Source organism: Lagenorhynchus albirostris, chromosome 13, assembly GCF_949774975.1.
Source record: "Lagenorhynchus albirostris chromosome 13, mLagAlb1.1, whole genome shotgun sequence".
Lineage (NCBI taxonomy): Eukaryota > Metazoa > Chordata > Mammalia > Artiodactyla > Delphinidae > Lagenorhynchus > Lagenorhynchus albirostris.
Genome location: NC_083107.1, coordinates 18,807,053 through 19,095,410, shown reverse-complemented (window position 1 = coordinate 19,095,410; position 288,358 = coordinate 18,807,053). Strand labels below are relative to the sequence as shown.

The window sequence follows — 288,358 nt, the reverse complement described above, 5'->3', positions numbered from 1 at the left end:
TATTTCCAGTTTTAGACTGAAGGGAACCCTCCGGTGTTTTTGCTGTATTTTTCCTAAAGTACTCACTCCAGGAGAAACAGATTATAAGGTTCCAAACCAGGCCATGCCCTGGCAGGCACTTGTAAGGGGACATATTCTAGTTTCTCAGGGGAACCACCTTAAATGCTCTTTATTTCTTATTTTGTTCAAAAACAATTGGAGCTGCAGTGTATTATTAAATACACTACACCTGGGAACAGAAGTCATACACTTAAAATTCCTGGTAATTGTCTTATTAGCTAGCAAGTTACTTTTCTTTAAGCCTCCATTCCCTCATGTATCAAACAGTAAGGATAAAGGGATGTATCATTTTTGGGGGGGGGATAGAGTGAAGATTAAGTGATGTAAAATATTGGCTGGGATGCTCAATATATATTGAATCTGGAAAATATCCAAAGTACATTAACCCAATACAGAGACGTATTAGTCAAATTTTATCAGTAGGCTGCTCTTACAGATCAGTTTAAGAGGCAGCCTGAGCTAAGAATCCATCACCCAACTGGCTAAACACTGGGGACGTATATACCCAATCCTACTGTGGCTTATGTGGTGCTAGCCAGAACATGACACTAAAGGGACAGGAAGTACTTGTTCATAAATAGCAAGAAGTCTAGTTCTAAGACAAGACTTTCACATGCACACAAAGTCTTTGAAGACAAAGCAGCAAATAAGTAACTAATTATTTCATGCCAGCAAGAAATGTAACAGGAGTTGAGCTGCAATCACCAAGGATAGCTCCATGGATGCTCATATTACGAGAATGGTTTATCTTTATTTTTGGCTGACCTTTATTTCTTTTAGGAATGCACTCCACAGTCAGTTTTTGGGTCCCCGATAGCAGGTTCCTCTGTTACATTTATTTTGAGAATGACATTTCCTGAGCATTCTCCAAAAAAAGGGAAAAATTAGATTGTAACTAGACCACCTCACCCATATTTCAGCCCTAGTCATCCCCACTGTCAGGTGGAAAAGAAAGCTTACCTCATTTTGGAAGCACCTTGTTCTTGTCTTGTTAAGGCTTATGGTACTCTCACCCTGGGCGTCTATTGGAATACCCTTCCCTGTGCAGACTTTCTTGGGCCTGAGTTACCCAGGTGGTCCAATAAATTATGATGAAGATTCTAAAAGGACTCACCCAAGGTACCCAGAACTTATGTAATAATCTTTTATAGTGACATACTTATTTAAAATTTTAAAAGTTTACTTTTAAAACTTGTGAAAATATATTGGTATTAATAACCCCATTTTACAGCTGAAGAAGCAGAAGCTCAGAGAGGTTACAAGAGTACCCCAAACTTTCCTAGTCAGCAGCTAGCACAGCCAAGATTAGAGCCAATTTCTCTTTGTGCTGTTGTGCTTTGTGCATTTGAAGGATGTTGCTTGTCCCTGTCCCCCTTAGACTAGTAGTTGAACAAGAAATACAGGATATAGTATCAGTCAGATAGTATACATGATGGTAACAACTAAGATATGTTGTGTTCTTAAAAACTATGTCAGCCTTACATCATATCATGGTGCCCATTGTGTGGTTGAGTAAAAGGCTTTGTTGTAGAAATTTAGAATAAAAAAGTTTTTTTCATAAACTTTGTGTAAATAACAAGTGGTATATGTGGTGTCTAGTAGGAAAGAGAATTAGATGTTGTATTTGATCAAGTTTTCTTTGAAAATGTAAGTGACTTTTTAGTGGCTGGCAAGAAAACGAGTAAGTAGAAGATGAAGTCCTTACTATGTGCCTAATTCATATCTCATGTGAATCGTGATTGCAGGACTGGAAGGTGGTGTGACCTTTTATTCCTTTATGACTTAAGGAAATCCAGTTCATTACTGCTTGGTCACATGATTCACATTTATGAATAGTTAAAAGCCACCATAATTCATACTGAGCTCCAGATAAATGGAACCAATAGCCAGGAATAGAGAGTTCAGGGCAGGAAAACACTAAGGTGGATTTGCCTGGTCAAAGAAGATTGCATGTAGTGTGTCACGTGGGTAAACTGAAGCTGAGTTCTACCAGATATGAGTTTGTGAACCCAAGTTCACGAAGAACTTAATTTTTCTCTATTTCCTTTTATGTAAAGAATGAATGATGGTATCTATCTTATACATCTTAGAGATCATTTATTAAGTTCCCAGAACTATACCTAGAAAACATAGCTCAGTGCTTCACAGACGCTGGTACTGTTAATGAGAGAGATGATCCTTAAAGAAAGCCCAGTATTTTATACACAGAAAGTAATAAACACAAATAATTGAATTATGGATGTTTTCTGAGCAAAGGATGATCCTGAAGCTATACCACTGAGGGGAAGAGGTCATAAGACTTGTACTGTAGCTAGATAACATTTACTTTGTATATTATGTCCCTAAATCCCACTGTCCTGCTAATATTTTGCCTTTGGGTACTCTTCCATGGAAGAATAAACAGATTGATGACATGGGGAGTTGGGTACTGGACTAGGCATTGTGCCCTACCTTTCCGTCTTTGGACAAGCTTTGTCGTCTCTTACTTCCTCATCTGTAAAGTTGCAATTATTCAACAACATTCAGCAAATATTTATGGAAGACCCATATGCTAGACACTGTTTTAGGTGTTTGGGATATAGCTTGGGGTGAGGGACAATAAACCCATGAAAAAAATATTTGTTAGATGATGATGAGTGTATGAAGAAATACTAAAATGGAAAGAGGAGGAGTTAATGCTGGGAATGGAGTTGCAATTTGGAAAGAGAAGTTTTCACTGAGATACTGATATCTGATTAAATATCTGATGGAGTTTAGCGACCAAGCTTTACAGGTATCTGAGGGAAGAGCATTCTAGGCAGAAGAAAAAAGTATAAAGGCACTGAAGGGCAAGCATGACTGGTCTGTCTGAGCAATAATCAAGAGAGCAATGTTTTATTTATTTATTTATTTATGGCTGCGTTGGGTCTTTGTTGCTGTGTGCGGGCTTTCTTTAGTTGCAGCAAGAGGGGCTACTCTTTGTTGCAGTGTGCGGGCTTATTGTGGTGGCTTCCCTTGTTGTGAAGCATGGGCTCTAGGCACGTGGACTTCAGTAGTTGTGGCACGTGAGCGCAGTAGTTGTGGCTCATGGGCTCTAGAGCACAGGCTCAATAGTTGTGGCACATGAGCTTAGTTGCTCTGCGTCATGTGGGATCTTCCTGGACCAGGGCTCAAACCTGTGTCCCCTGCATTGGCAGGTGGATTCTTAACCACTGCACCAGCAGGGAAGTCCCCAAGAGACCAATATGTAGTAGTGGAGTGAACAACAGAGAAATCAGAACTATTGGTAACCAGATTTTATGACCTTGAAGGCCACTGTGATAGTCTTGGATTTTACTCAGATTGAGATGGGGCACCATTGGACAATGTTGAGAAGAAAAGCAATATTATTTGAGTTTATGTAACAGGACTATTCTGGTTCCTGTTAAAGGGAGGAAAGAGTGAGGAGCAAGGAAACTAGTTAGGGGAAGATATTGAAACAATCTAACAAGAGATTCTGTTGGGGCTTGGCCATGGTGGTAATAGTGGAGAAGGTGAGAAAAGGTCAAATATTGGATATATTTCAAAGATGCTGCTGACAGACTATGATGGAAGATTGGATGCTGGGTCAGAGAGAACAAGGTGTAATATAAAATTCTGGGTTTTTAACCTAAACAGTTGGAAGAATTGTGTTGTCAGTAACTGAGACTAAGAAGACAGTGGGAAGAGCAGGTAGCTCATACTTGTCTCTGGAATGTTGGGAAGAGTCATTAAGAGAAGTCTGAAGAAGCTTAGGTTATCCTCTAAATGTTGAGAGGTCTTTGTGAAAGTAAGAACTTTTGCAAGAACCTGAAGTAAGATCCAGATGGAAGTTAAGTACTTACAACTCACTGTGTTCTAAGTAAAATAGGAAAACTTCACCTGAATCTGTGACAATGTACACAGTGAACACTTGGAAATTAATTAAATATGTGATGAAACTGGTAGTGAGTTTACATCTCACAATGAGAAAAGTAGTGGCCAGGAAAAAAGAAAAGTATTTGGAGAGTATTGTTCTATGTCTACTCAAAGAATGTTTCAAAGTAGACAGAAAAATGTATTCAATTATGAAAAACCATGGGTTAACTGCTCAAATTTAAAACTAATTTAATTAAAATTACTGACTTTAAAAGATGCATTATACTGAAGACCTCTTATGAGCCCTTGAATAATGATATCGATTTCTTTTTGTTGTTATTCTCATTTCTGTAATAAAAGAAGAGTTGAGGGCTTCCCTGGTGGCACAGCAGTTGAGAGTCCACCTGCCGATGCAGGGGACACGGGTACGTGCCCCGGTCCGGGAAGATCCCACATATGGTGGAGTGGCTAGGCCCATGAGCCATGGCTGCTGAGCCTGCACGTACGGAGCCTGTGCTCCGCAACAGGAGAGGCCACAGCAGTGAGAGGCCCGTGTACCGCAAAAAAAAAAAAAAAAGAAGAGTTGAAATTTTAGGTTGATGTAGTGAATTATTTTGTATAGTTACATATATGTCTAAGATTTCACATTAGTTTTCTGCATTATATTTAAGAGATTATTCTTTATGAATTATACAAGGAGAACAATATGCTAATGAGGGAGAAACAATATTAATATACCCCTGTTAATCAAAGCATAACCTTTGGGGGGAGGGTTCGAAGGCCCATAGTGGATATGGTAAATGGGTTTAACCTTGATTGCTCACTCTCATCAATTGCTAGTGATTGACTGCAGTGTGTTTTGAGAAGAATTCTGAGATCTTGTCTAGGATCAATAGAACAAAGGACTGTTATTGACTGGATGTGCCTGATAAAGGTACCAATGAAGAAATGGTAGCAAGTATGTCACACATGAACCATCCTTGCCTTCACTAAAAGAGACATTTCTGGAAGAGGCTTGGAGCATTGACAAGTATGGCTTGTTTAAAGGTTACCCATTCTGTTTTTGTTTTATTTTGTTTTGTTTGTTTGTTTCTTTTGCACCTGACTTACTTCTTGGTACCTCCTGGTCTTTCCAGACTGTAGCCTAGGCAATGTCCTCTCTTTATAGTTTGACTTTTAATTATCCTGGATTTTTTGGTTAGTCTATTTTCAAGACCTGGCCTTTGCTAATTTATTTGGTTAATAAATATGAACAAAATATAATCAAATGCAGCAAGATTGGTATGCTTATGTTTTGCGAAGCTGGGTGGATGAAACTTTCAAGCACCCCTGAAGAATATGTAGATTCAACACTGTGAGTCTATTGGTGGGTTAAGATAACGAGATAAGCTGATCTCAGTTGAAGACAGCAGGTGTTAGGTCCAATGGGCTAAAAATTTAAAATATCCCATTTTATAGAACAATGGATTTAAGACTTTAGGAAACAAATCTAGGAAACCCAACTGTATTTTGATGGAGTTGAAGCACAGGGCTTGGGAGGTTGATCTTCAGTGTTTGATGTGCAGAAGAGGGAACTGTGTTTGAGGTAGCTTAGGACACTCTCAGCTGGGTTCTGACGACAATATAAGAGTTGAATTAATTAGGCTGTTGAACTTCCCAGGTAACATTATTATGCTTTTCAATAAGAAATATCTAGAAATAATATCTTAACCAAAACAAAGAGTATGATTTTTTTTTGAAGAGCCTGAATTTTTGAAATGTTAGGCCCTATATGTGGTTGGATAAAATATTTTATACTCTTTCTTTTGACGCCTCTCAAATAAGATCTTTAAACATTACTTTCCAGAACCAGATTGGCTTCCCTCCACCTCCTACTAGAGCCATCTTGACTTTTCAACTATCCAGTCTTTCTCCAACCCCTATAAGCCCTAAATGTTCTTAGATATTTTGGGTGCCATGCATAAATCCCCCATGTTTTCTTATACTGAATCTTGAGCCCTCCTTTCCTCCATCTAAAAGATTCAGTAGTGCTACAAAAGATACAACTTACGGTGCTTTTCTATTCTCCTTGTGAACTTCTCCATGCCTTTATCAGTACAACATTAAAACTGTAATAATCAGGCATTGAGAACAAGCCAAGGTGACAGTAGCTTCAGTAAGAAGAAGGTTAGAGTGAGTCCAAAATGCTGGATTGGGTGGATGGAGGGTGTGGAGAAACCTTGAGAGGAGAAAGTAGAGGAGGAGGAGGTGGAAATGAAAAATATGATTTTAAAAAGACCCTTTTTAAAAAGACTCAAATGGTGATTTAAGGAAAGGTGGATCACAGTAATAATAAAAGCTTATGATTTGGTAAGGGCCTCCATGTGCCAGGTATTCAGCTTCAAGGGTATTATCTCATTTAATACTTAATAATCCTAGAAAGTGCTTTTTTTCACTTTTACTTTAGAGAAAGATAAGAAAGAGTTTCAGGTAGAGCTAGGTTAAGTAGCTCTCCCAAGATCACATAACCAGTGATTAGACCCATCAGGTTTGAGCTCAGGTTTTGAGTCCAAAGTCCAAAATCCAAGCTTTTCTTCACTGTAAGAGAGGAAAAGATAAAACAGGATGGAGTAATGGGGAGAGTTGGAAGTGGAGCATGAAATGTAAGAATGCATTGCCAGAGGGGAGAGAATGTACAGGACTTGGAAGAATGGGGTGGAAAGAGGGTACTAGAATCCTGAGGAGGGGTAGCAAACACTCCTTGGGGAAGGGGTCTCTTCTGCTGCTCTTTACTCTCTTCATCCAGGACTCAGGTAGCAACAGAGGCTTTGACCAGCTCTTTCCACACACCTGATGAGGAGAGAGTTATGGGCTGGATGGGAGTTTAGTTTCCCCAACATATGAATAATGCCACATGATACAACTGTTAGTGATTGAATGTGGAGAGGAGTGAACAGATGGCGAAGAATAATCCAGGCTTCCAGATTATGCTCCCTTCCCAGGCACAACCCTCCATCAACCAGCACCCAAACCTGTGGTCCTTGACTCTTTGGATCTATTCTTCACTTAGTAGTTGCACATTGTATTCTGGAGCCTAGGAGCTGTTTTGTAAGGTGTTAAATGGCCTTTATCACTTATCAACAAATATACCATGACCATGCAAAGTTCAGCATTTCTGAGAGTACTGGGCCCACTGGTGGCTCTTTGATTCATTTTGTGAAGACATATTTCTCTTGGATTCTTGGGCAGTGGCTTGTCTTAAATTTGCCTCCCAGTAATGGTAATGCAGAATAGTGTGGGAGAATGAGGGAAATAAAGGGATCAAATGTGGTGACCTTCTGCTAGCTGGCTGCCCCATACGGAAGGCAAAAAGGAGCTGTAGCCCTTTGAAAGTCTGAGCCTTGGTTGGTGAAGACACGATGATTCTCATGATCAGAGATGACAAAATCAACAATCAATGCATGGAATATGTATGTGACATAAAGATATTCCTACCCAGGAATATCTCCCAGTTTGTAATATATATATATATCCATCCACTGGCGCATGGTCTCTTGTTGGATTTATTTCCTATGCTTCTGTTGTTATGTGAAAACAACCCAGAGAAAACCTCTGGGCCAGGAGATCCTGATGTGTAGGAAAAGGAACAGTATGGAAGGCAGAAATATAGAAAAGGGAGGTGGGGACTTCCTGGAGGAATAGAGATGCCTGTTCATAACTTTCCAAGGGGTAACACATCCCAATACTCCCATTTCTCCTTGGGATTCCAAGGTTAGCAAAAATGCCTTGTTTGGGGTTGAGCAAAAACTGTTCTGCTTTAAATGGTGAGAAAAAAAAATGGCTCTAAGCCATATTTAAGAAATTTGTTGACTGTAATTAAGCCTTCATGGGAATCCTCAAGGTTTACTTACCTATAATTGAAAAAATGCAAATGAAGACAGTTAATCAGTGGACTGGCTAAGAAGTACTACCTACCTCAATGAATTAGAAAGGAAAACACAAATATGTCCAGTTGAGAAAGTTACCTGAGAACCATTGGTAAATTTCTCAGCAACACTGGAGCTTTTTTTTTTTAAGCCTGGCTGAGATTGCAGTGCTTGTCTGCTAAGGCCTTTGCCAACTTCATCTTGAGCTATTACAGACATATTTCCCAACAACTGGCCTTCAGCCTTGGGAGAGCACCAGCTGCCTCCCTGGCAGCACTCAAGGAATCCCTGCAGAAAAAATAACAGACCTTTTCTCCTCCTTTCTGCTGTGATTGAGCCACTACTTAAAGTTGAAAAACATTTACTTTTCAAGATCCTGTAATCAAATGGGAACACGCTTGGGATTAAGCCAACTCTTCAGGAGTTAGCCTACAGTATTCTTGCTTTCAGTTATCAAGGATTAGTACATGTTCTAATATTAATAGATTTAATGCAGTTTATTTTTTGTTTTAACGATCATCACAGCCATACCTGTGATGGTCATTTTCACTTCAGACGTCATACTTCTTAGTATATTCAGCTAATTTTTACCCTCTGATTTAAAATCATCCCAAAAATGCTTTGTACTTCTGTTCATACTTATGTCTTCAGCTTAATTATTTCATTAATTAGCAACTCATACTGTGGTGTCAGTACAAATTCACAGTTTGTCCCTTAAAGTTAGCTATGGGAAAAAGATTAAATGCTGCATCATTTAAATAAAAAAATACTTGTTCGAGGTTGATTGGTAGTAACAGAAACAGAAAGTATTAAACAATTTAAATATAGAAGTATCTGTGTTATAAACTATATCAAGTTGTTTTTGACAACTTTTTCAAAATATGACCTTTTGGAGGAGGGAGGTAAAGAAGTTTCCTTTCTCATGCCACTGAGCATATTCTCAAGGAGCAAGGTGCTGTGATTGATTAGTAATGCCTGCCATGGACACCATAGGGGTGAGTGCAAATTGCTGCCCTATGTTCACCACTGTCACTGTCTTAACAAGAAGGATTTCAGCTTTGCTAATTTATTTCATTGTTGATGTTTGATGAGGAAGAGTGTGTAGACTAGGACACTGAAATGAGGGTTTACCACACAGGAATAATCTTTTTTGTATTCATGTAAACATCCATGAAGTGGGGAAAGATGTGATTAGGCCGAACCTTTTCACCATATCTTTGTTTGCTTCAGTTATTTATTACCCTGGACTTGCTAGCATTTTATAAAAGTGTTATTGATATAGACTCTGGAAAATGTAGGGAGATATTTCAAGGTATTTCAAATGTATCACAGTTTCTAAGGGGATCAAATATCTCTTCAAATCCTCATGGATTTTTCAAACATGAAATGTTCTTCTTGGCAGATAATAGGCTGCAATGCTGTGGGTTTCTAACCTCCCATTCATTAACAGCAAAACTGACTTGTAGCAAAGTCTCTCTTTTTTTTCCTACAGGTAGTTTGTGACTCCTTTTGGAGAGATAACTGTTTAAGTATAAATAAATGGCCAGCTCCAATAGAGAGATTCCAGTTTTCTCAGGGTATTTACTTTCAATTTATTATCAATTCTTCCAGCACAACTTCCTCCCCTCAAAACACTATCCCAGCCCTGAATATGTATAGTGTAGGCCCATTAAAATATTTATTGTTCTTATATGTTAAACACTAAGTTAGTCCCATTAAAAGATCTTGCACATGGTTAAAATGGACTCTACCCAGTTTAGCATTCTCAAAGTCATTAGCACTATCAGTTATTATTTGAGAAAATTAGAATAAAAGAGCCTAGGCCCAAATGGGACTAGGTTACCATTCCCAGGCACTTCTAAGCTTTTCAAGGTAATCACTCCTTGGCTTTTATATTTCAAAATCACCTTCAAAATTATTTGGTTTATTTTATTCAATTTAGCTTAGCCAGTAGTCCAATGACATTTGCATTATTTTTAATGCAAGGACGGATTGCTTTGTACTTGGGATTTGCATGAACTACCATTTATGGTTCATTATTTTGTGGTAATAGATAATCAGCTTTTTGGAAATAGATTCAGTTCCAGGTTATATTTCTATCTCTACATGCATATTTTAAATGGATTAATGTGGAGCACAGTGAAATCCTAATTCTCTTCTCTAATTATATTCCTGACCCTCACAAATTAACATCCTAAGATGTTCACTATGTCATATGTGGTTAATCCAATGCATTTCTCTCCACCTCTTTCAGATTACTTTGCACTTTTGACAATGGTATTTTTTTTTTATTTGGGGTGAGGGTGTTTTTTTAAAGCCAGTTGTTAAATCTAAACTGCATTAGTTTTATTGCTGGTTGGCCCCAGGAGGATCAACATTATTATCAAGGGTGAAGGATTGCTAATTACCTAACAGAATCGAAAGTAGCCTTGGCTGTCAAGGGAATAGTTAAGATATTTCTTGATGATGTTATGTCTTAGATTATTAAAAGAATATTGATTTTGATCTTGAAAGTATAATGCAGAGAAAAATTTTAGTAGATTTATTGGACTTTTTGACCTGTGGGAAGAATATGGGTTTAATATCTCATTCTACATTCTATTAGCTCTCTCTGTAGAAACACTAAATAAGAAATGTGAAGGGAAGAAAAAATCAGACAGAAATTGACATAAATTATATACTTACTGTATGCAGAACTGGAAAGACCCATATAAACAAAACATGGTTTCTTACAACTTGCTCCCTGAATTTCACTCACAGAATTTCAACTCTTCCTTTGATAACTCACTCTACCTACATGTAGCACACACACACCTCACTATGTCCAAAGTTAAACTCAACAGTTCAGCACTTCAGCTTCCCACTTATTTCTATCACCTGGATGAATACATCCATATATACCAAATTGTACTAGCTAGGAATTTCAGAATTGTCCTTCTTCAGCAATCTTAACCATCCAGGCATCAACAACATTCTATTTAACCCATTAGAAAAGCAGTAGAAAAATAGAGGGATAGACTGTAGGGTAGAGAGTAAATGACAATTTGGTATTTCAAGAAATGCAGTTGCACTTTCATTTGAAAGAGTGTGGTTTGAGTCATGCAGTCACATTTCTGTCAAATTCTATTTCTATTGGAACTGAACACCTCTTGCAGTATAATCCCCATGTTAATGAAATAGCATGAAACATAATGACATGGTGTTTCAGAAATCTTCAGATGATCCTGTAAATTTTGAGTCATTGTAAGCACTTTTCACAATTCATAAGGAATTAAGCAGCACAAATATCAATTAATGGAAGAATCACATTTCAGGAAGTCTTCCCTCTAGTATTTCTCTCTACTCAAAACACAAAATGAGGAAAGTGTAGGGAAAGAGAAATCTGTCTATTAGAAGTTAAGTGAGGTTAAGAAGAAGAGAGTGGTAATAGAGGCAGAAAAAGAGCCAGAAAAACCCTATAGAATTGGCTGTAAAACAGCTCTCCCGCCCTTATTTGCTTTTCATGGACTGTAATAGAACAAGATGTGAGGAAACATCTGTTGCCTTTTTAAAATAGTACTTTGATATTTTAAAAAGAATAGTGACAGAATTAGGAGAAGCCTAATTTCCGTGGTTAGGGACAGCAGACACCTATGGAATAGAATAGAGAGAATTAATCTAGTACAGCTTGATAAATTTGGGGACTATGGATTCGTCTGCCATGCTCGACACTGAGAAGCATCATAGAGCAATGGTTAGAGCATGGGCTCTGGAGTTAGGCTTCCTGGGTTTAAATCTTGGCTTTCCCACTTAGCTGAGCATAATAGTATTCCCTGTCTGAGGGGTGGATGTGAGATTGAATGAGAGAAAGGAAACTTGAAAAGTTAGTCCAGAGACTGGCTCATGGTAACATTTGCTAAATGTAAGCTATTATTATTATTTTTTTTAATTAAGTAGCCACTTCTCTTAGACTTGATATAAGAATTTAATGGGCTGCCTCATAGGAATAGAAAGGCCCTTGAGCAGGAAAAGATACAAGTCTCTTTCTGTGGATAAGTCTACTCAGTGTATATGCAAGCCAGCTTGAGGAATGGCTGGCGACAGTCCACCTTTGAGACTTATTTAAGCTAGCAAGACCAGCCCAGATAAAGGCTTAGGACACTAACCAGAGTAGCTGAGCCCCACCTGAGGGTACAACAATATACAGCAGTCATTACTGCTGTATATTGAATGTACTTCATAGAAACAGAGCAAGTACAAGAAAAATCTGCAGGGATCGGATCCCAGGAACTGCTGCCGTCAAGGTGCATCCAAGCCAGGAGACCAGTCAAAAGGCCAGGAAGGATTGCTGGGCAGTAGCACATCCCAAGCCAGGAGATTTAGTTAGAAAGAATTCAGGCTCTGAGGATGAGACTAAAAATCACAGACCAGGTGAGATGGACGCTCTCACTAGACTTAGTCATGATGTTTATAGGATGCCCAGACAGAGTTAATAATTGAGATCAGTTCATTTCGAATGATAGTTAGTCACTGAAAAACAAGACCCCAGAGATTAAATGATGCTTCAGAGAAGTAATGCAATGTAGTGGTTCAGATGTTGGGCTTTGGAGAGAGAGAGTACAGGTCTTAATTCCTACTTTGCCAGTTACTACAGGGACAAGTTATCCTACCTCTCTAAGCTTTCCTTTTCTCATCTTTAAAATGGGGGTAACAGTTTCTACTACAAGGAGTTTTGAAACTTGAGTCATGCAAATTAATTAAAAGGACTAAGGCAATGCCAAGCACCTAGTAAGTGCTCAAGTAATGTTGGGTATTAATATTATTAGAATTTCATTAACATGTCTTGTTTGAAAATGCCCTAGTTACAGTATACACCACAAAATAGAGCACAATTATGTGAAATAGGTTTTCTTAAACTTTCCATTTAAAAATCTTCTTTCCATGTAGCTTTACTCTTTTTAATGTATTTTCTTTAGGAAGTGAATTTTTAGCAAGATGTGCCACTTGGAAACCAGGTCTCAGTGCTATTTTGGACAAGTATAAAGGAGACCCATTTTTAAATAAAACAAATTATGATTGTGCTGAAAATGATCTAAATCATTACAGTGGGTATAGGGCAAATGGTAAAATTTATCCCTGGGGAATTCAAGTTTTAAGAAGAAGTCAAATTTTGTATTAATTTTAGATTGGCCTTATTGCCTTGGAGTATATTTGTTCAGGCTTACCTGGCCCTCACCTCCTCGCTTTGCCTTGCCATGAATTCAGTACCTGCCCCACCAGGTGGCTTGAACAAAATCATTGACTTTATAATTTAGAGCTGTCTCACTGTCAATTAATGTGTTAGGTTTATTCATAGGATTCCTGTGTCAGGCTGGGAGAGCAAAGGGGTTCTGAAGAAGAAACAGGCTATCATATTTTTGCAGCAGAATTAGACACCATCTATCTGAAAATGGAATCTGTGGTAAAAATCTCCAAATTATTTGTAATTCTTCTTGTTGGATCCACTCAATTCTCCCAACTCAATTCTCCCAAGATTTGCTTTTCGGGGGACAATTTAAAATACAATAGACATATCTTGCCCTAATCTACTTCTGCTAATTCTGTTACCCCAAAGCAAATCAACAGAACTGTCCCTGATATAATATCATTCTACTCTCTCTTTACCCATAGCACACAACAAAAGTAACTAACTTTATGACCGAATTTTACTCTTTTCTGAAACCTTATAGACTTTTACAGGGAACTGTCGATTGGCCAAGGGGTATGGTATCTAGCTCCTAAAGAAACTATGACTGATCTAATCATCCCAGCATTTTGCTATCTTATCTATTTTCTTCATTATTTGTACTTCTGCCTGGGGGTATAATTGGAAAGATGAAAAAGTGAGATTCAGTTGGATAATTAGCTGTGATGTTACCAAACTTGTTGATGGTGGAAGTCCTGAAATCATTGGTTGAAATAAGCCTTGAGAGAGTCCTTGGGTGTCATTAATCCAGTGGTTCTTAACCTTTGGCATGAATCAGAATCCCCTGGATTGCCAGTTTTTTTTGATTCAGAAATGTGGGATTGGCCTGAGAGAGTGCATTTCTAACAGGTTCCCAGGTGATGCTGGTTCAGAGACTGTACTTAGAGAATCACTGGACCAATCTGTGCCTGTTTTCCCTTCTATTAACATGAATAATCTAGAATTTGCTTTTCCTTAGCTAACTTTAGAAACTTATGCTGTAAAAGTAAACATTATGGGTTAAACAGTTATTTTGGTATATGGACACCTTATACAGTGTAATAGAATTGGTAACATAACTAGTTACTCTATCCAATTGGTTGATTTAATTTGCGAAGCAATCAATTATAAATTCATTGAGTCGTGGCTCTAATCCACAAATCTCAGCTTCTCTATATTATTGTGGCGTCAATGTAATACTGGCTTTTAATCGTGTGTGTGTGTGTGGTGAAGCCTCAGTTTTATGGTATTGCAAGAAATTCATACGTAGAAAGCTTCTTCCATTGTTTTCTCAAATAATCTGATTTTATGAGTTTTTTTATGGTAGAAGAATTGAGTTCATTTCTCATAGAATTTTTAAACTCAGAATAATGTTTATTTAGCTTTAATAAAGGATGTAGAACAGATAACAGCCAGAACAACATAATAGAGTCTTTAGATATAACTTCTTTTTTTTAACATGTTATGGAGTATAATTGCTTTACAATGGTGTGTTAGTTTCTGCTTTATAACAAGTGAATCAACTGTACATATACATATATCCCCATATCTCCTCTCTCTTGTGTCTCCCTCCCATCCTCCCTATCCCACCCTTCTAGGTGGTCACAAAGAACCAAGCTGATCTCCCTGTGTTATGCAGCTGCTTCCCACTAGCTATCTATTTTATATTTGGTAGTGTATATATGTCCATGCCACTCTCTCACTTTGTCCCAGCTTACCCTTCCTCCTCCCCGTGTTCTCAAGTCCATTCTCTATGTCTGCGTCTTTATTCCTGTCCTGCCCCTAGCTTTAGATATAACTTCTGATGTCCCCAGTCACTGCTTGGGACTTGCTTTGGTCACAAGAAATGACAAGTTAAGTGAAATCAGGTCACATCACATTAGTGGAGTCACTGTGTTTGGGGTCACTGGGCATAACACTGTTAATTACTTCATACCCAGAAGGTTGTATGCCTAGTTCCTATTCTCTAATATAGCTACACCGATTACAAGTTATACAATGAACAATCTCAGCAACTAGGAGCACATTACTTAGGAACATTCTTGGATCCCTCATTTAACTGCAATGGATACATTTCCTTAGTTACTATTACAGGTTTAATGAACAGACTACATTCAGGCATCCCTGAGGCTGGAGTAATATTTGCAGCCAGCTGTTAATTCTTTCCTTTCACTAGGTGACATGTAGAATCCTGGCTGAAAGGGGGTCTGAGAAATGCAATTTTGAACTTTTCCAGCTTTTGTGGTCCAGGAGTTTGAAACAGTTATCGAACGGTCTAGTATACAGTCTATAACACACTGCCTAACTGGTTAAAAGCAGAAAAGAGGTAACTTGAAAAATACCTGGTCTTGGAGTCTGGAGATGAACTTCTACACCTACTCTGCTCTAAGTTGTGACTGGTCTTAGCAATTTTAAAGCCATTCTACACAATAGGGTGGCAGTATGGCACAGTAGTACAGTCTTTAAGGACCCCATCACTTAAGCTGTATAAACCTGTGAAAATTGCTGGACCTCTGCATGCACCAGATCTCTCACCATATAATGGCAATGACAGTAATACCTCCGTCACAGGGTCGTTGTGAGAGTTAAGTGGGGAAACAAGTTCTTAAAATAGCATTTGGCACATCATAAGAAATCAATATTTCATTAGCGCATGGATAAGGGGGTCTCATTGAATGTTCTTTGACCTATGCAAGCCTGACACAACTGTTGATATTTTATATGAGGTATATTTAAGACCTGGGAATAGTCAGGTACCGCAGCACAATAAACACCTAAGTAAAAAGTCAGCGCACCCATGGACGTATTCCTCTGCTTAGCTGCCTGCATCCCTACCAATCCTGAGCTCAAGATGGAGAAATAGTCTACAAATAGATACTTCCACTGAGAGAGCCATAAAACCCCTTATAACGTTTTATTCGTTAGTGCCTGCCAAATGCTTTTCAAATAATTGTCATTATTAGCAATCAGCCTAATGCAATAACATGACATGTTCCCCTTTGGAAAACTTTTGTTATGTTGGAATTCTTACATGCCAAAAGGAGGGTTTTGTCTTTCGAGGTACTGGGATTTTAGAAAACTGCATATCGTCGAGTATCCTCTATTTTTTTCTTTTTCTTTTGGGATTAGGGCTAGAAGACAGGTGACTGCTTTGTAACCTATTCTCCTTATCATGTAACAATCTGCTCCTTTTTCGGCAATACTGTATACTTGCATAAACACAACATTGTTTTAACTGAGAAATTGCACCTCCATCTTCTGAATGTTGTGCCTTGGCTAACCCAAGTATATTTCATTCTTCTTCCACTCCAGCTGGACAGTGCCACATCGCTCATCCAGGCAGCTAAAAATCTGATGAATGCTGTTGTCCTCACGGTGAAAGCATCTTATGTGGCCTCAACAAAATATCAGAAGGTCTATGGGACAGCAGCTGTCAACTCACCTGTTGTGTCTTGGAAGATGAAGGCTCCAGAGAAGAAGCCCCTTGTGAAGAGAGAAAAGCCTGAAGAATTCCAGACACGAGTTAGACGAGGTTCTCAGAAGAAACACATTTCGCCTGTACAGGCTTTAAGTGAATTCAAAGCAATGGATTCCTTCTAGGACGATAGGCTTTAACAAGAAAGCTTTTTCTTTCTTTTCCTTTTCTATTCTTTTCTTTTTAATTCCATTTTTGTATGTATACCTGCTGACTCATATGCCTCTGGCATGGGGAACTAAGGGAGCAGTGTCTGTTTGCATGTAAGATGAGATGTGATCAATAGTGCTGATCCATCTGTAGCCCAGGGAGGGGACAGGGAGTTCCTGTCCCAAGGTGGCACAGAGCTGTCCTTTGCAACATTCTAGTAAAATTGGGCAAAGAGTTCACATTGCAATGTTTATGGGAGCGGGAGGGATGGGGAAAATAAACTTAACTCTACAAAAGCAAACTCTAATGCATGCAAGAATCATTAAGTTGGCAGGTATATTAATAAGCGAAAAATCTGGAAGTGTAATGGTAGAACATAAAGCTTGTATTGCTTCTGTTTCAGTGCAAAAGTGTACTAGCCAATACGCTTAAGTGTGTGGCCCACAAATTGAGCAATTTAACGTTGACATCATATCGATGATATTATGTGGAGTTTTTACTAAGGGGAAACTAACTCGTCCAGCCGAAAATGTTTCTTTTAATCTGTATTCTGTTCTTTCTCTCCTAGTCGTGCCATTACTAGTGCTCATGTTATCAATTTCCCCCTTTACTGAAAACATAAACATTTATTTAAAACAATTATTATCCTTCTGGGGGCACTGGAAGCACAATGTGGTGATCATCTTGCTTTTACTTTTTTAAAAATTTGAACTATGATTTTGCTAGAAATAGGAAGCCCAGTGATGGAATGTTAGAGGAATGGAAACTGACAGTGTGTGAAGATTTAGAGGCAAATACATAGGTGTAGCTTGGAGTGCTGGTATCTAATATACCATTGTATCCACTAACTCGAAATAAACACATTTAATCTTGACATCTGAAGAATGCTTTCCTTCTTTGAATGCATGCTTATAAAAGATTATCTCATCTTCTTGAAAACTGATTAAAAATGCTTTGTGTTCATTTTTAGAAATTGGAGGTAAAAGTAGCTAGGTGATATGTAAAGAAAACTCTGGGATATCTTTAAGTCCAGGAATTGTTTTTTGTGTGTGTTTTCCCATGTGTTTTTATTCACTTTCAAACTGAATCTAAAATGAGAAAGTCATGTGTTAGAATTTTCTGGGCCACGTTTAGCCCTGGGCTAAACTTAAGAAACTTAATGTGTTCTCAGAGAGAAACTGAATAAATAAATAAATAAATATATATATATATATATATATATATATAGAGAGAGAGAGAGAGAGAGAGAGAGAGAGAGAGAGAGAGGTCCATTAATTTCAAAATATTTTATTCATTTCAATATTTTATTCATTCATTCATTTTTTATATATACTGTAAAAAAGAGGGTCTATGTCCCATTACTAAGAAAGAGTGGGCTGTAGTCTTTCAGCTATAGCTTGAGGAGTGAGGAAATAAAAAAACTAATATTCATTTGAGTTCTTGAAACTCCTCCCATTTGAATGATCTCTACAAGTTTGCAAGTTATAGTATGTCTCCAGAAGACTTCTGGTAAAACGTGTGCATTTCTTAGCAATGTGATAACATATTGGGAGACATGGACACCTATGCTTTGTGTCAGCTTAGGTACAAAGTCCCAAAGAGAAGAGACTGAGAAGTTGTGGAAGAAGAAACAGTCCAAAATGTTATTTAGAGATGGTTCTGCTCAAATCACTTCTCACCACCACCCCATGATGAAAACACCACTCAGGCTGAGAATGATCTACGGATGGAGAAGCCACGATAAAAGCTGTAGAGTGATTTTCAACACTAATCATTAAACCACTATTTCAACTACCCTGCTTCCTTAATTTGTGTAAACACTGAGAAAGGCAACTATTGACATTGTCACAACTATTTATGGAATGCGTCCTCTGAGCCAGGTCCTAAGTTGAGCACACCACTGTGTGCACTTATTGGTAACATTGCGTAACTCTCTGGGTTTATGCATTCTGTGATTTAATGGGTTGAAAGTATTCTTCAGACTAGCCAAGAAACTTTTAAAATTCAAAGGCTTCTTGGCAAATCCTGAAAAATAGCAGGCATCAGAGGAGCATCTAGAGAATGTCATTGACTTTGCCCTTAAATTTGAGTTAAATTTTTTTTTGCGCTACGCGGGCCTCTCACTGTTGTGGCCTCTCCCGTTGCGGAGCACAGGCTCCGGACGCGCAGGCTCAGCGGCCATGGCTCACGGGCCCAGCCGCTCTGCGGCATGTGGGATCTTCCGGACAGGGGCACGAACCCGTGTCCCCTGCATCGGCAGGCGGACTCTCAACCACTGCACCACCAGGGAAGCCCGAGTTAAATGTTTTAATACATGAGTGTGAGCAATGTTTTATGTGTGTGGTTTCTGGAAATCAGTCCTTGATTTTATTTTACCAAAGTTTACTGAGTAAAAGTCATCACTGCCCATCATTTCTCTTGTGATCAAGGAGAATAATAACTATTCAGATACATAATTAAATATCAACACTGTGCTGAGAGCACTCTAGCAATAAAAAAGCTTAGCGTTTGTTTCCTGGCCTCAAGAAAATACAGTCTAGCTGGGAACATAGGATACAGACAGAAAATGATAAGTAAATATGTCATGAAATCATATTCAATGTGACAAATGAAGAAGGTAAAAAAAATGACTACTGTGTAGGACAAAAACTGTCAAAACACATTGGGAACTAAAGTATTTGGGGAAGGATTAATGGAAGAGATAGGATTTGGAAATGAGGAAACAATAATTAAATATATTCTACATGAATGAAATGTATAAATGAATACATTTGGTAAGGGGGATGACTGGAGTAAGCATTCAAGGAAAAAAGAACAGCATATTTTAAGGTTTGAAGACAAGTGCTGTCGCAGGAAACATAATGTGGATTAGGGGAAAATAAATGTGCAAATGTGGTATGAGGCTAGACTAAGGTGGGCCATGAAGGAGTGTGACCACTATCAACAGGAAATGTGGAGTTTTTAAGTGGAATGGTGACACAAGCAAGCAGTTCCTACATAAGATGAAACTGATAATCTATGAGGAGGTGAAACCTGAAAGGGGCTAACTAGTATTAGTTAAAAGGGACGTATGTGATAGAAATGTAAGAAAAAAATGCAGTTACTCCTTGAATAACTAGATGTGGAGTAAGAATGATTAAAGTACTATATAATTTATTCAGGGAGACTAAAGAGTCAGAAAACCGAAAAATATCTACAAAATAGTATGTGAACATGGGTTAGAACAAACCAAATATATGGTATATTTGAAAAGACAGGGAATAGGTAATTAATCCCAAGCAAATGGAGTTACATGGGGTATTTCCTACAAAGGTAGCACCTTGGAATAATGGATGATCAATATTCCTGATGGGTGGAAACTAAATAAATCTCAACTTCCTTTTTGCTAGGATTGATGGTTCAAAAGATAAAATCTTTATATTCTTCTAAGGACCTAAAATATCCAGGGAAACATAGGTTACCTTCAGAAGATCTCTAGTTTTTCCTCCACTAAGTGTTGAAGAATGTGAAGCCAATTTTAATTTTAGAAGTCAACTTTTATAATCAGTTGGATCATGGCTTAACTCATGGATAAACTGGCTATATGTGTCATTATGACTACATCGTCATTTTTGAGCATCAGTTACAGGTAGGGAAACTTTCAGACACTAGAAGTATAAAGATCTATAAAATACTGTGTCAAGAAAAATAAGCCTTCAAAATATTGTGATTTGATAAATTGTAGTCACTAAATTTGCTGGTAGTAGATAATAAGTCATTTGATCTCTGTTGCTGTGTCATTGCCTACTAACCAAATAAAAGAGGTCAGTACTTACTCTTCACTTGAAGAATGTGGAATTTTTAAAGGTAGTGAAAGGAAGTGATTAACTACAAAAGGCCGCTAATGATTTTTTTTTTTAACGCTAGTGCCTAAAAGTGCCAACAGCAAGTGGTGGACTAGGAAGCTCCAGGCCCTTGTTCATCCATGAAAACACAAAGTAAACAACAAAACACCAACTGAAGTAGCTTTGTAGGAAATATAGAAACCAGTAACAGATTTGTAGTAGCCAAACACATGTTTAACCAGGATAAAGTCACACTTATTATGGAAGGAAATTTGGAGATATCTTTGCTCACCCATATCTTGCCTCTTCCCTGGCAAAGCATGAGGAAGAAGCTGTCCAATTTCCGGTTCCTCCCATGCAATGGAAAAAAGAGAGTCAAACTTGTTTGCATTGTTCTGGCTTGTCTGCAGCTTCCTAAGTGACTGGTTACTGTTTTGTCTAACAAGGAGCTATGGTGGAAATGGTGGCATAGTTTGGATATCAGGTTGGAGCCCACTGAAAGCAGTGGCAGTCACCATGGCATCTAAGAGCTGTAGGGGGGCTACAAACCTGTGAGCTATTGGTGGCAAGAAATTATGGGCAGAGGAATACAATAGAACATTAAGACTCTGAGAAGAAGCAGAGATGAGACTGTTAGGGAATATAAGACATTTAAAGGAAACCATACAACTGGGGATATTGGGTGGGAAAAACACGCACACATGCCCAGGGAGCAGGCATGCTTAGAAAGGCCTGAAAAGAATATAAGCATTTATGTTAGGTTGATTAGTGAAGACCTTTCCCTTTACAGAACCAGTCTGTAAAGACTGACAGAGGTGGCTGTGTTTTCAAATGCCCAACTATATGTTGTCTACAAGTGACTCGCATCAGATCTAAAGAAACATATCAGTTGAAAGTGGAAGGATGGGAAAAATATTCCATGCAAATAATAACCAAAGGAAGGCAAGAGTGGCTATCCTAATACCAGACACATAGATGGATGGAACAGAATAGAGAACCCAGAAATAAACCCACACAGTTAGGGTCATTAATCTGTGACAAAGGAGGCAAAATTATACAATGGAGAAAAGACAATCTCTTCAGTAAGTTGTGCTGGGGAAACTGGATAGCTACATGTAAAAGGATGAGATTAGAACTTTTCCTCACCTCATATATAAAAAATTAATTCAAAATGGATCAAAGACCTAAACGTAAGATTTAAAACTATAAACATCCTAGAAGAGAACATAGGCAGAACACTCTTTGACATAAATAGTAGCAATATTTTTTGGATCTGTCTCCTAAGACAAAAGAAACAAAAGCAAAAATAAATGGGACCTAAATTTAAAAGCTTTTGCACAGAAAAGAAATCATTGACAAAACAAAAGGCAACCTGCTGAAAGGGAGAAAATATTTGAAAATGATATGATCAATAAAGAATTAATATAAAAAACTTATATATAGCTTATATGACTCAATATCAGAAAAAAGAACCCAATTAAAATGTGCAGAAGACCTGAATAGACATTTTTAAAAGAAGATACACAGATGGCCAACAGGCACATGAAAAAATGCTCAACATTGCTAATCATCAGAGAAATGTAAATCAAAATTACAATAAGATATCACCTTACACCTGTCAAAATGGCTACCATCAAAATGTCTACAAATAGCAAGTGTTGGTGAGTATGTGAAGAAAAGGGAACCCTAGCATACTGTTGGTAGGATTATAAAATGGTGCAGCCACTATGGAGAACAGTATGGAGCTTCCTCAAAAACCTAAAAATAGAACTACTGTATGATCCAACAATTTCATTCCTGGGTGTATATCCAAATAAAATGAATGCAGTGATTCAAAAATATACATGTACCCCAATGTTCATAGCAGCATTACTTACAATAGCCAAGATATGGAAGTAAGTGAAGTCTCCATCAACAAATAAATGGATAAAGAAAAAAATACACACACACACACACACACACACACACACACTGGAATATTACTCAACCATAGAAAGTATGAAATCTTGGGTTTCCCTGGTGACACAGCGGGTGAGAGTCCATCTGCCAATGCAGCGGACATGGGTTCGTGCCCCAGTCCAGGAAGATCCCACATGCCATGGAATAGCTAGGCCTGTGAGCCATGGCCACTGAGCCTGTGTGTTTGGAGCCTGTGCTCTGCAACGGGAGAGACCATAACAGTGAGAGGCCCATGTACCACAAAAAAAAAAAAAAAAAAAATGTATGAAATCCTGCCATTTGCAACAACATGGGTGGACCTAAAGAGTATTATGCTTCATGAAATAAGACAGAGAAAGACAAATACTCTATTTTAACACTTATATGTGGAATTGAAAAAATAAAATGAATGCATATATTAAAACAGAAATAGACTCACAGATATAGAGAACAAACTCATGGTTACAAGTTGGGAGAGGAAAGGGGGGATAGATGAGATACAGGTATGGGATTAAGAGACACAAACTACTATGTACACAATAAATAAGCAACAAGGATATATTGTACAGCACAGGGAAGTATAACCATTATTTTGTAATAAATGTGAATGGCATATAACCTATAAAAATATTAGATCACTAAGTTGTACATCAGAAACTAATATAATATTCTTAATCAACTATACTTCAATATAAAAAAGTATACTAGAACAACTGTACCCCAATAGATTGAATAACCTAGATGAAGTGGATAAGGTCCTAAAAACACACAACCTAAGAATACTGAAGCATGAAGAAATTGAAAATTTGAACAGACCCATAACCAATAAGGATATTGAATGAGTAATCAAAAACATTCCAACAAAGAAAAGCCCAAGGACAGATGGCTTCACTGGTGAATTCTACCAAATATCTAAAGAAAAATTAACACCAATCCTCAAAATCTTCCAAAAAAATTGAAAAAATGGGAACACTTCTGTACTCATTCTATGGGGCCAGAGTAATCCTGATACTAAAGCCAGACAAAGGTACTGCAAGAAAAAAGTCTACAGACCAGTATCACTGATGAATATTGATGCAAAAAAACATCAACAAAATTCTAACAAACAGAACTTAACAGCACATTAAAAGGATTACAAAACCATGACCAAGTGGGATTTATTCCAGGTCTGCAAGGATGTTTCAACATACAAAAATCAATCAATGTAATACACCACATTAACAGAATGAAGTAAAAAAAAAACAACACATGATCATCTAACTTGATTAAGAAACAGTATTTAACAAAATTAAATATTCTCATGATAAAAACACTGAACAAGCTAGAAATAGAAGGAAATTACCTCCAAATATTAAACAACATAAGTGAAAAGCCCACAGTTAACATCTTATCAACGGTGAAAGAGTGAAAAATTCTCCTGTAAGGAAGAAGACAAAGATGCCAGATTTTACCTTTTTCTACAACATAGTATTTGAAGTCTTAGCAAGAGCAATTTGTCAAGAAAAATAAATAAAAAGCATCCAAGTTGGAAATGAAGAAGTCACATATTTTCTCTGAGTGAAATTGAAATATTTTTTTAAACATCTTTATTAGAGTATAATTGCTTTACAATGGTGTGTTAGTTTCTGCTTTATAATAAAGTGAATCAGATATACATATGTTCCCATATCTCTTCCCTCTTGTGTCTCCCTCCCTCCCACTCTCCCTATCACACTGCTCCAGGCATTCACAAAGCACAGAGCTGATCTCCCTGTGCTACACAGCTGCTTCCCACTAGCTATCTATTTTATGTTTGGTACTGTATAAATGTCCATGCCACTCTCTCACTTTGTTCCAGCTTACCCTTCTCCCTCCCCATATCCTCAAGCCCATTCTCTAATAGGTCTGTGTCTTTATTCCTGTATTTCCCCTACTTTCTTCATGACCATTTTTTTTTTAGATTCCATATATATGTGTTAGCATACAGTATTTGCTTTTCTCTTTCTGACTTACTTCACACTGTATAGCAGACTCTAGGTCCATCCACCTCACTACAAATAACTGAATTTCATTTCTTTTTATGGATGAGTAATATTTCATTGTATATATGTGCCACATCTTCTTTATCTATTCATCTGTTGATGGACACTTAGGTTGCTTCCATGTCCTGGCTATTGTAAATAGAGCTGCAATGAATATTGTGGTACATGACTCTTTTTGAATTATGGTTTTCTCAAGGTATTTACCCAGTAGTGGGATTGCTGGGTCATATGGTATTTCTATTTTTAGTTTTTTAAGGAACCTCCATACTGTTCTCCATAGTGGCTGTAACAAGTCACATTCCCACTAACAGTGCAAGAGGGCTCCCCTTTCTCCACACCCTCTCCAGCATTTATTGTTTGTAGATTTTTGATGATGGCCATTCTGACTGGTGTAAGGTGATATCTCTTTGTAGTTTTGACTTGTATTTCTCTAATGATTAATGATGTTGAGCATTCTTTCATGTGTTTGTTGGCAATCTGTATATCTTCTTTGGAAAAATGTGTATTTAGGTCTTCTGCTCATTTTTGGATTGGGTTGTTTGCTTTTTGATACTGAGCTGCATGAGCTGCTTGTAAATTTTGGAGATTAATCCTTTGTCAGTTGCTTCATTTGCAAATATTTTCTCCCATTCTGATAGTTTTCTTTTCATCTTGTTTATGGTTTCCTTTGCTGTGCAAAAGATTTTAAGTTTCATTAGGTTCCATTTGTTTATTTTTGTTTTTATTTTCATTTCTCTAGGAGGTGGATCAAAAAGGATTTTGCTGTGATTTATGTCATAGAATGTTCTGCCTATGTTTTCCTCTAAGAATTTGATAGTGTCTGGCCTTACATTTAGGTCTTTAATCCATTTTAAGTTTATATTTGTGTATGGTGTTAGGGAGTGTTCTAATTTCATGCTTTTACATGTAGCTGTCCAGTTTTCCCAGCACCATTTATTGAAGAGGCTGTCTTTTCTCCATGGTATATTCTTGCCTCCTTTATCAAAGATAAGGTGACCATATGTGTGTGGGTTTATCTCTGGGGTTTCTATCCTGTTCTATTGATCTATATTTCTGTTTCCATGCCAGTACCATACTGTCTTGATTACTGTAGCTTTGTAGTATAGTCTGAAGTCAGGGAGCCTTATTCCTCCAGCTCTGTTTTTCTTTCTCAAGATTGCTTTGGCTATTCAGAGTCTCTTGTGTTCCCATACAAACTGTGAACTTTTTTGTTCTAGTTCTGTGAAAAATGCCAGTGGTAGTTTGATAGGGATTGCATTGAAATCTGTAGATTGCTTTGTATAGTATAGTCATTTTCACAATGTTGATTCTATATGCAGAAAATCCTAAAGATTCCCCCTTAACATTTAAAACTAGTACATAAATTCAGCCAATTTGCTAGATACAAAATCAACATATAAAAGTTTGCTGCTTTTCTACATGCTAGCAATGAACAATCAAAAAAAAAAATTAAGAAACAATCCCATTTACAGTAGCAGTGAAAAGAAAACAGGAATAAACTTAACCAAGGAAACAAAACACATGTACACTGAAAACTACAAAACACTGAAAGAAGTTGAAGACATAAATAAATGGAAAACAATCCAGTGTTCATAGATTAGAGGAATTAATATTGTTAAGGTGTTGATACTACCTATCTACAGATTCAAAGCAAATCCTGTCAAATCTCAATAGCTTATTTGCAGGAATAGAAAAATCCACCCTCAAATTCACATAGAATCTCAAAGGACTCTCGAGTAGCCAAAACAATCTTGAAAAGAACACAGTTGGAGGCAACACAATCCCCGATTTCAAAATTTATTACAAAGCTACAGTAATCAAAACATTGTGGTGTTGCCATAAAGACAGACATATAGACAGTGGAACAGAGTAGAGAGTTCAGAAAAAAAAACTAAAACAAAAACCCTCACACATAAAGTTAAATGATTTTCAACCAGGGTGCCAAAACCGTTAAATGGGAGAGAACAATTTTTTTTCAACAAACAATCCTGGGAAAAATGAGTATCCACATGCAAAATAAATAGTTGGGACTCTTATATTACACCATATACAATAATTAACTGAAAATGGATCAAAGACCTTAACATAAAAGCTAAACTGTAAACATCTTACTAGATACGTGAAAATCTTCAGAATATCAGATTTTACAAGGACTTCTTGGATATGACACCAAGAGCACAGGCAACAACAAAAAAGCAGATAAATTGAACTTCAGAAATAATTTATCTGCGTGCATCAAAGGACACAATTGGAAGAGTGATAAAAAGGCAAACCACAGAATGGGAGAAAATATTTGCAAATTTTATAAATGATAAATGGTCTATATCCATGATATATTAAAACTCCTACAACTCAACACTAAAAAATCAATCAATCTGATTTTTAAAATGGGCAAAATACTTAGACATTTCTCCAAAGAAGATATACAATGGCCAATAAGCACATGAAAAGATGTTCATATGGGGAAATGCAAATCAAAACCACAGTGAGATATCATCTCACATTTTTTTAAGATGGCTACTATCAAAAAAACCCCCCAAAAAACAAACAAACAAAAAAAACAAGTGTTGGTAAGGATGTGGAAAAATTGGAAACATTGTGTTTTGCCAGTGGTAATGTAAAATGTTGCAGCTACTATGCAAAACCGTATGATGGTTCCTCAAAATCTGAAACACAAAATTACCATATGATCCAGCAATTCCACTTCTGAGTATACACCCAAAATAACTGAAGTCAAGGTCTCAAAGAAGTATCTGTACTCCCATGTTCATCATGCATTACCCGCAATAGCCCAAAATTTGAAATAATCTAAGTGTCCACTGACAGATGAATAAACAAAATGTGGCATATCCATACAATGGAATATTATTCTGCCTTAAAAAGAAATGAAATTCTTTCACATGTTACAAGATGGATGAACCTTGAACATACTATGCTAAGCGAAATAAGCCAGTTACACAAGACAAGTACTATAGAATTCCACTGATATGAGGTATACGGACAGTGTAGTCAACTTTAAAGAGATGGGAAGGAGAATGGTGGTTGCCAGGGGTTTGAGAAGTGGCGGAGTGAGAAGTTATTGTTTAGTGACTATAGAATTTCAGTTTAACAACATGAAAAGAATTCTGGAGAAGGATGATGGTGATGGTTGCACAACAATGTGAATGTACTTGTTACATGAACTTTATATTTAAAAATTAAGGTAATAAAATTTATGCTATATTGTATTTTACTAAAATTAAAAAAAAAGTAGTACTAGGGCTTCTGATACTCTTATCAATGTCAAATATTTGAGTTCTTATACCCTCTCTCATAAGAGCCATTTCTGATCTCTGGTTTGGATTCATGCCTATCAAATTAGGTCAGTAATATGCAGAACACTAGAAGGTTTAAATCTGTATTTTAAAAATTGTTCACAATTTTTCACTGAGGTAAAAAGCAAAACTGTTTATGCTGGTACTTATGGAAGGGTGCACTTCAAAGAAATACCAGCCTGAGCAAAATCTCATAAATTTGGGGAAGGATTAGGAAGTGAAGGTCATTTCACTTCCTATAGGGTAATTACCTATAGTTCTTTTCTGGTGAATGAGAATATTATGGAAGACCTAAACTGAATTTATTGTCTTTATTGTCTAAATTGAATTACATTCAGAGCCAGGGGTAAAGATCAGGCAGGAGCTAGAATGCATACACAAAATATTTTACCAAATCAAGCCTAAATCAAAATTTTCAACAAGGTATCCAGTTAATTATTTGAAGAGCTAGAGATGGTCTGACTTCTAAACAGAATGAGGTTGAGAAGTGTAATTGCACTGAGCATTTGTAGCATGAAATAACAGACTGAAAGTTCTGGATCAGAGACTGTCTTAGTTTGCAGTACCCTGAAAACAGAAATTTATTTGGGTGTTAATCCCAAGAATTAGTATTGAGGAAGCAGAAATACTATAATAGGATCAGAGAAGGAGAAAAATCCAACATAAAGTGCTTTCTCATTGTCACTCATGTGGGTAGAGGGGCTCAGTTCTGCTGATACGTTCTGCACAACATTCTTACTTGAACCTATTGATCTTCCATGGGTCAAGGGAAAGCGGTGTGTGCTTGAAGCAGGGCTCTATCAGCATAAAGGGACTATGAACTCATAAAGAGCTCCAGAGTTGTGGAAAAACCAGAATTGCCAAGAAGATGTGAATATGAGCACTAGAGATTTTACCACAGTCCAAATCTTATACTGCTTAAAGTTATGATTCTTAAGTAGCTCCCATCACCAACTCTTTGAGATGATAGCCAAAATATCTATGAAAGATTTAACATAACCATGAGCTACAATCTCAGTCCCCACAACTGTTCTCAAGTTTATAATTGACATTCACCATCTCTTCCACTTCCAGTGTATGGCACAGATCTTCAAACCTGAAGGGGCTGGACCCTGACAGCCTTTATAAGTCATGGTTGCTGCAATTGCCCATTCATGTCATCTCCAGGCATGGATGAACCAACAGATACCAAAACAAATTTCTTTTTCTTTTTTTTTTACATCTTTATTGGAGTATAATTGCTTTACAATGTTGTGTTAGTTTCTGCTTTATAACAAAGTGAATCAGCTAGACATACACATATACCCCCATATCTCCTCCCTCTTGCATCTCCCTCCCACCCTCCCTATCCCACCCCTCTAGGTGGTCACAAAGCATTGTGTTGACCTCCCTGTGCTATGTGGCTGCTTCCCACTAGCTATCTATTTTATGTTTGGTAGTGTATATATGTCCATGCCACTCTCTCACTTTGTCACAGCTTACCTTCCCCCTCCCCATATCCTCAAGCCCATTCTCTAGTAGGTCTGTGCCTTTATTCCTGTCTTACCCCTAGGTTCTTCATGACATTTTTTTTTCTTAGATTCCATATATATCTGTTAGCATACGGTATTTGTTTTTCTCTTTCTGACTTACTTCACTCTGTATGACAGACTCTAGGTCAATCCACCTCACTACAAATAGCTCAGTTTTGTTTCCTTTTATGGCTGAGTAGTATTCCATTGTATATATGTGCCACATCTTTTTTATCCATTCATCCAATGATGGACACTTAGGTTGTTTCCATCTCCTGGCTATTGTAAATAGAGCTGCAATGAACATTTTGGTACATGACTCTTTCTGAATTATGGTTTTCTCAGGGTATATGCCCAGTAGTGGGATTGCTGGGTCATATGGTAGTTCTATTTTTAGTTTTTTAAGGAACCTCCATACTGTTCTCCATAGTGGCTATACCAATTCACATTCCCACCAGCAGTGCAAGAGTGTTCCCTCTTTTCGAATTTCTTGAGTTTATGTATATGTCTCCGTATTCCCAGTATGTAGCAGGAATCCTAGCTCCCAATGATAATCAGGTTAGTTGAGAACCTCTTTCTTTGCCTTCTGTTCAACCAGGATAAAGATCCCAAAGTGATTACGTGGGAGCTGTAGCTACTGGCTCAGTGGAAACATTCCTGTGCCACTGGTAAAAACTTGCTCTCATGGGAATTAGAACTTTGAATCCAGCAGAGCCTAAGATCAGGGGGATGACAAATACAAATTCAAAACTGGGCTGTACTATGGCCTCAGTAATTTTTTGCTCACACCAAGGCATCAAACAAATCAATTTGTAAACCAGGTACAAATGTATTTCCTCCTCCATGGTGAATTTCTCCATGAGGCCAATGGTATGAGTTGAGGAAGAGGTGAGGTAGAGCAGAGGTAAGTGCTGTGGGCACGGTGCCTTGTTTGTATTCTCTAGTTCTACCATTCCTAAGCCCACTTGAATCATTTTCATTGTACACTGGATTGCTGCTGCATCCTGCTGATGCTAAGATTTAGTGCACAAGACCTACCCAGTTTGTGATTAGCAGTTCTGGTAAATCCTTTGGTACCTACTGGTGCCCAGTAACTTACCAGGAACAACTTTTGAAATGGAAAGTTGTTTTTTGATACAGAAGGCATGATGTTGCTCTAGAATATTAGGGGTCTCTACTGAAACTCTCCAATTTGGACTTGCCAATGACTCCACCAATCATTCATATCTGCTATAGAGTCTCTATTACTATGACACTTGATAATGGCAGAGAAATTTTTACCACAGCCTTGACCGGTTGTGGAGCCTTCTCTTGGATCCTGCTTGAAACTGGGAGCCTCCTGAGTCACCAGTCAAATAGGTCTGCACATTATTCCTAAATGGAGTACATGCTGCCTTCGAAATTTCAAGATGCCTACGGAGCACTGCATCTTTCTTAGTGTCAAGGGTTACCCTAAGAGGGGATGTTCTGGCATGCTCAGGCCACTGAACTTCTAAACCCTTCACCAATAAGGCTCTCTTATGAATATTTGTAGGGTTTAATCTCACAATTTCTGACACTCAAGTTTTATTAGGGCATCATAAGTAGCTGTCATTTTGTATTTACCAGGTCATGGTATGATTAAGGATTATGTTCTGTAGATGTCAAATAATTAATGTCACTCTAGGCTATATTTTCTCAGAGATTAAGACATTAATTATAATCTTAATATGAATAAATATATACTGCCATTATCCAAACATAAATGCAACTTGCCCTTTATTCTCTTTATTAATTGAGTTTGAAAATAATTTTATGTTCAGATCATGTGTCAGAGATTCTGGTAATCTTATTCAATAAAGCTGGAACATCCAACTTGGGCTTTTTCAGGGAACATAATAATTAACAGAGTAGAGATAAGATATCTCCATTCAATGACTTCCTCTATATCTTTTAAGTCTTGGAGGGTTAATCTAAGTATAATAATTCCACTTGTGTTGTTATATTGCTTCTGACTTACTATCATGGATTGAGGAGCAGTTTCAGGGATTTCACTTCGTCATTTCTACCTTACTGACCTCTATCCCACAGGTTAGAAAACCAATGTGATCATGGCTTCTACCAGCTACTAAAAATATGCATCCTGATTGTGCACTAAAGGACCAGGGAAAAAACTATGGTGTTCTATATGCCCACTGGATACACTGTAAAACTTGAGCTAGAACTCCTTGTCTTCTCCTGCCTTCGTAAGTCTCCACCATAGCCAGGATGGGAGCATGATGGGATATGAGTCCCTGGGTATCAGTTTCAGTTCAATAGCTCATATATTTCTGCTTGCTAGTGTATACCTCCATTAGGGTTTCTCCTTAAGTGGATTCTGTTCCTGGGACTAAAAACTGACTCCATTTATAAAATGTATGAAGGCTTATGTTTTTCCATTAATCTCCGGTTCACCTATTCTTAATATTGTTGAGTATGTAAGTCAAACGATATCTTTGTTTCCTACTCATCTATCTTGTCTGTAGTAACACATTATTTGTTAGGCATTGCCTCAGATCCCTGTAGTTGGGGCTCCCTATTTACCATCCTAGTTGCTCATTACCGTAACTGTATTCATCTTATCTCTGGTGGTTACGTGCTCCCACCTGGCTTGTGCCATTCTGGAAAGCTATCATCCCCACTGATACATAGAAACATTTCCTACTATCAAAGCTGGCCTACAGAGTATAGTTATCACTGAGATAATCAAAGATGTTGGTATTCCCCGCTCCATCACCTCCTTTTATTTCTTTAGGTAATATAATGTCGACAGTGTTCAACTCCATTATGAGAGAAAAAAACCCCTCAGTATCCTTCTTAGAATTGTGCACCAGAAGGACAGCAGGCTGGAACAATATCCAGGTACAATAACTCCCACACTTCTGGGCTGAGCTTTTATGTTAATCTAGAAGGGTTTCAGAAGAATTGGGGAAGATCTTAGAGAGAAAGAAGATAGGTGCATGGCACACACTCAAGATGGGCTTTGTCAGCAGTAAATTAGTCTGAACAGCTGTGGATTAAATCAGACAAAAAGGCTGAAGGCATATGCTTGGGGTCCAAAGGTGTCTGCTCTGGAGGCTCTGTCATAGGAGTGGGCATGGTGGTATTTCAGAGGGAATGTCATACACAGGGATCTGAATACTCATGAGGAAAGAAAAAACCTGCAAGGACATAGAATCACAGATAGGTAAAAGCTTGTCATCGGAGAAATGTAGTCAGAGAAATATGTTTGATTTATCTTCGTTTTTTTTTTTTTCTCCAAATAACTAAAATTTATGAGTCCATGAATGGATGAAATCCTGGAAGCTGAGCATCTGGCCAAGAACATGGATGAAGTGGCAGAATCAGCTGTGGATCTTGTTTAATGACCTAATTTGAGACTTCAAGTGTAAGAAAGAATAAGTAGCTCAGGATCACGTGATACAGTTCAGAGATGGAGGCCCTTCCTGCCCACATTCACATCTTTGTCTGCCATAGAGAGTGGGGTAAAAGGCAATCCATAGTTTGAGATTTGGTGGTCCAGGAATGGTAACTTTGTCTAAATTCCAATGTACCTGATTAAAACTTTATCACATGTTGCTTAGTGTTAATTAGAATTATTTGGAGGAGGCGGTTAAATGATTGTCAATTACACAAGCCATGTATAAATTCTTCCTTTAATAACATATTCAGGGGCTTCCCTGGTGGCGCAGTGGTTGAGAGTCCGCCTGCCTATGCAGGGGCCACGGGCTCGTGACCCGGTCCGGGAAGATCCCACATGCCGCAGAGCGGCTGGGCCCGTGAGACATGGCCGCTGAGCCTGCGCGTCCAGAGCCTGTGCTCCGCAACGGGAGAGGCCGCAACAGTGAGAGGCCCGCGTACCGCAAAGCACATACAAAAGAAAACATATTCAGATCTTTACAGTTAAAGCTCAAGCTGTCATCCCTTTTATTTCTGACCCGGTCCATGTCTGTGCCTTTCCTCCACAGAAGTACCTGCTAGTGTGAGGTAATGAGTAATGCATTTTTCTTTACATTTATGCACATTAATGAGCTCATAGGAAATATATGATATCGTTTACATTTTAATAAGCTTGTTTTCCAAGTGCCTAAGCAAGAGTCTTATCAAAAATGTGTGGCAGACCATGCCTCTTCTTTCTTTTTTTATTATTTTTTATTGAAGTATCATTGCTTTACTATGTTGTGTTAGCTTCCATTGCACAACAAAATGAATCAGCCATACACGTACAGATATCCCCTCCCTTTTGGACTTCCTTCCCATTTGGGTCACCACAGTGCATTAGGTAGAGTTCCCTGTGCTGTACAGTATGTTCCCATAAGTTGTCTATTTAATACAAAGTATCAATAATGTATATGTGTCAATTCCAGTCTCCCAATTCCTCCTACCCCACCCGTTTCCCCCTTGGTATCCATACATTTGTTCTCTACCTCTGTGACTCTATCTCTGTTTTGCAAATAAGATCATCTATACCATTTTTCTAGATTCCATATATATGTGTTATTATACGATGTTTGCTTTTCTCTTTCTGACTTACTTCACTCTGTATGACACTCTCTAGGTCCATCCATGTCTCTACAAATGACTCAATATCATTCCTTTTTATGGCTAATATTCCATTGTACATATGTACCACGTCTTCTTTATCCATTCCTCTGTTGATGGACATTTAGGTTGCTTCCATGCCCTAACTATTGTAAATAATGCTGCTATGAACATTAGGGTGCATGTGTATTTTTGAATTATGGTTTCTCTGGGTATATGCCCAGTAGTGGGATTGTTGGGTCATATGGTAGTTTTATTTTTAGTTTTTTAAGGAACTTCCATACTGTTTTCCATAGTGGCTGTATCAATTTACATTCTTACCAACAGTGCAGGAGGGTTCCCTTTTCTCCACACCCTCTCCAGCATTTATTGTTTCTAGATTTTTTGATGATGGCCATTCTGACCAGTGTGAGGTGATACCTCATTTTAGTTTAAATTTTCATTTCTCTAATAATTAGTGATGTTGAGCATCTTTTCATGTGTTTGTTGGCCATCTGTATGTCTTCTTTGGAGAAATGTCTATTTAGGTCTTCTGCCCATTTTTTAATTGGGATGCCTCCTCTTTTGAGTAGCAATCATCCTGGGAATGCCAGGAGATGGGATTGCATTGGAAAAGACAAGAATCCTGAAAAACTAATTATCTGGAGTACTTGTAAAAAGGAACACTAAAATGTATGTTTATGTAATAGATTTTGGGAAAAATGTGTGGACCTGGAGAACATGAGGCTAAGTGAAATAAACCAGACACAGAAAGTCAAATACTGTATGATCTTGCTTATATGTAGAATCTAAAATAGTCAACCTCATAGAAGCAGAGAGTAGAATGGTGATTGCCAGAGGCTAGGGGAAGGTGGAAATAGGAAGGAGATGGTTAAATGGTAAAAGTTTCAGTTAAGTAAGATCAGTAAGTTCTGAAGACCTAGTATACAGCATAGTGCCTATAGCTATCAATACTGCATTATATACATAAAATTTGCTAAGATGGTAGTGCTTATGTTGTGTCCCTACCACACAAAATAATTATAATAAAGGGGATGGGGGGAAATTTTGAAAGATGATAAATATGTTTATGGCCTTGATGGTAGTAATGGTTTCACAGGTATATACTTATTCCCTCAACTCAAGTTTTATACATTAAATATGTACAGCATTTTATATGTCAATTTTACCTTAATAAAGATGTTTAAAAATATTTGAGAGCACCTGGGTCATAAATCAATTCAATATTGATGATGTATTGAGAAGATGCAAAGGAGGGCCAGCTTTATCCCACAAATGAGCAAAAAGGAGGAAAACAGCTACTGAAAATAAAATGCATCTGAATCTAGTTGTGCCTTCATGTTTTTGTGTTGAGTGGAGGGACAGAAAGTGACTGGGCTGGTATTTGCCATGTTGTGTGAGGCCAAGAAGGAATTATGTGTATGTGGGAAAAACAGGCAAATTCCCCGACATGAATGTACATAAGAGTGGGTGGGAAAGATTATCTATCACCATATTAACATTTATTCTCAAGACATGAAAATAAGATTTAACAGAATGTTATTAGCCTTTTAGCCTGAATCCATCATTCATATCAGACCAGAATACATTTTCTCTCAATTTATTAATAGTACCTAGAAACTTTTGTTCTTCCTGAAATATTTATTTAGAATCTCATGTGTTCCAGCAATAATTTTCAGAATAAGCTTCTGCAAAAAATTATATTCTATAATTACCTCAAAGGGCAATGTAAGGATTTTAATACCTCATATGAGGCAAAAATATGTGAACGCAGTTTATATGATTTAAAGTAGGAATTGGCAAACTTTTTCTGTAACGGCCAGGTAGTAAATATTTTCAGCTTTGTTGGCCATATGAACTCTGTCACTATTCAACCCTGCTGTTGTGGTGTAAAAGCAGCCCTAGACAATACATAAACAAATAAGCACAACTGTGTTCCAATAAAACTTTGTCTGACACCCTCTGTCTGACAATTAAGCTGGGAACCAGAATCTTTGCCAGTATGGGATTCTATTATTCCCAATGAAATCAGGAAGCCTATTTCAATATTACCATCCCCAACCATCATCCCATCATATGGAGGAAAGCCAATACTAACCTTCACAAGGATGCTGGTATAGTTCACTCATTAATGCATTTTTGGCTGACTTAGTGAAATGAATATCCTTTTGACCTATCGGGAGACATACTAGAGAATGAGGGGAGACAGGGTGGAGGTTGCTCCATGAAATATCAACTCCAATATTTCTGTCTCCTAACATTTGGGGATTTCTTCCTTCTATCAGGGAAGTTCAAGCATCTAAATTTCATAGACAACAAATCACCATTGATTTTAGGCTTTTTTCAACCAATCAAGAAAACTGTTAGAACGATTTCCAGTTCTTCAGTATAATATATTGAACCCACAACCTCCAGTAAGTATATGTATCTCTGTCAACATCATAGCTCAAATCTAACATTATTTCTTTCCTCTTCTTAGAATTAATTTCCACACATATACCACACATTTTTCTTCATACAACTTAGTAAAACCCTGTAATTCTTTAAGTATAAACCATCTTCTCCAGGTCAGATTTTCCCCTTTTTCCCCTTGAAGCACAATGGGCTCTGACTCTAGCATTCAGTTTAAGTACTATAAAGAGTAGCTGTGAAAAGATTCAGTATCCCTTTCAGAGACTATTGTCTCAAGTGAGGTGATTACATGTCTTTAAAGAGGGAAGACTAGTTTCATCAGAAAGAAGAGGAGAGATGAATTGCTCTGGAAAGAGAGGCTCAAGGGAATTCAGGGTTTCAAGGTTGTCAAGTTTATCTAGGTACAACTAAACGTCTCCACACCAAGTGTCGGGTCCCATTTCTGGTCATCCAATACAGTGCACTAAACATGAGAAGCTTGGTAAAGATGTCAATTCAACTTAGATTGAATTTTTGTTCTTATTTGCAATTATATCAATCCCATCTATAAAAAAATATATTGCTTTGGGAACACCATAGAATATATCTAGTTCTGTGTCTTGAGTTCAGAATTTAGGACTCTAAGCCTGTCATTTCTTTCTGTAATCTCTATAATGTGGTAAGAAATAACATAAGTCACATGGACTTTATTGTAATCATTACTACCATAATGGTCAATTGCATTAACACTTATTCTCCCAAAGCCTTACTTTTTTTTTATTTGTTTTTTTAATTAAATTTTTCTAGCTTTATTGAGATATAATTAATAAATAAAGTAAATATACTTAAGGTACACAATGTGATGGTTTGATATACATGTACATTGTGAAGTGATTACCACAATCAAGTTAATTCACATATCCATCACCTCATATAATTACCTTTTTTTTTTCTTTTTGGTGTGGTGGGAACACTTAAGATCTACTCTCTTACCTTTAAAATATGCTCTATTCCAAGTCACCACTGATAATAACTTAAGTATTTGGAAAACCACTACTTTCCTTGAATTATAAAAAAACTATTTACCATTGTCAGTGAAGTCACCTCTACTTACAAATCCAATGAGATGAGATAACTAATCCCGTTTTCCAGTATTTGAGAGTCAGTTATCTGGGCCCATTCCTGCTTCAGTATGGATCTAATCAGGAAAATACATTCATATTGGGTAGTATAAAGAGATGATCCTTTACATCAACCCTTGCTTGCAAATATGTTGGAAGGTACAAAATGAGGAGGAGAAAAGAGGAGAAAAATAATTTCTCTGTGTGGCACTCCTAGATCAAGTGATACAGTCACTGGGCTGTTGCCTACACGTTTACATTTTTGGAGGTGCAAGAATTACTGAAATGGGGCTTCCCTGGTGGTGCAGTGGTTGAGAGTCCGCCTGCTGATGCAGGGGACAAGGGTTCGTGCCCCGGTCCAGGAAGATCCCACATGCCGCGGAGCGGCTGGGCCCGTGAGCCATGGCCGCTGAGCCTGCGCGTCCGAAGCCTGTGCTCCGCAACGGGAGAGGCCACAACAGTGAGAGGCCCGCGTACCACAAAAATAAATAAATAAATAAATAAATAAATAAATAAATAAATAAGAATTACTGAAATGTTGCTGACAAGCTCAGTGTCACCTTGCCCTTCCTGCTGTGCTAGGGTAAGGCTGTTTAGGAGACAGGAGCAGAAGCCTTTCCCTTCCTCTTGCCTTCCAATCTCCTACCAATGCTTTGCATTGGCAGAATTTAATAAGAAATGAGGGGTTAAAAGAGTCTGGGAAGTGAGCTTTTCAAACCACAGTCTCAGCAGTTCAGATCAGAGTATAGAAAGGAAGGTATGGGACTGAGAAACAATCATTGAATAATTGACAAATTTAAACCTTAAATATGTGATTTAACATACTAGTGTTTACTAAAGATTTGTATTGTAATGTCAAGTCTATGGATGTGTTTTATATTGGATATACTGATTAAGAATATTAGCTCCCAGACTGATGGGTTAAAATTCTGATTACCTTATATGTCTATATTTTCTTTGAGGAGCTTTGTTTTTCTATTTGTAAAATGGAGGGTGTTAACCTGATTAAGTTTCTATAGTGTAAAATGTGTCAACAGATATGGTACATAATAGTCCCCTGTTACTAATGATGCTCATAGTAGTCATGATGATGCTACCACCACCAGTGAAGACGGCATCACTGGTGGTGGTCATGATGTTGAATTGATGACTTTTTTTCTAGTGAGAGAATTCATGGTTTTGCTCATATTTTCAAAGTGACAAGACTCCCCAAATGTTAATAATCACGTCTAGGGTTAATGTGAGAATATTGAGAATTTTGAGAAGGTAAGTGACATACACCCAAACCTGTTCCAGGATTATTAATCTGATCTTGGCATTTTGGAAGGATGATGGGCATGGGGAAAAGAGAATAGTACAGGGGAGTTAGCACTCATAAACTGACACTAGGTTTAGAACAAGTTATACAGTTTAGTTAAGAAAATTTCCATACAAGATATTCTTTCCTCTGAAGAAGCTTACTGCCTAATTAGGGTGTAATTAAAATTATTCATATCATGCTAATATCGTTTGAAGTATAAGCAGCAGCACTTGGCTCCTGATGTGGAGAATGAGGGAGAGTGGATATCAAGGAAGTCCTTTCACAGAAAATAGAAGGTCAGGAGGGAATAGCCAGTTGGAAGATGGATTCAAGTGTTAATTTTCCTTTCCCATTCTCCCTCTACCTCCTTCCCTTCTTTAAAAAGGAAGGTTTTTTTGGATTATTTACGCTATTAGGAAATTTATTTTTGCATCTTTTTTCTAAACTGAGAAACACAAAAATACCACCTACTTATTCAAAGTTTATAAAGTAAGCATTAATGCCCATTCTCTTCCTCTACAGGTTTTTAATCTTTCCAGATAGTCTATCTGCTAATAAAATTTGGCCTGATGCAGGCAGAATGCCTCCAACATAAAATCATTGTTACAGTTGTCACAATCAAGGATGATATTGCTGCCTGACAGCCACACCAAAGATGGCAATTACCAAATCTTTGTCAGCGTAAGGAGCATCACTTCCTTTCTTTGAAGAAAGAGTGCAAACCATAAAAATGGTGCATTCAAATGTGAACTTTCCCAAGAACTGTAAAGATTCTACCTGTAAAAACCCAAAGTGTCAGAAACAGAAGTAATGCCCTTGGCAGAGAATATGATGGGTTCATTTTGATTCAGACACTGCTACTCTGGTATCTTTCACTGGATTTTTATTTAATTTAGCCCTTAAAGCATCCTTTGAAGTCATGTTTGTTCAGCTTGTGGCAATTCCTGATCATTAGTGGCCTTTTTATTGTAGCCTCACAACAATGTGGGTATCTGAACTTGTCTGTTTCTATTCGTAAGTCAATTCCTGCCTCCTCCGTATCAGCCAACAGGTAATTTCTTCTTTTTCTTACATAGACCTATGGGGAAAAAAGGAAGCTGCAACATTGCCAGCACTTAAAATAGAGTAGTCAGGCAGAAAAAATAGAATACTATTTCACTTACTCTCTTTCACCATGATCAAAAACATGTGGGAAATTCAGCTCTGATTGAAATCATTTAGGTAAAAAACACAATAACAGAAACAAAACTGTATATTCTACACATGCACACACATAATCACACAAAAACATAACAGATATATAGACGCACTTAATCTCCAATTATCTTGCCAGTGGAAGAAGTCTATGTGGCTACATCAAGCATGAATGCCATATAACACTCTACCTTAAAAAATGTGTGTGTGTGCATGTGTGTGTGTGTGTGAGTGTGTAAAATGCTGTATTTATGACTTTCCTATGTGGAACTCACCTGTCCTCTTTTAAACAAACATACAAAAAAGTGTTTATCATACATTTGATAGCTTCCAAATCATTGGAAAGAAGGATTCTTGAGTCAATACATCAGTTGCATAAATTAGAGTTTAAAACTTTGTTTGTATTACAGTAGACTTGGATCTTGGAGCATAAAGTTCCATAATTCTTCCAATTCTCCCCTCTGTATAATTGTCAAGCCACGATGGTATCCCATGGTTTTACTGTTGAAGAAACAAGTGGAGCCTTGGAAAAGTCTGACTCTTCTGGGAGGAAAGTATTACAGAAAAATAAAATAAAATAAAAAGGAAGTATATGCTTACCAAGATGTTCTTCTAGATGGTTAGATGGGACATTAGAATATGTTTGGAAACATACATTGTGAATGGTGATCTGCTGTTTAATTCTTGTAAGATGAACCTACATACTGAACATCATTGAATCTGGCTTTGGGAATAGCAATGGCTTGTATTGAAAGGGCAAAGAACCCATGGTTTCTGCTGTTCAATGAAAGGAAGTGTAGCTTGGAAGTGGTATGCTAATAAATGCTTAGCAACTAACTGGAAAAACAACATGGTTTACAGTGTTTGCTCTTTTGCTTGGCACAAATACTCCCATCATGGATGATTTCAAGCTACTACATAACATTACTGAATGCAGCACCGAGAAGATAAACGCACAGTTGGCTCTTGCCAGTCATATTGACACAAAAGTCAATATGACTCATGAGAGTTAGTGCTGGTACACCAGTGAAGCTTGGACAGGAAGGGGCTGAACTAAGTTGAAAGACAAGAAAATCCTTTGATGTTATTCCTGCCCCAACTCTCCTACAGAGTTAAAGCCAACTTTCTGTCTGAGCATAGTCACTTTTCTTTGTTCTGATTGACTGGTGCTATAGAACTCAAGGCTTGTGCTGCCCCAAAATGCATATGTTAAATCCCAACACCCAGTGTGATGGTATGGGAGACATGGCCCTTGGGAATTGATTAGATCATGAGGTTAATCATGATCTAATCACTAGTGATTAGTCCTCATGGATGGAATTAAGGCCCTTTTGAAAGAGACCCAGATAATTTCCTTGTTATCCCGTCCACCATATGAAGATATAGCAAAAAGATGGCCATCTGTGAAGAAGGAAGTGCACTCACTAGACATGAAATCTGCTGGCACCTTGTTCTTGGATGTCCCAGCCTCCAGAACAATGAGGAATATACATCAGTTGCCTGGAAGCCACCCAGTTTATAATATTTTGTTGTAGCAGCCCAAACACATTAAAACAACTGGATTTCATTCATTTAGTGCTTATCCAGGAATCAGTCTGATGTGTAAAATATAGAACAGTTCAATAATAAGCGATGTCTACAGGTCATAAAAATTCAAATTCAAAATAAACACTAGGAATTTCCTAACCCACCTCTTTAGGCATAATATTTTTGAGATATAGGACTTTGTCTCAATACAACTGGGGGGGAGGAAATTGAAAGGCAACTGGGCAAAACCTTGATCATAAAATCTTTATGAAATTTCTTTCTCTGAATAGAATTTGGTCAGAACATCACCTGCCTGCCATGGTGCTGCTGACTAGGCAATATGAGAACAATAATCTCCCAGAAGTTTTGAAGACATGAGAATGCAGATGGATAAGTGTAGTCCATCCTTAGTGCTGGTGATTAAATGCAATGCCAACATATATCAGGGATATGGGTTAATTCAATATACATGACAGTCTCTTGCCTTTAGAATGCATAATTGAATATACACATGGTCATAATTTTGTAATGTGTATATACAGAGAAAAAAGACTGGAAGGAACTATATCAAAATTCTCACAGTATTTATCTCAAGGTAGTAGAAATTTAGGTACTTAATTTTTTCTTCTTAAAAATATTTTCTAAATTTTATACAAACAGGTTGTATGTTAAAATTTTTTAAAAGTGAGAAATAAAATAGAAATCCTCTGTGAGTTTCTTTAAAAGTACAATCCATGGTTAGTTACTTGTGGTTTAAGTTGCCTTCTACTCCTACCTAGCTATTTTTTTATTATTAAAATTAAATATTCATAAGTATTTGTTTAGTACCTTTTTTGCCATAGATAGATGCCATTGCCATAGAAGCAGGAAATATCTCCAACATGGTGTCTGGAAAGAGATTTTATGAGCTCAATTTCTTGTATCTTCTCATATCCAGAAAGGCACTAAAACCATTAATGGAGACACTGCTCCTCATGACTAGCAGCAACCTTCTGCCAGAATGTGTGCTTGATTGCATGTATCCCCCCTTTCACTAAAATCACATATATTCTGACCTCCCTCGCCTCTTTGGGTCAAATCTTCAGAGTTATCTGAAACGCTGTCTCCTGGGCTATAGTCCTTATTTGGCCCCAAATAAAACTTAGCTCTTAACTCTCACATTGTGCATTTTTTTCAGTCAACAGTTGATTTTCTTATTCTTGAACTTCATAAAAAGGGCACCATGCTCTATGTAGTTCCCAGAACCTACTTTTCTCACATAGTATCATGTAACTAGTGATTATCCATGTGGTTGCATGTAGATGCAATTTATTCATTTTCACTGAAGTGTATTTCATGAATCTTAATCAGTATCTTCAAAATTAAATAAATCCTAATGAAGATGTCCTTGGCAAAGTGACTGTTTCCCTTTTCCAACAAGTGTGTTCAGAAGGATTTGATCCACCAGCTATGAAAATATGTATCTTTTAATAAACACATTTTTCTAACATGAAACATAAGGGGAAGTAAGTTATTTTTAAAGTTGGATGATTGTGTGTTTGTAATGCCTGAAGTAACCCTAAATATTAGATTACCAAAATAATGAACTAATTTAGAAGAAAGATATCTGATTTTAATGATATTCAGTATCATATATTGGGCAGTTCTTAAGGGAGAGGGAAATTCTCCCATAGTCAAGGCTATACTCTGGGAAACTTCAAGTAATTTCTTCTTCAAATAGCTTGATGTGTAGAAATTTTAAACTTGTTCTTCTGAGTCCCAAATATATCTCTCAGTTTCTGTTTCATTTAAATTTAGTTAAAGTATTTTTTCATTATAATTTCTGGATATATTTGAAATCCCCACAGGAACCTATAAAAAAGAACTCAGATGTTATTAACAAATATGAAAATAACAGGTATGAAATAACACTTATGACCAGAATCAGTGAACCATACACTAACACACAATTGTGACAGGAACTTTTTGTCTACGATAAAATTTCAATTCCTGGAAATCATAATAGAGAAAGCTTCACTCTCCATTTCTCCAGCTACCTTACTTATGAAGAAAGAAGAAACAAAAGATGCCCAAAGAAGCTGAGATCATAGATTTTTGACTGAAAAATAAGTTCACTGATGTGTCTCCTGCTTAGTCCACATTAACCCTGTCTCCTGGAAGGCATGATACAGATGTCTCTGTGTTTCAATTTTCTTCTCTAGATTATGTTTGACTCCCTTCTAGCCATTCAAATATAGTGATTTTATGTACTCCTTCCACTCATCAGTCATGGGGAATGAGAAGGAAGACTCAAAAAGATGAGCACTAACCCTGTGGAGCTTCAGGCCTCAAAGAGCTCCAGACTCTCCCTAGAGTGCCCTAAAACTCAGGGAGGAAATCTTTTCATAACCATTTTAACAAAATGCCTATTTTTGTTGTTGATCTCTCTCTCTAGATTTCTCAATGGACTTAATCAGTAATTGTGTTCTTGTGAAAGTAAATCCTCAGTGTCAGAAATTCAGGTAGGATGGAGCAGGGAAATAATTTTTAATCTGGAAGGCAGTGACTGATGGCCTGCATTGAACTGTTGTTTCTGCCATAAATGAGCATTTTGATTTAGGACAAGGGACTTTTTACCTATCAATGCCTTTTCTCATAAATAATAATAATAATAATGAGAACAGGACCTTCAAGATGGCAGAGGAATAACATGTGGAGATCACCTTCCTCCCAAAAAATACATCAAAAATACATCTACATGTGGAACAACACCTACAGAACACCTACTGAATGCTGGCAGAAGACCTCAGACTTCCCAAAAGGTAAGAAAATCCCTACATACCTGGGTAGGGCAAAAGAAAACACAGACAAAAGGACAAGCACAGGACTGGCACTTCTGGGATGGAGCTGTAAAGGAGGAAAACTTTCCACACACTAGGAAGCCCTGGTGGAGATGGGGGCTGGGCGGGGGGGGGGAGCTTCAAAGCCACAGAGGAGAGTGCAGCAACAGGGGTGCAGAGGGCAAAGCAGAGAGATTCCCGTACAGAGGATCAGTGCTGACCAGCACTCATCAGCCTGAGAGGCTTGTCTGCTCATCCTCCTGGGCAGAGGCTGGGAGCTCAGGCTTGGGCTTCAGAGGTCAGATTCCAGGGACAGGACTGGGGTTGGCTGTGTGAACACAGACTGAAGGGGGCTACTGGACCAGAGCTACCTGGGAGGGAGTCTGGGAAAAACTCTGGACCTGTCTAAGAGGCAAGATACCATTGTTTCAAGGTGCTCAAGTAGAGGAGATTCAGAACACTGCCTAAACAAGCTTCAGAGACGGACGTGAGCAGCGGCTATCAACTCAGACACCAGAGATGGGCATGAAATGCTAATGCTGCTGCCGAAGCCACCAAGAATCCTGTGTGCAAGCAGAGGTCACAATCCACACCTCCCTTCTCAGGAGCCTATGCAGCCTGCCACTGCCAGGGTCCCATGATCCAGGGACAACTGCCCCAGGAGAACATACGGTCATGTGCCCCAGGCTGTTGCAATGTCACGGCGGCCTCTGCCACCACAGGCTCACCCCGCATTCTGTGTCTGTCCCTTCCTATGGCCTGAGTGAGCCAGAGCCCCCTAATCAGCTGCTTCTTTAACTCCCTCTTTTCTGGGTGAAGAACAGATGCCAGAGGGCAACCTACATGCAGAGGCGGGACTAAAAGCAAAGTTGAACACCACAAGCTGTGCAAACAAAGAAGAGAAAGGGAAATTTCTCCCAGCCTCAGGAGAAGTGGATTAAATGTCAACAATCAACTTGATGTATCCTGCGTTTGTGGAAAACTGGAATAGACAACAAATAATCCCAAAACTGAGCTGATGGACTTTGGGAGAAACTAGAGACTTGGGGTTTGCTGCATACAACTGAGTAATTTCTGATTTTTATGTTTACCTTAGTTTAGTTTTTAGTGCTTGTTATCATTGGTGGATTTGTTTATTGGTTTGGTTGCTCTCTTTTCTTTTAAATGTTTTTATTTTAATAATATTTAAAAAAATCTTTTATTTATTTTATTTTTATTTTTCACACACACACACACACACACACACACACACACATTGTATTTTATTTTTACAAGAGATAAATAAACTGACACCAAGAATTGTAAATGGATGACCACAACAAAAGCAACAATGACTGCAATTATCAAACACGAAACACACTCATACTATGTCATAATATTGACATTCAGTCCAGTAATCCTCCACTGTAACAGCTCCTTTACTTTGCAGTGAAAATTTATTTGTATATTTTTTTGCCTCTGAGTCCTTGTGGGATTTTTTTTTTATTCAAACAGAAAGTCACAAAAATTATAATCATCCTCATCAGTTCACTCAGTCCCATGTAATTAAGTTTTTTTTTCATCTTGATCTTTTGTTAGCACTTTTGTGAATTCATCAGTTTTCCATTAGAGTTCTGAAAATGCTTATTCATTCAGTTCAGCAGTATAGTCAATTACCAGAAACCTGTACTTGTCAGAGTCTTTTCCATGAATTCCGTGAAGATGAAACCCTTTTATAGGAACATTTTTGCAAAAGCATCAGAGTACACCCAGAACTGTCTGTAAGTGACAAAAGGCTTAAAAGTGACCATGATTAAAGATTTGATGAAAGTTCATAATAATGCAATTGACAAGAAAATTTAGTTATTTCTGAGATATGCATTTTAAAGTAATAACTAGAATTATGACTTATAACATTATACCAGAACATATAAAATTTTTAGAAATTTCATATAATGTCTGAAGCATTTATATTAACATATTTCCATACAAATAACCCAAAGAAAGTTTAGTATTAGTTGGGTATTTTTTGTTTGTTTGTTTGTTTTTTTATACTGCGGGTTCTTATTAGTCATCAATTTCATACACAGCAGTGTATACATGTCATTCCCAATCGCCCAATTCAGCACACCACCATACCCACCCAACTGCGGTTTTCCTCCCTTGGTATCCATATGCTTGTTCTCTACATCTGTGTCTCAACTTCTGCCCTGCAAACCAGTTCATCTATACCATTTTTCTAAGTTCCACATACATATGTTAATATATGATATTTGTTTTTCTCTTTCTGACTTATTCACTCTGTATGACAGTCTTTAGATCCATCCACATCTCAACAAATAACTCAGATTCCTTCCTTTTTATGGCTGAGTAATATTCCATTGTATATATGTGCCACAATTTCTTTATCCATTCATCTGTCAATGGGTATTTAGGTTGCTTCCATGACATGGCTATTGTAAATAGTGCTGCAATGAACATTGGGGTGCACGTGTCCTTTTGAATTATGGTTTTCCCTGGGTATATGCCCAGTAGTGGGATTGCTGGATCATATGGTAATTCTATTTTTACTTTTTTAAGGAACCTCCATACTGTTCTCCATAGTGGCTGTATCAATTTACATTCCCACCAACAGTGCGAGAGGGTTCCCTTTTCTCCACACCCTCTCCAGCATTTGTTTGTAGATTTTCTGATGATGCCCATTCTAACTGGTGTGAGGTGATACCTCATTGTAGTTTTGATTTGCATTTCTCTAATATTAGTGATGTTGAGCAGCTTTTCATGTGCTTCTTGGTCATCTGTATGTCTTCTTTGGAGAAATGTCTATTTAGGTCTTCTACCCAATTTTGTATTGGGTTGTTTGTTTCTTTAATATTGAGCTGCATGAGCTGTTTATATATTTTAGACATTAATCCTTTGTCAGTTGATTCATTTGCAAATATTTTCTTCCATTCTGAGGGTTGTCTTTTTTTTTTTTTTTTTGCGATATGCAGGCCTCTCACTGTTGTGGCCTCCCCTGTTGTGGAGCACAGGCTCTGGATGCGCAGGCTCAGCGGCCATGGCTCACAGGCCTAGCCACTCCGCGGCATGTGGGATCTTCCTGGACCAGGGCACGAACCCGTGTCTCCTGCATTGGCAGGTGGACTCTCAACAACTGCACCACCAGGGAAGCCCTGAGGGTTGTCTTTTCATCTTGTTTATGGTTTCCTTTGCTGTGCAAAAGCTTTGAAGTTTCATTAGGTCCATTTTTTAATCTATATTTCCATTAGTGTAGGAGGTGTATCAAAAAAGATCTTGCTGTGATTTATGTCAAAGAGTGTTCTTCCTATGTTTTCCTCTAACAGTTTTATAGTGTCTGGTATTACATTTAGGTCTTGAATCCATTTTGAGTTTATTTTTATGTATGGTGTTAGGGAGTGTTCTAATTTCATTCTTTTATATGTAGCTGTCCAGTTTTCCCAGCACCACTTATTGAAGAGACTGTCTTTTCTCCATTGTATATCTTTGCCTCCTTTGTCATAGGTTAGTTGACCATAGGTGCGTGGGATTATCTCTAGGCTTTCTATCTTGTTCCATTGATCTATGTTTCTGTTTTTGTGCCAGTACCATATTTTCTTGATTACTGTAGCTTTGTAGTATAGTCTGAAGTCAGGGAATCTGATTCCTCCAGCTCCGTTTTTTTTTCCTTCAAGACTGCTTTGGCTATTTGGGGTCTTTTTTGTCTCTATACAAATTTTAAGATGATTTGTTCTAGTTCCATAAAAAATGCCATTGGTAATTTGATAGGGATTACATTGAATCTGTAGATTGCTTTGGGTAGTATAGTCATTTTCACAATATTGATTTTTCAAATCCAAGAACGTGGTATATCTCTCCATCTATTGGTATCATCTCTAATTTCTTTCATCAGTGTCATAGTTTTCTGCTTACAGGTCTTTTATCTCCCTAGGTAGGTTTATTCCTAGGTATTTTACTCTTTTTGTTGCAATGGTAAATGGGAGTGTTTCCATAATTTCTCTTTCAGATTTTTCATCATTAGTGTATAGGAATGCAAGAGATTTCTGTGCATTAATTTTGTATCCTGCAACTTTACCAAATTCGTTGATTAGATCTAGTAGTTTTCTGGTGGCATCTTTAGGATTCCCTATGTATAGTATCATTTCATCTGCTAACAGTGACAGTTTTAATTCTTCTTTTCCAATTTGTATTCCTTTTATTTCTTTTTCTTCTCTGATTGCCATGGCTAGGACTTCCAAAACTGTGTTGAATAGTAGTGGTGAGAGTGGACATCCTTGTCTTCTTCCTGATCTTAGAGGAAATGTTTTCAGTTTTTCACCATTGAGAATAATGTTTGCTGTGGTTTTGTCATATATGGTCTTTATTATGTTGCGGTAAGTTCCCTCTATGCCCACTTTCTGGAGAATTCTTATCATAAATCGGTGTTGAATTTTGTCAAAAGATTTTCTGCATCTATTGAGATGACCATATGGTTTTTATTCTTCAATTTGTTAATATCATGTATCACATTGATTGATTTGCATATATTGAAGAATCCTTGCAATCCTTGCAGTAGATCAAGTGGCATAAATCCCACTTGATCATGGTATATGATCCTTTTAATGTGGTGTTGGATTCTGTTTTCTAGTATTTTATTGAGAATTTTGCATCTATATTCATCAGTGATATTTGTCTTTAATTTCCTTTTTTTGTAGTATCTTTGTCTGGTTTTGGTATTAGGGTGATTGTGGCCTCATAGAATGAGTTTAGGAGTGTTCCTTCCTCTGACATTTTTTGGAAGAGTTTGAGAAAGATGGGTGTTAGCTCTTCTCTAAATGTTTGATAGAATTCACCTGTGAAACCATCTGGTCCTGGACTTTTGTTTGTTGGAAGGTTTTTTTGTTTTTTTGTTTTTTTCTGCGGTACACGGGCCTCTCACTGTTGTGGCCTCTCCCATTGCGGAGCACAGGCTCTGTACACGCAGGCTCAGCGGCCATGGCTCACGGGCCCAGCCGCTCTGTGGCATGTGGGACCTTCCCGGACTGGGGCACGAACCCGTGTCCCCTCCATCGGCAGACGGACTCTCAACCACTGTGCCACCAGGGAAGCCCTGTTGGAAGATTTTAAATCACAGTTTCAATTTCATTACTTGTGATTGGTCTGTTCATATTTTCTATTTCTTCCTGGCTCAGGCTTGGAAGGTTATACCTTTCTAAGAATTTGTCCATTTCTTCCAGGTCGTCCATTTTATTGGCATAGAGTTGCTTGTAGTAGTCTCTTAGGATGCTTTTTATTTCTGCAGTGTCTGTTGTCATTTTTCCTTTTCATTTCTAATTTTGTTGATTTGAGCCCTCTCCCTGTTTTTCTTGATAAGTCTGGCTAATGGTTTATCAATTTTGTTTATCTTCTCAAAGAACCAGCTTTTAGTTTTATTGATCTTTACTATTGTTTTCTTTGTTTCTATTTCATTTATTTCTGCTCTGATCTTTATGATTTCTGTCCTTCTGTTAACTTTGGGTTTTGTTTGTTCTTCTTTCTCTAGTTCATTTAGGTGTAAGGTTAGATTGTTTACTGGATTTTTTTCTTGTTTCTTGAGGTAGGCTTGTATAGCTATAAAATTCCCTCTTAGAACTGCTTTTGCTGATCCCATAGGTTTTGGATCGTTGTGTTGTCATTGTCATTTGTCTCTAGGTATTTTTTGATTTCCTCTTTGATTTCTTCAGTGATCTCTTGGTTATTTAGTCACGTATTGTTTAGCCTCCATGTGTTTGTGTTTTTTACATTTTTTTCCCTGTAATTCATTTGTAATCTCATAGCATCAAGGTCAGAAAAGATGCTTTATATGATTTCAATTTTCTTAAATTTATGAGACTTGATTTGTGATCCAAGATGTGATCTATCCTGGAGAATGTTCTGTGTGCACTTAAGAAGAAAGTATAATCTGCTGTTTTTGGATGGAATGCCCTATAAATATCAATTAATTCAATCTGGTCTATTGTGTCATTTAAAGCTTCTCTTTCTTTTTTATTTTGGATGATCTGTCTATTGGTTTCTGTGAGGTGTTAACACCCCGCAATATTATTGTCTTACTGTCAGTTTCCTCTTTTATAGCCGTTAGCACTTGCCTCATGTATTGAGGTGCTCCTATGTTGGGTGCATATATATTCATAATTGTTATATCTTCTTCTTGGATTGATCCCTTGATCATTATGTAGTGTCCTTCCTTGTGTCTTGTAACATTCTTTGTTTTAAAGTCTATTTTATCTTATATGAGTATAGCTACTCCAGCTTTCTTTTGATTTCCATTTGCATGGAATATCTTTTTCCATCCCCTCACTTTCAGTCTGTACGTGTCCCTAGGTCTGAAGTGGGTCTCTTGTAGACAGTATATATATGGGTGTTGTTTTTGTATCCATTCAGCAAGCCTGTGTCTTTTGGTTGGAGCATTTAATCCATTCACCTTTAAGGTAATTATGGATATGTAAGTTCCTGTGACCATTTTCTTAATTGTTTTGAGTTTGTTTTTGTAGGTCCTTTTCTTCTTTTGTGTTTCCCACTTAGGTAAGTCTCTTTAGCATTTGTTGTAGAGCTGGTTTGGTGGTGCTGAATTCTATTAACTTTTGCTTGGTGTAAAGCTTTTGATTTCTCCATCGAATCTGAATGAGATCCTTGCCAGGTAGAGTAATCTTGGTTGTAGGTTCTTCCCTTTCATCAATTGAAGTATATCATGCCACTCCCTTCTGGCTTGTAGAGTTTCTGCTGAGAAATCAGCTGTTAACCTCATGGGAGTTCCTTTTTATGTTATTTTTCATTTTTCCCTTGCTGCTTTTAATAATTTTTCTTTGTCTTTATTTTTTGCCAATTTGATTACTATGTGTCTCGGCGTGTTTCTCCTTGGGTTTATCCTGTATGAGACTTGTGGCACTTCCTAGATTTGGGTGTCTATTTCCTTTCCTATATTAGGGAAGTTTTCGACTATAATCTCTTCAAATAGTTCCTCAGGTCCTTTCTCTCTCTCTTCTCCTTCTCAGACCCCAATAATGCGAATGTTGTTGTGTTTAATGTTGTCCCAGAGGTCTCTTAGGCTGACTTCATTTCTTTTCATTCTTTTTTCTGTTTCGCAGCAGGGAATTCCACCATTCTGTCTTCCAGGTCACTTATCCGTTCTTCTGCCTTATTTTGCTATTGATCCTTCTAGTGTAGCTTTCATTTCAGTTATTGTATTGTTCATCTCTGTTTTTTTGTTCCTTAATTCTTCTAGGTCTTTGTTAAACATTTCTTGCATTTTCTCGATCTTTGCCTCCATTGTTTTTCTGAGGTCCTGGATCATTTTCACTATCATTATTCTGAATTCTTTTTCTGGAAGGTTGCCTATCTCCACTTCATTTAGTTGTTTTTCTGGGGTTTTATATTGTTCCTTCATCTGGTACATAGCCCTCTGCCTTTTCATCTTGTCTATCTTTCTGTGAATGTGTTTTTTTGTTCCACAGTCTGCAGGACTGTAGTTCTTCTTGCTTCTGCTATCTCCCCTCTTGTGGATTAGTCTATCTAAGAGGCTTGATGGGAGGGACTGGTGGTGGGTAGAGCTGACTGTTGCTTTCATGGGCAGAGATCAGTAAAACTTTAATCCACTTGGGTGTTGATGAGTGGGGCTGAGTTCCCTCCCTGTTTGTTGTTTGGCCTGAGGCAACCCAACAGTGGATCCTACCTGGGCTCTTTGGTGGGGCGAACGAGAGACTCTGGGAGGGCTCATGCCAAGGGGTACTTCCCAGAACTTCTGCTGCCAGTGTCCTTGTCCCCATGGTGAGCCACAGCGTCCCTCCCCCACCGCCTCTGTAGGACACCCTCCAACACTAACAGGTAGGTCTGGTTCAGTCTCCCCTGGGGTCACTGCTCCATCCCCTGGGTCCCTATGCACACATTACTTTGTGTGTGCCCTCCAAGAGTGGAGTCTCTGTTTCCCCCAGTCCTGTTGAAGTCCTGCAATCAATTCCCACTAGGCTTCAAAGTTTGATTCTCTAGGAAGTCCTCCTCCCATTGCCGGACCCGCAGGCTGGGAAGGCTGACATGGGGCTCAGAACCTTCACTACAGTGGGGAGACTTCTGTGGTATAAGTGTTCTCCAGTCTGTGAGTCATCTACGCACCAGTTATGGGATTTGATTTTGCTATGATTGCACCCCTCCTACCTTCTAATTGTGGCTTCTCCTTTGTCTTTGGATGTGGGGTATCATTTTTGGTGAGCTCTAGTGTCTTCCTCTCAATGATTGTCCAGCAGCTAGTTGTGATTCTGGTGTTCTCACAAGAGGGAGTGAGAGCATATCCTTCTACTCCACCATCTTGGTTCCTCTACCACAGCCTTCAAAAAATCTTTTATTTTAATACCTTTATTTTCTTTCTTTCTCTTTCTTTCTTTCTTTCTTCTTTCTTACTTTCTTTTTTTTTTTTCTCCCTTTTCTTCTGAGCTGTGGGGCTGACAGGGTCTTTGTGCTCTGGCCGGGTGTCAGGCCTAAGCCTCTGAGGTGAGAGAGCTGAGTTCAGGACATTGGACCACCAGAGACCTCCCGACCCCACATAATATCAATCAGGAAGTGTTCTCCCAGAGATCTCCATCTCAATGCTAAGATCTATCTCCACTCTGTGGACAGCAAGCTCCAGTGCTGGACACCCCATGCTAAACAATTAGCAAAACAGGAACATAACCACACCCATTAGCAAAGAGGCTGCCTAAAATTATAATAAGTTCACAGACACCCCAAAACACACTATCAGATGTGGTCCTGCCCACTAGAAATACGAGATCCATCCTCATCCACCAGAACAAAGGCACCAGTCTCCTCCACCAGGAAGCCTACATGACTCACTGAATCAACATTACCTACTGGGTGCAGAAACCAAAACCAACGGGAACTATGTAACTGCAGCATGTGAAAAGGGGAACCGCAGACACAGTAAGTTAAGCAAAATGAGAAGATAGAGAAATACACAGCAGATGAAGGAGCAGGATAAAAACCCTCCAGACCAAACAAATGAAGAGGAAATAGGCAGTCTACCTGAAATAGAATTCAGAGTAATGATAGTAAAGATGATCCTAAATCTTGGAAATAGAATGGAGAAAATACAAGAAACACTTAACAAGCACCTAGAAGAACTAAAGAGCAAACAAACAATGATGAACAACAAAATAAATGAAATTTAAAATTCTCTGGAAGGAATCAATAGCAGAATAATGAGGCAGAAGAATAGATATGTCACCTGGAAGATAAAAGAGTGGAAATAACTACCGCAGAGCAGAATAAAGGAAAAAGAATGAAAAGAATTGAGAACAGTCTCTGAGACCTCTGGGACAACATTAAATGCAACAACACACGAAACATATGGGTCCCAGAAGAAAAAGAGAAAAACAAAAAAAAAAGAGACTGAGAAAATATTTGAAGAGCTTATAGTTGACAATTTCCCTAGTATAGGAAGGGAAATAGTCAATCAAGTCTAGGAAGCACAGAGAGCCCCATACAAGGTAAATCCAAGGAAAAACACACCAAGACAGTTATTAATCAAACTATGAAAAATTAAATATAAAGAAAAATATTAAACGCAGCAAGGGAAAAGCAACAAATAACATACAAGGGAATCCCCATAAGGTTAACAGCTGACCTTTCAGCAGAAACTCTCCAAGCCAGAATGGAGTGTCAGGACATCTTTAAAGTGATGAAAGGGAAAAACCTACAATGAAGATTACTCTACCCAGCAATGATTTCATTCAGATTCAATGGAGAAAGTAAATCCTTTACAGACCAGCAAAGGTTAAGAGAACTCAGCACCACAAAACCAGGTGTACAGCAAATGCTAAAGGAACGTCTCTATGTAGGAAACACAAGAGAAGTTAAAGACCTACAAAAACAAGCCCAAAACAATTAGGAAAATGATAATAGGAACATACCTATCAATAACTACCTTAAATGTAAATGGATTAAATGCTCCAACCAAAAGACATAGATTGGTGGAATGGATTCAAAAACAAGACCCATATATATGTTGTCTACAAGAAACCCACCTCAGACCTAGGGACACATACAGACTGAAAGTGAGGGGATGGAAAAAGTTATTCCATGCAAATGGAAATCAAAAGAAAGCTGGAGTAGCAATAATTATATCAGACAAAATAGACTTTAAAATAAAGACTGTTACAAGAGACAAGAAAGGACACTACATAATGATCAAGACATCAATCTAAGAAGAAGATATAAAAATTATAAACATATATGCATACAACATAGGAGCACCTCAATACATAAGGCAAATACTAACAGCCATAAAAAGGGAAATCTACAGCAACAAAATAATAGTATGGAAATTTAACACCCCACTTTCACAAATGGACATATCTACCAAAATTAAAATAAATAAGGAAACAGAAGCCTTAACTGACACATTAAACAAGATGGACTTAATTGATATTTATAGGCCATTCCATCCAAAAACAACAGAATATACATTCTTCTCAAGTGGTCATGGAATATTCTTCAGGGTAGATTATATCTTGGTTCACAAATCAAGCCTTGGTAAATTTAAGAAAATTGAAATTGTATCAAGTATCTTTTCTGACCCCCATGCTATGAGATAGATAACAATTACAGGGAAAAAAAAACTGTACAAGATACAAACACATGGAGATCAAACAATATCCTCCTAAATAACCAAGAGATCACTGGAGAAATCAAAGAGGAAAACAAAAAATATCTAGAAACAAATGACAATGAAATCATGACAACCTAAAACCTATGGGATGCAGCAAAAGCAGTTCTAAGAGGGAGGTTTATAGCAATGTAATACTACCTCCAGAAAGAAGAAAAATCTCAAATAAACAACCTAACCTTGCACCTAAAGCAATTATAGAGAGAAGAACAAAAAAACACCAAAGTTAGCAGAAGGAAAGAAATGATAAGGATCAGATGAGAAATAAATGAAAATGAAATGAAGAAAATGATAGCAAAGATTAATAAAACTAAAAGCTGGTTGTTTAAGAAGATAAACAAAATTGATAATTAGTCAGACTCATCAAGAAAAAATGGAAGAAGACTCAGATCAACAGAATTAGAAATGAAAAAGAAGTAACAACTGACACTGCAGGAATACAAAGTACCATGAGAGATTACTACAAGCAACTATATGTCAATAAAATGGACAACCTGGAAGAAATGGACAAATTCTTAGAAAAGCACAACCCCCGAGACTGAACCAGGAAGAAATAGAAAATATGAACAGACCAATCACAAGCACTGATATTGAAACTGTGATTACAAATCTTCCAAGAAACAAAAGCCCAGACCAGATGGCTTCACAGGTGAATTCTATCAAACATTTAGAGAAGAGCTAATACCTATTCTTCTCAAACTCTTCCAAAATATAGCAGAGGGAGGAACCTCCCAAACTCATTTTAAGAGACCACCATCATCCTGATAGCAAAACCAGACAAAGATGTCACAAAATAAGAAAATTACAGGCCAATATCTCTGACGAACATAGATGCAAAAATCCTCAACAAAACACTACCAAACAGAATCCAGCAGCACATTCAAAGGATCATACACCATGATCAAGTGGGTTTTATCCCTGGAATGCAAGGATTCTTCAATATATGGAAATCAATCAGTATGATATCCCATATTAACACACTGAAGGATAAAAACCATATGATCATCCCAATAGATGCAGAAAAAGTTTTCAACAAAATTCAACACACATTTATGATAAAAACTCTTCATAAAGTAGGCACAGAGTTACTTACCTCAATATAATGAAGGCCATATATGATAAATCCACAGCCAACATCATTCTCAAAGGTGAAAAACTGAAACCATTTCCAGTAAGATCAGAAACAAGACAAGGTTGTCCACTCTCACCACTATTACTCAACATAGTTTTGGAAGTTTTAGCCTCAGAAATCAGAGAAGATAAAGAAATAAAAGGACTCCAAATTGGAAAAGAAGTAAAACAGTCACTCTGCGCAGATGACATGATACTATATATAGAGAATCCTAAAGACACTACTAGAAAACTACTAGAGCTTATCAATGAATTTGGTAAAGTAGCAGGTTACAAAATTAATGCACAGAAATCTCTTGCATTCCTATACATGAATGATGACAAATCTGAAAGAGAAATTAAGGAAACACTCCCATTTACCATTGCAACAAAAAGAATAAAATACCTAGGGATAAACTTACCTAAGGAGACAAAAGACCTATATGCAGAAAACTATAAGGTACTGATGCAAGAAATTAAAGATCATACAAACAGATGTAGAGATATACCATGATCTTGGACTGGAAGTATCAACATTGTAAAAATGACTATACTATCCAAATAATCTACAAATTCAATGCAATCTCTATCAAACTACCAATGGCATTTTTCACAGAACTAGAACAAACAGTTTCACAATTTGTATGGAAACACAAAAGACCTCAAGTAGCCAAAACAATCTTGAGAAAGAAAAATGAGGCTGGAGGAATAAGGCTCCCTGACTTTAGGCTATACTACAAAGATACAGTAATCAAGGCTGTATGGTACTGGCACAAAAACAGAAATATAGATCAATGGAACAGAATAGATAGCCTAGAGATAAACCAATGCACATATGGTCACCTTATCTTTGATAAAGGAGGCAAGAGTATACAATGCTGAAAAGACAGCCTCCTCAATAAGTGATGCTGGGAAAATTAGACAGCTACATGTAAAAAAAATGATATTAGAACACTCTCTAATGCCATACACAAAAATAAATTCAAAATGGATTAAAAACCTAAATGTAAGGCCAGAAACCCTAAAACTCTTAGAGGAAAACATAGGCAGAACACTCCATGGCAAAAATCACAGCAAAATTGTTTTTGATCCACCTCCTAGAGAAATGGAAATAAAAGCAAAAATAAACAAATGGGAACTATTGGAACTTAAAAGGTTTTGCACAGCAAAGGAAACCATAAAAAAGAGAAAAAGACAACCCTCAGAATGGGAGAAAATATTTGCAAATGAAGCAACAGAAAAAGGATTAATCTCCAAAACATACAAGCAGCTCATACAGCTCAGTACCAAAAAAACAAAAAAACAAAAAAACCCAATCCAAAAATGGGCAGAAGACCTAAACAAATATTTCTCCAAAGAAGATATACAGAATGCTAAGAAACACATGAAAGGATGTTCAACATAACTAATCATTAGAGAGATGCAAATCAAAACTACAATGAGGTATCACCTTACACCAGTCAGAATGGCCATTCTCAAAAAATCTAGAAACAATAAATGCTGGAGAGAGTGTGGAGAAAAGGGAACCCTCTTGCACTGTTGGTGGGAATATAAATTGATACAGCCACCATGGAGAACAGTATTCTGGTTCCTTAAAAAACTAAAAATAGAACTACCATATGACCCAAAAATACAACTACTGGGCATATACCCTGAGAAAACCTTAATACAAAAAGAGTCATGTACCACAGTATTCATTGCCAAACTATTTACAATAACCAGGACATGGAAGCAACCTACGTGCCCATTGGCTGATGAATTTATAATGAAGATGTGGTACATATATACAATGGAATAATACTTAGCCATAAAAAGAAACGGAATTGAGGTATTTGTAGTGTGGTGGATGGACCTAGAGTCTGTCATACAGATTGAAGTAAGTTAGAAATATAAAAAAAATACTGTATGGTAACATATATATATATATATATATATATAATCTGAAAAAAAAAAGCGGGTTCTCAAGAACCTAAGGGCAGTACAGGAATAAAGTTGTTGACCTAGAGAATGGACTTGAGGACACAGGGAGAGGGAAGGGTAAGCTGGGATAAAGTGAGAGAGTAGCATTGACATATATACACTACCACACGTAAAATAGATAGCTAGTGGGAAGCAGGTGCATAGCACAGGTAGACCAGCTCAGTGTTTTGTGACCATCTATAGGAGTGGAATAGGGAGAATAGGAGGCAGATGCAAGAGGGAGGGGATATGGGGATATATGTATACGTATAGCTGATTCAGTTTGTTATACAGCAGAAACTAACACAACAATGTAAATCAAATGTACTCCATTAAAGATGTTAGGAAACAAAATGAGAATTATAATGGGTACCTCAGAGTATTGTTATAAAAATTAAATTACATAATGCTTGTGAGAAATCCTAGCTTAGTAGGCACTCAGTAATGATCTCTGGATTCTGAGGTGGGCTGTTAGGGAAGAGGTGTGGAGAGCTTTTAGGTGTAAGCTTCCAAGAACAACAAAGAGCTACCTCTGATCTCACAGGCAATGCTGACTTAATTCCTGTGAAGATGTCAGTCTTGCCTTCCTGTCTCTGTCAGTTTAGAGAGATAGGAAGAGAGGGACACCCAGACACAGAAATCCTGGCCCTTGGGGAAACATCTAGACAAGGATTTATGGATTTTCCACTAGCTCCACATCGCTAATTAAAAATATTTAAATGAAAGATAGCTAAACAGTTTGCTGAAGGAAACACTTGCATTAGTGAACATTTTATGAATTGCTTTAAACATGGGGAATTGTGAATATTTAAATAAAATTATTTGTGAAATTCACTAACAAATGAACCATAGAATAAAGACTGCTGGGCTTTGTAAAGGATTATTTTGCTACAAGGATGAGAGAGTGTAGTTCAGTTCACCCTCTTCTGCCAGGTTCCTCTTGTGATTTGATTAAAATTTAAAGGGTAGATTTTAAGTTTGAACATCTAGGGCCAGAAGTTTGCCTCAATCTCTACTGAAGGTTAAGGGTCCGTCAGCGAGTTATGGGAGGAATTCTCAGGTCCTCCAAGTGATCCAGTTTTATTCTCTCATTCCCACTGTACACAATCCTCAAGCTAAATGGTAGTCTGAGAAGGCTCCCACCTTGATATAGCCATTCAATCCACGCTCCCTCCATGTGGTGTTTGGTGATCTGGCTTGTGTTTGAAGCTTCGGAAAAAGAGTCCACTCCAAAACCCTTACCACATATTTCATTGCCAACTTTTTATGGTTACCTGCAATATAGTCTCAATTTTTTTTTCTTCCCATCTTTTTATTTAGAGGTGTCATGTCAGAGTACAGGGAATCTCATCTCTGCCCTGGATCAGTATTGACGTGTGCCATTTTTTGTTGTTTTCAAAATATGTATACTTCCTTAATTCCTCTTTCCTCACCCCAAGATATGTTGGTCAAAGGGCTTATATATGTATATTTTAAAAATATTTCTAGGTTATTGTATATATACTCAAAGTTTGAGAACCACTGCCAGTCATAAAATGACCCATAGGGAAAAATACACCTAGATGATACATACACACACACACACACATACACATCAAACGTTGAGAATCACTGTCAATGTTATGCAAAAAATCATTAAAAAATTCTTGTGTCTCAGTTTTTTCATGTTTTTACGTGATTTTAAAAAATTCCCCCAACTTACTGAGATATAATTGACATGTAACATTGTGTAAGTTTAAGCTGTACATGTGATGATTTGATAAACATATATATTGCAAGATGATTTCCACAATAGGTTATGTACCTTTTCCTTTATTTGTATAATACAGTTAATGAAGGTATATTGTGAGGATTGGAATATAAAAAGGACTCCAGCACAAAGCAATTGTCCACTTCATGATGCTAACTCCTATTTTTGACAATATAAGAAATGCTGATTATACAGGTTAAGCAAAGGTAGCATTATTCCAGATATATAAAGGACAAGGGGAATGTAGATTTATACAGAAATTCAAGCAAGTTGCTCTGAGCACACCGTCTGTCTAAGGCTCAGCTTATTTCTAGACTGAGTCATTTATAGAAGGATAAACTCTCTTAATTACAGAGGACTATGGAACTCATTTGATCTAGCTTCCTTTCCCATTCAGGAATCACCCTTTAAGCTATGGTTCCTTGGACTCTGGGCCAGTAGCCCTCTCCCAGAGATAACCTGGAGAGATCTTGCTCATCCTTTATTTATTAGTTCAGTAAAACATGGCTTGATATGTTTCAACAGGGTATGCCCCAAATGCTATACGGATGTGAAGAAATGAATGTTTCTTAGCCTTACAATAGTCCACAATCATATTTAACATTAGGATTTGATCCTGGTAACATTATCAGGGAAACAAATTGTACTCCCAGGTGATACCCTGTGGCAATGGCCCCTTCGTCATCCATAAAGCCATAGGCTATGGGTTTTTAAGGCCCCTATTCTTCCCATAATTAAACATGGCATCTGGATAGAATCTGGTTTGTTATTTACTCAGAGGTTCATATGTCTAGTGGAAGCTCAGTGCAGTTCCTTTCAAAGCTAACTGTAAGTAATCCCCTATTTGATTGAAAATATGTAATAAAAATAAGATTTTCTTATGCCATACACCTATGTAGTCAGCTCTTTTTGTTCCCACTCAAGGGAAAGAACAAGGATGTTTTTAATTTTTGCTTTGATTCAATCCTGGTTCCACCATTTAGCAACTGTAAGAGAAGCAGCAAATTGTTAAACCACTGTAAGACTCAGTTTCCTCATCTGTAAAACAAGGATAATAAGAGTAGCTTTCTCACGGTGATATAGAATTAAATGGGATAATATATGTAATTATTATCTGGTCCAAAATACTGAATAAACTTTGCTATTAGAAAAGATCCACTAGATAAATGAGGAGTTTCATTTTTTTAATTACAGTCATCCCTCTGTATCCACGGGTTCCACATCCTCACACAGGGAGAGCCAACTGTACAACACCATTTTATATAAGGGACTTGAGCATCTGAGGATTCTGGTATCTGCAGCGGGCCAAGAACCAATTCCCCACAAATACTGAGGGATGACTGTATTGTATGCATTTATTCTACCCTCTCTTCAGGCTATCTATTGGTCATATATTCTGTGGGGACATAGAGGACTGTAATCTCCCAGCCATGCTCTAGAAGCCCAAATACCACAAGCCTAGCGAGCCTGTAAGGAGAAGCAAGACATAAATTCAAGAGATTTAAAGAGGATCTCACTGAACTGAGCTTGGAATTACATGAAAAGAAACTTTTAAGAGTTATTTCCTATTCAAAAAGGACTTGCTGCATTATTAAATTCCACCATACTGGGAGCTTTGCTCCTTCACATTTGTGCTTTCAAATCTTACTTATTACAGTTCCAGTCTAGATGGGGTGAAGGAAGCTGAGAAGGGAACTGCTGGGCAATAGATCAGAAAGGAGATATTTGTAGAGATGAGAATAGTTCCAGCTTTCTACCTACATTTGTGCGTTGCTTTTAACTTTTGAAAACACTTTCATTTCCACCTCCTATTGGGGTTGGTAGCAAGGAGCTTGGCAGACAGTGAACCTGTGGATACAAGTCTCCTAGATAATAAAACATCTATGCTCCTGTCTACTCATCTCACCCCTTAAAAACCTTCAGAATAATATGAACACTGTGAGTGTTTTATAACAGCATATTCATTTATTATGTATCCACCATGTGCATAATATATGCTGAATATCCTACATTCATTATGTAAGTAGTTTTTAAATCAACACTTTGCAGTAACTGGTTTTGTTTGTTTCATATCAGTGACTTGCTCAAGGTTCTGTAGGTAGTAAATAGCAGAACTTGGATTTGAATGCAGAAATTTAACACGAAAACGTGTGCTTTAGCTAATCTCCTAAAATGCAGAAGACTTGGTCCTATGCTTGGAAATAAAGATACAGAAACTGGTGCAAGTTTCTATCCTGAGCTAAATTAAGAGAGCAGACCCTTTGAAGGAGAATGATATTTTACTGTTTGTGTATATTTAAATGATTAAAGTCAGTTCCAAGAGAAAAAGAGGGCAGAGAAGGTGGGGAAAGGGTGATTTTTAAGGACCTAGAGGGGAGGAAGAAAATACAACTGAGCACATGGAGGACAGAGAGACTGTTTTATCAGCTAGAGTGCTGGCCAGCTGTGTGGTCAAGGAGGGTTGCATAGAAAGAAGGAATCTCAGTAAATTTTAATCCATGATATGTTTCTGTAACCCCATATCTTGCTGAGTTAAATAAATCTCAGTCTCTGCCAGCTAGCACTCATTTGGAAAAAGATATAAACAAAGATGTATCCTTTAATGAGTCAGTTCTAAATGTGTAGAGTCCTTCAGCATGAAGAGATTTCAGAGTAGCATAAGGAAGAAATGGAGAAATGAGGCACGGTCAATCAGAAATGTTAGTTGACTTGCCCAAGATTAAAATTTCTTTTGGGACTAGCTCAGACTACCTGGTACATTGCTTTTTGTCCTAACTGTCCTAGAATTAACCAAAGGTAACATATGTTCTCTAAATTAAAAATTTCTCATTTACGTATAATCATTTAACTCATTGGGCCAGAGCAATGGGAATTCTTCATGAAAAGAGGGCATGGCATACGAAGTGGTGGCCTCCCCAGACCTGTGTTACCAGGCACCACCTATAACCCTTCCTCAGCTGTTTTCTGATTTTTCTGTGCTGAAGGGAGACATTTTGATATTGTCTGCCTTCTTCTCATCTCGGTTTTTTTGTTTCTTCTCTTTTGTGCCTCTTCCTAAATGGTAACTGTCTCTTAAGGTTGTGCTCCAATTCCATCTACTCTGTGCTCCCTTAGCTAACCTCAGCAAGCCTTCTCTACATGTGATTCAGCCTGTTCATCAGAGGTGACCTGCTCTTCATCATAGTGTTGAAGAAAGCCTCATCTCCCCAAGACCATGACCTCCCTGGAGGGTAGTAACCAAGTCTTGTGCTTCTCCTTCACGCCACCCATAGCATATCAAGGATGTGCTCAATAAACCTTTGCTGAGTGACTACAGCATTAACATTACCTCAGTGACAAATTACCAGAAATTTTTACTTTATTTTTTGTTGAATTATGGTTGATTTGCAATCATGTTTGTTTCAGGTATAGGACATAGTGATTCAATATTTTTATAGATTATACTCCATTTACAGTTATTATAAATATTGGCTATAGTCCATGTGCTTTACAATATAGTCTTGTAGCTTATTTTATACATAGTATTGATAGTTTTTGTCTTAATCCCATAACCCTATTTGCCCCTCCCCCTTTGCTCTCCCCACTGATAACCACTACTTTGTTCTCTGTATCTGTGAGTCTGTTTTGTTATAGTTATTCATTTATTTTTTTAGATTCCACATGTAATTGATAATGTGCAGTATTTGTCTTTCTCTGCCTGACTTATTTCACTAAGCATAATACCTTCTAGGTCCATCCATGTTGTTGGAAATGGCAAATGTAAAAATTTCATTCTTATTTATGGCTGAGTAATATTACACACACACACACACACACACACACACACACACACACACACACACACAGGCATACCTCGGAGATATTGGGGGTTTTTGGTTCCAGACTACCACAATAAAGCAAATATCACAACAGAGTGGTTCACAAAAATTTGTTGGCTTTTTCACTGCATATAAAATTTTTGTTTACACTATATTGTAGTCTATTAAGTGTATAATAGCATTATGTCTAAAAAAATGTACATATAATTAAAAATACTTTCTTGCTAAAAAATGCTAACCATCATCTAGGCCTTCAGTGAATCACAGTAGTTTACATCAAAAATCACCATAACAAATATAATAATAATGAGAAAGTTTGAAATATTGTGAGAATTTCCAAAATGTGACCCTGAGATACAAAGTGAGCAAATGTGGTTGGAAAAATGGAGTTGATAAACTTGTTTGGTGCAGAGTTGCCACAAACCTTCAATTTGTAAAAAAATGCAGTATCTACAAAGCACAGTAAAGTGAAGCACAATAAAATGAGGTATGCTTTTATAACTATAAAAATATAAATCTATAACTATATCCATATTCATATCTATATCTATATCATCTATATCTCCTATTGGTTCTGTTTCTCTATCATGACTAATACAGTAGGGAGTTGCAGTGTAGGAAGAGATGAGTAGCTTGGGATGATTTTACTTTTGCCCAAAGAGGATATGGTAGCTGCCATGGTGCACTAAGATCTCCCTTCAGAAATGAAGACATTAGCACCCTAGCATTCCACTAAAGACAACTCTCAGGTGTTAGCCTCCTCAAGAATTATCTCAGCTGAGGAGACCCATGTCACCTTTTCCTGGGATGGCCCACATCCAGTGACTTATTAACATGGGGGTATAAAGTACAGTTCTCTCACTCCAAATTGTGACAACTGTAAAGGATCATCTCAGCTCCATAACAGCCTAAGGGTTAGTGGAGGCTCTTTGTAGCTCAATTTCTCCATCTTTCCAGTCCTGCTTCTTCCACTACAATTCCTCAAGCATTAATTCCAAGAACACTCCATAATAAAATTCCTGCATATTAACCTCCATCTCAGAGTTGGCTTTCAAGGGAACCTGGCCTGCAGCAGAATCCAGTTTATGTCCTGCATCTCCTGAGACATCTCACTTGACTATTCCCAGTTCACATTTTACCTTTTGTGATACCAGCGGTCCTTATCATATCATTTAACATACATTTCAGTGGTTGCATACCATGGCCTGCTAGGTTCATCTGGTCCTCAAATTTGTTTTGATTGGCTTGACCTTTATTTTATGACATTTTAGAGTTAAATGACTTGGGTGTGGTATGTCTGGTCCAGTTCATGATGAATCCCACTACTTCATATTGTCTTATATTCACCAGCTTCACTAGTTTTTTATTACTTGCAATACTCTGAAGACATTCAGTCTGTGACCCCCTTACTTACTTCTGTATCTTCTTTAATTTGTATGGTTTTATCTGGGGTGAATACATGTATAGTGTAAGTCCCTAGAAATCATGTGACTGTCCAGTATCTTGTGATGAAATATGTGGTTTCTCTTCTAGCATGCACTGGACCCTTTTTTTTCAATGCATAGGAGAGTGTGGTTTGTGTGAGATCTGCTGCATGTATGGCATCCCGTTTCTGTTGTACATGATTAGATACCTAGCTGGTCCTCAAAAAAGATGTATTGGCAAATCAATAATTCAATTCATACATCAAATGAATCAATCATAGTTCCATGTCATTACATTTGGGGAAATTATCTGAAAAAAATTTGTGAAGATACTTGGATCCAGAAAGTATATTTATTCAGCTGTAATAGCATTTATTGAGTAGCCTACACCCCTCAATACAAACAGTATCCATTAATAGTTCCAAATTGTAGCTTTTAAGACAATAGTTTGGTTAGTAATGACCCAGAAATAGGAGGCAAGAGGGTCCAATATGGTGTATAAAGGTGGGGTAGAATCACCTTCTCTTCTAACTTGTTGATGTAACTTTTGTGTATCAAATGACCATTGTTGGGCTTCCCTCGTGGCGCAGTGGTTAAGAATCCACCTGCCAATGCAGGGGACACAGGTTCAAGCCCTGGTCTGGGAAGATCCCACATGCTGTGGAGCAACTAAGCCCATGTGCCACAACTACTGAGCCTGTGCTCTAGAACCCGCGAGCCCCAACTACTGAAGCCCGTAGGCCTAGAGCCTGTGCTATGCAACAAGAGAAGCCACTGTAATGAGAAGCCTGCACACCACAACAAAGAGTAGCCCCCACTCTCAGCAGCTAGAGAAAACCCGTGTGCTAGCAAAGACATAATGCAGCCAAGAATAAATAAATAAAATGAATAAATAAATAAATTTATTAAAAAAAACATTCTTTATTTCCATTTTTCTCATTTTTAAATATGGTTAGTTATACCAGATAACAACAGTTAACATCATTGGGCTTCAGTTACCAAACAGGAGTTGATAGTAACTAATGCAAATTCTAGCTTTAGGAAATCTCGCTGATAAAGGTCTTTGTGTAATATGTATGTTTGTGCTTAACCAAGCTCTTGTGTTCGTGTAATGTTATACAAAACAAGATAATGGCTGAATGTAGAAATGTTTAGGAAAAGTTAACAATGCACAAAATGTTCGTTTTTGTCTGTTATGTACAGTAGGGAAAAACAAACTTCAAGCAAAATTCCCAAACTAGGGAAAGATAAATTATGGTATATCAACTTTAGGGAACTTTATGCAGCTATTAAAATATTCATGAAACACATGTAGAGCGATGCAAAAATATGCTTAGTATGTAGCATTAAGAACAAACAGTAAGCAAAATTGTGTTCTAGAATTACAACTATAAAAAACAGGTATACATTTGGACAAAGTATGCATGAGAATACATGAAATCAAAATAGCTGTTTCAGAGTGATAGAATTATGGATAATTCTTGCTTCAAAATGTTCTTTAATGTTATATTGTTTTTGTAATACAGATACTGTGCATGTGAAAAGAATTATAATGAATAAAGCAATCAGAGATTGTCTTAAAGAAAAGCAGTAACATGAAATCAAAACAACCTCGATGAGAGATGTATTACATTTGTTTGAATCATTTCAAGGATAGGCATTTCCCAGAAGCCTAAGATGGCAACTTAAGCAAAGAATGTTGACAACAAGATATTGGAGACAGAGATTGGAAAGGGGGTATAAGGGTTGCAGGCTTACCACAAACTCCTTTAAAGACCTATTCTCTCTCCTTTCTTCTGACTTCAGTATTGGCTCATGTAGCTTTACACATTGTTAACACATTTTTCCAGCTCTCTGCTTCCACCATCCTCTCTGTTCCACAGAGCAAATTAATATGTAGCTTCCCCAAACCACCTAAGAATGATTTGTTATACTGGGGAGAAAGGCCAGGAAGAAGGCTCCTGTCCAGCTTTTTAGAGCAGCTTTGTATTGTGATTTATCAGAATGTCCAGAGAGCCATCAGCAGGAGAATAAAGTAATAAGGGAGAGAATCTTTGAGGTTGGCTCTACAACTACAGAAATTTGTCAGGCTAAGTTTCAGGATAGCTGCATTCTATTTCGTATTGTTATAAATATTCTTCCTTTAAAATTGTGTTTGACTTTCTACTGGAAGGGGCAAATCTTGAATCATTTTAAGTTATAAAACATTTAAAAACGTGGGCATTTGTCCTATAGTATGGTACTACAGTGACTTAAATTATACTTCCATGTATATATTTAATGAATATGATTTAAAATAGACTCTTGGGCATGAATTGAAGTATATTGTCACACTGACCTATCAGTTTAAAATCGAATCTAGTTTTTTCACACTGATACCAACTTACACAGTTAACTACCAGTTAGTATTTCACCCTAGAATTTTCATAGGTTATCTTTTCCAGGCCCTGTAAGATAACCTATTACCTTTTCTTCACCCCTGATACCAGGAGCAATGCCTTCCCTATGTCAGCGATCTTAATTTTCAAGGCAGGGTCATTAACCATTATTTTAATATCTCTTATATATTTCCTAGAACAGCTATTTGAATTTCACAAGACTGCTATTTGTTGCCCTGTGTATGCAAAAAACTATTCACATACCATATATATTAGATAGAGCCTGTGTTTAAATCTGCATATGGATGAAGGAAGGGCCAAATATTTGGTGCCTGGAAGGATAGACTATGAGAACCATCAATGCTCTTCACAAAACATTTGTGGTTTTTTTACTTTATAGTTACATGCAAAAATTATACATCTGTATTCTTTTTTAATATGGACATGGCCATGTGATTTATTTTGGCCAATAAGATATGTGCAGAAGTGACATGTATCCTTTCTGGGAGTGAACACTAAAAGCAAGTGCCCAATTTGCCTCTCTTCCCTTTTGCACTGCTTCAATGAATCAAAATCACTTGGCAAAATGAAGCCTTGGTCAGTTTGGGGGTGTGAGGAATTACACAAGCAGAGCTGCCCACTGATCTATGTTGAAAATGTAGTATGAATAAGAAATAAACATCTGTTTTGTTAAGCCACTGAGATTTTTGGAGTTGTTCATTACCACAGCATAATAGAATTATCCTAACTGAATTACAATGAGTAAAGATCTGAGAAGTTTTTCAAGTTTTATTAGTAGTCTTTGGAAAAAATGTATTCTTTAGCATTTGACACAAAAGAAGTATGTATGAATTGTGCATGAAAGTTACTAAGCATAAAAATGAAGTAAACACCCATGAACTTAACACCCAACTTAAGGACTAGAATATTTCTCTATTGTTGGAGACTTTCTTTAGATTCCTCCTCCATCTCAACATCTAGCCTCCTCTTTGGATATAAGCACTGTCCTGCATTATTTTTTGTTTACCGTTGCCTTGATTCTTGAGATATTTATATATCCATACATGTATATGTATGAATGTATGTATGTAGATATCTATCTATCTATCTATCTACTGGTAAAATCAAAACAGGATGCAGGAAAGTATATAGGTGATATAATTTTTGTAAAGTGCTCATTGTCTTTTTAATCACATCCTTGGTATATCGGAATAGTTATTACTACTATACTACTAATAGTTGACTTACTGAGCACTTACTATTTACCTAATATTGTTTTGATAGCTTTATATATGTTAATTTCTTTCTATGAGGTAGGAACTATGTATACTCCCATTTTAAAAATGAAGCAGCTAAGGCACAAAAATTAAATTCCTTGTTCAAGGCTAAGTATATTATAAATGGCAGAGCTAGAATATAGAGTGAGCATTTGGCTCCCGTATTAGATTCCTATAGTGGCTATAACAAATTACCACAAATTTAGTGTCTTAAAGCAACAGAAATTTATTATCTTACACTTCTGGAGGTCATAAATCCAAAATGGATCTTCCTGGGCTAAAATCAAAATGTGGGCAGGGCTGAATTCTTTTTAGATGTTTTCAAGGAAAGTTCACTTTCTTGCCGTTTCCAGCTTTTAGAGGTCATTTACATTCCTTGGCTTGTGGTTCCTTCTTCTATCTTCAAAACCAGCAGCACTGCATTTTAAAATCGCTCTCTAATTCTGACGCTTCTTCGTCACTCTTTTACTTATAAGGACCCTATTGGTTACACTGGGCACACTGAATAATCCAGAATAATCTCCCCATCTCAAGATCCTTAGTTTAAATATATCAACAAAGCTCCTTTTGCTTTCTGTAAAGTAACATATTCACCTGTTCCACACATTAGAATGTGGACATCTTTCCAGTGGCCACAGCTCCAAAACCCCTAGGATTAGTCACGATTCTAAACTGCCTCTCAGGGTAATGGTAACCTTGGAACAACCCTACTGTAATATGTAGTGCTTAAAATCAACATCAATAGCTATAATAAAAAGTATATTCTAAAACTATGTGTCTACAAAATTAGCCTTATAGAGAAAACTCATCACCTCCAGCTTTGGATCCAACCTGTCAATTCTTCAAGATATTTTATGATAGAGTTTTAGACTTAGGCAGGGGTAGAGTCCCATTCCTGTCACTTTCTGGTTGTTATTATCAATATTTTACAGATGAAGAACTTGACACTTGGGAAGATTGAGTAAACTTGCCTAATTTATCAAAATTAGTAAATGAATGGTGGTTTATTTCCTCTATGGCATGTTATGTCTGAGCACATATAGGTCTGACTAAACAAGTAGAATAAAAATTAAGTGTTGTGAGTTCAAGGAGGGGTAAATCTGGGGGTTTGAATATTTGAGGAAGTCATTATTCAATTGTGGGGACTGAATTGTGTCTGGAAGAATATTAGGATATATAGTTGTAGAGTTTATGTAAATCCCAATATTAACTTTACTAATGTTCACTTATGCTTTACTCTGGGCTGAATGATATTTTCACATACTTATTAAAACAAAAAACTTGGATGGGACTACTAAAAACCCCAGGCATTATTTATAAAACATGTTTGAGCAAAGAACACAAGCTTTGGACCTCAGGACACAGAGAACAACATGGTGTTGAGTTCCTGGGTTTTTTTAAAATCCCAAAATGGAGCTGAAGAAGCTGGAAACCCAGAGATTCCAGTGGGCATAGACAAACAAACAGCCCAGATAAAAGCTTGCTCCAAGAAAATGGCAGTCTAGCAAGTATGAAACTTTTACACAAAAATCACTCTACTCCATGAAGAACCTAGGGGCAAGACGGGAATAAAGATGCAGACCTACTAGAGAATGGACTTGAGGATACGGAGAGGGGGAAGGGTAAGCTGGGACAAAGTGAGAGTGGCATGGACATATATACACTACTAAATGTAAAATAGATAGCTAGTGGGAAGTAGCCACATAGCACAGGGAAATTAGCTCCCTGCTTTGTGACCACCTAGAGGGGTGGGATAGGGAGGGTGGGAGGGAGGGAGACGCAAGAGGGAAGAGATATGGGGATATATGTATATGTATAGCTGATTCACTTTGTTATAAAGCAGAAACTAACACACCACTGTAAAGCAATTATACTCCAATAAAGATGTTAAAAAAAAGAAAAATCTCTCTACTCCAACCAAACAGATAAAACTGTAGGCCCTCTCATACCCATACCAGACAAACCAAAGTAGGGAGCTTAGCCTTCCATCTTTGTGAGTCTAATAAGTGCCTCAATACCCCACTAAGGAGCTGGCAGAGAATTTTGAAAAGGGACTCAGCATCTTCATCCCCACTGGGTAGGAACAAGGCACTCCTGGCAGTGTCATTGGAGCCCACATAGTGAATATGGATTTCCACCTGCAAATGTCAGTAGTAAGGCAACCCCTTCTACTCCTCTGAGCTCATGTTAGAGGATCAGAGTCACCTAATGGAGAGTCAGGACTTTCATCACTTCCAGTGGTATGCAGGAATACACCTCTCCCCTTCTACCAGGGTCAATGGAGGCCATGAAGGGAACAGTCAAGAGACATTCCAGCATTTTCAACCAAGAAGATATGAGTGGAGGTCTAGTGAGGAGTCAGAATTCCCACTCCAACTGAGCAGTACTGAGGAGTTCCTCCTTTGGGTGTCACTGTATGCCACAGGTTACATACTGTATGATGCCATTTATATAACATTCTAGAAATGTCAAAATTATAGACATGAAGAGCTGATTAGTAGTTACCATGGGTTAAGCAGACAATGAGAATGAAAGAGAAATATGTAAGGCTATAAAAGAGCAACAAAAGGGATTCTTGTGGTAATGTGAGTATTCTGTATCTTGATCGTATCAATGTCAGCATCGCATTTGATATTATAGGTTTTGAAAATGTTTTCATTGGGGAAACTGTTTAAAGAGTATGCCAGATTTCTCAGTATTATTTATTCCCACTGCATGTGAATCCATAGTTATCTAAAAATAAGGGTTTTTAATTAATTAATTAATTAATCTATTTATTTATTTATTTTTGGCTGTGTTGGGTCTTTCTGGCTGTGCACAGGCTTTCTCTAGTTGCAGTGAGCGGGGGCTACTCTTCGTTGTGGTGTGTGGGCTTCTCATTGCCGTGGCTTCTCTTGTTGCAGAGCACAGGCTCTAGGAGTGCAGCCTTCAGTAGTTGTGGCTTGTGGGCTCTAGAGCTCAGGTTCAGTAGTTGTGACGCACGGGCTTAGTTGCTCTGCGCCATGTGAAATCTTTCTGGGCCACAGCTCAAACCCATGTCCCCTGCATTGGCAGGTGGATTGTGAACCACTGCGCCATCAGGGAAGCCTTAAAATTAAAATTTTCATCCAAAAATTTTTGTTGTGGTATATCTGTTATACTTTGACAGCTATGATACTGAGGTGAAATACAGTATTTTGGTTAGGAGACCATGATATGGGTTTGGTCCTGAATGGAGTAGACTCAGGTGCTCCAAATTTTAAGAACATATGCAAGTGTTTATTGCTCTATGCTCCGTCTCATGCCAACCAAAGTTGAAAAGTCTAAAGAATTAGTTTGAAATCCAAACCACAAGTTTAGTTTATGAAATACAATTACCAAAAAGCTTAGAATATTCAAGATCACTCAAAAACCTACACGAAAAGCAAAATTATAATACAAACTTTGTGTAGTAAATATATAGTTAGGGCATGATTGGATGCTTGTTAGATGACCTTGGCTACAATAGCCTGAGGCTCATCAGGCATTGGGGATGTCTTCTTCAGGGCTGTCGCAAAAACTGTTTACCACTTTTTCCTCTCTTGTCTTTTCACTTTCAAATACCACATTCTATTGACATATCAATACCAATGTACTGTTGATGTCTTAACGCCATCATGGTTTCCTAAGACTACTGCACAGGAAGGGGAAATAATGTAACTTAGCTTTGTTGAGCATCTAAAATTCTTGGTCTAGAGAACCAAGCTTTATGAGGAATCAAGTCATTTAACACAAAAAAAACATCCAGTGGTATATTGCCATTTTTACATATGAGTCTTAGACCTATATGTAAAATTTTATCAATTAGTTACAATCTATCAATTAATTATCATTTAGGTCTGGCTTTTGCTACTTCCTTATTAGATTCTCAGAGGGTTAACTCATCCCCAAGCTCTGAGAAGTACCTTGCTGTTACCTATCAGGAATTGGCCACATTTTTAGCATCACACAATACAATCTAAGAAACTGAAGTTCAAATAGGTTACATTTAATTGTTCACACTTAAATTCTAATAAGTGATAAAACTAGATTTTGATTTTCTCTGTTTATCACTCTCCTCTGAATCTTTGTGAAATTTGAGTAAGTGGACATAATACAACAGTAAGACATTTCTCCTTTTTATTTCCAGCATTTTTTAAATATAGTTAGAAACAAAACGGGCTAACCTTCTGACACATTAATGTTGATCACTCTCTTGAGTTCCTCTGCAGATATTCTAATTTTTTGCTGTGTCCAGTGTGCTCTAGAAAAGATGAGGTTATGGCAGCTAATTACTTGTTTTGGGGGGGAGGGGAAGAGAAATGAGGCATTATTTGGATGATGTGCTTTTTGTCTTGGCCTAAATGAGTCATTCTGCAATCCTGTCAAGAAATTTCTCTTTAGTAGCTTGTTTATTTTCTGAAATATATCCAGCCCCAGAGATCCTGGCATTCTATACCATGCCTATAAAAATACAAAGAATTAGGACAATCATTCTGTTCAATTGAGACCTTCACTGCTATGTTCATGGGGACTTAATTGATACATGTTCAAATTACTTTGGAATTGAGGAAGAGAAAACACCAACTATTTTGAAATAATGAGAAAATTTCCCAGATTTTATACACTAACCAGACCCGTGCCATCGCCTTAAGAATTGTAATTCCCTCACAAACAGAACTGGCCCAAATAATTATCAAATGCTTAGAGCAACATAAATATGATTTCTAGGACTTCTAAATTTTCAGCAAATGGAAGATGTGGTGGGAAGGCAGGGAGAGGAAGAGGAAAACACACTTACCAGTTGTCAACTACAAAAAAAAATTATGTTCAAATTCATCCTTTAGTGAAACAGTGAAGTTGTTCAAGTTTCCAAGACATTTTAACCCAACTTAAAAACACTCTTGCCCACATCTAAATGCCAGGTAGATGCCTTTTCTTATCTCATTTTTTAAATAGATTTTACATTCAGAGGATTGTGAACTAAAGTATTAACTATCTTTTAAGGTATGACACAATGAAGGTAAAACCCATTTGAGAAGTATTTGCATATAAACTGGGGCTCTTGGAAGCTTTAAAGACTTAAATAAGACTCAATATTTAATGGTACATATTGAGTTTTATTTGTTTGGATGGAAACTAGGCTTTGCTTAGAGAGGGCTGAGCTTGTCTGCACAGGGAGGTGCTCAGTGACAGGAGATCAGAAGGGGTCTCTGTATTTATGACTGACCTTAGGTAAAGCTGTCATGATGGGATATGAACTTTCAACCTGGTTTAATACAGAAACACAATTTGTTTTCTTCCTTTTATTTGTTGCTTTAAGGGGAAAAAAACAAGTATTTATTCTCACTCAATATGTTTTGAAAATAAGTCATCTACATACAGTGTGGAAAAAAAGGGAATCTGTTTTCCACTTGCTGATTATTTGGGTGCTGTGTTTAATAAGCTTCCAAAGTAAGTTGTGAAAGAAAGAAAGGAGAATTTTATTTGAAAGTTGGAGAAGAGAGGGAATGGAAGGAGAAAAAAGGGCAGGGACTGAGGACAGTAGAGGATTAATTCAGTAGGCTAACCAGATGGGGATGAGAAAACAAGCTGCTGGTGTGAGTCTAGTAGAGAGGAGTCCAATCCTATGTAAGAGAGGTGAGCAGATCTGTTGAAGGGGCATGAGGAGGATGGTTCGATTGTGCAAGAGCCTGTGAGAGAAGTTTCTGCCAGTTGATTGACCAACTTTTACACAAAAGAGAACTTTGCATGTTCAGTACATATGTTGACACCAGTAGGTACTCTTCTCAATGCAGATGACAACTTTGTCCATCTGAATCAGCACTGTATCTCTCGTCTACTCCACAGAAATGATGCCTGTCTGGGTCACATAACTCTCCCAGGACTCTGATGACAGTTCATACTATGTATGACCACACCTATTGATCCACAGGAGAAAAGCTCTTCAGGTACAGGGTGGTATATCAGACCAGTGATCTTTCATTCAATTACCAAGTATTTTGGGAGACTTCCCATTTGCCACACCCTCTGATAAATTTTGGTGATACAAAGATAAGTGAAGCAGTATTCTCACCTGAGGCACTGTTTAATAGGGATAAATGATTATAGCGTACCTGTTCAGTGCCAAAGTAGAAATTAGGGCAAAATTCTCCTGGAGAAATTTGGAATTATGGAGGTTACCCTGGAACACAGCAGAAGGAGGGATCAGTTGTTCCCGGGAAGAAGCAAAGAGAAACTAAGAGATCACAGCACATTTGAGCTGGATCTGGAAGGACAAAACAATGCATTATGCAGAAAGGGGGCAAAAGTGATTGGACAGAATTGCAGTATTTTCAAATCTTAATGGCATGAACATGCTTAGAGAATTTGAAATAGTATGGCTGACCATAGGGTTTGTGGGAGGAGAGCAGAAGTTGAGGGTGGAAAACTCAACAGGGGGTAGACTAAGAAAGGTCTTTGTTTGAAGTTTACCCTGTGGGCAAAAAGGAGCTCTCAAATCATTTTTGGGGGAAAATGTCACAACAAGGGCTGTTTCTTAACAGGATGAGCCTGGTAGTCATGTTGTTGGAAGACTTGGTGGACAAATTATATTCAAGAGGCATGTCATGGGAATGGAGAGGAAGAGCTAAAGGGCATGTGGAACATGGATGGGGGTGCCAGGAAAAGGACCTGTAGGTTTGTGGATGGAAAATTAAAAACAGGATAAGGTTTAGAGAAAGATCAAGTCTGAGCCGTTTTGGTAGGCAGAGTCAAGATGGCATACTCGGAGGATGCAGAATTCTCATCTCCCCACAACTAGAGCACCTACGAGGCACCAGTGGAGGACCACGGACACCTAAGGGGATGGGAGGAACCCCCAGGGACCGGGTAGGATGTGGGGCATGGGGAGAGTAAAGGCAGAGGAGAAGTGGAGGCGAGACAGGACTGGCGTCCCTGAGGGGTGGATGGGGGAGGGGAGGGCATCCCATGCCTGAAGGGGGAAATTGGGGAAACATTGGGAGGGCAGAGGATCAAAAGGGAGCGTGGCCAGGTTTCCCCTGCTCACTTGGGCCCCCAGGAACCTGCTGAGATCCCAGGCCTGATCCTCTGTCCACCTAGGTCCCTTCCAGCCACGTAGGTCCTGAGCGAGTGGGAGGGAGGGAAAGGGGAGCAAAAGTAAAGGCTGGACCTCTGAGACCAGCACCCCTGAGGAGTAGGTGGATGAGGAGAGGAGTTCCTACACCCAGTGGGACCAATCCACAGTTAGGGGTGCAGCAGCAACAGGGGAGACCCTGGGGGAGACAGTGGGGGGGGGGCAAAGGAATGGAAGGGAACTCGGCCAGTGCTTTCCCTGTCCACTTAGGCACCAGGAAGCCTGTTGGGCTCCCAAGCCTAAGCCTCTGCTCTTGAAGCCTCCCTCCTGCCGTGCAGAGTCCAAGCCCCGCCCCTAAAACCCCACCCAGGGCCCTACATCTACACTGGGAGACACCCTCCAACAAGCTGGGCCTAAACTCCATCCACACACCCTCACTCAGGGTCCTACCTCCAAACTCTGGAACTCCACACTCCAGAGGCCCTCCTTTCCACATGCTGCCTCTCCCCTTCTGCACAGGTCCTAAGCAGAGGCCCTGCCCCATGCGTGAACGTCGCCCGCCTAGGCCCCACCCTCAGGGCCTTTTCCAGCTACGTGGGTCTTGAGCCTAGGCCTCGCTCCAGGCTCAAATGTCACCACACCACCCAGCTAGGTACTGCCCTACCCTAAACCTCACCTCTGCCGAAGTACCACTCCTGCCTAAACTCCGCCCACATAGCCAAAGCTTTGTATTTTTTTTCTTTTTTCCTCTTTTAGACTGGGGTTCTGTTTTACCTTGTTGATTCATTGTTGTTGATACTTTTATATTTTTATTTTTCCTAATAAATCTTTTAATTTTCTAATTTTATTATATTCTATATACTTTGTTATTGTTCTCTACTTTTGGCTTGTTCCCCCCCACTTTTTTTTTTCTGTTGTTTCAATTATAGTTTTATTTTTCCTAATATATTTTTATCTATCTAATTTTGTTTTTTATTCTTTGATATTGTACTGCTTTTTTTTTTTTTTTTTTTTTTTTTTTTTTTTACCATGTCATGAAGCTTGCAGGATCTTGGTTCCCAGACTGGAGGTTGGGCCCAAGTTCCTGTGGTGGAAACTCCCAGTCCAAACTACTGGACTAACACAGAGCCTCAGATCCCAGGGAATATTAATCAGAATGAGGCTTTCCAGAGGTCCTCATCTCAGCACAAAGACCCAACTCTATCCAACTGCCTGAAAACTCCAGTGCTGGAAGTCTCAGGCCAAACAAGACAGGAATACCATCAAAAATAACACCACCCATCAAAAATAAATAAATAAATAAATAACTGATTAAAAAAATATGTTACAGATGAAGGAGCAAGGTAAAAACCTACAAGATCAAATGAAGATGAAATAGGCAACTGACCTGAAAAAGAATTCAGAGTAATGATAGGAAAGATGATCCAAAATCTCAGAAACAGAATGGAGAAAATACAAGAAACATTTAACGAGAACCTAGATGAACTAAAGAGCAAACAAACAGTGATGAACAACACAATAAATGAAATTAAAAGTACTCTAGAAGGAATCAATAGCAGAATAATGGAGGCAGAAGAACGATTATGTGACCTGGAAGATAAAATGATAGAAATAACTGCCAGGGAGCAGAATAAAGAAAAAATAATGAAAATAATTGAGGACAGTCTCAGAGACCTCTGGGACAACATTAAATGCACCAACATTCGAATAATAGCAGTTCCAGAAGAAGAAGAGAAAAAGAAAGTGTCTGAGAAAATATTTGAAGAGATTATAATCAAAAACTTCCCTAACATGGGAAAGAAAATAGTCGATCAAGTCCAGGAAGTGCAGAGTACCATACAGGATAAACCCAAAGAGAAACACACCAAGACACATATTAATCAAACTATGAAAAGCTAAATACAAAGGAAAAATATTAAAAGCAGCATGGGAAAAGAAACAAATAACATACAAGGGAATCTCCATAAGGTTAACAGCTGATCTTACAGCAGAAACTCTGCAAGCCAGAAAAGAGTGGCAGGATATATTTAAAGTGATGAAAGGGAAAAACCTACAAGCAAAATTACTCTACCCAATAAGCATCTCATTCAGATTTGACAGAGAAATTAAACCTTTACAGGCAAGCTAAAGTTAAGAGAATTCAGCACCACCAAACCAGCTTTACAACAAACATTAAAGGAACTTCTCTAGGAAGGAAACACAAGGGATAGGAAAGACCTACAAAAACAAACCCAAAACAATTAAGAAAATGATAATAGGAACATACATATCAATAACTACCTTAAATGTAAATGGATTAAATGCTCCAACCAAAAGACATAGACTGAGTGAATGGGTCCAAAAACAAGACCCATATATATGCCGTCTACAAGAGACCCATTTCAGACCTAGGGAAACATACAGACTGAAAGTGAGGGGATGGAAAAAGGTAGTCCATGAAAATGGAAATCAAAAGAAAGCTGGAGTAGCAATTCTCATATCAGACAAAATACACTTTAAAATAAAGATTATTACAAGAGACAAAGAAAGACACTACATAATGATGAAGGGATCAATCCAAACAGAAGATATGACAATTGTAATTATTTATGCACCCAATATAGGAGCACCTCAATACATAAGGCAAATGCTAACAGCCATAAAAGGGGAAATCGACAGTAACACATTCATAGTAGGGGACTTTAACACCCCACTTTCATCAATGGACAGATCATACAAAATGAAAATAAATAAGGAAACACAAGCTTTAAATGATACATTAAACAAGATGGACTTAATTGATATTTATAGGACATTCCATACAAAAACAACAGGATACACTTTCTTCTCAAGTGCTCATAGAACATTTTCCAGGATAGATCATACCTTGGGTCACAAATCAAGCCTTGGTAAATTTAAGAAAATTGAAATCATATCAAGTATCTTTTCCAACCACAACACTATAAGACTATATATGAATTACAGGAAAAAATCTGTAAAAATACAAACACATAGAGACTAAATAATACACTACTAAATAACCAAGAGATCACTGAAGAAATGAAAGAGGAAATCAAAAAATACCTAGGAACAAATGACAGTGAAAATATGATGACCCAAAAACCTATGAGATGCAGCAAAAGCAGTTCTAAGAGGGAAGTTTACAGCAATAAAATCCTACCTCAAGAAACATCTGAAATAAGCAATCTAACCTTACACCTAAAGCAATTAGAGAAAGAAGAACAAAAAATGCCGAAAATTAGCAGAAGGAAAGAAATCATAAAATCAGATCAGAAATAAATGAAAAATAAATAAATGAAACAGTAGCAAAGATCAATAAAACTAAAAGCTGGTTCTTTGAGAAGATAAACAAAATTGATAAAACATTAGCCAAACTCATCAAGAAAAAAGGGGAGAAGACTCAAATCAATAGAATTAGAAATGAAAAAGGAGAAGTAACAACTGACACTGCAGAAATACAAAGGATCATGAGAAATTACTACAAGCAACTATATGCCAATAAAATGGACAACCAGGAAGTAATGGACAAATTCTTAGAAAAGTACAACCTTCTGAAACTGAACGAGGAAGAAACAGAAAATATAAACAGACTAATCACAAGCACTGAAATTGGGACTGTGATTAAAAATCCTCCAAAAAACAAAAGCCCAGGACCAGATGGCTTTACAGGCAAATTCTATCAAACATTTTGAGAAGAGCTAACACCTGTCCTTTTCAAACTCTTCCAAAATATAGCAGAGGGAGGAACACTCCCAAACTCTTTCTACGAGGCCACCATCACCCTGATAGCAAAACCAGACAAATATGTCACAAAATAAGAAAACTACAGGCCAATATCTCTGATGAACATAGATGCAAAAATCCTCAATAGAATACTAGCAAACAGAATCCAACAGCACATTAAAAGGATCATACACCATGATCAAGTGGGGTTTATCCCAGGAATGCAATGATTCTTCAATATACGCAAATCAATCAATGTGATACACCATATTAACAAATTGAAGGAGAAAAACCATATGATCATCTCAATAGATGCAGAAAAGATTTTTCACAAAATTCAACACCCATTTATGATAAAAAACCTCTAGAAAGTAGGCATAGAGCGAATCTACCTCAACATAATAAAGGCCACATATGACAAACCCACAGTCAGCATCATTCCAAATGGTGAAAAAATGAAACCATTTCCACTAAGATCAGAAAGAAGACAAGATTGCCCACTCTCACCACTATTATTCAACATAATTTTGGAAGTTTTAGCCACAGCAATCTGAGAAGAAAAAGAAATAAAAGGAATCCAAATAAGAAACGAAGAAGTAAAACTGTCACTGTTTGCAGATGACATGATACTATACATAGGGAATCCTAAAGATGCTGCCAGGAAACTACTAGAGCTATTCAATGAATTTGGTAAAGTAGCAGGATACAAAATTAATGCATAGAAATCTCTTGCAATCCTATACAATGATGATGAAAAATCTGGAAGAGAAATTAAGGAAACATTCCCATTTACTGTCACAACAAAAAGAATAAAATACCTAGGAATAAACCTACTTAACGAGACAAAAGACCCGCATGTAGAAAATGATAAGACACTGATGAAAGAAATTAAAGATGATATAAACAGATGTCACAAACATGTTTTGAATTCAGAGGCCAGAGAATGATTCTTGCAGGATCAGCCCTAATTGCTCTAATAATAGTATTAAGAGTATCTAGTTGATGAAATCACCATACAGCCTTGGTTTAGAATCAGTATGAAACCATGAAATAGCAGTGAAGAAAACTGCCATGCAATAAACCCAAGAAGAAACAGGGGTAGAGTTCTTCCTAGCCAGAAGATGAGTCACACAAGAGAGAAGAACAAGAAAAAAGGAATTGATGGACATGGCAGTCGACAATAATTTCATCTCTAGTTTGACTACTACAGAATTTTCACACTGCTTTTTTATATCCCCATTGTGGTAGACTATTGCAGTGGACAGTATATTATATTTTGTTTTCCCCAAATTTAGTTTTCTGATTCAGGTACTGGCCTTCCTAAAAGAATTTATTATATCAGGAGAGAAGCAATCAAGGTTTTATAACACAGTGTCTCAAGGCACTTAGAATGTTTTTCACCTAATGAACAGTGCAAGTAATAAGCTCTGTGAGTTCAAGCAGTGGGAGAGAGACCACTGAATAGATGGATATTTACAAGTGACTTATCTATATATGCAAATCCACTGGACAATCCATTGAGTCTGAGAAGGAGGCAATGTCCTAATTTTGTATATAAAATTAATTAAGGTTTTATGATCTCTCTTGGTTTCTTCAACAGCTTGCTAAAGGACTCTGAAAACTGCCAATAGCCTTTTTTGTTAAATCACCCCAACCCCATCAGTTACGCAAAAGTGCTAGATGTTGAGCACAACGTGAGGTGAAATAGTCGGCCTCTAAAGTCCATTTTTTTTATTTTGTTGATATTTCTAAAATATTTCAAATAACGAATACACAGAGAGATAACCATAGGTTTGATCTATGAAGGTGTTAAAGAACAGTTGCAAAATAAATGGTTTTTCCCAATATAAGTAAATTTATTCCTATTTCCCCCCTCCCAAAGGAAAAAGCAGAAAAATTTTCAGAATATTGTAAAATTATAGCATATTTATTAGCATTACCCTTCAATATTTGATGACACATCTGAAGCACAGTTATTTATTGGCGATAAGACAGAAATTGTGGAAGAGAAAGAGAGGCAGACTAAGTGTAAATGAATAGTATGAATTGCTCCACAGGCTTGAGGGTATCAGCCCACTCACATTTCTAATTTTTTCAAATAAATTTTGCAGTCTCCCACCTGTTTAATATCAGGAATTTCAGTATTTCCTTCATTTTCTATTTAATTATCAGATAATTCTAGGAAATTTTTCAGTCTAAAGGAGATTTAGCATGATTGAGTCCAGTTGCTGGTTTCTCAGTGTTATAGTATGTAACAGTTGATGACTGTTGCTTTAGTCTGATGGATGATGTCAGCCCTCTGCTCTGATGGTGTTTCTACTCCTTCAGATTTCTGTGGCAGAAAGGCAGTTTTTATTTTTTTAATTTTTATTTATTTATTTTATAAATTTATTTATTTATATATTTATATTTTTGGCTGTTTTGGGTCTTCCCTGCTGCACGTGGGCTTTATTTAGTTGCAACGAGCAGGGGCTACTCTTCATTGCGGTGCACGGGCTTCTCATTGTGGTGGCTTCTTTTGTTGCAGAGCACGGGCGCTAGGCACTCAGACTTCAGTAGTTGTGGCCCACGGGCTGTAGAGTGCAGACTCAGTAGTTGTGGCATGCGCTTAGTTGCTCCGCGGCATGTGAGATCTTCCTGGACCAGGGCTCAAATCTGTGTCGCCTGCATTGGCAAGTGGATTCTTTACAACTGCACCACCAGGGAAGTCCCAGAAAGGCAGTTTTTAAATGAGAAGGACCCTCTAGTGTAAAGATCATCTTTCTTTGGGTTCCCAGGATGACAGCTCTTGATAATCAGCTATTTAAGTTCATATATCCAGTCTCAGCCTCAAAGTACTGGATCAGGACTCATGCTTGTGTCTACTTTCACACCTGGAAAACTATCTTCTGCTTTTCCGTCTGATGACTATCTCTCCCAGAAGGATGGTACATTTTCTTTAAATCTTCACAAATCAAAGGGTATGTACAGTCCTCTCCATGAACAATTGGACAGTTTAGAGTTTACTCAAACAAAACCTACCAGTTAAGGGTGGCACCTCTCAATAGTTCCAAGTAATATTATAGCTTAGGTTATGATTGGAAAAATATGGCATTTCTCTAGCATAGGAGGAGGGAAAAGAATGAAAAAAACTAAAACAAACAATTTTTTTCTCTATCGGCCCATTCTCTGGCCTGCTAATACAATATTTTGTAATTCTTATGACTATACTAATTGCTTTAAAAATATTGTCTTATTGAAAATTTGCCATTTTGTAAGGGAACACTATCTAAAATCAGAGAAGTGAGTACTTACTCCAGATGACACATTTACTAACATAAATGAGTCAGGATTTCAACTTAGATGTCTGCGGTCATAGCTATGCTCCTCCTAGCACGTTACTGAATGTGCCCAAGATACAGGCGTGGGGCATAAAAGAAGTCCATCACACAGTCTTTAAATAGTTTGCATTAATTTGAAGGGGTCAAGGAAAATGCCAGACTTACACATATAGAAGTGTTGGAAACTAATAAAAGATAGCACATAGAAGAGTGATAAATTAAATTTAACCACGTATGGTATTGGGAGGACTTCTCAAAGGAGTTTAATTCATTTCAATAATGTTTACTAATGTTAATACAGTGTGACTGACTGACAGATTTCTGCTTGCAAATCACTTTACCTAGATTGTGCCTATTGGCTTAATGCCAACTCTAAATCTCCTTTAGTGTATCTTACCTTGTAGAGGTTAGAAAGCTAAAAATTTTCAGCATGGATTTTGTGTGTGGCCTAAATTCCACTAAGAAAATGCACTATATAAGACTTGGAAAGGGGAAGTCAGCAATATGAAGGGGCAGCCACAAGCATGGAGACTGACTCTTTGGAGGCAATTAGGTGGCATGGGTGTCATCATAGAACAAAAGTGACTATGGGTTTTTGTTGAGTCCTGTTTTGCTAAAAGCCTTTTTTTCCTGTCCCTATCATCTAACATCTGGACTACTAGGAAATCTGTAAGATAATTGTAATAAACCCCTTTCTGCTTAATAGAGCTTCAGGAGATTATGGCATTTGCTGCTAAGAACCTTGAAAGTTACAATAACCAATAGCAGAATGGGTCCAGATAAGGCAGTGGGAGTTGGGATTGTTTATCTCACCTGGTTGGGTTGAAGGTAGGGGTGGTCTAGTTGGCAGTAGAGATTGGAACGCTGGTAGTCTGTAACACTTAACGGCAAAAGAGTTATTAAATTATGGCCTTTTGTTCCTGGGAAAGATATAACATATCTATAGAAGGCAGAGGATATGATTTTAGATGGAATTGTTGAAGGGTGTGAAGCGTTAATGACAGTGGGATGGGCCATTGCTTCCAACTGAACTGGAAAGCATAAGGCAAGACAATGATAGAGGCAAGTTATCAAATCCTGGTCAAAGAACCAAGAAGTTTCTACAACTACCCTCAAACGTATCTTATATTTCTTTTAGGTATTGGGTATATACAATTAAGAGTCAAATCCAGAGACTGGTGATGAAGCTGATGAAAAAGCACAGGCAGAATTCAGATCTTTGCTAGGTTTTGAGTAAAAATATAGGTATTGACAGGAAAAAAAGTTAAACCTAAAAAATTCTAATGTGGGAATTTGAGATGACTTAGTTGACTTTGAATATTCTGAACCCCCAAATTTTACAGAATGTTACCAGAGAGCACTAGCAGCCATGTTTTCCCCCTGGGCTGATGAGGCTCTTCCCACTTCATTTGAAAACCATGTAATCAGCTATTTTGCAGGGGAATAGCAATTTTGCTCTGTGTTCCATCCTGCCATCTATATAACTACAGATATACCTCAGTTTGACCCAAAGGAAACAGATAGTCAAGCCCAAAAGAATAAAAGTTTTCTCATTTAGACTGACAAATGCTTGGAATTTGTTTATTAAAAACTAGACCTAAGAGTGGTTTACGTTAAATGAAGTTGAAATGGCCCAAATTCCTTAGTTTTATAGAAGGAAAAATATAAAAGCTAATAGAGGTTTAAAAGATGGAATGAGCTTATCATGTACTCAGTTATGTTTAAATATATCCATAAAGACAGTAATAAAAACATCCATTTATTATGACTATGAGAAATGTCATGTTATGAATGCATCAGTGTGTTTGTAAAGCTCTGTAGCAAAGAGACTCCGCAATAAGGCAAGAGAATAGGTGGAAGGTGTTGCTGTTGAACTCGGCTCTCTGATGGCAATGGGACTGATTGTGTCCTGGAATGGAAGCAGCCAGGAAACAAGTTAGGAGTAGTTAATTACTCCATAAGCAGTGAGGCTGGAGTGATCATCAAAATGGTTTGGCAAACAAGTAGCTTTGGCAGTGGCTACTGATCACGATGTCCCTAGGACTGAATCAGTTGGACAATACATTAAAGTTCTACTTGAACATTATCATGATGAAAAATCTGCTTCTCAGAAATGGTAGACAGACTTCAGTCACCACAACTGCAATGCAATTGGCTCTTCACCCTATTCTTGGGTATTCAGAAGCCCTAGAAAGAAGGGCAGCCTGGATATCTGAAAAAAATGAGACTGCAAATAATATTATATATTTTTTATATAAATCTCTTCCTAGCCATTCACAAAGCAGACAGTGGATTTCCAGCCTTGTGGTTTTCCTTTTGTGTAGACAGTCCATACCATATGTAAGGCAATTCCTTGTAACAGATTTCTCACTCTTTATATACGTCAGTGTGTTTGTGTGTGTGTATGTGTATCTCTCCCTTTATATACATAAATGTAATATAATATAAAAACAGTAAATACAAATATATAATCCAGTCTCTATTCTCTGCTACTCTGTCTCTCTATATATGCATGTACATATGTACACATGTATGTGTGTATATGTATGTACACACATATATATACACACATACGTATGCATGCATGGATATACATATATCTCTTACTTGTTCTCTCTTATTGAACTCCAGCTGATACAGTGGGTCAAGTCACCATATAGGCTACCTGAGTTGCTATCATGAACGTGTAGGCCACAAAACTTGAATGTGCTTAGGAGGACATCACTATCAATAGGAAATGAAATATACAGGATTGGGTCCTAGTGTGTCTAAAGGCTGAAAAAATTGCTTTATCAGATGACTAACACTCCCAACATGTCCACTTCTGTGACTGTACTGTCACTTCTAGCCAAACTATGATGCAAAAAGAGTTCTCATATTATCAATTAACTGAGGAAAAAAATTAAGCTTTATTTACAGTAGATTCAATCTAATGTGTTGGCATCAGCCAAACATGGATTGTTTCACTCTTGTAGTCCCATTCAGGGATACCCCTGTACAAAAGTAGAGATGGTAATCCTCCTATTGGGACTAACATAAGTGCTAAATATGATAACCACCTTTATTTAAAGAAGAGGTCATTGTGATATGGATACATATCACTTCCATGGGTAGTAGGGGTAGATAATGTTTTGCAAAGATGGTCAGAGACTTGAAATTAAAGAAAATGTTGGAATATCATTGACAAGGGAGTTTTGGTAAGAGATTCATGGATACATTGCTTAAAATTGTCCAGAATGTAACGATATTTGTGCCTTAAGGGGATGTTTCCCATGATTATCACGGCTTTCAGTAATCATGTGAACAAGATAATTGTCTCTGTTGGTATTATTCAGCCACTATTCTCTGCACTCCACATTTGCTCAATGGATTCATGAATAAAAATGGCTCTGTTAGGGCTTCCCTGGTGACGCAGTGGTTGAGAGTCCACCTGCTGATGCAGGGGACGCGGGTTCGTGCCCCGGTCCAGAAAGATCCCACGTGCCACGGAGCGGCTGGGCCTGCGAGCCATGGCCGCTGGGCCTGCGCGTCCGGAGCCTGTGCTCCACCTCAAAACATGGATTTCTCACTAGGCTGATCAGGTAAGTGCCACTGCTGAGTACTTCATCTGCCAGCAGCAAAAATTAATGTTACATCACAATAAAGTCTCATGTCTCAAGGCACTTAATGGGCAACTCGTGGCAGGTCAATGAAACCTCTTTTTTCATGGAAGAGAAAGTATTTTCACTAGAATAAATAGTAAACTTTGCACTATGCAAGAATATGGATTTATCTTCCCTGTATGCTTTATGTAACGACTCTCCATGTAGATGTACTAGGTTCCCTGTTCGCTGTCATGGAATTCCCCACAACATTGTTTCTAACCAGCAAACCATTTTACAAATTACCAGGGATATTTGCTTCTGCCCTTACTAGGATCCAGAGAAGACAGAGCTGGAAATATATGAGTTCAAGAAGAGTTGCAAGAGATCATGTTGTGTTGTGAAGAGAACTTGACTCTCTGAGCCCAAGAATGTGAGTCTGTGTCTGATTTTTACAACTTTCTTAGTCTTTGACCCCTGGCAAATTACATAACCTCTATGGGTTTGAGTTTATCTCTGTATAAGATATGTAAATAATGAGTAATTCATGGGATTGTTGTGAGAGTTAAACAAAATACAAGTGTTAATAGGTTTAGCACATGGAGATAATTTTTAATAATTTAAAACAGGGCAAGTTTTAAGTTTCAAACTCAACATTCTAGAAACAGCAGAGATGAATTTTTCTATATGGGTCTCATTATTGCTTTTTTTATTGACATATATTAATCAAACAATATGTTCAAGGCATTGTGATTTTATTCAGAAACAGAAAAACAAACACTCTTTGCAAATTTGGTCTGGTATATATATTTCTTTTATTTATTCCCCCTCTTTTCTTCTACATAATGTGTATTTGTATATCTTAAATATTTCACCATGTTATGAATATGAATGAAATTACATCAGTAGTAGTTATTTAAATTTCATTGTCTTTTTGCCCCAACCCCATAATGCAAGGACTCAGTGCCTCTTGAGGTGTTAAACTCTTCAAATACAAAAGGTATGGACACTTCTATATTTAGGGTTTTTTTGAGAAATCTACCATGTGACCCAGCAATTCCACTCCTGGGCATATATCCAAAAAAAAACAAAAACACTAACTTGAAAAGATACATGAACCCCAATGTTCATAGTAGCATTATTTACAATAGCCAAGACATGGAAGCAACCTAAAGTCCAAAAACAGATGAATGGATAAAAAAAGATATGGTATATATATGCAATGGAATACTACTCAGCCATAAAAAAATGAAATTTTGCCACTTGCAGCAACATGAATAGACTTGGAGGGCATTATGCTAAGTGAAATAAGTCAGACAGAGAAAGACCAGTAATGTATGATATCGCTTATACATGGAATCTAAAAAATACAACAAACTAGTGAATAAAACAAAAAAGAATGAGACAGATATAGAGAACAAACTAATGGTTACCAGTGGAGAGAGGGAAGGGAGGAGGGGCAATATAGGGATACAGGAGTTAAAAAAAGGTTATTATGGGATTATATGAAATCATGTGTGTGAAACTTTTGAAAATTGTAAAGCAACAGAGAATTTAAAGACTCCTTCATTCAATTAAAATAAAACTTAAAAAAGTATGGACACTTCAAATACTTTTTTTGTGAGTTCAAATATATGTTTGAAATTTTGAGAGTGAAAAAATAATGTATTTTATTCTCTTGCTTTGTTCTGTGTTCTTTCTTAGTGGAGATATTTAGTTGGAAAACTGGCAAAATAAATAGGGAAAGGTGGAGGAGTAAGAAAAAATGGGGAGAAAATGCAAAAATACATACACTCACATGATCTCTATTATGCCTACTGTATGTAGATAGAGAGATGTCAAGACATGGATACATAAATAGAAAAATATATTTTCATATACAGCAAGTATTTGTAGTGAGGTATTTAGAAATAGACTTTTCAAAAGGACTAAATTTAAATGTTTCTAGTAGTTTCTATGGATAAAGAAAGCAAATTACTTTGAAATATGTCATTTTGTTTTGAAATAGCCACCAGAATAACTGTCTAGTCATTCAGTATAGAAGAAATATTTTGTTCATTGTTCAGAGTGAAGACTTTACATAGTGGATTGATGCCAAGTATGAAGCTTTCAACTGGAATGTTAACTATTATTTTTTAAAGGACTTCTCAGTGGTGAAAGTTGAACCTCTATGTATGGAGGTTTTTGATGTCCTTTGTTGGTGTTGGAGAGCAGGGCTTTTATCTCTCCTGTGGAGGCTAATTGACAGCAAAGCAGAAGCATCAAATATGAAGTATAGGGCTTTTGTACTCTGTTACTAACTGTGGAGAAACCTTGCATTTAACCCAGGTAGAGAGAGAACACTGTCATGAGAAGTTGAACAACATGAGAAGACTCAGAGAAAAGATCAGTTTAGGACAGAGTCAACTGATGAAGGTGAGGAGAAGCTAGTTGAACACAGGGAGCATGCAAACATCCTTTTGATGAGCTTCATAAACAACAGGGAAACATTCTGATAGAAAGGCTCAGGTCCACCAGTCTCATCAGTTTGCCCAAGACTTTCTCGATTTTAGCACTGAAAATTCTGAATCCCAGAAAAACCCTCAGTCTTTGAAAGAGAGGGATGGTTGGTCTCCCTATCTTCTGCAGATATTCTGATATACTTGCTCTAGGCTGGGGACCCTGGATGGCTCTTATGTGCAGCCACAGCTGAGGATCACTTATGTACTGATGGACAGAGCTAGATGAGCGGTCTTGGGGCTGGATTGTGGAGGCCCTTGAATTTTAGGCAAAGGAGTATGTCTGTTGTTCTGTGAGTACTCAGTGCTATTTTAGAACATTATATTATTATGTGTTCAACACAGACATGATGGATTGGAGGGAAGTTGGAAGAAAAGGTGGCTACCAAACAGTCAGGCAGATAAGTGGGCCTAGATTTGGGTGGTGGTGGGAATATGAACATCTTTGGAAGGGAAGAGTTAGATTAAAGAACTTACACAAAGAGGAGGAAACATAACATAGATTATTTTTCCCCTTTTTATTCTGCTCCCCCCAAAAAAAAACAGGAAACCCGGGGCAGGTAAGCATCATCATATGTCCTCTAACTTCAGGTTATGTGATAGCAGTCCAGTTTAGAGACATAGTGTAAGGCATCAATGATCCTTTATGACATGACCTTATATTGTGATGCCAGAAAAGTGTACAAGCCAGCAGTATCCTACCATGACCTTCCTTTGCCAAGGGTCCCTTGGAAAGCAAAGATTTTTCTTTGCATGTGTTCATTGTGGTGGTGGATAGCTGAGAATATTTGACAAAACATCACCTGGCAGTGTAGAGTATAAGGGAGCAACAGCACATTTGGGATGTATTTCTGGGCCAGAAAATATACTCAAATATTCAGAAACACACAGCACACATAGTATTCTCCTCTCACACACAATTACACACACACGCATGCACACACATACACATGCACACGCTCTTACATATCATACACACACACATGTAAAATCTCATGCACATGCCTCCATGTTGTTTTAAAAACCAAGCTAGCTGTGAGCAAGAAGATTTGAAAGGAAAATAGAAAGATGAAAGAAAAAGTCACCTTTGCTTTGCTGAATGAATAAGAAACCCTTTGAAAAGGGTATTGATTTATCATCAGGTAAATAATTTCATCTCCTGTGAAATCCTGTAGACCCTACAGCAGTTACTGGGGAAACTTTTATCTAATGGTCCCTTGGAGGTAGCAGGTAGCAAAATATCAACTCCTGTGATGAAAAGAGGACACCTAACCCTTTAATAGCTGATTACATTGTGCGGCAACTGACTCTCCAGTTTCCTTGGCTAAAGAGAAAATTATCTGTTTAAGCCTTGGGCAGAGACTGTCCTGCCTTTAAGGAATGGACAAAAGGTTGGGAACAGGGAAGAGAAAAAATATTTAGTTAAATGGACCCTGCAAGTAAATCAATGATTCTGGTTTGAGTGAGAAGATAGGAATAGAAAGAGTTTATAAATAGATATAAATGATATAAATATGAATGCAGCTATATATATATATATGTATATAAAGACATATGGTTATATCATTATATATGAATATGGCTATAAACAGATAAATAAATTTATCTAGAAAACAGTAGAGAAAGAAAACCTCAGGTGGAGGGCTGGGGAGGTTTATTTGTATTCTGAGTATAGGGCATGCATTTTATTTGGGGACTTTTAAGAGTAAATAGTCTTAGGTGAATTTTAAAACAATGAAACTGAAAGCGTCTTTAGATATGTTTTTAAATTTAATTTTTATTTTATATTGAAGTATAGTTGATTTAAAATGTTGTGTTAGTTTCAGGTGTACAGAAGTGATTCAGTTATATATATATATATCTCCATTCTTTCTCAGATTCTTTTACCATATAGGTTATTGCAGAGTATTGAGTAGAGTTTCCTGTGCTATAAGGTAGTTCCTTGTTAATTATCAATTTTATATACAGTAGTTTGTATATGTTAATCCTAAACTCCTAATGTATCCCTCCCCCACCACGTTTCCCATTTGGTAACCATAAGTTTGTTTTTGAAGTCTGTAGGTATTTTTCTGTTTTGTAAATAAGTTCATTTGTATCCTTTTTTTTTTTTTTAGATTCCACATGTCAGTGATATCATATGATATTTCTCTTTGTCTGATTTCCTTCACTTAGTACGTTAATCTCTAGAGTATAAAGCCACCCAAAAAGCCATCCTTAGAGAAAGTTCAAAGACTTAAGGACATACTTTTGGTCCATGAGGGTCCCCCACTTCTTATCATCTGTCATTCCTTCCATGGGTTTCTCTGGCAGAGTGGAGTGAGTGACATGAGGTGGGAGCATTTCTAGAATGTCTGGGATGTCTTCCTTCCTTACTGCTGCTATTGGTGTTAATTGCTATCTGAATTCTTCTGATCAGAGAGAGCTGTGGGTGGACACCTGGTGTGAATTTCCAAGACTTTCCTATTCCTGGAATTTGCCTTGGGGCCCGCAGTTTGAAGGGAGGTATATAAATATGGTACAGTTGTTAAGAAGCTGCTTCTCTTAAACATCTGATGACTATTCCTACAGGATGGATTTTTACCAAAAAATTTAGACCTATACCTGGCCAAGAATCTACATCTACTTACTTTTGTTTTTACAGAGCTCCTGTGTATCAGTCAGCAAGCTGGTTCCAGGTGTTTTATATGATGTTGTAGGTTCTGTGTGTGTGGTTTCTTTTATGACTCATTTCCTACCTCTTCGTTGAATGCCTTCCTCAGGATTATTTATGTCCTATCCTTTATTTTTCTGCTTCTACTTATTTACAACTATTGCAATAAAATTCTATTATTTTAGTGAATACATCTACAGTTTTAATATGTATATGTCATTTTAAGGATACTAAATTTAGTCAATATCACTTCTTCATCCTGAACTCAGAAATTTGGATTTTATTTTAATCATCTCCATCCTGTCTTACATGTTATTGTCTAGTCAAAAGTGTTTTGGATTTACCCATACATTTTATAATTTTGTTGCTTACCTTTGCTTCTAGTCTTTTAGTTCCTCCTTCAGTGTTTCATTTCCTTCTCAATATACATTTTTATGAGTTACTTTAGTGAGGATGATTAGGTGAAAACTTAGTTTTCCCCGGGTAAATTTATATTGAGTTATTTTCTCTCAATATTTTGAAATAGAATTTTATTGTCTTATGGCTTCTGTGGTTGCTGTTGAACTACCATTAGTATACTTGTAACTCCATTCCAGAAAAATTCTCCAAGATTCCCACCCCTGACGTACACACATTGTATAATCCCCTCCTCTTGGGTTTTATAGGTTCTGTGACTAAGATGGGGTAACACTCTGAAGATTAGATTACATTACATGGCAAAGTTGAAGGGATTTTGCAAACATGATTAAGGTGACAAGTGTGTTGATTTTAAGGTAAATAAAAGTGAGATTAATCCTGTGTGAGACTGACTTAATGAGGTGAAAGTCCACAAAAGATATACTGGGACCTTCCTGAAGAGAAAGATGCTCTTCCATTGGCCTTAAAGAAGCAAAAAATTCATTTGTGAACTGTGTATGGTGAGGGCAATCCTCTTGGAGCTGAGGGCCTCAGTGTTACAACCGTGTACAACTGAATTCTACACACAATATGAATGAGCGTGAAAGAGAACCCCAAGATACAGGTGAGAAAACTGCCTAGCTGACAACTTAATTGCATCTTTCTGAGACCTAACCAAAGGATATAGTTAGGCTTTGCCCAGACCCCCTAACCATAGAAACCTTGAGACAATGTGTGTTGTATTAAGCCACTACGTTTGTGGTTACGTTACATGTCAATTTAAAAACATGAATACATCACGTTTTCTTTCTTTCACCTTTGAAAAATCTTCTTTTTTAAAATAATGTTCTGCAGTTTCATTACAACATGCCTAAATGTGGATCTAGTTGTATTTGTTTTATTTGAGCATTTTGTGCTTCTTGAACTTGAGTATTTTTATTTTCCATAAATTTGGAAAAAGGCTCAGCCTTTTTCAAATATGATATTTCTATATTCTCCTTATTCTTTTTTCTCAAAGTTATATATTTTAAACCTTCTTATGTTCTCTGTACTTCTTAATATAATTTTTATTTTCCTTGTTTTATCTTTTTGTGGCTTATTCTGGGTACATTCTTTAAATTTAATATCCAGTTTACTAAATCTATTTTCAGCTGTGCTAATGCAATATTTAAAGAATTCATTGATGTTTTAAAATGTCAAAGACCTTAGTTTTTATTTCTAGAAGTTCTAATAGGTGCTTTTTCAAGTATGCCTATGTATTTAACTGTGGATTTTCCCCTCATATTTTACTTCCTTATTTTAGTTATTAAATCATTGTAAACATAATTATTTTATATTTTGTATCTAATTATCAGTGATTTTTTTCCTCAAATTTAATTTTACTCAGTATGGTCTTTGCCTAACCATGTATGGTGATTTGTTTATGGGTTTTTAATTTTGTAATTTGAACTCATTTTGGATGGTACTTACCTTGGAGAATCTTAAATGTTCTAGATCAAATGTGACCTGATGGATTTGTCTTTGTTTCTGCCTAGTTTGCTTAGGTCTCCTTTTATGTGACAACTCAGTGGGGTAGGTCATGTATCATGCACTTGCCTGAGTGATGTCAGGCCTGGGTTTATAACTTCTCTGGAGAGAATGTCTTTATTTTGTCTTTCCATATTAGAGTCTGAGTTAAGATCTTCAATCTTCCTTTTCCTCTCTCTTATGTGGAGAATTTATTTCTCATTCAATGCATCAAGGATTCTGACTTATAAGACCCTATTTCTATCTCCTCATTTAACACAAGCCTAATATTTATCTCCTGTCATTTTGAGGCCATATAAACTAAACTTCATGGTTAGTGAGATGGGCATATGTTCTTAGGGTAGCCAAAGCTTTAGCCTAACCACTCTGGTTTCCATTCTCCTTTGAGTGCTGGTCCTTGGATATTTCCCTAGTTTTCCTATTTCCTCAGATCTACATTTTAAAGTATATCAGTTATATTTCTTCAGCATTTCACAGTTATTTCTAGAGAAAAATTTTTTCTAGTGATCTATTTTGTTGGAAACATACTTTTAGAAATATCTTAAAGGTCATCTAGACTAATGTATTATCCAGTGTTTGAATGCTTCTTCTTCTAGTAATACCACCATTTATTGAAATTTGATCTGTGTGACAGGCAGTTTACTAAATGCTTTCATGTATTATTTAACTTATCCTTACAAAAACTCACTGATTTTAAAGAAATTATTTACAATTTATAGAGAAGAAAAATGAGGCTCTGAGATGTAAAATGACTTCCGTATGTTCACATGCCAATGAAGCAGTTGCAAAATCAGAATGCAAATCAAGGCTTTCTTTATTACACTTTATAGCCCATTTGTTCCTACTGCATAGTATTTCCTCTCAATAGCTTTGGTACCAAATGGTTATTCAGCTTAATCTTAATTGCTAATAAAAATGCCAGGCTTCCTCTTTTTCCATATAAGTCATTCCATATGGATGATAATGAATATTTAACTACTATTGGTAGTCTTTCCGTCCTCAACTATTGGGCAGTCAAAATGCATTTACAGATTTTTGTTTTAGTTTGAACCTCTGAGTTCATGCCATGTCAACACTTTAATATTCTAGACCCATTGAATCTTTTTTATTTTTTCTTTCATTCCTCATATAAAAATTTTATGATTTCCTTCTCCTCCTTTCTGGTCATTCTCCTCTAAATACCCAGTTATTCTGGTATCACTCAAAAAACTGTGTCATCAAGAACTGAATATAATTCCCTAGGTATGAGCTGAAGTGTGATGTGTGGATTTGACTGACATTTCTTGAATGTAAGTTCATTTAGTCACCATGCGGAAAGACTTTTTTAGAAAATTACATTTACCACTCTGTTTTTTCTCCACATTTAGTCTATATCTCTATGTTGTTTTTTTTTTCCCCATTGGAGCCAGCTCATATTTCAAAGTTCACCAATGAATTACATGTCTTATAGCTAGAGACTATCTGTGCCTTATTGAGACATTTTAACATTTTGGTAGATAAATGGCAAGCAAGCTTTGAATGAATGTCATGCTAAAATTATGATTTGTTCTATGAAGCAAAGCTGTGGCTTAATCTTTCACTAGTTTATGTTAGGGTAGATTAAGACCAGCTTTGAGTCAAAACTTGGCTCTGAGTATTGGCAAAGAAGAAGTCAAAGAGGATTTCTAAGGTTTCTAGCTAATTCAGTGGGTGTGTGGCAGTGATGGCTGGATTCAGTGTGACTATGTATTTGTGGGATGTTTGGGTTGAGATAATCAGCAAGTAGTTTTATATTAAATTCTGAAGTTCAGGAGAGAGATGTGAACTAGAATCAAAGACTTGAAGGTTCTTAGTATATGGGAACTATATTTGTTTCCAATTGCTGCTGCGACAAATCACCACAGACTTAGTGTTTTAAAATCACATGAATTTATTGTCTTACTGTTCTGGAGGTCAGAAATTCACAGTCAGTTTTACTGAGCTAAAATCAAGGTGTTGCCAGGCCTGCATTCCTTCTGGAGGCTCTAAAGGATGATCCATTTCTTTCCCTTTTCCAGCTTCTAGAGAGGCTGCCTACATTCCTTAGCTTGTGGCCCCTTTTATCATCTTCAAAGCCAGCAGCATAGCATTTATTCTCCTTTCTTATCTATGATTCTGTCCTTACATCTTCTTTCTCTCTGACCCTCTTGTCTCCCATGGGTCCCTTGTGATTACATTTGGCCACTCAGATTATCCAGGATGAGCTCCCTATTTCAAGATCTTTAACTAACTCATATCAGAAAAGTCCTTTTTACTATGTAAGGTAACATATTAACAGGTTCGTATATTAAGCCATTGTTCAGGCTACCACAGGGGAGAATTGAAACTGTGAGACTATAATATTATACAAGGAGTGTGTGTAGACCAATAAGAGAAGAGTGAGAAGATAATGATTTGAGGAACATTGTCCTTTCATGAGCAATAGAAGAGGCCTTAGTAGAGGATCATAAGAAAGAACAATAAGGAAGATTGGAGGGAGCTATTGTTTGATATATTTGTCCACTAAAAGGTTCCTGAGAATTCATGAAGAAAAGGATTGTTATGTTCAAAACTCTACTATAGAAGGCCAAGTAAAAGATAGCACATTTTCAAAGAATTTCCTTGAAAAAATTAAAACTTTAGAAAGTTTTGATATTTGTAGACTTATAACTTAACAACCTGAAACATCAAAACTATTCAGCACCACTTATTTCTGCAAACATCATGTGTAATGGGAAGACTTCTATCAATATATCAGAGGCTCTCTTGTTTAGATTGTAGCTCCATCACAAAATAGTTGTGTGTCCTGAGCAACATGCTTAAACTTTCTAAACATTTACTCCATTTTCTCCCCTGAAAATTGGGATAATAATTTTAATTTGCAGAGTAATTGTTGGCATTCAAATGAGAGCAATATAAAGTACCTGGCCCACAGTGACTCTTCAATAAATGATACCTCTCTCTTTCTCTCTCTATATATACATATATACACACACATTGTCTCTCTCTCTCTAGAGAGAGAGGGCACCACAAATAATAACTATTATAATTTAAGTTGTTCTCGATTTCAAATCAGAAGTAGGGTCAGCAAAATATGTACATTCCCTAAATAGACTTTAATTCTGGCCAATATTTTGTCTCCCAGTTAATACACTCTCCCTTAGGGAATAGAATATCAAGTGAAATGATATTTTTGTTTTCTCTCATCACCAGTGATATCAGCCATTGTGAGGATTCTTGGAGATAAAGTTTCAGAGTTGCTTTGCCTCATGTTTAAGTCCCTAATCTGCAAATGTCCACCATCCACTGAAACAGATCTCTCTGGGATCCATCTTTGCAGCTTCATTCCTCACTACTTCCCTCAGTGAAGGATATTCTGGCTGCAGAGGGGGAATCCCTGCATGTGACAGGTTTTTTCATGCTTCTGGACTTTTCTTTCCCCAATCAGGAACACTTGTCCCATCTGCCTACCTTTAAGATTCCATATGGCCTTCATAAACCAGCTCAAATGCTCCTTGTCTCTAAAGGTTTTTCATAGCCCCTGTACAGAACTGATTATTCCTTTCTAAGTACTTACCACAGCACTCTGCTGTACCTCTGTTTAACACCAATTTCTTTTGGTCTTGGATTTAAGCTGGTGGTTTCTATGTACTATTATGTCCCCATGATATGTCTAATTTCTGTCCAGTTAGAAAGCAGCATTTTTAGCAGAGCATTTTTCCCTAACCCTGGCAGAGTGAGAGCTGTATGGTAGAAACTCAGTCCTGGTCCATTTCCTGATATGTGTTGTTCACCAAATACTTGTTAAAATAGTAACTTTTCCTATTAATGAAAAGAGTTACTATGAGGGCAACAAGAGCCAAGAAACACTCTTGTTTAGCTTTAGGACAAGGCAGCTTAGTAACCCAGAGGGTTAATTCATCAGGAGGATAATCAGAATTGTCTGTATACACAGATGCATTTTGCAAAAGGCAGAACTAGATCAGTCGTTTCTCTCTGTTTTCTCCAGGATTCTGGTGGCACTGAAGAAAGCAGTTGAAACTAATTTAATGTTCTATTTAAATCTTTCAGGCATTTTTATTTGCCTAAAGCAAAATATCTCATTCAATAAAGGCATGTCAGGCCCTCAAATGGATGATAGCCAGGTGAAAAGTTTGCCTGAATAGATAATGAGGCTTCAAATCTTGAGTTTGCTGGAAATTAGTACTGGATTCAAAGGACTGGGAGGGAGAGAGGACTAAGTTTGGAATCAGTAATAACATTCAGTTCTCCCCTTGCTCCGACACCTCTGGATCACAAAGCTCCTTGCAAATGAGTTTTCTCATTACAGACTTTTTGTTTGCATCTGAATGAGATGAAACTAATGTCTGGGCAAATTCAGAGTCTCACAGAATCTGACTCCACCATATGCATTACACAGATTTTTGAGTAGAGACCTGATAGATTTGCAGGTAAAATGTTCTTTGGCCTTACTCAAGAAGTGATTTTCAAGAGATACTGTGCTTACATATGTGGGAAACAGAACATTTTTAGTTCAGCCAAGCACTTTGTTTTGTCTGATTCACATGACATCAAAATGCATTTGCTCCCAGGGAATTAGAAAATTAGAAAAAGCATAGGTGATTATTTAGTTCCCATGTATACTGAGGTCAACAAAGGGTGGTCTAATGTCCTAATAAAAGCATGCACTTGAGCATGTCCAGCCCAAGTCCAATGCTTGCATTGCATTTCTGATACAAGGTCAAAGACAGGAAACGAGACAAGAGATCAGGAATTGAAAGGTAAGTATGGTACAATGCAGAATAATTCTAAATTACGTGGGACATAATTAAAGAACAGAACTAATGGGCTACAGGTTCATTCTTATTAAGTGCTGCCACCGTATATTCAAATAGTTTGGTAGATTTAAAAGCAGAAATACAAGGTTAGAAAGTAGGAAAGAAAGGGGAAAGGAGAGGTACTTTCTATCAGTTTCTTGCAGTAGCAAGTCCAAAATCTTTGGAATGGCATCATAATCTCACTCCAACTTCCTGGTAAATTTATCTCCAACTTCTTGCCTTCATGCCTTTTATTCTTTAGTCAAAATAGAAGTCATCTCCATGCCTTTCACATATGCTCACCTCTCCTTGGGCCTTCAGTACTGCCCTTGTAGAATCACTAAAATTTCTGAGTCGGTTTTAAATCTCTCTTTCAGTTGGCCACCCTGGTGGCAGTGGGCAACAAACATTTAAAACTATGGAAGTGAAGCTACATAAGAAGGTTTGACAAAGGGTGTAGATTTTTTTGTCATCAATATAAGAATCAGAGTAGAAGCAATGCATGGATGAATTCAATCAAGAAAAGAATACAATAGAAGGAAAAGCCATCAAGACTACCTGTATATTTTTCCGTGGAAAGGGAGAGAGCAGTCAGAGAACAAGCAAGCACAGGGAGGAAGTGATCTTTAGTGTTAATTGCAATAGAAAAATCAAGGAAGATTGAGACTAAGGAAAGTCCTGCCAGAAGGGAATAATTGGAAATTAAATTTCTATATCAGATGTTTTTTGCTGTGATGCGGATAGGAACAGATCAGCACAAAGTAAAGAGGGAAGGAGGAGGAGGCAGTGGAGGTAGTCTAGTAGAGAGAACTTTTAAGAATTTTATAATTTGGAGAAAGGAAACAGATGAGACAATAGCTTGAGGATTGAGCTGGGATTCAAAACACACTTTGGTAAAATTTCTCAATATCACATTCATCATAAGAGGTTTTCCTTTCAAAGTACTCTTAAAGGTTATGTCTACCTTATATGTGGTTGAGTCCTAGAGAAAGACCTGAATCCTGGGCAAGTAACTAAATCTCATGGCTCCATATTTGCCATCTGAAAATAGGGATATCAATTATTGCTTTTTAAAAGTATGTTGCAAAAATTCCAGGAAATATAAAATCACATTTTAAACTGCAAAACCTACATAAAATATGGTATTACTATCATTATGACCAACTACATACATTAAAAAAAAGTCTAGGGCTTCCCTGTTGGTGCAGTGGTTGAGAGTCCGCCTGCCGATGCAGGGGACATGGGTTCGTGCCCCGGTCCGGGAAGATCCCATATGCCGCGGAGCGGCTGGGCCCGTGAGCCATGGCCGCTGGGCCTGCACGTCTGGAGCCTGTGCTCTGCAATGGGAGAGGCCACCACAGTGAGAGGCCCGCGTACCGCCAAAAAAAAAAAAAAAAGTCTAACACAAAAGGTTTCAAAATATTCAAATTTCAAAATATGTTAGTAGCAAGTAATTTTATAAGTAATAATTTGAAATTAAATTAAGGAAATGGCCGTTTATAAAGTACTCACACTACATATGCCAGGCATAGAAATAGATATTTAAATGAGTTCTCTTTCCTAACTTTCTTTAAGGCACAATGAGATAAGTACAGTTTTGTTTATTTTATAGAGGGAGAAAGTCTTTGAGATATTAACTAGTACTCTTAAATTCACTTAACCAATTAGAGAGAAGGCAGGATTTAGAATTCAAACCCATGGTATAAAGTTAAAATCTATGTTCCTTAATCAAATCTAAGCACTTGGTTGTTTTCCAAAATTTTCTTATATATAAAAACAAAACACTTAGTAAAATAACTGTTTGATTTGACTGGACATGTTAGTAAAAGTAACTACTTGTATAGTTATGATATGAATTCAGAGTTGAGGAAGACATCTTCAACAAATGAAAATATTCCCAGGGGTTTTCTGGGTCTGATTCTGTTTAGATTTCCTGTGTGTTGTTTGAAGAAATGAGCATCAGAAGTCCTAAATGAAATATATTAATACAAATCTTCCTATAAACTTATTTCACTACCTAAATCCTAACAATTTCTCATTGATATATTCCATTCGTCCTCCTTTGTTCTCTAAGGTGGGTGTGTTGAAAGTTGGCATACATTAATCAGCTAATTGGGTCCTATTCCCCAGTCAACTACTCCCAGTTATGTAGAGAGGTATAATTAGTAAACATGTATTCATGTATTTCAAAGTACCATGTAAAGATAATTTATCACTATTCTCACCATTATACAATAATTAAAATTCTACTTTTACTGAAGACAGAGAAGCTAGGAGGCAAGGATAGAAAGATGATGAGGATGAATGGAAAGGAAAATAATTTATTCCAGTGTAAAATCTATTATTTCCTTTAGGTAGGAGAGATGGCACAACATAGTGGTTCAGACCTAGGTTTGAATGTAGACTCTGTCACTTACCAGCAAAGTGATTTTGACTTCACTATTCTGTGCTTTGGTTTCCACATCCATAAAGTAGGATTTTTATAATTATTAAACATAAAAGAGTTATAATAATTCCTAGCACATAGAAAGCACTATATGTATTAGTTATTACTACTATTATTATTAATGTTTTACTTTCAGAGTTATTCTGAAGGTCTCTCTTGATTTTCTTTCTTTCTTTCTTTTTTTTAACAAATAGCCAAAGAATATACTGTCATTCAGAAAAATTAAATTTTCAACTCTATTTAATACAAAAATAAGCCTCCTTTGAGACATATATAAATTCCAAAAAGGAATATTAGACCTTCTTCTAAGTAGAAGAGTTCTTTTGTTGCAAGCCACTGACTCATTTATTCACATTTATTCAACATTTATTGAGTGTCTATTACATGCCTGTTGCCCTGTGTATATGAGATGACAGCCATCAATTCCTTCTTTCTTAGATGTGCATGTCACTCCTCACATTAAAGCTGGAGTCTCTTTCACCTCCCCTTGAATCTGACTTACTTTCACAAATAACATGTAGCAGAAGGGATGTTGTGCCAGTTTCTCCTAGCTTTTAAAATAACTGCCAACTTCTGCTTCCTCTCCTTTGGAAACTGGCTTCCACATAAGATGTTCAGCTAAGCTGAGACTCAACCTACTCTGAGAAAGTGCAAGTCAGACATGTAGAGAGGCTACATGAAGAAGAGAGAGATGCTGATCTGGTCCCTCCTTGTTCTAACCATCCTAGACACGTGAATGAAGACACAAGCCTACACTGCAACCCTATCAGGTACCACTTGGAGTAGAACTGCCCAGCAGCGTCCAGCCCAGACTGCAGATTTCTGAGAAGTAATAAATTGTTGTTCTAAGCTACTGAAGTTTAGGATGGTTTGTTAAACAGCGTTGAGTAACCAAAACAGTGCTATTAACTCAGCAGCAGTAGCACAAGAGTAGTATCCCTAGCTCTGAATAAATCAATGGAAATCAGTTGGGTAGTGTATTACTTTTCATGTCTGGTTCTCATGAAGGCAGATCCAGACACTCATATTCAACAATGTATCCAGAGATTAATAGTTTGTATAAATCAGAATGCCAATTTACTAATATATTATGTGATGTGAACTGGAATATTCTAGTCAGCAAATTTTACCCTCTATTCTGCAAGCTAAACAAATGGGTCAATTTATCATCAAAACATTGCATGATGGCCATGAAACCCAATGTGAGGAGTTATCCCTATGCTCTTAATTGTAGAAATTACAGAACTAGGAGAATCAGAGCCATCTAAGTGGGATAAACCTGATAAGGAGGAGAGACTACACATATCAGCTCCTCTGAAAAGCCTCTCTGTCCAGGACATTTATATGCATTGAAAATTCAAGCCATCTGATCTTGAGACATAAATGGACTTAATTAAAGTTTAAATAAAGCTATCTGATCTCCTTTTTAAAAGCTTCATGCTGCCTACTACATGTTTTCTTCCTGAAAGAGTGTACATGATTGGGTTAGTTTTTCCCATTTGCTATGACTGGTTTAGAATGATTGACCCAAATCTGTTCTCTTGAAACAAAACCAGTAACACTTAGCTGGCTCTGGATGCTCCTAAAATTCTTAAGCCTCTGACTTCTGGTTAATCCTTAGGGTGACATTTCTACCTTTTTATTAATTTTACTGTCATTTACTATGCTATCTTGGCTGCATGTTTTACAATGGAAGCTTTTATGCATATTCCCAGGCTTCTTTACTGCTATTTGTGATAAGATTGCCTGAAATGTGTTCTTCCTCCCTGGACATGAAACTATCCTGGAGATCCATATTATTTCTTGGGCTCTTTCACTAACTGTTTACAAAGATGACTTCACTTTTTCTCAAACATATTCATGACCCAAGGTTCTATTGTAAGAACTCATCACTTCTCTTTCTATACATGCATCTCTGGATATTGGGTCCATCACAATAATATCTGTGTAAACAACTTCTATGTAGAAGACTTTCAAGTCTGTCTGTTCATCCCTTATCTCTCTTCCAATTCCAGTCCTCCCAGATAAATTCAGTGGAGATTCTACCTGCACTTTAAAACCAACATGCAAATTGTGGAATTCTCCATAGTTCCCTAAACATCTCCACAAAGCTTTCATAAACATTTAATCTCATTACTCTCATATGTATAGCCCATACACTGAGAAACTTGGAATCTGGTGGTGTTTACTAAATATATCACATTTTTTTTCAGCTACTTTCTACTTACAAAGCTCCCTGCCTCATCTTCCTACCTAAAAATGAAATAGTATCTGCCTTTGAGGCACACTGCAAATACAGGCTCTTCCATAAATTTTTTCATAATTCTTCCTACTCTTTCCTTCTTGAATATTTGCAGCAATTTTTCTATATCTCGTATAACATTACTTATAACTTCAGTCATTTAATGCACAAGATTTATCCAATCTTTTCCACCAGGCTCTAGGATCCTTGAAGAAAGTAGCTGTGTCTTATTTAGTTTTATAGTCTTAATGAATTGCACAGTGTCTGGCACATTGTAGAAGCTTCATAATATTTTTAAACTTGGAATAGATCAGAGTTAAGTGACCCACATGGGGATCAGGTCCATGACCTTAGTCTCATTATCGCTGAAGCCTGGCCACAAGAAAAATATGAAAAGTGGCAAACATTCTTGTTATATTTAAGCTTTAATTAAAGTCCATTTAATTCTCAAGACACGTTCCAGTTTAGTGACCCTGAAGAAGAATAGAGAACGTCCTCTGTTAAATATTCAAATGTCCTCTAGTCAATATTTTCCCAAACTAAGAACAAAGATAAGTGCCTAGAGATAGAGATATGGATAGTCATAAAGTTTTTTGAAGTTAAGTGCATTTGGTTAGCCAGAAATATTGTTACTTCCTACATTAGACCTACTTTAAGTACTGGAAAAGATTAAAAAAATAATGAAACATAAGATCACTATTCTCAAAGAGCAGATGTTCATTTCATATATATGAATTTATATTTGAATATACTTTTATATATACATGTATACATAATATACATATATATGCATATAATATATAAATGAAATAACTAAAGGGAAACACAACTATATAGATACACATATGCATACATGTGTATATACACACATGTATATATATATATATATTTGTGTACTTTTTTCTGTTTACTTACTATAAAGATAGACTGCATGCTCAAATTTCCCTCTCTGCCATAAAGCTTCTATTATTTTATACCTGAATTATTCTTCAATTCCATCTATGACAGCCGTCCCCAACCTTTTTGGTACCAGGGACCAGTTTCGTGGAAGACAATTTTTCCATGGACGAAGTCGGGGGTTGTGTGGGGGGTTGGTTCAGGCAGTAATTCGAGCAATGGGGAGTGATGGGGAGCAATGGGGAACAGCAGATGAAGCTTTGCTCCCTCTCCCACTGCTCACCTCCTGCTGTGCAGCCAGGTTCCTAACATGCCAATGACTGCTACCGGTTGGTAGCCCGGGGTTTAGGGACCCCTGATCTATGACAATCTAGTTCAGGGATCAACAATATTTTTCTCCAAAGAGCTAGATAGTAAATATTTTAGTCCAAGACTAAAAAGTTAATCTAGGAGGCCACATCATATGTTCTCTGTCAAAATGATTCACCTCTGTTGTGGTGAGAAAGCCGCCACTGACAATGCCTAAATAGATAGGTGTGGCTGCATCCTTAGTTGTACAAAACACAAAGCAGGCTGGATTTAGTCCATAAGTTTTGCTCATCTTGATTATTTGTGGGCTCCAAAGCTTTCCCCACTCAGGAATTCATCCATGTTTGTCTTTACCTCACTTGAGTTTCTCACTGATTTTTTTACTTCTTTGGCGAAGTTGTAATCTTTGATATAATACTTAATTAGGCAGGGGAGAGAGATTGGAGACTAAAAAAGCTGAAGAAAATTAGGTGTTTCATTCAGGGCATTATGGCCAGAGAATTGGAACGCCAAGGAAAGGGATTACCTCTGCCAAATGAAATCTTCCTCTAATTCTTTCTTTGGGATCAAGGGAGACTTGGGTCAAACCCAGGTTCTTCCTAAAACAAGGCAACTTTCTTATTCATTATAGATAAAAATAATCACGGACATGAAAAAGAAATAAGCAACAGAGACAGTTTAATATCCCCCAAACCTCCAGTGTTAGGAGAAAAGTAAAACCCTCTGAGCAAGAAGAAAGAAATCAAGATGAGGAAGAAGTCCTGACATGTAACTTCCTTTTCATTTTTGTGAACTTGCTGCTCTTGCTCTCAACCTTCCAGGACACTGATAAGGTAGGGAAAGCAACCCAAGAAGCAGACTGTCTAGACTGCTCTGAACCACAGGAAATCTGAGTGTAAATTTCCTAGGTCAAGTTTTCTGTTATAGGGGATTTCCTTCCCCAGAGCTATCCCAGAGTAGACTCAGGAAAAATAAGGTGGTATGTCGTATCATTGAACATTTACCAAGCTCAAAGTGAGTGGTACCAAAAATTGCCTGAAGAATTTGATACTCATTTAACTTTTAGTAACTTTTAAACCTTAAGATTTAATTTTCCTTAACATGACACAATCCTTTTATCAAAAAAATTTTGAAATAAAACCCTCAATTCTTATCTTTCTATCCAGAATTTCTCCCAGGTGAAACTAACTTAGTAATATCAGGCCTTACAACTAGTTAATTTTTACTTGTGTGCATGGATTTATTTTTATTAGAATGTCAATATTATAAGTTAAAGCTTTGAATGAAAACTTAAATTCTATTTGATCAGATTTCTTCTGGATTTTTGGTTACCTGTACTCTTGCAGTTAAAAGAATGCACACCATTTCAAGTTCTGTGTATTTTTTATCCAATTTTGTTTTTCTTCTGTCTCCACAAGGTCTTTCTTTCTTTTAAGATCCCAACAAACAGCACAATTTTTCCTAAATTTAATAATTAAGTACATAATGTTGGCATGCCTCTCTCATAACCAAATTCCCCTGGTGATCAGTATTTACCATTTTTGGCAGAAATTAACTGCTTACCACACTTATTTCCATTTCTTCCTGGGCATAGGGGTTGATTGTATTTCCCAATCATTCTGTTTGGGGTGATCATGTGACAGAGGCTATTGAAATGTGATGGAAATGATGGGTGTCCCTTTCAGACCTGGCCTAAAAGACCTACCACACCATCCTCATTCTTTTCTGCTCGCTGGCTAGAAGTAAATGACTCAGATGCTCTAAAAGATGGTGGGACCATGAGATGGAAAGAAATTAGGCCCTTAAATCACCATGTGGAAAGCTACAGACTGAACATATTCATTGGGTTGTTAGTTGAGCAAGAAATTGAGTTTTATTATGGTGAACCACTAAGATTTCTGGGAATTTTTCTGTTACAGCTGGCCTTACCTTAACTTATCTACCACTTAACACTATTACCATTATTTACATTGATGCTTTCTATGATTTTATTGTTTCTTCCTCTGTAACCACCTTCTCTTCATAGTTGGAAACATTTGATCGCAAATGAGCGGGATTTCAAAATACAAAGCAGCAATATACTGCAATCACTTTCATTCTGTGTAAGTTTAACAGCACACCTGAAATGCAGTTATTGTTTATCCTTATTCTTCAGATGAAGACAAGTATACCCAAAATATTAAGTGGTTTTTCAAAATCATACAGCTAATAACTTAAAGACCAGCACTCAAATACAATTTGGTCTGGTGCCAAAGCTCAGGATTCTTACATTATGTCATCTTCTCTATCATGTTACAGAACCTCTAAAGAGTATTTAATGTTATCACAACTCCAACAATCTCTTTCTCAACCTGCAATGAATACAAATCTCCTGGGGAATCATTTATGACCTGCAATGTCATTAAGACATTTAAGGATTAAACAGTAATAAGAGTGCCAAGAAAAACTTTTTCCTAAAGTTTATTAATACTTCCCTTGGACAAAGTCCAAGAAGTTTGGTTATGTTGCTTTCTGCACTTCAGGGATTCTACCATGGCACCCAGGCCAATGAGAACATTGTTAAACCTCTAAACCCAAAATGTGGAATTTAAGACAAAACTCCATTGATTTAAAAGAAGTTGTTAAATATTCCTCTCAAATGTGAGAACATCATAAATCTTGAGTTCCAGGGGGAGAAGTGACACTTGACATGGTGATCCACATCATTTTTATATTTATAGGTAGAACAAGAGTAACGTTGTCCATCTAGTTCACTGCTGCGTACCAGCATGCTCAAAGAACAGTATTTGATAAACAGTCATGGATCAGTAAATATTTAAATAAAAGTCAAAATAATATAAAATAATGTAGTCAAATTTATAGCTGACACATAGTAGAAATTCCATATAAATGCCCAAATCCTAGAACTATTCATTTGTCAATTGGCTTTATCATTAGTTTAGCTGATATTCAATGATTTAAATCTCTCTTTTAATCCAAAGAGAATAACAACAGCTTCATCACTGAGCATCACAAGGCAAATGGATGGTGAGAACAATGGTGGGACTCAAGGAGGTGAAGAGAAGGTGTCCAGGGGAGATAAACCAACATGTTGGAAAACACAGAAAGGGAGAGACTTATATGTGGATCATGAGAAGTTAAAACATAAAGTAGCTGGTTTAGAAAAATACATATCAAGATGTGAATGAGATCTATTAAGCTATGGTATTGAAAGCCAGAAGAAAAGTTCATATTTTTAGGAGGGTACTTGGAACCCAATGCATTGATGATTGTTCAAAAGTAAAGTATAAAAAAATATCTCTAGAAGGGAGGAGCCGAGATGGCAGTAGAGGAAGCTCCTGAACTTCCTGCCTTTCAAAAATGCACTAAATTTGTAGCTATGTGTGTAGCAATTCTCTCTGAAAGAAATCCAGAAATTAGCTGAGTGACTCCTCTACATTGGGTGATTAAGAAAATACCCATTTAAAAATGGGTAGGAAAAGCTGAGACATACTCCTTTTATAAACTCCACCTCTGGTACAGCGCCATACTATCAGGAGGGCATTCCTAACTTTCAGGTTCTCCCTGAGGAATGAAGGATTTGGACCACACATATATTGTCTCAACTTTTAAGGCCCCTATGCAGAAAGCAGGGCCCACAAACACATAACTCTGAAAGCCAAAATAACTCACATCCATGGGATCCAGAGGACCATAGCAAACTTAAAAGGCATGCGCATATGAGCGCTCACTGTAACTATCCCTCCAAGGCTTAGCACAGAGGAAGCAGACAAAAATGCTAATCTCCAGGTCTTTCAATGAAAGGGATTTGACTGCATATTTTATTACTTGCTGCCTGAGGGCCAGACTGTTAATTTAGCATGTATCTATGGTCTGGCTGCAATCCTCTCCAGAGGCAGAGGGAGTTGATGGACACTTTCTTTGCCTTCTCCCTTCATCTAGCTCCAATGATAAAACCAGGTTGTCAGCATCTCTCTGGAAGGAGCTTGTATATACATCTGGCACCACAAATTTTGTGGACTATGGCTTTTGATTCCAAAGGGGTTTGCATTCACAAGTACCAAAGGACAAACAAAGGACAAAGAAGCAAACAAAGAAGCAGTTTTAAAACAGGCACAAGAGCACCCCCTCCCTAATGGCCTTATGCTCAGGCTCAGCACAGAGGGAGCAAGCAAAAATGCCCTTCTCCCAGTTTCTTCCTGGAACGGGCTTAACCACATACTTTCCCGGCTGTTGCTTGAGCGTCTGGCTTCTAATTAGCCTACATCTGGGTGTTGAATGTAATCCTCCACTTTGGACACCGACAGGGATTGGCACACCCTCAAATACTGGGAGCCACTAAGAACAAAGATGGTGGTTTGGACAACTGCAAAGACTTGAAAGACTACCAGAAGCTCAGCCTGGGCAGATTGCCAAGGTTCACCTACACAAGACCAGTCTGTCAAGACTGGGAGAGGTAGCTATTTTATCTAATGTGCAGAAATTAACACAAAGAATGAAAAAAGGAAGAAACAAGGGAATATATTTCAAAGGAACAGATAAACCTCTACAAAATTGATCTCAGTGAAAAAAAGATAAGGGATTTACCAAATAGAGATTTCAAAATGGTCATAAATATGTTCACCGAGTCAGGAGGGCAAAGAAGGAAGAAAGTGAGAATTTTGACAGAGATAGAAAAATACAAATAAAGTATCAAACAGAAATCACGGAGCTGCAGAACATAATAATTGAACTGAAAAAGTTAATAAAGTTGTTCAACAGCAGACTTGATCGAGTGAATGAAAGAATCAGTGACAGGACAATGGGATTTGTTCAATCAGAGGAGGGAAAAAGAAGAATAAAAAGAGTGAAGATAGCTTAAGGGACTTATTGGTCCCATCAGCAGACCAACATGCATTTTAGGTGGTCAAGAAGGAGAGAGAGAGAGAGAGAGAGAGAGAGAGAGAGGCAGAATGCTTATTCAAAGAAGTAATGGCTAAAAAATTCCTCAGCCTGGGAAATGAAACAGACATCCAGATCCAGAAATCCCAGGTAGTTCCAAAGAAGATGAATCCAAAGAGGTACCTAAGGAGATATACTATAATTGCCAAAAGTTAAAGACAAGAATAGAATATTAAAAGCAGCAAGAGAAAAGCAACTTGTCATGTACAAGGCCCCTCAGTAAAACTATCAGTGGATTTTTCAGCAAATACTTTGAGGTGAAGGGAGTGGGATTATATATTCAATGTCTTGAAAGAAAAAAAAATGCCAATGAAGAATACTCTCTCTGGCAAAATATCCTTCAGAACTGAAGGAGAGATAATTCTCCAGACAAGCAAAAGCTGAAGGAGTTAATCACCATTAAATTAACCTTACAAGAAATGTTAAAAGAAGTTCTTCAAGCTGAAATAAAAGGATTTAAGTTTAATTAGTATCAGGAAAATATATGAAAATATATAAAACTCACAGGCAAAGGTAAATATATAGTTAAATCCATATACTCTAATATTTTATTGGTGGTGTGTAAATCATTTATGACTTTAGTATAAAGGTTTAAAGCAAAGTATTAAAATATTTATAACTACAATAATTTGTTAAGGGATACACTATATAAAAAGATGTAAATTGACATCAAAAACATAAAATGTGGAAGGCTTTCCTGGTGGCGCAGTGGTTGAGAGTCTGCCTGCAGATGCAGGGGACATGAGCTCATGTCCTGGTCCAGGAAGATACCACATGCCACAGAGCGGCTGGGCCCGTGAGCCATGGCCGCTGAGCCTGCACGTCCAGAGCTTGTGCTCTGCAATGGGAGAGGCCACAACAGTGAGAGGCCCGTGTACCGCAAAAAAAAAAAAAAAAAAAAAAAGCATAAAATGTGGGGAGTGTAAAAGTGTAGAGCTTTTGTATGTATTTGAATTCTTATCAGCTTAAAACAAGCTGTTGTAAGATATTTTATTTTACGTAAGCCTCATGATAATCACAAACTGAAATCTATAGTTAGATATACAAAAGATATAAAGGAAGGAATCAAAGTGCACCACTTTAGAAAATCTTAAAATTATAAAGGAAGAGAGCAAGAGAGGAAAAAAGGAACAAACAAGTTACAAAACAGCCAGGAAGCAATTAACAAAATGTCAATAGTAAATCCATACCTGTCAATGATTACTTTAAATATAAATGGACAAAATTATTCAATCAAAAAATATAGAATGGGGGCTTCCCTCATGGCACAGTGGTTGAGAGTCTGCCTGCCAATGCAGGGGACACGGGTTCATGCCCTGGTCTGGGAAGATCCCACATGCCACGGAGCGGCTGGACCCATGAGCCATGGTCATTGAGCCTGCGCGTCCGGAGCCTGTGCTCCACAACAGGAGAGGTCACAACAGTGAGAGGCCCATGTACCGAAAAAAAAAAAAAAAATATATATATATATATATAGAATGCCTGAAAAGATTGAAAAAAAAAAGGACCCAGCTATATGCTGTCTACAAGAAATTCACTTCAGTTTTAAGAACACACATAGACTGAAAGTGAGGAATGGAAAAAGATATGCTATAAAAATGGAAATTGAAAAAAAAGCAGGGGTAACTAAACAGGCAAAATAGACATTAAGCCAACACTGTAACAATAGACAAAGAAGGTCAATATATAATAATACAGGGGTCAAGCCAACAAAAGAATATAACAATTATAAAATTTAAACACCCAACATTGGAGAACCTAAATATTTTAAGAAAACATTAACAGATCTAAAGAGAGAAATAGACAGCAATACAATAATAGTATGAGTTCAGTATCAGACTTTCAACAATGGATAGATCAACTAGATGGAAAATGAGTAAGGAAAATGTTGGACTTAAAATACACATTAGATAAATGGATTTAACAGACATTTACAGAACATTCTATCCAACAGCAACAGAATACGTATTCTACCATTTCTTCATTATCCATTTGTGTGTTCACTGACACTTGGGTTGCTTCCATTTCTTGGCTATTGTAAATAATGTAGCTGTGAGTATTGGGGTACATGTATCGTTTCTGTATTAGTGTTTTTGTTTTTCTGGTTATATATACCCAAAAGTGGAAATGCTGTATCATATGGTAGTTCTATTTTTAGTTTTTGAGGAACTTCCATTCTGTTTTCAATATTGGCTACAACAATTTACATTCCCATCAACAGTAGAGGTGGGTTCCATTTTCTCCACATTCTCTTCAAAATTTATTTGAAGACTTTTTGAGGATATCCATTTTGACAGGTGTGAGGTGATAACTCATTATGGTTTTGATTTACATTTCTCTAATTATTATATATTTTGAGAACCTTTTTATGTGCCTGTTAGCTGTCTCTATGTCTTCTTTGGAAAAATATGTATTCAGGTCCTCTGCCCATTTTTTGATTGAGTTGTTTGTTTGTTCATTTGTTTTGATATTGAGTTGTATGAGTTGTTTTTATATTTTGGATATTAACCCCTTTTTGATCATATCATTTGCAAATATTTTCTCCCATTCCATAAGTAGTCTTTTTGTTTTGTCAGTGGTTTCCTTGGCTGTGCAAAACCTTTTAAGTTTAATTATCTCATTTGTTTATTTCTGCTTTTATTTCTTTTGCCTTAGGAGACAGATCTTAAAAAAATATTGCTATGGTTTATGTCAGTGAGTGTTCTGCCTATGTTGTCTTCTAGGATTTTTATGGTTTCTGATCTTACATTTAGGCCCTTAATTCATTTTGAGTTTATTTTTGTATATGGTGTAAGAAAATGTTCTGATCACATTGTTAGGAAGAAAAGTTTGGGCTCTGTTTGTCCTTTTTGCTAATTCCTATAGGTAGTAGGTTGGGTTGTTTATTTGAGATTTTTCTTGTTTCTTGAGGAAGCTCTGTATCAGTATAAAATTCCGTTTTAGAACTGCTTTTGCTGCATCCCACTGATTTTGGAATGTTGTGTTTCATTTTCATTTGTCTTGAGGTATTTTCTGATTGCCTCTTTGATTTTATTGGCCTATTGTTATTTTAGTAGCATGTTGATTAGTCTTCATGTGTTTGTTCTTTTCCCACTATTTCTTTCTATAATTGATTGCCAGTTTGATACTGGTGTGGTAAGAAAAAATACTTGATATAATTTCTATCTTCTTAAACTTGTTAAGAATTGTTTTGTGGCCTAGTACAAGACCTATCCTGGAGAACATTCCAAGCACACTTGAAAAGAATATGTATTCTTCTGTTTTGGGATGGAATATCCTGTAGATATCTATCAAGTTCAACTGGTCTAATGTGTCAGTTATGACCACTTTTGCTTTATTGATTTTCTGTCTGTATGATCTGTTCATTGATGTAAGTGGGGTCTTAAATCTCCTACTACTACCATATTATTTTCAATTTCTCCCTTTTTGTTTGTTAGTATTTGCTTTATACTTTTAAGTTCTCCTGTATTGGGTGCATGTATGTTAACAAGTGTAATATCCTCTTCTTGTATTAATCCCTTTATCATTATGTAATGCCCTTCTTTGTGTTTTTATAGCCTTTTTTTAAAAAAAAAGTCTTGTTTTGATGAGAGAATTGCTACCCACACTTTCTTCTTGTTTTATTTTGTATGAAACATCTTTTTTCATCCCCTCATGTTCAGGATGTGTGTGTCCTTAGATCTGAAGTGAGTATCTTGTAGGCAGCATATAGAAAGGTCTTTTTTTTTTTAATCCAATCAGCCACATTATGTGTTTTGATTGGAGAATTTAGTCCACTGACATTTAAAGTAATTATTGATAGGTATATATTTTTGCCATTTTATTACTTGTTTTCTGGTTGATTTTGTAGTTCTTTGTTCATTTCCTCTTGTTCTTGTTTCTTCCCCTGTGGTTTGATGATTTTCTTTAGTAGTATGCTTGGTCCATTTCTTTTTAATTTCTGTGTAACTATTGTAGGTTTTTGGTTTGTGGTTACCATGTGGTTCATATATGTTGACCTATAAATGTATATACTTGTATTAAACTGGTAATCATTTAAATTTCAACATATTCTAAAAGATCTACATTTATTTTACTCTCCTCCTCATAAATTATATTTTTATGTCATATTTTACATCCTCATGTTTACCCCTTAACTGTTTATTTTGGTTATAGTTGCTTTTGCAATTTTTTTTTGTCTTTCAATTGTTTTACCGGTTTATTTATGTAGTTCATCCTCAGTCCTTACTATATTTGCCCTTCCTAATGGGACTTCCCCTTTCCTATAAATTCTCACTATTTTTCCACTTAGAGAAAGCCCTTTAGCATATGTTTTAGGGTAGGTTTAGTATTGATGAAATCTTAGTTTTTGCTTGTCTAATAAGTTATTTTTCTCTCCTTTGATTCTAAATAATAGTCTTGCTGGGTAGAGTATCCTAGGTTGCAGTTTTTTCCTTTTACAACTTTAAATATTGCATGCCACTTCCTTCTGACCTGTAAAATTCCTGCAGAGAAATCAGCTGGTAGCCTTATGGGGATTCTCTTATTGATTAATCTTTTTTTCCCTCTTACAGCCTTTATAATTCTCTCTTTAACTTTTTGTTATTTTAATTATGATATATCTTGTATGAGTCTGTTTGGGCTCATCTTGTTTGGAACCCGCTGTGTTTTTTATACCTGGATATCTATTTCCTTCTTCAGTTTTGGGAAGTTTTCAGCCATAATTTCATCAAGTACATTTTCAGTCCCCTTCTCGCTTCTCATTCTGGAAGCTCTATAATGTGAATGTTGTTACACTTAATGTTACCTCAGAGATCTCTTAAATGGTTTCAATTTTTTTTTAAATCTGCTTTTTTTTTTTGCTGTTCTGGTTCTGTGATTTCCATTATTCTATCTTCCAGATCACCTATGTGTTCTTCTTTATCACTTATTCTACTATTTATTCCTTCTAGTGTATTTTTTATCTCAGCTATTGAATACTTTTCTTTTGATTGAGTCTTTTTCTTTATATTTTGTAGATCCTTGCTAAAATTTTCACTGTGTTTATCCATTCTTTTCCATAATTCAGTTAACATTTTTATTTTCAATGCTTTGAATCCTTTATCTGATAAATTGTTTATTTCTGTTTCATTGCATTATTTTTTCAGGGGTTTTCTCTTGTTCTTTCAGTTGCAAGCAGGTTTTCTTCCTTTTCCTTTTGTTTAGCTTTTTCTGACTCTATGAATTTCCGTGAAACATTTACCTATTGCAGTCTTAAAGGGGTGTTCTTATGTGGGAACTTCCCTATACAGATTTGGTGTGCTCAGTGCCCTTGGAGGGAGAGCTGGATTTGACTTAGAGGTAAGCCACGTCATTCTTCAAGGTGTGCTATCACCTTGGCAGGGTGTGGGATTGGAGTTGAAGCGGCTAGAGCTGGAGCTGGATGTGATGCAGGACTTCCCCTATACTCAGTGACCCTCACTGCCCTGGGGTATCTGGGCTGGGGTATTATCCCAAGTTGGGTCTTAAATCTTGTTGGTCAGGTCTGAGCTGGCTCTGTTCCCCTTAAGAGTGTTATTTTCCCCTCTCCCTGCACTGGGACCCTTTTGCTGAGGTGAGGAGGAGTGCCAAAACAAGGGTGTGGCCTGTGTGGGCTCTTGGCTTGTATTGGCCATAGACAGATGTCTGAGCTGTCACCAATGTGCTGCTGTGCAGGCACCCTCAATTCTTTCCCTCACTTTGCTCAGATGCAACCTCAGTTGCAAGTTTCCTTTGTCCCTCACAGCTGATCACTTCCCCCAGCCTCCACCACCCCTGCTCTTTTGTGGAGCCCCACCCAGGGCAGAGCAGGCCTGCCTGGACTCTTGGCATAGGTTGGGGCATGAACTTTAATAAATTTTAGATGTTTGAAATCATATCGAGTATCTTTTCCTTCCAATGCTACAAAACTTTAAATCAATTACAAGAATTCTGGAAAATCCACAAACATATTGTGACTAACCAACATGCTCTTGAACAACCAATGGATCAAAGGCCAAAAGAAAAAAAAATCAAAGAATATTTTGAGTCAAATGAAAATGAAAATTTAATACAATTAAGCATCTACATTAAGAAAAAAAATCAAATACATATCCCTAAATTTGCACCTCTAAGAACTAGAAAAAGACCAAATGAAGCCCAAAGTTAGTAGAAAGAAAGAAATAACAAAGATCAGAGTGGAAATAAATAAAATAGAGACTAAACAGAGAGTAGGTGTTTTTTGTTTGTTTGCCTGTTTGTTTTTGGGAAAAAATTGATTAACTTTTAGCTAAACTAAGTAAGAAAAAAAAAGATGACTCTAATAAATAAAATCAGACATGAAAGGAAACATTACAACTGGTAACACAGTAATATTACAGATAATAAGAAACTGTATGAATAATTATACACCAATGAATTGGAAAACCTAGAGGTGGATAAATTCCTAGAAACATCCAGTTCACCAAGACTGAATAATGAAGAAATAGAAAATTGAAACATACCAATTACTAGTATGGAGATTGAATCAATCAAAAACCTCTCAATACAGAAAATCCCAGGACCATATGATTTTACTGGAGAATTCTACTAAACTTCTAAACAAGAATTAATACCAATCCTTCTAAAGTGTTTCCAAAAAATAGAAGAGGAGGAAACACTTCCAAACTCATTAACATTCCCCTGATACCAAAATCAGACAAGGACACTTATAAGAAAGGAAAATTACAGGCCAAAATTCCTGAGGAACATAAATGCAAAAATTCTCAACATAATATTAGCAAACCAAATTTAACAGTACATTGAAATAATCATACACCATGAGTAAGTGAGATTCATTCCAGGTATGCAAGATGGTGCAACATTTGCAGAAACAATCAATGTGATACACCATGTAAAATAACGGTAAAATGAAAGATAGAAAATTATATATGAACATCTCAGTAGATGCATAAAAAGCATTTGACAAACTTCAACATCTTTTCATTATAAAAACTCTCAAACCATATGTAGAAGGAAAAGACCTCAACATGATAACGGCCATATATAAGCCCACAGCTAATATCATACTCAATGATGTTAGAAAGAAAAGATAAATGGTCTTCCTCAAAGATCAAGAACAAGGCAAGGATGCTCACTCTTTTCACATTTATTCAAAATAGTACTTAGCCAGAGAAATTTGACTAGAAAAAGAAATAAAAGTAATACAAATTGAAAATAAAATCATCTCCCTTTACAGATGACATGATCTTATGTACAGAAAACTCTAAAGACTTTACTCAAAAAAGTTTTAAAATTAATAAAGAAGTCAAGTAAAATTGCAGAATACAAAAGCAATATGCAAAATCAGTTGTATTTTTATATGCTATCAACAAAGTATTCAAAGGAAAAATTAAGAAATAAATCCCAATTACAAGAGATAAAAAAGAGTAAAATATTTAAGACTATATTTAACCAGAGAGATGAAAGATCTGTACACTGAGAACTATAAAACACTGACTAAATAAACTGAAGAAGATACAAATAAATGTAAAGATATTCCATGCTCACTGGCAACTAATAATGGTAAAATGTCCATATCACCCAAAGTGATCTTCAGATTAAACGTAATCCCCATAAAAATTCCAATGGCATTTTCCACATAAATAGAAGCAGACAATTCTAAAATTCATCTGGAACCACAAAAGACACTGAATTGTCAAAGTAATCTTGAGAAAGGAGAATAAAGCTGGAGACATCACACTTCCTAATTTTAATCTATGTCACAGATCTGTAGTAATCAAAGTATTATGGCACTGGCATAAAAAAGGCACATAGACCAATGGAACAGAATGGAGTCAATTAATTTTTTACAAAAGAGCCAAGAACAAATATATAATCTTTTCAATAAATGGTGTTGGGAAAACTGGATATTCACGTATAAAAGAATTATACTGGACTTCTACCTTAAAACATTCACAGTAATCAATTCAAAATGGATTAAAGATTTGAATGTAAGTCCTGAACCCATAAAAATAGAACAAGATATCATCACACATCTCTTAAGACGTCTATTATCAAAAAAACAAGAGATGACAAGTGCTGGGGAGGATATGGAGAAAAGGGAATCCTTTTCAACTGTTGGTGGGAATATAAACTGGTACAACCATTATGGAAAACAGTATGGAAGTTCCTCAAAAGTTAAAAATTGAAGCAGTATATAACCCAGCATCCCACTTCTGGGTATACATCCAAAGGAAATGAAATCATAATCTCAAAGAGATATCTGTACTCCCATGTTCATTGCAGCATGATAGCCAAGGTATGCAAACAACCTAAGCGTCCATCAATGGACACATGGATAAAGAAATTTTATATATCTATATATCTATAGATATATATCTCATGTGTATTTTCCTGGCTTTCGACAAATGTTAGCAATTATTATCACTAATATTGAGGAAGTCAAGGTCATGTTTTATCATTTTCATTTATGAAGAACTAACAGATCCTAAGGATCTTGGATGTCTGCCTGTTTCAACACAGTGACCATCTCACTTTGCCCAGCCCCTTCTGCCTTAGGTTCAGTGCCACCAGACTCTTTTCTAAAAGTGACTTTGGTCCAGCCCTATGCTGCTTCGACTTTAGCCTTGGATTCCTGTATTAATTCTTGGATTTTGTCTCGTTCTCATAACCCACATCCTTCTCAGAAAACTGAGCCCTCTAATAGAAGAGAGGAGCACAACCTATTTGACCACTTATAGAACTTGGGCCCTATCTCTAAGCCCCAGCCCTCCTGGTTGAATCTGTGGATTCTAACCATGACACCTGTCTGAAAGCTTCTCCTCATAGCAAAGTAGGAACTCTTGCCTACTTCTCTGCCAATGATCTTGGGCATTGTATGGCTCCCCACTTCCTCACGGCCAGAGAACTCCCCAGCTTTTTATGAAAAAGGCTGAATAAACATTTTAGTCTATGAAAATCATATGGTCTCTGTCACAACTACTCAACTATGCCATTGTGTCACAAATGCAGCTATGGAGAATACATAAATTATGGACATGGCTGTGTTTCAATAAAACTTTATTTACAAATCAGGAAGAGTGGAAAATTTGCCTGTGTGCTTAGTTTCATTTCTGGATCCCTGTTCTAGGCCACTGATAGGCTCTTCTTTTAGTTTACTTAATTCTTGAGGAGTAACTAACCCAGGGCCACTAATTGTGCCAAAGATGTGATGTGTGCCATAATGAAGGAAGAAAAAATTTCATTCCAATCTTTTTTTTTTTTTCCCATGAATCTCAGAAATGACACTTAGTCTGTCGCTTGACCTTGTTTTCTTCATTCTCCATTAGTAAGTAGTTCAGGCTCCTGCTTCCAGGATAAAGATACATAAGCAACATAAACACAAGCTGTCATTGGTGGTTAGGGACACACCATCATGCATGTGCTGCACACTTTCAGGCTCATCTCAAGTTTGCCCTTCTATCTGGCAACAGGTGGAGTTACAGGTTTCTCATCACCGTAAAAATAAGGTAATTCCCATCTCAAATTGAAAAAACGCTCCTAGGAATAAACCTTGAATATACTGCTGGTGTTTCAGGAAGAGGGAAGCATGTCTCAGCTGAGAGAATGGAATTACTCACCTCTGGTGCTCTTCTGAAGAGTTAATGACAGAGCCAAGAACTGCCCCTCCTCAAATCTAGGGTCAATCCTTATACCTACGCTTTGCTCCCTTGAAAGCTAGCCTGCTGAGGAACCATGCCTTATTGCTTAATCTTTTCTCTTTCTCTTATATATACAACTACATCGTCTGAACTGAATTGTTATTTTTAAACACACTTAGGTCTCTTCCAAGCAATAGAAAACCAGAAATAAACCAACATTCCACTCTTCTTTTTCCCATATTTTTTACTCCCCCATGTCTATACTAGTTATCTCCATTTCATGCCACTTACCCCTCAGCCTTTCTAACCTGCTTTCTATCCTCATCTTTCCACTAAATCAAGTCTTGTTAGAGTCACCAGTGACATATAGGTTGTTGAATTCAGTAAGCATTTTTCTCTCCTCAGTTCACTTGATTCTGAACAACATTTGATATAGTTGACTTCTCCTTCTTTCTTAAAATACTCTACTTCCTGAGTTTCCATGACAAACCTCTTCCTGAATTTTGTCTTCTCTCTTGCTACTCACAGTGCCCTGTTGCATGCTATATTTTCTCATCTTTACCACCTGAGTGTCATGAGGCTCACATTTCATGCTAACCACTAGGCAAATCTTAGAATATAATCAGGTATAAAATAAAGTCTGTAACTTTGTTGTGTTAAAGAAGTTGTATGTAGTAGTCCCTGGCCCCTTGTTTCTTCTTGCTTTGCAGTTCTCTGCATCTTGTGCTTAAATTCTGAATTTTTAGTCTTTTTTCAGTAATAGCAAATGCTGATATCAGTGGAGCGCAAAGGGTATTTTATATTCACTTACTCTTTACCTGACTCTTCCCTCCCCTAAAGCTTGAATCTCACTCAGTCCATCTGTTTCTCTGACCCTTGACACATTTGTTGGGACCAGTTCCAGATTATGTATCTCCCTTCTCCTTATCTTGACCTTATGACACTTAACTGACAACTGAAGAATAATTTATGTGTGGTGGTATTGGGGCCAAGTAAGTCACACCAACACAAAGAAACCTAGAAACAAGGTATGCAATGATGCTTTAAATAATTGAAGTGATTCCCAGAGAAGTAGGTAGAGTTAAGCTACCGAATATTTTTACTCCATTATTTTTCGCTAAGACTCTTTTAATTTATTTGATGAGAGTCATTAATTCAATCTTAACCCTAGAAATTTTTCACAATTTTTCTCTAGGGATACAATTTTGGCCTTCTTTTGAGAGTAATTTGTTGTCTGATGATTTCATGTCTTTTGGTCTCTGCTGTATTGTCTGGAAATCATCCCATGGATCAAGAGTTATGAAATAGAAAAGACAAACAACTAGACAGCTTCAATGAGACCCATAAAAATGCTCCAACCTGATGGTGGAATTTAAGAGAGATGGCAAATGCCAATTCTGAAGCACTTCTGTAAGAATTTTGTATCTCCCATTAGAGAAATAATGCAGCCACCATCTAATTTGCAAGTTTAAAATTGCAAAATCAACTCTTGGGAGAAAATTGGGTGAATCACAAGTGACTATTGCTTAGGTTTCACATGAGTAAATGTATTGGCTGTGTTGGTATTATTCAAGCACAAAATACATTTTTGTATAACTTTATTTGTAGAAGAATGACACAATTATTTTCAGAATAATTAACTCCTCAGTTTAGTGACAATTATGTTCCATTATAATAATTAAAATCACACACTGCTATTTGGATGAACTCAATAGAATAATGATTTCTTAGGGGAAGATTTAATCGGATCATTATTTTTTCTCCAGCATTAAAAATATCTGTAAATTATTTCAATTCATTGTACCACTGCTTAATTTTGAATTTTTTGCTCTCTTATGGAAAGAAACATCACAAACAAAATGGACACCTCAACCCACCGTTGAACCATCTGTGCATCATAATTGTTGTTGGAGGTATACCATGGCATAATGCAGAGCTCATGGATGGGCATAACAGCAGGGCTACAGATGGTGGAAGTACCTGAAATCAGATGGGTGAAAGCAGGTGGTGGGCAGAATAGTGGGGTTTCAGGAGATTGGTCTACTGAAAGGAGAATCTAGCAAGTAAGTGAAAGAAAGTGAAGAAGAGTCAGTAGCCCTCCTGGGGTTGAAATTAGCAAGAGCTTAGAAGAGTATTAGGGCCACAGGCAAAAGGGCTGAAGTTCAGGAAAGCACTCTTGCTTTTAAGGATGAACTGAAGTATAAAGCAGAAAACCAAGGGAGGATGTGTCAGACCAATAAGGCAGGGACTGGGGAAGATCTAAGGCTTTTTTGACATTGTGATGTTCTAGTTCACTTTGAAGTGTATTTGATACTGGAATCAAAGCAGTGAGATTATCAACCCTAATTGAACATTTGGTAGTCTATTGTTAGTTACTGTTAATGCTACCTGCTTTTGTGTCAGGTTGGGTTACCTCGTACACTGGATGCTGGGGCCAAGGAATGACCATTTGGGTTAAATGAGTGAGGTGCTGGGGATCTTGACAGGAAAAACCTAACCTGGGACATCAAGGCAAGAGAGTGAGAAGTGATAAAGCCAGAAGTGCTCTCATTCCTTAGATAATGATAGGTTGTTCTGCGGTCCCCTTTGTATGTCCTTGTGAATGTGAATGACTTGAGAATTAGGAGGTAGTTTGTTGTCAGAAGGTCAGAGCCCACTAGACTGAAAGATCTACAGAGGTGGGAATCCAGAACCTAATAATGTCTGCCATATAGTAGGTACTTAACACATATTTCTTGAATGAAAATGAATGAATTAATGAATAAAACAACATCAAGTGAATTCTGTCACTTGCAGAGTTCCCAGACTCTGAACATGGGAGCAGGGTCAGGGGTCATCAATCATTGGCTGGTTCTTTATTATTTTCTGATTTTTTTCTTACCACTTTTATTCTGTTATAGTAAGTATATATCTCATGAAACTCAAACTTTCTAAGCAGCAACATGAGCAGAGAAACATTACTAATTCTGGAAGAGAATAGCTTCTCCAAAGAAAATGTAAAAAGTCTTCTATGGAGAAGTAGAGTTTACCTGGAAGGTGGGGTAAGACAGGAGCCACTGTAAGAATTCCTAATTACATTTAAAAAGAAAAAAGCTTAAAAGGATGGATATGGACATTTCTTGAAGGGATGCAAGTACTTTGGACAAGATTCCTCCATTATACCCTGTTGGTATAATGAATTCACTCTTAACGAGGGGGCTCAATAGGACCTCATCCTAGGAAAAAGGAAGTTTCTGATACTCTTATTCTGTAGAAGAAGCTATATAACCTGCTGATGGCTTAGTACTGGAATGAGATGACCAAGTGTTTTGTTTGTTTGTTATTTTAACAATGTAAATAGAGTCAAGATCGACAGTATATAGGGAGATATCTGTATTTTGGGAGAAAACTGCACCCCATTAGAAAAATAGTTCAAACAATAGGGATCAAAATGTTCTATACTCAGGGGGGCCAAGTCTCACTGATGTGGGGTGCAGGTAAGATCCTCTAAGGTCACAATGTCAGCACCTACGTCTTCAGAATTAGCACCACCTACGTCTTGTATTTCAGTCCACCCATAAAAATCAAGCCATGTATGTCAGAAAACTTTTTTCTTTAGTCATCATACTGTATCCTTTTGCTTAGAACTCAACTCTTTCAATTCCTCCCACTACACTCATTCCAGATACTTATTTTTTAACCTGATTACTCTTTCTCTTGGTGAATCTGACTCTTGGCCTACCTCTAACTTTTGGGTCTTTGGCTTTCCATAGTATCACTGATACCTTCTTACCCAATCATCATTTTGATCTTGTGAAACTTATTCTAGAATTATATCTTTTCCATTTCATGGTATCTTTCAGAGTGACATTACACTTAACCATAAGCTTCTTGAGGCCATAAAGCATGATTTTTCATCATTGTATTCTGGTCCCTGACACAGTGGTTGGTAGTCAGTACATGCTGGTTGAATGAATGAATGATAAATTCACATCTTTCTCATACTTTGGGCTCTGGGAGTTTATAAAAGTTTGTCTTTATGAAATAAAAGCTGGAATAGTTTTTAAAAGTTCTACATTCACTTCACATCATTATCCTAGAGTTGTAGACATACTTCCTGTCCTTGAAAATCTCCTGGTCTATTGGGAAAACCAGATATATAAATAGTATCTATGAGAGGTTATGATAAACGTGTATATAGAGCTCTGTGGAAAGGTGGAGGAACAACTCTGCAATATTTTAGGGACAAGAAAAGGAAATAACACCTAATGTGATCTTTAAATATTGAAGAGTAGGGACTTCCCTGGTGGTGCAGTGGTTAAGAATCTGCCTGCCAATGAAAGGGACACGGGTTGAAGCCCTGGTCCAGGAAGATCCCACATGCTGTGGAGCAACAAAGGCTGTACGCCACAACTACTGAGCCTGCGCTCTAGAGCCTGAGAGCCACAACTACAGAGCCCATGTGCCACAACTACTGAAGCCCACACACCTAGAACCCGTGCTCTGCAACAAGAGAAGCCACTGCAATGAGAAACCCATGCACCGCAACGAAGAGTAGCGCCATGTTTGCTGCAACTGGAGAAAGCCCACATGTGGCAACGAAGACCCAATACAGCAAAAAATAAAATAAATAAATAAATTTATAAAAGAAAAATCTTGAAGAGTAAGTAGACAGATGAAGAGGAGTGGGCAATAGTTTCTGTGGGAGAGTTGGGTAGAGACAGATATACAGCATTGCTAGCAGAGGCTTATTACAACAAAAGACAAGAAATATAATATAGGTTGATTACCTGCAATTTAAATGTTACTGGAGCATAAAGTTCCAGGCAGAGGAAAACCTGAATGGGACTGGGGAGGTAGAAGGGACCAGATCATAAAGGGCTTTATACTTTGACAAGGATTTTAAGTGTTGTTCTGTGAGTTGTGGGGGATGACATAGGTAATTTGCAATTTAGAAAGCTCTGGGAGATGTATAAAGGATTAATTTGAGGTGGGAAAATCTCAAGGCAGATAAACCATTTACAGAAAAATAGTAGTACCCTATAGGAGAGAAATAAGAGAACATGAACAAGGCAAAAATAAACATGAAAATGAAGTGTCTAAACTTTATGTTTGAATGGCAAGGGGTCTGAAAGCTGTACTGGAATCAGGAATAATTCCCAGGTTACTAATTAGGCTGAACAGTTGGATGGTGGTTACACTAACTGAAAAAGAGATTGCAAGAGAGGAAAAGTGAGGAATTCTGCTGTGAGTAAGGTGTCTGCAGAACGTCCACATGAGTATGTCTGATATTCAATGGATTGCATGAATTGGAAGTTAGAGGAGAAAGGGCCGACAATGTCAATTTGGAAATCATTAGCATATAAGCAGTTAAAATCATGAGAATGTATGAGCTCACTCAGGGAGAATATCTGGAGAATAATACAGAACTAAGCACGGAATCAGGGTGAATAACTACATTTAAGTAGTGTGAGATAAAGCAAAGCATATAAATTTAACCAATAAATATCAGGCTTTCCTTAGGTGACAACATAATATTCCCCATTTTCAGTTTCCTCTCACCTTAGTTCTAACCCACTGCAATCTGAATTCTGCCTCCCAATACACTTTTTTTTAAAAAAATTATACTGTTCATTCAGAGATAATTATAGATTCACATGTAGTTGAATGAAATAATACAAAGATCTCATGTGCACTTTACAACTTTCTCTTCACGGTAAAACCTTGCAAACTATTATCACAACCAGGATATTGGCATTGATACAGTCTAGATGAAGAACATTTCCATTACTACAAGGATTTGTCATGTTGTCCTTTTGTAACCAAATCCTCTTCTCTTCAGCCCTAAACCCCTCCTTAAATCCCTGACAAGAGCCATCATCTTTTCTATGATTTTGTCATTTCAAGAATGTTTTGTAAATAGAATCATACAATATATAACCTCTGGGGACTAGCTTGTTTCACACAATGTGATATTACAGAGATTCATTCAGGTTATTATGGGTATCTATACTTTCATTTATTTTTATTGCAGAATAGTATTCCATGGTAAGGATGTATTACAGTTCATTTACCCATTCACCTTTTGAGGAGCTTTTGTTTTTGTTGTTGTCACTGTTAGGAAGAAGCTTCTATAAACATTGTATACAGCTTTTTGTGTGGACATAGGTTTTCATTTATCTGGAATAAATTACCAGGAGTGAAATTGCTGTGTCCTATGGTAGTTACGTATTTAGTTTTTAAGAGACTGCCACAGTGTTTTTGAGAGTGATTGTACAATTTACATTCCACTCAGTAAATTATGTGTGATCTGGTTTCTGTGAATCATTGCTAGCATTTGGTGCCATCACTATTTTTTATTTTAGTCATTCTGATAGATGTTTCATGATATCTCATTGAGATTTTAATTTGTATTTTCCTAGTGGCTAATGATGTTGAACATATTCTAATGTGCTTGACTGCCATCTGTAAATCCTGTTGGGTAGAATGTATCTTCATATCTTTTGCCCAATTTTCTATCAGACTTTTTCATTTTTTACTATTGAGATTTGAGTTATATGTTCTTGATATTTCTACTTTGTTAGCTATGTGGTTTGTAAATATTATTTTAATCTATGATATACTTTTAGTTAAATTTTATGTATTTAGGTCAAATTTTAGGGTTTTAAAAATGCCTATATAGGTACAATTGCCTGAGTATCATTTGTTAAAAATGGTATCTAAAATTATTTTGCCCTTCTGTCAAACATCAGTTGGACATATTTATACAGGTCTATTTCTGAGCTCACTATTCTGTTCTATTGATCCATGTGTCTCTCTCTCTGCCAGTTCCACCTGTTCTTGATTATTATAGCTGTCTCACAAGTCTTGAAATTGGGTATACTGATTCTTCCCTTTATATTATTTTTTAATAATTGTTTTAACTATATTAGTTTTGTGGCTTTTCCAAATAAATTTTAGGATAATCTACTATATATCAACCAAAGACTGCTGGGATTTTGATAGGAATTGTGTCAAAGAAGTATATCAATTTGGGAAGAATTAACATGTTTACTACATTAATTTTCCCAATCCATGAACATGGTATGTTTCCTTATTTATTTTCAGCCTCTTTGATTTCCTTCATCAGCATTATATAGTTTTCAGCATACAAGTCTTATACAAGCTTTATCTTTGTTTGTTTGTTTTTAGATTTACACCAAAGAATTTCATTTTGGGACCTATTATAAATGGTATTATATTTTGAATATCATTGTCTATGTGTTTTTTTCCTAGTATGTAGAAATACAACTGATGGCTTTGTGTTTAACTTTTATCCTGAAACTTTGCTGAACTCACTTATTAGCTCTAGAAATATTGTTATGGATTGCTTGAGATTTTTTTATTCCAAGAATTATGCATGCTATCAGCATATGGGGACAGGTTTATTTCTCTCCTTCTGAACTGGAAATCTTTTATTTCTTGCTTATTCCACTGACTAATACTCTTAGCACTACGTTGAATAAGACTGGTGAGAGCAGACACCATCATTTTGTTCACAATCCTAGGAGAAATAATTCAGTCTTCCAGAATTAAATATAATGTTACCTCTAGGTTTACTGTAGATGCATTTTATCAAGTTGAATTCCCTTTATTTCTATGTTTTCAAGAGTTTTTATTATGTGGAAGTATTGTATTCTGTTAAATGCTTTTTCTGCAACAATTGATATGAACATATGATATTTATTCTTTAGCTTATTAATATAGTGGCTTGTGTAGATTGATTATTGAGTATTTAGCCAGACTTACACCATGAAACAAATACAACTTGGTCATGGCTAAAATTATTTTTACATATTGCTGAATTTTATTGGCTAACATATTTTAGGAATATTTGCGTCATATTTATGTGATAATTTTCTTTAAGTTTTTTTTTTCTGTCTTTTCTGTTTTGGTATAAAGGATATACTAGATTCATAAAATGAATAGGGGAACAATGCTCTGCCCACCAGTGAGCCAGCACTCTCATTAGAACCTCCTGGGCCTCAGCCCTGTGAAACAGTGGTTTGACAGCAGCTAGGCCACAAAACAAATCTCAGTAAATTTAAGAAAACTGAAATCTTATCAAGCATCTTGTCTGACCAAAACATTATGAGACTAGAAATAAAGTACAAGAAAAAAAGAAAAACTGCAAAAACACAAACATATGGAGGATAAATAATATGCTGTTAAACAACCAATGGATCATTGAAGAAATCAAAGAAGAAAGAAAAAAAAAATCTGGAAACCAATGAAAACACAACAATCCAAAATCTATAGGATACAGAAAAAGCAGTTTAAGAGGGAAGTTCATACTGATAAAAGTCTACCTCAGGAAACAAGAAAAATCTCAAATAAACAACCTATCCTTACACTTAAAGGAACTATAAAAAGAAGAACAAACAAAACCCAAAGATAGTAGAAGGAAAGAGAGCCTAATGCTCAGAGCAGAAATAAATAAAATAGAGAATAACAAACCAATATAAAAGATCAATGAAATTAAGAGCTAGTTCCTTGGAAACTTGGAACATAAATTTGATAAACATTTAGCTAGGCTCATCAAGAAACAGAAGAGAGAGGGTCAAATCAATAAAATCAAAAGTGAAAAAGGATGTTATAATTAACACCACAGAAATACAAAGGATCATGAGAGATTACTATGAACAACTATACACCAATGAAATGGACAACATAGTAGAAATGAACAAATTCCTATAACAACTATACACCAATGAAATGGACAACCTAATAGAAATGAACAAATTCCTATAATGTAGAATCTCCAAGGACTGAACCAGGAAGAAACAGAAAACATGAAGAGACCAGTTACCAGTAATGAAATTGAATTAGTAAAAAAAAAAATTCCCAATGAACAAAAGTCCAGGACCACAGGTGAATTATACCAAATATTTAGAGAAGAGTTAACACCTATTCTTCTCAATTTATTCTAAAAAGATTGCAGTGGTTAGAACACTTCTGAACTCATTCTATGAGGCCAGCATCACCCTGGTTCCCAAACCAGACAAAGATATCACAAAAAATAAAATTATAGGCCAATATCACTGACAAACATAGATGCAAAAATCCTTAACAAAACATTAGCATATCAAATTCAACAATACATTAAAAGGGTCATACACCATGATTGAGTGGGATTTATCTCAGGATGCAATGATGGTTCAGTATCTGCACATCAACCAATGTGATATACCACATTAAGAAGTTGAAGAATAAATATATGATCATTTCAATAGATACAGAAAAAGCTATTGGCAAAATTCAATATGCAATATGCATTTATACCCTCCAGAAAGTGGGTATAGAGGTAACATACCTCAACAAATAAAGGTCATATATATTATAAACACACAGCTAACATCATACTGAATGGTGAAAATCTGAAAACATTTTCTCTAAGATCAAGGAAAATACATGGATGCCCATTCTTGCCACTTTTATTCAACATAGTATTGGAAGCCCTAGATAGAGTAGTCAGAAAAGAAAGAATGAAATTGGAACATTTCTGCACACCATATACAAGAATAAACTGAAAAAGGATTGAAGACCCAAAGGTAAGACCAGAAACCATAAAACTCCTAGAAGATAACATAGGTAGAACACTCATTCCCTTAAATCATAGCAATATTTTTGGGGTCTGACCACTTGATACAGCAATTCCACTGCTGGGTGTACATATATTCAAAAAATGAAAACATGAATTTGAAAAGATACATGCACCCTAATATTCATTACAGCATTACTTGCAGTAGCCAAGATATGGAAGCAACCTAAGTGTCCATCAACAAATGAGTGGATAAAGAAGTGGTACATGTACAAAATTGAATACTACTTAACCATACAAAAGAGTAAAATATTGCCATTTGTAACAATATGGTTGGTACTGGAGGTCATTTCCTGTAGTGTTCCCTTATTATGCATTTGCTGTCTGCAAGATCTATAGTAATATTCCATTTCTTTGCTGATATTGATAACTTTTATCTTTTCACTTTACTTTGTCAATGTTTCTAGAGGATTTTGCAATTATTGATCTTTTCAAAGAACCAACATTTTGTTTCACTGATTTTCTCTAGTTTTCTTTTCTTTTTTTTTGTAAAGTGTTTATCCATTTAATGTATTCATTCTTCTAAATATTGCCAGAGAGGATGGGAATTTTAATGATGGTGGATAGAGCACTTATGCACAAATAGCACATACACTTTGAATCACATTCCACAATTATATTGTTAAAACACTGTGGCGGAGGGCTAGAAATCACAGCCTTCTGCCATGATGTATAATTTATAGTACAGGTTGTGCCAGGAGGATAAACACACATTGTGACCAAGGAGAAGACTTTGTGAGAAGATTATTTCAGGGCGTTCCTTATCAGATGAGCACACCCTCGATCTTGTACTCATTGTCAAACCAAGGTTGATATGAAATGGTCAGGTGAGGATTTTTCCCTTCCACAACTGTCAGCTGGATCTGAGTTTCCAAATCAAATGCAGATTTGTCCATCTTAAGTATCTGTAAATCACAGTCCAGGTGCCTCAAAGCTTCACATAGAAGCACTGCCCCATTATGGTCAAGGTAATCTCATCCAGCTTCAGTCTCCTCTGTGATTTGCAAACAGTGAGAGGTGATTCTATTTTTAATTTCATTGATTTCTGCCCCTCTTTATTGTTTATTCTTTCTGCCTGCCTTCTTGAGGTCATTTTGCTCTTCTATTTCTAGGTTTTTGAGGTGGAACCCTAGATTATTCACTTGAGATCTTTTCACTTTTCAAGTGTGTGCATTTAATGATGTAAATTTTCTACTCAACACAACTTTCCTTATGGCACACATATTCTGTTTTATTTTCATTTTCATTAATTTAAATTTAATTTTTAGATCTACCTTGAGACTTTCTCTTGATCTATGGATAGCTTAGTAGTGTGTTGTTTAGTTTTGAAGTATTTGGAGATTTTCCTGTTATCATTTTTATTATTTCAAGTTTGCTTCCATTGTGGATGGAAAACCAGACTGCATGATTTCAACTATTCTATATTTACTAAAATTTATTTTATGACTCAGAATATGGTCTACTTTGGTATATGTTCTGGGATCACTTGAAAATAATGTATAATCATCTTTTGTTGTGGGGTGGAGTGTTCTATAAATGTCTGTCAGATCTTGTTGGTTACTGGTGTTACTGAGTTTTCTATCTTTTCTAATTTTCTATCTAGCTGTTCTATCAGTTGTTCTGAGAGGGGTGTTAATATATTAAACCACTACTGTGAATTTTCTATACTCTTTTCAGTTCTATTGGTTTCTGCTCCACATATTAAGCAGCTCTATTATTTGGTGCATACTAATTTAGGTTTGCTTTTCCTTCTTAAGGGATTGACCTTTCATCATTATATAATTTCTTTGCTCTGATGTCTACTTTGTCTGATATTAATGTAGATATACCTCTTTCCTTTTATAACATTTGCGTGATATATTTTTCATCCTTTAACTTTCAATCTACTTACACATATATATTTTAACATCTTTATTGGAGTATAATTGCATTACAATGGTGTGTTAGTTTCTGCTTTATAACAAAGTGAATCAGCTATACATATACATATATCCCCATATCTCCTCCCTATTGTGTCTCCCTCCCACCCTCCATATCCCACCTTTCTATGTGGTCAAAAAGCACTGAGCTGATCTCCCTGTGCTATGCGGCTGCTCCCCATTAGCTATCTATTTTACATCTGGTAGTATATATAAGTCCATGCCACTCTTACTTGGTCCCAGCTTACCCTTCCCCCTCCCCATACCCTCAAGTTCACTCTCTATGTCTGCATAATCTTGTCCTGCCCCTAGGTTCTTCAGAACCTTTTTTTTTTAAGATTCCATATATATGTGTTAGCATACGGTATTTGTTTTTCTCTTTCTGACTTATTCACTCTGTATGACAAACTCTAGAATCTATAGATTCAGTCATAGATTGTTTTAGCTTTTTTGATGGTCACAACCACAATTAATCCATATTTAGTTTGCTGTGAAATCTGTTCTTAAACTATTGTTACGTATACATCTGTTTCAAGCTTCATTTTCTCCCAACTTTTACTTAGGCTGTTGGTTTTGAAATTCCAGGGTGGGATATTTTAAATAAAAATGTAGCATGCAGACTTGTTCAAAATCATAGGACACAGTTACACTTTTTATACAGGAGTATACAACCTCAGCACACACTGGAGCAACAGCTATAAAATACTTGACACAGTAGATACATATTTTAGTATGCCTACTTTGTTCCAAGTTCTGCATCTGGGGTGGGGTGTCTTTGAATAAATAGATGACACAATGATGTATTGTTTCCTTGACTGTTGTATTTTTTTATGCCCCTTGTGTAAGTACTGGTCAAGCAAATCAATAAGCACAGAATATATTAATTACTGTATAAGGAATATGAATCTTGTAGCTCTATGTGTAAAATCATTGAAGCTTCTGACCTCACCTACTCTGCTCTTTCTCATGTAATCACTTAACCTCATTATCTAAGACTTTACAGATGCTTCATCTCAGGAATATCCTGGAGTTAAAAAAATCTTCTCACTGAGTTTTCAGAAATACTTATTCACAGTGCTGTTTTTCTACAAATAAAATAAAATAGTTCCCTCACAAATGTAGTTAAATATTAACATTAAAAAAACCAGGGAAGGTGGTACTTGGAAATAAATTTTGAGAGTCATCTACAGAAATTTCCATTTCTGGCTATGGTAGAATTACTAGTAGAGAATTTTTTCACCTATTGAAAACAAGTAAAACACTGGACAAATAAATGAAACAAATGAAGCACACATTGGCCAGACAGGCAACTCAGTACCTTGATATCTGAGAGAAGGGGAAAAAAATAGGTGAGCCCTGGATTTCTGCCTAGAGGCTCTTCCTCAATTTTTGTGCAGGGAGAGGTGACCTCATTAGAGCATAGTGATCTTGTTGAACTGAGGAAAAAAAGATCCAAGTTTGGAGTGATTGAAGAAACTAGACTTCATAGGGCAGAGCATTAGAGAAGAGGATGGTACAGAGAAAGAGCTCTGGAAGTATGCAGAGAGTTCATACTGAGTCTTTGGTGAATAATATATTTAAAAATATATATATCACAGAGAATGTGTCACCAGTAATTCTGACTATAAGCATGTTAATTTTTTTCCACAAAGAAGGAAATATTAGCCAAAGGAATCTCAGATCACCACAAAGGAAGGAAGAACACCAGAAGTGGTATAAATGTGAGTAATTATAGACAATTTTTTTTCTATCATTTAGTAAAATAGTAAAATATAACTGACTATGTAAAGCAAAAGTAATAATGTATCAAGGAGTTTATAATATAGAGAAAAGTAACATGTATGACAACAATAGGACTAAATATGTCAAAAATAGAAAGATACTTATTGTGTTTCTTAGACCATGTAGGAAGTGAAATAATATTCAAGATAGACTGTGATGTTAGAAGTTTATTTTGTAAATGCAGAGCAACCACTGAAAAATTTTAAAGAGGAGACAAAATGATCATAACAATGTTTAATTAATTAAAAGAAAAATGCAAGAGAGAATATAAAACAAAAACAGATAGTAGGCTTAGACAAAAGTATGTCAATAATTATATTAAATACAGTATACACATTCTAAGTAAATGGTCAAAACAGACCAGAGAAAAAAAAGCAAGACATAACTAAATCCATTTTGTTTTAAATATAAATTTTCAGGTAGGTGAAAGTAAGAGGAATATATATATTGCTAACCCTAATAAAAAGAAAGCTGAGCAGGCTATATTGATATCAGAAAAAGTAGATTTCAGAATAGAGAATGACACAGGGATAAAATAAAACGTTTAGTAATAACAAAAAAGACTAATTCAACAAAGAAAGACATACCAAATGTGTATGCTCTTAATTACAGAACTTCAAAATACATGAAACAAAATACTAATAGAACAAAAATAAATTAGAAACCCGCAATTATAGTTAGATCATTCAATATTTCTTTTAATAATTATAGAAAAAAAGATGGAAAATCAATAAGGATATAGAGGACCTATATTCTCTATATCTTGACATAATTGACATTTATAGAACATCCCACCAAACAACTGAAACACTTTTATTCTTTTCAAGTGAACATGGAATATTCACCATATTAAATCACATTCTGAGTCCATAAAGTTAAAAGAGTCATATAAAATATGTTTTTTTATCGCAGGCAAATTAAGCTAAAAATGAATAACAGGTATCTGGAAAAGAAAGCTTAAAGAATTTAAATAAATTTTCATGTTAAAAAGATAGGAAAATATAAGAATATTAAATTTAAAGTAAACAATAGAAAAGGAACATAAGATCAGAAGTCAATGAAATAAAACACATATACACAAAAATAAATGAAAAAGAAACTCAAAAGCAACACTTACATATGATCTCACAGTTCTGTAGGTCAGAAGTCCAGGTACAGAGTGGCTCCCTGGTTTTCTATACCAGTTTTCATAAGGCTGAAATCAAGTTTTTTGGCAGTGCTGTGTCCTTTTCCTGAGGATCAGAGGACAAATTCTCTTGCAAGTGCATTTAAGTTTCCCGAAGAATTCAGTCCCATGCATCTGTATATATATATACATATATATATACACACAGTAACTATATATATATATATATATATATACACACACATATACATATATATACACAGTAAGTATATATATATATATATATATGTATATATATACACTTACTATCTATCATCTATCTTTCTATCTATCTATCTATCTATCCATCCATCCTATTGACTCTGTTTTTCTGGGGGACCATTATATTTTATACTTTCAGCCCATCTCAGTTCAACTAAATCTTCTGTTCCTTAGTTACACCAGCTGCATTTTAATGCTCATTAGTCACAGGTGGCTAGTGGATACCATGATGGTCAAGAGCAAGTGTTGGCAAAATTTTTTCTTTATAGGGCCAAGATAGTACATATTTTAGGCTTTCTAGTTCATATAATTTCTGTTGTAACTACTCATCTCTACTAGTGTAGCCAGTAAGTATCCACAGACAATATGTACAAGTAGGTGTGGCTATGTTCCAATAAAACTTTATTTACCAAATCAGGCAGCAAACCAGATTTGTCCAGCCAGCTCCAGGTGTCATTTGCCAACCCATGTTCTAAAGGAATTGGAGCAATTTTCTGGTTCTACTATACTATGATTAAAGAGAGCTTTTGCATTTCATTAAATTTGTCCTAAAAAAGTATTCTTTCAAATACCAAGGCAGTTTTACCAACTTTACCTTTTTGATAAATATCAAATAGATCATAAGTTTACAAAGACTAAAGTTCACTTATACATTGATAATCTGGAGTACTTAAAAATATTAATGTGGTCATGATATTAAGAAAAAATTAAAATATTTTAGTATATTTTACTTCCTTTTAGGAGAGTTTCCTATAAAGAATATTTACACAGTAGCATATCCGCTTTCTTATTACTTTAGTCAAAGCATGTAACAAATGCAGGGCTTTATAGATTTATAAGTGGTTCTAAATGGAAGGGTAGAAGAAGAGCAGACATAAGTTCCAGTGGACTTTGAAATTTTCATATAATCTGTAAGCATGTACTTCTTCACATTCTGGCTTGAAGACAAATTTTGACATTTTTATCATGCCCCCAGTGAAGGTGTGGGTGGGACTATGGAGGTATTGAGGTTGGTTCCAATTGCACCAGCTCCTGTATCAGAAAACTAGTAATTGGAATATTCTGTCCTAATGTTTTAAGTTCAACCTAACTTTGGAAGCTTTGGGCAGGAATTGAGCCCAGTGTCAGTTGAGAAAGAATGTGCCAACCGAGAAAAGTTCCAAATGATTCTTTTATCCTCAGGGCCACTGTGAACTCTGCAGTGTGCACTGGGAATTTGCTTTGGGATGACTTCTAGACATTGACCTTGGCAAAATCAGGTAGTGTTTAGACAGAACTGTTACCATGATTATTTTGTCTGAATGGATGGTTAGGTCAGGTAATTAACTAATTAATTAGACATTCAATCAATCTTTAAGTCATTTAATTAATTAACTTGATACTTAAAATGTGAGACATAGCTACTCCTAAGGGTAAGACACGGTCATAAAATGTAGTTAATGCCCTCTATGAGCTTTCTCTTATTCTCTGACTCCCTGACTCTCTCTCCCTCACTTTCTTTCTTTCTCTCTCTCTTTCTTTCCCTTCTTTCCTTCCTTTCTCCCTCCTTTCCTTCCCTCCTTCCTTCCTAACCTTCTGAACAGTCTGAGGTTCTTTTTTTGTTTGTTTTTGCATCAATACAGGATGTTATTAAGGTTTGTAATTATGCTAAGGATCCCACATTTTGTATGAACTGCTTCAGTCTTGGGCCCTATGATTTAGTGAAAGAATTATTGCATTCTTTCCTCTAGATCTGAGGCACTTTTCATATTCTTCCATTTTCATGCCCTTGGTAATATAAATATTTTGATCTTTCTCTCTTCCAATTCCTTCAGAAACTTTTGTGAAACATTTCTAACTATTCTGGCTTTTTTCCCTTACCTTATTGCTGATCATCTGAAAGATGTCTGTTTAAAGTTTTAACACAACCTGAAATATATACAAGTTTCTTACTGGGTGAAATTATAAATTCTAGTTGATAGGAACTGCTAAGCCATAATTTTCACTGAGCCTAACAGCTCCATTTTGACAGAGACTTAAACTTTATATTAAAGTGTTCTTTAACCTGTCCTTGTTTCCAGTGGGACCCTGAGCAAGCTGAAGTCAGTAGTTCTGAGGTTTCATATCCAAAATATTATTTCTTCATCTCACTATCCATTCTTAACACTTGTGTGAAACTTTCTTTGATTAATTTCTTTGTGAATAACTGTGTTTTCTGTGATATTGCTGCCTCCCATGTTTAAACAAATCATACTTCCTGTAACAAAAGCTGTGGATACCTCATGTCTCCTGACCTCACCCTTGAATTCACCTGCAGCTAAGGTGACAGTGTCATGAAAGAAAGCCTCCTCTTCAAGGCCTGTGTCTCTTTGAGGGCTTTGCTCTAGAACTGTGAATGAATGATGGTCAACAATAATGGCTGCCCAGAATGATCAGAGATCTAACACCTCCAGGAGTGCCTGTCAACTGATGATGGACTGGAGTTGATGGACAAATTCCCCAGCTTCCCATTACTCATATGAAAATATTGAAACACATTCTACAGACTCCTAAGAGGGGACCAGTTGGAATTAGTCTAAGTTGTCCACAATGGGGGCTTTTTCAATAGCATACCCACTATTGATTTTTTTCCCTTCCTTGGTTCACTTTCCCCACTCCCTTACTTGTGCTTCCTGAAATCACATCCCAAATAAACCACCTAACATTCCAGATAATTTATCAGGTTAATTTTGGGAGGAATCCTACCTAAGACACTTTTTTTGGTTTAATATCACAAGGAGAATGCATCTGTCCCTGACTCTGTATACTCTCTGATACTACAGGCCTGAATGAGTCTCCCAGGAGAGGACCAGACTATGATTCAGCTGCTGTTTACTTCTCTTCTTATGCTTCTCACTGTACAAAGCATATTGGTACACACAGATGGAGACTTCTCTTCAACTTTCTGAGGCAAGGTTAAAATTAACTACTGGCATGATCATTTACACTGGGCAAAATACATTCATATGCTTATCTCATTGATTCTTCACAACATTTTGAAAGGTCAGCATATTTAACCCCATTTACAGATGGAAATACTGAGAGTTGGATTAAAGAACTGCATAAAAACCCAAGTATGACATGGACTACAAAAGACTACATCAGTAAAAGAGTCCTTTTAACTTCATAGTCAGTGGATGCTTCTAGATACCATTCAAGGTATGAAATCATTACTTAGAAACTGAAAATCCTAGGGAACACTTTATTTTCATTAGTATGACCACTTCATATCATCCCATCATAAGGAAAAACAAAACCTAAAACCTTTTTTTTTTGCCTGAAGTTCAATAAGGTAGTGATCATTCAAGCTCCTTGTCTTCAATCATAAAAACCAAGAGGTTGGGGGAAGGAAAGAAGGACTTAAATGTAGATCTAAATAGCCATGTTTCAAATACCAGAAGTAAGCTCACTTCCAACTATAAACAATCTTCTCTCATAATATTACCACTGTCTTCAAGACACTTCACCATTTTCTGCTTACTGCATCATATCTTCTTTGCTTTTCCCTGGCCTTTGAAGTTATTCTAAATATATTCCTTCCTGTCAGAACTTGTTGTATTATCATTTGGTCTCAACACACATCCTCCTTAGAGTCAGACCACTTCTCTCACCATCACTTCTTTCAGCTCAAATAATGCCTGTATCCCTCCATTCAAATTCCACCCATACTTCATGGTCCCACGGTAATTCACATTATTCTGCTCCCAAAGAACCCCAGCGTCCCCATCCTTGTGGGCCATCTTCTTTCCTAAACTGTTATGTGTATTGGTTTTCAATCCATTTAAGGGAAACACTAGGTTTACTAAGTCCTTAGCATCTCACGAAATACAATGTAATTGCACAAAGCACATCTCAGGCAAAGCAATGAGAAGCTCCAAAATGGAGAGACAACCTGTTGTAATTCTGAGACTGTTTCTTTAACCAGGAGATTACTAACTAACTCTGTTTATTGCTCTGGGCCTTAAATGCAGGAAAGTAACAAAAGAAAATTCCTTTGAGGACCCCAATTTCAAGCATATTATGTATTTTCAGTCACAGAAGGATGTATGAGAACTCACCTCCTAAATGTATAATAATCTTCACCTGCAATGTGGAAGAGTCACCCAGATAATTCTGGGATTAGGTTTAAGATTTTCCCTTGAGATGGATTCTATGGAAAACATTGGAGGCTTTATGAAAAAAGGAATATTGAGATTGTCTTGCAAGCATTTTAGGCCAAAGGGAAGAGTAAGCATTTTGTGTGGTTGGAGTACAAATAAGGGAAATTTCCCTGGAGCTGTTTAAGAAGTCAGTCTGGCCCAATTTTAAGAGAGCTCCTGCTCTGCTCTGCAACATCTTCAAGGAGCTGATCTAGAGAGTCTTCATGAAATAACTTGGAAGCAGCTCAGAGTCTTGGTCAGCTCTGTAGGGAAGACAAAGAGAATAAGCCATTGAGCTGAATGGATTTTTTTTGTTTGTTTGTTTTTTTTTTTTTTTTTTTTTTGCGGTGCGCGGGCCTCTCACTATTGTGGCCTCTCCCGTTGCGGAGCACAGGCTCCGGACACGCAGGCTAAGTGGCCATGGCTCGCGGGCCCAGCTGCTCCGCGGCATGTGAGATCTTCCCAGACCAGGGCACAAACCCGCGTCCCCTGCATCGGCAGGCAGACTCTCAACCACTGCACCACCAGAGAAGCCCTGAATGGATTATTGAAACAGGAATTTGGAAAGGGGTTGGGAGCAAGAGAGGAAAAGGGTTGCTTCTTAAAAGAGGGAGCAGAAGTTTTGCAGCAGGGCTGAAGATGATCTTTCTGCCAGGGCTGCTAGATAACTGCCAGCTTCTTTGCTTATGGAAGGATTGTTGTTACTAAGGTCACCTTAGGTATTGCAGATAAAACTATAAACAATTGTGCTCCTCACAATTCAGGAAAGGTTTAGCTGAGGGCAAGCTAGATGGATGGCAAGGAAAGTGATTAAACAGATGAAAGCCAAGAACTATTAAATGAGGAAGCAGTCTAAAAATAACAAAACAAAACTTCACTCTGTTAAGGTAAAGGTTACAGGAAAATGGCCAGCCACTCAACAAATTATAATTTGCCACTAATGTGTCTCAGGCCGGGTTTGTCAGATGCTAGGACAAACATGGTAAGTTGGTCAGACCATGAGATCCTGCTCTGCCAGGAATTTGTGTTCAAAGAACGCCTGAGTAGGAAAGGATTAAGAGATGATTTAGTCTAGAGGCAAAAACTGACCAGAGGTCTGAAGATATGAACTGTTTATTTCTAAAACTTGAATTGGAAAGCTAAATGCTTTTAGACTAGGTATGTAAATCCCAGTTGCCTTTGTTCTAAGCCCTTCTTGTTCTTGAGCCATTGAATTTCCTGAAATGTTTTCTTGTCACTGAAAGCATTTGAATTTGCAACTCCTGCACATCTCCTAGTTTTACAGATGGGGAAACTGAGGATGAGAGAAGGTAAGGGATTTACCTCTGTTTTCACTGCTGGGTAGGAACAGAGGCAGGACTAGGACCTGGACTTCTTACTCCTTGTCTAGCTCACTCACATCAGAGCTGTTACCATTCTGTGTAATCATGGAGAATGAGTCAAGTCCTAAATGTCTCTCTTGGGTTATTCAGAATATCAGTTTTCGAACAGTACATGACCATAGTCTATTGCTTCAGCCACTCAGCACCCCTCCTACCCCTTCTGCTGCTTTTTTCCTTTTCCCAGGTGAGTAAGACAATGAAGCACTCTCAGACAGGCTTTAGAATGTTTGGAGCAAACTGAGATGGACTGCTCCAAAATTCAATTACTGTTTCAGGTCCACTGAAGAGAGGCAACATGATAGAGACAGATGTTCAAATCTGTTCCTTCTCCCCCACCCCTGTACCAAATTCCTTATCTTGGCCTCTTCTACTCTGTAGGTTCATGTCCCATCAGCTCTTCAGTCTTCATGTCTGGATAATCGCCCTGATGTAGACTAGGGATTACAGCCACCCTTCCTCCCAACAGCATCACCCAGAAGCCATCAGCACATAATGATTTTCAGTTGCAACTGAGCAGGATGAGAGTATCATTTTAATTGTTATTGAATAACTGTAAATTAAGCAGGGAAACAGAAAAGACATGAAGTGATGGGGATGGGAATTGTACTTCTGTTCAGAGCCATAAATTTTGGACTACTGCAATTGTACTGTGACTCTGAAAACAGAGAATTTATGATTTGTTTTATATATACTGGGAAAACTTCTAGAATCTATTGCATTTTCTTTTTAATAGTAGATTTAGTTTGTTCTCTATAGAAAAATGACAGGGCAATAAAAGAGCTCCTTGCTTTATGGCACCAGAATATTTTAGATAAGACTCAGTCCTGAGACTTAATTGCTTTTATGCTGGTGGAGAGCAACAGCAAAGCAGGGGGAAGACATAGAATGGTGGTGTCACAGCCAATTTAGTCACAGGCTGAGAAACAAAAGAGGGAGGAAACTAGCATTTTATGTATTAGAAAAATCAACAGGCTTTTTGCGCATTCATTAACAGCCATGTGCCCATCCCTGGGCTAGGTTCTTTGGGACATTGAGTAGAATGAGAACAAAACAGAAAAACAAACAATCACACAAACCTGGTGCTGTTTGTATGTAATTTAGTTGGAAAACAGAAAAGATGTTTAGAATCAAAGACTAGGTTTTGTGGTTCAACTAAATTACATGACTCTGAAGAAGGAAAAGGCAGGTATGAGCTAGAGAAATCTAGGAATGTTTCTTGCACAAGTCAGATATGGAGAGAAGATTTGAACAGATAGAGAGAAGAAGTGAAGGGGTGGGGTCTCAGGAGATGAGTCTGGTGTGATATAGTTGAGGCTGGAACAATGGAAGGGGCAATGAGGGGACTCAGCAGTCTGAAGCAGAGGGTCTGTGTGAGAATGTTGCTGAGAGATGGCCATAAATGTCAGTCACTCAAAAACAGAGCTGCTAAAGGCTTTCTGAAGGTCCTCATCCTGACGTATCAACAGGGATAACAGCCCTCTTTCAGCAACACAAAATAAGGCTTGTTACTTGGCTGAAGTAAGGAGCTAGCTACGTGGAATATTTGGCCCCAAATCTGTCCCCTGATCTGCTTGATGAACTCTGAGGTCATCTAATCAGGAGCAAAGCCTTTCTGTCTACCATGAGAAATGTGGTTTCAAATGCCAAGGACCTTGACAGAGGAGACATAGAGTTGGACAGTCACTGAATGTGACTGATGGCCAAGGCTTTTCTGAGAAGGCAGTTTGGTGAGGGGAGAAGGAAAGAGGGTGTGACTTGACTGCCTGGAGGTGATAGAGGGAGTGGCACATTTTGTTGGTGGGGTGATGAGCAGTAAGAAATTACGCATATACTTCACTCACTATGACAATCTCTAGGTCCATCCATGTTGCTGCAAATGACATTATTTTGTTCTTTTTTATGGCTGAGTAATATTCCATTGTATATATATGTAACACATCTTCTTTATCCATTCCTTTGTTGATGGATATTTAGGTTGCTTCCATGTCTTGGCTATTGTAAAAGTGTTGCAATGAACACTGGGTTGCATGTATCATTTTGAACCATATTTTTCAGCCAGAGAAAGACAAATATTGTATGATATTGCTTATATGTGGAATCTAAAAAAAATGGTACAAATGAACTTATTTACCAAACAGAAATAGTCTCAGATGTAGAAAACAAACTTCCCGGGGGGGGCGAGAAGGCGGGGGGGGAGGCGGGGGGAGGGATAAATTAGGAGATTGGGATTGATATATACACACTACTATATATAAAATAGGTAACTAATAAGGTCCTACTGTATAGCACAAGGAACTATACTCAATACTCTGTAATGACCTATATGGGAATAGAATCTAAAAAAGAGTGGATATATGTATTTGTATGACTGATTCACTTTGCTGTACACCCCAAACTAACACAACATAGAAAATCAACTATGCTCCAATAAAAATTATAAAAAAATAAGAAAAGTATATAAAGGGAGACCTCCTGATGTGGGAGAAAGAGCAAGGCTCTGAGGTCCAGATGGACCTGAGTTTAAGTCCTGACTGTCAACTTCGGGGGATCAGCAAGTACTCAGGTTTCAAATAAAGATGGCAAAATTTATGTTAGATTAGAGAATTAGAGAGGGTGTAAGTAAAACTTATGGCACAATGCCTGGCTCCAACAGAAACTGGATAAATGGTAGTAATTATTAATTTAAAGAAAAATATGGGAACATCACAAAGGAACTTAACCAGCTTGACAATTTTGACAACTTTAGCACTGATGAAAGAGGAACTGAGGCTCAGTTGCAAAATTATTAAAAGTCTCTTCTGGCACATATATACAATGGAATATTACTCAGCCATAAAAAGAAACAAAATTGAGCTATTTGTAATGAGGTGGATAGACCTAGAGTCTGTCATACAGAGTGAAGTAAGTCAGAAAGAAAAAGACAAATACCGTATGCTAACACATATATATGGAATTTAAGAAAAAAAAATGTCATGAAGAACCTAGGGGTAAGACAGGAATAAAGATGCAGACCTACTGGAGAATGGACTTGAGGATATGGGGAGGGGGAAGGGCGAGCTGTGACAGGGCGAGAGAGAGTCATGGACATATACACACTAACAAATGTAAGGTAGATAGCTAGTGGGAAGCAGCCGCATGGCACAGGGATATTGGCTTGGTGCTTTGTGACAGCCTGGAGGGGTGGGATAGGGAGGCTGGGAGGGAGGGAGACTCAAGAGGGAAGATATATGGGAACATATGTATATGTATAACTGATTCACTTTGTTATAAAGCAGAAACTAACACACCATTGTAAAGCAATTATACCCCAATAAAGATGTTTAAAAAAAAAAAAAAGTATCTTCCTGTTCTTCACCCCATCCTTCCCAACCGGTGTGAAATCATGTCAGGACTTCCTTCTCAGGACTATGAGATACATCTGTTGTTTTAAATCTACCTAGAACCTACTATATCTTTGTCTGGTAACCACACCTCAATTTTTCCTAGAGAAATCATCTCACTCTACATTTAGTCCACAGAATTGGTGAAGAGTTGAGCCTAACTCCCAGCTGCAGGGCAAGCATTTGATTGAGGCATAACAAGTCAGAATTGTCCACCCTCTGTCACCCCCACCCCCAACTACACCCCGTATCCCCAGGAATTTAATTCTAACTCACCAATCAGTCCAATCAGAGCAAGTCAAAGGTCTTGTAACTATTGGGAAAAGAAGCTTTCTACTGGGAGTGCTGTGAGGACAGGAAGAAAGCTGAGAGCTGGCTACCTAATGAGAAGAACCTGCCAGAATGAAGCCACCTAGAGGAAAGCAGAGAGGAGAGATGAGAAAGAGTCCTGAGTTAGTTGACAGCTAATATGCCAGGCACTGGACGTCAAATTTACTTAAACCTTTCAAAAACTCTACGAGAAAGTTATTAATAATATCTCCATTTTAGAGAAGAGGAAACATTTATTCACTGAAAGGCTGAATGAGTAGCTTCGAGTTCCACACCAAATACATAACCATACTGGGATTTAATCCCAGGCAATCTGGCTTCGGAGTGCTTGCCTTAATCAGTGAGTTGTGCTGTCTTTTCAAGCAATGTTTTAGATTCTGGGTTCCCTATACTTTTCAGTTATGTGAACCAACACATTTCCCTTTTGCCTCAAGCCAGTTTGAGCTAGGATTTTGCCACTCGCATCCGAAGGAGTCCCAAGTAATTCACTTGCATGCCCAATGTTCTCTCTGCCTTTCTCAGGCCACAGTCTTAGCTCAGACCCTCCTCTTTACCTGCTGAGGTCATAGCCAAAATATATAGACTTTCATTCAGAGTCCTCCACATTCTGGTACAAAACTGTATTTGGAACTTATTTCCGTTCCTCCTCTACAAAAATTTCCTCTTTGTTGCTTATTAATGATCTCTCAAACCTACAGCTGAGCTAAATACCTCCTCTAAGTCCATTGAGATCTCTGATCCTGTGCTCACTCATATTACTAGAGAAGAAATCTAAAGTAATATCTTGCAATTTCTGAAAACTCCATCTCTCATTCAATAAATTTAGTCACCCCCCCCCCTTTTCTTCTCCTTTGCAAACGGAAGTGAGAGGCTGCAGTCTTCTCATCACACACCAATGCTCCTTGTTAGCTTTTGAGGAGTATTGAAATATTTTAAACAAGGTTTCCTTGTAACCATTTCTTCCTCCCTTCTATATTTTCTCCTTGTCAAAGTGCACTCCCAGCTGTGTGGGATTGTTTGGTGTTGGTCTGTAGTGAAAGGATGAGAATAATAGTTGGTTAACATAAAGACGGAAGGAGGGTTTCCCATATGACAAGGAGCTAATATTTGATGGGAGACAGTTGCTGTTTCTAACTTTGCTAGAAAAGACAGCATTTTCAGATTGAAATCTCTAGGACTGAGACAAATTTCTTGAGAATGTTCATGGTCCTCCACTTGACCACATGGATTTGTTTGGGACTTTGCCCTGCCTCAAAGGCATGGAGGAGAGTAATCTGTTAGCAACACACCTGAATTCCCTCCCTACCCTGTGTGCTCTAAAATGATACCCCAATCCTGAAGTAGGCTGAGATTTTCCCCTAAGGCACTGTTTATACACTGCCAGGTTCTTAAGCTTCATTCTCAACTTCCCCATTTTCTGCTTTCCCCAATACCTGATTTTCCCATCAGATCTGCAAACTCACAAACTTCAACTTTGAACTGCTTGCAGCTCCAAAGAAACAAACAACAGGATGGGGAAGAAACAAACACTCACAGCAACCCAAGAGTTTGTCCTAGGGAAGGTCTTGTTGTCCTCACAACCTATTTTCAGAGAGAAATAGTTGTTGTTTCAGATGATTGAGGAGGAGTACATTGGATTATCACAGTGCTGAAATGGAATTTCTGCATAAGGCTGAATAAAAGTCCATCTTAAACATAGTCTGCCTCCCTGATAATCAATTATGGCAAGGTCCCTGCATCATTGCAGTGGTGAGAGTCTCCTTGGGAAATTCAATTCTGGTGAAGAACCCAATGGACACAACTTAGAATCTGAATTTTAGCAGTACCCACTATAAATCCCTGCCCCTTTCCTAAGTAGCAGAAGCTCAGTTCAACAGCAGCTTGAGATGGTGGCCCAAAGGACCAGGGGAAGCTCCTCAGCTCTGGTTCTAGAGCTTATAAAGTGCTTGAAGTTCTTGGGAAAAATGTATAGAGTAATGAATATATTTTATACTTTCCCCTAGCATATCCTGAATACAGATTAACCTAATTTCTCCAGTGGTTTTCCTGTAACAGAGAGTAAATGCACCTTTATGAATTGCTTGAACAATACTAATACACTGATGGGACTTTGTCTTTAACTCATATCACAAGATTGGAAAGAGAACTTATGCATCTTGAATGTTTCCATTCTATCCTGAGTCCTGAGTCTTAAAAAGAAATATATATGTCTTTTTAAATTCAAAGATTTCTGTTGATCTAGTCAATTGCATTCTGTTGATTGTGAACTATTTAATCAAATTTTCTAGTTCACTGGTTCCATCACCACAAGAAAAGTGATTTGTTTTTTTACAGTTCACTGGGTGAATAAATGTCCAGTCACTCTCTGGGGACATCACTGCTTACTGTCATTTGGAGTTTTTGCCTCTGGGCTCCACTTCAGTTTCCTGTCCAGTTACCTAATCTCATTTCTCAGTGGCTTGGCTATGTGAGGCTTCTAGGACACAATGCCATTTCAAGGCACAGAGTGGCAGGGAAAAAACGATGCACGTGTTTACTGTTTCAGTTCATAATGTAGAAGTCATATACACTGCAGTCATCTTTACTATTACTGAAACAGAAGGGAAGGGGGAAAGGTATAACCTTTGAAAGAATGACATAGCCTGAGGACATGACATAAACGGATTAGAACCAAATGGGTCCAAATGGGTCCAAGATGGTGGACAAGTCGACTTCCACTAAACCTTGAGCCTCAGTATACGCTCATTGTAACACATCAGCAAACTAAATGACACACCCACAGGTGCCATGACAGTTCTAAGGCGACTATAAGGATCAAAAAGTGGGCAGTGGCCCAATTCCTGGAAATCCTCGCCCCTTCTGGAAATGGCTGGAATATTCCTCCCACTTATTAGCCTATGAAATTACCCACCATTATAAAAATTGACAACCCCATACCCTGGTGCCTTTCTCACCTTCTGAGATGGCCCACACTCTGTCTGTGGAGTGTGTTTCTCTCTAAATAAATCCACTTCTTACCTATCACTTTGTGTCTCACTGAATTCTTTCTGCTATGTGACATCAGGAACCTGAGCTTCATTAAGTCCTGAAACCAGGTGTGTGATCTCAGTTGGAAGACTCTGGGTTTTGGCCAGGTTCAAGTCCCAGCCATGTGGATTCAAGTCCCAATCTGGGTTTTGGCCAGATTCGAGTCCTGGCTGCTTGGGTTCAAATCCCAATCTGGGTTTTGGCTGGGTTTGAGTCCCAGCATATGAGCTCAAGTCCCAAAGTGAGGTGCATGGTTTCATTACTTCTTTGATCCAAACATCTTATTGGCATCTTTTACTTTTATATTAATTCTTCTTACATCCAAACTCCAGATACTCAATCACAGGTCAGTCTTTTTGTTCTTCAAAGAAAGAAGACCATCGTCTATCTATACTTGGGAATTAGATAATTAATTTGATGTTTCTTTCTGAGAACACCTTACGAAAACTCTTGATTTCTCCCTCACTCCTCCCAAATTACAATCTACAATCCAACTCTATGAAATAATTTTAATTGCTTAGAAAGAAATAGAGTGTAATTCCTGGGCTATTTTAAACAGCAGTTTGCCAGCTTTATGAAAACTATAATAAATTATATTATTTACCTACCTCACCCTTTAGATGATAGAGTGAAGGGAATGGAAAACTTACACAGAAACCTAGATGAGGGTATATGTAATACTGTAGAGTTTATGATTTTCACTGTAGAAAGAAAGTTAATAATTGGGAGTAATTTCTACTGTCTTCTAGTGGGTATTATAACCAATGTTAGATTTACTTAGGTCAAGAATAACTTTGAAAAAGCAAGGGTGTCCTGCTTATAATCCTCATTTTTGGAATTTAATGAAGAACATTAAAAAAATATGTAAAACATCAATGAGTTAGCATCACTTCTCACCAGTTTCTTTTAGTGTTAAGCAGTAATTGTATGGCTTATTTATAAGCAATTTTTCACTCATGTTTTCTAAACATGTTTATCTTATCTTTTTTATTATAATGGGTGGGTCCAGGCATTTTCAGTGCTTTGGGAAGGGGGTCCTTTTACAACCAAAAACTACTGCAACTTCAAAGGAAGGAATCATAAGTGAAGGCAGAAACAAATAACAATAGCAAGAACAATAATAACACAACAAGATGCCCTCTGTAAAATAAATGCTCTCAAGTTCACTGAAAGACTTTTAGCATAACCCATGTTTTAAATCAATATGTTCTAAGGCCAGGGACCTGAGTTTCTCTTCTCAGCAAATCTCCACCTCATAAAACTATATGTACTTTTTGTTCTCAGTGTTTTAGAGGGATATGTTCAAATGGCTTGTTTTCTGGCCCACGAAACCTTTCTTTAGCTGTATCCAACCTGTTATCAAGCCTGTCTATTGAGTTCTTAATTTAAGCTATTGTGTTTTTCAGTTGAGAATCAATTTCCATTCCATTCATTTTTATAGATTCTAGTTCTTAGAAGAAAGTCTAAATTTTGGTCATCTATTATTTTGAATATATTAATCAAAATTAATTAAAAGTCTATGTCTAATAACACTGATGTCTGGGTCAGCTATTGTTCAGTTTTTATGTGTTTGACTTTTTAATCCTGGTCAATTTTTGATAATTAATTTTAATTGAATGCTGAATTATATATATAGAACTGTAATGTCTTAAGATGATGCTAGATTTTTTCCAGGGGAGTTCATCCTATTCTCTGGCAGGCAGCAGAGGGACAGATCACCTTGATGGACTCAGGGACTTAAGACTGCTTTGCAATATTTGTGAGAATACTGGTTCTATGGCATTTCTCAGGGATAGCCCTGCAGAGATACAAACTGAGAGCTTGCATTGTTATTCAGGTTTCTCCCTCTTTGTGGGTCCTGAACTTCATTTTTTTTCTCCCGGGGACTAAAAGATGATAAGAATCTCTGCTCAGATATTCAGCCACCTTCTTTTGGTGTCTGCAAAGCTCTACAAGCAAATTTCTTGAGGGGAAATTTGGAACCTTTCCTGTGCCTAGTATCAGGCTCACTTGTTTGTGTCTCCCTCCTTCTGGGAGCTGGATCCTTCAGTCCTCCCTGCCTTTGCAATCTTGAACATCAATCTTCCCTCCTCAGCCCTGTGAGTTTTCCTAAAGCTCTGTTAGCTTCTCTGTATCTCAGTAACTACTTTCTGCCTGGCTGGTCAGCCTCTTTCTTCATTCATAAATGAGAGAAGGCTCTGAGGAAAAGAGCAACACCTAGAAAGTTAGGCTCACTTTGATGATATTTCCTTCTCTCCAGGTCCTAGTCCCTCAAGTCCTGGCTGTTTCTGAGGCCTTTGATCAGGTTTCTTTTTAATTTAATCTGACTTATATGATTGCTTTTGATTGGATAACTGCTGCAAGCTTTTCCATTATAGACAGCACAGAAGCTTCTTCATGCAATTTGGAAATATAATTTTCAAAAGGAGTTAAGAAACAAGTGTTCACTTCCCAGGTGTCCAATTATTTTGACCAAAGCTGTGTCTTTCAATTACAAGCTAAAAAACCCCTGGCTTCTTTAGCATATTCTCACATACTTTTTGCATAATTTTGATACCTTAAAACAGGAGTTTCTCTTATATCATTTTTCCTGTGTAAGGAATGACATTTTCTGTCTCCTTGTGTTTCCCAGTCTCACATCTCTTTCAATGTATGCTAATGACTTCAAGTAATAAAGTGGAAGAATAGGCATATATCCAAGTGTGTTTTACAGAACTCAAAGATATTAATAATGATTATATGTAAAATGTAGTTAGGATCAGAATAAAGTTTATTGCTTGAATTTTCCTACATGTAAACTTCCTTGGCAGAATTTCTCAGAGCTTTTAAAATACTACTTTGAATCATGATAAAGTGTGTATAGTGTACACTGTTTCTCAAACTTATATGACCAAGGAATCCTTTTTCATAAAGTGTCTTGAAGGATAAGCATACTAAGGAAACATATTCTTAAGCACAGTCTATACTGTTGGTTTAGGACTAGGTTACCTTGATAAGTATAAAAGGTTGAAATATCCCTTAAATATGTAAAGTGCCACTTTTAGTTTGCAGAAGTAGGAGCATTTACCATTGAGTGACTTTTTGTAGTCCATTATTATTTTTAAATTGAATTACTTCTGTTAGCATGTATGGACACTCCTTCTCTAATGGTAAATATTCAAGAGATGTTAGTTTCTTTTAGTTCATAATTTCCCTTAAACCATAGAACAACCCATATGAAATAAATGATATCTGTAATTTAAATATGAACAGATTCAGGCTACAAAAAGTTAAATAACTTTTCAAGATGTTAGAAATGTTAAGTGACAGGGTTAGGAATTTGCTTTAATATTATCTAATTCTAAACTAAATGCCTGAATAATCGGACTCCCACACTGCCAGGCTGAGAAGTGCTAAAGAAGGACAAGGGGAAAATGGTGAGATGGAAAAGCACATTTTGAGAACGTCAATATTTTATGTCTTAATATGTTGAGGTGAAATGTGATGGTGATTGGATCTTTCCCCATGAGTATTTTTAGTTACCCATGAGGTAGAAAATTCCAGGAAAGAGGAGTGTATATATCTTGATGGTAAAAATTCATGACGATGTATTATAGCTAACACTTCAATGGTACTTATTTTATATACAAGACACTGCTTTAAGTGACTTACAAATACCTATTAACTCAATCTTTAAAATCATTCAGATGACGTTAGTAATAATTGTCATGTACAGAAATTGCTATCAATTATGGGTTATTTATTTTGCAGTAGGCCAGTTTTATACGCAGTGCCTCTTTTAATCCTAACAATGCATCAAGAGATACGAACTATTTTCTCCATGATGATACTGAGGCATAGCAAGTTAAATGAGGGGTCTCAATATCACCTGATTAGTGGTCCCAATCCAGAGTGTATGAAAAAGAAAACTAGTATTTTTAATCATTATACTATACTTGAGTTAAACTTTGAGGGCTGTGTTAATGGGGAAAATAATCTGTGAAACACCACTTAAATTCTATGCCTCTTTATGTTTTCTCAGTTAAAGTTCCATAAAAGACTGATGACCAGCACCTAAGCAATTATATTAGTTTGTATGGTTTTTATGGTTAAACAATAAATGTTATGAGATCCAGATAGAATTAATCATAAGAAAATAGTAAAAACATGTTCCAAGAGCAGATTTTGCAGTTTTTACTGCAGCAAAATTACAACTAAATTCCCCAAAGATAATAAATGTAATTAATTTCTAACATTGGTAAGCATAGGATTCAATTGAGAAGGACAACTTTGGGAGTACAAAAATAAGTTTATAGCCATAGAAATGACAGCATAGTGTTCCTTGTATTTAAATTGAACTGTTCCTTCATCAACAAACTCTACCACATCCAGCCAGATTAAGGAAGAGGATAATACTTTTACTAAGAATTTAAGTAATCCCTAAGAAGTGTTCAGGTCAGTGCTTCATCTGGATCTTTGTGTAGCTAAGACCAGATATTAAGAGATTCAATAAATGCATAAATATAAGACAAGGTTGCTCCTCAAAAACAGTTCTCAGGGCTTCCCTGGTGGCGCAGTGGTTGAGAGTTCGCCTGCTGATGCAGGGGACTCGGGTTCGTGCCCCGGTATGGGAGGATCTCACATGTCGCAGAGCGGCTAGGTCCATGAGCCATGGCCGCTGAGCCTGCATGTCCAGAGCCTGTGCTCCACAACGGGAGAGGCCACAGCAGTGAGAGACCTGCGTACCGCAAAAACAAAAACAAAAACAGAAAACAGTTCTCAGAAAAGTTTGTGTTAGATTTTGTTCTTGATCTTAGTTATATCCTGCCCTCTCTGGGATAGGATTATATATCCCCACCAGTTGCTATGTGACTTGTAGTGCTTTTCTGCAGGATGAATGTATATGTATGTCCCTATTCCAATGATGTGGCGAATGGTGATCTGACTTGCTTTGATCAATGAAAGGTGAGTACATTTCATTGGTAGGGCATACTTCTCCTGCCTGAATTTCAGGATAAAAAAGGTATTGAAACATGAAATAGAATGGTATGTAACTGACATATAATGTGAATAATAAATAAAACCTGTTGTTGTAAGCCATTAGGATTATAAGGTTGTTACCTCAGCAAAACACAGCAAAACTTGACTGATCCAAAATTACTATATATACAAGTCCTTATGACTTTTCCCATTTAGAGTGCTATTTTAATTACTTAATTTGAGAGAATAGTTACTGTTTGGTAAAAACAAAAAATCATTCAAGTCTAATTTTGAACGTCTCTTGGGTTAACTTCAGGGAACTGATTAAAAAGCAAGTGTATAAAGTTAACACAAACTTCGCAATTATTCCTAGGGATATGAACTCACAATTGCAAATGTTGGATATCCTTGTAAGCCAGTGTTTTGAAAGATTTTAATGACCGCTATAAACAGGAATATATTAGTGATGACTTTGAAAAAACACAAAATTAATGAGATAAATAGCAACAACTGTATATCATTAAGCAGTTACTTCTTACTTAGAGCAACAATTTTAGTGGAAAAAAAAAACCCTACAGCTCAGATTATAAAAAATGCTGTATCTCAAACAACTTAGAATGAAGGGAATATGTTATATTGTGAAGATCTGTGTTAGATGACTCAAAACTAGACTCTATACCTATACTAAAGTTGAAGATGCATATGAAAAATTAGAATAAATTTTTTATGAAATATGAATAAAAACTTGCTAGATTAATATATCATTGTTTGTAATATGTATTTTAAATATGCATACATAACTATATTAATAAATTAAATATTATAATAGACATTGGCATAGTTTCATCCATGTCTATAAGGTTTTATTTTAACCATTTTGAGTATATAACCTGTAAGAGACATGGATGAAAAAAAATTACTTAGGAAAATAAAAAAATAAGCTAATATCAGGGGCCACATTATATCCAAAAGAAACTGCATACTGTGAAGATAAGGGTACAATTCATTCTTAGCAACATGGAATCTCTAATAATGCTAGTCCTATATTTCACCATGTAAAAATTGGCCCTATTAAAGATCTTTTTTAGATGATAAGAAATGAAAGTATCTTATTTTCTATAATACATGTTCCCTGTTTCTTAGACTGGGCCATCCAGAACTTTAATGTTTATTTCCTGGATCTTTAATGTCATTCAACTTATCAGCTGTAGCTTTGATTGTACCAATTTGAAAAAATAATGTTTCCCCTTGGGTGGTGGGAGATGCATGTGTTTGTGTGTGTCAAAGAGAGAGTGCATGGGGGTGGGTGGGCTTGAATTAAGAGTTTCTTTTGGACTTTTCAGGATGAAATAAACAAGGAGACATTACAATGGACACCACAGAAATACAAAGGATCATAAGAGATTACTACAAGCAACTATATGCCAATAAAATGGACAACCTAGAAGAAATGGACAAATTTTTAGAAAGGTACAACTTTCAAGACTAAACCAAGAAGAAATAGAAAATATGAACAGACCAATCACAAGTACTGAGATTGAAACTACAACTAAAAATCTTCCAACACACAAAAGTCCAGGACCAAATGGCTTCACAGGTGAATTCTATCAAACATTTAGAGAAGAGTTAACACCTATCCTTCTCAAATTCTTCTAAAAATTGCAGAGGAAGAAACACTCCCAAGCTCATTCTTTGAGGCCATGATCACCCTGATACCAAAAGGAGCCAAAGATATCACAACAAAAGAATATTACAGACCAATATCACTGATGAATATAGAGGCAAAAATCCCAAACTAAATACTAGAAAAGCTAACACAACACATTAAAAGGATCATACACCATGATCAAGTGGGATTTATCCCAGGCATGCAAGGATTCTTCAATATACTCAAGTTAATCAATGTGATATACCATATTAGCAAATTGAAGAATAAAAACCACATGATCATCTCAACAGATGCAGAAGATTTTGACAAAATTCAACACACATTTGTGATAAAACCTCTCCCGGAAGTAGGCATAGAGGGAAACTACCTCAACATAATAAAGGTCATATACGACAAACCCACAGCAAACATCATTCTCAGTGGTTAAAAATGGAAAGCATTTCCTCTAAGATCAGGAAGAAGACAAGGATGTCCACTCTCACCACTATTATTCAACATAGTTTTGGAAGTCCTAGCCAGGGCAATAGAGAAGGAAAAGAAATTGGAAAAGAAGAAGTAAAACTGTCACTATTTGCAGATGACATGATACTGTACATAAATAGTCCTAAAGATGTTACCAAAAAACTACTAGAGTTCATCAATGAATTTGGTAAAGTTGCAGGATACAAAATTAAGATACTGTTTAAAGAAATCAAAGATGACACAAACAGATGGAGAGATATACCATATTCTTGGATTGGAAGAATCAATATTGTGAAAATCTACAGATTCAATGCAATCTCCAGATTCAATGCAATGTCTATCAAATTACCAATGACATTTTTCACAGAATTAGAACAAAAAAAATTGCAATTTGTATGGAAATACCAAAGCAGTAGCAAAAGCAATCGTGAGAAAGAAAAAGGGAGCTGGAAGAATCAGGCCCCCTGACTTCACACTATCCTACAAACTATAGTAATCAAAACAGTATTGTACTGGCACATGAACAGAAATATAGATCACTGGAACAGGGTAGAAATTCAAGAGATAAACCCATACACCTATGGTCACCTAATCTATGACAAAGGAGGCAAGAATATACAATGGAGAAAAGAGGGTTTCTTCAATAAATGGTGCTGGGAAAACTGGAGAGCTACATGTAAGAGAATGAAATTAGAACACTCCCTAACACCATACACAAAACTAAACTCAAAATGGATTAAAGACCTAAATGTAAGGCCAGACATTATAAAACTCTAAGAGGAAAACATAGGCAGAACATTCTTTGACATAAATCGCAAAAAATCTTCTTTGATCCATCTCCTATAGTAAAGAAAATAAAAACAAAAATAAACAAATGGGACCTAATTAAACTTAAAAGATTTTGCACAGCAAAAGAAACCATAAACAAAATGAAAAGACAACCCTCAGAATGGTTGAAAATATTTGCAAGCAAAGCAACCAACAAGGTATTAATCTCCGAAATACACAAATAGCTCATGCAGCTCAATATCAAAAATACAAACAACCCAATCAAAAAATGGGCAGAAGACCTAAATAGACATTTCTCCAAAGAAGACATACAGATGGCTAAAAAGCACATGAAAAGATGCTCAGCATCACTAATTATTAGAGAAATGCAAATCCAAACTACAATGAAGTATCACCTCATATTTGTCAGGATGGCTATCATCAAACAATCTACAAACATTAAATTCTGGAGAGGGTGTGAAGAAAAGGGAACCCTCCTACACTGTTGGTGAGAGTGTAAATTGATACAGCCACTATGGAGAACAGTATGGAGGTTCCTTAAAAAACTAAAAATAGAGCTACCATATGATCTGACAATACCACTCCTGGGCATATATCTGGAGAAAACCATAACTCAAAAAGACACATACACCCCAATATTCATTGCAGCACTATTTACAATAGCCAAGACATGGAAGCAACCTAAATGTCCATCAACAGAGGAATGGATAAAGAAGATGTGGTACATATATACAATGGAATATTACTCAGCCATGGAAAATAAAAAAAATAATGCCTTTGCAGCAACATGGATAGACCTAGAGACCATCATACTGAGTGAAGTAAGTCAAACAGAGAAAGACAAATATCATTGATATTGCTTATATGTGGCATCTACAAAAATGGTACAAATGAATTTACTTATAAAGCAGAAATAGACTCACACATGTAAAAAACAAACTTATGGTAACCAAGAGGGAAAGGGTGGGAGGGATAAATTGAAAGATTGGGATTGACATATACACACTAGTATATATAAAAAAGGTAACTATCAGAAACCTACTGTATAGTATTTGGAACTCTACTCAATACTCTGTAATGGCCTATATGGGAAAAGAATCTAAAAAAGAGTGGATATATGTATATGTATAACTGATTCACTTTGCTGTACAGCAGAAACTAACACAACACTATAAATCAACTATACTCTAATAAAAATTAATTTAAAAAAAGTTTCTTTCTTTACAAGTCAGCAATTCATGCTGATGAACACATTTTGAAATGATCCTGTTCTATAGGATTTTGAGTACAAATACACATCCTGGATTGTCTTGCTGGAGCCTGAGGATTTATCTTAGAGTGGGTGACTTGGACTAAAGGAAATGTACTTTTAGGAAAATATGATGGATCATAAGACAAAACCAACACTTTTGGGTGAGGAATGGAATTTTCAGAAGAGTAGTTAAATATTTGCATGTGAAAATTTGCAGACCTAAGGATAGAGTGGAAAATTTAAAAACCAGGTTAAGCCCATTTTGACATACTTTATGAATGTTTTACCTTACTGAGCTCTATGGTAGATTAAATATGGACACAAATTCTTTAATTCTCCTAGTGACATATGGAATGTCCTCTTGAATCTGGTAAGTCCTGTGATTGCTCTGACCTATGGAATATGGCAGACATGGTCCTGTATCAAGTGTTAGATCTAGGACATAAGAGACTGGAAGCTTCCACTTTGTCCCTTGGAATGCTTGAAACGGGAGCAGCCAACTACCTTGTAATAAAAATGAATATTTTGAGACTGTCATGCTGTGAAGAAGCTCAATCTACGCATAAGTAGAAATGCCAGAATAGACTTCAGCTGTTCCAGCCATCCTAGTCCAGATGCCAAACATATGATTGAAGAACATATGTTCATGTGACTCCAATCTCAGCCACCATCTGACTACAAACATATGAGGGACTCCAAGAAAGAATCCCCCTGCTCAATTCATCAACTCTAGACATTTATGTTATAATAATAATAAAAAAACCTCAATAAACAACAAAAATAATCACCATGTTGCTTAATCCAGAAACTTGGGGATCATGATTGACTCCTCCCTCATTTGTACTGCCCACAATGTATTCAAATCGCAGTGTATTCCTGAACATAATAGGATATATATATTTATATTTATACTTATATGTATTTTATATGCATATATACACATATATGCATATATACACATACACATATTTATGTATATATAATGAATAAATGGAACTTTGAAGTATATCTCAAGGAAGCAGATGATATATTTTCACACATTTGGAAATAATTTATGTTGCTTAGATGAAACCAGAATGTAGGATGTATCCTACAAAATGTGTTTTGCATTTAAAGGGTATTCTGAAGCACAGAATTTCATCATTAAAAACAAAAAAACATTTTTCTAGAAATACATATGAAACCACATATATTCAAAGATAATAAGAGGTTTGGTGTAACCTTTTATGCATAGTTAGACAAACTAAACAGGATTTTTTACCTTGGGCTATAGTAGAAGTCATAATTAGCATAGAAAATTAAGTATATTTTCTCTTTTGTTGTCTTCTTCTTTAGTTTTCCCTTAAATTTTTGTAACTACACAAATAAAATTTGGGTGGTAGTGTTGTTAGGAGAAGTGAGGTATGGGCTCTGCCCTTTTGAAGGTAACAAGAACATACTGAGGAAAATTGTAATCTCTGAACATACATTGTCACCAGCCACTAATCAAGGTAGAGATAAAAAGGTGAAGAGAATGCCACCACCCATAGTAGTTGTGGTTAAGCATGTGGCCTAGCAACATACATAAACCAACCTCCCTACTTAGCCATTACTCTTTACAAATATATTAGAAGAATATAATTTAAGGGGAAGAAGAATTGACCTAAAAATATTTGTGCAGCCTGATTTCATACCATATAGAAAAGATTCTACCTATTTCTCCAACAGTAGATAAAAAATGCATCCAGTTATCTGTACACTTCTCACTCTTGTTCTGTATGCATTCCTCGAAAAGTGGTTTGGACTCAAGGCTACATTCTGTGACTAGAGAGCACAAATTGATCATAGTTCTGGGAAAAAGATGGAAGATGGCCCCAAATTCCCGAAATCTGGTGATGCTGTCATTGTTGATATGGTTCCTGCCCACAGGAAATATCCTGACAGTCCCACCTGTGAATGACTGCAAGGAGGAAGAAATTAATACATCCCCTCTGGAGGCTGACCAGAACCAGGAAAAGTTTGACTTTACTCCCTCCGCTAACTCGGGCAAGATGGTTCTTGGGGACACAAGTTTACCATCTTCTTGGTCTGCTGGCTTTCTGAATAAGTCACTATTCCTTGAACCCCCCACAGAAAAGTATTACTATTACATTTAAATAATTACTATTACATTTACTATTACATTTTAAAAAGTATAACTATTATATTTAAATAGTATTACTATTACATTTAAAACATTACATTAAATAAGTGTTATTTATTTACATTTAAATAAGTCCTAAAAGTGTAGTTATCCTAGAATATAGGAACATATGTAATGATGGAATTTCAGGCTTCAGCATAGCCCTTAAACACACAACATTTATAGGATATATACCAGTGTGGCTAAATTATGTTCTTTCATCTAAGCAACATGAAAGAACTCTGAGCTTGTGAAACTATATCATCTAGTCTCAAGATACAAATGAAAGTTTCATTTATTTACTATATAAGTATATATGTACACATACAATGTGTTCAGGCACTGAAAGTTGAAGAAATGCATGGTGGGCAGGGAGGATAAAGAAGAGATCAAGTATGATTTCTAAACTCCTGGCTTAAGCAGCATGAGGATTATTTGTACTATTGATCAAATTATAAAACACCAAAGGATAGTATATTTTGTGAGTGGAGAGATGATAAGTTCAGTTTGGACATACTGAACTTAAGAAGCCCATAGATAAACCCATGCACATAAGGTCACCTTATTTTTGATAAAGAAAGAAAGAATATATGATGGAGAAAAGACAGCCTCTTCAATAAGTGGTTCTGGGAAAACTAGACAGCTACATTTAAAAGAATGAAATTAGAACAATCCATAACACCATACACAAAAAAAACTCAAAATAGATTAAAGACCTAAATGTAAGGCCAGACACTATAAAACTCTTAGAGGATAACATAGGCAGAACACTCTATGACATAAATCACAGCAAGATCCTTTTTGACCCACCGCTTAGAGAAATGGAAATTAAAAAAATAATAATAAACAAACGGGACCGAATGAAACTTAAAAGATTTTGCACAGCAAAGAAAACCATAAACAAGACAAAAAGACAACCCTCAGAATGGGAGAAAAGATTTGCAAATGAAGCAACTGACAAAGATTTATCTCCAAAATTTACAAACAATCCATGCAGCTGAATACCAAAAAAACAAACAACTCAATCGAAAAATGGGCAGAAGACCTAAATAGACATTTCTCCAAAGAAGATATACAGATTGCTAAGAAACACATGAAAGGATGCTCAACATCACTAATCATTAGAGAAATGCAAATCAAAACTACAATGAGGTATCACCTCACACCGGTCAGAATGGCCATCATCAAAATAACTACAGACAATAAATGCTGGAGAGGGTGTTGAGGAAAGAGAACTCTCTTACATTGTTGGTGGGAAAGTAAATTGATACAGCCAGTATGGAGAACAGTATGCAGGTTCCTTAAAAAACTAAAAATAGAACTGCCATATGACCCAGCAATCCCACTACTGGACATATACCATGAGAAAACCATAATTCAAAAAGATTCATGTACCACAATGTTCACTGCAGCTCTATTTACAATAACCAGGAGATGGAAGCAACCTAAGTGTCTATCAACAGATGAATAGATAAAGAAGATGTGGCACATATATACAGTGGAATATTACTCAGCCATAAAAAGAAACAAAACTGAGTTATTTGTAGTGAGGTGGATGGAGCTAGAGTCTATCATACCGAGTGAAGTAAGTCAGAAAGAGAAAAAAAAATACCATATGCTAACACATATGTATGGAATCTAGAAAAAAAAAAGGTTCTGAAGAACTTAGGGGTGGACAGGAATAAAGACACAGACATAGAGAATGGACTTGAGGACATGGGAGGGGGAAGGATAGGCTGGGACCAAGTGAGAGATTGACAGGGACATATATACACTACCAAATGTAAAATATATAGCTAGTGAGAAGCAGTCACATAGCACAGGGAGATCAGCTTGGTGCTTTGTGACCACCTAGAAGGGTGGGATAGGGATGATGAGAGGGAGATGCAAGAGGGAAGAGATATGGAGATATATGTATATGTATAGCTGATTCACTTTGTTATAAAGCAGAAACTAACACACCATTGGAAAGCAATTATACTCCAATAAAGATGTTTAAAATAAATAATTAATTAATTAATGGGTGCTCAAAACCCAAAGGAAAACTCCATCTTGGAAAAAAAAAAAAAAAAAAAGATGTCTGCTATGCACCTAAGATGAGATGTCATGTAGACAGTTGGCATTATATGGATCTGGTAAACAGGTTAGATGTCTGGACTATATAGATTTGGAAGTTTTCAGTCATCAGCAAATAGATGGTAATTGAGGCCATGAGAGAGATGAGATGAGTGGGATAGAATTTGTATAGAATTTCCAAGATAAGGTTTCAGTGAGACTGAACAGAAGTCGGAAACCAGCCAACTAGTTAAATATGTATGAGTATAGAGGTAGGAAGAAAATCAGGAGATCTGGTTGTCATAACTAAAGGGAGAAGAGTTTTTCTAGAATGATGACACGGTTGGTAATGTCAAATGGCTTCTAAGTCAAGCAAATAAATAAATGAAAAGTACCTGTTGGATTTAACTATGTAAACGTCATTAATGATTGCGATGGCAAGAGTTTTTGTAGAATAATGACACAAATCCAGGTAAGAGCTAGTGGAAGAATTTATGGAATATAAAGAATTTAAAGCAGAGACTATAAATAACTCTCTATGGAATGGTAACTATGAGTGGAAATAAAGATATGGGAGGTACCTGATTGGGTATATTAAGTTAAAAACCTATTCTATTATTTTATATTGGTTGGCATGTTAATTATGAACTCTCACTTGGATCTTCAGAATAACTTGTTGACTTTATGTACAAAACACCAGCAGCATATTGTGGACACAAAAGAATAACTAACAGTCTTTTAAAAATTGTGTGTTTGTTCCAATGAGAATGAAATATTCTTAAGAATTGGAGCTTAAGTTCACCCTTTTGAGTGTTTCCTCCATAGTCACTCTCATACTGCTTGTCATACTCTGTTCATTCAACTACTCCCTGGAACTGCATCCAAACCTAGTTTTGTCCTTCAATCTAAGGTGACCTAATCTTGACAATGGTGATCAGGAAGTTTATCCATATGATATTCTTCCTCATTCTCCTGCCCTGTTTTAAATAGGTTCAGCTCTTCAGTAGTCTAGCAAATAGAAGGAATCTAATACAGATATGTGTGTGTGCACTGTAATTGATATTTTTTGCATTGTCAATTTCTCTCTTTAAAATAGTAATTTAGAATTTTGCTGTTAATTAATATCAATTTTATCAATTTATGGTTTTGAGAAACTAAATTTATCCTATCAAAATCAAGATACAAATTTTTCATGTTCAAAAGATTTTATTTTACCTTTCTCAATATCTATGATATCTTAGAGATTACCAATAATGACTTTGGATTTGGCAATTACTTCAGTATTCAAACATAACTTTTCTGGAATTGAAAATGTAAATAAAATGAAAATGAGTGGATGCTTCCTTTGTATCTCATCACCTATTACAGACCTTGAGTCTCTCATGACCACCAGTGGCAATGTTCATTTTAAATTTATTCTTTATGATGTATATGTAAACTAAAAGTTGTGTAATTTAATTCTTCTTAGTGTTATTAATCTCATAAAAAAGCAGAAAAGAATTTAATTTTTAAAAGCTTGTATTTTAATGGCATAGTTACAGAAAATATTCAGCACACTGCTTCCCACTTTAGAGCTTTTATAAAATGGCATTTCACACTCCTACAATAAATTATGTTGATTGTGTGCTTCCCTTCTTTTGTAAATCTATTGGTCACAAATTTTATTTCTTGGCTGCAATCATTTGATACAAAATTATTTTTTAGTGTGTTTATGGCATGCTTATCAAATTAGCATTTAAATATTTGTTATAATTTTATGATGCAAAATTGGACCTATGATGATTTATTATAGTATAATCCTACAAGATAGTTTTGATCATTTCTGGTTGTGTGATGGATAGATCCCCGGAATATATGCTGGAAAAATAATAATATTCATCAAACTTGTATAGAGAAAGGAACTTTTAGAAAATCCTCCTGAGGGGGAGACTTCAAGATGGCAGAGGAGTAAGACATGGAGATCACCTTCTTCTCCACAAATACATCAAAAACACATCTCCATGTGGAACAACTCCTACAGAATACCTAATGAACGCTGGTAAAAGACCTCAGATTTCCCAAAAGGCAAGAAAATCCCCATGTACCAGGGTAGGTCAAAAGAAAAAAGTAAAAACAGAGACAAAATAATAGGCACAGAATGCACACCTCTGGGAGGGAGCTGTGAAGGAGGAAAAGTTTCCACCCACTAGGGAAACCCTTCACTGGTGGGGATGTGGTGTGGGTGAGGGGAAGCTTCAGAGCTACGAAGGAGAGCACAGTAACAGGGGTGCAGAGAGCAAAGTGGAGAGATTCCCACACAAAGGATTAGTGCCCACCAGCACTCAGCAACCTGAGAAGCTTGTCTGCTCACCTGCTGGGGCAGGTGGGGGCTGTGATTTGAGACTCAGGCTTCAGAGGTCAGACCCCAGGGAGAGGACTGGGGTTGGCTGCGTGAAGACAGCCTGAAATAGGCTAGTGCACCACAGCTAGCGGGGAGGGAGTCCAGGAAAATGTCTGGACCTGCCAAAGAGGCAAGAGACCATTGTTTCAGCATGTGCGAGGAGAGGGCATTCCTTCCTCATGTACCCACAGAAGGCAGAGCACCGCCTAAGTGAGCTCCAGAGACTGATGTAAGCCATGGCTGTCAGCTTGGACCACAGAGATGGGCATGAACTATTAATGCTACTGCCACAGCCACCAAGAATCCTGTGTGCAAGGGCAGGTCACTACCTGCACCCCCCGGGAGTCTGTGCTGTATGCCACTGTCAGAGTCCCATGATCCAGGACAACTTCCTTGGGAGAACAACAGTGTGCTTCAGGCTGTTGCAATGTCATGCTGGCCTCTGCCACCACAGGCTCACCCAGAATTCCAAGTATGACTACCATACCCCTGCCTCTCCCCGGCCTGAGTGAGCAAGAAAGCCCTAAACAGCTGCTGCTTTAACCTCCTCCTGTCTGGATGGGGAACAGACTCCTGAGGATAGCCTACACACAAAGGCAGGGATAGCCTACACACAAAACAAAAGCTGAACCACAAGAGCTGAGCGAACAAAGAAAATAAAGGGAAATTTCTCTGTGCAGCTTCAGGAGCTTCAGATTAAATCCCCCAGAACAACTTGATAAACCCTGCATCTGAAGAATATCTAAATAGACAATGAATGTGCCCAATATTGAGTCAGTGGACTTTGGGAGAAACTGTAGACCTGGGGTTTGCTTTCTGTATCTAATTTGTTTCTGGTTTTATGTTTATCTTCGTTTAGTTCTTAGTTCTTATCATCATTGGTGGATTTGTTTATTGGTTTGTTTACTCTCTCTTTTTTTTTTCCTTTTCCCCTTTTTGTGAGTGTGTATGTGTATGTTTCTTTATGTGATTTTACCTGTTCAGTTTTGCTTTTACCATTTGTTCTAGGGTTCTATCTGTTGATTATAGTTTCTTTCTTCCTTTTCTTCTGAGCTGTGTGGCTGGCAGGTCTTGGTGCTCTGGCTGGGTGTTGGGCCTGAGCCTCTGAGATAGGAGGACAGAGTCCAGGACACTGGACTACCAGAAAACTCCCAGGCCCATGTACTATCAATCAGTGAGAGCTCTCCCAGAGATCTTCATCTCAACACTAAGACCCAGCTCCACCCAAAGGCCAGCAAGCTCCAGTGCTGGACACCCCATGCCAAAGAACTAGCAACACAAGAACACAACATCATCCATTAGAAATGAGGCTACCTAAAGTCATACTAAGTTCACAGACACTCCAAAACACACCACTGGATGCAGCCCTGCCCACCAAAAGAACAAGACACAGCCCAGCCCACAAGAACAGAGGTACCAGTTCCCTCCACCAGGAAGTCTACACAAGTCACTGAACAAACCTCACCCACTGGGGGCAGACACCAAAATAACAGGAATACAAACCTGCGGCCTGTGTAAAGGAGGCCCCTAACCCAGCAAATTAAACTAAATTAGAAGACAGATAAATATGCAGCAGATGAAGGAGCAAGGTGAAAACCCAGCAGACCAAAAAAAAAAGGAATAGGTAATACACAGTCTACATGAAAAAAAAATTCAGAGTAATGATTTTAAAGATATCCAAAATCTCAGAAATAGAATGGAGAAAATACAAAAAGTGTAACAAGCACCTGGAGGAACTAAAGAGCAAATAAACAATGATGAACAACATAACACATGAAATTAAAAATACTCTAGAAGGAATCAATAGCAGAATAACTGAGACAGAAGAATGGATAAGTGAACTGGAAGATAAAATGATAGAAATAACAGCCAGGGAGCAGAATAAAGAAAAAAGAAGGAAAAGAATTGAGGACAGTCTCAGAGACTTCTGGGACAACATTAAATACACCAACATTAGAATTATAGGGCCCAAGAAGAAGAAGAGAAAAAGAAAGGGTCTGAGAAAATATTTCAAGGGATTACAGTTGAAAACTTCGCTAACAAAGGAAAGGAAATAGTCAAGTCCATGAAGCGCCGAGAGTCCCATACAGGATACATGCAAAGAGAAACACACCAAGACACATATTAATCAAATATCAAAAATTAAATTCAAAGAAAAATATTAAAAACAGCTAGGGAAAATCAATAAATAATGTAAAAGGGAAAATCAATAAGGTTAACAGCTTATCTTTAAGCAGAAACTCTGCAAGCCAGAAGGGAGTAACAGGACATATTTAAAGTGATGAAGGGGAAAAGCCTACAACCAAGATTAGTGTACCCAGCAAGGATCTCCTTCAGATTTGAAGGAGAAATAAAAACCTTTACAGCTAAGCAAAAGTTAAGATAATTCAGCACCACCAAACCAGCTTTGCAACAAATGCTAAAGGAACTTATCTAGGCAGGAAACACAAGAGAGGAAAAGACCTACAAAAACAAACCCAAAACAATTAAGAAAATGGTAATAGGAACATACATATCAATAACTACCTTAAATGTAAATGGATTAAGTGCTCCAACCAAAAGACACAGACCAGATGAATGGATACAAAAACAAGACCTGTATATATGCTGTTGACAAACGGCCCAATTCAGACATAGGGACACATACAAGCTGAAAGTGAGGGGATGGAAAAAGATATTCCATGCCAAAGGAAATCAAAAGAAAACTGGAGTAGCTATTCTCATATCAGACAAAAGTAGACTTTAAAATAAAGACTATTACAAGAGACAAAGAAGGACAGTATGTAAAGATCAAGGGATCAATCCAAGAAGAAGACATAATAATTGTAAATATTTATGTGCCCAATAGGAGCACTTCAATACATGAGGCAAATGTTAACAGCCATAAAAAGGGAAATCAACAGTAACACAATAATAGTAGGGGACTTTAATGCACCACTTTCACCAATGGACAGATCATCCAAAATGAAAATAAATAAGGAAACACAAGATTTAAAAGACACATTAAACCATAAAGACTTAATTGATATTTATAGGGCATTCCATAAAAAATAACAGAATACAATTTCTTCTCAAGTGCTCATGGAACGTTCTCTCTCTAGGATAGATTATACCTTGGGTTATAAATCAAGCCTTGGTAAATTTAAGAAAATTGAAATCATATCAAGTATCTTTTCTGACCACAACCCTATGAGACTAGAATCAATTACAGCAAAAAAACTGTAAATTATACAAACACACACAGGCTAAACAATACACTACTAAATAACAAGGAGATTCCTGAAGAAATCAAAGAGGAAATAAAACCTACCTAGAAAAAATGACAATGAAAACAAGATGACCCAAAACCTATGGGATGCAGCAAAAGCAGTTCTAAGAGGGAAGTTTATAGCAATACAATCCTACCTCAAGAAACAAGAAAAATCTCAAATAAAGAACCTATTCTTACACCTAACACAATTAGAGAAAGAAGAATTAAAAAAAACAAGGTTAGAAGAAGGAAATAAATCATAAAGATCAGATCAGATATACATGAAAAAGAAATGAAGGAAAAAATAGCAAAGATCAATAAAACTAAAAGCTGGTTCTTTGAGAAGATAAACAAAATTGATAAACCATTAGCCAGACTCATCAAGAAAAAAAGGGAGAAGACTCAAATCAACAGAATTAGAAATGAAAAAGGAGAAGTAACAAATGACACTGCAGAAATACAAAGGAACATGAGAGATTACTACAAACAACTATGTGCCAATAAAATGGACAACTTGGAAGAGAAAGACAAACTCTTAGAAAAGCACAACCTTCCAAGACTGCACAAGGAAAAAATAGAAAATATGAACAGACCAATCACAAGCACTGAAATTGAAAACAAAATTCTTCAAAAAAAAAAGCCCAGGACCACATGGCTTCACAGGTGAATTCTATCAAACATCAAGAGAAGAGCTAACACCTATCTTTCTCAAACTCTTCCAAAATATAGCAGAGGGAGGAACACTCCCAAACTCATTCTATGAGGCTACTATCACTTTGATAACAAAACCAGACAAAGATGTCACAAAAAAAAGAAAACTACAGGCCAATATCACTGATGAATATAGATGAAAAAACTCTCAACAAAGTACTAGGAAACAGAATCCAACAGCACATAAAAAGGATCGTACACCATGATCAAGTGGGGTTTATCCCAGGAATGCAAGGATTCTAAAATATACACAAATCAATCAATGTGATACATCATCTTAACAAATTGAAGGATAAAAGCCTTATGATAATAGAGGCAGAAAAACTTTTGACAAAATTCAACACCGATTTATAAGAAAAACTCTCCAGAAAGTGTGCATAGAGGGAACATACCTCAATATAATAAAGGCCATGTATGACAAACCCACAGCCAATATCATTCTCAATGGTGAAAAACTGAAAACATTTCCTCTAAGATCAGCAACACGATAAGGGTGCTCACTCCTAGCTTTGGAAGTTATAGCCACAGCAGTCAGAGAAGAAAAAGAAATAAAAGGAATCCAAATCAGAAAAGAAGTAAAACTGTCCCTGTTTGCAGATGACATGACACTATACGCAGAGAATCCTGAAGATGCTACCAGAAAACTACTAAAGCTAATCAATGAATTTGGTAAAGTATCAGGATGCAAAATTAGTGCACAGAAATCTCTTGCATTCCTATACACTAATGACAAAAAATCTGAAAGAGAAATTAAGGAAACACTACCATTTACCATTGCAACAAAAAAATAATATACCTAGGAATAAACCTACTTAAGGAGAAAAAAGGCCTATATGCAGAAAATTACAAGACACTGATGAAAGAAGTTAAAGATGTTACAAACAGATGGAGAGATATACCATGTTCTTGAATTTGAAGAATCAACATTGTGAAAATGACTATCCTACCCATAGCAATCTACAGATTGAATGCAATCCTTATCAAGCTACCAGTGGCATTTTTCACAGAACCAGAACTAAAAATTTGACAATTTTTATGGAAACACAAGACCCCGAATAGCCAAAGCAATTTGAGAAAGAAAAATGGAGCTGGAAGAATCAGGCTCTTCAACTTCAGACTATACTACAAAGCTACAGTAGTCAAGACAGTATGGTACTGGCACAAAAACAGAAATATAGATCAATGGAATAGTATAGAAAGCCCAGAGATAAACCCATGCAATATGGTCACCTTATCTTTGACAAAAGAGGAATATACAATGGAGAAAGACAGCCTCTTCAATAAGTAGTGCTGGGAAAACTGGACAGCTACATGTAAAAGAATGCAATTAGAACACTTCCTAACACCACACACAAAAATAAACTCAAAATGGATTAAAGACCTAAATCTAAGGCCAGATACTATAAAACTCTTAGAGGAAAACCTAAGCTGAATACTTTATGACATAAATCATAGCAAGATCCTTTTTGACCCACCTCCTAGAGAAATGGAAATAAAAACAAAAATAAACAAACAGGACCTAATGAGACTTAAAAGCTTTTGCACAACAAAGAAACCATAAACAAGATGAAAAATCTACCCTCAGAAAGGGAGAAAATATTTGCAAATGAAGCAACTGATAAATGATTAATTTCCAAAATATACAAGCAGCTCATGAAGCTGAATATCAAAAAAACAAACAACCCAATCCAAAACTGGGCAGAAGACCTAAATAGACATTTCTCCAAAGAATATATACAGATTGCCAACAAACACATGAAAGGATGCTCAACATTACTAATAATTAGAGAAATGCAAACCAAACCACAATGAGGTATCACCTCACACCCATCAGAATGGCCATCATTATACAATATACAAACAATAAATGCTGGAGACGGTGTGGAGAAAAGGGAACCCTCTTGCTCTGTTGGTGGGAATGTAAATTGATACAGCCACTATGGAGAACAATATGGAGGTTCCTTAAAGAACTAAAAATAGGACTGCCATATGACCCAGCAATCCCACTACTGGGCATATATCCTGAGCAAACCATAATTCAAAAAGAGTCATGTACCACAATATTCATTGCAGCACTATTTACAATAGCCAGGACATGGAAACAACCTAAGTGTCCATCGACAGATGAATGGATAAAGAAGATGTGGCACATATATACAATGGAATATTACTCAGCCATAAATAGAAAAGAAATTGAGTTATTTATGGAGAAGTGGATGGACGTAGAGTCTGTCATAGAGAGTGAAGTAAATCAGTAAGAGAAAAACAAATACTTTATGCTAACACATATGGAATCTATGTGGATTTATATATGGAATCTAAAAAAAAAAAGAAATGGTTCTGAAGAACCTAGGGGCAGGACAGGAATAACGATTCAGTGGTAGAGAATGGACTTGAGGACATGGTGAGGGAGAAGGGTAAGCTGGGACGAAGTGAGAGAGTAGCATTGACATATATGCACTACCAAATGTAAAATAGATGGCTAATGGGAAGCAGCTGCATAGCACAGAGAGATCAGTTTGGTGCTATGTGACCACCTAGAGAGGGGGGGTAGGGAGGGTGGGAGGGAAATGCAAGAGATAAGCGATATGAGGACATATGTATACATATAACTGATTCCCTTTGTTATACAGCAGAAACTAACACAATATTGGAAAGCAATTATACTCCAATAAAGATGTTAAAAAAAAAAAGAAAATCCTCATGAGCACTAGTGGTAAATTAAATTATTCTTAATAATTTCACTTAAATATGTATTTCCATTAGTCTTTAAGTATGTACCCCATGAACATAAACTCAAAGCAAAGGGTAAAATTCAAAATAAATTACAATCCCATTAAAATTTAAACAAATATATTAATATGATGGCTGAAATTGTTTTCCTGAAGCTAAATTGGCAATCTTTAATTTACTAATAGAAATGTATTTGTATATTCTGCGTTTTGCTTGAGACTCACTTGACTATTTTGATTTAGAGCATAGTGGACCAGAAATTAAATCATCTTCATTATTATTGTTTCTTTTAAAGTTATCAATTGTTTTACTTTTAACCAATAATTCATCATTTTGATTGTCAATTCACTGCTGTATCAAAATATGGTAGCGTAATACACACTATTTTAATAGACAATTACATATTGTTCAATTACTACTAAGCTTTTTGCAAATTAAATTATTTTAATGGAAAATGTCTGTTTTATAATTTTGGCTATGATTTGTTATTGCTTTTCATTAGACGGAATTCTTATAGTTAGTTACCATCTTTACATTTTACTTGCTTAGAATTTTTCTTAAGAATGACTGCCAAATTTATCAAATGCCCTTTTAGCATGTAACAGTGGTGTTTGTGTTTGTGCCTGTGTGTGTTTCTAAGTAATCGTATCACATGTGTAAATTCAGATTCATGCCATCACCACCACAGTCAACATATACAACTGTTCCATCACCACAGGGATCTCCTTTCTGCTACCTCTCTATAGTTGTACCCATCCCACACCTGTGATCCTGGCAAATACTATTCTGTTTACTATTTCTATAATTTAAAAAACATTATATACAGGCTCATCTCATTTTATTTTGCTTCACTTTATTAGACTTTGCAGATATTGCGTTTTTTACAAATTGAAGGTTTGTGGCAACCCTGCATTGGCCTGTCAGTGCCATTTTTCCAATAGCATCGGCTCACTTTGTGTCTCTGTATCATATTTGGGTAATTCTAGAACTATTTTAAACTTTTTTATTATTATATTTTTTTGGTGAAGTGTAATCAGTGATCTTTGATGTCACTGTTCCAGAAATATGACTAGCTGAAGGCTCAGATGACAGCAATTTTTAGCAGTAAAGTATTTTTTTAATTAAACAATGTACTTTGTTTAGACATAATGCTATTGCACACTTAATAGACTACAGTATAGTGTAAACATCACTTTTATATGCCCTCGGAAACCAAACAATTCATGTGACTCATTTTATTTCAATATTTGCTTTATTGTAGTGGTTTGGAACTTAACCTGCAATATCTCTGAGGTACACTTGTAAATGCAATTGTTCAGTATATAATTTTTTGAGTTTGACTTTTTTTTAACTCAGCGTAATGCTCTGGATTTCCTTCCAGACTGTTAAAGTATATCAATAATTTGTTTACTTTGCTATGTAGTATTCCATTGTACAGATTTGCCAGTTTGTCTGACTATTCCCCTACTGAGGGCACTTTGACTGTTTCCATGTTTTGACAATTTTACAAATAAAGCTTTACAAATAAGCTGCAATGTTTACAGGTTTTATTTAAGTTCACTGCATTAAGGGAGAAGACCGCTTATTAGAGATTTAGCAGCATCTCAGAAGAAATTCGTCAGAAGTGGGTTAATTATAGGGCTTTTTTGTCTGGTTTAAGGTAAATCTTTCAAGGTGGAGGGCTGATTGGGATCAGGTACATCTTAAGGTATAATAGTTTTGGATTGGTAGTCATAGAAAAGTAATGGCTATAAGGTAAATTTGGTAAGTAAAATGTCATTTAATATGTAAACTGGCCAAGTCAGCAGACCCTGTCTTTGATAATTTGTTCTGAGGGAATTTTGAAGACAGATAGTCAAATAATTTATTGATTTATAGTCTTATCTTTCCTGGGCCAAGTTTTCCTGGAACAAATAGCCAAGTTATGTTGGCATAGGTGGTCTAGTCTTACCTAAGTCATGGTGACACAGATGGTCTCAGTTCTCAAAAACAATTATATTATAAATTTCCTAACATTTTGACTACTCTTTGAGTCTGTGAAATAAACCTTACCTGTCCATAAAGTATTTTACTTGTTATAAATTATTAGATAGTATTTTTGAAAATATAATTGGATGTATAGTTTACATATTCATAAATGCAATTCATCTCATAAATGCAATTGATCTAGAGTTTTCTTTTTTGTACTGTTGTCAGGTTTCAGTATTAAAAGTAGGCTGGTTTCAAAATATGAACTAAGTAAGCTCTTAAACTTTGAAAATTCTGGTAGATTCTAAAAAAGTTTGAAATCATCCAATCTTTAAATGTTAGATGAACTTCATCTCTAAACACATCTGGTCATTGTGCTTTTTTCCTCAGGAGATCTTTATTCACCTTTCAATTTTCTTCAATGTCAATGATCTAGTCAATTTCCCACTTCTTCTAGGGCACATTTTCTTGTTCTGTTTCTCTCTCATTTGTTTTTACATGTCCTTTATTCTTACTGTATGTGTCTTCATGTTCGCTCCCTCTTGTCCCATCACACCTGATTTTAGGTTGGGCAAAGTTGCCATCCTGAAGAGGATATATAAAGTCAGCTAGTGCACTGTTGATTCCCTGTGTCTATAAACTATCGGCTGTGTAAAAATGAAGAATATGATTAAATTCCCTAAACCTCAATTTTTGTCAGTAAATGTAATACATCATGTGGGCCAGCACCCAGGCCATGTTTTCAGGACTGAGGCACTCCTTCCCCCATTTGACAATGAGATACAGCTGGGTCCCTTTGTAGGAATTACCCTCAATCATAGGGAACTCCCTGGCCTTATGAGTGGTCAATGTGCAGATACAAAGTCCATGTCCCTTTGATTTAATTCAGGATGAATCTGAAGAGTAACCTTGGCTCTGGAGCTCCATCTGGGATCAGCTGAGGCTTCTGTTGTAAATGCCTGAAAGTTCAACTTTTCTCCTGACCAGTCCTGTTACCCTCAATGGCTCACAGATATTGTTCCTAGGAGCATGCCCCAGTGAACCTCTTGTGGGAAAATCTCCTTATCAGAATGTGCTTCTTGCCTTACCCCACCTAAACCTGTAAAGTTGGCATAACAATAAAGCCTACCTCTTAAAGTTGTTGTGAGCATACTGTGAGGTTTTAGATATAGAGTGTATGTAACATGAACACTTAACAAATGTCATTATTTTATAATGAGATGTTAAAAAAATAACTTTCTCTTTACTCAGGCTTTGTGGCTAAAGCCACAAAGCTCAGGATTAGCTTTGTGAGCTGAGAAATTTTATATATTTTAAAGATAAGTGCTAGACACATCCATGCAGAACTTACAAAAGATATCAGAACTGGTTCTGCCTCGCTTTATCACAATAATGAAACTCCAGCCTATGGAAGACACTAGATTTACATACTGTTTGATTTTTTGAAAGGAGTTTGTACAAGTATAGATATATTTGGCTTCCCTCCTTGTCCCCTACTCCAAGCATGTACATGAGACTGAGGGAACCATGGTGAAAGAGATTTGGGAAAAACTTACATGTGTCCCAAGAGTTTTGAGGGTAGAACAGAACAAAGGCACCGGGACCCACTTCTTCCACAGAGAATACCGAAGGAAGGAGGCAGGCTGGATCTGCCTGAGATGGCAGGCCAAGGAAAGAGCAGAGAGTGTTGAGCAAGCATCACTTCTGCCATTTGCCAGGCAGAGGCATTTGTTACCAGTGCAGAAGTAACTCCTACAGAGCACTAGTGTACCTTCCCAATACAGTGGCTTGCCTAAATGAATAGAGATTTATAGTAGGAGCCTGTGGGTGGTTGGTAAGAATATAGTCAGGACATAGAGAGGAAGCTTGCAAGGGTTTAGCCTAAAACTGTGATACTTCTTCAGGGAATTAGCAATGTAGAAGGTGGTGTCAGAAGTAATCTCCAAAGATACTACAAACACACTAAAAAGATGTTTGTCTCATGAAAGATGGATGTTTGCCATGGAAGAAATTATAAACAGCCAGATTATAAGGACTCTCTATTTTCCCTAATCCCTTCTTCCTATGATACAATCCTGGAAGATGCAGTAACAGGAGCATGAGAAAGGTGTAACAGTAGTAAAACCTATCTGCAAATCATTTGATATTACTCCTATCAAAAGTAGCATCTAATTTTCCTAGCCTTGAAATGGGTCAGTCTTATTAAATGTATTGCACTTTCTGGATCCACGTTTTAGCTGTGATTATATTTTTCACAATATAGATGGACTATTTTTTTTCTTTAAATAGGAAGGTTAATCACATTAAGCTTATTATCATAGTAGGCTTATTACTATTATTTCAGTTACATTATTTTGCTTTCTACTTCCTTGTTTCAATTTTCTTCCTACACATTGTGTAAGCCAGGAATATTTTTCCTCTGGTAAAATGATATGTTATAGATGAATTTTCGTTCTCCTTATGGTTATACTTAATTCTCTACAAAGTATTTAAGTCTATATTTCTCAATTTATCAGCATTGAGAATGAAATTATCTTTTGATTACATGGAAATGATGAACATATTAGGCACACTTATGCTTACTTTTTAAAAAAATATTATTTTTTTTATACAGCAGGTTCTGATTAGTCATCATATTTATACACATCAGTGTATACATGTCAATCCCAATCACCCAATTCAGCACACCGTCATCTCCCCCCACCCCGGGGTTTTCTCCCCTTGCTGTCCATATGTTTGTTCTCTACATCTGTGTCTCAACTTCTGCCCTGTAAACCAGTTCATCTATACCATTTTTCTAGGTTCCACATACATGCGTTAATATACGATATTTGTTTTCCTCTTTTTGACTTACTTCACTCTGTATGACAGTCTCTAGATCTATCCACGTCTCAACAAATGATTCAATTTTGTTCCTTTTTATGGCTGAGTAATATTCCATTGTATATATGTACCACATCTTCTTTATCCACTCATCTGTTGATGGACATTTAGGTTGCTTCCATGACTTGGCTGTTGTAAAGACTGCTGCAATGAACGTTGGGATGCATCTGTCTTTTTGAATTATGGTTTTCTCTGGGTATATGACCAGTAGTGGGATTGCTGGATCATATGGTAATTCTATTTTTAGATTTTTAAAGAACCTCCATACAGTTCACCATAGTGACTGTATCAATTTACATTCCCACCAACAGTGCAAGAGGGTTCCCTTTTCTCCACACCCTCTCCAGCATTTGTCGTTTCTAGATTTTCTGATGATGCCCATTCTAACTGGTGTGAGGTGATACCTCATTGTAGTTTTGATTTGCATTTCTCTAGTTATTAGTGATGTTGACCAGCTTTGCATGTTCTTCTTGGCCATCTGTATGTCTTCTTTGGAGAAATGTCTATTTAGGTCTTCTGCCCATTTTTGGATTGGGTTGTTTGTTTCTTTAATATTGAGCTGCATGAGCTGTTTATATATTTTTTAGATTAATCCTTTGACTGTTGATTCGTTTGCAAATATTTTCTCCCATTCTGAGAGTTGTCTTTTCATCTTGTTTATGGTTTCCTTTGCTGTGCAAAAGCTTTGAAGTTTCCTTAGGTCCCATTTGTTTATTTTTGTTTTTATTTACTTATGCTTACTTTTAATTCTCATTCATAAACTTGTTGTCCACTTCACTTGCTGTATTTTCTACAATGCTGATTCCCTTTTTATTACTAATAATATTATAATTTAGCTTTGGCTTTTTTTTTTCTTTCCTTAAAGTCTTTTTTTTTCTTTCCTTAAAGTCTTTTTTTTTTTCTTTCCTTAAAGTCTTTTTTTTTTCTTTCCTTAAAGTCTTTCTTTAACTAGGTCATTTTTATTTGCTATTGTAATGCCTTCTCTTGTCTTCTATTTTTCCTTGCTTTACATTAGCTGTGTTTTAATTTCTTTAAGATCACAAATAAATTTATATTTAATGCACTGTTGATACTTGGACTAAATCTTTTTCAGAAATAAGCAATTCCCATATATCTTGCATGTCTTGTTCAAATTTTTCTTTCATTTAATAGACAAGTTTTAATGCCTTTGTCTTTTGTAACAGAAAGTTGTCTGAGACCTTTCTTTTTGCCTTGAATTTCAGGTAAAGCTCAAAGCTGAAATAAATAGGTAAGCACTAGCACATTCTAAATGGAGTTTCTAGACACATCTCTGCAGGGCTGGTTTAACTATTTTGGCGGACACACCCTAAGGAGATCCCCAATATATTACACCCTTGTATATTTCCCTGCCCTTAAATTTGAGGGGAACCTGTGACTTCTTTCTCACGAGGACAATATAGCATGAGTGATGGGATGTCATTCCTTTGGTTAGAATATATGTCAGAGGGACTGAATCTAATCTATGTATGTTATATGAAATTCATAAGATGCCATTTCTAAGCCTTCATCTTAACCAACTGCAGAGAGACACTTTTCTCCAAGCCATAACAAGGCAAATAGCTATATTGAGAACTACCTATGAGTAGGGTCACACATCAGGGAACTGTGGGTAGCCTCTATTACCTGATGACAGGTTCCAATCTATATCCAATGAGAAGCTGGTGTGCTCAGTCATATAGCTGCAAGGAAATGAATTCTGTCAATTGTCTGCATGAGCATGAAAGCAGATTATTTTCTAATTGAGCCTCCAGATTAGAACACAGCTTAACCAACATCTTGAGTGTAGTCTTGTGAGACCCTGTGCCAAGGACCTGTTAGCCATACCTGGACACCTGATACATAGGAAATTGTGAGATAACAATTAGATATTGTTTTAAGCTGCCACGTTGGTTACCACGTCTGGTAATTTGCTATACAGTAATAAAAAAAACTGATGTAGTTATTAAGAGTTCTTTGTCAGTTACACAAGCATCCATCTCCAACCATCTTTATAGTGAGGAGGAGATTAGAAACCAGAGAGAAGTATTAAGATAATGTGATATAGTACTAATTAGTGGGTGTGAGCCTTGGACTTTATCTTCTTCTTTCTGGTGGAAGAGAGAATTGTTCCAACCACAACCAATTCAAGTCAGGAGAGCTCCCAGAAAACTACCTATAGAAATTGGGGGTTTGGGGAAGAATGGAATACTGACATCTTTTGTCTACATGCCTGCTGAAGAACTGCAACTATCTGACTCACCCTGTGGTAAAAACACAAAAAACAAACTTCTTGGGAAAAGCCTTTCATGTATCCTTGGAACTTAGAGAACTATATGAACAAAATGACTGTTTTTGACCTTCCTTATTAAAGTCTGACTTCTGGCTACAACAGCACAGGAAGAAAAGTTTTGACAGAGGAGTCATTAGCACTGTACCACTTGCCAACCATTTGGCAAGGCAAGAATCTCCTGAGTTTTCTATGGAGGTTATCCATTACCTAGTCATCTTGAAGATTACTCAACCCAAGATGGTTTGTCAAGATGAAAGTGACTGAATGGTAAGAGGTTATGGGCTGTATTATTACAAGCAGCACTTACATGGGGACTGTGAGGATTCACTCAAAAAAACTTATCCCCCAAATCAGGAAACTCTATTGTGCAGAAATCCATATGGTGCTTCTAAATAAAGCAACAAATACATTACATAAGATATCAATAACTTTATCCAGGAATTGAGTGCCGCATAGGACACTGACAATGTTACATCAATACTGGTGAAGCAGATTTTTCTCTCTTTTCCCATGAAACCTCCTTCCACTAACTTGGTCCTGGAAGATTCAACAGCAGAAGATGATGAAGGAAAGTCATATAGACAGATCATGGTTTTCTTCTCCATAGAAATTCCTTAAGCTATGAGTCAGTTATGAATTTTGGGTAGAAAAGAAATCTTTATCTTTATAGGAGTCAGCTGTTTTAAATTAAACTTTGCTGGACTTTAATTTGTTTTAAACCGGAGAGTGATCAGTCATAAATGAGATTTGCTTATAGTATTACCAAGAGACAGAGAAAGGAAATGTAACAGGACAATGTCAAAGGCAATAGCTGGAGAAAAATAAACATAGTCTTTTTTTGTTTGTTCACCATAAAGTACAACCATTACTGTAATCTTATTATTTCTTTCCCCCTTGTTTATCCCTGGATCAGAGCAGATCTCTCTAGGACTATTACTAATCCCCACTTCTAACATCCACGCCCCCAACCCTCCTCAGTGTGGGGAGGTTCTTTTTGCATTATTTCACTTAACATTTTTTGATTCTTTCAAAGTGTAAGTTGAACTGGGAGATGGTATAATTATCTATCACCAATTCATTTGTTAACTTAGTCTGAAGAGGGTAAGGTGGGAACTATGGTTATGAGCAATCCTAACTAGAGAGCATTTACTCTACACAATTATTTTTCCTTTGTTTACTAGAAATTATTACACTAAAAACAAATTTTTCAGCACAAGAGTTCTGTTTATCTTGTATTCAAGGTATACTGTTTGTAATTCTGATATTCTTCCTAGAATTTTGCCTACTACAGTTGGGGGGAATGCTACCTTCTGGGGATGATGTATAGTACTCCTAGAGTTTGGAATTTTCTGGCTTTAGAATATATTGGCTACCTTGGTGATTATTGGATGGACCCAGGTCAGTTGTCCACAGACTTTTTAATCATGTGGCTGCATGTACTTCCCCAGTATTTCCTTCAATGTCTGTTGGCTGGGAATGACAAAAATGGATTCATTATGACCTTATGAACCCTGAACATTTGTCTCATGTTCTTGCTCCTCCAAATTAGGAAATTCTCCCTCAGACTTCACAAATAATCTCTCATGCTGAAGGAAACCCTTATTATTATTTACAAGTAAGTATTACTTATTGTTTAGAAGTAGGGGTGACTGAACCTAAATCTGTTTATGATATTCCTGGTTTATATTTGTTTTCATGCTGCAAATAAATATAATTATAATATAATAAATAGTATAAATAAAGCCACTTTTATTTTCAAAAGTAACTTGACTGGGGCTACAATTTATATAGTTACCCTATTGAGAATTCAAGTCAAGCATCATTCCAAGCTTTTTATTTCACAAGCTAACACTTATTCTTATAGGCCCATTGTTGCTGACTCAGAATGTTCTCAATTCTTGTAAGATAAAAGTGCTCCAAAGACAGTGAGATTGATCTCACTTTCCATACCCTGCCCTTGCCTCCAGATGTTGTCCTCCATCCCTTAATTTAGACAACAGTGTGCTAATTTTTAGGAAAAATATTTGTAAGTTAGTCCATGGTGACTTCTTTCTCAAGTTGTTCCCACATGCTCTATATGTTGTCAAAATTCCTATTTTATAAAAGAAAACTTGATGAGTGTTTTCCCTTCTAGATTTTACAGAGTTTTGGTTTTATGTCTATGATACTGTGTTCTGTGCAGACAGTGAATGAAACACACAGAGCTTGGGGCTTGTAAGGGAACTTTTAGGCCAGTTGTTTACTTGGCTAAAACTCAAAATGCCTAGGGCAGATTCCACAAATCTGTATTTTTCACAGAGTCTTTTGGTGCTTTTGATGAATAGAGAATTTTGGAAATCTCTGGACTTGTCTTACTTTTCAGGTACTTAAAAGGCCTGATTGGCAAGAGGTATATATATCCAATTATACCTCAATCTGTAACAGAGTCAAATAAGAAAACTTTGGGTTTAGATTTGATACTGTGTCTTGCAGGATTCCATTCCTTTCTGCAATATTTCTTTGAAACTTCATATATATAAAATAAACTATGGCTGGAGGTTTTTTGTTTTAATTTCTACTCCACCCTCATCTCTGGGCTGCAGTCTAGATAGCTTAGAGTCAATTTGTTTTTCTTTCCTTAAGTATCACTGAGCTTAAATTGTTTGCTGCCTATCTAGAAGATTTCTCTCCCTTAATGTTATGGAGGAAGATGAACTACTCATCGAGGTGACAGGAGTAAGAGTAGTAGGATTAGTTGGGTTTTGGAAATGATATATGGCTGCAAGTTGTAAAATTAACAGAGATTCATATCCTGGAAGACTAGTTAGTCTATTGCAGCTGCTGCCATTATTTCTTTCAGTTCACAAATCTGCAGGAAAAGTGTGAAGGTCAGCTACAACTATTTTTGAATTATCTGGTTTTGTTATCGACAAAATTGATTAACACTGACTTCCACTTTGTGCCATATGTTTAAGGGAAGCAGAGATAATTAGATGGTTATGCAGAAGTATTTGAGGAGTCAGACAAAGTTATGTGAAGCCAATGACTAATGGAAATATAATACTGATTATTTTCACCTAATTAACCTCTGAGATGCTCTGATGCTTGGCCAAAGTATGAAATTGGTAAAAGGTATTTCTTCTTCCAGCTATTTTTACCTTCTCTCCATTTTCTCTTTACAACCAAGCATTGGGGGATTGGTCCCTTTTTTTAATCATCTAGTATTCCTACTAGCCCTTCTTCCCTCAGGTGTAAGCAAAAATCTATCTTATCTGTCATATGATTAATGGATGGCCCTGACCCTCAGTATCAGTTATTGGAATATGATTTTAGATATGAGTGGTTTGTAACTGTCTATGAATTTTATCCCTGAACCTGTGGCATATAGAGAATGAGGGTCCATCCAGGTGTTGGGCAGCTTTCAGAATTCAGTGAGTTGTACTGTGCCTAATTAAAAATCAGGCTATTTTGTTTAAGCATTACTAAAGTTCAGACAAATAATTTATACCTTCCTCAAAGCATAAGGTTCCTCTAGAATTATAACTGAAACAGTGTCATTCTCATTCTAATGAATCAGTATAAACATAATACCCCAAAGGTTAATGGTAATTGCAAAATGGGTAAAGCTTTAAATAATTCAAAGTGTTCTGAATCAGGTTCTAAAATTTATGGATGATTATTTGTTAATATGTCTATAGCTCTTTACAGCTTACAAAGGATTTTAAAATATAAGATCTTATTTAAGGTTCATCACAGACCTTGAATATGAGTTCTATGATCTTTATTTTACAGAATAGGTAGCAGCACTCAGAGCTGAAGGTGGTAACTTAGGTCCCTAACCCAGGTCTTCTGACTCCCGGTCTATTGGTTTCTCCATTTCACAGATCACTCAATCACCCTGTTATTATAGTATGTATGCTACCAAATATAATATATATTTCCAACATTGCAGTTATTTAGGAATTCAGAGAATATATTTGATGGTCAGTAAAGTACAAGTGATACTGAAGATAAAATCCCGGACTAAGAATTAAAAATATGTGTAACACTATCTGGGTTCTACCTACTACTAGCTATATGACCTTGGGTAGATAGCCTAAATTTCTCTGATACTCACTTTTCTTTCCTTTGAAAGAGATGCTGAAGATTCCTGGTGGACCACAGTTTCAGATTTCTATTTTGGTACAACACAACACCCCAAACTTAAAAGAACAACAGAATCATTATTTATTATGATTCTGCTGTTAGGACTACATGCAGAATTCAGCAGGAAATTTCTTCTGCCCCTCTAGGCATTGACTGGGGTCATTATCTTGGCTGAATTTAGTTAGAAGCTGGGTTGGGCTGAGAGGTCCAAGAAGGAGTCCCAGACATGTTTGGAACCTCAGTACTCCTCCATGTGGCCTCTGCCTCTGTCTCTGTCTGTCTTTGCCTTTGTCTCTTCCTTGTAATGTGTCAACATTCAATAGTCCTTCCTAGTCTTTTCATTATGTGGCTAGCTTCTAAGGGAGAGGAAAAGGGAGATGTCATTTTCTTAAAAGCTAGGCCTTAAATTGGCACACAATCACTTCCTCAACATTCCGTTGGCCAAGCCAAGTCTCAAGGTCAGCCCAGATTCAAAAGAAGGGAAAATACATTTCATCTCTTGATGGGTGGAGCAGTAGGCATACATGGGGAAGGAAGATATTAATGGCACTCACCTTTGGAAAGTATACCACCATCAGCCTTAGATGGCTGTTGAGATTACTCAGTAAGAGACCTAAAGTTACATTTATTTCAAACACAAATAATGATTAGGTACCTGTTATAGAAGAACTGTTCTATGCTGTGAGTATATAGTCTTGAATAAAGCAGGTGTTTTTTTTCTTCCTTGTGATCGTATAAATGGTAGATATCAACTAAATGAATACACAGAGAAGCATTTAATTATAAACACAGCAATAGCTATGAAGGAAAGCTACAGTATGCTAAAGCACAGTGGCCTAACTTAGACTGATGGGTCAGGAAAAGCCACTGAGCAAGTGATATTTGTGTTGAGAGCTATAGTCCAGGTTGGAGTTAGTCATGTGAAAAGAAAGAAAAAAGAACATTCCAGGCAGAGGCCACAGCACATAGGATGGCCTGAGATGTGTTCTAAGCACTGAAAGGTCAGTGTGGCTGGAGCGTATGGGTCCAGGGAGTGTGGCATGCAAATGATCCTGGAGAGGCAGTCCAGGTAACACTGTTATTACTGTATGAATGTTCCTCATTTCATCCAGATGTTGAAAGCCAATTCAGTCAAAGTTGTATCCTTGCAAAAAATATTATATCATGGCTGAATGTGACTGAATAAACGAAATGCTCAAAGAGATTCTGGCTTCTTCCTTTTCGTTAAGTATGTTCCCAGAGTTACCGACAGGTGTGTGTGGGCAGGAAGGAGAAGAAAAGAAAAAAAATATCAAAGATAGAGATTCAGGAGCTTATTTTTATAAAACAAGCTCATTTATCCTTCCTGAGCATCTATAATGCCTAATGTTATTACTCTTATGACTTCTACATTATTAAGTAAATCTGTGATCTTAACCTGCAAATTCAATCTGCACCAGTTCTGCAAACATAGAATCACACAAATGAATACTTTGAGCTGACAAAGTCCAAATGAAAATTACTGTCACTTAAATTTTAATTATGCAAGCAGAACAAAAATGATGTTCCAAATGTAAGGTTTTTTCCTCAGAAAAGTAAAGCCCCAAACTAAATGATAAATTCAAAGTCAAGCAGTTAGAACAGACTCTAAATCATCACAGATCTTGGATATCTCTGCTTGGTACAGGATGAATAAACTGAAAAAGATACACTGGCTTCTGGTAGAGAAAAAGAATCTGCTAGATAGTAATTTACACCAACGCACCACCTATTTACTGCATATTTATTGTGTGCTTAGCCCCATGCAGTGTATTGAAGGAAGATACAAAAAAATGTATGATGCTGTGAAACTGACAGTGTTGCTGAATGCACAAAAGCAGCCTCATCAGGAGGGCAACATGGCAAAATAATGTAGCATTAAGAATATCAAAACAGTTATACTGTTTTGTTCTTGATCTTTAGAGGAGAGTCCCTTATGTGTAAAAACAAATAAGAGTGATTAGATCCATTGAGGCATGAATAAATAGCCACTACAACCAAGAACTGGTGATCATATGGTGAGTGGAGTAAGGTAATTGTAAGAGCTGGAGTGGAGAGTTTAGAGCAAAAAAAAAAAGAAAGAGTAAAAAAAGGAAAGAAAGGGTGGGCAGAAGGAAGGAAGGAAAGAAGGAAGGAAGAAAGGAAGGAAGGAAGGAAGGAAAGGACCTAAAAAGAAAGTAAGCTCAATTCCTAGCTAGATAATAAAGAATACCAGGGATTTTCCCCCTCAGTATACCTATATAGACCTAAAAACCTAATTTGCAATCATAAACAACCCATACATTATTGAAATGCATTAAAAAACAGTGTGTAATTTCAACTGCATTGCATATTATCTAAAGGCAGATTTCATGTGATATTCAAATGTGTATTGGATGAGCCTAGCACAGTACTGGGGTTTCTGGTTAGAGAAATTTCAAGTTTCCTTAACAAAAATGTCAGGAATGAGGGAGAGTTGGATGCAAGTACTTTCTATGTTTTTATGAGATTTTAATGAGAAATCACAAGGGTGGTGGAAGCAAAACAAGAAAAACTTGTGGTGATTCTAATATATATATTTTTTTCTTTTTGCCTGTGGAACAAGAGATAAAATTCTAGAACTAAGATTAAAGAAGTAAGTTTGGCTATTTCCAGGGAGAGAATTGGAAAATGTTAAGCCTCTCTTCTATTTGGTATTCAACAATGCCCAGGAGTAATAGCTTTGTTGCTCTTGACACTTTTCTATATTCTTTCTTTTTTTTATTTTTAATTTTCTTTTCTTTTACTTATTATTATTATTTTGTATACAGCAGGTTCTTATTAGTCATCAATTTTATACACATCAGTGTATACATGTCAATCCCAATTGCCCAATTCATCACACCACCCCCACAGCCCCACGGATTTCCCCCTTGGTGTCCATACGTTTGTTCTCTACATTTGTGTTTCAATTTCTGCCCTGAAAAGGGGTTCATCTGTACCATTTTGCTAGGTTTCATATATGCATTAATATATGATATTTTTTTTTCTCTTTCTGACTTACTTCACTCTGTATGACAGTCTCTAGATCCATCCACGTCTCTACAAATGACCCAATTTCGTTCCTTTTTATGGCTGAGTAATATTCCATTGTATATATGTACCACATCTTCCTTATCCATTCATTTGTCGATGGGCATTTAGGTTGCTTCCATGACCTGGCTATTGTAAATAGTGCTGCAATGAACATTGTGGTGCATATGTCTTTTGGAATTGTGGTTTTCTCTGGGTATATGCCCAGTAGTGGGAGTGCTGGATCATATGGTAATTCTATTTTTAAGTTTGTTTTTCTTTTTTTGCAGTACGTGGGCCTCTCACTGTTGTGGCCTCTCGCATTGCGGAGCACAGACTCTGGATGCGCAGGCTCAGCGGCCATGGATCACAGGCCCAGCTACTCTGCAGCATGTGGGACCCTCCTGGACGAGGGCCCAAACCCGTGTCCCATGCATCGGCAGGCAGACTCTCTACCACTGCACCACCAGGAAAGCCCTATTTTTAGTTTTTTAAGGAACCTCCATACTGTTCTCCATAGTGGCTGTATCAGTTTACATTCCCACCAAAAGTGCAAGAAGGCTCCCTTTTCTCCACACCCTCTCCAACATTTGTTGTTTGTAGATTTTCTGATGAAGCCCATTCTAACTGGTGTGAGGTGATACCTCATTGTAGTTTTGATTTGCATTTCTCTAGTTATTAGTGATGTTGACCAGCTTTGCATGTGCTTATTGGCCATCTGTATATCTTCTTTGGAGAAATGTCTATTTAGGTCTTCTGCCCAGTTTTGGATTGGGTTGTTTGTTTTTTTAATATCGAGCTGCATGAGCTGTTATATATTTTGGAGATTAATCCTTTGACTGTTGATTCATTTGCACATATTTTCTCCCATTCTGAGGTTTGTCTTTTCATCTTGTTTATGGTTTCCTTTGCTGTGCAAAAGCTTTGAAGTTTCATTAAGTCCCATTTGTTTATTTTTGTTTTTATTTCCATTACTCTAAGAGGTGGGTCAAAAAGGTCTTGCTGTGACTTATGTCAAAGAGTGTTCTTCCTATGTTTTCCTCTAAGAGTTTTATAGTACCTGGTCTTACATTAAGGTCTCTAATCCATTTTGAGTTTATTTTTGTGTATGGTGTTAGGGAGTGTTCTAATTTCATTCTTTTACATATAACTGTCCAGTTTTCCCAGTACCACTTATTGAAGAGACTATCTTTTCTCCATCATATATCCTTGCCTCCTTTATCATTGATTAGTTGACCATAGGTGTGTGGGTTTACCTCTGGGCTTTCTATCTTGTTCCATTGATCTATGTTTCTGTTTTTGTTCCACTACCATATTTCCTTGATTACTGTAGCTTTGTAGTATAGTCTGAAGTCAGGGAGTCTGATTCCTCCAGCTCCGTTTTTTTCCCTCAAGACTGCATTGGCTATTCGGGGTCTTTTGTGTCTCCATACAAATTTTAAGTTTTTTTGTTCTGGTTTCATATAAAATGTCATTGGTAATTTGATAGGGATTGCATTGAATCTGTAGATTGCTTTGGGTAGTATAGTCATTTTCACAATATTGATTCTTCCACTCCAAGATCATGGTATATCTCTCTATCTGTTGGTATTATCTTTAATTTCTCTCATCAGTGTCTTATAGTTTTCTGCATACAGGTCTTTTGTCTCCCAAGGTAGGTTTATTCCTAGGTATTTTATTCTTTTTGTTGCATTGGTAAATGAGAGTGTTTCCTTAATTTCTCTTTCAGATATTTCATCATTAGTGTATAGGAATGCAAGAGATTTCTGTGCATTAATTTTGTATCCTGCAACTTTACCAGATTCATTGACTAGCTCTAGTAGTTTTCTGGTGGCATCTTTAGGACTCTTTATGTATAGTATCATGTCATCTGCAAACAGTGACAATTTTACTTCTTCTTTTCCAATTTGTATTTCTTTTTCTTCTCTGATTGCCAAGGCTAGGACTTCCAAAACTCTGTTGAATAATAGTGGTGAGAGTGGACATCCTTGTCTTGTTCCTGATCTTAGAGCAAATGCTTTCAGTTTTTCACCATTGAAAATGATATTTGCTGTAGGTTTGTCATTTATGGCCTTTATTATGTTGAGGTAGGCTCCCTCTATGCCCACTTTCTGGAGAATTTTTATCATAAATGGGTGTTGAATATTGTCAAAAGCTTTTTCTGCATCTATTGAGATGATCAAATTGTTTTTCTTCTTCAATTTGTTAATATGGTCTATCACATTGATTGATTTGTGTATATTGAAGAATCCTGGATCCCTGGGATAAATCCCACTTGATCCTGGTGTATGATCCTTATAATGTGTTGTTAGATTCTGTTTGCTAGTATTTTGTTGAGGATTTTTGCATCTATATTCATCAGTGATATTGGTCTGTAATTTTCTTTTTTTGTAGTATCTTTGGCTGGTTTTGGTATTTGGGTCATGGTGGTCTCATAGAATGAGTTTGGTAGTGTTCCTTCCTCTGCAATTTTTTGGAAGAGTTTGAGAAGGTTTGATAGAATTCACCTGTGAAGCCATCCGGTCCTGGACTTTTGTTTGTTGGAATATTTTTAACCACAGTTTCAATTTCATTACTTGTGATTGGTCTGTTCATATTTTCTATTTCTTCCTGCTTCAGACTTGGAAGGTTATACCTTTCTAAGAATTTGTCCATTACTTCCAAGTTGTCCATTTTATTGGCATAGAGTTGCTTGTAGTAGACTCTTTGGATGCTTTGTATTTCTGCGGTGTCTGTTGTCACTTTTCCTTTTTCATTTCTAATTCTATTGATTTGAGTCTTCTCTGTTTTTTTCTTGATGAGCCTGGCTAATGGTTTATCAATTTTGTTTATCTTCTCAAAGAACCAGCTTTTAATTTTATTGATATTTGCTGCTGTTTTCTTTGTTTCTATTTCATGTTTTTCTCCTGTGATCTTTATGATTTCTTTCCTTCTGCTAACTTTGGGTTTTGTTTGTTCTTCTTTCTCTGGTTCCTTTAGGGGTAAGGTTAAATTCTTTATTTGATATTTTTCTTGTTTCTTGAGGTAGGCTTGTATAGCTATAAACTTCCCTCTTAGAACTGCTTTGTCTGCATCCCATAGGTTTTGGATTGTCATGTTTTCTTTGTCATTTGCCTGTAGGATTTTTCTGATTTCCTTTTTGATTTCTTCAGTGATCTCTTGGTTATTTAGAAATGTAGTGTTTAGCCTCCATTTGTTTGTGTTTTTTACATTTTTCCCCTTTAATTCATTTCTAATCTAATAGTGTTGTGGTCAGAAGAGAGGATTGTTATGGTTTCAATTTTCTTAAATCTACTGAGGCTTGATTTGTGACCCAAGATGTGATCTATCCTGGAGAATGTTCCATGCATACTTGTGAAGAAAGTTTAATCTGCTGTTTTTGGATGGAATGTCCTATAAATAGCAATTAAGCCAATCTGGTCTATTGTGTCATTTAAAGCTTCTGTTTCCTTTTTTTTTTTAAATTTTGGAATATCTGTCCATTGGTGTAAGTGAGGTGTTAAAGTCCCTCACTATTATTGTGTTACTGTCGATTTCCTCTTTTACAGCTGTTAGCAGTTGCCTTATGTATTGATGTACTCCTATGTTGGGTGCGTATATATTTATAATTGTTATATCTTCTCTTGGATTGATCCCTTGGTCATTATGTAGTGTCCTTCCTTGTGTCTTGTAACATTGTTTATTTTAAAGTCTATTTTATCTGATATGAGTATAGCTACTCCAGCTTTCTTTTGATTTCCATTTGCATGGAATATCTTTTTCCATCCCCTCACTTTCAGTCTGTTTGTGTCCTTAGGTCTGAATGGGTTTCTTGTAGACAGCATATATATGGGTTTTGTTTTTGTATCTATTCAGCAAGCCTGTGTCTTTTGGTTGGAACATTTAATCTATTCACCTTTAAGGTAATTATCAATATGTATGTTCCTGTGACCATTCTCTTAATTGTTTTGGGTTTGACTTTGTAGGTCCTTTTCTTCTCTTGTGTTTCCCACTTAGAGAATTTCCTTTAGCATTGTTGTAGAGCTGGTTTGGTGGTGCTGAATTCTCTTAGCTTTTGCTTGTCTGTAAAGCCTTTGATTTTTCCATTCAGTCTGAATGAGATCTTTGCCGGGTAGAGTAATCTTGGCTGTAGGTTCTTCCCTTTCATCACTTTAACTATATCATGCCACTCTCTTCTGGCTTGTAGAGTCTCTGCTGAGAAATCAGCTGTTAACCTTATAGGAGTTCCGTTGTATGTCATTTGTCATTTTTCCCTTGCTGCTTTCAATAATTTTTCTTTGTCTTTAATTTTTGCCAATTTGTTTACCTTGTGTCTCAGTGTGTTTCTCCTTGGATTTATCCTGTATGGGACTCACTGTGTTTCCTGGACTTGTGTGGCTATTTCCTTTCCCATGTTAGGGAAGTTTTCAGCTATAATCTTTTCAAATATTTTTTCGGGTCCTTTTTCTCTCTCTTATTCTTCTTGGACCCCTATAATGTGAATGTTGTTGCGCTTAATGTTGTCCCAGAGGTCTCTTAGTCTGTCTTCATTTCTTTTCATTCTTTTTTCTTTATTCTGCTCCACAGCAGGAAATTCCACCATTCTGTCTTCCAGGTCACTTATTCGTTCTTCTGCCTCAGTTATTCTGCTCTTGATTCCTTCTAGTGTAGTTTTCATTTCAGTTATTGTATTGTTCATCTCTGTTTGTTTGTTCTTTAATTATTCTAGGTCTTTGTTAAACATTTCTTGCATCTTCTCGATCTTCGCCTCCATTGTTTTTCCAAGGTCCTGGATCACCTCCAGTATCATTATTCTGAATTCTTTTTCTGGAAGGTTGCCTATCTCCACTTCCTTTAGTCATTTTTCTGGTGTTTTATTTTGTTCCTTCGTCTGGTACATAGCCTCCTGCTTTTTCATCGTGTCTATCTTTCTGTGAATGTGGTTTTTGTTCCACAGGCTGCAGGGTTGTAGATTTTCTTGCTTCTGCTGTCTGCCCTCTGGTGGATGAGGGTATCTAAGAGGCTTGTCTCTTTTACTTATTTTTTAAAGTTTCTGTGAGAACTTGATAAAAATACAAATTCTGAGCATCTTCTCCATACCTGCTAGTGTTGGAGTGTCTCCTGATGAGGTGGGGGGTGGCTGTGGCTCACCGTGGGGACAAGGGCACTGGCAGCAGATGTTCTGTGATGTACTCCTTGGCATGAACCCTCCCAGAGTCTGTCATTAGCCCCACCAAAGATATATTCTTTCTTTCTTTTTTTTTTTTTTTCAGTACATGGGACTCTCACTGTTGTGGACTCTCCTGTTGCAGAGCCCAGGCTCCGGACACACAGGCTCAGCGACCATGGCTCATGGGCCCAGCTGCTCAGCGGCATGTGGGATCTTCCTGGACCGGGACATGAACCTGCATCCCCTGCATTGGCAGGTGGACTCTCAACCACTGCGCCACCAGGGAAGCCCTATTCTTTCTTAATTAGTTATTTTTTCATACCATCCCTGAAGACAAGGTCATATTATTAGCAGCTATCCACAATATGCTAATGAGATGATCTGTCTAAATGAAGAGGGACCCATGCAGCCTGGAAAGTATGCAGCCTTCCTCTGAAGAGTGTCACATTACAGTATGTTTTTAAAATGAGTTTTTAAAAATAATTCAAGTGATACATGTATCCTTTGCAATGACAATATTGCTTTTTATCTTGAGGCAACACTTCATTGTTTCCAAACCACTATAGATGCTACTAATGGTCACCATAAGGAAATACCTCTACTGATGATCTCTGTGGATACAGGTATATGTTATCCAGTCAGGAAGATTTGTTCTAGATAAATAAGAGTGATCAGCTGTATCCCTCAACTCAGAACCAAAGAAAATAACTGAGTTGTCTGATGGTGACAAACGATTGTAATAGCCCATTTGATTCACTGAGGATTCCCACTTCACAGAGGTAGTTATTAACATGCTCAGCTCCCTGTCAGCTACACTGACAAGCTAAGACTTAGCTTAGCTTGGCTACAAAAATATGCCCTCAAAGCAAATGGTAAAGTTACTTTCTAAGAGTCAAACCACCAAGTATAAGCTCAGAATAGGAAAAAGATCAGTCAGATGGAAGTATCCCTGTGGCTAAGAGACATGGAACATACCCAAGTCCAATTAATGCAGCGAAGCTATATATTCAAGCTGAATACCACTAAAGCAAGTGGTAACCTAATCAATACAATTTAGGTCTTCCCTAAATCTATTCAAATTTTTTATTGATCATATTTTTAAATGGCAGGCATCATAAGGTTAGTAATTATAGATGCAAAGATAACTCAGACATGGCTTAGGCTTAAAGATTTGTAATATAGAAAGAGACACAGATGTATAAACATATGACAGTGCTATGTAAGAGTGTTATAATAGAGACATTTACAAAGTTTGTGTAACACAGAGAAGGAAGTAAACACTGTCTAGAACAAAAGGCAGTCAAGAAGGGACTTACAGGGAAGGTTCTGTTTAAGCTGGTTCTTCAAGACTGAGTGTTGTAGGTGTCACAGTTAATGGTGAGGATATGAAAATGCCTTATAATGCATGCATCACTCGTTTTTAACATGAAAATAATAATTTAGAGTTGATACTGTTTCCAAGCAGGCAGGAGGCCTCAGAGGTGTTGATTAGGTAGAAAAAGTACACACTATCGAAAGTGACCATAGAAAAATCGTTGTGATTTAGGTCTGAAGGATGGTTGGGTGCACTGAAATGTGTGGCACAAGAATAACATTAAAGAATGACACAAACAAGGTTGACATGGCAAAATTTTAGACAGTTTGAATGTAAAGGTGCTATTTTTGTACAATGTTAGTAAAATGTGGTAGGTGTACTAGAAATACCATTGACTAGGGAACATTCAATGTTTAGAAGGCACAAGGGATATAGATGGTGCTGTGCTGGGAGCTGTATAATATGCAGTTGAATTTCATAATAAGTTGATATTCAAGGAGTGCTTTGGTGAACAGAGGTATGTAAGATATTAACATTCCCCCCCCTCCAAATCTATTGCACTTAAAGACCATGACGCTCTTTGAAAATCTGGGATTGGCAGATTGATATATAAAAAAAAAGGGATTAGCTGGGAAATATAGGGAAAGGGGTGTTTAAGAAAGGCAGAAGAGAATGTGTATGAAAGGTTATGGAATGTTTTGGAGACACCGAATTCAACTGAGTATGTGATTTGAGGGAGGAAATATTGCTTAGTACTTTAGGATGGTGGGAGACAGATAATGCATGAGGCAAAGGTAGCAGTAAGGTGGGTCATAAAGTTTATAAAAAGAAAACTAATATGAGCAAATGGTATGGATGAAGAACTGACTCTGGCCTCTTCGTGGAGGGCTTTTAAGGAGGAGAGATGGTTCAAATAAAGAGATTTTAATGCAGCAAATATTTACATAAATGCTTAGAACCATTCCAGATTAAGGGAATGGACAAGCAATGTTGAGGCATCCAGAGACTACTGTTTACCGCCCACAGGAAGGGGAAGGAGAAGGAAATAATTATGCAGGATCCTGATGACAGATGGAGTCATAGAGGGAAGGGTTCATGGTGGGAGTGGTGGTGGTGGTGGTGAAGTTTGGCACCAAAGCAGGGAGGGCACAGGGATAAAATACCCCAGCTTTTCTCTCCTCTCATACTCCAGTCTCCTGCTAGTGCCTCCCACTGGTGAATTTAATTTAAAACTAACTGGAAGTGCTGCCCAGGTGACTTATCCCATAGAGATCAGCCTCCTGGGGCAAGAGAACAAGGTAGAAAAAGCATGAAAGAAAAGGGTCAGTGACAAATGGAGGTAACAGGCACAACAGACTGGGAAGAAAAATAGTTGGTTGACTCTTCCATAGACAAAGAGATATTTCATTCAAGATCTTCCAAATCCTGTAGTTCTGATTTTTTTTGTCTCCCCAAGGAGTGCTTTAATAAATTAACATGGCTTTTTGTGTTTCTTGATAGCCAGATTTAAGGGGACTTATTAGCCAGTGCAAGTCTTTTGAACACAAGTACAACCTACCTCCTATGATCTATAAATATATTTATAAATGGCTCATCCATTAGCCTATTTTTAAGATCGGTTAGCATGAATCATTCCTCAAGAACTTGGTTACCTCTGGGTACTACTTTCAAACAAAAGACATGACACTTTAGTGAGTTGTTTTCACCAAATTAATAAACACCTATCAGTACTTTGTTAAATTATAATTTTCCACAACCTAAAATCATGACTCATACAAATGTACAATGAACATATGAAATTAATGAGGTAATCACTAAGATATTAAGATCAGTTGAAATGAGAATTTGAGGAACTTGGTATTCATAAGCAATTTAGTAAAGGTATTTTAGGAAAAGACAATTGGACTTGATACAAAATAAAGTCCTAGAGAATAATAAACTGCAATATTAAAGGTTTTGTTTTTTTACAAAGACAAAAATTATTTGCAGGTTTACTGAACTAAAAGTTACAAGTTAATCTTGGCCTTACAGAGCTGTAAATAACACAGTCAAGAGAGTGTCAATCAAACATACAGTCCATCACTGCACTGAAAGAACATCCAATATTCTCTTTTGCCTAATTTCAAGTTTCAGATACTTTTTTTTTTAGAGCCTATTTAAGAATCCACTAAGCTTCCTTTTCAGATATCTCTATTTTTAGAAATCTTTTTAGGAGGAACAAATCATGACAGTCACAGAGAAATTTCTGGTTTGCTTGAATGTAGTGAGTTCCAGGTTACTTTCTGGGAAAAACAACTAGAGAAAATAGAGAGGAGAGAAGGGAGAGGAGAGAGAAAAGAGACAGAGAGAGAGAGAGAGAAGAGAGATTATAGAAACTTGATTCTCCATTTTATGTTATTTTGCTTTTATAAGGGTTATGAATATTTCAAATTTTCACTTAGATGGTGTCTCCCATTAAATTTGTCTGACCTTTATTTAAACATCTAAGTTTCCATTCCTTCAACCTGAGAGATAGAAAACTTCAGGGACTTTAAAATCTTATGTTGGCAATACATGTGGGTGACATCTTTAGTGTTCCCTTGGTCTTTAATTGTTATTAATTAAATATTTTAATTTGCTTCCTTGGAAACCAGGATAATTTGTTTCTTGGAGTTTTCTCTAACTCATCTTCTGATACTTTTTGGCCTGTATAGGAACCAGAGAATCACCAATGTTGGTTTGCAGACATTTGATAGACTAGCCAGTAGTTCTGTTTTGGATTCTGCTGCTTGTGCTTTCTTTTTGCTTTCTATTACTTGCTCAGCACCATCCAGTTTATATGACCTAGAGTTCCTCTTGGAAGGGAGAGCTACTTTGTACTTTTCATTTAAGTACAAAAAACCTGTCCCCGCCTTCTATATCAGTCAGAGTAGACTGGTCAGAGTAGGCCTCATTTTTACTTGTTTGACCCAGATGGAAGCATTTTCTGGCTATCAAAGCAGACTCTGAGAAGGTGTTCATGGGGTAGAAAGCATCATGGGAAGATCTTAAAGGAAACTTGAATTTACCCTCAACTGCAGATTTGGCTATTAGCAATAGGCCTTTATTATTCCAAAGCTGAATCCTTTAAGATCCTTCCTAAAACTCAACCTTTTGTTTTTCCAGAAAATAATGCCCATCCTGACACTACAACATTACTGCACAAAATCTGATTTTCAGTTTCAAGGCACTATTGTCTATATCTCTTATTAGGCCTTTAAGCCTGTTGTTGGTCATCTTATTGTTTTTATGGGTCTTCATCTCTATTTTAAAATCCTAAAATGCAGGGATGCAGTGTTTCCCTTAGGCCCTGAATAGACAAAACTGCCAAAGAAGAACAGTCTGGAGTCTAGAAACTAAGGCAAGAGCTGTCGCCATTTACTATAATCAAGTCCTAGGGAATATAATGAATTAAGGAACAAAGTAATTTCTTGAATTTGTCATAATATTGCCAAAGTATTTTCATGTTGCTTTTTTGGCCACTAAGACTTCAACTGGGTAGCCAATGATGGCTAAATATTACTATCTTCTCAACTGCATTAAAATGCACTCGCGTTAACTATAGTCCAACAGCATAATAGCATAGGATCCTTCTCTCTGAAACACAACAATGGAGACTGAATAAGTTAGTCAAATAAATGCTTATAGAAATCCCCCCCTTATCTCTATGGGTTATGTTCCAAGACCCCCAATGGATGCCAGAAACCACAGATAGTACTGAACCCTGTGTATACTGTTTTTATTTATATATACATACACATGATAAAGTTTAATTTATAAATTAGACACAGTAAGAGAATGTTAAAATTGCCAATATCACTACTCCAGTGTTTTGGGGCCATTATTAAGTACAAGAAGGGTTACTTCAATACAATCACTGCAAGATCACAGCAGTTGATCTGATAACCCAGATGGCTAAGTGACTAATGTGTAAGATATGCTGGCCAAGGGGATGATTCATGTCCCAGGTGAAAAGGGGTAGACAGTACGAGATTGCTCAGAATGGCATGTTATGTAAAACTTATGAATTGTTTATTTCTGGAATTTTCATTTTATATTTTGGACCATGACTGACTGTGAGTAACTGAAAGCACAGATTAGGGGGGATTACTACACTACTGTTTACTAAGGAGTTACCCCTCCTAGGTAGTGAAGTGTTTAAACTATTAGGAATCTTCTAAATGCCCCACAGGAGGCCTATAACTATTTACCTCATAACTCACAGGAGATTATTTCTTTGCCTGTGAATGGAATCCTAGGTGATTGGAATGTGTTGGGTGAGGGGCACTAGAAATCGTTATCCAAAGTCATTGATAATTACAATTGACTCTTAGTAACTTTTATTCATTTGAAATGCTGAACAAAATATTTTCTTTTGAGATTTTTAATTTCAGTTTTACTGGCAAGATATAGATAGATAGATAGATAGATAGATAGATAGATAGATAGATAGATATAACTATATATATCTATCTTTATTTTTCTCCCCTTGAGTTTTAAAATTATTTTATAGCCCCGTTCATTTAGATATTTTTTGTGTGAGTTGTATTACTGCACAATACCTGGTCTTTGTCCCATGAAACACCTTTACTTCCCGCTGGTCAAATCCTGTAAGTTATAACACTAAGTTAATGGAACATTCTACTTTGGTTCTAGACTTTTACCTTATCAGTTCAGGGATCAGTTACTAATATTCTGCAGCAAAATTTTTAGCAGCACTAATATCCAAGTGTATCAGACAAAATTCAAAATTGAGTTTCTCTTTCTGATAGGATTTAGCCTTTAATCTCCTGAATAAATGTGAAGACTAGCAAGTTATTTGGAATCAGAATACATGTCCATATTTGTGAATTTACCTATTTACTATAATTTGTTTATAACCTCAAAATGAATACTACTGGCATTTCCCCAGTCATTTGCAGACATGCACTAAATGGTAAAAATTTTAAGTTGCCTGACACATAGGTTCCCAGCTGACAATGAACAAGGCAATGTTTTGCCTTTTTTTTTGTTCCCATTCAGAGATGACCAATTATGGAGGTGGTACAGAACAGTGCAGTGTAGTGCAAGAAACATTAGTCCTGGGCCAGTTGAATGGGGTTTGAATCCCAACTCTGGCACCTGTTAGAGGGTGGCCTCTGGAAAGTCACTTAACATTTCTGAACCTCATTTTCTCTTTTGTAAAACAAAGAAAATAGAATCTATCCAGAGAGCTGTATAGAGCATAACTAGTGCAAATAATGAGAATCAACAGTATCTAGGCTAACTCCAATAAAACTGGTTAAAGAAAAACTTTAACAGGGATTCCAGTGTCATCTCAGAGCAACAGAGACTAGAAAACCCAAGAGAAACACTTAAATCTATTATAGATGCTAAAGGGATTCAGTAAGGTGGCTGGACCAAAACTGTGTAAAAATCAATATCCTCACATACATTAACATTAGGATCTAAAACTATTTTATCTATTCAACAAGTGTTAGATTATGTCAGGAAATAGCAGTGACCTCTCATCATTAGCAGTAGTTGGAAGTTAGAAATTCACTCCCCTGACACCTTCCCAGCAAGTCTGACAGATTTGGATGGTAAAGAACAATAAGCCCTTTTCAGATTCAGATGTTTTATTGCTTACATGGACAATAAGAACACAAAAAACAAAGGTAGTAGCTCACTATGTTTCCTGCTCCACAGGACAACACCAAAACCAAAGGGGACTGATGACAATGCAACATGAATGCTAGGGCACCCTGTTGCTGAGTTGCTGATTACATGCTGCAGCTCACCAGTTTTACAGTTTCCAACTGTACTATGGGGATGAGGGCAAGGCAAAACTCTTCATACCTCATTGGAACCTGGGAGAGGATGAGAAACTATCTCATAGATTGATTCTAAGACATAGGTAGGTGATAAATGGCCTTATAGCAATTTCTCACAAGACCCGGATGCTCTTGTGTTCCAGGAAGATCACAGGACATTCTGCCAAGGTCGGCTGTGGTTAAGCCCTTTCTCATGTGGCCTTTGTGGATTTGTCCAAGGTCATCAGGGCGCTAGCCTGGATCAGTCCCTGTTACCTCATGTTTCTCAACAGTGAAATTGGGTCTTAGATCAAGTTCTGACAAAGCTATAAACAGTTACTAGCAATAATTCAAAAAGTTGTCATGGTACTATTTTTGTTTCTCAAAGCAAGAAACACGCTGACCAATATCTACCTCAAAAGGCTCAATGTGAGGTGGACATAATGGCATTCTAGTGGGAGGGCCAGTCAATTGGGTCATTCCATGGAGAGCTCCATCAAGGAGAGGAACATAAGGTGAATAAGTCCCTACATCTCAGGAGCTGCTACAAAATTTTGGGAAACTGGGCTCACTTTTCTTGGAAATCTCTTACATCATTTCTGCTAAGGCAGCGGGATTCCTAAAAAGCTTCACAGCCAGATCACATTTTCAAACACCATTAATCTAACTAGGTAATATACATTTCTGACATCTATTTTACTAACCTATAAAGTTTGGGGCTATTTAAATAACAATATTCAAAGTGATCAACTAATATATTTTGAGTGTATATTTCTTTTTTTTTAATTTTTATTTTATTTATTTTTTATACAGCATGTTTTTATTAGTTAGGTATTTTATACATATTAGTGTATATATGTTGATCCCAACCATCCAATTCATTCCACCACCACCCAAGCCCCCACTTTCCCCCCTTGGTGACCATACATTTGTTCTCTACATCTGTGTTTCTATTTCTGCCTTGCAAACAGGTTCATCTGTACCATTTTTCTAGATTCCACATAAACGGGATAATACACGATATTTGTTTTTCTCTTTCTGACTTACTTCACTCTGTATGACAGTCTCTAGGTCCATGATGTCTCTACAAATGACCCAATTTTGTTCCTTATGGCTGAGTAATATTCCATTGTATATATGTACCACAACTTCTGTATCCATTTGCCGGTTGATGGTCCATTAGGTTGCTTCCATGACTTGGTTATTGTAAATAGTGGTGCAGTGAATATTGGGGTGCATGTGTCTTTTTAAATTATGGTTTTCTCTGGGAATATGCCTAGTAGTGGGATTGCTGGGTCATATGGTAATTCTATTTTTAGTTTTTTAAGGAACCTCCATAATGTTCTCCATAGTGACTGTATCAATTTACATTCCCACCAACAGTGCAAGAGGGTTCCCTTTCCTCCACACCCTCTCCAGCATTTATTGTTTGTAGATTTTTAATGATGGCCATTCTGACTGCTGTGAGGTGATACCTCATTGCAGTTTTGATTTGCATTTCTCTAATGATTAGTGATGTTGAGCAACCTTTCAGGTGTTTGTTGGGAATCTGTATATCTTCTTTGGAGAAATGTCTATTTAGGTCTTCTGCCCATTTTTGGATTGGCTTGTTTATTTTTTTGATATTGAGCTGCAGGAGCTTCTTGTATATTTTGGAGTTCAATCCTTTGTCAGTTGTTTCATTTGCAAATATTTCTCCCATTCTGAGGGTTGTCTTTTTTTCTTCTTTATGGTTTCCTTTGCTGTGCAAAAGCTTTTAAGTTTCATTAGGTCCCATTTGTTTATTTTTGTCTTTATTTCCATTTCTCTAGGAGGTGGGTCAAAAAGGATCTCTCTGTGATTTATGTCATAGAGTGTTCTGCCTATGTTATCCTCTAAGAGTTTTATAGAGTCTGGCCTTAAATTTAGGTCTTTAATCCACTTGGAGCTTATTTTTGTCTGTGGTGTTAGGAAGTGTTCTGATTTCATTCTTTTACATGTAGCTGCCCAGTTTTCCGAGCACCACTTATTGAATAGACTATCTTTTCTCCTTGTATATCCTTGCCTCCTTTGTCATAAATTAGTCGACCATAGGTGTGTGGGTTTGTTTCTGGGCTTTCTATCTGGTTCCATTGGTCTATATTTCTGTTTGGGTGCCAGTACCATATTTTCTTGATTACTGTAGCTTTGTAGTATAGTCAGACATCAAGGTGTCTGATTCCTCCAGCTCCACTTTTTTCCCTCAAGACTGCTTTGGCTATTCAGGGTCCTTTGTGTCTCCATACAAATTTAAAAATTTTTTGTTCTACTTCTGTAAAAAATGCCACTGGTAGTTTGATAAGGATTGCATTAACTCTGTAGATTGCTTTGGATAGTATAGTCATTTTCAAATATTAATTCTTCCAATCCAAGAACATGGTATATCTCTCCATTTGTTTGTGTTACCTTTGATTTCTTTCATCAGTGTCTTGTAGTTTTCTGAGTACAGGTCTTTTACCTACTTAGGTAGATTTATTCCAAGGTATTTTATTATTTTTGTTGCAGTGATGATTGGCATTGCTTCCTTAATTTCTCTTTCTGTTCTTTTGTTGTTAGGGTATAGGAATACAAGAGATTCCTGGGCATTAATTTTGTATCCTGAAATTTTACCAAATTCTTTGATTAGCTCTAGAAGTTTTCTGGTAGCATCTTTAGGGTTCTCTATGTATAGTATCATGTCATCTGCAAACAATGGTAGTTGTACTTCTTCTTTTCCAATTTGCATTCCTTTTATTTCTTTTTCTTCTCTGATAGCCATGGCTAAGACTTCCAAAATTGTGTTGAATAATAGTGGTGAGAGTGGACATAGTTGTCTTCTTCCTGATCTTAGAGGAAATGTTTTCAGTTTTTCACCATTGAGAATGATGTTTGATGTGGATTTGTTGTATATGGCCTTTATTATGTTGAGGTAGCTTCCCTCTCTACTGACATTCTGGAGAGTTTTTGTCATAAATTGGTGTTGAATTTTGTCAAAAGTTTTTCTGCATCTATTGAGATGATCATATGGTTTTTATTCTTCAATTTGTTAATATGGGGTATCACATTGATTGCTTTGTGTATACTGAAGAATCCTTGCATCCCTGGGATAAATCCCACTTGCTCATGGTGTATTATCCTTTTAATGTGTTGTTGTATGCTGTTTACTAGCCTTCTGTTGAGGATTTTTACATCTCTATTCATCAGTGATATTGACCTGTAATTTTCTTTTTTTGTAGTATCTCTGACTTGTTTTGGTTTCAGGGTGATGATGGCTTTGTATAATGAGTTTGGGAGAATTCCTTCCTCTGCAATTTTTTAGAAGAGTTTAAGAAGGATCAGTGTTAGCTCTTCTCTACATGTTTGATAGAATTCACCTGTGAAGCCATCTGGTCCTGGATTTTGTTTGTTAGAGGATTTTGAATCACAGTTTCAATTTCATTACTTGTGATTTTTCTGTTCATATTTTCTATTTCTTCCTGGTTCAGTTTTGGAAGGATATACCTATCTAAGAATTTGTCCATTCCTTCCAGGTTGTCCATTTCATTGGCATAGAGTTGCTTGTAGTAGTCTCTTATGATGCTTTGTATTTCTTCAGTGTCCATTGTAATTTCTCCTTTTTCATTTATAATTTTATTGATATGAGTCCTCTCCCTCTGTTTCTTGATAAGTCTGGCTAAAGGTTTATCGATTTTGTTTATCTTCTCAAAGAACGAGCTTTTAGTTTTATTGATCTATGCTATTGTTTTCTTTGTTTCTATTTCATATATTTTTGCTCTGTTCTTTATGATTTCTTCCTTCTACTAAATTTGGGTTTTGTTTGTTCTTGTCTAGTTCCTTTAGGTGTAATGTTAGACTGCTTATTTGAGATTTTTCTTGTTTCTTGAGGTAGGATTGTATTGCTATAAACTTCCCTCTTAGAACTGCTTTTGCTGCATCCCATAGGTTTTTGACCATCGTGTTTTCATTGTCATTTGTCTCTAGGTATTTTTTGATTTCCTCTTTGGTTTCTTCAGTGATCTCTTTCTTATTTAGTAGTGTACTGTTACCTTCCATGTGTTTGTGTTTCTTACAGTTTCTTTCCCCTATAATTGATTTCTAATCTCATAGTGTTGTGGTCAGTTGCTTGGTATGATTTCATATTTCTTAAATTTACTGAAGCTTGGCTTGTGACCCAAGATGTGATCTATCCTTGAGAATGTTCCATGCACACTTGAGAAGAAAGCGTAATCTACCGTTTTTTGATGGAATGTCTTATAAATATCAATTAAATCTATCTGGTGTATTGTGTCATTTAAACCTTGTGTTTCCTTACTAATTTTCTGTCTGGATGACTTGTCCATTGGTGTAAGTGAGGTGTTAAAGTCCCTCACTATTATTGTGTTGCTGTCGATTTCCTCTTTACGCTGTTAGAATTTGCCTTATGTATTGAGGTGCTCCTATGTTGGGTGCATATGTATTTTTAATTGTTATATCTTCTTCTTGGTTTGATCCCTTGATCATTATGTAGTGTTCTTCCTTGTGTCTTGTAACATTCTTTATTTTAAAGTCTATTTTATCTGATATGAGTATAGCTACTCCAGCTTTCTTTTGATTTCCATTTGCATGGAATATCTTTTTCCATCCCCTCCCTTTCAGTCTGTATGTGCCCCTGGCCTGAAGTGAGTCTCTTGTAGATAGCATATATATGGGTCTTGTTTTTGTATCCATTAAGTGATCCTGTGTCTTTTGGTTGGAGCCTTTAATCCATTCACGTTTAAGGTAATTATCAAAATGTATGTTCCTATTACCATTTTCTTAATTGTTATGGGTTTGTCTTTGTAGGTCTTTTTCTTCTCTTGTGTTTCCCACTTAGAGAAGTTCCTTTAGCATTTGTCATAGAACTGGTTTGGTGGTGCTGAATTCTCTTAACTTTTGCTTGTCTATAAAGCTTTTGATTTCTCTATAAAATCTGATTGAGATACTTACCATTTAGAGTAATCTTGCTTGTAGCTTCTTCCCTTTCATTACTTTCAATATATCCTACCACTCCCTTCTGGCTTGTAGAGTTTCTGCTAAGAAATCATCTGTTAACTGTATGGGAGTTCCCTTGTATGTTATTTGTAATTTTTCCCTTGTTGCTTTCAATACTTTGTCTTTTTGTCAATTTGATTACCTTGTGTCTTGGTGTGCTTCTCCTTGTGTTTATCCTGCCTGGGACTCTCTGCACTTCCTGGGCTTTGGTGGTTATTTCCTTTCCCATGTTAGGGCAGTTTTCGACTATAATCTCTTCAAATATTTTCTTGGCTTCTTTCTCTCCCTCTTCTCCTTCTGGGACCCCTATAATGTGAATGTTGGTGTGTTTATTGTTTTCCAAGTGGTCTCTTAGGCTGTCTTCATTTCTTTTCATTCCTTATTCTTTATTCTGTTCCATAGAAGTGAATTCCACTATTATGTCTTCCGGGTCACTTATCTGTTCTTCTGCCTGAGATATTCTGCTATTGACTCCTTCTAGTGTATTTTTCATTTCAGTTATTGTATTGTTCATCTCTATCTGTTTGTTCTTTAAATCTTCTAGGTGTTCATTCTTTAATTATTCTAGGTCTTTGTTAAACATTTCTTGCATCTTCTTGATCTTTGCCTCCATTCTTTTTCTGAGGTCCTGGATCATCTTCACTATCATTATTCTGAATTCTTTTTCTAGAAGGTTGCCTATCTCCACTTCGTTTAGTTGTTTTTCTAGGGTTTTATCTTGTTCCTTCATCTGGTATATAGTCCTCTGCCTTTTCACTTTGTCTATCTTTCTGTGAATGTGGTTTTCATTCCACAGGCTGCAGAATTGTATTTCTTCTTGCTTCTGCTGTCTGCCCTCTAGTTGATGAGGCTATCCAAGAGGCTTGTGTAAGCTTCCTGATGGGAGGGACTGGTGGTTGGTGAACTGGGTGTTGCTCTGGTTGGCAAAGCTCAATATAACTTTAATCCACTTGTTTGTTGAGAGGTGGGCTGGGTTCCCTCCCTGTTGGTTGTTTGACCTGAGGCAACCCAGGACTGAAGCCTACCCAGCTCTTTGGTGGGGCTAATGGCAGACTCTGGGAGGGCTCATACCAATGAGTCCTTGTAATAACTTTTGTTTCCAGTGTCCTTGTCCCCGTGGCAAGCCACAGCCACCCCTCACCTCTGCAGGAGACTCTCCAACACTAGCAGGTAGGTCTGGTTCATTCTCCTATGGGGTCACTGCTCCTTCCCCTGGGTACTGATGTGCACACTAATTTGTGTGTGCCCTCCAAGAGTGGAGTCTTTGTTTCCCCCAGTTCTGTCAAAGTCCTGCAATCAAATCCTGCTAGCCTTCAAATCTGATTCTCTAGGAATTCCTCTTCCCATTGCCAGACCTCCAGGTTGGAGGTCTAACGTGGGGCTCAGAACCTTCACTCCAGTGGGTGGTCTTCTGTGGTATAAGTGTTCTCCAGTTTGTGAGTCACCCATCCAGTGGTTATGGGATTTGTTTTTATTGTGATTGCACCCCTCTTACTATCTCATTGCAGCTTCTCCTTTTTCTTTGCATGTGGGGTATGTTTTTTGGTGAGGTACAATGTCTTCCTGTTGATGATTGTTCAGCAGTTAGTTGTGATTCTGGTGCTCTTGCAAGAGGGAGTGAGCTCACATCCTTCTACTCCGCCATCTTGAACCAATCTCCTGAGTGTATTTTTCTGATAATTGTACATCAAGTGCTAATAAACTACCCCTATGGTGAAGATTAACTTAAAATAAATACACACACACACACAAACACGAATGCACAAACATATCTCAAGTGCATCACTTGAGTGAACTATATCTACTTGAGTATACTAAAGGAAAATCATCAAACAACTATGTAAAAGATAGAAACACCCAGATAGACTATATGCAATGGAAGAAAGGACCCCATTTACTGAAGCAATTTAAAAAAGTAAAATGAACACAGTACTCAAGAACTTACTTGTTAAGAAGTGGGCAAGCTCTAGATTAAGAAATTCAAATGTTGCTGAAGGACTTAAAAATAGACTTGAAAATAGAAAATTATTGAATATATTGTGCTTTTGATTAGGAATCTTAAATACCATAAAAATGTCAGTTCTCTCTAAATCAGTCTATAAAATTAATATGATTTCAATAAAAATACCAATGCCAATTAGACAGGATGATTTTAAATTTTATATTTAAAAAAGCAAAAAAAAAAAAATTAAACCCAGGAAAATTTTCAAAAAGAAGTGCCATGGGTGATAGTCCTATTAGATATTGTATTATATCTTCTGAATAATACAGTGATTAATTTTTACATTAAGAGATAGGTTAATGGAGTAGCCCTCAAAGTTCAGAAAGAGAAAAAAAATAGGAATTTTGTATATAATAAAGTTAATATTGAAATCATAGGTGGAAAAATAGATGATAAATGAAGTTAACTAAGTAGAAATGTCCTTTCTTAACAATTTATACAAAAAATAAATTCCAGGTGCATTAAAGACTTAAATGTGAAAAATAAAACTTAAAGTATAAGAAGAAACATTGGAAATACTTTGTCTTATATTGGAACGGAATAGTTCTTTTAAATTATGGAATAAAACAGAGGTCATAAAAGAAAAAAACTCGTGATTTTGATATATAATTCTAAAACTATCCTACGTAGCAAAAACAATAAAAAGAAAGAAACAAAAATTTTCAATTCATATAAAAAATTGATTAATTTTCTTAATAGGTAAAAGTTTTCTATAAATCAATAAGAAACAATAACAGCAGCCCAATTTAAAATGGGCCAAAAATTTAGGCAGATTAGAGAAATGTAAAAATAAATGGCCCTTAAATATGTGAAAATATGCTCAAACCCATTCATAATAGGATAAATATAAGTTAAAAGTACATTATTTTTCTATTAATAAATATTAAACTGTTTGCAAACACATTGTGTTGGTGAGGGTATGTAATATAGGCACTTTCATATATTTTCCTGGGAATCTAAAGTGGTACTATATTTATAGAAATGATTTGGCAGTGTCTATGAAAATTTGACACAGAAGCAGCAATTCCACTTCTAGGAATTTGTTCTATGTGCATACTTTCATAAATTTGTGCATATATTCATTGCAACATTGTTTGTAATAGCACAACATAAAAAAAAATCCTAAATATGAGGACTGTTTAAATAGGTTATGGAACATCTCTATAATGGAAGTGTTTGTTTTAAAAAAAGAACAAGGAAATTAATCAGATATGTATTTAGAAAATCTTCAGAATGTATGCTAAGTGACACAAGCAAAGTATAGAAGAGCATGTTGTGTATTTGTTAAAAAGGGGGAAAAATACACATGTTCACTTGTCTCATGCAGAGAATGTCTCTGTACAAAGGTATGAGAATCTGACTCTGGTGGCGGCTCCTGGAGAAGAAAACTCAGCTGCTGGGAGATTCAGTTGAAAGGAAATTTACATTTTATTTTATACCTTCTTGTACCATTTGCTGTTATATTGCATATCTGTTCCAAAAACACCAATTTACTTTAAACCTTTTAAAAGGATGTGTGGAGATTTATCAGTCTATCTGTCATGGAGGCAAAGTACCAAGGGAGAGAATCATATTTGAAACTTAGAGAAACAAGGTATTTAGCTAGGAGTAGAGCTACCAGTCAGGAGTAGAGCCAGAAAACTGAACAAAAAGGAAGTTTAAGAGCTAAATCAAGGAATACCAACTGTCTGCTCCAGCATCAGCCAGTCTTATTTTAGGCAACATATATGGCTGTCTCCAGGGTGTGACTCAGCCTGTCTCGGCAATTTGAAAATCATTTTAATAATTCGTTCAAACTTTAAGGCACTAAAATCAATAACATTTACTGTATCTGATTAATCTACTAGCACAGATGTTTTTCAACTAATTTTAGCATCACAACTTTTTTTAAAAATAAAATATTGTACAGCATCTCAATATCTACATAAATAAAGTGAAGTTGTTCTGCTTCAGTGAGGGAAGGGTAGTAGAGGCCCACCAGTCCATCTGCTCAAAACTCCGTGTTCAAATACACATCTCAGCAGCCCACCAACCTTTAGTCTTATTGAATACAGCTTGAAAGTCTTTGTTTTATGGAGAAAAAAAAGAAGTAAAGATAAAAATAAGCATTTGGTGTTGGTGACATAAGGGTTCTCCTACATGTAGCAAGAAAAGTCATGGGTGGCTCTGGCTTTGTGGGCAGAGTAATGGTCAATAGGGATTAACCTTTAGAACCCTGGAAGTTTTACAGGGAACTTTTCCTATATTGGGATGCTCAGTTTTTACATCCACTTAATATGCAGCCATGACCTAGACCATGAAGAACAAGAGAACTGGATTATCCTTCCCACCTGTCAGAATGTCTGCCCAAGGTGAGGAGTTTTTCTTTTCCATCCATCTTATTTCCATCATAGGTTTACTTCTCCCACATTCTCTGTACTCTGCCTCTCAATGTTGACAAAATATTTTATTTAGTAGTACAAGCAAGATTTCAAAGATCTCTCTAAATAGCTGTTCAGACTACCAACTGTGTGTGTGTGTATGTATGTGTGTACATGTTTGTATGCACTCACACACACACAAATGACTTCCTGCCTTTCAGTCTTCACATTCTCATGCTCTTACTCATAAACAATATTTCCATTGCACTCCTGAACCAGTGCTTTAACCACTATAAAGTGCTATGGCTGGTGATTGGAGTAGAGAGGCTCAGGCATCTGATATTTTCCCCAAACAGTTTTCTGTTCCACTATGCAAAGTTGAGCAAGTTATTTGAAGCCCAAAGCAGTTTCAAAAAGGGGAGTGTGCATATATTTACTTAGTAGTGTTTCTATGAATCCTGATCCTCATATGTTAAGAGCCTGGAGTGTGTCTAGTTTTCAATAAATTGTTAGTCCGTTTGCTGTTGATTAAAGGAATAGCAGCCATAATCAGAGAATATCAAAGATACTATGTATTTTCAGCAGAATGCAAATACATGTATCATTGTCTTAGTGTTTAGCTAACACATACAGTGAAAATGGAAAAAAATCAAACAATCAAACAAAATAAGTGATCAACATCAAATCTATGGGTTATTTGTACTTCAAGAGAATTATATAATTCACTGTGAGTTTACTAGCAGGTTTATTATTACACTAGTGTCAATAAATAATATTGTGTGTATTATTTATAAGAATACATGATATTCATGCCTATTCCTTACCACAGCTGAAGTGGATCTCACAAAACACACACATAAGGAAATCTTGCAAGTAAGGCAAAACATTTTCAATGTATGAGTCCTGCTTGAATCAGACAAGTAATAGCGTTAAACTTCAGATGTAAAATATGTCTGAATAAGACTCACCAATTATTAGGAAATATGTAGATATTCTGGAATGAGAAGTTGCACAAGAGTCTCTTACATGAAATTTAGTTGATCTCAGGACACCTCAGCATACCTCCCTTCTCTCTGAGCTTGTCTTCTTGCTTTTGTTCTTGTGCATCATGCCAACTCCCTGCTTAGTGAATTATATTTGTTATTATTTAAGGACAAAGGTTGAACAGTTTAGGTAATGGTCCAAGACTATTCCCAATCCAGCTCTATATTTCCCTTGTCTGTGTGCAATAACAGTAGTTAAGACAGGACTTGAGCTCACATTCTCTCACTCCATATCAATATGCCATATGAGCTGTCATGATGCCACATATGATCCCAATCCAGCCTGGACTCTCCATGTCCCTTCTCACCTCTGGGATTTTTATTCAACTTTGCCCTTGCCTAGAGTCCCATCACCCCTTCTCCACCACCACATACTCAGTAATTTCTCTCAACTTCTAAGACCTGGTTCAATTCACTTTAATGAAGCTGGAGGGATGGAGGTAGGGGAGATGAAGAGGAGGGATGTGTGGATTACTTACTGCCAGCTACTACACTTTCCTTGCATGTAGAGTCCTGATATCTTTTTAGCTCATTTGATATGTGAGCATTGACATATTTAAGTTTAATAGTTTTATGATTGTTAGTCATATGCAGGAATTGTGATTGACACTTTTTAAAAATCTCCTTAGCATAATAGAGGGTGTGAAGAGTGTCTAGTCTAAATGTTCTTGCTAAATTGATTTGGGTTGAATCTATGTAAATGACTGCTTTTTTTCACATTAGCTTTTACTTTAACACTTTAAAATGTTTTAGCGTTGTTTTTTTATCTTTGTTTAAATTCTTGCTACTTTACATTGAAGCATTTGGTAACAAATTTTATGAGGTTTAGTTCAGTGGTTTTTGAATTTTTATACAAATAGATTTTCCTGAGATCATTTTCAAAAGCCACAAGCTGGTTTCTATTTCCCACAGTATAGTGGAATAGATACTCTGAATGACATTCTTGATTACAATAAACTATGAAGGTTGGTAAAGTATTAAAACAATACTTTTAAATTCAGGACTGACTGAGCTGACAAGACTGTAAGATTTTTGCAGAGGCCAAGATGAAATGAAAGTCAGGACTTGAGGCAGTGAAAAGTCAAGGGGAAAATAAAAATGCAATTAGTCACACAATGATACCATTTATTTAATGCATTTAATGGAGACTGTCAAATAAGAATATGCAATATATATCAAGAAATCAGAGAGATGTTTGATGGAAACATTCTGTATCCATCAACAATATAGTGGAGATACATGATTGAATATATTTGTCAAAAACTTGTTGAATTCTACATCTACAAGAGTGAATATAATTGTTTGTAAATTGAAACTCAATAAACCTGACTTAATGAAAGAATTACCATCTATAAAGATCTTTAAAAAAAGAAAACTGTGGGACACAAAGTGATAATTAGTGACATTTACAGTTTTAAATGCTTCTAGTTTTAAAGAAGAAAGGCTGAAAATAAAAGATATAAAATATTAGACAATAGGAAACAAAACAAAAATGTCTAAGAATAGTAGAAAAGAAATAATAAAAATCAATGCTTAAATTAATATAATAGGAAATGAGTATTCAGTAGCAAGTGCCAACAAGGAGATAAAAGTGGATATTTTTGGAAAGTAATTAATTATTCAGTACCCTCAATAGCAAGTTACTATCAGAACTCTTTTGGAACCCAGTCAATGAATGACAGCTGCTTCACTAATTTGCTTCTGAAAGTCAGCCCATCAACAACAGACACACTCTGATAGTCATGCTTCCACAGCTAAATGCTAACCAATCAATCAGGAAACACTTGTATCTCTGTGATTGGGGCAATCCTTGAATTGAGTGCTTGTCAAATCCTATATCAATGTTCTCTGGTTTGCTCAGAGAGGTGGTAGTAGATACAACATTTTCAGACACTCGGTTGTAGTATTTTTTTTTGAATGCTAATTTTTTTAAAAAAATTATTTATTTTTGGCTGCGTTGGGCCTTCGTTGCTGCGCGCGGGCTTTCTCTAGTTGTGGCGAGTAGGAGCTAATCTTCATTGTGGTGCGTGGGTTTCTTATTGCAGTGGCTTCTCTTGTTTCGGAGCATGGGCTCTAGGCATGCGAGCTTCAGTAGTTGTGGCATGAGGCCTCAGTAGTTGTGGTGCACAGGTTTAGTTGCTCCACAGCATGTGGCATCTTCCCAGACCAGGGCTCGAACCTATGTCCCCTGTATTGGCAGGTGGATTCTTAACCACTGCATCACCAGGGAAGTCCCTCAGTTGTAGTTCATTTGGTACCATATACCTCTGGGAATTATTCAACAGGTTCAAGGGTCTTCTGCTTTTCTGAACCACATAGTGCCCTTGCTCAGAGAGAGCCTTCCTGTTCATCTGTAAACTTGCAGCCCACACCCCTTCCCTCTGTTCTACCACCAGCTGCCTCTTGAACATCACCTGAACCCCTTATAATCACTCCAGAGATATCATACATAAACTGATCTCACTGTGTTCCCTATCTAGTACCAGCATCTACCCCATCTTCCAAGCTGGAAATCTGAGTTTCATGCTTAACACCTGTCTCTCTCTATGTCCTACACCAATCACCAAAATTTGCTAATTTTACTTCTTAAAAGTGTCTCTAGTCAGTATTTTTCAGCCTTGACTGCATATTGGAATCACCTGGACAGATTTTAAAATGACCCATGCTTCAGTGTAAAATTTTAATTAAATGATCTGTGGTGGGGGAGGTGGGGCACTGGGCATCAGGATAGTTAAAAGCTCCGTAGGTGCTCTAAAGTGAAGTGGAAGTGGAGAACCAGGCACCGCCCCATCTGTCTTTTCACCTCCATTATCACCTTCCTTCTGGTCTCCACAATTTCTCATATGAATTAGTACAATGATTATTAAGACCAGTTTGGCTCCTGGTTTCCAGTATTATTCACTTCAAATTCATCCTTTGCACAGCTCTCTAGTAGCTATAGGTAGATGACATTTCTCTGCCTTGAAAAAAAATTCTCTCCTTGACTGCCCATCAATAAACAATGAAGTCTAAGCTCTTTTAACAAGTCCTACAACATCTACCATGTACTCCTATCTGATGATGCACAGCCTCATTTCCTATCAGTCAGCTTTTCAATATAATCTAGCATCATTGAAAATGTTTTGGTCTTTACACATGGTTGTGCTTTCCCTTCTGTCTAGACTGACTTTTTTCCATCTCTTTTCCTGACTAGTAATCTAGTTAGATTTATCTATTAGTTTATAAAATAAGCAAATGTTCCCTTCTCCAGGAAGCCTTCTTTGACTCTCTGAGCCAGGGTGTTGTTACTTTCCTTTATGCCCCCTTAATACTTCAAACTTTTCTTTATTTCCTTTAGCATGTGTTATTATATCCCTATGTTCCCACATCCTTCAAGTGGGATGTGTAATTCTTGTAAGTTCCTTGAGTCCACTCAGAGTTTTGTTCAACCCTTGACATAGTTTGGGCTGATGGGAAATACATTAATCAATAAAACCAATAATTGTACTCCATTTGCTTATAACAATTATGTACACATACATAAAATGATAGTAGAGTTGGACAAATGCAACAGTAGCCATATGAATACATATGAAACAGAAACAGAACAGAAACACAGAGGAGGAAGCAATTTATGGAGTGTGGAAGGGATGGGGGTGGGAAGGATGTTTCCATTAGGAGATCAGCCTCCATCTAGAACTGAATTCATTGCAACAATTGCAGTTAAAATATATTTTAGTTTCACCAGACCTGTGATTCCTAATGACAGCTTCTTTTACTCTGCATTAGAATGATTTGCTTTCTATAATATCAGTTATAGCCACTACATTTTCTTTCTTTCTTTTTTTTTTTTTGCCACTACATTTTCATTTTGCAGGCAGAACATTTGCTAGAAAATTTCCAAGTGGCAATTCATGGTAATGGTATCTGGTTATAATGCCTTGCATATGGTGAATTCTCCATAATATAGTACTTTCTCTGGTCCTTGCCTATGTAATAGTAATAGAACTATACATAATATTGCATGACCAGGTGGACCACAGTGTGAGCAGGGAGGGGAGAATGGGCTCTTTGCAATCTTTTTCCTGCCATGAGGTTGCAGTTATCATTCAACTTCCCTCTCCGTCATGTATTTCTCAGCTTTCAGCAGCCTAGTCACCAACTTCCTGAATTTTCAAAATTCCTAATAAAACCACCAAGACATAGAACACAAGATGTTTGGAGAATCAGTGGGTAAGAGTAATATGTGCATGCCACATTTCTGTTTCTCCTTTGAACACTTCTTTTGCTTACATATTCACGACAGCAGCATTTGCATTAGCTGAATTTTATGTCTAGCTCTAGCATACTGGAAATGTAATGTCTAGTAGCAAATTTATTATCACAAAATTATGATGCAATCAAACTATTTGGTTGCCTTGTGGATTTCATTATAAAGTGATTCTACATAAATTGTGTGATAAATGAAGGTGGAGAGTATATGGTATTGCATTTTCAGAGAACATTTGTTTAAAATCATCTCCTTGGAAATAATTTACAATTTTAGAGCTATATTAACTCTTTCAGGTCAGTCAGGGTAATATTTAGTGTGCCAAACAGTTACTTTCTCACTGATTTTCTCCCTAAAGTATTTCCTTCCTGACCTAAATGTACTCATGCCCTCATCCAGAGCTTTTATTAACATGTACATGGAAATTTTGTGATTTTTCTTCAGCATGAAAATGTTCTACATTTCTAAGACCATTTCTTCTCCTTTGAAGGAAAACTTTCTTTCCTTTCTCTATACTTTTATTCTTTGATGTAAGAAAAAAAATCAAGCATTGTATCTAGCCCATTAATATCTACAAAAAACAAGATTGCTCTGTGATCAAATTCAACAATGCAATGTTAATCAAGAACAGGCACTTCTCTTTCCCATGATGAAGGGCAATGTCAGAAAAGATATATGTGTTTGGTTCTTGTTTATGACTGGCCTGGGTTAGCATTACAGCTGATGAAGGAAATTACCTAGAACAAGAGTTTCTAAAGAGATAATACTTGTGCTTGATTGCCCCTCTTTTTGAAGTCATGGGATTTGACATGTCCATCCTGATAGAGACCTGTATTCTGGCAGGTCTTCCAAGGTATGGAATAATAATGGTTACTTTTCTTTCTATCTGCCTAGTCTTCTTCTGTAGTTTATCAGTAAGGCTGAATACTAAGCACTTTTCTCAAATTACTTCTAATTAGAGCAATGGTTTCCAGCCTCTGTTCCTCTTTATCACATGACTGATGACACTCAGGTGGCTTGGGCCACTCTTACGTATACTCCCAAGGTTATCTACAATTCCAGAGTTCAGTTCTTCCATTCTCATTAAGAAAGCCAGAAAGTGAGCTGGATAACATAGATATAACTGAATTCTCTCATTTCCATAAAAAAAAAACATAAGAAAATAACGTGATTTTTGGTGTTTTAGCTTTCATAAGTAAGACATTATTTGATAACTCCTTGCAGTTTATCATATCATATCAATATTTAGGGACCCAGTCATGGAGAAGTGAAGATTTTATTGATGGAATAGTTATAAAATTTAGTTGTCTCTGATTCAAAATCTGTGGTACTTCCTAAAGCTATACATAGTACCTGCCACTTAAGTTGTTTAAGAAAATCTTTAATTACCTAGTGTCCTCAAGGATTTTCAATACAAAGTTCTTCATGAGCCTATAATTCTTGTGCACTGAAGGACACTGAAGGACACTGAAGATTATAATTCATATATGATGTAGTTACATTGTGAACTTTATTGATAAACTCACTTTACTCTGTCTACCTGCAGGAAGCACAAGAGAAGGAAAAGACCTACAATAACAAACCCAAAACAATTAAGAAAATGGTAACAGGAACGTACATATTGATAATTACCTTAAATGTAAATGGATTAAATGCTCCAACCAAAAGACATAGACTGGCTGAATGGATACAAAAACAAGACCCTCTAATATTATTTTAAATTGTATGTGGGGGTCTGTAATCTCACTCAGAGTAGTAATAAAAGCCCTGTTTTTACCCACAAGTAAAAGTTGCCCCTCTTTGAAGCCTTTAATCATGTACCACATGTATTCCCCTTCTTTAAAAGACATGAAATAATTCAGACAAACAGAGGAAGATATGAAAAAGTTTGGTTATTTTAAAAAGTACCATATATATATTTGACATACAATAGTATATTAGTTTCTGGTATACAAAATAATGATTCAACATTAGTATACATTATGAAACGATCACCACAATATGTCATTACCATCTGTCACCACACAAAGTTACAAAAATAATATTCTTGTGGTAAAAACTTTTAAGATTTCCTTTCTTAGCAGCTTTCAAATTTGCAACACCATATTATTGACGTAGTCACCATATTATAGACTACACTGCAGCTCTATTAAATGGGTGGGTTAGGAAGCCATCATCTAGAAGCTATTCTCTCTGACCCCTTGTGTTAAATATCTTTGTATGTTACACAGCTGGTGTTGTGCTTCTGTTCTATCTGCAAAGCATCTTACACAAACCAGTTTCTATACTTCTCCAACCTGATTTTTTCCAACCTAGAGTATTCATTAATGGGCCATGTTGAGTTTATCCAATGAGAGGCTCTGGTAAGAGCAGTGGAGGTTGGGACGATGATGAGTTCAGTGTATTTTTCTTCAGCTCCTTCTTTGACAGGTTGCAGTGAATTGACTATGTGTTTTTACCAAAGGTCATATCTTCTACTAGTAAGCTCTCTGCCTATTCCTTTCATGTCTTAAATCTAGTAACTTCTGCCTCTCTTTGCTCCTTTATACCAAAGATGGCAACTCTGCTGTAAGTAGCTTTGGAGTACTGTACTATGTCATCTTGATGCCATTTTTAATCTTGCCCATACTTGTGTAAACAGTACCTTATAGGTATTATGGATCCTGAATAACTCAAACATGGTATTACTCAAATGCTCAAATTATCTTTCATCCCCACTATCAGGATCAAGTCCAGAAGTACTCCAGGAACGTACAAAGGGGGATAAAAGAAAACAAGAGAGGAGGCACAGTGCTACTAACACTGTCACTTCATTAGGGATCAGTCATTATGGGGGAAGTGCCAAGAAAATAGATCAAAATAGAGACAAATGTTTGCTTAACATAAAAATAATTAAGTAACTTTAAGCAATTTTTTTTCGCATGGAAAAGTATCTAAAAAAAATGAAAGAGAGACTACCTCACTTCAGCAAATTTGAAAGGTATAAAGAAAAGGAGAGAACAAGACTTTCAATATGGTGGAGAAGTAAGATGTGGAGATCACCTTCCTCCTCACAAATATATCAGAAATACATCTACATGTGGAACAGCTCCTACAGAACACCTACTGAACGCTGGCAGAAAACCTCAGACTTCACAAAAGGCAAGAAACTCCCCACATACATGGGTAGGGCAAAAGAAAAAAGAAAAAAACAGAGGCAAAAGAATAGGGATGGGACCTGCACCTCTGGGAGGGAGCTGTGAAGGAAGAAATGTTTCCACATGCTAGTAAACCCCTTCACTGGTGGAGATAGTGGGTGGTGGGGGGAAGCTTTGGATCCATGGAGGAGAGCACAGCAACAGGGGTGCAGAGGGAAAAGCAGAGAGATTCCTGCACAGAGGATTGGTGCTGACCAGCACTCACCAACCTGAGAGGTTTGTCTGCTCACCCACCGGCTGGGATGTGTGGGTGCTGGGAGCAGAGGCTCGGGCTTCTGAGGTCAGATCCCAGGGAGAGGACTGGGGTTGGCTACGTGAACACAGCCTGAAGGGGACTAGTGTGCCACAGCTACCTGGGAGGGAGTCTGGGAAAAAGTCTAGAACTGCCTAAGAGGCAAGAGACCATTGTCTCAGGGTGCACAAGGAGAGGGGATTCATAACACTGCCTAAATGAGCTCCAGAGCTAGGCGCAAGCCGTGGCTCTCAGTGCAGACACGAGAGATGTTCATGAAACTCTAAGGCTGCTGCTGCAGCCACCAAGAAGACTGTGTGCAAGCACAGGTCATGATCTTCACCTCCCCTCCCAGAAGCCTGTGCACCCTGCCACTTCCAGGGACAACTTCCCTGGGAGAACACATGGTGTACATCATGCAGTTGCAACGTCATGCCAGCCTCTGCCCCCACAGGCTTATTCCACATTCTGTATCTCTCCCTCCCCTCCACCGGCCTGAGTGAGCCAGAGCCCCTGAATCAGCTGCTACTTTAACCCCGTCCTGTTTGAGAGAAGAACAGATGCCCTCAGATGACCTAAATGTAGAGGCAGGGCCAAATCCAAAGCTAAACCCCAGCTTCTTTATGTGAACAAAGAAGAGAAAAGGAAATTTCTCCCAGCAGCCTCAGTAGCAGTGGATTAAATCTCCAAAATCAACTTGATGTATCTTGCATATCTGGAATACCTGAGTAGACAACGAATCATCCCAAAATGTTGGTGGTGGACTTTGGGAGCAACTGGAGACTTGGAGTTTGCATTCTGCATCTAATTTGTTTCTGGTTTTAGGTTTATCTTAGTTTAGTATTTAGAGTTTATTATCATTGGTAGATTTGTTTATTGATTTCGTTGCTCTATTCCTCATTTTTTTTTAATATATAGACATATATATTTTTTCCTTTTACTCTTTTAGTGAGTGTGTATGTGTATGTTTCTTGGTGTGACTTTGTCTGTATAGCTTTGCTTTTTACCATTTGTCTTAGGGTTCTGTCTGTCTGTTTTTTGGTTTTTGTTGTTTGTTTGTTTTATTATAGTTTTTAGCATTTCTTATCATTGGTGGATTTGTCTTTTGGTTTGGTTGTTCTCTTCTTTCTTTTTTTTTCTTCTTTTTGTTTTATTACTTTTATTTATTTTATTTTTAATAATTATTTTTTATTTTAATAACTTTATTTTATTTTTTCATTATGTATTTCTTTATTTCTCCCTTTTCTTCTGAGCTGTGTGGCTGAAAGTGTCTTGGTGTTCTGGCCTATCAGAGGCAGAAGAAAGGATAAGAGACCTGGAAGATAAAATAGTGGAAATAACTACTGCAGAGCAGAATAAAGAAAAAAAAAGAATGAAAAGAATTGAGTACAGTCTTAGAGACCACTAGAACAACATTAAATGCACCAACATTTGAATTATAGGGGCCCCAGAAGAAGAAGAGAAAAAGAAAGAGACTGAGAAAATATTTGAAGAGATTATGGTGGAAAAATTCCCTAATATGGGAAAGGAAATAGTCAGTCAAGTCCAGGAAACACAGAGAGTCCCATACAGGATAAATCCAAGGAAAAACATGTCAAGACACATATTAATCAAACTATCAAAAATTAACCACAAAGAAAAAATATTAAAGGCAGCAAGGGAAAAACAACAAACAACATACAAGGGAATCCACATAAAGTTAACAGCTGATCTTTCAGCAGAAACTCTGCAAGTCAGAAGGGAGTGGCAGGACATATTTAAAGTGATGAAAGGGAAAAACCTACAACCAATTCAGCCCCACCAAACCAGCATTACAACAAATGCTAAAGGAACTTCACTAGGCAGGAAACACAAGAGAAGGAAAAGACCTACAATAGCAAACCAAAACAATTAAGTAAAGGGTAATAGGAACATACATATCGATAACTATGTTAAATGTAAATGGATTAAATGCCCCAACCAAAAGACATAGACTGGCTGGATGGATACAAAAACAAGACCTGTATATATGCTGTCTACAACAGACCCACTTCAGACCCAGAGACACATACAGAGAGAAAGTGAAAGGATGGAGAAAGATATTCCATGCAAATGGAAATAAAAAGAAAGCTAGAGTAGCAATTTGCATACCAGACAAAATAGACCTTAAAATAAAGGCTATTACAAGAGACAAAGAAGGACACTACATAATGATCAAGGGATCAATCCAAGAAGACATAACAATTATAAATATCTATGCACCCAACATAGGAGAACCTCAATATATACGGCAAATGCAAACAGCCATAAAAGGGGAAATCAAAAGTAACACAATCATAGTAAGGGACTTTAACACCCCACTTTCACCAATGGACAGATCATCCAAAATGAAAATAAATAAAGAAACACAAGCTTTAAATGATACATTAAACAAGATTGATTTAATAGATATGTATAGAACATTCCATCCAAAAACAAGAGAATATATTTTCTTCTCCAGTGCTCATGGAACATTCCAGGATAGATCATGTCTTGGGTGACAAATCAAGCCTTGGTAAATTTAAGAAAATTGAAATCATATCAAGTATCTTTTCCAAACACAACACTATGAGACTAGATATCAGTTACAGGAATAAATCTGTAAAAAATATGAACACATGGAGACTAAACAATACACTACTTAATAAGCAAGAGGTAATTAAATAAATCAAACAAGAAATAAAAACAAACCTAGAAACAAATGACAATGAAAACATAACTACCCAAAACCTATGGGATGCAGCAAAAGCAGTTCTAAGAGGAAAGTTTATAGCAATACAGTCCTACCTCAAGAAACAAGAAACATCTCAAATGAACAACCTGACCTTACACCTAAAGCAATTAGACAAAGAACAACAACAACAAAAAAAAAAAGTTAGTAGAGGGAAAGAAATCATAAATATCAGATCAGAAATCAATGGAAAAAAATTAAGGAAACAGTAGCACAGATCAAAAAAACGAAATGGCGGTTCTTTGGGAAGATAAACAAAATTGATAAACCATTAGTCAGATTCATGAAGAAAAAGAGAGAGGAGCCTCAAATCAATAGAATTAGAAATGAAAAAGGAGAAGTAACAACTGACACCTCAGAAATACAAGGGATCATGAGAGGTTACTACAAGCAAATATATGCCAATAAAATGGACAACTGGAAGAAATGGTCAAATTCTTAGAAAAGCACAACCTTCTGAGACAGAACGAGGAAGAAATAGAAAATATAAACAGACCAATCACAAGCACTGAAATTGAGACTCTGATTAAAAATCTTCCAACAAACAAAAGCCCAGGACCACATGGCATCACACACAAATTCTATCAAACATTTCGAGAAGAGCTAACACCTATCCTTCTCAAACTCTTTCAAAGTATAGCAGAGGGAAGAACACTCCCAAACTCATTCTATGAGGCCACCATCACCCTGATACTAAAACTAGATAAAGATGTCACAAAGAAAGAAAACTACAGGCCAATATCCCTTGACAACACAGATGTAAAAATCCTCATCAAAATACTAGCAAACAGAATCCAACAGCACATTAAAAGGATCATACACCTTGATTAAGTTGGGTTTATCCCAAGAATGCAAGTATTCACCAATACACTCAAAACAATCAGTGTGACTCACCATATTAACAAATTGAAGGATAAAAACCATATGATAATCTCAATAGATGCAGAAAAAGATTTCAACAAATTCAACACCCATTATGATAAAAACCTTCCAGAAAGAAGGCATGGAAGGAACTTACTTCAACATAATAAAGGCCATATATGACATACCCATAGCCAACATCATTCTCAATTGTGAAAAATTGAAACCATTTCCATGAAGATTAGGAACAAGACAAGTTTGTCCACTCTCACTAGTATTATTCAACATAGTATTGGAAGTTTTTTCCACAACAATCAGAGAAGAAAAGAAATAAAAGGAGTCCATATCAGAAAAGAATATGTAAATCTCTCACTGTTTGCAGATGACATGATACTATACATAGACAATCCTAAAGATGCTACCAGAAAACTACTAGAGCTAATCAATGAATTTGGTAAAGTAGCAGGATGCAAAATTAATGCACAGAAATCTGTTGCATTCTTATACACTGATGATGAAAAATCTGGAAGAGAAACTAAGGAAACACTCCCATTTATCACTGCAAGAAAAAGAATAAAATGCCTAGGAATAATCCTACCTAAACAGACAAAATACCTGTATGCAGAAAATTATAAGACGCTGATGAAAGAAATTAAAGATGATACAAATAGATGGAGAGATATACCAAATGACTATACTACACAAAGCAATCTACAGATTCAATTCAATCCCTATCAAACTACCAATGGCATTTTTTAATAGAACTAGGGCACAAAATTTCACAATTTATATGGAAACAAAAAAGACCCCGAGTAGCTTAAACAGTCTTGACAAAGAAAAACGGAGCTGGAGGAATCATGCTCCCAGGCTTAAGACTATGCTACAAAGCTACAGTAATTAAGACAGTATGGTACTGGCACAAAAACAGAAATATAGATCAATGGAGAACAATAGAAAGACCAGAGATAAACCCATGCACATATGGTCACCTTATCTTTGATAAAGGAGGTAAGACTATACAAGGGAGAATAGACAGCCTCTTTAATAAGTGGTACTGGGAAAACTGGACAACTACATGTAAATGAATGAAATTAAAATACTCCCTAACATCATATACAAAAATAAACTCAAAATGGATTAAAGACCTAAATGTAAGGCCAGACACTATACAACTCTTAGAGGATAACATAGTCAGAACACTCTATGATATAAATCACAGCAAGATCCTTTTTGACCACCTCCTAGAGAAATGGAAACAAAAACACAAATAAACAATTGAGACCTAATGAAACTTAAAAGCTTTTGAACAGCAAAGGAAACCATAAACAAGATAAAAAGACAACTCTCAGAATGGAAGAAAATATTTTCAAATGAAGAAACTGGCAAAGGATTAATCTCAAAATTTACAAGCAGCTCATGCAGTTCAATAACAAAAAAACAAACAACCCAATGCAAAAATGGGCAGAAGACCTAAATAGACATTTCTCCAGAGAAGATATATCCATTGCCACAAACACTTGAAAGGATGCTCAACATCACTAATCATTAGGGAAATGCAAATGAAAACTGCAATGAGGTATCACTTCACACCATTCAGAATGACCATCATCAAAAAAAAACTACAAACAGTAAGTGATGGAGAGGGTGTGGAGAAAAGGGAACCCTCTTGCACTGTTGGTGGGAATGTAAATTGATACAGCCAATGTGGAGAACAGTATGGAGGTTCCTTAAGAAAGTACAAATAGAACTACCATACGACCCAGCAATCCCACTACTGGGCATATACCCTGAGAAAACCATAATTCAAAAAGAGTCATGTACGACAGTGCTCATTTCAGCTCTATTTACAGTAGCCAAGACATGGAAGCAACCTAAATATCCATTGACAGATGAATGGATAAAGAAGATATATATGTACAATGGAATATTACTCAGACAAAAAAAGATATGAAATTGAGTTATTTGTAGTGAGGTGGATGGACCTAGTGTCTGTCATACAGAGTGAAGTAAGTCAGAAAGAGGAAAACAAATATCTTATGCTAACACATAGATGTGCAATCAAAAAAAAAAGTTCATGTAGAACCTAGGGGCAGGACGGGAATAAAGATGCAGACCTACTAGAGAATGGACTTGAGGATACGGAGAGGGGGAAGGGTAAGCTGGGACGAAGTGAGAGAGTGGCATAGACATATATACACTACCAAATGTAAAATAGATAGCTAGTGGGAAGCAAGCCACATAGCACAGGGAGATCAGTTCGGTGGTTTGTGACCACCTAGAGATGTGGGATAGGGAAGGTGGGAGGGAGTCACAACAGGGAGGAGAAGTGGGGATATATGTATTTATATTGCTGATTCACTTTGTTATAAAGCAGAAACTAACACACCACTGTAAAGTAATTATACTCCAATAAAAATGTTAAAGAAAAAAAAACAAAAGAAAGGGTGATATCACTTATTGTCATGTAAACTCAAGTCATAAGAAATTAAGTATAGTTACTTCTTAGGTGGTTCCTAGAATAGATTTATTAATGAAATCTTCAGCCTGTTAGGAGGGAGGGTGATGATTGTATGTTCAAGGGAAAAAATTATCCTTAAATATAATCAAGAATATTGTTTCTTAAAATTATGTCTATAACAGCATTTGATAGTTTCCAGAATAAAATGCACCAAACAGACTAGAGAAACATAGAAGTACTTTTTAGTGGTAAGTCTTTTGTGATCACTGAAGAACTATCTCATTATCCCCAGTGGAGAGTAAACAGTAGCTAAAAAATTTCTAGCCAAGTATATTTGAAAAGATGATGTCAAATTAAATGTATGATAAGATTAAAATGACTTTAAAGCCACTTTCAATAATCTCAGTGTATGAAATTATTCTGTATCATTTTATCTTTACTGAAGATCTCACTTTTTAAGTAAGATAATGCCCATATTCTAGATTAAAGGGGGGAGAAATTGAAACTTATAAGTGGATGATTCATAACTTCCCAATACTCAACCTGAACATATGTAGATAGGACTATTTGAGAAAGAATCTCAATTTGCTGATTTAATTCTCCTTGGTCAGTCCAGAAATGGGTAAACATTTAGAAGAAACAGAATGCTTTTGTCTACTTTCAAGTACTATGGTTTTATTAGTGTAAAGGCTAGTATGTGGTAACAAGAGACATAAAAACAATTCATTTACTTAAGAAATAGAGTTCATTTCTAGTTCACATAACAGTCTATGGTATGTGTTGCAAATTAGTATATATCTCTACTCACTCAGTCATTCAAGGACCCTGACATAAGCTCTGGCATCTTCAGTATGTGGCTCTCTTAACAGGGTGGCTGTCCCAGAAGAGGAACAGATCACTTAAACTTTCATTGCTTGGGCTGAAACTTATTCATAAAACCTCTGCAAACTCAAGGAGACAAAGGAATGAAGTTCAGCTGAGTAGTTAGGGAAAAACAATTTAGGAAGAATCTTTGTGAATAGCTGTTGTTTTATTTATGATCGTTGCAGATATTTTGAGAGGAATCCTTAGCTCAGAAGAAAGTTCAACCTTTGTGGGATAGGTATGGAGTTATTGAGACTAGTGTTATCCAGCAGAAGACATGCGTCAGAAAAGATCTTCTCAGTATTCTGATGAGAAACCCTCAATATTCAGGATACACAAAATAATGTATAAAATGGACTTTTATCAATATTGTAGTTCACCAGATTTTTTAAAACTTCTTGTGATGTAACATTTGAATTGTTTATTCCTTTTAAGTATCAGTATTCTAATCACAAGAATATGCAAAATGGGTCACTAACACCTACCACTCATGTCTGTTTTAAGAAGTAACTAAATTCTATATGTACAGAGCTTGGCACAAAAAGGCAGCACAAAAAAAGGATGGTTTTCTTTCTCACTCTTTTGGACCAAAACAGTTTGAGCTTGTGTTTACCTCTGGGCTGTGCCTTTGTGTTTTTTTCTCCTAGACTGACCCCATTTCACATTTCAGTGTTTGCCAAAAATCTGCATTCTACCTATCATTCTAGGAAATCACCTGAAAGACCACCTCACCATTGAAGCCTTCACAGATTCTCTCTTCTGGACTCTCCTTCCATTGTTTATCATTAGCATTTTATTTGTGACACTGATGATGTTATCATTTATAACTTGAATTAGAGTTGTTTTTAAACTGCTTTTCATCTTCCAAAATACATTTTAGAGTTCTCACCAAGATGTTTCCTTGAGGATATGGAACTTGATTTGATCCTTGAATGGTTAATAATTATTTAGGTGGGAGATATATAATAGATCTAATAAGAGCACAAGGGGTCAAGATGTGGTGGTATTAAAAGTAATCTTTTTTTTTTTTCTAATGAGAAATGAGAGAACAATGCTGATGTTGCAGCAAAAATAGAAATGAGGCTTTTCTAATAAACAAGGAAAATAAGGAAATAATGAACAGGCTGGGGAAACAACATAAATAGGCCTGAAAGTGTTAAACAATCTTGGTTATTCTTTAGCTGTTACTACTAACAAACACTTGTAGCTAGACTTGTCCTTCACAAAGCTGATTACTCTCTGACTCCATGTGAATTACTCTTTGCACCTGGCATTTCTTCTCCCCCTACACTCCCTTGTAGTACTCTTCATTTCAGAAATAAGGTCATGGAATGATAACTTCAGGGACACCAGACCTGATTGCTGTGCCACCGGACGCCAGCTTTGGCCATGAATTTGCCAAAGAAAAAACGTGCAAGACCTTTATTACTTTGAGCCTTATCACCTACCCCAGACCACGAGCCCTGGGCTATATAACCTTTCCCTATTCCTCAGAGAAGGAGGCACATTCCTTGTGATGCTAGCCTGCTGTGTTTTCACCTTTTCCTGGCAAAGAAATAAAGCTTTCTTTCTTTTCCTCCAAAAACTCTGTCTCCATATTTCTGTTAGGCATTGGTGCACAGAGAGCCAACATTTTTGGCATTACTGATAATCTATTACTGATAAGCATTCATCATCACCAATCACTAAACAAATGATATCTGCTATGAGCAAGGCACTTAGGAAAAAAATATATAAAGTGGTGAAAGATGTGTAGTCTGTTTTGAAGAGGTTTATGTGATGATTTTTTTTCTTATAGTAGAAGAGGATTTGCACTAATCCATCCACCCTCTCTCCCAAAAGATTTTCAGCATGTTTGCACATCAACCGGTTTGTGTTCAGAATCCCATTTACTGTTGATCACTGAACCACTCAGAAGCAAACCCTAATCTCATAGTCCTATTTCTAACATTTTTCTCTCTGTTAAAAAGAGAACCTTAATTCCTCCATGCCCTGGTTCATGTACCCCTGGGGGCATACAGAGATGTACCAGAGTAAAATATTAATTCAAAGGACAAGCATAATTTATTTTCTAAAATGTTAGGTAATTTTAAATATTAATTTTTCATTAAAGTCTAGATACAGTGTGGAGTAGAAAGTTACAATAGTATATAACTTAGGACAAAACATCAGAGTTCATAGTAATTGTACACTTACACTAGCCATTTCCTCTTTCTTCCCAAGAGTCTTAGGTTAAAAATCAACTCTCTGCAGCTCTTCGGAATTCTTCATTGGAAGAATTTGAGTATCCCTGCTTTAGTCAACTCTGAGATTATTAGGCCAATGAGTGTTCAATTTGGATTTCTCCTTCCAGTCATCTGAAGATCATGTTAAAATGTGGTTCCTTGGCTGGAACAGAGTGGAGCAATGAGAACATTCGGGTTAATTAGTTGCGGATCTGGGATCATGGGTTAAGGGACTTGGCCTCTATGTAGAGATATCATAAGCTACTTAACATATCATACTGGGCAAGTTGAGTCAAGCCTGCTCACAATTCCATTTCTGACTATATCCTAAGGCATGTCTTTTGATTTCTAAGATTATCTTTTCTAACACATCTGCACAACGCACTCTGAAGGCATCCTCAGTGGCTCCATCCTTCAGAAAATCAAGGTCAGAAACTCTGGCCTAGTTCCCTTGTAATATCAGGGTACATCACTCTGTCCATTTCAAAACCTATTTTGTAAGGATTTAACATTATTTTTGATGATGTTCCATTATGTAAATATTGTACAGAAACAACCTCCCATCAAACTTGAGATGGGAATGGGGTAAGTTGTATGCTCTTATTCTTGCCCATTTTCTTTCATTATTTAGATGCTCTCTACTTTCAATTTTTTGAATTAAAGAGTGCTTCTTTTCTTTAATTCTGACTGCACTTCCCTCGACATTGCTGGGTCTTCCCTGGTATTGGGATTCAATGAGCTCTTCCAGAAACCATTACCATAAACAGTAATCAGAAAATTGGTAGCAAATGTAGAATTTCCATGTATAGCAGACAGTAGATGATAACTGCTCGGGCAATCATAGTCATACCCCAGTTGTGTTTTTGGAAATGGACCCACTAGCATAGTGGTTAAACATGTGATCTTTAACATTAAACAGGACCAGGCTTAACTTTATCCCATGACACTTAATAAAAGTTTAATTTTGGGCAAATTACTTGAGAAAACTAAGTTTTCTTGTCTATAAAATGTGTACAATGAGGGTGCTGATCTTAATTTGTTGTGTCCATATTTGTATGACAGCTAACTATAGTCTTAGTACTAATATTTTGTTAGTGTTCTGTTTCCAGACATACTTTTTTTTCTTTACTTTCTATCTACTTCTTCTTTCTAGCCTAAAATTTTGAGATGCTTATCCTGAAATTTTTTTCTTTCAGGTTTTGAAACTCTACTGTCTTGCCCATCTGGGACCTCTTCACACCTAATTTGGCCAGCCAATTTGTATGGTAGACTCTACTGTACCCTCCAATTTGGTTAGATACTCTGATTCTGATATCAGCTTCATTCCATAATTTTGACCCACTTTTTTCCCCATATAAATTGCTTTTTATTTTGTTCTCTCACCTGCATATCAGCTCAGTCATTTTACTCATTGTGCAACTTGGCACTTGGTCTCTCCTTAATTATGCTGTTCTCTAGCTGTATGCTACCAATGCTGACTCCTGGACTATGAGATAAATCTCTAGCAATCCAGGGGTTCCTGGCTTCTTTATTCCTTCTTCTTTTTCTTGAGACTAGAACAGTCTACCTCAACAGGAAAAAAATAATATCTGACTGAAAGTCATTAAGTTTTCAACCTTCACTGACAGTCTTAAGACAAAGATTTTCATCTTTCTTGGCACTGGTCTTGGCACAATGCCAAACTGGTATTATGCTGTAGCTTGATTAGAATCCATAGGCTTTTCTTCTCTTCAAAGTTGATTGATTCAATATTGGTATGATGGATGAAACCTAAGACAAGAAATCAACTTGTTTAATGCCATATTTGCTTGCTGGTTCCTAAGAAGTCTCTATTCAGAAATTTCTTTGAACATTTAGGGAAAATTCAGGGTAGATCTTAGATGGATAAGAGCAGCACAGAGAATGGGGTGGTAGTCCCTGCTCATAATGAGAAGACAATACAATTATTTTGTAGCCTAGCCCTTGATATTTATCCAGAAAAAAATTTATTAGATACTTGCTGCTTTCAGAATCTGTTTCAGTACCTAAGGCACTGATGAAGAATGTCAACAAATAGATTAATGAAGATTCTTTAAGAGGAGATGGCACTCAAGATCAATGATAGCTGTAAGGTAGAATAATTTCTTTCCTTGTGATGTGTGGGCTAGAAGGAATTTTCCTCATATTCCTACTTAAAATATCAACCTTACTCCACTTGATCATATATCTTTTATACCTCAGATTCAATTTCTGGGAATATGTTCCTTCCAATAAAAGCTTTCCCCCTTTCAGATTACATATAATACTGAAAGAAGTAGCATTGTGTTTATACCATTCTTAAGCCTTTCTGATCTGTTAATGAATTGCTCTTGTGCTCTTCAGTTTGATGGCTAATTGAAAGCAGGTAAAGATAGGTAGGGAGAGAAGAAAATGAGAGTATTGGACATCTACATGTGAGTAGAAAGGTGAGTAGGGCAAGAAGAAATGGGAATGCATTGAAGGAAAACTAGGCCTATTTCATCATTTGGATGGTATAATTTTCTTTGTAGTTAAAGGGGGAAATGGCACTATTTACTTATGTGCCAATTTGGGAACTGACATACAATAACTCAGAGACTCTCAGATGCTAGAAGGAGAGAGTTTATGGCAGTTCTACTGGTTGGGTCCCATCCCAATGAAGATGCCAAAACGTTCACTAAAATATTCTCATTCCTCCCTCTTATTTGACTTTGTGCTTCCCTGTGAGTGCCATCCTGGTAAGACATACAGGTCCTTAACTTTTACCACTTAAGATCAAGGTAGAACATTCTGAGTCGTAATGCCAGGTTAGTTCTTCCAGATGATTAAAGCATTAGTCAGGATCCACACAGGAGACAAAACACACACACATTATTTTAATGGAGAGAATTTAATATAAATAATTCTTAACTAGGTAGACAGTTGTTAACTAGGTAACTGAAAAGGCAACATGAGGACATCTAAGGTATCAAGGAAGTAGCAGCTATAGGGCACAGCTTCCATCACTAAGGGTGAGATAATGAAGGGGAGATACAAGGATTATTAAAACTTAGAAACTTAATAGCTGAAACTCAGACAACAGAGGATGGGGTGCTGCTCAGTGGAGGTTGGCATCTCTGATCTTGGGGAAGGGACCTCATGAGGTTGGGATTCATATCTCTGAGGAGGACATACTGTCTTGTTGTGCTAATGTCTCTGAGGTGAGCACAATGAAGTTAATTGGGTAGTGTCTGAAAAATTGCAAACTGACCTCTCATCAATAAAACCTAGGATGTGACAACTTCACAGGTCATTTCTATCAAACATTTAAAGAAGAATTAATACCAATCCTTTTCAAATTCTTCTACAAATTTAAAGAGAAGGGAACACTCCCAAACTCATTTTAGGAGGCCAGCATTTCTGTGATACCAAAGCCAGAAACAGATACTACAAGAAAAGAAAATTACAGGCCTATATTCCTGATGAACATAGATGCAAAAATCCTGAACAAATACTAGCCAATGACATTCAAAAGCACATTAAAAGGATTATATAACACAGTCAAGTGGAATTTATCTCTGGGATGCGTATGTAAGGAAATAAAAATGATACATCACGTTAACAAAATGGTTGACAAAAGTCATGATCATCTCAATAAATGCAGAAAAAGAATTCGATGAAATTCAACACTGTTTCATGATAAAAACTCTCAACAATTAAATGTTGAAAGATGTACCATAATAAAGGCCACATATGACAAGTCACAACTAACATCAGACTCAGTGGTGAAAAGGTTCAGGTTCTTCTTTGAAGATCAGGTAGGAGACAAAAATGTCCACTCTCTCTGCTTCTAATCAATATAGTATTGGAAGTCCTAGACAGAGCATTTATCCAAGGAGAAGAAATAACAGCCAACCAAATTAGAAAGGAAGAAGTAAAATTGTCTGTTTGCAGGTGATATGATTTTATATACAGAAAACTCTGAAGACTCTACCAAAAAACTATTAGAAATAATAAATGAATTATAAAGTTGCAGGATACAAAATTAACATACAGAAATCAATCGCATTTCTACACATTAGCAAAAGACTACCCAAAGGAAAACAAACAAACAAACAAACAAAAAAACTATCCCATCCCATCTACAATAGCATCAATAAAGAAAAAATAAAATATTTAGGGATAAATATATCAAGATGAAAGATCTGTACACTTAAAACTGTAAAAGTGATGACAGAAACTGAAGATACAAATAAATGGAAAGATATCCTGTGTTCATGGAGTGGAAGACGTAATATTGTTAAAATGTCCATACTACACAAAGTAATAAAAAAACCTGATCTCAGATTTGATGTACTCTCTATCAAAATTCTGACGTCATTTTTCACAGAAATAGAAAACAACCCTGAAATTCATATGGAACCACAAAAGACCATGAATAGCCAAAGCAATCTTGAGCAAAAAGAATATAACAAGTTAGCAGTATCACATTACCTTATTTCAAAATATACTACAGAGCTATAGTCATCAAAACAGCATAACAATGACATTAAAATGGACACAGACCAGTGGAACAGAATTGAGAGTCCAGAAATAAATCCAAACATATATGGTCAGTTGATTTTCAACAAAAGTTGCCAAGAACATAAAATGAGGAAAAGATACTCTCTTCAATAAATGGTATTGAGAAAACTGATCTCTTATATGCAGGAGAATGATATTGTACCCTTATCTCATTCCATGTACAAAAGCATTCTAAATGAATTAAAGGCTTAAATATATGAACCAAAACCATAAAACTTTTAGAAGAAAACATAGGGAAAAATCTTCTTGACATTGGATCTGATCCCTAAATCACAGGCAACAAAAGCAAAAATAGACAAATGGGATTGCATCGAACTAAAATGCTTCTGCAATCAAAAGAGTGAAAAAACAACCTATAGACTGGGGGGGAAATATTTGCAAGCCATATACTTGATAATGGGTTAATATGTAAAACACATAAGGAACTCAACTCAATAGTAAGAAAACAAATAACCTAATTAAAAAATGGGCAAAGGACATGGATAGATATTTTTCAAAGAAGACATTAATAGCCAACAGGGACATGGAAAAGTGTTCAATATTGCTAATTATTAGGGAAGTGCAAATCAAAACCACAATGAGATATCACTTCATGCCTGTGAGAATGGCTATTATAAAAGGGATAAAAGATAACACATGTTGGTAAGGATGTAGAGAAAAGATGGGGATGTAAATTGATACAGCCAATATGGAATACAGTATGAAAGTTTCTCAAAATATTAAAAATAAAACTACCATATGATCCAGCAATCCCACTGTTGGGTATATACTCAAAGACAGTGAAATTAGGATCTTGGAGCGATATCTTCACTCTCATGTTCATTGCAGCATTATTCACAGTAGTCAAGATATGGAAACAACCCAAGTTTCCATTGATTGGTAAATGGATAAAGAATATATTATCTATATAATTATTATATTATTTAGCCATGAGAAAGAAGGAAATCTTGCCTTCTACAAGAGTGTGTATCAATATGGAGGACGTTATACTTCATGAAGTAAGTCAGAGAAAGACAAATATTGCATGGGGGTATCACTTATATGTAAAATCTAAAAAAAAAAAATTCAAACTCATAGAAGCAGAGGGTAGAATGGTGGTCAACAGGGACTGGGACAGGGAAGATGGGGAGATGTTGGTCAAAGGAAACAAAGTTGAATTTATGTAGGGATCTAATGTCTAGGCATAATGACTATACTTAATAATATTATATTGAACAGTGGAAATATGCTGAGAGTAACTATCAAACAAAAAAATAGTATCAATGTAAAATGATGTTATGTTAATTAGCTTGACTGTGTTAATCATGTCACTATGTGTATGTATATCAAATAATCATATTATACAACTTTAGTATATACAATATTTTATTAAAAATATATAAATAAATGAAAAAAAGTAAAGAAAAAAGCCCTGCAAACTGAGTTCATTTGCTGTGATGGAAAGGAACTGCTGCTACTGGGGTTACAAAGCATTTCCAGGTTAAACTGACAGGGACAGAAAGCAAAGAAGAATCAAACAGGAAGAAGCAGTCACTCTTCCATCCCTGAACCTCCCTCTAAGTACCCATGTTGATAAGGCCCATCAAAGAGCCAGCTGACAAAGCAGAGATGTCTTTGCAGAATTCCAGATAAGAGACAACAAAGGTCATCTCTTACCATAATTGACTCACAGGGATCAGTTCCAGAGCTTCCTACTTTCTACAGTTCAACCCACCAAGACTTGATGCAGACACATAACAGATGTAAAAATGATATGATTCTAATTAAGGCATAGTTTTTTAAAATATATATTATTAACACAGGTTTACATGTGCTCATTCATTTTCAAAAATAAAATATTATTCACAGTGTGTGAGTGAGATTCAAGGTGAACTCAAGAAATAGCCGTCTGTATGCACAAGTGATTAAAATTTACATAGCCCTACAACACCAAAATTGCATTTATTAATTATGCACCATAATATAAATGTTCAGGAGAAAATACCTGGGAGAGAATATGTAGGATTGACACCATGAAAATGACCGAGATATGGAAGTCAGTGTTCATTTCAAAGGCATTCTGCACAGGTTTGTTTTCACAAAGTATTTTATTGAATTTCTTTGTCTTACGGTATAACGGCCTTAGAGAGAGGAGTAGAGATAAATGAACTTTTAGGCTTTCTTCAAGGCTTTTTTTAGGCTTTTTTCTGCTCCTTATGGCATACCTAAGAAATGTTACCAAGTAATTCCTCCCCTTGGTTACCTCAAGTTGTTTTCAAATCCTTGAAATGGGCTATCAAAAGCCCATTTCACTTTCTCTGTTTTGTTGATAAAACACTGAATCGAGGGGCCAGAACAATGCCTAAAACTGACAGATGGTCAGTAAATTTTGTTAACTGATATGAGAATGGAGAGATAGATGGAAGAATGGGTGGATGAAAGAATGAATAAGTAAGCAGTACTTTTCATGATTTGTGACGGGGAATATGAGAACTGTTATACTATCTCACTTATAAATTGAGACATTGTGTGATGGTTAATTTTATGTATCAACTTGGCTGGGCCACAGACAGGGTGCCCAGATATTTGATTAAACATTATTCTGGTTGTTTCCTTGAGAGTGTTTTTGGAAGAGATTAACATTTAAATCCTTAGATTGAATGAAGCTGATTGCCTTTCCTAATGTGGATGGGCTTCATCCAATCAGTAGAAGGCCTGAATAGAGCAAAAAGCCTGACCCTCTTCTGAGAAAGAGAGAATTCCTCTTGTCTGACTGGCTTCGAACTGGGACCATGGCTTTTCCATGCCTTTGGACTTCAAGTGAAATATTGTCTCTTCCAGTGTCTCGAGCCTGCTGGCCTTCAGGTGGGAACTACACTATTGGTTATCCTATTTCTCGAGCCTTTGGACTGAGCCTGGAACTACACCATTGAATCTCCTGGGGTTCCATGTTGACATCTCACTCTGCAGACCTTGCAACTTGTCAGCCTCCATAATCTTGTGAGAAAATGCTCTATAACCACTCTGTCTCTCTCTTTCTCATTCTCTTTCTCTCTGTCTCCCTTTCTCTGTTTCTGTCTCTGTCACTCTCCCCCACCCTTATATATAGATATAGATATAGGTAAACATATACACACATAATACACACTACATTACTCATGTCTATTAGTTCTGTTTCTCTGGAGAACTCTGACTAATATGGATAGTGACTCAAATAAATGAAGCAAGGAGACAAAATAGAGGTTGAGGACCTCCTGGCTTTTCAATTTGAACTTGCAATTTGCATGTTTCCTTTCTCCTTTGATGCCACTCATAATAATTACCACTACTCTTAGCTGCCATTTATTCACTCTCTGCCAACGATGTGCTATCCATTTTTCCCACTATCTCATTCAATGTTTTTGAAAAAAACTTTGAGGAAAAAACCTAAAATTCAGTGAATAATAACTTGCCTAACCTTACAAGGCTAATTAAAGTCACACCTTATATTTGGATCCAGTCTTCTGATTCAATTTGAATTCTTAACAAGTTGTGGCTCCAACATTAACTCACTAGGTGCCCTGGGACAAACTTGTCCTTATTTTCCATTAGTAATTTCCTTACTTTTATAAAAATGAGGCATTACATGTGATGATCTTTACTGCTCCTTCCAGCTCTGACAGTCTGTGATTGTGTAATCCTTAAGAAGTAGATAAAAAGAATGGAGTTCGGACCAGACAATCACCACACAAGCCCAAATTAAGCACCTGATTAGCACCTCCACAGTGATGTGGGAGAGTTGACAGAATCTCTCACACAGCAGGTGGGAGACCCTTTGACTACCCTAAAGCATTGTGCCTACTGTCCCCATGAGGTGGTTGTCCCCATCAGTTCTGAAGTAGTAAATTAAATAAGTAGATAAAATGTGAAGTTAGAAATTAGTATTTTCTTTGCACTTTCTCTCTCCTCCCTGAATATCCATGGTTTACTAATATCCTTTTCATGCTCTGGGTCCTCCCTTCTCCACCCCATCACCACCCAAAAGTAACTGACTCTGGATATCACTCCCAGTACTTCACCTCTCATGCTCTCCTGCTTCTGAATCCACACATTCTTCATCTTATCATCATGAGGACTCTGAAGTCAAATCTGACAGACTCAACAGGTTTTCCAAAGAGTATGTTACATAGATTATTAAATTTATTTTTACCAAGAAAAAAAAGGTTCTGTCACCAGATAACTTTAGACGGGACTAAATTAAACATGATTACATTTGTTTCTTTATTACAGAACTTCTCAAAGCCTTTAATGTGTAAATGTGTCCAGTTGAACTCAAGAAGAGGTTTATGCAATAGATATCATAGTTTATTTTACTCAGGTACCCTCTTTTCTCAAAGTATCCTGAAGGATTAAAGCTCCATAGGCTATATTTTGGAAAATGGTACACTAAAATTTCCCAACATGTATATAACTCAGTGCATTCACCTTTCTAGAACACATTATTAAATAGAAGCTAACTTTCTTCAGATCATGGGGATAGGTACTAATGACTCCATGCAAGAGAACAGTCTGTTAGGTAAAAACTAATTTGAGAAGAGTCAGGGAGGTCTAAGTATCTTAATTATGTTGGGGTCCATGGGAGGATGCCCCTTAATGTCCCTCAATGGCATATTGATTATTTTGAATTAAAGTTACTTAAGAAGGAGAGGATACAAGAGGAACATGTTGACCCTTCTCTCTGTCTTCCTGAAAGCAGGAAATAAATCTCTCACATGAAAGTTGCCTTCCTGGCATCTGGAGGTAGAAGGACACCCTTATCACCAGAGATAGAAAATTTGGGGGTCTGAGAAGCCTGTATAAACAAACCATGTTACATCTTTATTTTATTATCCCACCCAAACGCTATTTAAATTCTTCACTAATTGGATACCCAAAGTCTAAATTTCTTATTCCTGTCAAATTCCTCATAAATTCATTGTTTCTTTGTCTAAAAAGTATACATGCTGCCTGCTATGGCCACTTCTTAGGTCCTAGCTTTGAGATCTTCATGAGCAAAAGTTAAAATTTGTTTCTTTTTCTCCTGTTAATCTGTTTTGTGTCAATTTCATAATTTTATAATTGGTCCCTGCACAAGAACTCAAGAGGGATAAAAGAGGAAATATCCCCCTCTGACAACTATCACATGAAACACCATGTTTCTGCACCAAGGTAAAAGTTTAAAATATTAAGGCAAATTATTTACTACTTTTCAAAAAGATAATGCATTCAATTTATTCTTTAGTAATTTGGGTTTACAGAACTCAGTCACACCATAAAAAATATCACAGAGCCCAACATTTAGCATATGTTATCCTTTGATATTATGAACAAAATCACAATGAATAATCTTATATGAATGTTTGTTATATATATATTATTTCTCCATACGATATAGTAAAATACAAGGAATTATAGATCAAAGAATATGTGCATTTTTTAATACTGATATATTGGTGAAATGTCCTCTATTATGTTAGACCAAGTTACATTCCCACATTTCCACTCATAAAAAGTAGATCCCAGGTGGCTCAGAGCCTGGAAGTTGGCCTCGTTGTGAGTGGAGGGTGTAGTGGGCTGCAGTTAGGAAGCTTGAAGCTTTGTGACGGAAACATGCTGAGGCTTGGGGCAGACTTCTTTCTGGGCTTGCTGCTTTGTATGTTCAGTTTGGCTCTGAGCCTGAGTCTCTGGGGAAGGTGGACTTGTTGTTTTGGGAGGCATGGAGCTCTGTTTTGGACTAAATGATGCTTACCATGTGACTCTTTTCTATGCCTATGCTGTACTGAAGTGATGGGGATTGGGCTGTTTTACAAATAAATCATCATTTTGTTGTTGTTAGAGAAAATAATATGAGTCGATTTTTTTCCCACACCTTCACTCATGGTTAACTGTGGGAAAAAAAAAAACATTTTTTTTCTGAGTGTATTTTATTTTTATTTTCATTTTATGAATGTATCTTTTTCCTTACCTTCACCATGAATATCAAGCATTTTGAACATTGTCAATGTAATAGGTGAAAAAAAACTCTCAGATGTTTTCTTATACTTTTATTAAGAGGTTGAACATCTTTCATTTATGCTTTATTTGCTATAAGCTATGTATACATATTTGTTTCCTATACTATTGTGTTTTATATTGTTTTGTTGTTTTTATACATTAAACTCTAAAATTTATTTAGAATTTATTTTGGTTTTAGATGTGAGGCAATAATCTATTTTTTTCAGATGGCTACCAAGTTACCTCAATAAGAAATAATAAATTATTCATATAATCTTCACTAAAATCCAACATACTTGGGAGCATTACTTCTAGATTTTCTAGTTGCATTGATTAGTTGGTCTATTTATGTATCAGTATTACATTGCCTTAATTATTTTACAATAGATTTGATTATATTTTGATATATTAATTTTCTAAGTTATATTTGCTTATTTTCATATGGACTTCAGGATTACTTTTCCAGTTACCAAAAAGTATTAGTATTTTTATTTGGATTATGTAAATTTTTAGAATGACTTAGAGATGATTGTCACTTTTGGCCTACCAAGTCTTTCTATCCAAGAATATAGTAATGAAATTACTATTTCATTACAAGTAATGAAATTTTTATCAGCATTTAAAAAAATTATAAGCATTGTATGGCTTTTGCATGAAGCTCTTGCAAATTATGAATTAGGTGCAAGCCTGATGTTTAGAAAGGACCATGTAACTATTTGTACTAAGTTCTTATCATAGTGGGAGTTACTGTTTCTACCATAATTTCTTGGGTTATTAGGAGTTTGCTTTTAACCCAGATCTTGTTTTCATGGTTTCATTTTTAATGTTACTGACCAAATAGTTAACCAACAGATTATTTTCTATGGGTAGAAACTCACTTATAGAGAAAGGCATGTCTTTACTAAAAGGAATAATTCTGAAAAATTCATGTATAAAGAGAAAATTAAAATCATTAAAAACAAAACAATTGAGAGACAGTTGATTATAATGGAAATTTGACTTACAAAAATGTGAATCCCTAAAAACAGAACATGTTTGAGGATTTCTGTTGGATTTTTAAGCTTTGATTAATCCTAATTGATTTTGAATGGCATAGAAGGGAAATGAAACTGGATTCTAAATAAAATAGTGATTAATGTAATCTGATTATTTCAAACTAGAGCTAAACTCAAATATTTGGCAATGGTTTTAAAGTTTCCTGACACTCTCCAGGGTTGATCTGGTCATTAGCTGATAGATAAACTAGTCAGAAAATGAGTTGTCTAAACTCTTTATTCTCCATTTGAGTCATGCTGTAGAGAGGGTGACAAAATTCCTAACTGTTGAGATGGTGGGAAATGAGACTAAACATGTACCAGAGGGGAACATGGTGTCTGTGGATTTAGCTCTTGGCAATGTCTGAATCCTATGCTCAGCCTGTACATGCTTGCTGGCTCAGGGTATAAGACTTAATGCCTTCAGAGTATTCCTTGATATTAACATTTTTAATGACTGGTGTGGCACATCCCTTGTTGGAGTTCAAAAATAGCCTGGGCTCCTTTTTCCTTTTCCTTTTCTGGATTCTGAACATATTGAGAAGAAGGACAAAGAGTAAAAGAGCTAAGATATTAAAAATAAGTTTTATTCTTTAGAAAGGCTAAGGAAGAAGTATTTTGATGTGACAGCCAAATGGGCCATTTACTTGAACTCCAGGAATAGGCAGATTTTTCAAAGGAGACATAGGTACCCAAAGCCCACAGATAAGATTGGCCCTGGAGAAACAGTCAAAAATAATCCCTTTCTAAGTTTAACCCCACCCAGTAAGAAGAAGGGCTGAATTGCATTAAGTATGCCAAATCGCATTCACTAAATTTATCAATCAGAAATATCCTTCACCTCCCCAATGGCAAAGGAAATAAATGAGCAGAGATATATTTGAGAGAATCCTTATGGAAACTAGAACAAAAAGGCTTCTCTCCCTACTACCATCCTACTTTTATATTTAGAAATATGGCCTGGTTGGTCCACAGGCCAAATAAATGTAGAATAAATGGCTCAGCAAGAAAAAACTGGATGCATTTTTACTCTGAAATTTCTACATTGTTTGATGATCTTAACTCTAGACTGAGTTATTTGCTTTGGATGTCCATTGTTGTTTAAAAGGTAGCAGTCAGTTCTAGAATTTCCCTGAAGCTTAAAATCTGACCACTAGTAGACTTGACTTCATCTTCCTTGTTTTTAAGTAATTAGAGGAGCAATTTCACTACTTAGTTGAAAAAAAAAAAGTCAGATTTCTTTCTTTTCAAGTACCATTCTTCTAGCTCTATGTATAGCTGACCTAAACAAGGAAACCATTAGAATCATCAGAGCCAGGGAGTATACATCCAAATATTTTGTCCTTATCACAGCACCGGTTTAGAAATAATACAGTCTTGAGCACATTCTGGGTCAAATGCAAGATATGTCTATAACTATAGGGCAAATGGCAGGAAGAGGGTGTACCACCAAAAGTTATCACACTTCAGGGGGGGAACATTCTTTTGTTTAAGAATAATAAATTTCTTCCATTTAATTATGTATACAAGTATTGGATTGTTTTTGCTTTCAAAAAAACCTAACAGGAATAAGTACATGACTTGAAGGAAAGAGATTGTTAAAATACTTAATTTGGACTGGATCCTTTAGCCACAGGCTCTGACCCAAGCAAGGGGCAGATGATAACTTTGATTATTATCTTATTGATAAATTTGATGCTGCTTCCTCTTTTTTTCACCACTGATTGACTAAATGTAACCTTCTAATTGTTTACATTACATGACCAATATATGCATTACTAAACATCACAGAGTGAAAGTTAGAAGATATTGAGCTTCTCATCACTTATGTGGCAATAGGAATTTTTGGTAACCTAAAAGTTAGCATGTTACTTTAATGAATAACTTGGTGCCTCTTAATCAACGTGGTGGCAAAAACAGACAAGCATTAAGTGGAATGTTTTCATGGTGTATTCTCTATGGGTGAGATCAAGTCCAGCACAGACACATTCTTCTGTTGAACTGTCTGTCAAAATGTGCGCAACCAGTGAGGGTTCTTTGTCATTACACAAATAAATTTGCTTGGAAGCAAAAAGTTTATATATATACATATATATATATATATACAAACACACATATATGTGTACATATACAAACGTTTATATATATATATAAACGTTTGTATATATACACTTATATATATAAAGTTTATATATATATAAACTTATAAACGTTTATATATATAAATATACTTTTAATATATACATGTATATATATGCATATGCTGATTTATTATACATAAAACAGTATATATATATATATAATTAAATCAGTGTATGTATGACAAATAAAATACATGCCAAATATGTGGTTTTTTGCTTATATTTTTTTCGTTTCTTTCTTTCTTTCTTTCTTTTTTTTTTTTAAATCTTTATTGGAGTATAATTGCTTCACAATGGTATGTTAGTTTCTGCTCCACAACAAAGCGAATTAGCTAAACATATATACAGGTTCCCATATCTCTTATTTCTCTCCCTCCCACCCTCCCCATCCCACCCTTCCAGGTGGTCACAAAGCGCCGGGCTGATCTTCCTGTGCTATGCGGCTGCTTCCCACTAGCTATCTATTCTACGTTTGGTAGTGTATATATGTCCATGCCACTCTCTCACTTTGTCACAGCTTACCCTTCCCCCTCCCCATATCCTCAAGTCCATTCTCTAGTAGGTCTGTGTCTTTATTCCTGTCTTACCCCTAGGTTCTTCATGACATTTTTTTTTTAGGTTCCATATATATCTGTTAACATACGGTATTTGTCTTTCTTTTTCTGACCTCCTTCACTCTGTATGACAGACTCTAGGTCAATCCACCTCACTACAAATAGCTCAATTTCGTTTCTTTTTATGGCTGAGTAATATTCCATTGTATATATGTGCCACTTCTTCTTTATCCATTCGTCCAATGATGGACACTTAGGGTGTTTCCATCTCCTGGCTATTGTAAATAGAGCTGCAATGAACATTTTGGTACATGAGTCTTTTTGAATTATGTTTTTCTCAGGGTATATGCCCAGTAGTGGGATTGCTGGGTCATATGATAGTCCTATTTGTAGTTTTTTAAGTAACCTCCATAGTTCTCCATAGTGTTCTCCACTGTTCTCCATAGTGGCTGTATCAATTTACATTCCTACCAACAGTGCAAGAGTGTTCCCTTTTCTCCACAACCTCTCCAGCATTTATTGTTTCTAGATTTTTTGATGATGGCCATTCTGACCGGTGTGACATGATATCTCATTGTAGTTTTGACTTGCACTTCTCTAATGATTAATGATGTTGAGCATTCTTTCATGTGTTTGTTGGCAATCTGTATACCTTCTTTGGAGAAATGTCTATTTAGGTCTTCTGCCCATTTTTGGATTGGGTTTTTTGTTTTTTTGTTATTGAGCTCCATGAACTGCTTGTAAATTTTGGAGCTTAATCCTTTGACAGTTGCCTCATTTGCAAATATTTTCTCCCATTTCGAGGGTTGTCTTTTGGTCTTGTTTATGGTTTCCTTTGCTGTTCAAAAGCTTTTAAGTTTCATTAGGTCCCATTTGTTTATTTTTGTTTTTATTCTCATTCTTTAGGAGGTGGGTCAAAAAGGATCTTGCTGTGATTTATGTCATAGAGTGTTCTGCCTATATTTTCCTCTAAGAGTTTGATAGTTTCTGGCCTTACATTTAGGTCTTTAATCCATTTTGAGCTTATTTTTGTGTATGGTGTTAGGGAGTGATCTAATCTCATACTTTTACATGTACCTGTCCAGTTTTCCCAGCACCACTTATTGAAGAGGCTGTCCTTTTGCCACTGTACATTCCTGCCTCCTTTATCAAAGAAAAGGTTATCATATGTGCATGGATTTATCTCTGGGCTTTCTATACTGTTCCATTTATCTATATTTCTGTATTTGTGCCAGTACCATACTGTCTTGATTACTGTAGCTTTGTAGTGTAGTCTGAAGTCCGGGAGCCTAATTCCTTCAGCTCTGTTTTTTGTTCTCAAGATTGCTTTGGCTATTTGGGGTCTTTTGTGTTTCCATACAAATTGTGAAATTTTTTGTTTTAGTTCTGTGAAAAATGCCTGTGGTAGTTTGATAGGGATTGCAGTGAATCTGTAGATTGCTTTGGGTAGTAGAGTCATTTTCACAATATTCATTCTTCCAATCCAAGAACATGGTATATCTCTCCATCTATTTGTATCATCTTTAATATCTTTCATCAGTGTCTTATAATTTTCTGCATACAGGTCTTTTTTCTCCTTAGGTAGGTTTATTCCTAGATATTTTATTCTTTTTGTTGCAGTGGTAAATGGAGTGTATTCTTGATTTCACTTTCAGATTTTTTCTCATTATTGTATGGGAATTCCAGAGACTTCTGTACATTAATTTTGCATCCTGCTACTTTACTAAATTCATTGATTAGCTCTAGTAGTTTTCTGGTAGCATATTTAGGATTCTCTATGTATAGTATCATGTCATCTGCAAACAGTGACAGCTTTACTTCTTCCTTTCTGATTTGGATTCCTTTTATTTACTTTTCTTCTCTGATTGCTGTGGCTTAAACTTCCAAAACTATGTTGAATAAGAGTGGTGAGAGTGGGCAACCTTTTCTTGTTCCTGATCTTAGTGGAAATGGTTTCAGTTTTTCACCATTGAGGATGATGTTGGCTGTGGGTTTGTCATATATGGCCTTTATTATGTTGAGGAAAGTTCCCTCTAAGCCTACTTTCTGGAGGGTTTATCATAAATGGGTTTTTAATTTTATCGAATGCCTTCTCTGCATCTATTGAGATGACCATATGGTTTTTCTCTTTCAATTTGTTATTATGGTGTATCACATTGATTGATTTGTGTATATTGAAGAATACTTGCATTCCTGGAATAAACCTCACTTGATCATGGTGTATGATCCTTTTAATGTGCTGTTGGATTCTGTTTGCTAATATTTTGTTGAGGATTTTTGCATCTATGTTCATCAGTGATATTAGCCTGTAGTTTTTTTTCTTTGTGACATCCTTGTCTGGTTTTGGTTTCAGGGTGATGGTGGTCTCGTAGAATGAGTTTGGGAGTGTGCCTCCCTCTGCTATATTTTGAAAGAGTTTGAGAAGGATAGGTGTTAGTTCTTCTCTAAATGTTTGATAGAATATGCCTGTGAAGCCATCTGGTCCTGGGATTTTGTTTACTGGAAGATTTTTAATCACAGTTTCAATTTCAGTGCTAGTGTTTTGTCTGTTCATATTTTCTATTTCTTCCTGATTCAGTCTTGGCAGGTTGTGCATTTCTAAGAATTTGTCCATTTCTTCCAGGTTGTCCATTTTATTGGCATAGTGTTGCTTGTAGTAATCTCTCATGATCTGTTGTATTTCTGAAGTGTCATTTGTTCTCCTTTTTCATTTCTAATTCTATTGATTTGAGTATTCTCCCTTTTTTTCTTGATGAGTCTGGCTAATGGTTTATCAATTTTGTTTATCTTCTCAACAACCGGCTTTTAGTTTTATTGATTTTTGTTATCGTTTCCTTCATTTCTTTTTCATTTACTTCTGATCTGATATTTATGATTTCTCTCCTTCTGCTACGTTTGGGTATTTTTGTTCTTCTTTCCCTAATTGCTTTAGGTGCAAGGTTAGGTTGTTTATTCGAGATATTTCCTGTTTCTTAAGGTAGGATTGTATTGCTATAATTTTCCCTCTTAGAACTGCTGTTTCTGCATCCCATAGGTTTTGGTCATCATGCCTCCATTGTCATTTGTTTCTAGGTATTGTTTGATTTCCTCTTTGATTTCTTCAGTGATCATTTTGTTATTAAGTAGTTTATTGTTTAGCCTCTATGTGTTTGTATTTTTTTCAGTTCTTTTCCTGTAATTGATATCTAGTCTCATAGCTTTGTTGTCGGAAAAGATACTTGATACAGTTTCAATTTTCTTAAATTAACCAAGGTTTGATATGTGACCCAAGATATGATCTATCCTGGAGAATGTTCCATGAGCACTTGAGAAAAATGTGTATTCTGTTGTTTTTGGACGGAATGTCCAATAAATATCAATTAAATCCATCTTGGTTAATGTATCATTTAAAGCTTGTGTTTTCTTATTTATTTTCATTTTGGATGATCTGTCCATTGGTGAAAGTGAGGTGTTAACGTCCCCTACTATGAATGTGTTACTGTTGATTTCCCCTTTTATGGTTGTCAGTATTTGCCTTATGTATTGAGGTGCTTATATGTTGGGTGCATAAATATTTACAATTGTTATATCTTCTTCTTGGATCGATCCCTTGATCATTATGTAGTGTCCTTCTTTGTCTCTTGTAATAGTCTTTATTTTAAAGTCTATGTTGTCTGATATGAGAATTGCTACTGCAGCTTTCTTTTGGTTTCCGTTTGCATTGAATATCTTTTTCCATCCCCTCACTTTCAGTCTGTATGTTGTCTCTAGGTCTGAAATCGTTCTCTTGTAGACAGCATATATATGGGTCTTGTTTTTGTATCTAGTCCACCAATCTGTGTCTTTTGGTGGGAGCATTTAGTCCATTTACATTTAAGGTAATTATCGATATGTATGTTCCTATTCCCATTTTCTAAATTGTTTTGGGTTCGTTATTATAGGTCTTTTCCTTCTCTTGTGTTTCTTGCCTAGAGAAGATCCTTTAGTATTTGTTGTAAAGCTGGTTTGGTGGTGCTGAACTCTCTCAGCTTTTGCTTGTCTGTAAAGATTTTAATTTCTCCATCAAATCTGAGTGAGATCCTTGCTGGGTAGAGTAATCGTGTTTGTAGGTTTTTCTCCTTCATCATTTTAAATATGTCCTGCCAGTCCCTTCTGGCAGGCAGAGTTTCTGCTGAAAGATCAGCTATTAACCTTATGGGGATTCCCGTGTGTGTTATTTGTTGTTTTTCCCTTGCTGTTTTTAATATGTTTTCTTTGTATTTAATTTTTGATAGTTTGATTAATATGTGTCTTGGCATGTTTCTCCTTGGATTTATCCTGTATGGGAGTGTCTGTGCTTCCTGGACTTTAGTAACTATTTCCTTTCCCGTATTAGGGAAGTTTTCAAGTATAATCTCTTCAAATATTTTCTCAGTCCCTTCCTTTTTCTTTTCTTCTTCTGGAACCCATATAATTTGAATGTTGATGCATTTAATGTTGTCCCTGAGTTCTCTGAGACCGTCCTCAGTTCTTTTCATTCTTTTTTCTTTATTCTGCTCTGCAGTAGTTATTTCCACTATTTTATCTTCCAGGTCACTTATCATTCTTCTGCCTCAGTTATTCTGCTATTGATCCCTTCTAGAGTATTTTTAACTTCATTTATTGTGTTGTTCATCATTGTTTGTTTCATCTTTAGTTCTTCTAGGTCCTTGTTAAATGTTTCTTGCATTTTGTCTATTCTATTTCCAAGATTTTGGATCATTTTACTATCATTATACTGAATTCCTTTTCAGGTAGACTGCCTATTTCCTCTTCATTTGTTAGGTCTGGTGGGGTTTTATCTTGCTCGTTCATCTGCTGTGTGTTTTTCTGTCTTCTCATTTTGCTTATCTTACTGTGTTTGGGGTCTCCTTTGTGCAGGCTGCAGGTTTGTAGTTCCCATTGTTTTTGGTGTCTCTCCCCCATGGCTAAACTTCGCTCAGTGGGTTTTGTAGTCTTCCTGGTAGAGGGGACTAGAGCCTGTGTTCTGGTGGATGAGGTTGGATCTTGTCTTTCTGGTTGGCAAGTCCACGTCTGGTTGTGTTGGCAAGTCCACGTCTGGTTGTGTGAGGTATCTGTGGCCTTATTATGATTTTAGGCTGCCTCTCTGCTAATGGGTGAGGTTGTGTTCCTGTCTTGCTAGTTGTTTAGCATAGGGTGTCCAGCACTTTTGCTTGCTTGTCATTGAGTGAAGCTGGGTGCTGGTGTTGAGATGGAGATCTCTGGGAGATTTTCACCATTTGATATTATGTGGAGCTGGGACGTCTCTTGTGGACCAGTGTCCTGAAGTTGGCTGTCCCACCTCAGAGGCATAGCACTGACTCCTGGCTGGAGCACCAAGAGCCTTTCATCCACACAACTCAGAATAAAAGGGAGAAAAAGTAGAAAGAAAGAAAGAAAGAAAGAAAGAAAGAAAGAAAGAAAGAAAGAAAGAAAGAAAGAAAGAAAGAAAGAAAGAAAGAAAGAAAGAAAGAAAGAAAGAAAGAAAGAAAAAGAGAGAAAGAAAGAAAGAAAGAATGAAAGAAAGGGGATAAAAGGAAATAAAATAAAGTAAGATAAAATAAAATATAGTTATTAAAATTAAAAAAAATTATTAAGTGAAAATTTTTTTAAAAAAGTAAAAAAACAGAAACAATAACCAAAAAAAACGGATGGGTAGAACCCTACGACAAATGGTGAAAGCAAATGTATACACACAGAATCTCATACAGAAGCAAACACATACACACTCACAAAAAGAGGAAAAGGGGAAAAAATAATAAATCTTGCTCTCAAAGTCCACCTCCTCAGTTTGGGATGTTTTTTTTGTCTATTCATGTATTCCACAGATGCAGGGTACATCAAGTTGATTGTGGCAATTTAATCTGCTGCTCCTGAGGCTGTTGGGAGAGATTTCCCTTTCTCTTCTTTGTTCTCACAGCTCCCGGGGGTCAGCTTTGGATTTGGCTCCGCCTCTGTGTGTAAGTCACTGGAGGACGTCTGTTCTTAGCTCAGACAAGGCGGGGTTAATGGAGCAGCTGATTCGGGGTCTCTGGCTCACTCAGGCCTGGTGGAGGGAGGGGCACGATGCCGGTGAGCCTGTGGCGGCAGAGGCCGGCAGGACGTTGCACCAGCCTGAGGCGCGCAGTGCGTTCTCTCAGGGAAGTTGTCCCTGGATCCCTGGACCCTGGTAATGGCGGGCTGCACAGGCTCCCCGGAAGGGAGGTGTGGATAGTGACCTTTGTTTGCACACAGGCTTCTTGGTGGCCGCAGCAGCAGTTTTAGCATCTCATGCCTCTCTCTGGGTCCGCGCTGCTAGCCGTGGCTCACGCCCATCTCTGGAGCTCCTTTAAGCAGTGCTCTTAATCCCCTTTCCTCATGCACCAGGAAACAAAGAGGGAAGCTTCTTTTTTTTTTAATTTAATTTAATTTATTTTTTTATGCAGAAGGTTCTTATTAGTTATCCATTTTATATATATTAGTATATATATATATTGTCAATCCCAATCTCTCAATTCATCACACCCCGACCCCAACCCCCCACCGCTTTCCCACCTTTGTGCCCATACGTTTGTCCTCTACATCTGTGTCTCAGTTTCTGCCCTGCAAACTGGTTCATCTGTACTATTTTTCTAAGTTCCATGAATATGCGTTAATATACAATACTTGTTTTTCTCTTTCTGACGTACTTCACTCTGTATGACAGTCTCTCGATTCATCCACGTCTCTACAACTGGCCCAATTTCGTTCCTTTTTATGGCTGAGCAATATTCCATTGTATATATGTACCACATCTTCTTTATGTTTTGTTTTGTTTTGTTTTACTTGCAGGAGACCCTTTAAAAATACAGACAAACCAACAAATACATCTTTTGTTTCAATAACACATTCCCTCAAGGAATGGTTCTATATTTTAAACATTTACTTATCCTTCAAATTAATTTATAAATTTATTACATTTCTCAACTACATTTTGATGTCATTATTTTAGTAATTGGAAAATATAAACATTTCTGAAAAATGAAACAAGAATAATTGGCAACTTTTTAGGAGAAATAATGAGAGAAAATTTGCCTTGTTTCTTTAAATGATTTCCTACAAGACCTTCAAATATACATATAAGACTATTTACAAAAAAATAGTTTGGTACCAAAATAGAATAGGACGCAGACAGGATATGTAACAAAATGTTAATGGTTATCTTTGGTTAGTAGGTTTAAGAGTTGTTTCCTTTTTTTAAGTTATATTTTTAATTTTTCTATAATTAAAATGCTTTATTTAGTGCAAATGATAGAAATTTAAAACATGGAGACCAATGATATAAAATGATTTTCATAGCAATAAAAATTCTAATAAAGTATCATAAGATTATAAACTATTTTGTAAATTAAATCAACAAATAATTTTCACGTGCCTACTGTGTTCTAGGTACACAGTAACCCTATAACTTCTTATCCTTAAATATAAGATCAACATTTTTTCGGTTTTCACATACTTGAGTCAGGTCTTAAAGATACCTGGCTGAGAAGGGTTTACAGTGCCCTGGGACATGAATGCAGCAATGGAGCCATTCATTCCCTTCAGCTCCAATTGTATGGCTCTCTTTAAATCAATCAGCACATGGAATATTCTTTGTTCAACTTTTCTTAATACTATTCTGCTCACTGTTGTGATACTCGTGGGTACTTGCCCAAGTGTGAGGTCAAGTTGGAGGATTCATTACTGTGGCTAGAAAAAATAAACTCCATCTGTCACAAATTCACAGGTAACTTGATTTTTCTTCTGTGCCTCTCAAATCCATCTAGTTTGTCTACTTTATTTGGGACAACAGCAACAAAATTTCCCTAGTTTTCTTATTTGAAAGTTGAAATCTGTATATGGAATCATACTGTAAATCTGTGTATAGTGAAAAGACTACAGCAAGAAGATTTAGATGAGTGCAGTATGAATCCCAGCCCTCCTCAAGCTTTGCCATGTGTATTGGGTAACCTTGAGCCAATCATATCACCTTGCTATGGTAGTTTCCTCGTCTATAAAAATGAGAGTGGTCAAAGAGAACATTTATAATCATTTTTTCCCACTATAACTAATAATAAAAGTCTTGAAATAGAGCCAATATTTTAATTTCTGGTTTGTTAATTTTTTAACATCTTTATTGGAGTATAATTGCTTTACAATTGTGTGTTAGTTTTCTGCTTTATAACAAAGTGAATCAGCTATACCTATACATATATCCCCATATCTCCTCCCTCTTGTGTCTCCCTCCCCCCACCCCATCCCACCCCACTAGGTGGTCACAAAGCACTCAGCTGATCTCCCTGTGCTATACAGCTGCTTCCCACTAGCTATCCATTTTACATTTGGTAATGTATATACGTCCATGCCACTCTCTCCTTTTGTCCTAGCTTACCCTTCCCCATCTCTGTGTCCTCAAGTTCATTCTCTGTGTCTGCATCTTTGTTCCTGTCCTACCCCTAGGATCTTCAAAGCCATTTTTTTTTTTTAGATTCCATATATATGTGTTAACATATGGTATTTGTTTTTCTCTTTCTGACTTAATTCATTCTGTAGGACAGACTCTAGGTCTATTCACCTCACTACAAATGACTCAGTTTTGTTTCTTTTTATGGATGAGTAACATTGCATTGTATATATGTGCCCCGTCTACTTTATCCATTCATCTGTTGATGGGCACTTAGATTGCTTCCGTGCCTTGGCTATTGTAAATAGAGCTACAATGAACATTGTGGAACAAGACTCTTTGAATTATGGTTTTCTCAGGGTATATGCCCAGTATTGGGATTCCTGGGTCGTATGGTATTTCTATTTTTAGCTTTTTAAGTAACCTCCATACTGTTGTCTATAGTGTCTGTATCAATTTACATTCGCACCAACAGTGCAAGAGGGTTCCCTTTTCTCCACACCCTCTCCAGAACTTATTGTTTGTAGATTTTTTGATGATGGCCATTCTGACTGGTGTGAGGTGATACCTCATTGCAGTTTTAATTTGCATTTCTCTAATAATTAGTGATGTTGAGCATCCTTTCATATGTTTCTTGGAAATCTGTATATCTTCTTTGGAGAAATGTCTGTTTAGGTCTTCTGCCCAGTTTTGGATTGGGTTGTTTGTTTTTTCGATATTGAGCTGCATGAGCTGCTTGTAAATTTTGGAGATTAATCCTCTGTCAGTTGCTTCATTTGCAAATATTTTCTCCCATTCTGAGGGTTGTCTGTTTGTCATGTTTATGTTTTACTTTCTTGTGCAAAATGTTTTAAGCTTCATTAGGTCCCATTTGTTTATTTTTGTTTTTATTTCCATTTCTCTAGGAGGTGGGTCAAAAAGGATCTTGCTGTGATTTATGTCATAGAGTGTTCTGCCTATTATTTCCTCTAAGAGGTTTATAGTGTCTGGCCTTAGATTTAGGTCTTTAATCCATTTTGAGTTTATTTTTGTGTATGGTGTTACGGAGTGTTTTAATTTCATTCTTTTACATGTTACTGTCCAGTTTTCCGTGCACCACTTATTGAAGAGGCTGTCTTTTCTCCATTGTATACTCTTGCCTCCTTTATTAAAGCTAAGGTGACCATATGTGTGTGGGTTTATCTCTGGGCTTTCTATCCTGTTCCACTGATCTATATTTCTGTTTATGTGCCAGTAACATACAGTCTTGATTACTGTAGCTTTGTAGTATAGTCTGACATTCCAGAGCCTGATTCCTCTAGCTCCATTTGATATTCTTTGAAGCCAGTAGGTCTCTGGTGGACCAATTTCCTGAAATCGGCTCTCCCACCTTAGTGGCACAGGCCTGACACCCGGCCAGAGCATGAAGACTCTGTCAGCCACATGGCTCAGAAGAAAAGGGAGAAAAAAAGAAAGAAATAAAACAAAATAAAAGTTATTAAAATAAAAAAATAGAAATTATTAAAAATTTTAAAATATTAAAGTATAATTAAAGAAAAGAAAGAAAGAGAAATCAACCAAACCAAAAAAACAAATCCACCAATGATAACAAGAGCTAAGAACTATACTAAAAGCAAACAAACAAAAACGGGACATACAGAACCCTAGGACAAATGGTAAAAGGAAAGCTATACAGACAAAATCACACAACGAAGCATACAGATACACACTCACAAAACGAGAAAAAGGAGAAAAAAAACTATACATTAAAAAAAAAGGAAGAGAGAAACCAAATCAATAAACAAATCTACCAATGATAATAAACTCTAAATACTAAAGTAATATAAACATAGGACCAGAAACAAATTAGATGCAGAAAACAAACCTCAAGTCTGCAGTTGCTCCCAAAGTCCACCGCCTCAATTTTGGGATGATTCGTTGTCTCTTCAGGTATTCCACAGATGCATGTTACATCAAGTTGTTTGTGGAGATGTAATCCACTGCTCCTGAAGCTGCTGGGAAAAATTTCCCTTTCTCTTCTTTCTTCCTGGGGTTCAACTTTGGATCTGGCCGCACCTCTGTGTGTAGGTCACCTGAGGGCATCTTTTGGGCAGTCTGAGGTATTCTGCCAGTGCTCAGTATGTGTTCTGTAAGAGTTGTTCCACATGTAGATGTATTTCTGATGTATCTTTGGGGAGGAAGTTGATCTCCATGTCTTACTCCTCTGCCATCTTGAAGGTCTCTTCCAATTTTTAATTTTTAAAAATAATTTAAATGATTTCTGAGTATTAAATGTAAAATATGGTCCTTCACAGAGAGAGAAAAATTTTCCACCATAATTATTGTTTATAAGCTGTGGGGGCAGGGAGAAAAGTAAAGCAATTTTATGAATTCCAAGTGAGTGACCAATTTTGTTTACGTGTGTCTTACTTTTCTTCCTCCTCCTCTTCTACCTCCTCCTCCACCCCTTCCTCCATCTCCTCCTCCTCCTTCATTATGGCTAGGTATCTAAGAACCTAGAATGTACTCACGAGCTTACATTTGGCAAATGACAGTTTTAAGCAGGTTTACAACCTCTTAGTGGAAAGATAACATCTTTTGATGGTACTTTGGGAGACAGAGTTTATGTTTCCACCATGGTCCTTAATTATGCTGACAATGTAAAAGGGACCATGGGAAGTTCAGTACTCCTAATCCTAGCTTGTGTCACATTTGACTGTTTGGCTGAAGCAAGATCCATTAACTAGAGGAATCCATTCTCCTTGAAGTCTACCTCTACATAATATCTCATTACAAGACTTCAAAGAAGGAGTCTGAGTGCCAGGAGAGAGGGAAATTGGGCCAGAAAGTCACGATTAATTTAGAAATGTCTCCCCATGTTGAGAAAGTGTTCTAATCATGTACCTCATTGGCTATTTTGGCTTGCCTTGGAAAATCTTGGCATTAAATCTAATGAAAAATATGCTTTTAGATTCCAAGTGGGCCTTTTCTTTTTCATTCAAAATAATCCCTATTTCTTTTACAATTGAAGCAATATTGAAAAAGTAGGTGGACTCATTCAGATCTCATGGATATGAGCAAGGAAACCTCTTACCTGGCCACCAGTTGAAGTGCTCTCATTTAAATGCTACTGTCAAACTAGCTGTATGATTCAGGGTCACCTTGCAGACTTCAGACAAAGTGACATAAGAGGTCAAACTACAGCATGTTAATTTCATGGGTAGTAGAGATATGTAAGTAAGAGTCAAGTATAAAAATGCGATGGAGTCCAAGCCTTGCCATCTGCTTCTTCTATGCATTGGCAACATGATGTTTCCTACCTTGGGGGTCAGAGTCACTGTGGCCACCATCTCAGAGCTAATTAATCCATGGGTAAATTCACCAATTGCAGCTCATCCTAGGTTGGTATACAAATCAGGGTTTGGTTCATAAAACAGAAACTACTGTAGGTCTTTTAGAAAGAGGACCTTTAACTCAAGGTTATTATAGGTACGACAGAGCTAAGAAACCATACTGGGGATGGGATAAAACTCAGACATTATCAATTGTCAAGAAGCTGCCATTAATCCTAGAGCAAGAGGGACGACAGGATCATCTGGTAAAGGATGGAGGCTGATAGTGATATCTGAGTACAGGGGCTGGAGATAAAGGATGTGCAACCAATATCAGAACAATCACAGAAAACAGAGGGGGAGAAATACCCTTGTTTCTCCCTTTCCCAAGTTATTTAATCTTACATCATTGCATCCCATTTCATAATTAAACTTACCTGAAACTGGAAGAACACAGTAACTTGGAAGTATAATTTCCTGTGATACAGAGCTGAGCAGAGGAAGGAAAAGATGGATAGAAGAACATCAGTGTATAAAATAGGTGAGCAAGTTCTTGGGCTAACTGAAGGAAAGTCACTGCGGTAAGCAAAATAACGGTTCCCCAAAGTTGTCGCTGTCCTATTCCCCAGAATCTGTAAGTATGTCTCATTAAATGGCAAAACGGACTTCGCAGATGTGACAAAGTTAAGGATCTTGAGATGGGAGATTACCCTGCATTATCTGGGTGAGCTCAACAGAATCATGTGTCTTTTTAAGAGGAGGGCAGGAGGTTCCAGTCAAGAAGGAGATTTGATGATGGAAGCAGAGGTTGGAGTGATGGCTATACAGACAGAAGAAGGGTCATGATCAATGGAATGTAAGTGACCTCTGGAAGCTTGCCTTTTCCAAGCAAGGAAGTGAATTTTGCCCTAGAGCCTCCAGAAGGAATATGGCTTTGCAGACACCTTGATTTTAGCTCATGAGACCCACTTAAGACTTCTAACCTTTAGAAGTGTAAGATAATAAATTGTTTTAAGCCACATAGTTTGTGGAAAATTTTTACAGTAACAACAGGAAACTAGTACTTTAACAGTATAAACATTATTATTAAAAAATCCTAGAAATCAAAAGCAAAGAAGTGGCGGAGATCACCTTCCTCTCCACAGATACACCAGAAATACATCTACGCGTGGAACAACTCCTCCGGAGCACCTACTGAATGCTGGCAGAAGACCTCAGACCTCCCAAAAGGCAAGGAACCCCCCACGTACCTGGTTAGGACAAAAGAAAAAACTAAACAGAGACAAAAGGATAGGGACGGGTCCTGCACCAGCGGGAGAGAGCTGTGAAGGAGGAAAAGTGTCCACACACTAGGAAGCCCCTTCGCGGGTGGAGACTTCGGGAGGCGGAGTGGGGGAGCTTGGGAGCCGCGGAGGAGAGCACAGCAACAGGGGTGCGGAGGGCAAAGCGGACAGATTCCAGCGCAGAGGATCGGGGCCCGACCGGCACTCACCAGCCGAGAGGCTTGTCTGCTCGCCCGCCGGGGCGGGTGGGGCTGGGAGCTGAGGCTCCGGCTTTTGTCGGAGCGCCGGGACAGGACTGAGGTTGGCGGCGTGAACACAGCCTGCAGGGCGTTGGTGCACCGCGGCTGGCCGGGAGAGAGTCCGGGGAGGGGTCTGGACCTGCCGAAGAGGCAAGAGACTTTTACATCCCTCTTTGTTTCCTGGTGCACGAGGAGAGGGGATTAAGAACGCTGCTTGAGAGAGCTCCAGGGACGGGCGCGAGCCGCGGCTAAGAGTGCGGAGCCCAGAGACGGACATGGTACGCTAAGGCTGCTGCTGCCGCAGCCAGGAGGCCTGTGTGCGAACACAGGTCACTAGCCACACGCCCTTCCGGGGAGCCTGTGCAGCCCGCCCCTGCCAGGGTCCCGGGATCCAGGGACAACTCCCCCGGGAGAACGCACGGTGCCCTCAGGCTGGCAACGTCACGCCGGCCTCTGCTGCCGCAGGCCCGCCCCACACTCCGCGACCCTCCCTACCCCCCCGGCCTGAGTGAGCCAGAGCCTCCGAATCAGCGGCTCCTTTAACCCCGTCCTGTCTGAGCAAAGAACAGACGCCCTCCGGCGACCTACACGCACAGGCGGGGCCAAATCCAAAGCTGAGCCCCTGGGAACTGTCAGAACAAAGAAGAGAAAGGGAAATCTCTCCCAGCAGCCTCAGAAGCAGCAGATTAAAGCTCCACAATCAACTTGATATACCCTGCATCTGTGGAATACTTGAATAGACAACGAATCATCCCAAATTAAGGAGCCCTGTGGATGAAAGGCTCTTGGTGCTGCAGCCAGGAGTCAGTGCTGTGCCTCTGAGGTGGGAGAGCCAACTTCAGGACACTGGTCCACAAGAGGCCTCCCAGCTGCACATAATATCAAACAGCAAAAATCTCGGAGAGATCTCCATCTCAATGCCAGAACCCAGCTTCACTCAACGACCAGCAAGCTACAGTGCTGGACATCCTATGCCAAACAACTAGCAAGACAGGAACACAACCCCACCCATTAGCAGAGAGGCTGCCCAAAATCATAATAAGTCTACAGACACCCCAAAACACACCACCAGACGTGGACCTGCCCACCAGAAAGACAAGATCCAGCCTCATCCACCAGAACACAGGCACTAGTCCCCTCCACCAGGAAGCCTACACAACCCACTGAACCAACCTTAGCCACTGGGGACAGACACAAAAAACAACAGGAACTACGAACCTTCAGCCTGCAAAAAAGGAGACCCCAAACACAGTAAGATAAGCAAAATGAAAAGACAGAAAAACACACAGCAGATGAAGGAGCAAGATAAAAACCCACCAGACCTAACAAATGAAGAGGAAATAGGCAGTCTACCTGAAAAAGAATTCAGAATAATGATAGTAAGGTTGATCCGAAATCTTGGAGATAGAATGGACAATAGAATGGACAAATTGCAAGAATCAGTTAACAAGGACCTAGAAGAACTAAAGATGAAACAAGCAATGATGAACAACACAATAAATGAAATTAAAAATACTCTAGATGGGATCAATAGCAGAATAACTGAGGCAGAAGAACGGATAAGTGACCTGGAAGATAAAATAGTGGAAATAACTACTGCAGAGCAGAAAAAAGAAAAAAGAATGAAAAGAACTGAGGACAGTCTCAGAGACCTCTGGGACAACATTAAACGCACCAACATTCGAATTATAGGGGTTCCAGAAGAAGAAGAGAAAAAGAAAGGGACTGAGAAAATATTTGAAAAGATTATAGTTGAAAACTTCCCTAATATGGGAAAGGAAATACTTAATCAAGTCCAGGAAGCACAGAGAGTCCCATACAGGATAAATCCAAGGAGAAATATGCCAAGACACATATTAATCAAACTGTCAAAAATTAAATACAAAGAAAACTTATTAAAAGCAGCAAGGGAAAAACAACAAATAACACACAAGGGAATCCCCATAAGGTTAACAGCTGATCTTTCAGCAGAAACTCTGCAAGCCAGAAGGGAGTGGCAGGACATATTGAAAGTGTTGAAGGAGAAAAACCTGCAACCAAGATTACTCTACCCAGCAAGGATCTCATTCAGATTTGATGGAGAAATTAAAACCTTTACAGACAAGCAAAAGCTGAGAGAGTTCAGCACCACCAAACCAGCTCTACAACAACTGCTAAAGGAACTTCTCTAGGCAAGAAACACAAAAGAAGGAAAGGACCTACAATAACGAACCCAAAACAACTAAGAAAATGGGAATAGGAACACACATATCGATAATTACCTTAAATGTAAATGGACTAAATGCTCCCACCAAAAGACACAGATTGGCTGAATGGATACAAAAACAAGACCCATATATTTGCTGTCTACAAGAGACCCACTTCAGACCTAGAGACACATACAGACTGAAAGTAAGGGGATGGAAAAATGTATTTCATGCAAATGGAAACCAAAAGAAAGCTGGAGTAGCAATTCTCATATCAGACAACATAGACTTAAAAACTAAGACTATTAGAAGAGACAAAGAAGGACACTACATAATGATCAAGGGATCGATCCAAGAGGAAGATATAACAATTGTAAATATTTATGCACCCAACTTAGGTGCACCTCAATACATAAGGCAAATACTGACAACCATAAAAGGGGAAATCGACAGTAACACATTCATAGTAGGGGACTTTAACACCCCACTTTCACCAATGGACAGATCATCCAAAATGAAAATAAATAAGGAAACACAAGCTTTAAATGATACATTAAACGAGATGGAGTTAATTGATATTTATAGGACATTCCATCCAAAAACAACAGAATACACATTTTTCTCAAGTGCTCATGGAACATTCTCCAGGATAGATCATATCTTGGGCCACAAATCAAGCCTTGGTAAATTTAAGAAAATTGAAATTGTATCAAGTATCTTTTCTGACCACAACGCCATGAGACTAGATATCAATTACAGGAAAAGATCTGTAAAAAATACAAACACATGGAGGCTAAACAATACACTACTTAATAATGAAGTGATCACTGAAGAAATCAAAGAGGAAATCAAAAAATACCTAGAAACAAATGACAATGGAGACACAACGACCCAAAACCTGTGGGATGCAGCAAAAGCAGTTCTAAGGGGGAAGTTTATAGCAATACAAGCCCACCTTAAGAAGCAGGAAACATCTCGAATAAACAACCTAACCTTGCACCTCAAGCAACTGGAGAAAGAAGAACAAAAAAACCCCAAAGCTAGCAGAAGGAAAGAAATCATAAAAATCAGATCAGAAATAAATGAAAAAGAAATGAAGGAAACAATAGCAAAGATCAATAAAACTAAAAGCTGGTTCTTTGAGAAGATAAACAAAATAGATAAACCACTAGCCAGACTCATCAAGAAAAAAAGGGAGAAGACTCAAATCAATAGAATTAGAAATGAAAAAGGAGAGGTAACAAATGACACTGCAGAAATAAAAGAGATCATGAGAGATTACTACAAGCAACTCTATGCCAATAAAATGGACAATCTGGAAGAAATGGACAAATTCTTAGAAATGCACAACCTGCCAAGACTGAATCAGGAAGAAATAGAAAATATGAACAGACCAATCACAAGCACTGAAATTGAAACTGTGATTAAAAATCTTCCAACAAAGAAAAGCCCAGGACCAGATGGCTTCACAGGCGAATTCTATCAAACATTTAGAGAAGAGCTAACACCTATCCTTCTCAAACTCTTCCAAAATATAGCAGAGGGAGGAAAACTCCCAAACTCCTTCTACGAGGCCACCATCACCTTGATACCAAAACCAGACAAGGATGTCACAAAGAAAGAAAACTACAGGCCAATATCACTGATGAACATAGATGCAAAAATCCTCAACAAAATACTAGCAAACAGAATCCAACAGCACATTAAAAGGATCATACACCATGATCAAGTGGGGTTTATTCCAGGAATGCAAGGATTCTTCAATATACGCAAATCTATCAATGTGATAAACCATATTAACAAACTGAAGGAGAAAAACCATATGATCATCTCAATAGATGCAGAGAAAACTTTGACAAAATTCAACACCCATTTATGATAAAAACCCTGCAGAAAGTAGGCATAGAGGGAACTTTCCTCAACATAATAAAGGCCATATATGACAAGCCCACAGCAAACATCATCCTCAATGGTGAAAAACTGAACGCATTTCCACTAAGATCAGGAACAAGACAAGGTTGCCCACTCTCACCACTCTTATTCAACATAGTTTTGGAAGTTTAAGCCACAGCAATCAGAGAAGAAAAGGAAATAAAAGGAATCCAAATCGGAAAAGAAGAAGTAAAGCTGTCACTGTTTGCAGATGACATGATCCTATACATAGAGAACCCTAAAGATGCTACCAGAAAACTACTAGAGCTAATCAATGAATTTGGTAAAGTGGCAGGATACAAAATTAATGCACAGAAATCTCTGGCATTCCTATATACTAATGATGAAAAATCTGAAAGTGAAATCAAGAAAACACTCCCATTTACCATTGCAACAAAAAGAATAAAATATCTAGGAATAAACCTACCTAAGGAGACAAAAGATCTGTATGCAGAAAATTATAAGACACTGATGAAAGAAATTAAAGATGATACAAATAGATGGAGAGATATACCATGTTCTTGGATTGGAAGAATCAACATTGTGAAAATGACTCTACTACCCAAAGCAATCTATAGATTCAATGCAATCCCTATCAAACTACCACTGGCATTTTTCACAGAACTAGAACAAAAAATTTCACAATTTGTATGGAAACACAAAAGACCCCGAATAGCCAAAGCAATCTTGAGAACGAAAGAAGGAACTGGAGGAATCAGGCTCCCAGACTTCAGACTATACTACAAAGCTACAGTTATCAAGACGGTATGGTACTGGCACAAAAACAGAAAGATAGATCAATGGAACAGGATAGAAAGCCCAGAGATAAACCCACGCACATATGGTCACCTTATCTTTGACAAAGGAGGCAGAAATGTACAGTGGAGAAAGGACAGCCTATTCAATAAGTGGTGCTGGGAAAACTGGACAGCTACATGTAAAAGTATGAGATTAGATCACTCCCTAACACCATACACAAAAATAAGCTCAAAATGGATTAAAGACCTAAATGTAAGGCCAGAAACTATCAAACTCTTAGAGGAAAACATAGGCAGAACACTCTATGACATAAATCACAGCAAGGTCCTTTTTGACCCACCTCCTAGAGAAATGGAAATAAAAACAAAAGTAAACAAATGGGACCTAATGAAACTTAAAAGCTTTTGCACAGCAAAGGAAACCATAAAGAAGACCAAAAGACAACCCTCAGAATGGGAGAAAATATTTGCAAATGAAGCAACAGACAAAGGATTAATCTCCAAAATTTATAAGCAGCTCATGCAGCTTAATAACAAAAAAACAAACAACCCAATCCAAAAATGGGCAGAAGACCTAAATAGACATTTCTCCAAAGAAGATATACAGAGTGCCAACAAACACATGAAAGAATGCTCAACATCACTAATCATTAGAGAAATGCAAATCAAAACTACAATGAGATATCATCTCACACCAGTCAGAATGGCCATCATCAAAAAATCTAGAAACAATAAATGCTGGAGAGGGTGTGGAGAAAAGGGAACCCTCTTACACTGTTGGTGGGAATGTAAATTGATACAGCCACTGTGGAGAACAGTATGGAGGTTCCTTAAAAAGCTACAAATAGAACTACCATATGACCCAGCAATCCCACTACTGGGCATATACCCTGAGAAAACCATAATTCAAAAAGAGTCATGTACCAAAATGTTCATTGCAACTCTATTTACAATAGCCCAGAGATGGAAACAACCTAAGTGTCCATCATCGGATGAATGGATAAAGAAGATGTGGCACATATATACAATGGAATATTACTCAGCCATAAAAAGAGACGAAATTGAGCTATTTGTAATGAGGTGGATAGACCTAGAGTCTGTCATACAGAGTGAAGTAAGTCAGAAAGAGAGAGACAAATACCGTATGCTAACACATATATATGGAATTTAAAAAAAAATGTCATGAAAAACCTAGGGGTGAAACAGGAATAAAGACAGACTTACTAGAGAATGGACTTGAGGCTATGGGGAGGGGAAGGGTAAACGGTGACAAAGCGATAAAGAGGCATGGACAGATATACACTACCAAAAGTAAGGTAGTTAGCTAATGGGAAGCAGCCGCATAGCACAGGGAGATTAGCTCGGTGCTTTGTGACCGCCTGGAGGGGTGGGATAGGGAGGGTGGGAGGGAGGGAGACGCAAGTGGGAAGAGATATGGGAATATATGTATATACATAACTGATTCATTTTGTTGTGAAGCTGAAACTAACATACAATTGTAAAGCAATTATACTCCAATAAAGATGTTAAAAAAAAAAAAAAGCAAAGAAGTATATGTGAAATCTAAGGGAAAGATACAAATTAACCAAAAAAGAGTTTGCTCATTTCATCCCTTGGAAATGTGCTCTTTCCAAGATTGTTGATCCCCCTTTCTAGCTCTTGGTATACATAATTAACAGAGCCTGAACACCAACCCTCTCCTTACCTATTTTCCATTCCCCAGTATGTATGAATGAGGGTTGTACAGGGCATTCAGTCCTGGTTATTTCATAAATGAATATTGAAGTCATGTATTAACTGACTTGACTATTTTTTCTTTTGCTCTGTAATTGAAGTGCATTTATCCTTTCCCCCTATCAATATAAAATAAAATAATTGCCTAATTAGCAAGAAATTATTTGGGGAATGACTAATTTGGATATCTATTAAGTCTGTACCTAACACTTTGTTCTGTCAACTGGAATAAAAAAAATAAATGTCAAAAAACATGTGAGAAGGAGTTGCCTTAACAAGTTCAGCATTTCTGAAGCAGGTTAAAGCAGGAGGAAAGAAACATTCAACTTTGTCAAGACTGGCGTGGTAAATGGAAAGGGACAGGGGTTCAATTTGGACAACACAGGATCTGAGATGAACCAGAGAGCCATGACTGCCTTTCCCTCCCAAGTACTGCTTTGCAACCACAACTGCATCTTAAAGATGTGAAACAGCTGCTGTCTCAAGTTTGGTCAGTATCAGGGGGCTCAGCTTCCTTCCTCTGGTCCTGCTGGCTGTTCACAAGTGACAGTACCTGGAACTTTTGCTTTCAGCCTGGGTGTCATGATTAGGTGCAGAAAGTGGAAACACTGTGCTCTCATTTCCTGCTGGCTTGGGGAAGAGGACAGCACCTAGGCTTCTTCATTACAAAAAAAATAAGTGGAACTGAGTTTGCATACTGGTGTTAAAGAGAGCAGGGATTCCTGTACAATTTTTCATTCATTTTTTCAAAAATTTATTTTATTAAAGTATAGTCGATTTACAATGTTGTGTTAATTTCTGTTGTACAGTAAAGTGATTCAGTTATACATATATGTACATTATTTTTCATGTTATTTTCCATTATGGTTTATCATAGGATATGAATACAGTTCCCTATACTGTACAGTAGGACCTTATTGTTTATCTATTTTACATATAATAGTTTGCATATGCTAATCCCAAACTCCCAATCCATCCCTCCCCTTCTCTCCCCCTTGGCAGACAAAAATCTGTTCTTTATTGTCTGTGAATCTGTTTCATTCCTTTATATGTGTCAAAGGGACTTTATTCTTTTATCTGAAGTTTTATTTAAGGGGCAAAAAATCCTCTCTGAGTCCTTCTCTCCATCCCTGCATCTTTCTACCCCATTTACCACCAGACCTCCAGCAATAAGAAAACCTCTCCTTTGTTTTGTGTTTCTGAGTGTTGATTTTGCCTTCTCACTTCATCATGGCTTTAAGGTTTCAACCTTAAATCTCATGTCAGTGTTCATCCCCTCAGCTTCAGTGTGAATGAGATTTAGCTTGATTTTCTGGAGGTTTGATAGGGAAACATGTTTGGAGATGACTTACTTGGGAACAAGAGCATTACACATAAGGACAAGGCTCTCAGTTTTTAAATCATAGGTCCACAGCTGGCAGTTTACTCATGTATATAATACATATGGTAATGTTTACACTTAATTCATAGGACTGTGCTGTGAATTAAATGCTTGAGTGGATGGGAAGTGCTTTAAATTTGGTCTGGCATATAATAAATTCTTCATAATTTCAGTTGTGTTTTATATTCTTATACTTAAAGGAGAAAAAGCAATCAGAATGGAGGAGACGTGGGTACCAAGAATGTGTTGATTTTAAAAATTGATGAGGGGTGAGTGTCTTATTTTCTTTTGCCATAATCTCTGTTATTTATCTTTAATCAGCCATTGCTCAAGGCTCAGAGCTGTTTGCTTAGCTTGAAAGTAACTCACAAAAAAATCCCTGCTGATGGGTGCGGGTCAGTAGTGTTACTTTTGTACACTACTACTATCTTCCATACTCTTTGGAGTATCAATCTATTGCTGCTACCACTCATTATTAATTATACTTCTTATTATGATCTTTGTTTTTAGAAGACAACATGTATTAACATACACAGGAGAGAAACGAAGGACAAATAAGACTGCATTAAGAGGAAGCGTAGCACAAAACGACATTTTCCAATGTTTGTGTTCAGGAACGTTGCATCCTCTATTGTTTCAACAGTCAAAGTGCTTAGGAAATGCTTCACAGCATTTCTTGAGTTAGAGGTGTCCAGTCACATTTTAAAGACTATGTGAGCCCCTACAAAAAGATTAAATGTCTTTAATGCAGTGTTTTCCTAGGTAGTAGAGTGGGCTTGGAATGGGTGTATGAGACTAGAAGTCTAGGAAGTACCTACTATACTACCATTCAGATATATGACTTCAGACAAATTAATTCCCTTTGGGTCTGCAGTTTTCTTCATTACAAACAAATTCTAGCATTTTTTGAATTCAGAAATATATTGTCTGGACAATATAAATCTAAACATGATTTTTTTTTTTTACCTTTACTTAATTTCCAGGCAAGTAGTTAAGGGTTTCATCTTGTTAGCAGATGTAACAGGCAAGGTTCTGTTACATAATTGAATTGATTTATTTTTCCATTCTTATTTGTTCAATATTATTGAATTTCAACACTGAATGTTTATTTTTAGATCACATAGATGCTCAATGCCAGTGATTCCCTTCATCTCTTCCATAAATAAGCATATGAAAAGATGTTCCATGTCATATGTCATCAGGGAAATGCAAATTAAAACAGCAATGAGATACCAGTACACACCCATTAGAATGGCTAAAATCTGGAGCACTGACAATGCCAAATGCCAGTAAGGATGTGGAGGGACAGAAACTCTCATACATTGCTGGTGGAAATGCAAAATGATACAGCCATTTTGGAAGGCAATTTGGCAGTTTCTTATAAAACTAAACATATTCCTATCATAGGACCCAGCAATAAACTTCTTGGTATTTACCCAAAGGAGTTGAAAACTTACATCCACACAAAATCCTGCACAGGGAAGTTTATAGCAGCTTTATTCATAACTGCCAAAATTTGGAAGCAACCAAAATATCCTTATTAGGTGAATGGATAAAGAAGTTGTGGTACCTCCAGATAATGGAATATTCAGCACTAAAAAGAAAAGGTTATCACACCATGAGAAGACATAGATATTATGTGTATCATTAAGTGAAAGAAACCAATCTAAAAAGGCTACATACTGTATGATTACAACTATATGAACTGGAAAAGGCAAAAGTATGGAAATTAACAGATCAGTGGTTGCTGGGGTGGGGGAATGAATAGTCAGAGCATAGTGGGTGTTTAGGCAGTGAAAGTATTCTGTATAATATTATGATGCATGTTGTATGTCACTATATATTTGTCCAAACCCATAGAATATGCAACACCAAGAGTGAACCCTAAGGTAAACTGTGGAATTTGGATGATTATGTTATGTCAATGTAGACTCATCTTTGGTAAAAATTATACCACTCTGGTGAGTGATATTGATAATGGCTATGCATGTGCAGAGGCAGGGAGTGTATGAGAAGTCTCAATACTTCCCTTTCAATTTTGGTATAAACACAAAACTGCTCTAAAAAACAAAGTCTCAAGAAAGAAAAAAACCACAACAGCCCTATACGTTAGCGAGAACACAGTTAAAATAGAAATAACTGTGTTCTGAATATGGTTTGTTTTAAAAAAATCTTTTTGGCTTCATTTCCATGTTACTTCTTTCCCTTCCTTGGTTACATCTGTATGCTGACAACATCACGTGAGTTCCCCATTGGTCCATACTCCCATTTACTCTGGGACTTTCAAAATTGTGCTCCTCCATCTAAAGCCCATTCACCTCCTGAATTCTCAGTCAGACACTCATCTTTATAGTCCCTGATTAGACATTACTTCCTCATAAATTCATCAGAGTTGCTCTTTCCTTCATTTCCTGCCACTCTCCACTTTGTCCTATTCCTCCATTTCTGATGGAATCTATCATCTACTATACTTCTTTCTCCTCTGTTTTACTGTCGAAACAACTCTCTGAAAAGTGTTGACATTTATTTATAGTTAAAATAGAGAACTCATTAAATAATTGCAAACTGTTAGCTATTCTTGTCTTGGCATATAAATTCTACAATGGAGACCTAGGTCTATGGATAGAGAATTGAAATCAAGGCTTTTCAGAGGAGGTTCCAGCATTATAAACATAATTTACATTAAAAATAGTCAGAGCTGCCTAGAGAAAAAAATCATGCTTCAAACGAAACTATGCATTTTTAAGATTATAACTTTCCAGGCTACCTCATCTTATTCTTTCATTGCCTTTGAGTTATTTTATAACACTGTGGATTGTAGCTGATAACAATACAAAATAATTCTTGTCTACAGACAGGCAGATTTGTCAATTGACTTCCCTCCCTCACTGTGGAAGAGACTAGTTTGCCTCCGTTTGTTCATTCATTTAAAATTGTGGATCTATAAATACATCTGTTGAACTGTTTGCAATATTTTATGAGTTATCTCATTAATAATGAGTTATATAAAACTTTTAACACATGTTTATTTTTACACCTGTATAAAAGTCATGATTTTATCACTTTTTGAAAGTTATTGTTTAACAACATGATGCCTAGTGTTGTCATAATTGGAGTGAGAAAAAGTGTTTGAAAACCCCTCAATTTGAAGGAATCACATTGCTGGGTCCTTTGGGGTGAAGGTTCCGTGATGTTGGCATAAACTCCATAGCACTTTGTAGGGTGAGCAGCTCTCCCATAAACAGAGCTGCCTTATTTTCCGGACCCCTCCAGAAGCTCTTTTCCTGTTATCTCCCTTGGATCCTCTGCGTCAGTTTTAATCTTCCTTGAATGCATCCCCAAGTCTTAGTTCCTGTGGTTGCCCTCTCATGAATTCCTGCTGCTTCCTCTGCACATAGGTAAATGCTCTTGACCCCCTCAAGGCTCAGTGTACTCTCCTCCCTGTTCACAAAAACATTTGCCATCATTCTTGACGCTCCCTATTCCCAACTCATAATGCATGAAGGATCCATACCAACCATTTCAGTCTTAGAATGCCCTACAAGGAGACTTAGTATAGTAGAGCTGAATGGAAAATGAGAAATCATCCAGTTCAAAGCCCTCACTGTACAGAGGAGGACATTGTTATTTATTACATTCACCTGCAGTTCCATACTTGGGGAGTACTTGACTTATGAATGACTTGTTCTTATGCATTGAATCCCTGCACTCTCAAAGGGACAATCCTTTCTTTCCTTTTTTCTCTAGTCCTGAGCACCTGGGGATTGATTGACCTTAGAGGTGTCATTCTTTATGTAAATGAAAAATATCTTCCTCTTATTCTTATGCAGAAAGGAAGTGCATAAGTCCCTGGTTTCCTGCTGTCTCCCTACTCTAAGGGGCAGTCCTTGTTTCTCCTATTTTCCAGTGAAGTGCTAACACACTGTAAGCCCTTAACAAAGTTTATAGTTATTAGGAATTTCATTTTAACATTTTTCTTAGCAACAGTTTTTATGCTGATTAGGTATGTTTAAAATTATTCAGAGATGTTAGATTATAGACATTTCATGTTTGAATAGAGGGCTTTTTCCCACTGAACTGCAAATTACCATTAATAACATAGGTTTTAGATTTTTTCTTTTTTTTTTTTAATGGAAGAAGTCTCCTCAATACCAAACAATTGTCTCTCATAAGAATCTTAGAGACAACAGCTTAACATGTTTCTGTTCTTTTCAATTTTTTTTCAATTCTGTACTGTTTTATTCTTCTAATTGTTTAACTTGTTTATTTCATAATTCCTCAACTAAACTTTAAGCTCCTTGAAGTTAGTGTTGGAAAGTTATCTCAAATCAGTCCATCTTGCTAGTGCTTAGTGCAGGTCCTAATGGACAGTATGCACTGTGTAAGTGGTGTGAGAATCAAATATATCCTTGACATCTAAGTAGAAAAGCTGTTCATGCTAATTAGTAGATCAAAGACAAGGAGAAATTGCATCCAAGCAAAGCTGACTTAAGTGTTGAACTTTAGTCTGAAAGGGCCAAGGCAGGGAGGCAGAGGAAACTGGAGGTGAAATACATAATCTGTTTCCCAGATAACTGGAAGGACTGAGCATTGGCCATATAGGGTGGACTAGCAAAAGGAAAATCTGAGAAGCAAAATGACATTGGGAAGGCAGAAAATGTCGACTTTTACCTGCTCCAAAATTTACCTAAGAAGTCATTGTGAACACAGTTCTTCTTGAAGGTTCATCAAGGAAAACTGTTGTATCCTTTTTTTTTTTTCTTGTCAAAGATGGTGGATCTAGAGAGTCTGAATTTGATTAACTCTTTATGACCATGAAAAGACTTACCACTGATCACAGGACAGCCTATAGAAGAATGCTAGTCAATTCTTAGACCAAGACTATTAATAATAATAATAAAAATAATAATAATTTCCTTTATGGAGTGTAAACAATAAGATTACATATATCTTCTTTGGTATATATTATTTGGAGAAATGTCTATTTAGGCCTTCTGACCATTTTTGGATTGGATTCTTTGTTTTTTTTATTATTGAGCTGCATGACCTGCTTGTAAATTTTGGAGATTAATCCTTTGTCACTTGCATCATTTGCAAATATTTTCTCCCATTCTGAGGGTTGTCTTTTGGTCTTGTTTATGATTTCCTTTGCTGTGCAAAAGATTTGAAGTTTCATTAGGTCCCATTTGTTTATTTTTGTTTTTATTTCCATTTCTCTAGGAGGTGGGTCAAAAAGGATCTTGCTGTGATTTATGTCATAGAGTATCCTGCCTATGTTTTCCTCTAAGAGTTTGATAGTTTCTGGCCGTACATTTAGGTCTTTAATCAATTTTGATCTTATTTTTGTGTATGGTGTTAGGGAGTGATCTAATCTCATCCTTTTACATGTACCTGTCCAGTTTTCCCAGCAACAATTATTGGAGAGGCTGTCTTTTCTCCACTGTATATTCTTGCCTCCTTTATTAAAGCTAAGGTGACAATATGTGTGTGGGTTTATCTCTGGGTTTTCTATCCTGTTCCATTGATCTATATTTCTTTTTTGTGCCAGTAACATACTGTCTTGATTACTGTTGCTTTGTAGTATAGCCTGAAGTCAGGGAGCCTGATTCCTCCAGCTCCGTTTTTCGTTCTCAAGATTGCTTTGGCTATTTGGGGTCTTTTGTGTTTCCATACAAATTGTGAAATTTTTTGTTCTAGTTTTGTGAAAAATGCCAGTGGTAGTTTGATAGGGATTGCATTGAGTCTATAGATTGCTTTGGGTAGTAGAGTCATTTTCACAATGTTGATTCTTCTAATCCAAGAACATGGTATATCTCTCCATCTATTTGTATCATCTTTAATTTCTTTCATCAGTGTCTTATAATTTTCTGCATACAGGTCTTTTTTCTCCTTAGGTAGGTTTATTCCTAGATATTTTATTTTTGTTGCAATGGTAAATGGGAGTGTTTTCTTGATTTCACTTTCAGATTTTTCATCATTATTTTATAGGAATGCCAGAGATTTCTGTGCATTAATTTTGTATCCTGCTACTTTACCAAATTCATTTTTTAGCTCTAGTAGTTTTCTGGTAGCATATTTAGGATTCTCTATGTATAGTACCATGTCATCTGTAAACAGTAACAGCTTTATTACTTCTTTTCCGATTGGATTCCTTTTATTTCTTTTTCTTCTTTGATTGGTATGACTAAAACTTCCAAAACTGAGTTGAATAATAGTGGTGAGAGTGGGCAACCTTGTCTTGTTCCTGACCTTAGTGGAAATGGTTTCAGTTTTTCACCATTGAGGATAAGGTTGGTTGTGGGTTTGTCATATATGGCCTTTATTATGTTGAGAAAATTCCCGCTACACTTACTTTATGCAGGGTTTTTATCATAAATGGGTGTTGAATTTTGTCAAAAGCTTTCTCTGCATCTATTGAGATGATCATAGGGTTTTTCTCCTTCAATTTGTTAATATGGTTTATCACATTGATAGATTTGTGTATATTGAAGAATCCTTGCATTCCTGGAATAAACCGCACTTGATCATGGTGTATGATCCTTTTAATGTGCTGTTGGGTTCTGTTTGCTAGTATTTTGTTGAGGATTTTTGCATCTATGTTCATCAGTGATATTGGTCTGTAGTTTTCTTTCTTTGTGACATCTTTGTCTGGTTTTGATATCAGAGTGATGGTGGCCTCGTAGAATGAGTTTAGAAGTGTATCTCCCTCTGCTACATTTTGGAAGATTTTGAGAAAGATAGGTATTATCTCTTTTCTAAATGCTTGATAGAATTCGCCTGTGAAGCCATCTGGTCCTGGGCTTTTGTTTGTTGGAAATTTTTTAATCACAGTTTCAATTTCAGTGCTAGTGTTTTGTCTGTTCATATTTTCTATTTCTTCCTGGTTCAGTCTTGGCAGATTGTGCATTTCTAAGAATTTGTCCATTTCTTCCAGGTTGTCCATTTTGTTGGCATAGAGTTGCTTGTACTAATCTCTCATGATCTTTTGTATCTCTACAATGTCAGTTTTTACTTCTCCTTTTTCATTTCTAATTCTATTGATTTGAGTATTCTCCCTTTTTCTCTTGATACATCTGACTACTGGTGTATCAATTTTGTTTATCTTCTCAAAGAACCAGCTTTTAGTTTTATTGATCTTTGCTATTGTTTCCTTCATTTCTTTTTCATTTACTTCTGATCTGATCTTTATGATTTCTTTCCGTCTGCTAACTTTGGTGTTTTTTTGTTCTTCTTTCTCTGATTGCTTTAGGTGCAAGGTTAGGTTGTTTATTCAAGATGTTTCCTGTTTCTTAACGTAGGATTGTATTGCTATGAACTTCCCTCTTAGAACTGCTTTTGCTGTATCCCATAGGTTTTGGGTCATCGTGTCTCCATTGTCATTTGTTTCTAGGTATTTTTGATTTCGTCTTTGATTTCTTCAGTGAAAATTCGTTGTTAAGTAGTGTATTGTTTAGCCTCCATGTGTTTTATTTTTTACAGATCTTTTCCTGTAATTGATATCAAGTCTCATAGTGTTGTGGTCGGAAAAGATGCTTGGTACAATTTCAATTTTCTTAAATTTACCAAGGCTTGATTTGTGACCCAAGATATGATCTATCCTGGAGAATGTTCCATGGGCACTTGAGAAAAATGTGTATTCTGTTGTTTTTGGATGGAATGTCCTATAATATCAAGTCCATCTTGTTTAATGTATCATTTAAAGCTTGTGGTTCCTTATTTATTTTCATTTGGATGATATGTCCATTAGTGAAAGTGGGGTGTTAACGTCCCCTACTATGAATGTGTTACTGTTGATTTCCCCTTTTATGGCTGTTAGTATTTGCCTTATGTATTGAGGTGCTCCTATGTTGGGTTCATAAATATTTACAATTGTTATATCTTCTTCTTGGACCGATCCTTTGATCATTATGTTGTCTCCTTCTTTGTCTCTTCTAATAGTCTTTATTTTAAAGTCTATTTTGTCTGATATGAGTATTGCTACTGCAGCTTTCTTTTGGTTTCCATTTGCATGGAATATCTTTTTCCCTCCCCTCACTTTCAGTCTGTGTCCCTAGGTTTGAAGTGGGTGTGTTGTAGACAGCATATATAATGGGTCTTGTTTTTGTATCCATTCAGCCAGTCTGTGTCTTTTGGTGGGAGCATTTAACCCATTTACATTTAAGGTAATTATCAATATGTATGTTCCTATTCCCATTTTCTTAATTGTTTTGGGTTTGTTATTGTAGGTCTTTTCCTTCTCTTGTGTTTCTTGCCTAGAGAAGTTCCTTTAGCATTTGTTGTAAAGCTGGTTTGGTGGTGCTGAACTGTCTCAGCTTTTGCTTGTCTGTAAAGGTTTTAATTTCTCCATCAAATCTGAATGAGATCCTTGCTGGATAGAGTAATATTGGTTGTAGGCTTTTCTCCTTCATCACTTTAAATATGTCCTGCCAGTCCCTTTTGGCTTGCAGAGTTTCTGCTGAAAGATAAGCTGTCAACCTTATGGGGATTCCTGTGTGTGTTATTTGTTGTTTTTCCCTTGCTGCTTTTAATATGTTTTCTTTGTATTTAATTTTTGATAGTTTGATTAATATGTGTCTTGGCATGTTTCTCCATGGATTTATCCTGTATGGGACTGCCTGTGCTTCCTGGACTTGATTAACTATTTCCTTTCCCATATTAGGGAAGTTTTCAAGTATAATCTTTTCAAATATTTTCTCAGTCCCTTTCTTTTTCTCTTCTTCTTCTGGGACTCCTATAATTCAAATGTTGGTGTGTTTAATGTCCCAGAGGTCTCTAGGACTGTCCTCAGTCCTTTTTATTTATTTTTTTTCTTTATTCTGCTCCGCAGTAGTTATTTACACTCTTTTGTCTTCCAGGTCAGTTATCTATTCTTCTGCCTCAGTTATTCTGCTATTGATCCCTTCTAGAGTATTTTAAATTTCATTTATTGTGTTGTTCATCATTGCTTCTTTACTCTTTAGTTCTTCTAGGTCCTTTTTAAATGTTTCTTGTATTTCTATATTCTATTTCCAAGATTTTGGATCATCTTTACTATCATTATTCTGAATTCTTTTTCAGGTAGACTGCATATTTTGTCTTCATTTGTTAGGTCTGTTGGATTTTTACCTTGCTTCTTCATCTGCTGTGTGATTTTTTGTCTTCTCATTTTGCTTATCTTACTGTGTTTGGGGTCTCCTTTTTGCAGGCTGCAGATTCGTAGTTCCCGTTGTTTTTGGTGTCTGTCCCCAGTGGCTAAAGTTGATTCAGTGGGTTGTGTAGGTTTCCTGTTGGAGGGGACCAGTGCCTGTCTTCTGGTGTATAAGGCTGGATCTTGTCTTTTAGTTTGGCAGGTCCACGTCTGGTGGTGTGTTTTGGGGTGTCTGTGGCATTATTATGATTTTAGGCTGCCTCTCTGTTAATGGATGGGGCTGTGATCATGTCTTGCTAGTTGTTTGGCATAGGGTGTCCAGCACTGTAGCTTGCTGGTCGTTGAGTGAAGCTGGGTCTTGGGGTTGAGATCGAGATCTCTGGGAGATTTTCACTCTTTGATATTACATGGAGCAGGGAGGTCTCTTGTGGACCAGTGTCCTGAAGTTCACTGTCCCTCCTCAGAGGCACAGCCATGACTCCTGGGTGGAGCACCAAGAGCCTTTCATCCACACGGCTCAGAATAAAAGGGAGAAAAAGTAGAAAGAATGAAAGAGGATAAAATATAATAAAATAAAGTAAGATAAAATAAAATTATTAAAATAAAACATAATTAAGAAAAAAATTTTAAAGTAAAAAATAAAATAACGGACATACAGAATCCTAGGACAAATGGTGACAGACAAAACCTCACACAGAAGCATACACATACACGCTCACAAAAACTGCAAAAGGGGAAACAATAATATATCTTGCTCTCAAAGTCCACCTCTTCAATTTGGGATGATTCATTGTCTATTCAGGTATTCCACAGATGCAGGGTACATCAAGTTGATTGTGCAGATTTAATCTACTGCTCCTGAGGCTATTGGGAGAAATTTCCCTTTCTCTTCTTTTTTCTCACAGCTCCCAGGTGTCAGCTTTGGATTTGGCCCCGCCTCTGCGTGTAGGTCTCCTGAGGGCGTCTATTCTTTGCTCAGACAGGACGGGGTTAAAGGAACCGCTGATTCGGGGGCTCTGGCTCACTCATGCCGGGGGGCGGGAGGGATGGGCTCGATGCGGGGCCGGTCTGCGTCGGCAGAGGCCGGCGTGACATTGCACTAACCTGAGGTGCGCCGTGCGTTCTCCCGGGGAAGTTACTCCTGGATTCTGGGACACTGGCAGTGGTGGGCTACATAGGCTCCCGGGATAGTGACCTGTGCTCGCACACAGGCTTCTTGGTGACGGCACCAGCAGCCTTAGCATCTCATGCCTGTCTCTGGGGTCCATGCTGTTAGCCACGGCTCACACCCATCTCTGGAACTCCTTTAAGTAGCGCTTTTAATCCCCTCTCTTCGTGCACCAGGAAACAAAGAGGGAAGAAAAAGTCTCTTGCCTCTTCGGCAGCTCCAGACTTTTCCCAGACTCCCTCCCGGCTAGCCGTGGTGCACTAGCCCCCTGCTCACTGTGTTCACGCCGCCAACCCCAGCCCTCTCCCTGCACTCCGGCCGAAGCTTGAGCCTCAGCCCCCAGCCCCGCCTGCCCCGGCGGGTGAGCAGACAAGCCTCTCGGGCTGGTGAGTGCTGGTCGGCACTGATCCTCTGTCTGGGAATCTCTCCGCTTTGCCCTCCGCACCCCCGTTACTGCGCTCTCCTCCGTGGCTCTGAAGCTTCCCCCGCTGCCGCCCTCCGTCTCTGCCAGTTAAGGGGCTTCTAGTGTGTAGAAACCTTTCCTCCTTCATGGCTCCCTCCCACTGGTGCAGGTCCCGTCCCTATTCTTTTGTCTCTGTTTTTTTCTTTTCTCTTTTGCCCTACCCAGGTACGTGGGGGAGTTTCTTGCCTTTTGGGGGTGTGAGGTGTAAGGTCGGATCTTAACAAAGGGCACCGCGAAACAGAGGAAAGCTTCAAGTGAGCTTTATTAGGGAGCGCTCCCGGGCGAGGTTCACTGGTCCAAGAGAAAGGGGGACAGAGAAGTCGCACCCGGGCAAGGGTTGGGCAAGATTTTATAGGGGAAGAAGGGAAAGGGGTGTGGTGAATCTGGGAGGGCGCAGGGTATTCCTTATTTGGTGGTCTTTTCGGGTATCCTGGGGGACCGTTATTCCCGCCCCTCAAAAGGCGGGAAGGCTGGGCCGGGTTCAAAGTCCCCAGGTCAGTTCCTGGAACTGGGTGGTCCGGAATGTCTCCAGGGCAGTTTCTGGAACTGGGTGGTCCGGAGAATTTCGGTCTGATGCAACCTGTGAATCTGATTGTGTTCCCCTGCCTCGGGACAGTTGGCCTTACATGAGGTCTTATGCCAGCGTTCAGTGGGTGTTCTATAGGAGCAGTTCCAAGTGTAGATGTATTTCTGGTGTATCTATGAGTAGGAAGGTGATCTCCGCGTCTTACTCTCCTGCCATCTTCCTCAACTGCCTCTTGAAATCTTATGTGAGCCTTTTACTACTAAGCTTTGTGTATGTTTAATACAAATCTCCTCAAGTTAATTATAAGCAAATCAGGGGTAGAGATCATGTTTAACTCTTCTGACAATTCAATTTTTAATGTACATATTTTGAGCAACTGAGGAGGAAGCAATATGGATAATTCAGTGGTGAGGGAGACAGTGATCTTACACTATACTAGAACACAAGGATGGGGCAGTGAGCACAGTAGACAAGATCCCTGCTCAAATGATGCTTCCATCCTGGTGTGATTTGGGAGGGCCTGACAATTGACAAAGAAACAATTAAACACACCAGATAAAATTAGAGAACTGTAAGTGCTATGGAAAAAGTAATAGAAGAGAACAGGCTACAGAGATTGTGTGCATGTATGTGGAGGTGTCATTTTACATAAGAAGATCAGATAGGGTTCTCTCAGAAGGTGAGTTCAAAGTTCAGACCTGAACAATGATTTCAACTACCTACATGAAAATTTGGGCAAAGAACATTCCAATTACAGTATTCAGCAAAGAGTTAAAAAGAATTGATCTTAATATCAAGGAAAAGAAAGAAGCCTTCTCTATCAGCAGTAAGCATAGGGGGAGAGTGGGATGAGAGAGGAATCAGGAGTCAGGTATGTGTGGTCTTGTAGGCTTGTAAGGGGTACAAGTCACTCTCATCATGTCTGATACCAAAGTCTTTTTCTCAAACCCTCTTCCCTGCATTCTTAATCCTACCTGCCCATAACCCCAAACTTCCTTTCCACTGTGAAATAAAGCAAGGAAACAGGAGGGATAGAATAAACAAGGGCATCAGATTGTCTGGTGCTGTTTACCCATATAAGAGTAATAGAGCATTTGCCTGTTTATGTTATGTCCTTTTTGGTTAAAAGCATACATATATTAAAGAAAAATTTGGATTGGACTTGTGCTTCAAGTTTTCCTGTACCCAATCCAATGCTCTTTCCACAGAACCTCTGGGAGTACCATGGTGCCTGTATTTAGATAATAAAATAGTACAGCACAAAGGGACCTCTGAGGACTTTGGCATTGGTCCTGGAGGGTGTCACTTTAAAATAGAAGTCTTTCTGAAATGATATCTGGTTCAATATGACCCAGAACCAGTTTTAACTGTACCCATGAGAGCATATGAAACAAAATCCACCAGAGAACGAGCCTAAGTACAAAAGAGATAAAGTAAAAAGTTAATAACCCACCATCTCCCTTCTATGCCTCCCATGTGTTCACTTGGTACAAGCTGGTGTCCTCACATGGCCTTTGGAAACAGAGAATGGAGGTTTTCTTTGGACCTTTCAGCTTCATTTACATGTTTGAAATCTCAGCTAACACAGTTTCAAGTGTGTAGGAAAATGAAGTCGCATTTCATTAAGAATAATGAAAAGGGCATTTGGAGTCAGATTATCTATTGTGGTTTGAGGTGGTTGTGCAGCTTTTAATCACGGTGGCTGCCTTTCATATTTACGTATTCTTTGCAAAGTGAAAAAATAGAATCCATGCTTTCTAGATGTATTAGGATATGGGATTTTTTTGGCCTTTTTCACAAGTTTTTAAAAAAGTGGTATTTATATTATTCGTATAATAAAAAAAGAGAGAAGAACATTTCCTTTTCTTATCAGATTCACACTGTTACAATACTGAAACCTTTTGCCGGTAGCCTTTCAAGGCACTTGCTTCTAATTCGATTTTTATTAATGTTTGGTAAAAATGAGAGTTGTAGGCTTCTATCTTTTTATTACAAATATCCTTCAATTTAGGATATGCCTTGGGAACTTTGATGCTGCATGTAGGAGATTGCTAAATAATCATCAAAATTAGATCTGGCAAACCATTTAGCAGTGTTCAGTCTACCAGGGCTCAATGGTACATTTTAAATTTTTTCTTTTTCCCAGCAAGTTCTTTGCTTGTCTGGTCTTCTTTTCCTTGATGTGTGTAATTATGCTCTTGTAGCTAAGTGAGGGAGCTAATTTCAGCCAACAATTCACGACTGTATTTTTGCAGGACCAAAAGTTGCTTTTCAGAAGCAATTTGCAGTACATGCTATGGGCCTCATACAGACCATGCAAATGACTTAAAATTATATTTTGGACTTCAATTTCCATTGCTTTTAGAATTTCCTGGACTTGGGGACCATGAAAGAGAATCCAAAGGCAAATGGACTAAAAGGAATTCACTTTCTTTGCAAGGTTTACCATCACTTGGGGTCTTTCACAGTATTTATTGTTGCCACAACCATACTGGCCCCCAAATGTGTTCTTCTTTTTCTTGAAAACTATCCAAGCATTTATACCAAATCAATTTCTTGTTTTCCCTAACAGCCACAGGAGGCTATGGTTTCAATAAGACTTAAGGAAGAACACCAACAGAGAACAAAATGGGAATAAAAAGGAAAATGCATGCAATACAATGTTATCTAGCTCACTACATAACTCTGAATTTACCTCGTATCGCTGACCCCACTCTACCTCCCGTTTGTAAGAAAAGTTTCACCCAAGGATGGCGTTTAGTGTTTCAATTCCCTTCTAGTAGCCAAACCTCTTTGGGGATTGTCTTACACACATACTTTTTAGGAAAAAACAGGTGTTAAGAGGAATGGATTTAACACTATCCACCTTCCCCCAACCACCACCTCCCAACCAAAAACAGTCCTTATATTTCTTCTAAGTCCCATCAAAATATGAAGACACAGATGTGATCTATCTCTACTTGTAGGGGAGAAGTCAAATATTATTTCCTTTCATTTGGGGAAACAGGATTTTCTTGGAAACCTGTTGGATCAGTTTGGGGTCCAGACCATGAGGATAATTGAGGTAAGTCTATGAACCTTTTCTGAAGACAGATGGATGCATATTTTATACATGGAAAATTAAAATCAAGGGTGTGGTCCCTGAATGTGCATGTGGGGTATGTATGTGTGTTTACATATGTGTGTGTGTGCAGATGGGAGTAAAATGCAGGGAATAAGAGTCTGGGACACGTGCAACTGGAAGGGAAAAAGGAAAAGTTAACTCAAGGACCGAGTAACAGTAACACAGGCAGAGATGTCAAGTTGTGAAAGTCACTGTGTGAACATTATTTAGGCCAGTTGTTCTCAAGCTTGCCTGTACACCAGAATTCCTGGGAGGCCTTGTTCAAACACATTGCTGGCCCCCATCCCAGAATCTCTGATTCAGGATTTCTCAGGTGGTCCCCAAGATGTGGCATTTCCAACAAGTTTCCAGATGATGCTGGTACTGCTGATCAGGGGACCACGTGGGTTTCAGCCACACATTTTTGCCTAGTTTATACATAGTATTGGAGCTCAGCAAAAATGTGATGTGTGCCCATTTCTTCTACCTGCCTTTTCTTATGTAATTATCCCACCTATTTCTGCCCCTATTAACAAGTACCCAGTTTTTCAGCTGCAGGTATTGTTATTACCCAAGATCCTCCTTCTTGCTTAAAGAATAGTAACTTGCCCCCTACAGACGGTTTCACCAGAGTGTTCCATGTTCTTACTATGTGTGTTATAGTGCCGCTGGTTGTATATTACCTCAAATACTTTGGGAAAATACTTCTGGTTATAAGTACATCAATGAATGAGTTTAAAATGAAAAATGTTCTTGAATAGAATTGGGCTGAGCTTCATCCTACCCAGTTAACAAAAGGCAGAAAACTGCAAGGTAGAAGTAAAGATGTGAGTGGAGGAGCTGGTTTGGGATCACATCCCCCCTTTCTGAAGTTTCCAAAATCCTCCCTGGTATCTGATTGCATCTTCTGCCTCCAAGTAACACTGTTCTTGCATGCATAGATTGACAGAGAGGGCTAGCAGTTATTCCTGTTTGCACAGCTGTGGCCATTTAGAGTTTCCCTTATTGCCCTCATTTTTCATTTACTTATAGAGGCAGAGCACACTTAATTTTGCTACAACAATGCCCAGAGACATTTTTATCTCACCACTTCCTTCCTTAGAGTACCCTCCCTCTGAAGCGTGATGGATGCAGCCATGGAGGTGCTGCTCAGATCCGCTTCAAGAGAGAATTTTCTGTGAGCCATATAGTGTGCTGACAGACTAGTGCTGAACCCCTGGGATCTGCCTCAGCATTCCCACCTAGGTTGCACTCTCCCCGGCTGCTCCCATCCCATGGCTGAGCACAGGAGGGCTACTAGAGCAGAGACATTTCTGCCTGAGACTCCCCCAACTCCTCTAAGAGGTGATTGCACTCTGGGTCCCCTACCTGGCTAGTTGAGACTCTCAGAACTTCTCTGTAGTCTGGGGTTCTTCCTCCTCATTCTCCATCTCCCTTCTTGGGACTTAAGACTCTCATGGAGGTCTGAAAACTTCCCCTGCCTACTCTTGCTCTTTCTCCTCTAACTTCATAGGCATTTCCTCAAGAAACACCTCCATTCTATGTCTGTCTTGGTATCTTGGACCTACACTGACACCATTACTGAATCTTGCCCTACTTTCCAGAATCATACTCAAACTTCTTATCCAGGCCACCTGTCCTGTCCAGAACTTTCTTTCTCCTACTACTTCACCATTTCCCACATTGTCAGCCTCTAAAACTTGTTCCTCATACATACATACACTGACATTTCTGACTCTGGATGAGGTCTCAATTCTTCCAGCGTGTGAAAGCTGCCAACTCGGCCCATATTAATACAAGAAAGTGAGGAAAGCTCTTCAGCAGGTATAGGCAAACAGATCTTTGCATCAGCCAATGCAGGCTGTAATCCCGATTCTCAGAGGTGGTATATATGTCCCTCTCTCCACACCTACTTTAATGGGTGACAAGTGAAAATATGTGGAGACATTTCTAACTGTCAAATTGATTGAGGAATACCAATGCTACTTCACATGTAGGGCCAGAAACCCCAAATGGGCTGCAAATCCAGGGCAGTCCCATATATCAAAGAATAGTCCTATTCACAGTGCCCAAGAACGTCTACCCTAAGAGATCTTGAAACCGATCATTTTAGCTTTACTGGATCTTGACTTTTTCACTTATAAGAATAAACATATTAAAAAATATATGTCCTTAACATAGTGCCTAGTATATATCTCAATTAATAATATTTTCTTGTATTTTTCCTTCTTTTCTCTTCCCTACCTCACAGGTTGTTTTGAGGATCAGATGAGATAATACATGTGAAATTTCTGTGTATATAATAAGGCTTTACCCACATGTATTTAAAATATGGATATCAGGCTATTTAGTATAATCTTATTTTAGAGAAGAGTTAATCAAATAAACATAGTTCTGGAACTTTTCTCCGACTCAAAATTGCAATTATACAAGATCCCTTTTTAAACAAATTATTTCATTTATGCACCCCAGTATAGGCTTTCCAAGCCTCACTGGGTAAATTTTGCCCAGGGTTTGTTGGATATCATGGTAGCTTCCCTCTGAGCCCAGCCCTGGAATTCAAGGGCATGACAAGGGTGTTCTGATGAATGTATTGTAAACAGAAAAGGTTAATGCATTCAGGCTCCTGTTTAATCAAAAATCCCCAAGGAACAAGTAATCATTTGTAGGAGGAGGGAAGGGAAAGACAGGAAGCAACAGGGTGAGGTGACTTAGTCCTATTCTCCCCTGCACTCACCCTCTTTTATCTGCTTAGCAACCTGCTTTTCAGTTATTTTCTTTCTCAGAATCACCCGCTGTGTGTTGCACCTTGTATGGGAACATTGGTCATGGCCACCATCTCCTTCAGGCTCAGTGGACTTCTAAAGTATCAGAACTATTGTGACTTCACTGTGAAAATAAGGATCTGTATTTGAGCTAGTATATCAAGAGAATGTCTCCTGGAACATGCTGGGTGGTCAATAAATTTAGGGAGAATAAAACTGAAAGTCAGTGCACACTTTGGGGGTAATTTGACTTTGCAAATTTCCTTATTCCCTTTCTCACTCCCCTACCAGATGAGAAGAAGTGTGTGTGTGTGTGTGTGTGTGTGTGTGTGTGTGTGTGTGTGTGTGTAAGAGAGAGAGAGAAAAGGAGAGAAGAGACGGGTAATGTTTATACACTAAGGAGAGAATAAGTCTTTTAAAGTTATTGCTATGTATGAATTACTGATTATAAGTTTTGCCCACTACAGACAACAACATAATATTTTATGGTCAAGATTTGTCTAATCATCAGTTATAATACTAAAGTATCATTAATAAGAGCTTTATCATGACAATGAAAAGATTACTTGAGAATAACTGAACTCACCCCATAGAATGAGAATGATAAACTATATATTTAAATTTGTTGTATTATATAACTATGTAACTATATATATCAACAGACTACTCACCTGAACAGTGCTTGTTGTCATAGGCGATTGGTGAAACTATAACCAAGTGCAGCTAAAAAAAAACAACTCTGCTTTGGCTTATTTGAACGTTCTTTCTTGTTCAAGGCCATTAACTTTACATCTGCCCTATGCTGTTCTTGTTCCATGCACATGGGACAGGATGGTAACTGGTACCATCACATTTTAAGTAGAGCATCTTCACCAGTGGTTTGGTACACAGGCTCTGGAGCCTGCTGTCTCTGTTCAAATACCAGCTTTGCTATTAACAAGCTGTATGACCTTGGGCAAATTCCTTTACCTGCTTATGCAGAGGTCTCCTCATCTACAAAAAGAGAATGATGATAAGACCTACATAGGGTTATCGTAAAGATTAAACTGAGTTAAAAATTACGAAGTGGGAACAGTGTCTGTCACAAACTGAATGATCCATGAGTTTTAATTACTGTTCTTATTGATTGTGATTAGAGACCTATCTGATTTATATTTCTGAATGATGCTTGGATCTCAGAGTGTGCATCCTCCTTTGTCAGGTTCTGAAGATTTCTGGCTACACTGTGTGTTACCCTGGAAGGGTCTTCTCTTAAGCTGTGCTCTCTCTGCTCTCTGCCTCTTCAGTTCTGATTATCTCTCTCTCTCACTCTTTCTCTCCCTCCCCTTCTTTTGTCTGATTTGTAATTCAACAGTGGGAAGACTATTATATTATTCTCTGGCTTTTGGTGGGAAAGAAAGCATTTCTGAGTTTAGTCCAACCTGAAAATGCATTTTCTTCTTCCCCTCAAAATATAAAAAACAAAAGCATTCAACAAGCAAACAAATGAACATTCATATTCACAATCTTTCCTAAGTTTGACAGCTAAAGGATTGCAGTCAGAGCACTTCATGACCCTCTAGACCAGGTTATATTAGTCTGCATAGAATATCAAGCCTTCTACAGTAGGCAACTCATGAATGAAATATCTTTTATATAAGGTTGGGGTAAGTGGTCTCTAATATGGTCCCCAGTGATACACACTCCATTATTCTGTTTTTTTAAATTTTATTGGAGTATAGTTGATGTACAATGTTGTATTAGTTTCAGGTGTGCAGCAAAGTGATTCAGTTATACATATACTTTGTTCTCACTGCTGTGGAATCTCCTCCCTTTGAGTGCGGGCTGGACATAGTGACTTGTTTCCGAAGAATAGCATTTGACCAAAGTAAAGAGATGGCACTTCCAAGATTAGATTGTGATAGACTCAGGCTTCTATTTTGCTCATCTTCACTGGCCCTCTGCTTGCTCTGATGGAAGCCAGCTACCATGTTATGAAGGGTCTAATGGAGAGGCTCATGGCCTCCAGCCAACAACCAGTAAGAACTAAGGCTCTCGGTCCTACAGTCTTCAAAGAACTGAATCCTGCTAGCAACTCCTGAGTGAACTTTGAAGTAAATTCTGCTCTAGTTGAACCTCAAGATGGCTGTGGCCCTGGATAACAACATGAACAAAACCTTGTGAGAGACCATGAGCTGGAGGACAGAGATACATGCACCCCCGTGTTCATAGCAGCACTATTTACTAAGACATGTAAGCAACCTGAATGTATATAGACAGAGGAATAGATAAAGAAGTTGTGGTGTATTTATATACAATGGAATATTACTCAGCCATAAAAAAGAATGAACTAATCCCATTTACAAAAGCATGGATAGACCTGGAGATTATTATACTAAGTGAAGTAAGTCAGACAGAGAAAGACAAATATCATACGATATTACTTATATGTGGGGTCTAAACAAATGCTACAAATGAACTTATTTACAAAATGGAAATACACTCACAGACATAGAAAACAAACTTATGTTTACCAAAGGGGAAAAGCGGGGGGAAGGGATAAATTAGAAGTTTGGAATTAACAGATACACACTACTATATATAAAATAAATAACCAACAAGGACCTACTGTATAGCACAGAGAACTATACTCAATATTTTGTGATAACCTATAATGGAAAAGAATCTGAAAAAGAATATATATATATATATATATATACACATATACACACATATATGTGTATATTGATATATAACATATATATATATATATGAATCACTTTGCTGTATGCCGGAAACTAACACAACATTGTAAATCAACTATACGGCCATAAAATAAATAAATAAATCTTATCCGAATTCCTGACCCACAGAAACCATGAGATAATAAATGTGTGTTTTTCTAAGCTGCTAAATTTCAGATTAATTTGTTACACAGCAATAGGTATCTAATATAATTTCACTAGTTGACATTTTAGGAACTGGGGAGAAGGTAGAAGCAAGCTTAGTAATTTATTTTTAACTAAAATCTCACCTAAGAAATAGCTTTTTGTGTGGTTCTTATTTTAATCTTGCTTTAAATATCCAACACCATTACTTAGTCTCAGTAATCTCTGCCTAGTAAATGTCATTAGATTTGTATTTATGATGGAAAATCTTGCAAGCAATCATTTTGAAGATAAATTCTCACTTTACCATAGTCATTTCATCATAACCATCATCATCATCATCATCATCATCCCGTCTCAAACTTACTGTGTGTTAGGACCTGTTTTAGGTATTTTACATCACTAATCCTCACAACAACCCAATGAGGTTAATACATTTTTGTAATCTTCATTTTACAATATAGAAAACTGAAGCACAAAGAAAGTATGTAACTTGACCCAGGTCACACTGACAGCAGCCGAACCAGGATGCAAACGAGGTCATTAGACTCCAGAGTATGAGAACCTGACCACTCTGTGATTCTACCTCTCTTAAAAACTGCTCAAGATCAGAGAGAGAGGGAAGGTGTGGGAGACTACACTGACATTGGTCTCAGAACATTGAAAGAAGTTGAGTAGTTTATTCTTTTGTAACCGTTAATATTGATGGTTTATGGTTTCCTTGTGACTCACCTTTTCTCTGAAATGTGAAGAGTAGCAAATTATTAAAATTATTTTCTATGACAAAATTTATTGGTAATGTTATGGTTCTTTTACTCAGAATCAATGGATTAATATTCTCTCTCTCCAGTGCCCAGAATTATGTGTGTTCTGAGGAAAGAGATCAATAAATATTGTGGAATGATGAGATACCTGATAATGAAGATAGTGATGAAGAAGATGATGATGATGGCTATTTCTCAATGACTATGCCCTCTCTTTATGTTGTATTATTTAATCTTTGTTTTACTTGTTTAAGCCTCAATCTACAATTGAGGAAATAGGTGCATCTTTTTATCCCAGTTTTATATTGGGTGAGAAATATAGACAGTAGAGTGATTTTCTTGAGAAGAGATCTTAGAGAATTTTGATTACCAGACTGAAAAATTTAAATCATACTTTAAAGGTAATAGAAAAAATTGTGTGTTACTGTGTTGGGAAAAGCCATAGTAGTAATCTGTGTATCACACTCTGAAGTTAAATTTGGGGAAAATTAGAAGATATTAAGCCCCTCTACTCACTTACTCTGAACCTCCTGATTTAAAACAAAATCAAAATAAAAAATAAAATAAACAAACCTGCTACTCACATGGTTAAAACCTCCAGAGGGTTTTACCTTACAGAATAAAGTTTATCAACTCTTCTCCAGATATAGAGAATACCCTAGCTCAGAGATAGTCATTTCAACTGGGTATTCATGTGTTTGCTGACCTACTACATGCATGCTTTGCTTGTGTTTGTTTAAATTTTTTGGAATATTTTACAAACATTAGTCACCCTGTCACATCTGACAAGTTCAAAAGCAGCAAGAAGGTTGATACTTGAAGAGGCATATTAGACAAATATACATTGGTGCTTATGAACCAATGCATTTTCCTGAATCTAACTTATTTAGATGGAGGACTCCTGGGGGATTAAGTGAGGCAGTTGCCAACGAGATTCCAAGGCCTTTCAAGACAGCCCTTTTTCTCATGATGCTGCTCTGATTGTAAAAATTTATCTCCAATAGTTAACAGTCCTCTTATATGGTTTTCAGATTCAAATTCAATATTCTAAATATGGTCTGGTAAGTACAGAATATAGTAAAAGTATTCCTTCTGAACTATACACTTAACTCTATACCTATAATTTTAAAGAGTTCGGCATACTTTGATTCCCATCAATTTGCCATGAGTACTTAACTCTATGAATTTTCCATAGGCATCCATGTTATTCTAGTTCTGTATTTCATTATTAATATTCAATTATATTCTACTGATTTGAGTATAATTGTAACAAATCATGTATATAAATTGAAGAAATAGTGTAAAATTGCATTTGGAGTTAAAATATAAAACTTGAAATAAATGATACAAAACAAAACCCAAAACCTCTGGAGGGATAAGTTAATAATGATATCAGGGGACCTGACCAAGCAGCTTATTCTGAGCTTCCTGATAGCCAAGAAAAAAAGAAAGGGTTCTAGGATTCTAGAAGTGGTTCAGCTCAGAATTCAAGAATAACTCTATCTATAATAGTATGTTTTCTATTCCCAGTGAGTTCTGTCCAAATATGATAAATATATTGAATTGACTATTAACACAAATTAGTTCTTGATAACCTTAAAAAGAAGAGGACAGGCCCTGTTAGGAGACACAGGATAGGGAAGATTAGTTTTGATATTGAGCAAAAGTAAGGCACTCTGGGAGGCTAGGCCCTGGGAGGAGGGGTGGATGCCACATATCTTTTGCTTGCAAAGATGGAGTTGAATGGTGACATCTACAAAGGTAATGGAGAATGGCAGGTTATGTACAACAAATGTTAATATTCAGGCATCCTATTGTCACATTTTGATTTTTCACTTGGTCTAACTCTCTAGTGGAAAAACAAAAGATTGGTTGAATCAGTTGACTTGGATAGTTTATGAACATTTTCCTCACTGAAATAACTTTGGGAGCTGAATTGCCTCATTCCATTATTGTTCTGGAGAATTAGGAGAAACACTGTCTTATGTTTTATCTTTAAAGTTTCTGAGATATATTCTTAATCCTTCTATGTTATTCCTTACTCTCAATCACCAGACATTATGAAGTTGACGTAAATTTGATCTTGTAACTCATCTGTTACTCCTGTGGCTGATGGTGACAGCTGTCATTAGTTTAATGATCATAGTTATCCATTGTCATAATTAAGGTGATCACTTAAGGAGGCTGGATGTATCATTACTTAATACATCAAGTTAGGAAATGATGTCACGGCTGGGCACACAAAATGATCCATCATATTTGAAGATGAGTCAGCGCATTAAAATTTCTCAATAAAACAACAGTGTGAGCCTTCAGGACTTACAATTTTCAGAGAGATATTAAATAATGGCATGAGGTAGGATTCTTCTATGCTTTAATGTTGACCATTATGGCCAAATGAAAGCTCTCATAACATCCATCATATCAAACAGGCAGTTTCACGACTATGATGCTTTATGTGTGTGGCTACAGAGTCTGAAATCGTTTCCAGCCCCAGCTCAACTGCTATTCACTTACTCCCTAGAACTTTTTCAAGAAGTGATTCTTCTTTCCATTGGCCTGCCAAAATTTTTCCCCTATAACACTCTGAACAATCTCTTACCATTGATGGTGTTTTTAAATTTATAAAGCCCTTTTGAAAACATGATCTTAAAAAGAATCAGAGGTCAGTTATTCTTATTTTCTTCCACAGCTTTCTTGGGACATGTGTCATGCATGTCTTGACTTGATTGTCATTAACTGGGTGCTTTCTGGATGTTTCCTATAAAAAGAATAGCTTCTGGAAACTAGTATCCATGTTGCATGTATATTATATCTCTATTAAATCTAGTACTAATTTCTCCCATTACCTTTTAAGTTTTCAAACCTCAGAACAAATAACAGGATGATTCTCTAAACATATGTTGATGAGAAGTTGGAGTGAGACAGATTATTTTGCTTCTTTATTGAAATACCCCAGGGAAGAGTGCAGAGAGTTTATTGGTACCAACTATCTACATAGATCCAGTGCCCAAACTTGCTAAAATTGAATTAACTTCATCAGAATTTTCACTAGAATTCAATGTTCCTTTCTTAAATTCCATTTAGTCATTCACTGATTTATTTAAACACTAGTTCATTCATTTATTTGGCATTTAACAAGGACTTATTCCTCCTATGTACAAGATTCTATAGAGGAAGAATAGAGTTAAATAAAATTAGTCCACGCTGTAGAACATTTTTGTTCCTCTGGATTGATCACTGTCTGGCAGGGAAAGCAGCCATTTGTATTGATAACTATAATATATTGTAATATGTAATCTTAGAGATTAGTCAGTAGCTGTGAATATACAAACCACACAAAGATTAATTCTGCATAAGAACTTCAAGAAATATTTCAAAGAAGTGGTGTCATTTATTTTGAATGTTGGTGAAACAGTGAGAGTTTTCCAGATAGATGGAGTTACAAAGAGTTCACCATGTTTAGGAAAATAAATGGAAGTTGGGGGAAGTTTAGATATATGGTGCATCTAGAAGAGAGGAAAGGTTCCATGTGTGGCTCAGAAAGGAGGCTGGGACCCATGAATCAAGGGTCTTACAAGCTCTACTGAGTCATTTTGGAGGTGGTCCTGTAGGTGCTTCATCTTCAAAGTACAGTACTTGAACTAAAAAATATTTTGCTCTACACACAATTCACTGACTATCTTGGGACAGAGTATTACAGAGTTTTTGAGCTTAAAAAAGTTATATATTTAAAAAAGAAGGTGTAGTACAAAATTTGCTGTACTTTTATGTAATAGGTATTTTCAATAGTATTCTATCCAGCTGTATTTTTAAAAGGGAAGCCAAAATACTACCCTTGAATATAAAGATGTTTTAAAATTGTAAGCAAAACTAACATTCTCAACATGTAAAACATAAAAGTAATTGGAAATATTTTCATTGTCATGTGATTTTTATCACTGAAAACAATAAATATGTATAGCAACTAGAAATTTTTTTTCAAAATTGCCCTCTCAAAGAACTTGGAAATAGAATTTCCAACTTGTGTAAAAGGTTAAAGTATTCAATTTTTTTCAACAACTAAGTGTAATAAGGGAAATTTGCCTATCAAATTTCAGTAGCAATAAGAAACTTTTGCATCATAGGTGGATAAGACTGCAAAATGTGGCTCATGACATGAACCATGGATCCAGTTTTTCCATTTAATTCTTCATTTTTATCATGAGTTAGATTTTTAAATATATCATCATTAAAATTATCACAGTGTATTGGGTTTAGAACCATGTCTTTAATTTGAAGTAATTTAGTGGGTTAAATAAAAATTTTCAGAAATAATAAACCATTTACAAGTATATATGTCTCTTTTTATTATATATGTATTTATATGAATCATGTTCTATTATTAACAAGTTTTAGTATTAAAAAGTGAATTAATGAATTGTAGTCCACAAGTTCAGATGTGCAAATGATGTAATTTTAAAATTATTCTATTACAATTCATATCCACATGCCATTTTAAAGAATCATATTATCCACATGAAAGAATGCTCAACATCATTAATCATTAGAGAAATGCAAATCAAAACTACAATGAGATATCATCTCACACCAGTCAGAATGGCCATCATCAAAAAATCTAGAAACAATAAATGCTGGAGAGGGTGTGGAGAAAAGGGAACACTCTTGCACTGCTGGTGGGAATGTGAATTGGTTCAGCCACTATGGAGAACAGTATGGAGGTTCCTTAAAAAACTACAAATAGAACTACCATATGACCCAGCAATCTCACTACTGGGCATATACCCTGAGAAAACCAAAATTCAAAAAGAGTCATGTACCAAAATGTTCATTGCAGCTCTATTTACAATAGCCCGGAGATGGAAACAACCTAAGTGCCCATCATCAGATGAATGGATAAAGAAGATGTGGCACATATATACAATGGAATATTACTCAGCCATAAAAAGAAACGAAATTGAGCTATTTGTAATGAGGTGGATAGACCTAGAGTCTGTCATACAGAGTGAAGTAAGTCAGAAAGAAAAAGACAAATACCGTATGCTAACACATATATATGGAATTTAAGAAAAAAAAATGTCATGAAGAACCTAGGGGTAAAGCAGGAATAAAGACGCAGACCTCCTAGAGAACAGACTTGAGGTTATGGGGAGGGGGAAGGGTGAGCTGTGACAGGGCGAGAGAGAGTCATGGGCAATTACACACTAACAAACGTAGTAAGGTAGATAGCTAGTGGGAAGCAGCCGCATGGCACAGGGATATTGGCTCGGTGCTTTGTGACCGCCTGGAGGGGTGGGATAGGGAGGGTGGGAGGGAGGGAGATGCAAGAGGGAAGACATATGGGAACATATGTTTATGTATGACTGATTCACTTTGTTATAAAGCAGAAACTAACACACCATTGTAAAGCAATTATACCCCAATAAAGATGTTAAAAAAATAAAAATAAATTAAAAAAATAAAAAAAATTAAAAAAAAAGAATCATATTATCAATTATTTCAACTTCAATGCCATTATCAGGACTCATACCATATATTTCACGTAGCTAACCTGCTAACAGAAAAATTATAGCTTATAATTTTATAAGCTATAAAATTATAGCTTAAGCAAACAGATTTTTTGTTTGTGTTATTTGATCATTTTTTCAAAATAATAAGAGGTATTGGATTGAGACATTCAGGGATGTCATCTGGCAACCAAGCATGTTACTTTTGCCACGCCTATTTTATTGATCTCACTATCATGCTTATTGTGTCATTATTACAACCTCAGACATCATGTTCATGTTCAAAGTAAATATAAAAAGGAAGGTAGATGTGAGATATGCCTGAACCTATTTATTAGAAAAGAGAAAGATTTCACAGGAAGCTCCAGGTCATCTCATTGAACATCTAATGTTATGCCTACCTGTAAGGGATATTGGAGCTGATTATATTGCTGTAATAAATAAAATCAGGATTATATTAGTAAGGAATCTTGAGGAATGGATATGGGTTATGCAACTTACAGTGCTTCCAATTCACTAACAAAGAAATAAGACAAGGAAAAAACCACTTTCTTAATTGTTTCCTATTACTTGTCAACAATCTCTCTTATTCACAAGCTCAAAGTTTACTTGGAGACTGCTAGGAGAGGAAAATAAAGTGAGTAACAATATGGTTGTGCATTGATGATGGATTTTATATTCATTAGTTGATTGTTTTCTCAGTGCCATCTCTGTTTATCAAGCAATGATTGGTACCGGACCTCTAAGCCTCTAATTACAAAAAAAGAAAGAAAAAAAGTAAATTGATAATATGTTTATTTTATTTTAATTCTTTAAAAATATCAATTATGAAGTAATAAGTGTTTTGAGGTATAAGTTACACATTATGTAAACTGAGGAAAACTTATAACTATAAATGAGATAATTCTAGTATATAAATTATTTAAAAATTATAAATCAACATACTTATAAATATGTATATAATTTTAAATCATTATTTGTATGAATTTTGGGTGTGCTTGCAATCATATTTCATAAATAGGCCTGTATAAATAAAAATGTTTGGATTCTGCTCCTGTGGAGAATAGGAATCATCTGTGTTTTCTAAAAAGGATCTGACACTGGCTTGGATAAAACATAATCTTTGATCCATGAAATATTCTATCTGTTGTTCCATAAGTGACCTCCTCCCTTTTTTAAGATTTTAAGATATATAATTATATATTTTTAAAATGTTATAATTATTCATGGACCAACCATCCCAAGGAAAAGTTAGGACCTTAACAATAACCTGCATTGAATTATATTTCTTCTACTAACCTATCCCCTGATTTCCCACACCCATGGGGCACACATCCTAAATCCTGTGTTCATCATTCCCTTGCTTTCTTTTTAATGTGATTTTAATTAAATTACATTTTAATTTCAAAAGTTTACTTTGTTTTTAACTTTAGAAAGTAGACATTTTTACAGTGTTTTACAGTTTTACACAAATTATCCTGGTGTCTTTAGGTCCTCATTATATTGAAGTAACTGCATTGAATGTAAGGTATGATTACACAGAACCAAGGATAAATTAAGTATGTTAATAAACAGAGATGATACAATCATTATTTTCAGGGAATTCTTTGAAGAGCTGTGTTTAAATTGACTATTGCAGTAGAGGGGCATGAGATATGCCTTGGTGAATGTGGTGTAATAGTCTCTGTTTTACATCAATAAGCATCATGTAGTGTAGACTGGGAATGAGGGCAGAATGGTCAGTGGGCACTTGGAACCCTCTACAGCACTATGGATACATCAAGCTACTTTCCACATCAAGAGAATTTATCTATAGGTGATTAAGAGAATGGGATATCTGTGATCCTCTGCCAGAGATGTCTCATCTGCGCCCAGTGATGCTGACTGCTGTTCACTTACAGATGGGGGAAGGGGAGAGTGATAATAATAAGAGGAGCTCCATCTTATTAAACAGTGCATTGCAATATTTTACCTTAAACAATAAATGTGGGAAGATTTTCAGTCAGTGAAAAAGAACAGCAAAATAGGTAAATAAATTAATGCCCATAAAATAAAATTCAGATCCCTTAATGTGAAAGTCATGTATAAAATTAAACTGTAGGCAACAGATAAAAGCAAACAATACCGCTGTGTATTATCACAGACTGCTTAACTTCAGGAAAATAAAATCAGGGAAAATAAATTTGAGGAAGTGCAATTAAGACTAATGTGAACAAATGGAATTTTATTTCCTTGTTCTAATTAAAACCAAACAAATAAAAAATAAACAGCTGTTGAGATTGCTTGGCTTTAATTAAAAAAATATTTTGAGTTCTTTACACTTATGTCCACCTGACATACTTACCTTACAAGAAACCTGACCAAATGTGGGGAGTTGGCTTCATTCCGGAGAGGTTCAGCAAAGTGCACTAATAATTAGAACACCAATCACAAATTAGTAAACTTGGAAGCTATGCCAAGTCTTGAATAAGATAAGATGCAATTAAAAAATAAAACTAGGAAACTTTATTGTGAAATAGAAATGTTTTAATTCTTGTTAAGGATCTTAGGAAATAAACAAGCCTCCAAAGAAGTTGTTTTGATAATTCTTTTGAGATTCTTAAAGTATTACTTCTGTTTCTCAGATATGCATTTTTTGTTTGAATTTTTCTTCTATGTTATATGACATGGTAGCATTGCCCAACTTAAATCAAAGTAGTGAGTGCTCCAATATAATCCTGCAAGGAGTAAGGGAGTTGGTCTCAATTACATTGGGATTAAGGGCTTGGTCTCTCTGAATTATGCTAGACAGGAACACTGGGAACTCAAGATCAGATAGACCTACATATGAATGGCTATGTTGGTAGAAACATCCAAAAACAGACAGTTGGAGGAAATGAAATAAAGCAGATTAAGAACAGTACCTGAAGATATGGTGGCAACATGTCCTTAGCAATAGTTGTTTACATAATAGGCATACCAATAAGATGACACAAGTGGGCATCTGTCAAATGTGTATGGTTGTGGAACTCTAAGCTATAACAGGAAATTGACAAAAGCAAGTAAGTTTGTATAAATAGGTGTCACAGAGAACCTTGCTCGCCAGACCAAGGGACTTGAACTCAGAGCAACTGGACCAAAGGATATACTATCTGCATCATGATTGACTTGGTGAGCAATCTGGGCCTCTACGGTCTTTGAATCTACCTAAGGCAGTGGTTCACAAGTTAGTACATATTGAAACCAACTGGGGACTTAAAAAAATACTAATGCATGCCTTTGACCACAAGATATTCTGATATAATTTGTATGGGATAAGACATGGGCACTGAGGTTTTTAAAAGATGCCCAGAAAATTCTAACATGCAATAAAGTTTGGGAAGAGATTTGGGGCTGAAAGATTAGCAAGCTCTAGTATTAATCAGGAGTCAGAAATAGAATGAGGACTAACTCTATTATGTATTAAGTACTATGTATGCTATAAAGCTTCAATAATTAATATTGTGTGGCATTACTCATGAATAGATATATAAATATCAATAGAAAAAATAAAGTCTAAACAGAGATCCAGATATACATGGAAATTTAGTATTCAATAAATGAGGCATCACAAATCAGTTCTGAAATGAAAAACTATTCATAAAATTGTGTTCGGCTATCAGGCATCAGGAAGGGTCACAGGTTCATGGACTATGAGTGCCTCTATTTCCAGGAGAGCCAGTATGTGGCCAGCTAATTGTATATAGCATGGGGACAAAAAAGCCAATGCATGGCCGTCGTGGGTCATCTAGACAAAGTTGCTAAGCCTCCATAAAGGAACTTATGGGGGTACTAACAAGAATGCCTGTTGTAATAAAATTTGGACAGATTCTAGAACGTTTTGTTGGAGAGAGCCCCATTCAAGTTGGGACAACTTGCAGATAACATTATCAATAGATTTGTAAAATCTATTTGTAAAGTTGTAAATTTTACTTAGAAGCTAAAAATATTTAAAAGATATTGAGCTTGTTTGAACATTGCGTATGCTGAAAGAGTCAACAGCTGTTCCTTAACATAAGTATCAGGGACTGAGTGGTCCTTGGTTTACCAGGTAATTTTCCAGAGTTAAACCCTTGCACTCTGTGTGGCATAGTAGTTTATTTACTTTTTGGTACGTATGCTCTTTTGTGAGTATTTGTATGTTCCAAATGAGTGTGTCAAATTGATCTCGGAAGGATAACAGTGAGCAGTGGCTTGAAGTGAGATCTTAGTTCCCTGCCCAGGAATTGAACCTGGGTAGCCTGGATGAAAACCAGGAATCCTAGCCACTAGACCAGCAAGGGCTAGAGGCCAGAAGCAAATTTTCCCCGGCTCTTGCCTCCATTTGAAAGCAGGAATATTTCAAGGAGGCAAACACGGTAAAAACAGGTGCAAAGTTTATTATTAGAGATACAGCACAACAAGTGGAAGAGCACACAGAGAAACAATTTGTTTAAGACAGATGCTAAGCAGAAACACACACCCAGAAAGAAAGTGTATGTGCGTCCTGCCTAATGAAGAGGAGTACAGTAAAGAGGTGGTTAAATCATATAGCGCAGTTCTTCCAGGTCTTTGTTTACCTTTGGCCAATTATCTGGTTTCTTTATCCACACCTTACCTGTCCTAGGACCCTCCCCAACATGAATGTGCAACTTTTTTCCAAGATGGATTCCAGCCCAGAGGCCTATGGGGGGCCTTGACATCACCTATTATGGGGTGGCACACCCTCATTTTTGACCCACAA

At 36.8% G+C, this 288,358-nt stretch overlaps 1 protein-coding gene across 1 annotated transcript in view; it reads left to right on the top strand.

Moving 5' to 3' along the window:
* The window catches only part of CTNNA2 (catenin alpha 2), a 1,202,879-nt gene extending 1,186,250 nt beyond the window's left edge, over window positions 1-16,629 (top strand). Inside the window, exon 19 of the mRNA XM_060168603.1 lies at window positions 16,336-16,629. Coding sequence (XP_060024586.1) covers window positions 16,336-16,623 — 288 coding nt within the window. The 3' untranslated portion in view covers window positions 16,624-16,629. The remainder of the gene's footprint in view (window positions 1-16,335) is intronic.
* Window positions 16,630-288,358: the final 271,729 nt, after the last annotated feature.